Here is a 288,358-nt window from a genome sequence, read left to right as displayed (position 1 = left end):
TCTTTTTTGTATTTAGGGTATTGGGTCTAAATTCATGGCATATAGGTCTAATCTTATTAACTAGGTCAAAAATTAAAATTAAAAAAAGGTCATTTAATGATTAACTTGCATTTAATTTTCACATGATTCAATGCATGATGTGAGTTTTCATTTGGGTTATTTTCTGGTTATTATTACTCTTAACAATAAGATTTTGAGATCTAACCCTAGGGTTTGCATAAGACATATCTATCTTGTATTGGTTTGCTTGTTATTTTCTTGGAGTGTTTGCTTGGTTCGTTAGATCAGTGGAGTGATATGCATGCATTACTTTGGATATGATGTATTCTTATACATATCTATAACATTTGGACTTTGGAATTAAAAGTGAACCTCTAGTGTGTTTGGCTTGAGTGTTTTACATGCTTTCCTAATTCACATTTCGAGTGGTGCTCTAAAATTGGACCTAGATTTTCTTTCTTGAATAATTGTTTCACATAGTAATTAGGCCCTATGAACAATATTTGTGGTGATCTTGAGAGAGTGGGCTTTATTTGGTTGCCTTACATATGAGGCTCTTCTTGATGATAGATCCCTTGTAGGTAGGGAAGGATTTGATAGTATTTCATTGTCTCGCTTGGTTTGTCTTCAACATTTGTTGGTACTTTCTCTCTTAAGATTGGTGATGATTTTTGTTGGCTTTCCAAATCTCATTGAAGTGATTTCAAGTTAGCATGTCAATGAATCTATTTGATATGTTTTGGTGAGGTGAAGAGGCTAGAGGAGTATGCTCTATTCCCTTTTGGGCACATTAGAAACTTGGAACCCTTAAATCTGAACTAAGTCCCCATGTGGTCCAATCTTATGAGTCTTCCTTGATTAAAGAGGGTTAACCATAGTGAACACCCCCTTTATTGGGTAAACCACATGGATGAACCTCAAGCAGTAATAGCCACTTTCGCCATGGTAGCAACACCCACTATATAAATGTCCTTGTGGAAGAAATCTCCATGAGTGTTGTCAGATTTCCTCAACATCTCTGATTGATTGAATTCTTGGAATGTGTCAAAACCCTGGTGTGTTGGGATTGGATTTCACCAACTTGAGATTGCAAAATTTGCAGAGTTGACCATTACTAAGAACTATAGTGTAGCCCAATTTTTCTTTTCTAGGACTATGTGTGTGATTGGAAAACATTTTGAGAACATACACAGTAGTTGTTCTAGGGATTAGATTCATACTAAGACATTATTCTTGTTTATGCACAAGGTTTCTTTGTCCCTTGCCCATTTCTTGTAGATGTTTTCTTGAACTCCCCGAGTGTTGTCTTGAGTGCCTGATTTATGATAAAAGTCTATCGATGCATCTAGTCGGTCAATTAAAATGAACAAGAAATTTGAGTTCCCAAGTTGAAACCTTTCTTGATTTGTTATTTTGTCATTTCTTGTCCTCCTTGATTGATCAAGGTTAGATTAGGTCACTTAGCCCCCTGTCGGAAGCTTGTTTGCACCTTGGATTGTTGTGTTTTGACCTCTTGAATTAGTAATATTTTATTTTACAAGTGATCTTGCTTGAAATTGTTGAGTTAGAAACCACCCTTGTTGAGAAGATAAACCTTTGATTTCTTTGATAACATGCTTGGAAAGTCTTAGTAATCTCTTGTATTCACTTCCATTCAAATTCAGTTTCAATTAATTATAATTTGGGTAAATCATCCTCGTAATCCTTATGTGCTAGGGTATTCACCGAAAGTAGAGACACCTTTGTGGCAGTATTGGTTTATGTCTATTGCAAAAATTCTATCTTATCATCTCTCTTTTGGACAAGTGAGTGTTTTTACTATCCTAGTTTTATACTAACGTTTCTTTGGGTTTTTCTATCACCTAGTACCTTTTCTTTCATGTTGTTTATAACAAGATATCAAGTAGATCAAGGAAAGTGACCTCAAGTAGTCTTTAACCAATTACCCTTAGTTCAAATTCATCAAAGATGTAAGGGAAAAGAACCTGTATTTGATCAATCACCCAGGAATAACTTAGAAGTTTGGTTTGATCCCAAGAGTAACCTTGGTGAGTTGAGTACACCCTTAGAACCTTCTTTCTCAGATATGGATGTGAGTTACATGATAACTCAACGAGAGAGGGAATAAATGGATGAATACCTTGATGACATATTTGAAAAATATTGAGATACTATTTTGTTTGGAAATTCCTCTCATGAAAATCGACCAGTCTCACCCTTATCTCAAATAGATATCCAGATGCACACCAATGGGTTGAAAAAGATAAGCAACAAGCATATCAAGAAGAATGATCACAACATGAAAAATAAGATGATGAGCCTCACGAAACTTGTGTGAATGTAAAATATACCAATAACTTATTTAGAAATTCAAGACCAAGTTCACCACTCAAGACACCTTCAAGATACATGAGTGAAAGACTTAAGAGAATCAAACATGAAAAGAAAGCCTTCCTAGATGAACAAGCTGCAAAGAAAGAGAAAATTAGACTCCTAGAGTTGGAGAGACAAGCCTTGTTGGAGATAGAAGAGACAAATGATCCTACTTGCCTTTATCTCACTAAACACATAATGGGAATGCAATTTGAATTTGAAAAATTATTAAAGGAGAAGCTTACATCATTACATGAATCATCTTCTTTGAGGTCTACATCTTCTACTTCAAGACATCAATTTTCTTCATCTTTTAGATTGAAAGACCTCTTGAGAGAGAAAGCAAGTAATAACACCTTTGAGAATATGCCAATATTTCATGATGGACCTATCTTTGACCAAGATGAGAATGAAAAAAAGGTCCTAGACATACTTTTGAGAGAAATTTTACTCCTTTGGGATTTTCATATAACATGTTGCTTGAGACCTAAGTTGCAAACAAGATGATTACTTTACCATACAAATCTAGACCTTATGAACCTAAGGTAAAACCTCCATGGTGGAGGGATGATCACTATTGTGATTACCATAGAAATAACGGTCATAAAACTAAAGATTGTATTACATTGAAATGTATAATTCAAGATCTTATTGATGATGAAATCATTGATGTTGAAATTCCTAATGACTTATGTAATGAAGATGCCTCTCTTGAGCAAGATCATGTTGATGAACCTATGTCTAGTGATGGTCTTATTGATACCTCCACTTCTTCCAATACTTATGAATCTCCCAAAACTTCAAAGCTATCCAACATTATTCCATCAAAAAAATAACCTAATGCTTTCTGCACTGACTGTGTATATCCTTAAAGGCTACCTCTAAAAGAAACTCAAGCTAATCTACACTTGGTTGCAAACCTTTTTCATGCTACTAAGACTAAAGATGCTCAACCTTCATGTGATGCTATGCCTACTATGCTTACTTCAACTATTCATTCACTATCTCCTCAAGATACTATCATGCAAACCTTATATTATTCCTTGTCCTTAGAAGTGGCTCCATGTCAAGAGGACTCTCAAAAGGCTAAAGATAAAAATATCAAGAAAGATCAAGATCAAGAATCCTCAATGTTGTCCAATCATTTTCATGATGTGTCTTATCCATTTCATGGTTCTTTTGATCATGTGTGCCCTTTCTCATTTATTCCACCATGTCTTAAGTCTTCTCCTAAGAAAGATAAAGCTACTACTTACATCGTTGAGATTATTGATAATCAAAATAACCTTACTAGACTTGCGCTTTCCAAAGATGATAATTCCATTAACGTTATTAAAAATGATGTTGTTACTTCCAATGTTGAGCCTATTGAAAATCAAGGAAAAGATTATATGCTTATGTTATCCAAAGATCCTTGTCAAGATCAAAGTATTCCATCTTCCTATTCTACCACTCCATGTTTGTTTCCACTTTCTACTCTTCCTAAGTCTTTTCAAGCTCCAAAAAATTCTATTAAAGAAGTTTCTCCTATTCAAGATGGTCATGATCCTATTGAAAATCCTAATGCTCACTGTAAAGATGTTGATGTCCTTGGTTGTCATATAGATGTTGATGGACTTATTGATTATCCTTTCTCATCTTCCATGTCCATCCTTAGACTTCCTCCACCAATACCAAGGGTTTCATGTATTCCTTCCATCATGGGTCCTTATGTCTCTTCATTTTCCCCTCCTAATTCTCCTAATTTTTCATCCATTTTGGGTCCTTACGTCCCTCCATCTCCAATCTTTCCTCAAGATCAACATAGATGCATATCCTTGAATCCTTTTCATCCACCCACCCATCTAAACTAGGCATATCCTCCTTCTTCTTCCACAAGTCCCAAGTCTTTTGGAAGTAACTTGAATTTTCAATACAAGAAAAAGAAAAAAGAAAAGAATCCATCTAAAAAAGAATATCACCATGTCTCCTCTAATCAACATAGGAGAATAAAGACAAAAGAGATATCTAAGAAGAGAACTAACAAAACAAGTATGGGTTCCAAAATCCATCATTAAAGATATTCTATCTAAATCATCAAAAAGAAATGAAAAGCCTATGGCTATATGGATTCCAAGAGTATATGGCTCATAGTGCTCCGAAAAATAGGTCCCCCCCCCCCCCCTCCACCACCACCCCCACACACACCCCCCCCAAATCCAATACAAAATCCTCTGAAAACCAATGCCAAATCTCTCAAGAATAAAACAAGGGCATGAAGATCTATGCTATGATACCATGTTGAAGTTGATGAAAGATAAACGTCACAGCTCCCAAGAATCACTTGCATGCAAAAACCTATCAGATAAGAGAGAAGCAAAAGACTAAGGAGCCTAAAATTGCCAGATCCATAGATGAGACATTCTTGATGAGCAAAAAAAGGAATTTCTATATCAAAAGTGAATTAGTTAATAATAAAGAGAGATCGTCCTTATAAAGGAGATCAAAACCCTAAAAAGTTCTAACCTAGGTTTCACAATAATAATTAATAAAAGAATTAATTATTATATGCCTAAAGTTTATCTTAAGCAACCAAAGTTATTAGAATATATCTAACTATAGGACAAATATTATTTGGAATTTATAAATAAATGTTTAGGGAAGTCCATCTTAATATTTTATCTCTTACCCTAACTCCTAGAAGGAAGACTATGTATATTAACATAGATTAAAGTCACTAAGCTATATTTGAGATCTAATTTAGAAAGCAGTTGTTCTTATCCTATATTTTTTATAATAGGATTAATGAAAATTGAAGTAAATGTTAAATGAACTAAGAAAATATAATCAAGAATGAATATTAGTCAAAGACAACTTCATTAAATCGTGACAATTAAAACATAAATAAGTGAAGAAAAATTTAATTTTTATACAATGTGAGACATGTAAGTTTAATCACAACTCAAGCATGAGAAACTAAAAACTGTTGTTAAAGAATTACATTAGCAAACATGTTAGGACTCTGATATCTATAATTAGGTAAACAAATCAAGTAAAATATTTTCAAAAAACAAATTATTCACTAAACTTAGTAATATTTAGCTTTGTCCTTTCGGCTTCCGTAGTATAGGTATTACATAACCTTTGAGAGTGAGACTATGCATGTTGACAAAAATGCATTGAGAAACATTAACTTGGTTTATATTATCCTCTTTTCCCAAGGAATCCTTAAAATAGGGATTATGGATTTCCATTAATGATTCATCTCTACCAGGAGCATCAAATGAAGGCAAAGCCACATTGGTAAAATAATTTATAATGTCTTCCTCTTGCTCTAAAATATCCCTAAGAAAAGGGTATGTTTTAGGAGAGAAGATTCATGTTGAAAAGAAAAGTTATCAATCATGTTATATTTTTTACAAGGAAGAGAATAGTCAATATTGTCATCTAGAGGTTCATCCCAAATAGTGAGATTATTGTTAATTTTAGGAAAAGCACTAATGTAATACAAAAAAGATTCATTCCCAGATGGAGAGGTATCAAAAAGGGATGATTGTCATGTAGACCCATGGGGGGAGCACATATCAAGAAAAGAGTAAACATCAATCTTCAACATTTCTCTCAAAAGAGAGAGGCTAAAGAAAGGGTTTTAAACATATTCTTGTTTCAAAATGGCCTCATTGAGAGGGGGATCTCTAGGAAAAGGATAAAGTGATAAAAGAGAAGATAAACCACCATCATCTCGAAAAATAGATATATTGCAAGACTAATCTAAAAGAAAAATATGATTTATTAATTTTTGTATTATGAGCGTAAATTGATAGATCTAAATACAATATGTGGCAAAGATAAAATTCATAGAAAGTATATTTAGATGCACAAAGAAGCAATCTAGCTTCAAAATTCAACAAAGGAGGGAAATTGTCGAGTTTTCCAAAAGAAGATGAACACCCAATGTCAAGAAGGAAGTAGAAAGCATTGGGTTCACCAAAACATTCAAGTGGGAAATGAATTTAATAATTTAAACTGTATGAGATGAGTTTATTAGTTAAACATATTCACCCCAAATCCTTCAATACAAGAGAAAGAAGGGCTTCCAAACATAACTCTCAGTATAACTCAAGATAGATTGGGAAAATCCAAATAAGATGAAGGGATGCTAATACTAAACCCAAATTACACTAAGGAAGTACCCAAGCAAGTTCTCTTTCATGTAATATTCATTAACTTTAGATATGTAATTCTAAATGTAAATTAAAATTATTGATTAAACTACAAAGATGCACTAGATATAGGAGCAATATGTATGCTATCCATCTAATCAAAATATTAAAATCATATATATGTTGTGATATGAAAAAAAGAGAAAATAAATCTCAAAATATGTAAGGGAAAGTGTCTTTCTACTCCGAAAACTATGGATCTACAACTACTACTGGAAATCTAATTGCATATATGAAATTAGAACAAAACCCCCTAAAAATTTTAGATCTCTAGGTACAAGTCAAATTGGGTGATGTATACTACTAGTTTTTATAGGATTTCAAACATGTTCCCAGGGCACAAAAAACAATTTATCCCAAAAAATTCTAGAAGCTTGTGATTATAAGTTTTTGGATCTAAATTCGCAAATTTGATAACATGTTCTTCCACAAAAGAAAAAATGATTTTTGTTGGGGGGGGAAGGGCTTGGTTTGGTCAAGCCCCCATTTAGGTAACTTTGAAAGAGAAAATTATGGAAAAACATGTAAAATCATAAGAAAAATTAAATTATTTTCCTTACTCCATGAAACCCTTATTAGGAAGAGTTTTGTTATTGCTAGATGTTGTTGGTGTTGAATCTTCAATAACAATGTAGGAAATCTCCACAAATGTAGTGGATCTCATTAATACCAATTCATAGAGACAAGGATGAAAATATGCATAAAGGAATAAGAATATGAATGCCATGATGTAGATCTTCTCCCTTTATGGCCAACAAAACATTAGATCTTGAAGAGGAAATACTCTCAAAGAATGTTTAAAACACCTTGCATGCTTGATGATTGTCTTGAAAACTTTAAGAATTCCTTATGTCTACTTTATTGATTTCCCTTCATGCATGTAAAGATGCCTTTATGTGTGAAAATGAAGTGCCCAATCTTCCTTTTATACTATTTTTTAGGATAAAAATTTAAGCAAGTCGATGGGATCACTAGATTTTCCAAATTAAATCCCAGAGACAAAACTGGCCCCAGGATACAAAATGTATACTAGAATACATTGATTGGATTTACCTATACTAGGTATATGTCAACTAGGCCAACCTAAACCCATGTGTGTGGATTAGTGTAGCTACAACTAATACAACAATTATAAATTATCTTGTTAGTCCATAATCATCAATTCAATCAAAGATAAGAAAATGAAGCTAACAAAAGAATCTTATTTCTCCCTATATAAGAAGAGTATAATCAAGATATCTAAATATCCCTTAGACTTAGATCCTAATTAGTGATATTAAAGGCTTATAATGAGAGATTCAATCAAAGAACAATGCAATTCTAATGCATCTAACATGGGAGAATGAAAGCTAGATTATCAATTTCTATTATAAAACAAAATGTGAGATAATTGATTAGATGAGTTGAACAATTAAGATATGAACTCTATATCACAACAATAGAATGCAAATAAATGACCATTTGATCTTCAAATCCATTCCTATTATATAATTGGAGGGGAGATGAGTTGTGTAGATTCAAAGTTAAGGAGTGATTAGGTTTCATTGAAAGTGATCCATGTGTGTCGATTCTCATTGGCTCATTCATAACCACCTTGTCTACTTAACTCCTTTGTGATGACATGTATTTTAGGTTATTTCACTCTTTCCTTTTAATTCTTTTCATTAAACATGTACATTTAGTTATTTGATTCAATTAAATAGGCCAAGTCAATTAGTGAAGGTTCATGATCAATTAATGATGATTTGATGCTTGATTAGGGTTTTCATTGATTTTGATGAATTATGTTGGTAGGGTTGGTATAATTGAGGAGTAGCTCTTGATTTAGAGAAAATAGGGCTTCTAGACCACTAGCCCTTTTTTAGATGACTATATTTTCCCCTCTTTAAATCAATGTGAAAGAAGTGCATTAATTCAATGAAACAAGGATTCTAACTATAAGAAGAATTCATTTGAAGCAATAAAGGTATTCTTGATTTGTAGATTAGGAATTTTGAGCTTGATCGAACAAAGTTTAATTGATTGAATGTTTGAATCGATTGATTATAAAATTTATAAAATAAGAACTGACCATATGGACTTTGAACTTGATGGAAAAAATATTGATAAGACCTTACCAATTTGATTTTAAAAAAATATTAAGCCATCGATTATGAACTTGATAGAAAATGAACCAACCATACCAACTATGGACTTGATGGAATGAAGATTAATAAGAGATTAATCAAAATATCCAATTTGATTTGAAGAAATCAAATTGAATTCCTAATAGGTCATAATTTATTAACCAATGACCAAATTGATTTGAAGTATTGAAGTTGATAAAATTTAGAAGATATCAAAAGCAATGATTCTTGATATGGGAAAATAATCAATTCAATTTGGTGTGATAAAATTGATCGAGTGTAAGATTTATTTGATTTAGGAAGAGATAATCAATTTGATATAATGCAATGAATTCAATTACTTGATAGTACCAACTTTATCAAAGAGACCTGACATATAATCCTTGACTGAATTCCTAAAAATCATATTTGATTTAGGTACGAGCCTTACTCCTTAGGAGTGAAATCAAAATAGAACCTCAGGAAATCCCAATTTCAAGCTTGTTTGATGATGTGTAATTAATTTATATGTGATTATGATTGATTTGAAGATGATTAAAATCACCTTGAAGATGCTTTGAATTATTTGAGTATATTTTGAATCCATTAGAGTTATATTGAATCAATTAGAATCTGATTTGAGTTTAATTAATGTTGATAAAATATAGTTTTACCACTTCAAAAGTGTGATTTGACTATTTTGACTAATTTTACCAAGATTTGGTGATTTGAATTGGTTCATTTCATAAAAAAATATCATTCAACACCTTCCAATAAGTTTGACCATGATTTGATTGAATATTATGTCTTAGGTGACCTTCCCTTGATATTTTGAAACCTTTTAATATGATTTCGAATCAATTTTGCATTTCTACTCCTTCATTTTGCCCCTAGTCAACTATTTCACCAAAGTTGACTTTTCTCAATAGGGTTTGATTTTTTCCCCAAAATTTTCACCCTACAAGTCATTTAGTATCTTTTTATTTTGATTTTTGTCTTAAAATATTATTCTACAATTGATTCTACATTTTGTGTCCATTTGTATTTGTAGGACATAAAAACCCTAATAGGTATAAATAGGTCCTAAAAGGTAACTCCTTTGCCATTTTCACTAGTCTTCTTTTACATTTAAGAGATAATCATAGTCTTCCCAAACATGCATTATTAGTGGCCAATGGACTATCCTCTCCTAGTGAGTATCTGATAACCCTTCTACTTTTTCTTTTCATGTTAGCCTTAACCAATAATATTGATAATGTATGTGAAAGAGTCATATACATTGTGATGTTTCCATTGATGTCAAGCCTTAGTTAGTTAGATATTATCCTAATTTAGTACATTTCCATATCATTTGATTGATAAAGAGGATTAGAAGAAAGTATATTGAAGTGTTGATAAGTGTACGGTATTCAATGGGCACTTGAATGAGTTAGACTCTAATAGTATAATGTTCGTTTGATTATTTTACATGATTTGATTATGTGTTGGAATCATGTATAAGCAAGATAGTTTGGTCGATGAATGAAAAATTGCAATGTTAACCAAGCTACTACAGTTTCCATTGAGCACCTAAAGAAGAAATGAAGTGTAGTGTCAACCGATCAATTTCAGTATTGACCAAGTCTAGTGTTGATTAAGTGAGATGTAATGTTAACCGAGCATGAAAAGGAAAATTAGTTTAAGAAAATATTTAACCCGTGGTAGAAATTTGATGAAAATAAAGTTTGTTCAAGAGATTTCAAAGATAAGGATAAAGTTAGTTATGGGATCAGTGACTAGATAAATTCAAAGAAGATCTGATAAAGGTTATTTGATTATTTGAATCAAAGCATAAATCTCAAGGTGAAGGTGTGATAACCGAGCATCTAGATTCAATGAATTTGAACTAGATGAAGATCTACAATTGTGATTAAGTGGCAAAACCTGAAAGATTCTATAGGGAAGGGAAAAAATTATATTTAAAGGATGAATAAGATGTTTATTATTGTTGATTATTGCTAATTGAATTGGAGGCCAAGTCAATTAAGAAGGAGGAAGATGATAACTGAGAAGAGCTGCATTGTGAAGATAAATAAAGGAAAGTGAGAAGTGGATATGTCAATCAACCAGTAAGAGATAACAAGTTAGAAATTGAGAAAAATAAAGATCTGAACAAGAAAGATAGTGCTAAACCTAAAAAATCATTTCACTGTTACTCTCTAATCATTGTAGCATAGAACTGTATTGACCGAGCAAACCTAAAAATCTTTTAAAATCCTATATGGTAACATTTAATAGTAATATTTTGTAAGTCATTTAAAGAAGACCATTCTTTAGAAGTGTTAAAGAATGAATTAAGTCTATATTATCTTTGGTGAAAATCATCTAACAAGGTCATATTAACAATGTGTACATAACCTTTAACAAGGTCAGCTCCTGACAAAGTTCATTCTAGAAGAGTGAAAATTTGCATTCATTGGTTCCCACGTGGCTTTTCCCTTTATAGGGTTTCCACGTTAAATACATGTGTCAACTCATGTTGATGTTTATTTTGTTACAAGTTTATTTCATGTTTACTATTTATTGCTACAACTTAATATAAGCTAGAAGATAACTTTGATACTCAGTATATGAAGATGACAGTTTCATAAAAGTTTATAAAGTGATGTTTTGATCTAGTTACCAAGGTAATTATTTGAAAGATTTAAAGTGTTTAAATTTGTGAAAAGTGTTTTGGAGACCTATAGGATAACTGGTTATAAATAATTCACCCTCCCTCTTAGTTATCTAATGTTTGTATTTTTTGTCATGAACTTTTTCATCATTCTAGGGCCTTTTTAGTAAAAGCTCATTTCCAGGAATGTTTAGTCATTTAAGGTCTGAGAAGAGTTCATTTCTAGGATAAAATGCTCTTCTTTTAATTTTTCTAAATATACTTCTCTACTTTTGAACTATCACTACAACATCAATAATCACAGCAATAGTCACCACAATTCAATATTCAACTCCATATATGTAATTGTCTTAAGGTGATCGAAAAAATCTAAAATAATTTACCATAAGTTGACTTTACATGCAACTCAATTTTTTTGAGTGAGTACCAATTCATTGATTTATGTGCCTTGATGTCATCCTAACACAATTTACTAGGTAACTAATCCATCTGTTGAATTTAATACTATTGAATTATCGAACCTAGAGAAAAACACTATGTTGGTTGCTTTGTTCTTCACACTAGTTTAACACATTAAACCTTCATATGTATTGTTGCCCCCAGTTTTTTTTCTTCCCATGATAAAAAAGTGAACTTTAGATATCAAGTCAAAAGTGGTATTCTTCTATTTTTGTTACAATGACTGGAAGTCTAATTTTCCTTAAGCTAGGAGATCTATATCAGGTTTCCCTCATTTGCCTTTGGGTGAACCCACAATAGTGGGTTACACTTTTTTGGAGGAAGAAATTCCTCCAAAAAAGCGTGGGGGCGAAAAATAATCCAAGAAGTTTCGATCGAAACTAATTTTAAAAGTTTTGATCGAAAATCTCTACTTTTGATAGAAACTTACTTCCGATCGAAACTAACCAAATACCAAAGTTTCGATCAAAACTTTGGCCAAGTTTCGATCGAAACTTGGAACGCGAGTTTTTGTGTGGGTTTCAAAGTTTCGATCAAAACCCTAATCCGCTAGCATAAATAGGGGCACAATCGGTTGTCTCCTCATTATTTCGATCAAAAGTTAGAGACAGATCGACATCCGCCTTATCAACCGTCCGAAAAAGGTATGAAACATTTTTTTTTTCCCTTATTTTGTTGTTTTAGTTAAAATTTATATGTTTTTAGTATTTAAATATATATTTTTTTGTATATTTTATTGTTTTTGTGTATATTTTATTATTTTTTATATATGTTTCTTTGTATATTTTATTTTACTATTCATGCTTAAGCCTCTAATGTCATTGTGAATCTCTAAATACACAAATAAGATATTTTTTAAAGATAATTTTTCATCCATATTAGATCTAAATATATAATATTATCTTTTAATTTAAAGTTTATTTAAGTACACTCTAACTATTTTACCTAATCTAAACTCTAAAACTAGCCATAGTTCCATGACCTTTAAAAAAATCTCTAACATTAATTCTAACTTCAACTATAAGCTTTACTCCAATTTTAATCATAATTGAAATGCTAACCCTAATTTTTTAAAACTCCAATATAATTATTTCTCTAACCTAAGATGATGCTAAAATTAACTATATATCACTAATCCAAACCCTTACCATGTGATGTAAAACCTCAACTATAAAGCCTAATGTTGACTCTAGCCATAACCCAAACATAAAACCTAGGTATGTCATTTTAACCCAAACCCTATTCGTGACCAACCATGATGTAAACCCTAACCTTAACTTCAAATAATATTTTCAAACCATATCTAAACCTCAACCCAACCAAATTCTAATTCTCTCCCTAACTAAGAGATAATATAAACACTAATCGTAACCCTATCCCTAATCAAAGTCATAACTCTAACCCTACATGGTGCATTATATGAATCCTAACACTGGCCTTTATTATAGCCTTAACCATAAACCATGACCTTAACTACAATCTTAATCATAACCAAAGTTACGCTAACAATAATCCTAAAAAAAGTATTTCTCTAATCTAAGAATAATTCTAAACCTAACTATATCACTAATACAATTTAACCTAACCCAAACCTTAATCATGATGTTAAACTTGACATTGACCCTAAAGCTTAATATTAGTAGTAACACTTACGCTAGCCATCCCCAAACCTAACTATATTTTTAGTCCAACTTTTAACTCTAATTTGCTAACCATGATTTAAACAAGGTCCACACCATTTAACCTCAATGCAAAAACCTAAACCTAAACTTTATCCTAGAGAGAGAGAGAGAGAGAGAGAGAGAGAGAGAGAGAGAGAGAGAGAGTATATATGATCTATATATGCATATGTGTCATGATATGTATATTTGCACATATCATGTGCACGTGTGTGTATATATATGCACACGTATGCACATATACACACACACATGATATAGATATATGTGCAAATATACATATCACATGTACATATATGCATATTTCTACATATACATATATATGCACATATTTACTTCGTGGACCTAAATTACACTTGACAAGTTTATGTGCACACATATGTCTAAAACCTTTGAACATTCAATCTAACTTAGATAGAACTATAACTTGCACACATGTTGTTCTTAAAAGGTCCTTGAGTTACAAACATTATCTATAACAACATGTGTGTTTTAAAATTTAGTTTTCTTTTAAGGTATATGTCCATTTATGTTTTAGGACTTTTATATATATATGTAGTGCATGTTTAATTTTATTAAAACAATTTAGATACAAGTTTTTTAATTTTGTCAAATTGTACATACATATGTTAATATAAATTTCAAGTTTATTAAATGTCATACATTTTAATTTTAATTTTCAGGTTTACACATTATACACACACCTACATACATTGACATGGCTGATCGACAACCTTCTATCCCCCTCGAGTAGCCTGTCCCCCTCGAGCAGCCTATACCTAGCCCCGACCAGCCTATCTCGGGCCCTGAGCAGCAGCCTATACTTGGGCCCGAGCAGCCTATCCCAGGCCCTGAGCAGTAGCCTATCCCCCCTGAGCAACATCATGTCCCTCTTGATCAGCTACCTATCCCACCTCAGGAGCTCTATGATCGCACTAACCAGGAGATTCATAGACTTCAGGAATCCCTGACTAGTGGCACATGCTCTAGTGTTTATAGTGGTACATGCTAGAGTATCTTACGCAGCCTAACATTTATTTGAGATGAGATTCATGGCGCTGCCCCATATTCTGCACATACTATACAAACTGTCCTTAACAGTAAGAGACGAGAGGTCTCCTCTGGTCTTTCACTCCAGGAGGTGCAGAGCTTGGTGCCCAAAGATGTCCTAAAGAGGGAATGTTTCCCTCATTATCTTTCACAAAAGTATGTGAAGGGGTATTCTCCCCTTAAGTGTATAGATCCATAGATGGTTGCATTGATATACCCACACTTCCTTGCTGCCCATGGTCGTTATCCAAATAATGACCAAATTCCACTCTATTTTGCCCAACAGCTTTATGCAGAGGTTCGCTTATGCAGGCCGGTGAACTACATAGATTTACTAGGAGATTTAGGACAGGGGCGTGGTAGACTGGCTGATAGGTAGCCAGGTCATCCCCCATTGGCACATAGATCAATTGTTGGAGAGAGGGCACCTGCTATTTCCCCTATGTTAGGTCCATCAGCTGATGAGGCCATACGTAGCACTCAGTTATGTGGGGTCCTTCAGGGAGTTGGAGAGATTGTAGCAGCTGTCAGATCTATTTCGAGTGATAAGGTTGGTCAGTATTTGATGTCTCATCAGCATTCCAGATCATCATCCTATGCTTCATCTTCAGGAGACTTGTACAGTGCAGCAGACATCCCTTTAGTGGCTAGCTTAGAGGGTCTCACCGGAGTGTTGGCACGAGATACTATGATTGGTCTGGCTGAGGATCTATTAGATACATATAGATTTGTATAAGAGCATCTTGGCATACCCATATTAGATGTTCGAGGTTGTGTCCATGGTAGTACTAAGACACATCCTCAACCATATTCCTCTCATCGATCAAGTAGTGGTCATGGTGGTCATAGTGGTCATGGTGGTCATGATCCATCTACTGACCACTCTTTTGCTCCAGAGAGACATATATATACCACAGACCCTTCAGCTAGTGTTACAGTGCAGGCTCAGAGTTCAGATGTGGGCCTTAATGATGTTGATTTGAGCTTGTCGACCACAGGATGGATGGACTTGTTGACACATGATGATTCTACTTCTATGCCATCTCATCTACATAGTCCACATGTGCCAATCACCAGTAATGGGGCCCATGTAGATGTAGAGATTGACCTTGACGCGACGCAGTGAAATCTGGATGCATTAGTGGACACGATTGATGCTAGGCAGTCTGAGTATTATCAGATGCCACCATCTACACAGGTAAATTTTTTTTATTCATGTTAAAATTTCAATCATTTGAAACTAATTTAATTTAGACATGTGCATGTGTGCACATGTATGTATATCATGCACATAGATTCAAGTGTAATCATGTAGAGAAATTTTAATTTGATGTGTTGCACATGCACATGTACAATGTACGCCCCGGACATGCCTCTTTTTACTCCAGCTTTGATGCCAGATCATGTATGTCGTCGAGACTCATTGGATGATGTCAGTAGTGGACAGGTAATGTTTATTTATGTTTTGATTATGTGTACATGTATTTCAATATCACTTTCTCTTGATTAAATGTATGTATTTATTGATAACACTTTCTCTTGAATTTATATATAGGGGTCAGCAGATCCTAGTGAGCACCTTGATACTAGTCAGTCTTCAGACCGCATTGTGAGGAGGCGTGGTGATGATAGTCCTGCACCTGATGATCTATAGTTTTTTTTTATCTAGATGATTTGTTGTAGACTTTCATCCAAAGAGACATTCATATATTAGATAGACACTTTATATACACACATGATGCATGTTATATTTATATTTAATTTGATATACATGTACCTAGATCTACATGTCTACATGTGTGCACGCTATTTATATTTGATATTATCTTCTGATAGATCTCTAGATAGATACATGTTTTTGTTATTTGTTCTCGAGATGATTGATACATGTTACATTATGTTGTGGAATCTAATGTACATTATAGATCTAGATCTAGCATATTATAAATTGTTTCTATCTAAGATATGTAAGTAATTTATTTAGATAAGTACATGCATGTTTAATGTACATTGATTAAAATTTATATATATATATATATATATATATATATATATATATATATATATATATATAGTTCATGTAATTTAAATGTCTGGTAATATATCATGTATTAAATGTTCAAGTATCAGGTAATTAGTTGTACATAATTCCTAACTCGAGTAAATCTATAGAACTCATCCCTTTTATTTGTATGTACATATCCTAGAATTTTATTCCCTTAAGCCCAATGTTCTAAATTTCAAGTCCAACTTAAAACATGTACATGTTCAAAATTTAGTTTAAACAAATTGCAATTTGAACTTGAAAGCTCACATGTCAAGTAATTAGTTAAATCGAAAGTTGACATGTCCTAAAATTGAAAGCACATGTCCTAATTAGTTAAATTGAAAGTGTACATGTGTCCTAAAAACGACAAGTTAAGTGAAATAGAAAGTTCAATATAATAGAAAGTTAAATGAATTCAAGACATTGAGTTAAAAATGAAAGAGTAAAAGTTCAATTTAGAAAATTAGTTATTGGACACCAACTTTCAAATTGATCAAATAATTGTTCAACCAAATTTGAAATAGTTTGAACCAAATTTCAAATTGTTCCTGAGTTACATTTCAAATTTTAATCATAGTGAAATTTTAATTTGTACACATATTCTAGAATTTTATTTGGCCCTTAAGCCCAATGTTCTAATTCAAGTCCAACTTAAAGCATGTACATGTTCAAAATTTAGTTAAGCAAATGCAATTTGAACTTGAAAGCTCACATGTCAGGTAATTAGTTAAATTGAAAGCGTACATGTGTCCTAAAAATGACAAGTTAAGTGAAATAGAAAGTTCAATATAATAAAAAGTTAAATGAATTCAAGACATTGAGTTAAAAATGAAAGAGTAAAAGTTCAATTTAGAAAATTAGTTATTGGACACCAAATTTCAAATTGATCAAATAATTGTTCAACCAAATTTGAAATAGTTTGAACCAAATTTCAAATTGTTCTTGAGTTACATTTCAAATTTTAATCATAGTGAAATTTTAATTTGTACACATGTATCCTAGAATTTTATCTCCTTAAGCCCAATGTTCTAATGTAAGTCCAACTTAAAACATGTAAATGTTCAAAATTTAGTTTAAAAAATCGCAATTTGAACTTGAAAGCTCACATGTCCTAAAATTGAAAGCTCACATGTCCTAAAATTGAAAGCACATGTCCTAATTAGTTAAATTGAAAGCGTACATGTGTCCTAAAATTGACAAGTTAAGTGAACTAGAAAGTTCAATATAATTAATTTTACAAACTCCTAATTTCATCCCCTTAAGACAAGTGGTGTTCAAATTTCTTTCCCTCAAGGTGCACATGTTAGGTAATTAGTGTACACACATACATATAAGTTCATAATTTCTATAATTAGTTACTTTATGACAATCTGAATTCAAGACATCGAGTTAAAAATGAAAGAGTAAAAGTTCAATTTAGAAAATTAGTTATTCCACCAAATTTCAAATTGATCAAATGATTGTTCAACCAAATTTCAAATAGTTTGAACCAAATTTCAAATTTTTCTTGAGTTACATTTCAAATTAGGAGTTGTTTCTATCTCATATCAAGTGGATCAACTCATTCTTGGATAACATTTAATATTTTCTCATGATCATCAATATGGAGCCTCCACTTACGTATTCTAGGTCCTTTAACTGGATGAAGAGTTAGACCAGTGGCAATAACATGGTTACTATATTGATATACCTTATTGTTAGGTTGATAATCGATGAAATGAATCCCATTTTTAAGTACTTTTATTTGTTTCAAATATGTTCCTTGTACAACAACAAAACCTGCACATGTACACATTCAAAAAATACATCAATCTTGATTTTAAGTCAAAGAATTTGAATTCATTAAAAACATTGATACTTGACATACATATATACATAATTCAACTATATACTAACCTGTGGGAAAAATAATTTCATCACTTATTTCAGTCTTTGTTAGCTTCTCTCTTTCCATGGTGCAACGTAATAAATAATAGCTAGCACCTTCTACATTTTTTGATTTTGCCATGACTGCAAAAACATTTCTTACACAAACTTATATATGTCAAAATTCTGGATACACGTCATTTACATAAGTACATATATATAATAAAAATTAACCAAAATTATGAAAAATGTATACATGTACATGATCCAGGTATATATATAGTTTATACATACCAACTCTGATCAATCCTAAAATATGGTTATAATCACTAGAAATCAATGGAATATCATCATAGTTTTCGTCCTCAAACTCATTCATATTAATAACATCTAGTGGCACCAAAGTCCATTCACCCACATATCCACGTTCTTGATTAATGCAACCACCATAGTCTTCATCAATACAATTAGGACAAAAACATGAGTATTCTCTTATGTACAATGACCACACATTACTATTTGTACTCATAACTGAATGCAAAGATTGTGTCTTCTCTACCCTCTTGCATGCATGCATTGATCTTCTATCAACACCTGAATGTACACAAGGTCCATAATTTAGTTAGAGATCATCTAAGGTAACATATTAAATATAAATTTAAGATTCAATTTAAAAATATGAACAAATTAATTTATATATACCTGATTCCTCCCAAAACACTTTAAATGGTATGACTCGATCCGCTTGTGATGATGTGTTATCTATATTTGTTGGCACTGAAATATGTGTTTTGCACCACTCAACCACACCATGAGCATTATTAATGTGATATCCTTTATAGTCCATTTGATACTTTCTTAAAGCGTGTTTGATACAAGCTCCTACACCATCATGCTCACCCTTTCCATGTCCACTCTCAAAAAAACTCCAAATGTGTGGTATATTAAGGTATCGATGATATCTACATAATGCATAAAATGGTCTAGCTGATTTAAATTGTGTTTCACATCCATCTAACCATACAAAATGTTTTTCTATTTTAATGTTTTTGTTTTTCAAATATTCAAAAAATGTCTTAAAACAATTTTCCATAAAATGTGTGTCATGTTCTTTGTCATCACTAATATAAAAATGATACTCTTTTTTAATGACTCATGCTTGATCTGTACTTTCCACACCATCCAAATCAATTTGTGCATGTCGATAAGACACTTGAACCATAATAATAACCTGCTCTGTATAGTAGTATTCTGCTTGAATTTGTTTTTGAGATACAAAAGAGTAATTCTCTGCAAAGTCAACAACAGATAGAATTGTTCCGAGTGGGAAAGTTTCTCTTAGTGTTTGAAATTTTTTTGCTTGCCACTTAGCAAAAAATGCATGGTGTATATATGGTTGAATCAATTTATGAAAATTTGACATAAATTCTCCAGTCGATATCTCATCCTCTACATATTCTAACCTTGTTGATTCTTTTTCAGCTTTTGTTTCTGACTTTATGTACTTATATTTCTTACATTTTACCATCCTTGTCGTATTAGTATCTTCTTCTCTCAAAGGAAATTTAGTCAAGTTACCACATGTTTCACAAGTTCCTCTTATGCAATCTATTTCACCTATTCCACAATCATTTGGTTTGTCACATAAGATTAATGTTATGAATTGACTCGGTCGTTTAGGAAAAGTATTTTGAGAAGTTCCACCACTTTCTTCTATCATCTTTTGAAACCCTTCATAGTACAGATCAAATTCAACATGATATCGACAACAACATGTTTCAAAAGATTTATTTATCTTCACAAAATAGGGCTTCAATCTTTCAAACATTGTTTGTCCAATCTTTATGTTAGGATTTAAATTACAAAATGAGAGATACAATTCATGTTGAGTGACATCCAACCAATTTTTTGCGTGTTGAATATATTCCTTAGGCCCAATCCTCTACTTGATGATATCTCTTCTATTTGGTGAAGGACGAGTATTATCAATCCAAAATTGAATAACAAAGTTCTTAACTGTTTCCCCAATCATGTCAGATCGAGGAGCTCTACACATTAGTGCCCAATTGCCTTCTAATGTACTATCATTCAAATTGTTTCTCCTTTTCAGATAATGTAGTACTGTCTTCCGACTATACCCAAAATGAGATGATAATGAAGAGATCTGTCTATTTTGGGATGTTTTCTTAATTAAAATAGATGGCACTAACACTCTTCGTGCAATGGATTTATCTGCAGATCTAGTTTTTTTCCCAATGGAATGTAACCCTTCCTTAACACTTTCAACAATATCTTTTTCTAGTTTAGAAGTCCTCCTCTTTTTTATACTTTTATCTATACCCAATAGTCTCAATGGCTCTTTTAATTCATCTTTAAGAAGTGAAATTGATAATAGTTGAGTTTTCTCCACTATTGATAGATTCTCAAATTGTGCAATTATGTCTTTAGACTTTTTATTCAATTTCCTCTTCGTAGTATGTGTAGGTTGATTAGCATATTCTCTCAATTTTTCCACATCCATTTCAATTAAATGATCTATGTTTCTATGATTAATTTTTCTCTTCAATCTTTGAGCTAAATTAACATTCTCATTTGTTGTTTGATCTCGGGCTGCACAAGAAAAAATGAAACAAAGTCTTAAGATACAATCTCTTTAGGGGACATATATGTATACATATATACATGTTTAACTTGAGTGAAATATTATGTACTTGATTAAATTATCTAACCTTCAGATGGTCCTTCTTCAATATCCATTGCTTCATCTTCAATTTCCTCATGTCCAACATTTTCATCATCTACTAGAGTTGCACATGCACGATATAACATATAAAATCAAGTAAGTTTATAAGGGGAAATATTGCTCACTAAATTTAAAAATTAAAGATATAAAGTTTGATAGAGACCTATAATTCTGGAGAGATCTATATTATATACTTGCAAGAGATGCACACGTACTTGTTTGAACTTGGGATGAACCTTCTCCAATGTCGGTAGGTTGTCTTGGTTGACTACGTCCTAAATAAATTCATTTATTTAAATTTAATCATAATCTAATAAACCTTAATGGACTATAAATTATTAACATTGAATAAACAATGTAATTCCCATGCTAAATAAATTCATAATTTAAATTTATTCATAATGCAATACTTACCCTAAGGACTAATATGGATATAATTGAATAAACCCTAATGGCTTAAATATGAACATAATTTCAAATAAACTCTTAATATTAAGTTAATCTAGTAATGCTAATTTAAGATAAATATCATATTACTAATTGGATTTAAACCCTAATCCTAACTAAATAAAATAATTAAATACATTGGAAAAAAGATTGTGCATGTGCACCTGATCTAAGATAGTATCTTGCTAGCATTTTTTGACGATTTTCATCTTCTTGTTCCTTAGTTCTTCTTCGTGCATATTTACTTTCTCTTTTATCTTTATTGCCCATGTTGTAAATCCTTCCTCCAAAATTCGAAAATAGGTTGAAGTTTTTCAAATATTTCTTTCTTCCCAATTCAAAAGCCAATAACTTGATTTCACATAAATGCAAATTGTAAAAAATGAAACTCATATTTATATACAATTTTTTTTTTAAAAAAAAACCTCCTTATTGGCCGACTAGGGAAAAACCCTAAGGAGCCAACTAGACAAACACCCCTATGGTCGGGGTAGGGATTATCCCGCTTTCATCCTGCTCTAAGTTTCTTTTAATGAATCGGGTGGGTTATCCTAAATTGATGTCTCATAATGGGTAAGTTTAGTACCTAACCTGATAAAGATCATGTTCGACTCACTCATGACATAATACAATTTCAAGGATGATTTTCAAATTCCCATTCTTTATTTTAAAACTTCTATAGGTATTTTCAGTTTGCCTTCTCCTCAGTGGGTTTCGACCCATGAAGGTGGATTTTCAATCAAATGTAGAAGAGATAGAAAAAATGTTCAGGAATGTTCAATCTTCTTAAATAATGGTGAAAGAACTTGGTCAAAGGTGGTATGACTTTCTTTGAAATCCAATTGATAGATTTTATTTAATTTGTACGTCTATGTTGCAAAGTTGACAAGTCAAATGAATCAAAAATTAAATGCAGATTGTTAGATGAAGACTAGATCAACGAATGGAATTTTAAGATGAAATTATAATGGTCCTTAGAGATGTATCTTCCCATCTGTCAAATCTAAAAGATCAATGCTCACCACACATTCATAAGTGATTAAGGATAACCCATAGTTAATGTAGTGAAGCTACAAAAAGTAACCAGAGCATTCAAATATTGAACAGTCGCATAGTTACAGGTGGTTGGAGGTAATCAGAGTTAAGGTAGTGATAGAGTGAAATAATAGAATTAAACCTTTTCATGTGATCATAGTCTAAGAAAATGCAAGGGAATAAACTGTAGCGATAGTACGAAACACAATAAAAGTTGAGGTGAACAGTTTTTGCAAGGTCATCAACTAAGAAGCATTCAAGACAATTTAAGTTGTGACTTGGTAAATATAATTACTGAATGCTTAAATTTCTTCATTCGCTTGGTTGTGTGGTTTAAGTGAATGAGAAGTATTATGCCAACGATTGGGTGAAAGTAGTTAAAGGTGAAGTGATCACAACATAACAAGAGAAAGAAATGTTAAACCTTAAACTACAACAAAGATGCGAGATGGTCAATCTAATAGTCATCACTAGATCACAGCCTATTCTAGGCAAAAGAAAATTAAGGGTGTGAAGTCGTGACAAAGAAAATAGAATGACACGTGTTCAGATGGGCCCATCATATTCTACAATCATCAAAATCTCCAACTAATGAAAAAGCACAACTTGTCTACCACTATGTACCAACTAGAAGATGGATCCACACTACAAATCAAACATGGAGTTATGTTTTTTTAAATTATAACTATTAGATCTTTAAGATCAATTCTTGTCACATGTTCGCATCTAGTTAAAGTTGACTCAAGATCAAAGTTGTGACAATGCAAAAATAAATGAGATGGTTAAGAATCAAAGCTTATCACATGTTCGCAAGCAGTCAAGACTAACCCTAGGTTAGGGGTGCGAAACTGTGAAAAGTATTCAAGGCAATTAAGTTAGACGTTGGAGCAAGATCGCAAGGTTTTAGTAATAGTTAAGGTCTTGAGTTGTGAAGTTTTGAAATGAAGAATTTGTCAATTAAAGTGTGATCGCATGGTCATAGGTGGTTAGAAAGTAACCCAAAGTTAACTGGTGAAGCAACAAAAGTGAGTGGTCGCATCGTCACATGGTTTAATTATAAGCAAAAGTTTTGAGTTGTGACCCAACAAAAGTGATAACAGTCAAACTTTAAAACAAGTAGTTGCATGGTTGTTGGTGGTTAAATGAAACCCAAAGTTAGCATGTTGAAGCAACAAAAGCCATTGATCGCATGGTCACAAGGGTTAAAGACAAATCATGAGTTAAAGTAGAAAAGTTGTGAAAAGACTAAAGCTCGCATCATTGCTGGCAGTTTAAGTCAACCTTGGGTTAAGGTTGTGAACAAGTGAAAATCAATTGATTGCATTGTCGCATCAGAAGAAGACATCAAATGAATGATAGTTACAAAGATGTGAAAGCTAGTCATCACATCATTACATCTAGTGTAGATATTGAATGAATGATGGCTGTGAAGAAGTGAAAAGGAAAAAAGTAAAAAGGGTTTTAATTTTTTAATCATGATCGTTGATAGAGGATTTATGGTAGTGATTTAAATTTGTAGTGACCATTGGGATATGAAATAAAAATTTTGGCACTAAGATGACTACTACAGATCAGAGAGGAATATGTATAATTTTTTAGGGTTTCTAACCATTTTTGCTTCCTTTCTCTAATGTATTGAATTCCAATTGATGATTGTTGGATTTTTGAGTGATTTAAGTGCTCTGTTAATGTAACCGACGAATCCATAACTAGCCAAGAACTTAGAGAGGAGGCTGATAAATGTAACTTTCATAGTTAATGAAAAGGTTAGCAAATTTTGGTGTGAAATATTCATTTTTGTAGAGACAAGAATTATAGTGTTTGATACCATTGATTTACTATTCCATGCATATGTTAGTCTATGTATTTCTGTCAAGTTAGATTAGAAATCAGAAAACAAATGGAGTTTTATTATCTCTTTTCAAATTAACTAACTTATAAGTAATCAAAGAATTGCTAAAGTTAAAAGAAATACTTATATTTTGGTCTTGCATCTTAGCATGATATCATATCATTCTGCATATAATTCATACTACAAGTTTTCATAATTGCGTGATCAATTACGTGGATTCATAAGATATGTGAATTTTCAGAATTGATCTCATTTCAAGACCAACCCATTACCTATGTTAGTCCTGCCTAGGTCTAGCTTGGTTTACCTCTTCTGTTCTCTGGTCAAGAACACACCATAGTAGGATTAGAAATAAACAAATTCTTTGAAAATCATTTATAAGGAAGTTGTACCTATAATTTAGAGGGAAATTAGTTATCATGTAATATTTTCCTAACTATTGTATTCAATTGTTCTTTACACACTTGGGCACTTTGGGAGTTATTATAAGAAAGAACAATCTATTTACCAACACATATTTTACTAGGTAACAAATCCATCTTTTGAATTTAATACTATTGAATTATCAAACCTAGAGAAAACACTTTATTGGTTGCTTTGTTCTTCACACTACAACTAGTTTAATGCATTAGATCTTCATATGTACTTCACTCTAGTAGATGAAACTCTAGAATTATCTAGATATACCTATGATGAAGCTTCCCTATCAACCCTACATTCTAAAATACAAATCACACTATTGTACATAAAAAATTCTACTTCTTATTGTTGTTACACAAGTGCACTAAACACTTCATAAATCTAGTTATCCAATCAATTTCTCCATCGGTATGACTAATTCATGATCTCTAGAATAGTTTTTTGCTAGCAATGGAAAAACCATAATAATTCTCCATGCAATGTAATGCCAACAATATCCAAAATTACATCATAATGCTAACAATTGTGTTGTGACTCCACCATCAAGCTAGAAGGTAGCTAGTACTCTTCTAGTATTTTTGTTTACTTCTCATACTATTATGAAGAAATTATATATAAATTAATATAAAAAGTTATACGTTAGATAGGTTATAGTTTTTTGTGTCTTTGTATGTTTTTTCATGCATGATACTCAAGGGATAGATATGGATAGAAAGGCCCCAAGTTTGTATCATTTTGAGATGTCTAATTTTGATTATGGGATGTATCAAAGATAGTTTTAGTTTATCAAAATTGAAATAAGACTACTATTATGTGTTGGAAACTTAGGTATTGATAATACTCTAGTATTCTAATAACTTTTTTTTTACCTATTTGTCATGTCTGTTTAGAAGACTCGGTGTACCTCTTTGATTCCTTCTTGTCAATAACACTTAGTTCACATGTTTATTGCTATTCTTTGATAAGAGTTATCTTCTCACATATTGTCTTTACCTATTCACCTATTTGTATAACTCCTTAATAGAAATTATATCTTTATAGTAGTTTTCTAACAATGACAAACATAGTATCAAAATCATCATCAATAATCATAGTATGATTTGTCAATAAACAATCTCCCCCTTGGTATTGACAGTAAAAAATCCTTCAAAAAATTTAAAACTTTTGAATAGGTATTATATTACCAAGAATGCACACCATGTAATGAACCTAGATTAATGTTTTTTTCTCTATCAAAAATATTATGTATCAAATTCAAATATTTATTGATGTAATCAATTTTACTTCTATGATAGCACTACTTTAAATTGTTTCAATCAAAATAACATACAAGTTGTGATAAATATTAACTTCATAGTTTCCAAGTCCCATATAAACATTCACATTATAAATATATAATATGAACGTTCATATTATAAATATAATATTATATATTTAACTTTTAATATATAGATCTTGTTATTAAAAATATTATCTATGTTTAATAAATATAATTATTATAAATATTCTTTGAAAAAAGAAACCCTAATCAGCTAATTGTTATTATTTTGATACTTATATATAATTACAAAATGCTTACCATATCAATATAATAATGCAAGCATTGTAATCATACAAATAAGAATATTAAAACTATGAATCATATGTAAAAGTCACGACTTTACATATGTGACTGCCAAAGATATATAAATACCCATTATTAGGGTTAAGTCAGGGTAAGGAGAAAAGAGGTGAGAATCAGGCATAAACGAATAAGAGGTAGAATAAGGAGAGATAATAATATCACTCTCCACGTGCAAATCCATTGCTCGGTGCCTAAATGACATCATTGTTACAAGACACAACAGAACCTTCGTTCACGGGTACCGCGCTGCCATCTATGCAATTAGTACATTAATATAGGTACGTCTATCAGTACTCAGTTACGTAATTATGCATCACATTGGCCAAATCATAAATAATCATTGATATATTGTAATATAGATAACAACATTCAAGATACACACACAGTGCATTTCGTGAGCTCCATGTAATATGTATTACATAATCTCTTAATTGAATATAACATTTTTTTTCATTCACCGATATGTGAATATATATATTGAATGTAAACAAATCAACTTATTTTATAAAGCAATTTAAATGTAGAAATTACATATATATAGACACCCACCATGATAGTTATTTCAAACAATTAATAATAGATAAGTACAAGCATTAATCATTTACGGGTTCCACTACTTATATCATTCCTTTCATCAAGCAGGATTGACTGTTAAGCTCCATTAAAATAATTCGCATAAATATTATGTGTACATTAAATTAAATAGGAATATTATATGTTTTAAAGCATTTGCAATATATATATATATATATATATATATATATATATATATATATATATATATATATATATATATATATATATATATGTATATGTATATATGCAAACTTAAATATTTCAAATTATAATAATGTATACAACAACATTGAGATGTCATTACATTACAATAATATTAAGGATTACCATTAAATGTATCTTCAACTATAGTCCAAGAAGCTTGCTCTCGTCTGAGCTATGACATCTTCAGATAGGGAGTGGGTGGAGGGAGAGGCGGAGTAAATTCGAGCACCTGACGGTATCCTCTGGGGAGCCGCTTGTAGCTTGTTTCACGCGCCCTTTGCACCATCAATCTACCATCTCCAGATAGTCATACCCAAAGAGAGAAGATTTCTTGGCACTATAGGATGAAACTTCTTAAATAAATTAAATTAATTAAACTATAATGCTCAATTCCTTAATTTTGAATAATAATAAGGATCCAAGGCATGTTTAACTTGAATGACTTCCTAAACCTATATTAAATTATGATTACCAGGTCAAAGAATTAAAAAGGGGTTATTACAATTGGTATCAAAGTCTGATCCTGCCATCCTGCAAATATAGTAAATGAAAAGAGGAGCAAAAATGAGCAAAAAATTATCTAATGAGATTAGAAATGTTATGGAATAAACAAACCAAACCTTAGCAGAACAAATAGAAAGATCATACAGACACTTCTTCAAGCTCTACAAAATATGGGGAATTCCATAGACAACCTCAAAAACCATAATTCTGGTGGAAGAGACATAAGTTCAAACCATTCAAAAAATAATGGAGCTTCACCATCTCAAGTACCCAAACCCCCTTTCTTACCAAGGGAAGGCCCTTTGGAAGAAGAAGGTCAGGCAAGCAATACTACTATTGAAAATGTCAGAGCTTATGCCAATCTTGAACCGGAAATTAGGGAGTTAGTAACATTCAGAGAATTCTGTGAAGCCAACAGGCAAGGAAGTCATAGAAAAGAAAAAAGTCATCCAAACCAAGATTTCAAAAGTAAAGTAAATAAAGTGATACTTCCAAATTTTGATGGATCAGAAAAACTTACGGCACGCGCATGGTTACAAAAATTAAATACCTATTTTACCCTTAGTCCAATGATGGAAGAAAATGCCCTTCAATTCGCAATCTTGCACTTAGAAGCTACAACACATGATTGGTGGCATAATGGCCTTATCACCCAAGGACACCAAAATATCACTTCCTATGAAGAGTTCTCTCAAAAAATCATTAAAATATTTGATAGAAAGCATCCAAGAAAACTTTAAGAAATTAACTCAATTAAGGCAACAAGTGAGAGTAGAGGATTATATTAAAGAACTCCAAAGAATCTTCGTTCAAGTCATAGGGGTAGATGATGAACTCTTTACCTACTTATTCGTAGAAGGATTAAAAGATTCATTAAAAGGTCTAGTAAGTGCCCTAAAACCTTCATCCTTAGATGACGCTTTTGAAATGGCATTAAGATTGGAGGTTTCAAACACAAGCAACAAATCATGGAATAAACCCACTATTAAAAATCACAAAAAAGATAAATCCTACAAAAATTTCATTTCGACTAAGGAACAAGAAGAACTAAAAAGGAAGAATTTATGATTTAAATGCCAAGAACCATGGGAACTATGCCATAACTAAAAAGAAACACTTGTAGAAATTGTGGAATAGATTGGGTGCCCAGACATAGATGTGGGAAGAAAGGCCACATCCAAAGAATGGAAGAGGATAATGAGGAAGAAAGGGTGAAAAAAAAGAAAAAATGTGACAAAGGCAATGGAGAAGAAATAGAGGGAGAAGAATATGGAGTAATAGCCACTATGACTCAACCCTCCAAAAATAGGGTCTTAAGAATTAGATACACACTTAATGGATAGAAAATCATTGCACTGGTTGATAGTGGAGCATCCCATAACTACATTAATGAAAGACTGGTTAATAGAATGAAATAAAAAATTGAGAAGTTCAAAGGTTTTATTGTTGTTGAAACCACAGGATCATTGGTATGCTGCATAAAGGTGATTCCACAAAAAGAAATCACTTTAGGAAGAAAGCACACCATCAGAGAAGATCTATGTGGTTCCACTAGATTTAGATATAATTTTGGGTGGTCCATGGATATTTTGTCTAGGATGTTTCGGGTTTGACCTTCCAAATTTGAAAATCCTTTTTGAACACAATGGGGAAGAAATAATGTTGGAAGGAATACCTGATGATTCAACAAAATTGGTTTCATGCAAAAGAATAGAAAGAATACTATGACATGATCAAGGAGAATGGATTGCACAATGTTTAGTATTAAATAAATCAACTCCATAGGAACCTATCATCCATGTTGGCATTGAACCCATCATTAAGAAACATCAAAGGGTGTTTGAAGAAATCCCACCAAGATTACCCCACAAAAGAGGATTTGAACACATTATACAATTGCAAAAGGATGCTAAACTAGTGATCACCACCCCTTACCAACATCCTCAAAAGTATAAGGATGAAATTGAAAAATCCATTCAAGAACTCTTAGCAATGGAACACGTTCAACCCATCTCTAGTACCTTTGCATCACTAGTAGTACTAGTGAAAAAGAAAGATGGGACAATGAGGATGTGTATAGATTATCGAGCCCTAAATAAGAAGACTATAAAAAATTGCTATCCCATTCCTAGGATGGATGAACTCATAGATGAACTTCATAGAGCAGTATATTTCTCTAAAATTGATTTACATTTAGGATACCATCAAATCAGAATGAGGAAGGAGGATGTTCCCAAGATGGCATTTAGATGTCATTACGAGCATTTTGAGTTTCTAGTTCTACCCTTTGGCCTAACTAATGCTCCAACTACCTTCCAATCATGTATGAATCATATATTCCAAAAACAACTCAGGAAATTCCTTCTTATTTTCTTTGATGACCTACTTATCTATAGCAAATCATGGGCAAAACATCTCCAACACATTGATGAAGTCCTGAGTATATTGGAATCTAAATCCTTATTTGCAAAAGGATTAAAGTGTGAATTTGGATTAGAAGAGATTCTATATCTCGTTCATAAAATCATTGCCAAGGGTGTAACGTGGATGAGGAAAAGATTAAAGCAATAAGGGAGTGGCCAAAACCCAAAACTCTAACTCAACTCAGAGGATTCTTGGGCTTATGCAGCTATTATAGATTATTTGTGAAGAATTTTTCAAAATTGGCATTTCCTTTAATAGACTTGACAAAAAAGGGAAATTTTGGATGGAATGAAGTAGCACAGAAGGCTTTTGAAGAATTAAAAGAAAGAATGAGTTCTTGCCCAGTCTTAATTGTCCCAAATTTTTCACAACCTTTTGAATTACAATGTGATGCTTCTGGTTAAGGAATTGGGGTTGTACTAATGCAAAAAAAAAAAAAAAAAAAAACACCCTATTGCTTTCAAAAGTAGGAAACTTTCCAAGATAGAAAGACATTACTCAATTTATGATAAGGAAATGTTGGCTATCATGCACGTATTGGTAAAATTCAGGCAATACTTAGTATGTGGAAGGTTCAATATTAAAATAGACCACAATAGCTTAAGATTCTTCATGAGTCAAAAGGATCTTAATGATCACCAGCAGAAATGGATAAGTAAAATCCAAGCTTATAATTTTGATATTAAGTACGTCAAAGGAACCTATAATGTGGTAGTCGATGCTTTATCCAGACAAGGGCAATTGAATACCATTACTAATATCATAGATAATTGGAAAAATTAAATTGTTGCAAAATATGCTAAACATAACCAATGACGAAATCAAAATTGTGGAAGAGCTCCTACTACACAGAGGAAGAATATTGCTAGCAGCAAATTCCAAAGTTAAAAGAAAAATTATGAACGAGTATCATGACAACCCACTATCTGGTCACACTAGGTTTTACAAAACTTACAGAAAGGTAAGAGAAAGAAACTCTTGGAAAGGTCTAAAGAAGGACATTATAAAGTATGTCCAAGAATGTATAACATGTTAGAAAAATAAGTCTGAATAGAATTACCCAGCTGGTTTACTACAACCATTACCTATTCCAAATAAAAAATGGGAGAGCATTTCTATGGATTTCATTACAGGCTTACCTAAGGTACAAGAAAAAGACTCCATCCTAGTTGTGGTAGATAGGTTAACCAAATATGCACATTTTTGTCCCATATCCTTACATTATAAGGCACCATAGATAGCAGAATTATTCTTTAAAGAAGTTTTTAGGCTCCATGGTTTGCCAAGGAATATCATAAGTGATAGAGATAGAAAATTCATCAGCTTATTTTGGAAAGACCTCTTTAGGTTAACTGGAACTGAGTTAACTCCTAGCGCTAGTTATCATCCCCAAACAGATGGACAAACCAAAATTGTTAACAAGTGGATAGAAGGTTACCTCAAAAATTATGTGACAGGACAACAAAATGCATGGGTCAAATGGTTGTACTTGGGAGAATATTGTTATAATAATACTCATCACATGTCAATTGGGATGAGTCCATTTAAGGCATTATATGGATATGAGGCCACTACATTTGGGGATTTAATCATTCAAGAAAGAAGAATACCAAGAGCCAAGGACTTCATTCAACAAAGCAATGATATTATGGAAGTTCTCAAAGATAATCTTCACCATGCTCAAATCCAACAGAAGATTTATGCTGATCAGAGATGAGTGGAAAGGTCATTCCAAGTTGGAGATCTAGTATTCCTAAGATTGCAACCCTACAAACAAACCTCACTCAAGATCAGTGGAGCAGAGAAATTAAAACCCTGTTTCTATGGGCCATACCAGATCCTAAGAAGGATAGGAGAAGTGGCATATGAGATAGAGCTACCTGAAAATAGTAAAATCCATAACTTATTCCATGTATCCAGGCTGAAAAGGGTCCTCGGAAAGAATATAAACCCCTGTGTTGATCTGCCACCACTAGACAATGAAGGAAAGCTCGTTCTAGAGCTTGAGACTATTCTTGAAAGGCATGATAGGAGATTAAAGAATAGGACTATTCCAGAATACTTGGTAAAATGGGAAAATCTTCCCAAAGAAGATGCTTCTTGGGTTGGAGAAGAAGTCCTTTCTCATACATTATTGCTGGGGACAAGCAAAATCAGGAAGGGGGGACTGTAATGAACCTGGATTAATGTGTTTTTCTCTATCAGAAATATTATGTATCAAATTCAAATATTTATTGATGTAATCAATTTTACTTCTATGATAGCACTACTTTAAATTGTTTCAATCAAAATAACATACAAGTTGTGATAAATATTAACTTCATAATTTCCAAGTCCCATATAAACATTCACATTATAAGTATATAATATGAACATTCATATTATAAATATAATGTCATATATTTAACTTTTAATATATAGATCTTGTTATTACAAATATTATCTATGTTTAATAAATATAATTATTATAAACATTCTTTGAAAAAAGAAACCCTAATTAGCTAATTGTTATTATTTTGATACTTATATATAATTACAAAATGCTTACCATATCAATATAATAATGCAAGCATTGTAATCATACAAATAAGAATATTAAAACTATGAATCATATGTATGTAATATCCTCCCCTGATTTGAACTTTGACTTGCAGAAATTTAACTTAAGGAATATTGTCAAACACTTTGTATGCAAACTCATGAAGCTGATTTCCTCAATAAATTGCTTTCCAATGAGTAGATTTATGAACAACTATGAAGTGACATTAAAATGCAAAATACACATCATAACATTTTCACAAACACTTGGCACACATTCAATAGTATATGAAAAATCTAGAAACTCTTTCAATCTACTAATAAAGGGTGATTTTTAAATGTAGATGTGCACTTACAGTTGCCTTAAAGGATGCAACAACTATTTAGACTTGTATTCAACAATTATTATGCAAAATATCAAAATTTAACAGAAGAAACCTGGAATTAGTTGTCGTAGTATTTTGCAGATGTAGTCAGCCAGCCCTCCAAACTTCTAATCAGTCGAAAAAAACAAGTAAACTTGATACCAACACTGTTCACGCCATACTGTAGCAAAATACTGTTCATGCCGACTGTAGCAAAATACTGTTCATGCGGCACTATAGCAATAACTAACTTCAAATCTGCACCTCAAACCCTTGTAAATTTCTTTATGCAAACGCCCCAAATGAAACCCAATGTGTTTCCTGAAGTGAAAACACCCTTGATCCTCCTGACTGTGTCTTCCAACAGCGAAGAGAATGCTAGCAAAGAGGGATTCCATCCTCCAAGCCCGATAATCAGATATCCAGCAACATAATCTTCATCCAAGCCCGATAATCTTCATCCAAGCAAAGAGGGATTCCATCCTCCAAGCCCGATAATCTTCATCCAAGCATACAAAAAAAAAGCTCTTCCATTTCTTTTATAGTGTTCTCACAAGAGCTCAATCTTTCGTTTTCTCAATGTGGGATAAAACATAACTCCCTTTATGTACCTTATGTCTCCAATGTGTTATAAAAATAAAGGGAACTCTTTTAATTTAAATATTTCCCACAAACTATAGTCTATGCATTAATAAAGTTAAATATTTAAATTTAACTTTATAAAATGGCTTTATCAATGCATAACAAATCTTATCAATGATAAATAAGTCTTCCTGTCGATTTTAAACAATTACCATCGACATACCACTGTGACTGAATGTTCGGCCATGTCCAAGATGACTTACTATAAATAGTAAGTATGCCCAAAGTTGCCTCAGAACCCCTCAGAAAGACCTGCAACTGAAACTGTCTAGGCCAAATGGCCTCTAAGCCCCTTTAATGTCCTAGTTAGCCTACGAGACTGTGGAGAAATAGGCTAATGACAACATCATGCTATGAATGCTAGAAAGGGGACATTATAATGTAAAAGTCACGACTTTACATATGTGACTGCCAAAGATATATAAATACCCATTATTAGGGTTAGGTCAGGGTAAGGAGAAAAGAGGCAAGAATTAGGCATAAACAAATAAGAGGTAGAATAAGGAGAGATAATAATATCAATCTCCGTGTGCAAATCCATTACTCGGTGCCTGAACGACATCATTGTTACAAGACACAATAGAACCTCCGTCCGCGGGTACCACGCTGCCATCTATGCAATTAGTACATCAATACAGGTATGCCCATCAGTACTCAATTACGTAATTATGCATCACATTGGCCAAATCATAAATAATCATAATATAGATAACAACATTTAAGATACACGCATGGTGCATTTCATGAGCTCCATGTAATATGTATTACATAATCTCTTAATTGAATATAACGTTTTTTTTCATTCACTGATATGTGAATATCTATATATATATATTGAATGTAAACAAATCAACTTATGTTATAAAGCAATTTAAATGTAGAAATTACATATATATAGACACCTACCATGATAGTTATTTCAAACAATTAATAATAGATAAGTACAAGCATTAATCATTTACGAGTTCCACTGCTTATATCATTCCTTTCATCGAGCAGGATTGACTATTAAGCTCCATTAAAATATTTCGCATAAATATTATGTGTACATTAAATTAAATAGGAATATTATATGTTTTAAAGTATTTTCTATATATATATATATATATATATATGCAATGTTAAATATTTCAAATTATAATAATGTATACAACAATATTGAGATATCATTGCATTACAATAATCTTAAGGATTACCATTAAATTTATCTTCAACTATAGTCCAGGAAGCTTGCTCTCGTTTGAGCTATGACATATTTAGATAGGGAGTGGGTGGAGGGAGAGGCAAAGTAAATTTGAGCACCTGATGGTATCCTCCAAGGAGCCGCTTGTAGCTTGTTTCACGCGCCCTTTGTACCGTCAATCTACCATCTCCAGATAGTCATACCCAGAGAGAGAAGATTGCTTGGCACTATAGGATGAAACTTCTTAAATTAATTAAATTAATTAAACTATAATGCTCAATTCCTCAATTTTGAATAATAATAAGGATCCAAGGCATGTTTAACTTGAATGACTTCCTAAACCTATATTAAATTATGATTACCAGGTCAAAGAATTAAAAAGGGGTTATTACACACCACTTAAAAATTCTAACTCTAAAAAGATGTTTGCTCCCCTTGAGCATATATTCACATCTAGTGTTTGTTCTCCTCCTTATTATATTCTCCCCCTTTTTAAACAATTCCAAAAATAACAAAAAGTTATAATTACATCAGGGTGCATTCCAATTATAGTTTACCAAAAATAAACTTGTAAAGATTAATTGGACTACTCAACAGTCTCCCGTGATTATTTTAATTCTCCCGATGTAATTTTTTGACCCTATTATAGTTTTAGTGTTTGAACTAGTTCCTCTAATTTCTTCAAATAAGCTTGCATGGCATCAGTATGCGGAGTAATAATGCCTTGTAGTAACAGTGTTCTCATATTTATTCTCTCTTTGTGTACTCTCAATTCTTGTTCTTTAAATGTTAACTCCCTCAATATGGATGTATGATCCATCATCTATGAGCTTGAGAAGTGAAGATTGTCGTTATAAAATGACGATTCATTCTAGAGTGGTGTAATCTTCTCATGTATCTTTAAAATGAAAGTTGTTGTAGGAGCAGACTAGACAAATTATGCTACAAGAACTAACATTGTGAAATATACTATAGGAACAAACAAAGATGAAAAAATATTTTAGAATTGTGCGACAGGAAGATATAAAAAAGATGATGCTACATGAAGTTGTAGAAACTATGAAGGAAGTTGATGTCATGTTTTAGTGTGTTTGTTAGTAGGATTAAAATTTATGCATTTTTAATAAATTCCTATGGTGCGGTGGCACAAATGGAGTAGTGATTGTATAAGCTCTCCAATTATAGCCACTTAGCACAAAGTCAATTTCATTGTTGGTTGAGTTAGTTTTCTTTTCTAGGTGTTTGCATATTTTTGAAAGAATAAAGCTAGCTAAGTAATCAATGACTACAAGAAGCTTCAAAGAGTTAGAAAAGTTAGTGACATATTCTGATTTTCTTGTTGATCCCTCATGATTTAAAAACGGTTTTAGCTTTCTTGTTTTTGGTATTTGTGTTTCATCTTCCCAGTCACTAAGATGGGAAAGTATTTTTAAAAAGCTGATTCTATAACTAGAGAGAGAGAGAGAGAGAGACAGAAGAGAACAAAAATAATTTTGAGTTTCCTAATTTTTCCATGGGTTTTCAAGTTTGATGCATTTTTGTTTTCTTTCCTAAAATTGAAATTCTAAAAATCTCAAGGGCATGTCGATGATCTTATTGTAGAAGAATGAGATATTTGGCTAATTTTGAATCCAAAGTAATTTTTTTGTTTGAAGTTTGTTAAAGGAGATCTGATTTTCTAAGTTGTCGAATGTAATTATGTTTTGTTTTGAGGGTTGCAATAGTATATGGGAGTCTTCTAGACTCTTTGTGATCTATTTTCTGGGATTGTAGGGGGTTATGTATTATATGTTTTTTTTTCATTTGTGTTTACTTTTTCAGTTGGTTTTGTCTGTGTCTGCAAGGAAGGAAGTTCATGATCACGATGAATACCATCATGTATTCACTAATGTGTTGAAATCACATAGCTGATATGTGAAAATGGTAAAGATTGTTCTAATGAGGGATTTACATATTTTTTTAGTGATAGATAATTTCATGATTGAAGGTTTGGCTATTATTGAACTCTAAAACCATGCATGTAGAAAGATGGTATATGTTAGAAAATGGATTAATATTGTTTGATGGTCAGTTTGTGATCGGTTTGGGTTCCCCGTTTTACATTTGAAGGTGACTAAAGTTGTCTATTTATGTTAATTGTAACAAAGAAGAGTTTGGTTAGTTTCTATTATGTCTGTGTGGGAAAACTAATGCTGTTGCAGGAGGTCAAATGGGCTCCTATCGCATGTATGCATATTAGTTGGTATTAAGAGAATAAAAAAGATTCAATCTAGGTTAAGTAGAATTATCGATCCTAAACGTGCATGAACCCCTTGATGTAGACTTAGTTAAGTGATTTATTTTCTCCTAAGTTTTCCAAGGTGATTCTCTACATCATTTTTGGTATCAGAGCAAGAGACCTCACATTGTGTGAAGTTTCATGTTATATATACCTGATCAAGAGTCCTTAGTACGGTCAAGAAAGATGGTGACCAATGCAGAATTAGTTAAAAAGTTGAGGAACATGTAAGGCCCCTTCCCTAGTACCTTATTATAAATCTTAATAACATGAATATGGTTAGATCTAGGAAGGATAAAGGAGATAAGATGTTGTGTTCTGTCTCTTGTGAATGTTAGATTGTTACCGCACACCTTATGATAGAACGATGGTAAGAAGGTCTTGGAATCTAAGTATGCCTTGATTTATAATGAACCTCAAATCTTATTAAGACTAATGTATATTGCAGTCATTGTTGTGCTAAGTATCATGTTCAAATTACATTAGGTTGATAAGTTAAGACCCTATGGAAAGATGAATTAACACCCGTCCTAGTGAGTACTTATAATAATTATAAATAGAAATTGTTATCAATTTAGATAAGGCCTACTCTGTGATATCCCCATTTCGACATATAAATTAACTAATAATATATAAAGAGTATAATATTAATATTTAATAATTTATATAAAATATTATAATTATACTAAGATACAAATATAAATTGTTATATATTATATAATTATAAATATATATATATATATATATATATATGAATATTATTATATATTTATATATAATTAGATATTTATTTGTCAAAGATAATTAATATATATTTAAATAACAATGGTATATGATATTATATCTTTGTTATATATAAAAATAATATAATATATAATCATATATCATCATATATAATTAATATTAATATATATTATTATTAATGTATAATATATAATATAATTCTTTTATTAATATAATTAATATTAATGATAGGGCATGACTCTTGGAAATACACATATAAATATAGGTTACCAAATAATGAAAAGGATCAGATAAAAATATATTACAAAATGGATACAAATAAAAGGCATAGAAGAGAATGTCCACAAACAGGACATTACATACTTAGTAGAGCTCAGCATGATGTAAATATAATAAGTCACCGTGTCACAATGAATGATGATTAAGATGAAGATATAATATATTGACTAACATATATAATGGGTTTACCTAATGACTAATTTTGAGCCTATACATACATGATTATGAAAACATCTTGATTCCCTGACATTAGTGATTTTTGAGACATAGGCCTTATCATGTAATATTTCATAATGCTAATGAGATAGTGTTAGTAATCAAACTATATTTAATTGAATCAAGTATACTAAGTTGTGATGATTACATTTTGGTGGTTTCGACCTAAGTTATGTAATCAGAACTAATTTTCATGTTGGCTAATTAAGCAATATAGATCCAACATTTCATCATTTTGATAGGAAATAGATTAGGATGTGGTTCAGAATGTTAGTTCGATCATTTGATTAAAAAAATTTATGTTGATATGTTGATTCTGACATTTTAACGCTTCAAAAACTTTATATGAAATGGATTGAGAAATAAAAGTTGATCATGACAATTGAGTATGTTAAAATTGATTATGATGATTTATGATTAAATGTGATGTATAGATTTTGATATCCTAACATTTTGAATGCCTTATTTGAAATGATTAAGTAAAGGAATTCCATTGAATTATGTTAATATGAATTACATAACATTTAAATTCATATGCATTTATGATGTATTTTATATGACCTCCTTGGACTACTAATGCTCAAGTTTAGTGTGCAAAAAGTGGAACCATGGAAATCTTAGGGGAAAACAAGTTTCAAACTTATGTGAACACAGTATAGCCAAGGAAAATCTTTAAAAGATTCAAAAAGTCTCCTTGTGATGTATTTTATTTTGTAAATGTAAGCTTGCTTGCGTGTGAAATTGTTAATCTCAAAGATGCATTAGGTGCTTGTCATGATGATTTGGAATGTTCTTTTATGTGTCACTTGACACTTGTGGATTTTTGTGTGTTAATGACATGTTACCTAGGGTGTTGGTCATGATAGCATTTTTCCCTAAAACTAATTATCTTGTTACTGACTAAGTAAACCCACCTGACAAGGGATAGGATGGGTCATTATCAAAAAGAAATTCAAATTTAGACTTGACTAGGGTTTTGAAGGGGCATTAGGTGGTCCCAATGTGTCCTTTGTGTGAAAATAAGCTACCCATGTGATATTATGACATGTTAGGGACCTAATTTTGACCATGACAGTACTAGACAGCCTAGGGGGGCCCTTTAGCCATGCATTCTTCCACCCATTCGAAAATGGAGTTGTCACATGAGTTCTTTTCCATGTTCCCACTAAGTCAAATATAGAAAACTTAGGGGAGACAAGTTTGTAAGAGGGAGTGGCTTCATGTTTTTGCCAAAATAGTTAGTGGGAAATCCTTTTTAGAGAGTCCTGGACAAACTAGTGGGTTGTTCACCCACTCTCTAATTTTAGAGATAGTTAGGGTTTTGGAGGAGGACTAAGGGAGCTCTTCATCAACTAGCATCACCTTTAGCTTGTTGGTGCTCAAACCATGTCTATTTTGTTTTAGCATTGCATATTGAATCTGCAAGTATAGAGTGTTGTTATGGATCATGTATTGTATTGTAATCATTGTGTTGTGTTGAGATTATGTTTTGTGTTTCATGCATTTTCATGATTCTTTCTCCTTGATTTCCTTGTTTTGTTTGAATGTTTAAATTGTTCATGGGTGTGAAGGCTTCACTCACCCTTGGGAGGGAAGAGAAGCCTTAGGTGAAGGGATTAGTTGGGCTCAACATTTTAGTTGAGAAAATCTACCTCATGATGAGGAGTTGTTCTTTCCTTCATGGAGTATGGGCTCCATTGAAGCCATAGGCCTTCTATTGTTTTGGGAGGTATAAGTGTATGTGTAAGAAGGAGGAGTTTTTGTGATAGCCTTGTGAGGCAAGAAAATGCAATTGTAAATTTGATTTCATGTTATGGATATGGCATTCTCTTCTTTGAAGAGTCCACCTTCACCCAATGTAATTTTGATTCCAATGGTGAATCAATATGTAAGCTAAGGAAGGGATTGTTATGTGTTGTGTTGTTTTTATGCATTAGCAAAGTTGTATGTATGTATCCCATTTGGACCTTGTTTCCCCTGCTTGTTGGGTGTCTTCATAGAAGCCTAGGAGGGGAGGTGAGCCTCCATGGTTCCAAGTTTGTGTTGTTTTGAAAGTTTTGTGAAGATGAATCCTTTGAAGAGATTAGGGTTTCACCCTTGGAAATTTTGAAGAACCAAGTGTAGTGAAGAGACCAATTTTTACCATGTCATCATGTGATTGTGTTGTGTTATCAAGCTTCCATTGTGTTTCCTTGTAATGTGAGAGAGATGACTTCTTATTGTACATTGTAGTAAATGTGTCAAGAGAAAGTAGATGATATGTATATAGTTGTCTTTACAAAAGAGATAGTTTTCATATAAAATAATACTTGTTATTGTGAGACACCAAATTGAAGTTATGTAAATTAGCTCTTGTTTTTACCTAAATTGTGGTATGCAAAAAATTGTTAAACCTTATGGAACTCTCATGTGAGAAAAATATTGTAATGATTGTTCAATGTAGATTTGAGTAATTTCACTACAAGGTTCTCGGTTATGTATCTTGGTGAAATGAAATATTAAGTTCTTAATAGATCTTATGTATGCATAAAAATTGAATTCAATTATGTTCTTGAAAATAAATAATCTCATTTAGAGGTATACTCATCTTGGAAACTATTTATAGTTGATTGTATGGACAATATGTAAATGTTAAGCCTCTAGCACCAATAAAATTTCTAGACTAAATAGATGTAAGAAGTAACATAAACTTATCATCACATAAACTAATCTTAAACCCATAGTTGAAATGGAAGAATATAACTCCACATATCACAAGGTTTAGAGTCCATAGAGAAAAGCATGTTGTAGAGGCACTTTTGCTCTCTGGAATTTGTATGGAGAGAAGAAAATAATCCCAACTTTTATTACAGACCATTAAAATATACAAGAGAATATTCTCTAGAAGCTTGTGAATAAGGAAAGTTAAAGGTGTGTATATATGTGTGTGTGTGTGTGTGTGTGTGTGTGTGTGTTTGTGTGTGTGTGTGTGTGTGTGTGTGTGTGTGTGTGTGTGTGTGTGTGTGTGTGTATAAAATAAATAAATTCTTAATTCCAAGAAGGAGTCATCCCTAATAAACCTGTGATGTAGACTTGACAAGTAAGTCATATCAAAATAAAAACAAAACTATGTGTGTGTGTGTGTGTGTATAAAAATATATTATAATAATACATTATGAAATTCCCCACCCATGACGGACCTTATACCTAAGAGCTATAAAACACAAAGTCTATAAACTAACAAGTCTTGAGAAGCCCCTTACAGCCTTTAAACAAAATACAATTTCAAATCCTTGGAAAACCCTCCCAAGGCTGACCACCCTTGGATCCCCTCCATAATACCTCTCCTCCCATGTGGGAAGGGCCTCACTTCCTCAAGGAAATCAAAATTTGAAAAGTGAGGAAGAAAAAGATTAAAGGGAGGAAGGAGCAGGTCAACATCCTTCCCTCAGATCAATGTAACAAATCTCTATGAAATCTAGGGGAGGGGGATGCCTAAAAAGGGGGCTATATAATGAATGGGGTGTCATGCATGTCACATGGGTCTTGGGGAGAGGAAACCACATTTTGGGAAGTGCATTGAAGGTAGATGTTAAGGTAGGAGAGTTAGGAAAAAAGTTAGTGAGTAAAGCTCACTTAAATATAGTTAGGAAACCTTATATGTTTGGTTAGTGGGGTGGGTACGTATAAAGTAACTAGAAATTAGATTGGTTGATAAGTCAAGATTACAAGTCATAAGTAACCTTAGTTAGTATTTTAGTAACGATGTTTAGTTAGTAGGATTTTAATTATTGATTTATTTGTTAGTTATTAGATTAGTCTAAAATACTTAGGAGAATTATTTTTAGTAGGTTCTTGGTTAGGGTAGGATAGAAAGGATAGAAGGTTAGAATGTTAGGAAATAGAAGTTAGAAAGGGTTAGTAATAGATAAATTAAAGAAGTTGGTAAGAAATAGTTGTAGTAATGTATTTGGTTAGTGGCTAGGGAATTTATCATAAATTATTCAATTAATTATTTTAGTGTTATAGTTAAAGTACTTAAAGTATGTTGAAAATTATTTTATATATGATGTATTCTATATATTTATCTAATTCATAATCACCAATCAATGAACTTGGTATATTTAGGTAAGGTATAATATGGTGCGCACACGCACACGCGCGCGCACACACACACACACACACACACACACACACACACACACACACACACACACACACACACACACACACACACACACACACACGTTTTTTGTGTTTTGAGGATTTATACTTGTATTTTTTTTTACTATGCCATTTGTTACAAAACTTTGTAAAAAGTGTTCCATTTTTAGATCTTAACGTTATTAGAATGCAAGGAATCCTATAGTGATACTAAATCCATATGGATACAATTTTTCTCCTCTTGTTATTTGAGCACCCATCAGGATTGGTCACTAAGTCTTTAGATTACCTTTAGGTTATCAAATTGAATGCAAGATTTCATGTCAATAGGTTATCTATTAGCTCACCTATATGGTTTTGATAAGCATATAATGTTACAAGTAACTCCAAACATATTAGAAAGTACTTCCACAATCCAAGGAGCCGTTGATATAACCATCATTATCAAATGTGGATACTAGTTCAATTTAGACTTGTTGTGTTCTAGTAAGTGATACATTGATCTCGTCCAAAATTGTGTAAGTCCTTGTGGTAACCTTATTATCAGAATAGGATATGACCAAGTTGTGTTAATGAGCATGCTAGTGCGAATATTACTTCGACAAGTAAGGTATGAGGAATAATGTTACTCATTTCAACCTAACCAATTATAAATCACTTTCAATTTGGACAATTCCTTTAAGGGAGTCGAGTTAGGACTAAAAATTTGAATTGGTACTACCATGTGTTTGTGTATCTTGTTAGCCTTTTTATCCATAAGAATCAATTGTAACTTGACTGGTGTAAGACAATCTAATTAGTTTTTTTTTTTTTGTGTTTTTCCCTATAAAAGTTGGGCATGATAGAACAAGAGAAGCTCTATCAGAAAGAGAATAGAGAAAGTGAAGGGGATGTTAGCAAAATTAGCAAATAACTTGGAACACATGAAAAATGTGTTTGAGAAGAACCAAATGAAAGAAGAAGAGGAGGAAGAAGTCCCAACTGATGAAGAGGACGTAGTATATGAACATGAGAGGCCATACATTAGAGATTTGAAGGATTTGGGAGGAAAATTGTCATAACCCTATATTTACATATAATAAATCTTGTAAATAATTTAGTCAATGATATTTATCAAATATGACAAATAACTATGCTCAATAAATAATAATAACATAGAATATAAAACAAATGTTTCACAAAGAAGGTGATCATTAGCATCAAGTATCAAAAGAACCTTTATCCACAACATCTATGATTAATGAAGATATTGACTAATACAAGATAATAGTCAATGATAACTTATAATCAATAATATAATGAAATATAAGAGTAATCAATATTAATCAAATTTAATAAAGAATATATATATTTGTTATAAGAAAACTTAAAAATATTATAAATAAATAAGATAATTATTGAAACAATAAATAGATTCAAGAAATGAGAACCCAATTAAGGATATTAATAAGTATAATATCCAATACAATCACTAATGAGGAGCCACGACTATATGGGAAGGAATCATTCAAAAGTATATTAATTGGGGGAAAAAAGAATAAGGATGGGGATTGCATAAGCTATGGGAGCACCTGAAACATTACCAAGTATAGAATAGACCAACGTTGGAGGGACACGAGTAGAAATGACAAAGTCACCAGCCAGGCTAGACGTAGAACACCACTCTTAAGCTTACAAGGAATTATTCATGTAGGCAGGAAGCAGAGAAAAGAGAGACAAAAAGAACTAAGTTACAAAAAAAGTCAATTACCAATCATCCAATACAGTAACAACAAATAGAGATAAGGAACTACCAATACTAATCAACATCACAACAGATATATAACAAATGAAAATAGTTGAATAGGTAATGACACAAAAGGAAGATAGAGGAGAATAGTTACTGCCCAAGTAAGCAGACGCAGAAAAAGACCATGATTTGAACCATAAATATATATATGCAAGAAGACAAGTTCAACAACGTAGGATTTTAGAAACAAACAAATTATAATCCTCCACCGTTGGCAGGAGCATTGACCAATCAGAGACTGATATTAAGGAAATGATAAGCAAAGATCCAAATAGGGTATCTCTATAATCAATACGCATGGAAGTTAAAGATGATTGTGATCAGACATTACCATATCAATCAAATCTAACTTTTATTACCGGTAATTCCATATTGAGGAAAATAGTGACTGAGAACATTAAAGGGAGGAAGAAACTAATATCAACAAATTGATCCAAATTTGGGACTATGGCAGAGATCATTTTCTTACATTCAGAGTTAAATATTACTTCACCAGTTAAAGATAGAAATAGCATTTCAAAACAAAATATATAAGAAACCAATCATCTAGAAGTTACATAGCCATCAAATCAGAGTTAACTAAACTATTGGTGTTAGCTAAATTAGAACTATCCTACAAGTGCTCAAGCAGATGTATAATACTATCCTTGAAATAACACTTTTTCCTATACAAAGAGCGGGGAGATACCAAAAGTATGAAGGATAGATGCTGAAGGAATTTGATAGATACCTCCTTTATATGAGACGTTAACTTGATGATCAATATCTGTGATGAATACTATAGTGACATCGTATAAACTATATATTGATGATGACAATCAGATATTAAAGGACATTGTGATATGGATGCATATTAACTCAATGGATGTGTAATGGATATTAATGGAGCTCGACTAGAATGATCTAACCATAGGAAAGAGTTAGGGGAGTAAGAAGACTAAATGGAGAAATCATCAATCTAAGATTGATAACCATAATAACGACTATATAGTATTCATAGAGACCAATTTCATCTTGGTAGAGGGCATCTATTGTGGATGTTGAGTTTCTCTAAAGGAGAACTCATGGTCTAGAGGGCATTCCAAGTCGAATGTCGAATTTCCAAATAGGAATCCAGAGAGAAACCTCAGAGGATCCATTAGAGGCAATATATATTGTAGCGGTCAAACATATGCATATGTTAGAGACTTGGTAGAGGTGGGATCTCTACCAAGTAGTTTTATTAGAGATCCCAAAGAGGCCTAAGGTAGAATCTCTTTCCATGACAATTCCTAATCGAGACATAGTTCTCACCAAAGGGTTAGGTGATTGGAGAAAGGATCTCTCTCGAAGGATTAGGAAGGGTAACTTGGATAGTATTTAGATTAGTATTTATTTAAATCTAATATTGCTAATATGTTTTACATACAATTTTTTTTATTGTACTAACAAATGGTTGCAGGTTACAGCTTTCAAACCTAATCAAAAAGTGGGGACATTACAAAAATCCACTAAGTTACCTATGTTTATAGGAAAGATGGATGCTGGAGCAGTTTTAGATTGGATTGAAGCTTTAGATAATTTCTTTGAATTTGAGAAAATTTCAAAATCATAAGTCAAGTTGGCTAATTCTAGGATGAAGGGAGAAACCCTCACATGGTAGAATTTTCCAAGTACAAAGAGTAAAGGAAGAAAAGAATAAAATTTGTTGATGGAAGAAGATGGTGTCTATGGTGAAAGAGACTTATCTTCCTGAAGACTATCAAGCACAGTTGCACCAAAAGAGAATCTCAAATGAAAAGATATGGATATCTACACCTATATAGAGGATTTTCAAAAATTGAGTCTAAGATCAAAATTTATAGAACCTGAGAGTATCAAGGTAGCAAGATACCTAAACAGTCTAAAAATGAACATACAAGAGGAGTTGTAGCTATTGAGTCCTAACATAGTAGTTGAGTGTTACCAACTAGCTTTGAAAGTGGAAGAGAAGATTAAGAGAAGACAAGAGAATAGCAAAAGAGGTAGAGGAAGACAATCATTTAGAGGAAGATGAACATTTAGAGGAAGAAGCCCAAATTTTCAGCCACAACCAGAAACACATCATGAAATAACTAGGTTTGATAATTTTAGAGGAAGTTTCAAAGGTAGAAGACCAAATTTTTGAGGAAGATCACCAGAAAGAATGAATCGAACAATAAAATGTTACAATTGTAACAAGAAGGTCACATGAGACACAAATGTCTAGTAAAAACAATCTCTAATACTCATCAAGAAAGGACAATAAACCTTGCACAAGAGGCTAATTCAAAAAATGATTCAAAAACTTATGGTTATCTAGAAAGAGGAGAAGCCCTTATGATGAGAAGAACACTTCTAAAGATGCCTATAAAATCATAACCACCACAGAGAAAATCTATTTTCGAAACAACTTGTAAGTCTGGAGGAAGAACCTGCAAGGTATTGGTAGACTCTAGTTCTACATAAATTTTTGTAGCTCTTGAAAGGGTGGAGAAGTTAAAATTACCAAGAACACCTCATATATATCCTTATAAAGTGTCTTGGTTGAATAAAGGACAATAAACAATAGTGGAAGAACAAGCTTGGGTTGAATTTCAGATTGGACCATACAAGGACAGATTGTTGTTTGACATTGTCAATATGGATGCATGTCACTTACTATTTGATAGACCATCACAGTACGATCTCAAGGCACAAAATGATGGATTAAAGAACACATACACCATTACAAAGAATGGAAAGGTCATTGGACTAATAACTCTAATCGAATCAATACAAGAAGAAGAAATAGATATAGAAGCTAAGATCATGGTAATGGGTGAAAAAATAATTCTAAAGGAAGTTAATTGAAAGAAGTGTCCACTTTTTGCATTAATCCCCGCACTAAAAGATAAATTATAGGAGAATGCTGAAAATTAGATTGAGGAAGAAAAGTCAAAAATGGAAAGTTCAAACTTGAAGGTGGAAGTGGTAGAAAAGAAGACACAAAAGGTAGTGGAAGAAGTTAAACCAATTATGGACAAGTACAATGAAATCATAGCTGATGGAATGCCAAGAAGTCTCCCACCTATGTGAGAAATCAGTCATTGCAAAGATCTCATTACTCAACAAGGTTGCATACAAGCTAACACCACAATAGAATGAAGAAATGATAAGGAAAATTGAAGAATTACTTGAAGTTGGTTTGATTGGAAAACATTTAAGCCTATGTGTAGTACCTGTAGTCCTAGCACCTAAGAAAGAGGGAACATGGAGGCTTTGCAAAGATTCAAGAGCATTGAACAAAATCATGATAAGGTACAGGTTTCTAATGGCTAGGATAGAAGTTTTGCTTGATTATTTGGGTAAAGTAAGACGCTTTTCAAATTTTGATTTAAAAAGTGGATACCATCAAATAAGAATTAGTCTAGGAGATGAATGGAAAACAACATTCAAAAAAAATGAGGGATTATACAAGTGGAAGATAATACCATTTGGATTGTCTGATGCTGCTAGTATGTTTATGAGACTCATGAATGAAGTTCTCAAAGATTTTGCAAGAAATTTTGTGATAGTATATTTGAATGATATTTTAGTTTTCAAAAACATAAAGGAGCATTTGAAACATCTAGACTTGGTGTTAAGGCAAATACAAGAAGAAAAGATGATGATTAATTTGGAGAAATGCACTTTCATGCTAGAAAAGCTAGCATACCTTGGATTTGTAATCTCAAAAGGAACACTCAAGATGGATCAAGATAAGGTAAGTGCAATGCTTTCTTGGCTAGTTCCTAAGACTATTGTAGCAGTTAGAATTTTTTATAGTTTAGCCACTTTATACATAAAGTTTATCAGGAATTTCAGCTTGATTTGTGCACCAATTCTGAATACTATAAAAGGAGGACATAAATGTAAATTTATTTGGATAGAAAAAGCTAATGAAGCCTTTAAACTTCTTAAGAAGAAAGTAGTTCAACAACCAGTCCTCACATTTCTTGATTTTAGTAAAGTCTTTTAAATAGAATTTGATGCAAGCAACACAGCAATAGGAGTTGTACTTAGTGAAGAGGAAAAACCTATACCCTTCTTTAGTGAGAAACTCAATGAAGCTAAACATAAATATTCTTCATATGATTTGGAATGTATGCCCTTGTCTAATCCCTTAAGAAATGGAGACACTACTTTCTACCAAAAGAATTAATTGTATACACAGATAACCAAACCCTTAGTTTCATAAACAGTCAAGAGAAACTAAATCATAGACATCTGAAATGGGTGGATGCATTGCAATCTTTTACATTTTTGATAAAGCATAAAAAGGGAGTTTCAGATAAGGTTGTTGATGCTTTAACTAGAAGAGCTTTGACTACATCAAAAAAATTAGTTAGAAACTACAGGAGTTTCAAATGTGAAAGATATATATGATAATGATGTTGATTTCAAAGAAATTTATCAAGCATGTACTAACCTGGATGATAGGTACAACCATAAGTATGAATATTTTATGATTCAAGAAGGGTTACTATTCAAAGGGGGGCAACTTTGCATACCAAAATACTCAATGAAAGATAACATCATATAAGAGAAATATAGTGGAGCATTATCCAATCACTTTGGACTAGATAAGACTTTAGAACTGGTTCATAGGCATTACTTTTGGCCAAATTTATAGAAAAATCTGAGAAAATGTGTAGAAGAATGCTCAATTTGTTAGAAAAGAAAAGGGAAAAGTACTACTATCGGATTATATCAGCCCCTACCCATTCCTTCAAGACCATGGGAAAGCATCAGTATGGAATTTGTTTTGGGATTACCAAAAACCAAAAAAGGATATGTTCTAAGTGTTTTTGTTGTGGTAGAAAGGTTAAGTAAAATGACACATTTCCTACCATGAAAATATACTAAAGATGCTTTATACATAGAAGATCTCTTCTTCAAAGAGATAGCTCGAATTCATGGATTAAAATTGAATATTGTATCAGATAGAGATGGCAGATTTGTAGGTCATTTTTGGAGGAACCTTTGGAAGAAACTTAACACAAACCTATCTTTCTCATCCACATATCATCCACAAACTGATGACCAAATGGAAGTTGTTAATAGATCTTTGGGAAACATGGTAAGATTCCTTACAAAACAACACAGAGAAAAATGGGATTCTATACTTTCTCAAGTTGAATTCTCATACAATGACATAATGAATAGAAGTATGGAAAATCTCCATTTCAGATTGTGTATGGCACACACCCAAGAGGAAGTATTGAGCTTATAGAACTTCCAAACACTTTCCCTAGTAGTTCACATGGTGAAGAATTTCTTGAAGCTATTAAGGAGGTACAAGATCAAGTCAAGTTGTAGCTACAGAATTCAAATCATAAATACAAAGCATTTTTTGATCAGAAAAGAAGTACAATTCAAGGTTGGTGATTTAGTGTGGGCATATCTAAAGAAAGAGAGACTACCTCAAACCAAGCACATTATATTATTACCTAAGAAGGTTGGTCCTTTTCAAATCTTAGCAAAGTATGGACACAATGCATACAAGATTTAATTACCTCTAGAAATTGGCATCTCACCCATATTTAATGTTTGTGATCTCACACCATATAAAGGTTTAGAAACACAACCAACACAAGAGGATTCTGTAACAGTAGATTTGTAGCAAATACCTAAATCAGAACCACCCCAACTGAAGAAGATACTAGACACAAAAATAAAGAAGATTCGAAGGAGATAATATACTTAGTATTTAGTCAAATGGAAAACCTGCAATAGAAGCTATTTGGATGGAGGAGACACAAATCAACAAGCATGATTCATCACTACAGCACCTCATCTCAAGTGGACTTGAGATTCATTCTATAGGGGAGAATGTTGTAGGAGCAAGCCAAACAAATTATACTATAGGAACAAACAAAGATGAAACAATACTTTAGAATTGTGTGATAGGAAGATATAACAAAGATGATGCTACAGGAAGTTGCAGAAACTATGAAGAAGTTGATGTCATGTTTTAGTGTGTTTGTTAGTAGGATTAAAATTTGTGTGTTTGTAATAAAGTCCTATGGTGTGGTGGCATAAATGGAGTAGTGATTATATAAGCTCTCCAATTATAACTACTTGGGACAAAGTCAATTTCATTTTCAATTGAGTTAGTTTTCTTTTTTTCTAAGTGCTTGTGTGTGTTTAAAAGAATAAAGCTAGCTAAGTAACCGATGACTACATGAAGCTTCAAACAACTAGAAAAGTCGGTGGTAGATTCTGATTTTCTTATCGATCCCTCATGATTTGAAAATGGTTTTGGCTTTCTTGTTTTTGGTATTGGCATTCCATCTTCCCAGTCATCGAGATGGGAAAGTATTTTTAAAATGCAGATTATGTAACTGAATAGAGAGATCAAGCACGAGAGAAAAGAATAGAAATAATATTGAGTTTTTTGATTTTTTCGTGGGTTTTCGAGTTGAATGTGTTTTTCCTTTTTTTTCTTTCCTAAAATTGGAACTCTAAAAACCCCAAGGGCATGTCGATAATCTTGTTGCAGAAGAATGAGATATTCAGCTGATTTTGAATTTAAAGTAAGCTTTTTGTTTGAAGTTTTTTAGAGGAGACCTGATTTTCTAAGTTCTCAAATGTAATTATGTGTTGTTTTGAGGGTCGCGACAGTATGCGAGAGTCTTTTAGAATCTCTGCAATCTATTTATGGGATCATAGGGGGTTATGTATTATATGTTTTTGTTTTCATTTGTGTTTACATTTTTGGTTGGTTTTGTCTATATCTGCACAGAAGGAAGTTCATGATCACAGTGAATATCATCATGTATTCACTGATGTGTTGACATCACATAGTTGATATGTGATAGTGGTAAAGATTATTCGAATGAGGGATTTACACATTTTGTTAGCAACAGATAATTTCATGATCAAAGGTCTAGCTATTATTGAAGTCTAAAATCATGCATGTAGAAAGATGGTATATGTTAGAAAATGGATTGAAATTGTTTGATGGCCAGTTTGTGATCGGTTTGGTTTCCCAGTTTTACATTTGAAGGTGACTAAAGTTGTCTATGTATGTCAATTGTAATAAAGAAGAGTCTAGTCAGATTCCATTAAGTTTGCACGTAGGAAAACTAATGTTGCTATAGGAGGTTGAATGGGCTCTTGTTGCATGTCTACATATCAGACAGTATTAAGAGAATCAAATAAATCCAATCTGGGTTAAGTACAATTATTGATCTTGAAAGTGCATGAACCACTTGATGTAGACTTAGTTGAGTGATTTATTTCCTCCTAAGTTTTCAAAGGTGAGGCTCTACATCAAAAGTGATGAAAACACAGGTTTCCATACACATTACCAACATCACTCAGTGAATGCTTCATCTTGGTAACAAATTTAAATAATTCAACTTCAATTCAAAGCAATTTTTGTCAATAATTTTTCAACTATTTCTTTGTCAATTCTCTTCTTCACTTTCTTTGCTAGTCTAGTCTCAAGCTCAAGTTCAGAGATGTTTTTAAAGTCAATATAAAATTTCAATTGATCAGTTAAGGGACCCTCTTCACCTATAGTAACATTCAGTGCTAGGTCTTAAAATAGGTCTAATGTCTTCCTAAGTATCCTCAACTTCATTATCTTCCTTTGGATTCCGTATTTTTCAACTTTAATCTTTATTGCTTCAACATATTAGATTTTCTCTTTATAGGTCATTTTCTTGGGATTCTTCTTGAGTATTTTGAATTTAGGATCATTATCATATATATATTCCTCTTCTTTGTCAACTCATTTATTCTTCCCTTTATCATATTTTTCTTCTTTCTTCTCTTCTTCACCTATATCTTTCTCCTTTTTGTTCTTTTGATCTTTCTTCCTTCTTTTCATCTTTTCTCATGTTAGTTGACTTCTCCTTACTAGTTGAATCACCTAGAACCTTTGATGATTGGACTTTGTCCTTTCCATCTTGGATCCTTCACCTGTATCCTAATATTTTTCCTTCTATTATATTTCTTGTTGGTTTTCTTCATGTTTCTCAATATCCTTCTTCTCTTCTTGGGGTGAGTATTGTGTATCAATCTACTCATTGGATTCTTTGACCTCTTATGAAGTTCATTTAATTTGTTTGGTCATTTACTGTAACATTTCTTTTGTTGATTGTAATTGTGGCTCGGGTAAGTCTATAGGTTGAACATTGTGTACTTTAACATGTTCTCCTTCTCTATGTTCCTCCTTTTCATTTTCCTTATTGACATCGGTGTCAACTTTGACTAGTTCTTATTTAATAGGATTTTCTTGTAATGGTTCTTATATCTATTCATCTTCAACATTAATCACTTTAGGATCATCAATGGCTTTATTAATTACTTCATTTATTTGATCCATAGACATGTCCATTTCATCCTTTGAATTCCCAACTAATTTATTAATAGTAAATGTGTCATCTACATTTGATGGTCCAACTTCCTCATATGCTTAAGGTTGGCCAATATTATACACTCTTTTCCAAATTTTGGTCATATCCTCTTCCACTCTAGCTTCATGATGTACTAACAACATAGCACTCATCTTCTTACTTCTGAATTTTCTTTTGTGTTCCTCCATAGAATTTTTTGCATCATTGGTAGACATGGATGACATTACCCTTTTCAAAATCTTCAACCTTATTTCCTTTTCATGTGAGATGGCAGAAGTCCATCTAATCTTTAAAGCTTCCAATTCTTTAGGAATCTTTACTTTTATATCACCAGGGTATCTTTTGAATGTGATGCTAATGCATCCTCTATGAGTTTCTTCTCATCATCTAATAATTTAGCAAATCCTGTGGCACTTATAGTTCCTATTGATCCAATTTCCTTTTTATTCTCTACTATTTCCTTAACTACTTTAGGTAACTTGAATTTTTCTTCCCAGATTTCTTACCAAAATTAATCACTTCTTTCTTCGAGTTTGTTCCATCTTCGTCAATTTCTAATTAATTTTGTTTCTTGGTAACCAGTGAAATCCTACTTGGACTTCTTTTTCTTCTTTTTTGATAAGTTCTTGTTTGTTGTTTTTTAACTGTCTCAACTATTTTCCTCTTGAATATTGTCTCTTTTAAGTCTCAACTTTAACTTTAGAAATTCTGATAGGTTGTTCCTTAGTTGGCTTCTCACTCTCATCAAGTTCTTCACTCTCATGAATTTCTTCTATGGTAAGTAGTGTTGGTGCTTCATCTTTCTTATAACTCTCTCTAGTTCTTTTCTTAGCAGGTGTAGCAAGTAGTCCCAATCGTTTGTTATTAGATTGTAAGATACTTCCTTCACCACTTCCAAACTTGGCTTCCAAAGTTAGTATTATTTTATTTTTACTCCTTTATATTTTAGGCTTTTTAATCTCTAGGGTTATTCTTCATAGAATTGTATTTTATATGTTGCAATTTTGGCTGTCATATCATTTTCAATCTTGTTAGAGTTGCCTCATGTTCACCATGAGTTGAGATCTTGCAATTTTGGCTAAGTCATATTGTTTTCCCAACTTTACAAACTTGTATGCTCTATTGGCACAAATGACTAATTTATTAATTAATAATGTTGATTGATAAGGTAATTCAATGGTGATAATGTTGATGAAGGTAATTCAATGGTGATAATGTTGATGATGATACAAAAATAGAATGGAATAAGACAATTAGTTATGTTGTTGTCATAATAGTCAAATTGTTTGACATATTGTTTTGACTTGCTAGCATATATTCATGAGAATAAATAGGGAGTTAAAAATAGAATTATGTGTTTATATAATACAAAGACATTAAGTGATGAGTATAGATGCTAAATATATGCTAGAACTTATTTATGTAAATATTTGAGTAAGTCACGAAGATAGGAATCAAACCATTTAATAGTTGAGAGAGAAAGTGATGAACAATTGAATGATTTGATATATGTAAAATCATTAGTTGATTTTATTGTTGGATATGATTGGTGAAGATGTTGGGAAAACATGGTGAAGACCAAAATTTATAATGGGTGCAAGTAAAGGTGATTTGATATGTTGTAAGTGATGTAGATAGGAAAAGTCAAATAGGTGAACTAAATAGATGAATAGGTAAAGGAAGTATCTTATGAGTAAAACTTAGTCTTATCATTAAATTGGAAAGTGAATAGGAATACTAAACATATTGGTACAAAGGATAAATAATCATATTAGTACCAAGGAAAAAATCTTATTAGAACAAAGGATGAATAAGTACATAGGTAAACAGGGAAAAGACTTATTGGTGAATGAAGAACAATTGATGGAGATTCTAGGCATGAATCTAAAGTTCAAATCATTATTGGAGAATGTGAATTGTATTGGAAAATTGGATAGCTAAGGAATAATTTATGACAAGAGGTAATGTTAGAAAGATCAAGGTAATACATTTGAAGATATATTCATTGGGAAGTTTCTACAAGGAAAAAAGGGTTTATGGAAAGAGGAAATAGAAGGACGACATGGTCAAAGTTTGTCAAGTTTAATTTGGAGTGTTGGATTTAGGTTTAGGGTTTGTGACAAAAGATTTTTCTACTTATGGAGAAGACAAAGATGTATATTATTTGTGACAGTTTGGCTAAGAGTTGATGTGAAGAAGGATGAAGGTTGAGGAGGTTGTAATCACAAAAGAAGATATAGAATCGAGTAAGGATCAAAGAAAATGATCAAGAATGGTATGTTAAAGTTTTTAGGAACTTTAATATTGGATATAGTGAACTAAAAATCATTTGTTATATATTTCTCTCTAACAAGCGTAATAGGAAAATCCCTTAATCGGGTGGCTCTAATAGATCTTTTGTAAATCCTCTAACTGGGTAACATTCTCAAAAGAGTGCTCAAAATCCTCTAACAAGGTTAATCCTACTAGGATCAAAGTCTTTAAAAGGTATCTAGGAAAATCCCTTAACTAGGTAGCATTTAGCAATGTTCTTTTAACCCTTAACCGAACAGGCTCCTAACATGGCATATTCTAGAAGAGTACAAATATTTGTGGGAACCGTTCACACTGTGGTTTTCCCCTAATCAAGTTTCCATGAGATATATCTTGTGTTATTATTGTGTAGATCTTTAATGTCATGAGTAATAATTTAATATTTACTTTACTAATAGTGTTTCTAATAGGTTAAAGCATATTTAAAGGTTAATTATTTTTTATAAAGTTTATTGGGATTATAAGATTGTTTGGATTGGTGATTGTCGACTCACCCCCTTATCCCCTGCCCCCCCTCCACCTCTTAGTAATCATTCCTATAGGTCTACAATTGGTATTAGAGCATTGACTCCTAAATTTTAGAAGGCTTAATAACTAAGGGCAAAGATCTCAAGATGTATAGGAAGGACACACCTAGTTTAACAAGAATGTGGATGACTTTGACACATGGATGAGAAAGATGAAGTTGCACTTATCAAGACTCTCATATATTATTGTTGATTTGTTGATCTCTACACCTATGATTTCATATTTGTGTCCAAATACTTAGTCATTTACTAGGCAAGGTTGAACTATCATCACTGCGATAGAGTCATCTAGTAAAGGTCAAGCATATATTAGGACTTGTTTATTTTGTATTACATGTCGAGAAAGTCAGTGATTTCCAAGCACCCCAGTTGAGACCAAGCGCATATGTAAGCCGAACTATTATAGTAGAGACTAAGTAAATTAAAAAGACAAATTTTTAGAGTAAATAGAGAATAATATGTATATAGAAGTTGAGTGCCAGTATGAATGTTATTTATGACAGAGTGTCAGCACATTCAGATGCTGAGCAGACTAGTTTTTTTCATATGAGTTTGTAATTGCACAAACAACTATGTAAATCATTTTGGCCAACCTCTATATGATATTTAATATTTGTAGAGATAGTTAAGATGGAGATTACATGTTATTTTAGAAGGTAATGATCCCAAGTAATGCAAATAAAAAATAAATGGCAAAAGAAGATGAATTGTAAACCATTGATTATGATCCAAAACTTTCAAAGAACATCTATTTACGGAGGGTTCTAACCCTAGGATGAGTGGGTCTGTGTGAAAAGGGAGAGTATGTAAGTGTGAATGAATGTGCAAGTGAAGGAGTGAATAAGGAAAGAACAGAGCAAGAAAGGCTAAGTTTGAAAGGAGATCAGATAGAGAAATTGAAGCAGTGAAGGACTAAAAGGAGATATCAGATTGAGAGATTAGATCAATACATTGTACAAAGGAGATCCAAAATTAGCTTGCAAAGAAAATAGAGGTTTAGGTACTAAATTATTTTTTAACAGGATTGAATCAGGGAAAATCTCTTAATAAAGTGATCCTAATAGGTCTATGTAAACCTCCTAACAGATTCCTTACTTAATTGTAAGCGGAAAATCCTTTAACAGGGTAGGACTTAACAGTCTTAAAGCTTTTAACAAGGCAGACCCCGCATAGGGTAGGTCATATATCATGATCAAACATTGTAACCCTAACAAGTTAACTTTATTGTTGCAACAATGAAGATTTGTGGGTTTCATACCCACCCCAATTTTACCTTCACATTGAAGCATTTCTGGTTTACCAAATCATTTGTGTTATGTGTTGAATCTTTTATGGATGTGATGTATTCATTTACATTTCAACATTATAGTTTTAATATTTTGATTAAGTAAAAACATGTCTTGAAAGGACCCAAAACCTTTTACAAAGGACAAGAAAGATATATCAATGAGGATTTTAAAACAACTATGGAAAACCACCGAACAAAAAAGAGGGACACACCAAAGTTCCCAACAAAAAGGAAAACAGCCCAAGAAGCCACAAACCATCAAGATTTACATTTTGGTCCAGTCTTTTGAGAATGTAAAGACATATCAAATTAAGGTTTGGAGGATTTGCCTTTTTTCCTTTAATTGATGTCCAACCATCCTCCACCTTCCCAGCTGCCTTCTGTCAATCCCCACTAATCCCCAAAACCCCCATAGCAGGAGAAGCACCAACAACAGTGTTCTGGACAGAGTTAGTATTAGAAAAGGGAATAGCATCAACATTATGACCCAAAGCAGTCAAAGGGACAACAATCAAATCAACAAAGACATTAGCAAGTGACGAGTCAGAAACAACATTCTAATTCAAATCTATCGTAGGGACAACATTCGAATCATCAAGAATCCTCAGCCAAAGTGAGATCAATATGAGAATATCTATCCAAACCATCAACCTCCGTGAATACTTTCTAAGCCATATCATGATCATCTAAAACCCCCAACCACCAAGAAGATGATTTCTTCAATCTAACCTTGTCAAAGGAGCATCACGTAGTGAGATGGTCGGTCTTATGACATTTCCTACATCTAAAATGAATACCCTCATAATCAAGAAGTTGAATCCAAGAACCATTTGGAGAAGCCAACTTCAACATTTTTGGGAGCCCCTTGGAGGTATCCATCTCCACCAGGATGCAAGCATACTTTTTCCTATAGACATTGGAAGAAACATAATCAACCAATATGTATTCCCCAAGGGCATCCCCTAGTATAGCCTCCAGGACTAAATCCTACCAAAAGTGAAGGGGAAGATTCAACAGCTACACCCAAAGAGGAATCTTATTAAAGGTTTCAGTAGTCAGATTAAATGTCGGATACCAAGGTTTTTCCATCAGGGGGAACCTTTCCTCCCAAGAGAATCCATGGCACAAGATGGCATTTATGTCATCAGCATTAGCAAATTTCACAATAAAAAACCCCTTGCCATAGGGTAAATCTACACTACATCTAAAATGATTGGTTCCCAATATTTGGAAATCCAAGCATGCAAATTCAAAAGAGAGGACCAAAAACCTCTAAAACAAAAAATAGTAGTCGTAGAGAAGTAATCCACCACATATGAATTGATCTCATAACAATATCTTGTTCAAGATGAAGCACAAGTAGATTACATACCGAAATAGGCTCAATCAAATGACTAATAGAAGGCGCAATTGAACAGAGCCCCTTCAGCAAAGAAGAAAAAATACCTACCTCATAAGCAGTCACATCCAAATAAGAGAGGGAAGATCAATTAGGAGAAACCTCCACAACACGAACAACCAGAGCACCGGGCGTATGACTAACAACCCGAGCTGCAATAGCCACAACAGGAGGGAAAAGGGGATCGAGGGTAGAAGCCTGAGTAGCACAGGCTAAGTAGCATGGGAATAAGAAGTAGCCTTAGCGAAATCCAGAGTCGTCACAGAAGCCAACATGACAAACCTAGAAGCCTAAGTGGGAGAAATCGTAGGAGGAGTGAGAGTTTTCATCGCATCCACGATTATAGTTTTAATGTTAGATCTAAGATATGAGATGAATTAGGTGTGAATTTAGTAATTCAATTTTGTAAGTAAAATATTAAGATCTTGATTCACCCCACCTTTCATGATCTTGTTTTCCATTAAATTCTTCCAACAATTGGTATCAGAGCTTTGTTCTCTTGGAAGAATTCTAACAACTTGAGAGGATTAGATCTTGGAGATGGAGGAATACAAGTTGAGAAAAGAAATTGACAACTAGATGATTGAAAGCCATATCATATTGCAAAAACTTGAAGGAGCAATAGAGCAGTTCAAGAAATCACTTTGAAAAAGGAGAGAGTTTGTAGTTTAGAAAAATGACACACTATACGAAGAAGTAGACACAAAAGGACTACTTGACAATGGATAGACTAGTAATAAAAATAAAGCAATAACAGAACTATTAGAGAAGAATAGTACTCGAAGAAAAGAGGCTAAAAAACACAAGAGAGAAAAGGAAACTCAATCAATAATACTATGTGAAGTAATAGAGGAAAAGAAGAAAGCTAAAGAAGACAAAGTCATGGTTGAAGAGGACAAAAGATAAATGGCAACCAAACTTGAAGAGAGATCATTTGAGGTACAAAAGCTCACAAATAATCAATCGGATACGATAAATCAATTGATAATTATAACTTGGGAAGAAAACATAAAGGACATGGAGATCACAAACCTTAGGTCACAAAATGAGCAATTGAGAAATGAGTTGAGGAATGAAAAGGAGCTTCTAGAAAGAATGAACCAACCAAATGAGGCTATCAAATACTTTGAAGAACTAATGAGATCACCTAGATCAACAAGAGATACTTCTGGACTGGGATACAGTAAAAAAATGTCATCTACTAAAGAAGGAGAATCATCAAAGAGTGGAGAACAAAGAAATGAAAAGTCAAAAGGTAGACCTACATGTCATCATTGTGGAAAACTTGGACACACAACCAACATAACAATGGTATGCAAACTTCTAAACTTAAGTCTATTGGTAATTGTTCTAAATGCAAGAAGGTAGGATATCAGGCACATGAATGTAGATCAAAGAAAAGTGATACATTCACTACATTTAAAGGATATTTCTATAACTTTCAAAAGTATGGACGTAGAGCTCATGAGTGCAAATTCAAGACAAAATCTAATTGGACATCTGACAATCAAATTCATGCATCAGGAAAAGGGAATTACTACAATTAGGATTACAACACATGGTATACTTGTCACTATTGTAGAGAGTATGGACGCATTTAGAGAATTGCATTAAGACACATTTTAGAGGAAATTACAAGAAGTGGTTGAATGGAGAAATAGTATGTTTTAGTTGTCTCAAAGTTGGAAATATCAGTAAGAACTACAAAACCAGAGCACCATGACCAAATAATGGAAATAAAAAAGAAAAATACAAAGTTGAGATAAAGAGAACATGGAAAGTAATAGTTAAAGTTGGAGGTAGTGGAGCAAGAAAATTTGAGATCGCCCAATCCAATGGATCAGGTGATCCCATCACATCTAACTAAATGAATAAGGTATGTAGGAATTGTAAATTTAATGACATATCTTACATTAGTTTTGATGGAGGGCCACACCACCCTAGCAACTCATAACCAAAAATGCAACAATATGGAGACAAAGAGATGACAAAAATGCTTCCCAAGCAATTTTATTATACTTTAAAATCCAATAGCAATTACAATAATAGTTCTACAAGATCCAACCCATACACTAGCTAATCTAGATCCACACTCTGGTAGAAACCTCCAAGATCTCAACTTGTGCTCGCAATCCACCAAGCAACCTCCTTGTCTTCAAAGCCGCAGCTGCTAGCTCTTCTCACAAACTCTATCCAAGATCTAAGTGTAAACTGCCTCACATTCGACACTCTGTCCACACACTCAAAACTCCATCACAATCTCGTTGTAAACTGCCTCACATTCGGCGCTCTATACACAAACTCAGGAAAACTCACCCTTTAGCTTCCTCCTTCTCTCCAAACTTCTACTAAGAAGAGATCACACCTTGAAGCTTCCACACCTTGAAGCCTTCACACCTTCCAATTTTCACCTTCAAGCTTCTACTTCTGAACTTTCACACCTTGAAGCTTTTCCTTCCAAAGCTTGATTAGAAATGCTCATATGCCTTGCTTAAATAGGCACTTACCACCCAATGCATGACTTATCCACAACCTTCTAGAATTCTGCCTACACAATATCCATAACCTTCTACAATATCCACAACTTTCTAGAATTCCACCTAAATACAACTAAGCACCACGATGTGGCCCAATTAGAAAATTACATTTCCTTTATGTATCAGAACAAATATTAAATGTATGATTTAAGGAACTTTCCACAAGCTTCTAAGATGCCACCTACACACTTCGATAAATGGAATGACAACCATTTTTATTTTATTTTTCTATTATGCCACCTATGCACCTCGAAAATAGAAATTCCTCTTTTCCTCTTGTTTCTATTTGTTTTGTTTCTATTTTCGTCACTTTCTCTCTCCTCCAGTTTTTTTTCTTTTTCTTTTTCTAAATTTAATTTTTCCATTCGAGATGCTCCTACATCAAGTTCCAAACATAAATGTGTGAAAAGTTCATATTTTCATAAGTAAAGATGCATCCAGAACATATCAATAAAAAGGAAAGTGAAAGAGAATCATTTACTACATAGTGTATAGAGCATTAGTGGTACAGTTTATATAGACCAAGCTTTGCAGTATGGACTGGGTGATCAATTGAGTTAATGTATTGACCGACTGAATTGGTATTGGCCAAGTAAGGTAACAACAATCAAATTTTTATAAACAAGTATGGAGACCGAGGAAGTTTTCATACACCAACCAAGTACGAGAATATTTATTGTAGACCTAGAACAAAAATTTGAAGGTATATATCAAATTTGAGCATTCATTTTTATTCACCAAGAGATTATAGAGCTCACAAGTGATTTGAAGGCGATTAAGGTGAATTTAGGCAAGTGAATCATAGTAGAGCATTATTGGAAAACTTGATAACATTAGTAAGTGTTACTTTCGATGTTGAGTAAATTATTTTCTAAAGATATCGTAGAAGAATTTGTTTTGCAAACCCTAAGATTATAATGGCATTAGTAAGCGAAATGTTGAAAGATAGCAATGCTCAAATTGTGAGGAATGACTAGTGTCCAAATTTTAGGAGCAGGGTAAATGTTGAGAAGATCGGAGATGATATTGGCGCCTTGTTGTCAATTCCACCCAGAGTGTTAACTACTTAAGATGTAAGATCTTGCTATCTATGCAAAGTAGGAGAGATTGGAGACTTCAAGATAAGAGAAGCTTATGAGAAGCTATGCAAAAATGGAATATTGAAAGAAGAAAACAAAATCATTGCTAAGAAATGGCTTACTCGTGCCCAAGGTTTCCCAAAAGTTTTCAAGGTTGAATGGATAAAAATCGTGTTGAGTAGCATTCATGATATAAAGATATGGATAAAGGGAGGACCAATCAAAATCAACAAGGACATAATACATCAAGTGACTAGTTACCCTACCCTGGATCTGTTAGAAAGGCCAAAGTTATCATTGGACCAAAAGCTCGACTTGTCAATGCTCGATATAAACAATAGTCTTATAAAACCACAAGAGGCAGTTAAGCCATGTCATGAATCCTGTGAAGGACATTGGCCTACTACCAATAATCCCCCTCCCAACGTCACTCATCATGGCTTGCAAGATTCAAACCTATGACCAAGCTCTGATACCAATTGTTAGAAAAGCCAGAGTTGCCAACGTACCAAAAGATTGACATGTCAATGCCTGATATAATCAATAGTCTTATAGAACCACAAGAGGTGGTTAATCCATGTCGCAAACCCTACAAGGGATGTTGGCCCACTACCAATAGGATCGACCAAAGAGCATAAGAAGTGTAGTAAGGAATGAAATTAAGAAGTTAACTAAAGCAAAATGGAATAGTAGAGGGACATCAATTGATGGGATTGAAGATCTTGTAATTAAATTTGTAATTTGTGTGATAGCACACAAATTTTACCAATCCAGAAGATTGAACAGCGTGTCATACGTTGTAGTTATTTGGGCTATAAAATTGTCAAGAAGGATCATATTTATGACCTTGCCGAGCTGTAATTGCAACAACAAATAGAAAACTTCAAGGCAATAAGGAAAGCAAAGAATTCATGTAAGTTCAGATCTTTGCTAGTATGTATATTTTTCTATGTACATCATTCATTTCCTACGATTGGAACAATTGCATGGGATAGAAGCCAACCTATTATGGAGCAGATACATGAATTAATTAATAGGTTGAGAGAAAATTTTGAAGCTATAATAGATAATTATTTTGAAGAATTCAAAATCAAAATGAGAAACAAAATGAGGATCCCTAAGTTGGTCATAGATAATTATTATGATGAGATATGTTTTGTAGTAGATACAAATTGTGTACATGCTTGGCAGTAATACCAAGGATTGCATGGTTAAGGCCTATACCTTATGAAGTAAATGTTGACAAGGTTACAATAGTAGTGACTACACTTTTGATTGAAGATGTCGATAAAAATGTCAAGCAATTTGGCACATATGAGACAATTATGGCTGAACTATCTGTAGAGGCTAGAATGCCTAAAACAGAAAATAAAAGAAAGAGAAAGAGTCTTGAGGATAAGGACAATGAAAGAGTAGAAGAATTAGGACGACAGAGGCAGATGAAGGAAAAGGAAAAGAATTGGTTGTTGTCAAGCCCAAGGAAACCAAGTAGAGGAAAGTAGTAGTTATTGATCCAAAGGTGAAAGATGATCTTAGTAGAGATGTGCAGAAGGGTCTCACACCTTAGAAGCCAAAAGGAAATATTGTTACAAGATCAAAGACAACTCAATGCCTACTTGTGAAAACAAAAGGAAGTCTATCAAAGAAGAGACCAGCCAACTCACCAAAGTCGAATATACAAGAGAGGCCAAGGAGGAAACTGATCGTAGCACAAGAGGCGGAAGAAAATGATGAATAAACTAAGTCTAATGAACCAAGAAAATTGTAAATCATGAAAAGACTCTCTCCAATGACTATGAATTAAGTATGCAAAAGTATTAGAGAATCAACGAATATTGTAGGATTCAAGGATATTACTTATGATTCTTTGAATAATGATGATCAAGTTAAGTTTCAAGAAGCTATGATTGATAAGATGATACAATTTAGATGTACACCCTTGGAATTAGGAGATGTGTTATCAATAGGCTTGTACAAACAAATAGATGTTAAATGGAAGTGAGCACTATCCACAAAAAACAAATAAGAAAAATTACATTCACACAGGTTATACCAGATTTAGGGAAGACACATATGTCTATAGCCCTAAAATATTTTGTAAAGAAATTCATGCCAAGAGATAGGGCATATAAAATTTTGAAAAACAAAGCTCATGAAGTTGAGAAAGATAGTGCTTGAATTGGGAAAGAAGCATTTGGACTGCTTGCTCGAATAGTAGAAGAAATCAGAGATGGTAGAGATGCAATTGAATTTGAAGATACATATAAGGAAGAAGTTGCTAAGCTAACAAAAGAAAACCAGCAACTAGTGAAATAGTGTGAACAATAAGAGGTTGTTACCGTCAAAGATGTATCTGACACACCTCCACTGAATTCAAATGTACTAACTGAGGAAGACATGCAGAGTCTAGTGTTAGATACAAATCTACCTTGTACAAATCCAGTTTTGTTACAATTTGTAGATTATCCAAAGATTGAGAATGCAAAGATTGATAATGTTGAGCTTACATTAGTCACAGAGGATACAAGTGTTGAGCAATAGGACAAGGCTATAATTGTGTTTTCACAATTAACTTGTATGAATATTCTTCAAAAAGAGGTGAAGGTAGAAGAGATCAAAGGCACAAAGTCATTAGAAGAAGAGGTGACACCAAAAGAGAAAGAAGCTTCTCAAGCTCTTGTACAACTGTCAAGTGCACACCGTCTTTAGTAACATTGACTAGAATACTTGAACAACAAGTGACACCTACTCAAGGGAGGCAGCAACAAGTAATGATATCAATTGAAAAGGGGAAACAATTGATTTGACACTAGAGAAGATGCAAGAACTACAAACTTTATTGAGCTGCAAGACAAAGAAAGAATAACCAAGGAGAGAACACAAGAAGAAACAAGTATCACATATTGTTAAGGACCTTTTTGTGGGTGCATTTAGCATAACTGACTTAGATGGTCAGCATCCAATTTTGGATCATCTAGTGTATATAATTGAAAAAGTTCAAGCAAAAGATATAGAGACCAACGATAAATCGATGCAGTGGTCTAAGAGAAGATTTGATCATAAAGTATTGGTGAAAGTCTCTCATGAACTTGTAAACAAACAAGCAAAATTTTCCAATTTAGTCACTCAATTAGAAGAAATTTTGAAGACTATTCATTCATTATACATGAAGTTGTGTGATGTTGAGGTTTTTACACTGGAAAATCCATGTTCTATTGATTTATTACATGCTTATATAAGGAAAAGTATTATTTCATTAGGCAAGAACACAAGTTCAAGCTCACTCTCATACAATAAGTTGGCATCTGCTCGGCAGAAGTTAGCTAAGCTCATGGCTAGAGATAGTGAAATAAGAAATAAGTTGATATTAATTCAATTCCAGTTGTTACCACATTTGGAAATAATTCATAAAGAAGTGTTTATAGAATAGACTATTTTGAAGGAGACACATTTTCACATATTGAAGGTCTAATTGATCTAGTTGTCGAGCTAGAAATGTAGTTCCAAGTTTTGGAGAAGGTAAAAGATTAGTGGAATAAAGGCTATGTAAAAATTTTGACAAGCCATTAAAAAAAATTTAGAAGCATAAGCCAACCCCAGAAGCCCCAAGCCATCAGTGACAAAAACAAGGGAGAAAGATTAGTTCAAAAAACAACAAACAAGGGGGAAATAAAAGCAGAAATCAGATGTCATAGCATCAAAATTTCTACAAATTCAAATTCTAGTCTCAGGGGAAGTATTTTTTAATAAAATGATTGTTCATGAAAAAGTGTTTTTGCCACTAATGTTAAAGGGAGAGATTGTTGATCTCTGCACCTATGATTTCCTATTAGTGTCTAAACACTTAGTCATTTACTAGGCAAACTTGAACGGTCATCACTGCGACCGAGCCATCTAGTAAAGGTTGAGCATATATAAGGACTTATTTATTTTTGCATTACATGTTAAGCAAGTCAGTGATTGCCAAGCACCCGAGTTGAGGCCGAACACATATGTAAGCCGAGTTATTATAGGAGAGACCAAGTACATTGAAAAGAAAGTTTAGCTGAGTAAACATAGAAGAACATGTATATAGAAGCCAAGTGCTAGTATGAATGTTATTTATGAGTGAGTGTCAGCACATTCAAATGTCGAGTAGACTAGTTTTGTTATATGAGTTTGTAATTGCACAAACAACTATGTAAATCATTTTGGCTAACTTCTATATAATATTTAATACTTGTAGAGATAGTTAAGATGGAGATTACGCATCATTTCAGAAGGTAATGATCCCAAGGAATGCAAGTCAATAAGTTGATATTAATTCAATTCCAAGTGTTACCACATTTGGAAATAATTCAGAAGAAGTGTCTATAGAATGAAGTATTTTGAAGGACGCATTTTTTCACATATTGAAGGTCTAATTGATGTAGTTGCCGAGCTAAAAATTTAGTTTCAAGTTTTGGAGAAGGTAAAGGACCAATGAAATAAAGGCTATGCAAAATTTTTGGCAAGCCATTAATATTTTTTTGAGAAGCACAAACCAACCTCATAAGCCCCAAGCCATCAGTGATAAAAACAAGGGAGAAAGATTAGTTCAAAGAGCAATAAACAAGGAGGAAATAAAAGCAGAAATTAGATGTCAAAGCATCAAAAATTTTATAGATTCAAATTCTAGTCTCAGGGGAAGTATTTTTTAATATAATGATTGGTCATGACAATTTGCTTTTTCCACTAATGTCAAAGGGGGAGATTGTTGATCTCTACACCTATGATTTCCTATTAGTGTCCAAACACTTAGTCATTTACTAGGCAAGGTTGAATGGTCATCACTACGAACGAGTCATCTAGTAAAGGCCAAGCATATATAAGGACTTCTTTATTTTGCATTACATGTTGAGCAAGTCAATGATTTCCAAGCACCTCAATTGAGGCCAAGCACATATGTAAACTGAGTTATTATAGTAGAGACCAAGTAAACTGAAAATAGAGTTTTGCCAAGTAAACATAGAAGAGCATGTATATAGACACCAAGTGCCAGTATGAATGTTATTTATAAGCGAGTGTCAGAAAATTCAGATGCCAAGCAAACTAGTTTTGTTATATGAGTTTGTAATTGCACAAACAACTATGTAAATCATTTTGGCCAACTTCTATATGATATTTAATACTTGTAGAGACAGTTAAGATGGAGATTACACGTCATTTCAAAAGGTAATAATCCCAAGGAATGCAAATCAACCAATCAGAAAATCAAAAATAAATGGCAAAAGAAGATAAATTATAAATTGTTGATTGTGATCTAGAACTTTCGAAGAACATCTATTTAAGGAGGTTTCTAACCCTAGGATGAGTGTGTGTGTGTGTGTGTGGAAAAAGGAGAGTATGTATGTGTGAATGAATGCGCAAGTGAAGGAGCAAACAAGGAAAGACCAAAGCAAGAAAGGCTAAGTCTGAAAGGAGATCAAACAAAGAAATCAAAGAAGTGAAGGACTAAAAGGAGATATCAAATTGAGAGATCAGATAAAGACGTTGTACAGAGGAGATCCAAAATGAGCTTGCAAAGCAAACCGAGGGTTAGGTATTGAACCATTTTTTAACAGGACTGAATAAGGGAAAATCTCTTAACTGAGTGATCCAAACAAGTCTATGTAAACCTCCTAACAGACTCCTTACTTAATTGTAAAGGGTGTTGGTTTTATTGTTTTGAGAACAAGTCTTTTCTATTTAGGCTTTACCTTCGGATAACATTGTTGTTCATAGAGACAATTTCTTGCCTTTGAAGATTTAGCACACGTTACTCCACTAATAATCATATCACCATCCAACCCAATAGCCTCCCTTTGTGCATCCTGCAACCTTTGCACTTTTAGACGATGAAGCAAGAATGTAACTTCATTTTGTAAGGCAGCAATGAAAACATACAGCTGATTGTTATCAGTTGGTTGACAAGTTTGAGGGATCTTACCAACACCCCTATTGAATCTATCTACAAAATCCCTTATAGTTTCACTTTCTTTCATCTAAATTTGAAGGAAGTTGAATAATTACTTGTGATATCAATCGCAGGCTTAAATTGTTGAAGAAATTTTACCTCAAAGTCGTTCCAACAAGTGATGCAACTCTCTAAAAAATTATGGAACCAATGTATCGCACTTCCAATGAGGCTCCCAACAAATAGTCTAACAAAGATGTTTTCTTCCTACACACCAAGAATCCCACATGCGACTGTAACCACTCTAATGTGATCATCTAGTTCTTGATTTGTATTATTAGCAAACTTTGGGAAATAGTCTCTTGATCCTTTACGCAGGGCTAAATACTAGGATAGAGAAAATGGTCCAATCAAGCCCCCCATGGTTGGTCTGCAACCAGAGCCATAGCACACTAGTCTTCTCTTGCCAAACCAAATCAAAGTTGCCAACCTTTGTCCTCGGGGAGGTACCTTCAATTGTCCGGGGAAAGAAAGCACTAGAACTTTGATTTCTTCCCTAGTAGAGTCCTCAAAAATCTATTAGTAAATAGATTTGTCCTTCAAAAAGAAATACGAAGAATGACTCATAATTATCAAATAGAAGAACAAATGCCACTAACAGTTGGAAAGACTATCATGAGATTGATAGTTTTCCTCTAAATTGAGAGGTCTAACTCGCTCTTTGAAAAAAAAATTGAATGAATTTAAATAACTAGATATGCCTTTAACCAGAAAGCACTAAGGCTTGCTAACATTCATTCATAAACATGGAATGAATGTAATTGTTAAATTTATAAATTGAATAAAGAAGGAAATGTTGAACAAAGAGCCACAAGGCTACCCATTCAATCCTTGATATTACAGAGTGAATGAACGGAAACATTGCTTTACTCCTCAAACAATGGATGATAATAAAGGACCGCATTTAAAACATGAAAGAAGTGACTACATAATCAATATCAAGCCAAGAAATCTATATTCAAACTCCAAAATCTAATATATGAGAATTTCCTTTTATTTTAGACACATAACAAAATAACCACAAGATTATCTTGTCTCTGCAATTACAATCAAAGTGCAGAAAATAGAAATAAATTCCCCTCCTCCCTATTAGAATCAGCTCAAAAAATGTTTTCTATACCTCCCACTGTAGCCACAAGAATCTTGTAGGAAAAGAAGAACCTTTCACTCCTTTTTCTATTGCATATTTATATTCTTGTTTCCTCTACATTCATATAGATTTTCAGCTATATAACTAATTCTTTAAAATGATTAGAATTAATCATTTTACTTTATCTTTTATTTCCAATCCAGTAACCTTCTTTCCCAACCTTCTTATCTTTATGAACAATAGAATAAAGAGTTTTAAAGATGATAATATATAGTGATGTGTATAATTAAACTTGGGCAAGTGGCATATGAATAATTAGGTTACATAACACTAGTCATGGTGATTGTTTGTCAATAGCTACCAAGTGTTCCTATACTTTTTAATTCATGTGTATAGAAGTCTTATCTGATGTCATTTTCCTCATAAGTGTTTGGGAATTTCTCAAGGAAAATCCAGTGTACTTGATGACCATTGCTATCAAAATAACAGGTTTCTGGCCTCCTAGATAGACCTGCACATAGTCATTTATAAGTTTTGACCTTGAAAATTTGTTGGCAATCGCTTCGGTGAGAATCTAGCGAACTAGCCTCATAACAACATATCCAAAACTAACCAAAATCCAACAGTGTGATAAAAAGTTATGGCCCTCACACCAAGACAAATTTTCTACTAATAGAAATATGTGGTTACAAGCTATATTAAAACTACAATAGTATATACACCAATACTTGTGCATGAATCACCAGTCGGAGCTTCCCTTAGAACATGAAAAGATAGATATTAGAGAAAGGTATTGCCTCTTTAGGCTTTGGATAGCCTTGACTGGGCATGCTTCTAATTCTCAACCATGACCCCTATTAATATTGCATTAATTGTTGTGATCACATGGAACCCAATGGCAATTCTTCCCATAGAGTTATCATTCTAAATTATCAAGGAGATCATGCATGTTTGGGGGTATAATGTTGGCCACTTACACAACATTTGCATTACGTTCAACAAGGTCTACTCTATGCTCTATGCATAGTCAAAGTATGCAATGATAAAATGTATATCTGTAGTTTGATGATCAATGTCGGTAAGAGGCTCATTCTAATTTTTCATGAAAAAATTATGAAGAAGGAAGTTCGTAGCAATCACAACATTAACTATTTCTATTAAACATGATTCCCAAGTTTCCCCTGTGTCCATTTTCTTCTACCATATGGCTAGAACATTAAGAGTTAAGAAAAAGACTCAACGAGATCTTTGACAATATTTCCTATGATCATGAGCACCCTAACTTTGCGCTTCTCAAAATCTTATGTGGAAATTTCAAATCACTTACACTTTTTGATAGTAGCTTACTTGGCAAGTCCCCTGCTTATAACTAAGGTTTCAATGCCACATCAGCAAGCTTTTTGCCAAGGTGTCCAAAACAGCCCAAAAAAAAGTGAGACCAATCATAGTGCATTGGAGACCCCCACACTTGTGCAGTTGATGTGACATCACACTATTGGTTCTTTTTTGGGAAAGGAGACACTTTTCATTCAATCATGGGTAGTCAGCAATAGCAAGAATAACTTTAAAGTCGCAACTATTGATACAATCTTGTCAAAAATGTTGGATATTAAATCAGCAAGTGTAGGTATTAAGTTAACAACTCCTATCACAACCATTGGAACATGCTCAAGTACTGGGTCCTCTCCCCTATTGTACTTGTTCTTGCATTTGATGACCACAAATCGGTATTCTAAAGCTGGTACAACTATGAGTTTAGCATAATTCCTACTATATGAAAAAGTTTTGCCAACTTTGGTATGATTGGCATTAGCTTAACCCATCATAGAATGAATTTATTTTTATTTCTTGCTTTAATCTAGTTGTATTAAAGAACATGACTCGTTATTCATCACCACTTTCTGGCCTCAGATCTTGGACTCCCGAGCAACTTATAACTTTGGATCTGCTTTGTAATTTACGCATGACAAAGTGACCTTTCGAACTTTGAACTTGAACTTGACCTTTGAACTGTGTGGTTCGGGTTCAAGTTCAACTTTCACATATGCGAATAGATAGACTGGCGACTTGGAGACAAACTAGAGACTTGGAGGCCAACCGACCTACTTTTAATATTTTCCACTAATGACAGAACTTGAGCTTGAACTAACATGATTTTGAGGTTCAACTTCAACTTCAACAGAGTTACAGACCAAGCCTAGACAATTAACCATGAAAGCGGAGAAAAATACAAGTGTAACAATAGGAAATGCCAAAAGGAACTGATTTGTTCGTCCAACATTGTCAAGATGAGTGAACAAATATCTTAGTAAATATTGTAAAAGAGATGAAAAATGCCCTCATTCAACATGCTTGGAGATAGAAAGAAATTGTGAAATTGTGGAGAACATTTCTCTTGGGCTTGGAAGATGCAAACCCTCTATTATTTCGATCTTGATTCCATTGAAACATATGGTCTTAAGATTTTTTTTGTAAGCTTACAATTGAAAATCTGAAGATTCTATGGGCTTCTTATTTTAATTTCTATTTCCAATTGTTGGATGGATTCAACTTGAAAGATTGAGCTATCGTGTGTGTGAGGTCACATGCCGTTATGAGAAACATCTAGGGGACGACTATGAGTAAAAAAAGGATCACATTCCAAGTGTGGATGTGCCATTATCAAGGGTTGCACTTAGTTTTTTTGTTGGTCAAATCCTTTTTATAAATCAGTACCCATTTATAGGTTGAACGTGGGGCTTTTTGGGGTGATATTTTTGCATGTAGGGGGTGACGTTGACCTTTGACATTGAAAAACAGAGCCGATTGAGACTAAATCAGTATTAGGAGTATTGTATACTATGTTGTAGTTGAGTTGAAGCATTGCCATATAGATCTAAGATTGTTATGAGTGTTCTATTTTTCAGACTGCAATAAATCTGGGTAGTGTATCGGATCCAAGGTAGCTTTGGAACTTCATGTGGTATGTGTATTTGTTATCGCTGTATGAGTAGTGCTAAGCATACCATATGCAATTTTTTATTTGAATTTAAGCAGTTCTAACATATATATATATATAGTAAATCTGAATATTGCTCTATCTATTGCCATTAAGAACATAGGTGTTATCTTTGTGATTGTACACGCATTGGAACTATTAATTCATGGTGTATTATTAGTCAGTAACAATCAAACATCTATGCATCTGCTCATTGACTTTGCAAACCAACTATTCAACAAAATTATAGTCACTTGGTAAGAGGGAAAAAAATGATGTGTACCAGGGCAGTCCATCATAGTAGTAACAAAGTAGAGTATCTTGCCTTCTCGATGGGTACAAAATTATTAGACTATGTTATGACAAATTGGAGTGTGCAACCGTGGATTTATCATTATACCTCATGCAAAAACAAGAAAGGGTAAGAAGGACATAAGGATACAAAAGAAGATAGGATTATAGGTAAAGGTAATGAGGAATATGGGTGAAAGAATGGATCTAGGAGAAGAGATTTTTGAAGTTGTTTGAAGCACTAGTTCAAACACATGAACAAGAAGAACAAAGAGCTAAACAGCATAACCAATGGTTAGACCTTTTTACTCAGATGTTGGCTCGATAGATGGGGTTGAGGATTAAAGAAAAGTTATCAAAGACAGAGTGAGAATTGTTAGGATTGTAAAGGAAGTTTGGAAAATTTATAGTGCTTGCGTGAAAATCCAGGGTGGTTTAGATCCATCTTCAAAAAGAAACAAGTAAATGAAAAATATTCTCCTAGTGTACGAAACAATGAAAAAAGTTTTATAGAAGATCATTTGAATGGAGATGGGGCCTTGATATATAAAGATCATTTCACATAATTCAAAAATACCCTTTGGACATGCATGGAACTATTATTGATGAGTTTGTGCATGGAGTGAAAGGCAACACATTAGCCTTGGGATTGAGTTCAAATATGTTTAGTGATTGAGTCCAGATATGATTAGTGATGATGGTTTATATAGATATAGGTTGGATGATCATATAGAACATTTAGACAAGAGTCCTAATACAGACATCAGTATTGTTAAGAGTCCGGGAGTACCTCTCTCATAGGGGCAACTAACTATGAGGAGGACACTGACCAAGTTTTTTTCTGAACAAACTAATAAGCGCTTTAGTGTTTGGGATCCATGTGTGATGACACCTAAGTACGATAAAGATGCTACACAATTTTGTTTTGATTATGATGATGTTCTGATTTTTCTAGCGTAGTGCATGCACAGTGGATGTCATCAACAAATTTTTAATGATAATATTAAAGTAAGATCGTATTTATCATTGCTTCAAGCTAATTTTGAACAAATAATTAGATTGTTGATCCACATCCTGTTGTTGAGAATCTTCATAATAGAGAGGCACAAGTGATTTGTGATAGCTATGAAGTTAATGCTGATAGGTATATAAGTTCTTATTTTAGTAATCATCAAAACAATAATTCACTTTGTTCACATGAACGTGATTGGAAGAATCGATTGGTGGTTGTTGATAACCCATTATTTGAGACGGGTGATGGTATGACATGGGACAATTCACCTTTTGAGTTGGATGATGGAACAATTGTTTGTTGTAGTACTGGACTGGTGAAAATAGAAAGTTATGGGATCTAGGAGAAGATTCAAAACTTAAGTTGGTGCATGGTTTTCAGCCTGCTAATGATTTGAATTCAATTAATGAGGTGATTAGGTACCCTCTTGGGACACCACCGAATATGCATTGTATATCAAAGGAGACAAATGAAAAGTGCATTTGGAGTGATATGACACTAGGAGATTTTGATAGGTTTCCAAATAAGGTGATTGAGTTTCCTGCAATTTTAAAACAATAGCAAGGAGAAGAGGTTTCAAGCTTGACATTTATGTAACTGTTTATAAAGGACCTAAACATGAAAGACACATGTTTGACAATCCATCCCTTCAAATGAGTGATTTTTCATCACATACTAAGTTGGGGTAAGTTTTGAAGAAAAAAATTGCTCTTTGCACCTTAAATGTTGATACCTTCAGAGAAGGGCTTCATGAGATTATTAAAGAAGACACAAATTTCTGTGATGTGCATGGTAATTTAGAATGCAGTCGGAGTCTCGGTATGCACCTTTCTAGCCACTATGTGATTCTATTGTTTCCTCTAAATGGGGATTGGAGAAAGATTCCAAGAAACAATTCTATCATTGATAGAATGGATACTCTTGGGAGTGTTGCTTGGCAAAATAATGGCTCATATTTTCAATTGTCAGCTTGTTGATTGGTTCCAGGTCCATCACTTCATTTTATGGTTTTCTCTCATTCAAGGGAGTTGGCACATTGTTATTCATCAAGGAAGTGATCCAGTTGGTGATTGCTTGGAAGTGCTTCCCAAGTTTATTTTGAGTTAAAATGGTGCAGCGCCATGCTTTCCATGCATGCTCGTATTTGGGAAATCCATTGGTATTTATGTTGTTCTCTGTGTAGCACACTTTCATCAGATTGTACCTTGCTCACTTCAGTGATGAATAATAGTGGTTATTATACACATCAATCCTTCCTAATTCAAAGAGTACATGTTATGAAGGTATGTGTTGTAAACTTGGGCAGTTTTCTCTGAATGATGGTTTTGAATAGCAAACTTCTGCATGTTCTAGTTCATCCTTCAGGGACTTGAAAAAATTAAATATTTCACAAATCTTCATGGTTGTGGCAATGTAGTACAATGGAGGCATAATGAATCTTGTCCTCTGATAATAATCTTGTTGAACTCTTGCAAATGATTGCTTTCCTTTTAGCAAGAATATTGGAGTTTGCATATGCAGTTATAACTCTATGTGACATCTTGACAAGGTATACTAAGGATTGGAGTTGTAAGAAAAATTCAGAACTAGCATGTTGTCCACTTTTCGATCAACATACACATGATCTTAGTTCTTGGACCACAATTGAGTTGGATGATTTCTCTAGACCAATAGAGTACTTTATGGTTGTGGCTGGTTGGTAGAAGTGATTCGATCGTAAGAGATGACTCTTCAATTATTGTTATATTCATATCTCCTACGTTTTTAATAGGTTTTCAGATTGATTACCATTGGAATTACATTTTCATGTTTGTTATGGAGACATCTTTTTGTGAACAATTGGTTGTTTAACCTTTGCAAGCTACACGATAGTTGGTTGTGAGTGTTCTTCCAGACGGTTTATTTATTTGTTTTAGATTAAGGTAAAAGCAGGTTTTGAAGGGGCCCCGAAACCCATTACATCAAAGAGAAAGATAAACCATTAAGCACAACCAGGTTTTAAAAGGACCGGAAACCAGCCAAACAACTAAACCAAGTTTTGCAGGGACCTGAAACCAGCAAATATGACCCAGTAAAATTAACCAAAAACTCTGAAATCTGAAAGGACAAACAGACTGGAGCAAAGCAGCCAGGAAGGCTATCCAAACCAGATACCAGAAAACCAGAGACAAGACCATAACACCAACCCAGAAGAACCAGTCAGCATAAGGGAACAAAAGATTATCCTTTTAAAATGAGGTTACCCTTATGCGACCGAAGGGTCATATCTAAAGGGGGAGCAGAAGGCTTAGCCTTCTTCCCTTTAACCGCAATCCAACCGTCCTCAAACTTCGCTGCCAAGGTCAGACGGTTTATTTATTTGTTTCTTCCAAGTGAAAGTAGGAGTAACTATAACTACTGCATGGAGATGGTACACATTTTTTTAGATGATGTCACATTGATTGCAGTAGTGTGGCTACATTGGTGTGCTCAAAAACCTTCCATTAACACTCGGAGGTTAAATGTCAATGTTCTCATTTCAACTGGAAATCACAGAGGCATTGCTTGGTTGGTAGACTGCAGAGTTGTGAGAATGATAGCCTTTCTTCAGTTTTGGGATGTCATGATGGATATCTTGAATTTGGTTCCTTATGACAAAGCAAGATGTTCTTTTGTTACTTGGGATAGTGATTGGCAACGAGGTTGTTGATGTGATATTTTCGAAGCTTCCTTGGCAAGTTATATTTCATCGAAATGACTTCAACTCTCTTAGGTATTTCAGTTTTGGTTTTGATTATATTCTTTATATGGGGTTACAGGAGAAGAGAGTGCAACTTGAGTATGATGATTTATTAGATATGATCATAGTAGCACAATGTCGACTTGGTGGTTTTGTACTGAGTTTCATTTGGAAAGTTGAGATCACTTTGATTAGCTACTCAACAGTTGAGTTGAATGGGATAGGCCAATGTTGACATTCTAGAATTCACTCCAATGGGTTTTTAGATTGGTCCTTTTGAGCAGCATTCCTAAGGAGATGAATGAGTTTATGCAGTGCTTGATTGCTCTTATTGTTGGGGATTGGTGAGATGTCTTTGGTTTGGCCACTTTGGAAGACAATGTCAGCAGTAGATGGTGCTACAATTTCCATAGATTGACTCGGAACCCTGGGATCATTCTTGGTTTTGGTATGGATCGAGCAATTGATTCTAGATTGTATAAGCATTGTTTAAGGACTTGAGGATAAGCAATCTTTGGGAAGGGTGGATTGTAATGTCTCCCTTTTAGCACAAACTGTATGAGTTTTTCATTAGCCTATTTCCCCATGATCATAGGCTAACCGAGACATTTAATGGACTTTGAGGCTATGCGGCCTAGGTAGTTTCAATTGCAAGACGATCAAAGTTGTTTGGATATACTTTTACTCATACTTACTATATATACAAAGTCAATATGGGCATGTTAGTAGTAGCATGTTGATGGTAAGTTGGAAATATGAAAAAGTTCATTTATTTATCATTGATATAATTTATTATGTGTTAGTAATGTTACTTTATAAAGTTTTTGATTAAGAGAAAACTAAACTTACTTTATAAATTAAATTAATTTATTTGACTTTATTAATGCAGTCTATAGTTTGTGGGAATTATTTGATTAAATGGCTCCCTTTTTTCAATTAATACATTGTTAGCATAAATAAAAGTTCATGGGGACTTAAGTAACAGAAAATCATGTTATATGGCATGAAAATATTTTAAAAAAATACTCATGATAAAATAAAGTCCAAAAAAGCAATTGCGATAATCTAAAAATTATAGTAAATACCAAAATAAATGATTTGTTTATCCCACATTGTCAAGATGAGTGGGAAAAAGCTCTTAGAAAATGTTATAAAAGAGATGGAAGTGCCCTCATTCAACATGCTTGGAGATTGAATCAAATTATGAAATTGTGGAGAATGTTTCTCTTGAGCTTGGAGGACGCAAACCCTAGATGCTTTCGATCATGATGCCATTGAAACATATAATCTTAAGATTTGTTCATAAGCTTCCAAGTAAAAGTCTAAAGATTGAATGAGCTTATTTTAATTTCTATATCCAATTGTTAGGGATACTCAACTTGAAAGATTGAGCTATCATGTGTGTGAGGTCACATGTTATTGTGAGAAACATCCAGTGGGCAATTTTAAGTGAAAAATATTACATTCTCAGATCTTGATGTGTCATTATCTTGAGTTGCATTCTTTTTTTTTTGGTTGGCCAAACCCTTGTTGTGAATCAATACCCATTTACAGGCAAGAGCTTTTAACAGAGCAGCAGCTTGTAAGCCTCTCATGTGGGAGGTCTTGGGTTCGAGTCTACTTGAGCTTAATACAAAATAATAATTAATTTCAACAAGTAATAATAATTAATCTAGGCTTCAGTCCTTTACCTATCCAAAAAAAAATCAATACCCACTTACAAGCTAAATGTGGGGCTATTTGGAGTGATGTTTTTGCATGTAGGTGGTGATGTTGAGCTTCAACACTGAAAAACAAAGCCAACTGAAACTAAATCAGTATTAAGAGTGTTGTAGACTATGTTGTAGTTGAGTTCAGCATTATCGTACATGTCTGAAATTGTTATGAGTGTGTCATTTTTGACAACAGTGTATCAGTCCAGGACAACTTTGGAACTTCATATGGTATGTGTATTTGTTATCCCTGTATGAGCAACACTAAGAATCCCAAATGTAATTTCTGATTTGGATTAATAAACAATGATGGTTGGCTCAATTTTGAGATACATAGAGGAAATCTGAATATTGCTCTATTTGTTGCCATTAAGAAGATAGGTTGTTATCTCTATGATTGTACATGCACTGGAACTGTTAACTCATGGTGTCTTCCTAGTCAATAACAAACCATCCATACATCTGCACATTGAGTTTGCAAACCAACTATTCAACAAAATTAGTCACTTGATAAGAGGGACAAAAAAATATTGCGTACCAAGACAGTTCATTTCACAAATCCTAGTTATTGAATTAGCCTTGAATTTAAAATGCAGTTGAAAGTGTGTTATTAGGTAGCAGAGTCCAGATCTAAAAATAAAATGTTTCATACCTTCATAAACCTTTCTTGTATCAATAATACTCATTAAAAAGTTTATATTGACCTTGTAGTGTTGATTTTGAGAAATGAAGATCATCGATGCCATTGTTAATGCATAGATCTGAAAATTGACCCTTGTCTTCAATGCATTGGATGCTTGATCCCTTGTTCTTGAGCACTTTGAGTGTAAATGGTAGTGAACAAGATTTGCTAAGGGCCTAATGATAAATATATTTGATAGAGATGGGTTATTGTAATTGTCCCCCTCGAAATAGGTGTGGGTTGTGGTACTTTACATGTTACTAACTTTTGGATTGTGTAAACAATAAATCAATGAAGGATGATGTTGAGATTCATATGTCCACAAGCCCTTACACCATGCCAAGGTAAACATAAACTTGTGACATAATTTTCATTATAGCACACTACTAAGGAGTCCACTACAAGAAGAAAAGTTTCAAAAGATAAGGTGCTTATAGAAAACTTCCACTAATGGACATGCTTTGCTGAACCAATTATTACATTCACAAATTGAGACAGCCGGGTTATCCAATTTATATATTATTTGACAATGAATATTTTGCAAGTAACATTTGTGGATCTTCAAACACTATTCCGATTGTGATTCTTATACTATCCTTTGTTACGCCCCACACCCACAATTATGTTGTCCCAAAATATATAATTTTTCCCTTGATAATTTTCTTTAAAAATGTATGCCTTAGGCATACAGCGCATGTGTTACACTAACAATAAATCACTGAATGGTTGTTCTTAAATTCATGTGCCCACAAGCCATCAAACCATGCCTGGAGAATCATAAACTTGGGATTTAATTTTCATTAAGGCCATAATACACTACTAAAGGGTCCCCTCCAAAGAGAAACAAAGTCTCAAACAAAAGGTGCTTATAGATATTTATTTGAACATTATTACTGAAGCATTATTACATTCACGAAGTTTGAGAGTCATGGTCATCCAATTTATGTATCACTTTAATAATGACAACCTTTGGCAAATAAAATTCGCAGATCTTCAAATATTGTTCCAATTGTGATTCTTCTATTATCCATAATTGTTATACACAATGAAAATAATGACAGATAAGACAGTCAATGAACATAATTGTAAATGAGAATTTCTTTAAGTGTGACATTAAAATGTTTATTTTCTTACCCTTGAAGCTTCAAATCATGTCACCTCATCTTTCATGTTATTGGTCGCATTCAGTGGAACTCATTCAAAATTCTTCAAAGCAACTTTTTCACGATTCCAACAAATCAAGAGCAACATTAAACGTAAGCCCCCTAATTTGGTGATCATAACATAAATATTCAATTTCACTTTCACACACAGCTTTCAATTGCAAGAATATTAGGATGGTTGACATTGCGGTATAAATATATTCTCAATCAAATGAGAAATGTAAACCAATTTTTTCGCATTTTATATTGTACAACATCCACCTAGTAGATTCCAATCAAGTAGAAAATAAAAATTGCTTAAATGGGTCTGATCTCTATTTCATAGTGAGGTGGATTAATTCTCAATTTTTCAACTCCAACATTTATATATAAAGATCTGTAGTTTCCTGTATCCTGTATTCATAGTCAAAATTTGGGTCAAGGCTTCACAAGTTTACATTCTTTGCAATCTTTGTTTTCTAGCAAATTTGGATTCTTCATCAGATTTATCCGAAACGTATGTGTGTCATCTTTATCTGTTGGAGCATGTACAAGTGCTTCCAAAAACATAATTTCCCATCCTAGGTATCCAGGCAAATAGTCATGCCAGTTATTTTCTGTTAAAACAAAAAACAAACATGTAATAATTCATTAATTCCCACAACGGAAATTTAAAAATTATATATGTTGGCATCAAATGTAATTTAAATGAGTATTGACACAAGGAAAATCACTACAAAGGGAATCCATCTGAATCCTTGACAATTCTATTTGGCATTGCTTATCAATCAGATATTATCTTTCAAATAGCATCCATCCTTCAATTCTCACAACTGCACTTACACATTATAAAAATACAAGCATGCCTAAAAGGCTAAATGTATGCAGTATTTCATGTACAGGAAGTACAGACATGAAGATACAACTCCATTTAAAGCTTCAATTCTGGTAAAAGTGGGAGACTGTAAAGCGGGACAAAAGTTTTCGTCTGACTCTGCGAAAAGTCTGACTTGAAACATGTTTAACATGACCAAAAACACTTCCACGAGAAGAAAAGCAGTGAAATAATCTCAAGGCAAATGCATTAATTTTATTTTCTGATAAAAAATGAACGGAAATTTTTCCATTAATTTAAAAACCAGATTTAAAATATCAATAAACATGTGTGACCTTACATAATCAAACTAAATAAACTCCACCTTACTACAAACCAGTTATTTTTATTAATCCATAATATTTCATTCCAAGAGAAAATGACCATAACAATTCACATTTTTTATTGTTTAAAATATTGCATTAACTAAATAGGCAATTTGGAGTCTACAACTAGTAACAATCTTGAAACCATGGGAAATAGACTGGAAGTTAAAGAAATCAGCTTTTCAACAAAACCAGTTTTTAATAATACTTCATAAAAAGCCAAAATTATTAGAAAACTATTTTTTGAAATATTCCAAACAATATTCCTTCAAAGAGGCAACAAAATAGTTTGCTGCAAAAATTTTATGAATGTGCATTGTAAGCATAATGTTACATCCCAATTTTTGACCTAGCTTGAAATATAGTCGTTAAGGTTCGCATGAAGTCAGTTAGCAGTTTAATTTGATATAATCTAGTGAAATGCTAAGATGGTTTTTATGATTTCAAGTGAAGATGACATGTTAGTTGATCGTTAATTGCAAATTAATGGTAAGATGAAAAGTTAATTGTTATGATTATTTATGATAAAATAATATATAATTTAATTACGAAGAATTTCCTTACAGGGAGCATGTCGAAGGGGTGAAAGCATTGTCAGAAAAGAATTAGGCAAGGCATCACCATCATTGGGCAGACGGGTAAAGGACCTAGCCAGAATACATCTGCGGGACTTGCATGAGTTATTTAATAATTTAATTAAAATAATTGGGATAAAAAATTAAACGTATATTAAAGGATTTTAAATTATCTTTCGTCGTATTATTTTTTTTAATAATTGTTTATAAATGTTCATTTAAATATAAAAAATAATATGGCACCATCATCATTTAATAATTTAATAATTATGCATTATAATAATGTTCAAATTATAATAATTGTATTATTATAATCTTCAAATTTTAATCTTCCAATTCTTTCCAACTTCTTATCCTTTTCTTTCTTCTTAATCAATTTAATATTTGGAACCCGAATGATCATCTTGGGTTTTCGAAGGGGTTTTTTGTAACTGAAGGGAGTTGAAGAGTCGAGCTCCTTCAATTTAAGAGAACATTTTAAATCATATTGTGGATTCTTCAATCAGCTCTCATATTCATATGGGTTCTTGTAACTGTAGGGAGCTATATAGACAAGCTTTTCTTTTAATTAAGTTTGATACCCGAAAACGATATATACTTCTATTTTCCATAATAATTGTTGGCTAGCAATAGCTCTCAATATTATGAGTTTGGAAACCGATACTTGTTCTCTGCTCACAATCATTCACCAGCATACTGCCTTAATCTTTGCCGCAGGTCACAGGTCAAACGGAAGGGACAAATACTGTCATTAGAGCTGGTTGTTTTGCATTAGAAAGATCACATATGATATTTCATTTGTATACTCACGTGAGGAATTGCCGCCGAGGTCGGGACGGACTTGAAAATCATACCATATATGAAATAGGTTAGCCGAAAGCTTCATCCATTTTTTTTGTTTTCAAATACAACAGTTGCACGTTCATTCACTTTGCTTTCTTTTTAAGCTGTATCTACGGGTTTTGGAGCTTACTTAACGTAGACTTGAAAACCATATAAAAAGAAGGATCCGTTGTAGAGGATTTTGAAAATGGCAACCAATGCATATTCTTCAATATCTATTGGCATTCATCTTTATTGAGTTCAAAATAATCCCTAGCTCATGCCAGAGTAAGCGCAAGATTTCCACAGGGAAAAGGATGGACGAGATCTCCATTGAAGAATTAAAGGCATGTACCCAGAATAATGCACTTGGAAATGAAGAAAATTACTAGAGGGTGCTCTATCCGGAAATTGAGCCATATAGTTCAGGCCTTCTGGAGGTTTCAGATCTTCATTTTGCATATTGGAAGCAGAGTGGGAACCCAAAAGAACATATTTTACTGCGTACAAAACCACAGACTTCAACAAATGAAATTCAAACCAAAGATACGTTGTGGGTTATGATTGAATGCAAATGAGCTTTTACACAGCTAAGTATATGTTGTCCCAGCCATTACAAATAATCACAATGTATATGTACATTTATTGCTTACAATGATATATGTTGACACTGTAGATTTGGATCTCTATCTAATTTTGCCATGTTCAAGGTCAGCGATAGCCAAGAATCTTAGTATGGACCCATAGATCATTATGCCGAAAGATATTAGAATTAAACATTCAACTCTAGAATCTTTAAAGAACATAATCATATAATCACAGATTGTGAATTGCAAGATGCATGTAATCCTCTTGTATAAATTAACAGAATCCGCTGCTCTAAGGATTCCGAACACCGAGGACTCGCCCAATTGCATAACCGAGAAGATGGGTGATGAGGTGTGAGAAAGGAATCATCAATAATATGAACCAGTATCAGTTATGTCATTTCAATATTTATCATCTAATAAAAATTAAATAATAGCTCATGCACATTCCTACCATTGTGATCCTCTGCTTCCAAGTCATATATGGCGTGTTGTATACCATGATGCCTGGTGGATGGTAAGATGTTCCCTGTCAATTCCGAGTAGGGAGGACCTTTCTCATTAGAGATCGTGTGGGGATATGTTGTGGTCTGAGGTTGGGTGGTTAAACCCCTGACAATGTTTCACCTCTCCCAAGATGTCGGACATGAGTCAAATAGAGATAAGCTAAGCATTCAATTATTTATCAGAAACAAGTATTATCATTTTTATTTATAATGAGGTAAGATTGGATTGAGTTAAATTCATTGTTATCATTACTTTACACTTGGATTGATTTGTGAATTGTTTTCATTTATATGAATATTGAATATAAGTATTTATCTAATCTTGAGAAACTGTCACAGATAACTAATCGGAAGGAAAAGAAATTTGAAGTCCTAATTGATTGGGTGACAGCTGGAACTCTAAATGATTCAGTGGTATTGGAACCCTAATTGAATCTGTGGTATTGGAAGCCCTAAATGAGATAGCGGTATCAGAAGCCCTAAATGAACCAATGGTAAACAATGCCCTAATTGATACAATGGTATGTGATGCCCTAATTTAAAATAATTAAAAGTATCTAATTTGATAGCGGTCATTAGATGATAGTTGTCATATGAAATTCTTATAGTGTATTTGTGGACTAACCCGGGGGGTTGCAGAAGCATCCCTAGTTGATTTGAACTCAATCTTCCAAGGTATGTGGTTTTTAATTTCTATAGTAACTTAATTTGATGGTTCTTCAAGTATTTAGTTAAGAAATTTTGTTTAACGGATTTTAACGGTAAATCTTATTCACAAGAACATGAATGGTATAACCGCTTTCCTATGAAACGAAATAGTAACTATATTTCTTGAGTTTGTTGAATGTTAAATTAGACCCGGAAAAATTGGATGTTACAACATAACCATTTCAAGGAGACATTCTCAAGGTATGCACACTAATAAGTTGAGGAAAGAGTTGTATGAATGATATGTCATTACGGATAAGAAATTAAAACAAGAGACTCATTTTTAAAATGCAAAATTCTTCAAACTAAAAAAGAAAGTGTAATGCTGTCCATAAATGATTAAGAGTAAATGAAACAGATGTAACATAATAGCAGAAAGAAAGTTGTGCTGAACCCATCTTCTACAACAGAAACATTAAAGTAAAAATAAAACTTGAAGAACCTTTCACAAAGCTCAACAAAATCTGCTTAGAGAAATTGACACAGATTATAAATCCAGAATTTCGCTTTACTCATCAAAATCTGCTTAGAGAAATTCACACAGATTATAAATTTAGAAATCCACTTTATTGCTTTTTTAACCTTAGTTACCGAATCGGGTGCGCGGATGTGAGAATCACAAACCCAGATGCACAATTTTTTTTGGAGGGGGATTCAGATGCATTTATATATATACATTACATATAACAGTATATGCAAAGAAATGCAAGGGATATACAAAACTAAATTATTTGATAGCATGATACTTCACAAATACATATTCAAATCGAAATTAAAATAAGTTATTTTCTTTGAGAATTTGATACCCTGTCTCGTAAATTTCTTTGAAATGGGAACTTATCCACTTCAATAATAAGCCTTTTTAAAAGGGAAACTGTGTGCAGACCAAAGGAGGTTGGCCTTGGTTTGCGATCTGCTATTCTAAATGGGAAAGTTCTTACTGCTAAGTTAGATTGGCATTGGTGCACTAGTCAAGATCAACTGTAGGCTCATATACTCACCTCTAAGTATCTTCCTGGAGTTGATGAGTTTGATGTTCCCCGCACTCCTCTGTTCGGTAGAGGCTCCATGATTTGGAATACTTTGAAATTTGGGGCTCCGCTGGTTTAGCAAGGAATCTTCGGATTTGTCATTTTGGATTTCAAGATTGTTTTTGGATGGATTCCTTGAATGATCATCCTATTCTTTCTTCTCATCCCCACCTACATGCTCTCAAGGTTATCTTTACCATGGCCGGCTGGGATTTGGTTGATCATTATAGAATTGCCTATAATAGTGGCTTGGCAGTTCATTACCGCTAGAAGCTCCCTTATGAATGGCCTCGAGGTGGATCTGAGGTTAATAGACAAGAGCTGGCCAAGATTCTAGCTTCTAGGGAGTGCCCCAACTTGACCGGCATTGATGTCCTTGCTTGGGCAAGCAATGATCTGTCTAGCAAGTTTTTTGTTGCTGCAGGTTATGCAGAGTTACTTCAGCAGACTTTTGGGGGCATTCAAGTTCTGTTGTGGAAATGTGTTTGGAATAGATTCTCTTGGCCAAAGTGTAATTTTTTCCTATGGTTGGCGGTCCAAAATCGGTGCCCTACTTGGGATAATCTTTGTAGGCTTGGTTTTTTGGGCCCTTCATGATGTGCATTGCGCTATAATAGTGCAGAAACGATCTCTCATCTCTTTTTTCAGTGCTCATTTACTAGACACATTTGGCACCTTTGCTGGGATGTTTGGAATCAATCTTTTTGGCATGTGCCTTCTTTTCACGAGTTTCTTGATCGATGGGTAAAGTTTCTATCAAAACTTATTTTCTTCAAGTTGCTTGGACTCTTGGCCGGTCTTTTAGCATCTAACATTTATGTTGGAGAGGAATTGTCAGATATTTCAAGATGTGTTGTTGAAGGCCCACCACCTGTTGTGGAAAATTATACACTCTATGAGAGAAACTATTTTGGCTAAATGTGATATGTCTAAAGCTATGGATCCTCGTGATGCTATTTATAATAATCGTCTTCATATTCCTTCTCAATGGAGCCCGCTCTTGAGGAATAGATGTAGACACCCTCTTCAGAAAATTAATAGGGTGGGGAGATGGAGTTTGCCTCCGGAGGATATTCTTAAAATCAACACAAATGGGTCCTCTTGGGGAGACCCAAGTCCTGTTGGCATTGGTGGAGTTGGTAGAGATAGTTTGGGAATTGATCAATTTATGTTTTCTATCTATAAAAGCCATCATACTAACAATTTGATGAAGGCAACTACTATTTTGTATGTTGTAGAGCATGCATGTGTTCATGGATGGAAAAGGATCATCTACGGGACAAATTCAAAAATGGTGGTGCATTTGTTGACTTGGCAGCATTCTAAGAATGGTTGTTGGCAGTTAGCTTTGGTTCTTATTCAGATTCTCGAGTTGTGTGCTTCTTTGGATTTCGTTACTTTTACTCACATTCCCAAGGAGTGGAATGGTGTTGCAGATTGTCTTGCAAAAAGGGCTACTAAACACATGCAAAATTAGAATATTATGGATAAGAGTCATTTACCTTTGGATTTGTCTCATCATTTTAGCCACTTGGTGGATATTGATAGGGTTGTTTGATACACTTGTTCTGTATTTTAGGTGATTTGAATAAATTCTAACCACTCTTTTATTGATAACTAGGAGATAATTTCCACAGCAAGTCAAATTGCGATATTGCTATCAGGATTTAACTGTGTGATTTTGAGTCAAACTCGTTGACCCATGTTTCATGAGTAGCGATTCAACATGAATCCATCTCTCATGAGAATAAATGGAACACTTAGCACTCATTGGATCTAGGTGATGCTCACAGGGGTGAAGCACCAAGACTTCCAATAAGTGCTAAGTGTTCCATTTATTCTTATGAGAGATGGATTCATTTACCTTTGAATTCATCTCATCATTTTAGCCACTTGGTGGATATTGATAGGGTTGTTTGATGCACTTGTTCTGTATTTTAGGTGATTTGAATAAATTCTGACCACTCTTTTATTGATAAGTAAGAGATAATTTCCACAGCAAGTCAAATTGTGATATTGCTATCAGGATTTAACTGTGTGATTTTGAGTCAAACTCATTGACCCATGTTTCATAAGTAGTGATTCAACATGAATACATCTCTTATGAGAATAAATGGAACACTTAGCACTCATTGGATCTAGGGGATGCTCACAGGGGTGAAGCACCAGGACTTCCAATGAGTGCTAAGTGTTCCATTTATTCTCATGAGAGATGGATTCATTTACCTTTGGATTCGTCTCATCATTTTAGCCACTTGGTGGATATTGATAGGGTTGTTTGATGCACTTGTTCTATATTTCAGGTGATTTGAATAAATTCTAACCACTCTTTTATTGATAAGTAGGAGATAATTTCCACAACAAGTCAAATTGCGATATTGCTATCAAGATTGAGCATCACCTAGATCCAATGAGTGCTAAGCGTTCCATTTATTCTCATGAGAGATGGATTCATGTGGAACCACTACTCATGAAACATGGGTCAATGAGTTTGACTCAAAATCACAGTTAAATCCTGATAGCAATATCACACTCTTTTATTATCAATATTCAATAAGATTATAAACCATATCATATACATCTATATTCACAAATCCAATGCAAATCAAAAAATCAACACAATTACAAAAAAAATATAGTTAATGATTCAATGTTCATCAATCTAAATCATAATCATATGGATTCACAAAAAAATCCTCATCAACTCAAACTGCTGCAAGTTCAAGATCGTTTAGACTGAAAATGGTTCAACTTGTGCTAAGTGTACCATGTGTCATGATGTTATCAACATCATCATCCGTGAATGTAGTAAGATCTTGAATTGTTGCATCCAAATTTGCATACTCAAGTTCTACATCCCAAAGCTTGGGTAACCTATCCTTGTAGTGATCCTTAATAACTTGACAAAAGCCACAATTTGGTATGAATGCAAACAAGGTGTTCAGCTTTTTTTGAGCCCAACTGGTTACGCTTCATTGAGTGGAGAAAGGAGTATGTACTCTAATTCCGTTCAGCAACAGCAAAACTTGCAACTTAGACAATGTTTACAAAATTAAAGCAAAACATAAAAATAAAAAACAATTTAAAGAATTGTAGAATACAAGTGGTAAACAAAACAAAAAAAAATCTACATTTTGATTGCTAGAGGTTTTAGATGCTTAACTGGTTGACTAGAGAGATACCACCATGTGTGAGCTCCCATGTCACATTGGTCCTTTATTGCAATTGGACTAAGTTTTTCTCTTGAAGTAAATAAGCCAAATTCTGTCTTAACTTTTTTGTGATTATTATCATCCTGGAAGAGTATTGCAAAAGCTTTGTAGCACCCACTAGCAACTTCTTCATCCGCATCATGCTACTCTCTCACTCTATCTAGCATAGCAAATACTTCCTCGTTATAGTACCTTGGAGATAAGGCATATGCAAAGGAGGTGCAATGGGGTAGTCATCTTTTCCCAATGATGATGATTTGATTGTTTCTAGTTGATTGCATAAGGCTTCACATTATGTGGGGTCATTCTCACGTATTAGTGTAGAAAGTTTTACCTTCTCTACCATTGTGTCTGTGTCATCATAAACATCTCTCAAACAAGGTTGATATGTATCAACAAAGCAAAGCATTATCATAATATGGTTTGTGAAATGTAATACAAATTGCACACGAACGCACCAACTATCATCCTAGATCAATGCCTTGACCTTTTGTGCCCTCTCTAAATTAGAAGACTTCCAAATACCTCACTAGCTAGAAATAACCATTTGGCTCCATTTCCCTTGCACCTTGACAAGTCTTCTCACTACAATAGTATGAGAAGAAAATCGAGTTTCAGCTCACTAAGTTAACAATAACAATGTCAATAAATATTAAGAAAAATTATATACAATTTGATAATTGAACATGACATTAAATTTATTCAAATTAAATAAATAAATTACAATTTACCTTCAACAACTCCAATTTGGAGAATGGTTTGAATATCGATTGTGACATGTGATGGTTTGTTACAAACATTTGTATCTCCTCCCCCTCTTGGTAAATTTGCTTCACCCAATCTATTTGAGTACCAATTTGTTGCATGACCACATTTAGGGAGTCTACAGTGCATGGTGTCCAAAAAATATGGTCATAACATCACTCAACCAAAGCACCTACACCACTACAAATTTTGCCATTGTTTATAATCACTTAGACCACATTCTCACTACCCACCATCTCTATGGCCTCAATGATGATTTTGGAAAAGAACTATGAATCTTTCACTTCCACTTCACAATCAATTGCTTTTAAAAACATTGCCCCTTGGGGTGACACTGCAATCACAACAGTTTTTCTTATCTTTATATCCATCAAAAACAATAGGAACACACGAAGTTTTCCATGAATTTTTGATTGGCTAAATAACTTTCTCGACACAAGCCTTCTCTTTTTGCAATAGAGTGGCATGCACCTTTTCATAACCAGGACTTGTGTAATCGGTGGGTGTTTTATTTATGGTTGACACCATTTCCTTCCAATATGGTGATCTCACCAAGTTGAAAGGAAGACCATTGGCATAGAGGCAACATGCGATGGCTTGATCAGCAAGCTCTCTTGCCTCCATTTTGAATGTGGTGTCCAATGGACCTCTTTTGTGGGTAGTAGTTTCTACTTCTTCCTCTTCCACTCTTGATACAGGTGTTAGAAACAATAGTTCACCAAAATAACTGAGAGGGGGCAGGGGGGTGAATCAGTTATCCAATAATTAAAATATTTATCAACCTTAAACAATCTTATCCATTCAACCAAAGTAAACAATAACCATAACAAGATGCACATAGACAATTACACCAGATATGTTAACTAGGGAAACCCTTGATCAAAGGGAAAATCCCGGTGGGAATGATGCCCACAAGATGATGTACTAATATAAATATTCCTTGTTAGCGGATGGACCTTGTTAAGAGTCTATTACAACATTTAGTACATAAGAGTCCTTGTTAGGAGACTTTGAATCCCTATTAGGAAATTCCACCCCTATTAGGAGCTATGCCAACTCTATATGGAGTTGTAGAAGACAAAAGGACTCACTGTCCAAACAGCTTCTAGGGCAAAACTACTAAACTCACTATCCAATTGATCTCTCAACTATTCCTTACAGAATAATTGTGTGTATTGTACTTAAAACGTATTTCCTCTATCCTGTCAACCGGACCAATCACTGTCAAACCTTGTAAACTAGGTTACGAACCTCGGATCTAAGTATCCAACTTCGGATCAAACAATAAAACCTCGGTAATGAAGTCTCCTTCACTTCCGCTCTGCACTGCTCAACTTTGCATTCCGCTCTTCATGCTGCTTACAATTACTTCATCTATCTCATCTATGATAAAGGAACATGTCCTTCCTTTATACCAAATCCATAAAACAATTCCCTAAGTCGGATATTACACCTTCTCAATTAATTATAATAGAACCACATTAAGAACACATTACACTTAGAGATAACATTAATCTTTTACCTTGCAACCTGAATAACTTTTCGTACACGTATCATTATGAGGAGCGAGCTTGTCCACGTCATCATCAATATGTCTTCTTCACATCTTTAACTTCAACTTCTCAGAATAAAAACTCTGCTAAGAGATATAACAAGTTTACCAGAACATGCCTCTGTAAACTCTATCTCAGAACAGTCTTCACCGAAACTTGCATAACTTCTTCCAGACTTAATATCTTATGCTTCCGAGGTTAGTCGCATATACTAGACACTTAGTAGTATCTCTCTTTAACCTCCACTGAAAGTACTCAATGATCTGTCCATACCAACTCGATCACTCCGCAATTTTCTTCTATCAGATACCATAGAAAACTGTTATGTTGACATCAATGATGGAATATCATCAGCATTCATGCTTCCAACAATCTCCCCCTATGGCATTGATGGCAACATAGATGAAAAACATCTAGTTCCAAAAATACCAATTGCAAAAGATTGTTAACCTTTCTTTTCAAATCCTCTTTATCAATCATTCTCCCATGTTGTACTTCTCCCAAACTATTTTCTTCTCCCTCCAATGTACTCAAATTGTTTTTCATGCAGTACTTCTCCCCCATTGACATCAATGTCAAAGGTTTCAGCAACCATCAAACTCTCCAACAATTGATTCTTACTTAGCTCAAGTGTCCAAAGACACTGTTCAAAAACAACATCCAACAACATGAAGCAACAACATGAAGCATCAGCATTCAGTCCAAACAAACAACGGTGCTCTGTTACATTGGACTGATGCATTCTTGCATCTTCTACTCTAATGTAGGAAGGGGCATAACCCCTAGCATACCTCGCAACTACTCAAAAGTCTCTTTAGAAAGAGGCTTAGTGAAAATATCTACAATCTACTCTTTAGTGCTCACATACTCCAATCTAATTTCCTTTTCTGCAACTTTCTCTCTCAACATGTGATACTTGATAGAAATGTGCTTGGTCTTAGAATGCAATACTGGATTCTTAGACATATTTACTGTGCTTGTATTGTCATAATGTATGACAACAGGTTCACTGAATTCTATCCTTATATCCTTCAGCATCTGCTTCATCCAAACAACTTGATTACAATTGTTTGCTGCTACAACATATTTTGCTTCTGTTGTACTTTGTGAGGTACAATCATGCTTCTTGCTTAGCCAAAAAACCAATCTTCCTCCAAGAAAGAAGGCTCCACTGGTGCTCTTTCTGTCATCCATACTGCCTGCCCAATCAGCATCAGTATAAGCACATAAAATAAAATCATTAGATTTATCATACCACAATCCGAACTCTGGTGTTCCTTTCAAGTATCTAAATATCCTTTTGACTGCTACATAATGTGCTTCTCTAGGATCAGCTTGAAATCTTGCAACAATTCCAACTACATTTGCTATATCCGGCCTTGTGTGAGTCAGATATTGCAATCCTCCAATCATAGATTTGTACTTCTACTCAACAATAGGTGTCTCATCCCTAGTAGATAACTTGTGTCAAGTTACCATAGGTGTTCTAGCAGGTTTACATGTTTCCAAACCAAACCGTTTCAATAAATTTTTCAAATATTTAGTCTGAGAAATAAGGATTCCTTCTTTATCCTGTACAATCTGTAATTTTAGAAAATATTTCATTTCTCTTATCATACTCATTTCAAATTCCTTCTTCATTTCGTCTACAAACTTGTCACTTTCATCATCATTTCCTCCAAATATGATATCATCAACAAATACTACCAAGATCATCAATCCATCATCAATTTCTTTCCAATAAAGATTGTTATCTGCCATACCTTTGCTATTTCCAAGCTTTGTCAAATGCTTGTCCAACCTTGCATACCAGGTTATGGGTGCTTGCTTCAAGCCATGCTTTCTTCAATCTGCATATTATGTCCTTGTCATCTGTTACAGGACAACCTTCAGACTGTTCTATGTATACCTCTTCTTCAAGTTCTCCGTTTAGAAATGTTGACTTGACATCCATCTGATATACTTTGAATTTCTTATATACAACTTATGCTAAGAATAACCTTACTGCTTCAATTCTAGCCACAGGAGCATAGGTTTCATCATAGTCTATTCCTTCTTGCTATGAGTAACCTTTACATACCAATCTTGCCTTGTTCCTTACAACTTCACCTTGTTTATTCATCTTGTTCCTGAATACTCATTTAGTTCCCATCACATTCTTATCTATTGGTCTAGGGACCAATTCCCATGTCTCATTCTTTACTAATTGATCCAATTCCTCTTTCATAGCTTGCTTCCAATAGTCATCTTTACATGCTTCATCTGCATTCTTAGGTTCAACTCGAGATATCAAACATAGTTTTTCATTGATTATGCTTCTTGTCATTACACCTTTATCTCTACTTCCGATGATCTACTCGGGTGGATGATTCTTTGTCATATTCTTACCCGAAGTAGGAGTTGTTATCTCAACTCTTGGCTCTGCTGAAAATTCTGAGCTTTGTTCCTACCTTAGCTCTCCTTCATTCTATAAATCATTGTTAGTCTCAAGGAATACTTCATAATTCTTTGGTTTAGTAACAACATCATCATCTAAATTGTAATCAACTACTCTTTCTAGTTTTTTTAATCCTCTTAGGACATCTAGTTGAGAAATGAACAAATTCTTTACATGTCCAACAAACAAAAAATTTCATACCTTTTCGTTCTCTGTTCATAAGTAGATCAATACCTTTCTTTAAGTCTTCTTCGGATCTAGATCTATCTTTGCTTGAGCTTCTGTTCTTTTGTATACAACAGAAGGATTCTGGATCTGAAAACTTAATGCTATGTTCTTTACACAAATATGATAACTCACCAAGAATTTCCAACATCCAGGTGTCAAAATTTCCTTTGTCAAATGTAGGAATATCTTTCTTGAATATGCTTGCCATGGATCTCCCAAAGTTGTTAAACTTTATCTTCAAGGACCTGATGCGCTGATACCAATTGTTAGAAACAACAGTCCACCAAGATAACTAAGAGGGGGGGGGAGTGTGAATCAGTTATCCAATAATTAAAACATTTATCAACCTTAAACAATCTTATCCATTCAACCAATGTAAACAATAACCATAACAAGATACACATAGACAATTACACCAGATATGTTAACTAGGGAAACCCTTGATCAAACGGAAAACCTCAGTGGGAATGATGCTCACAAGATGATGTACTAATATAAATATTCCTTGTTAGAGGATGGACTCTGTTAAGAGTCTATTACAACAATTAGTACATATGAGTCCCTGTTAGGAGACTTTGAATCCTGGTTAGGAGATTCCAATCCTATTAGGAGTTGTGTCAACACTGTTAAGAGTTGCAGAACAGAAGGACTCGCTGTCCAAATAGCTTCTGGGGAAAGACCACTGAACTCACTGTCCAACTGATCTCTCAACTATTTCTTGCAGAATAATTGTGTGCATTGTACTTAAAACTTTTTTCCTCTATCCTGTCAACTGGACCAATCACTGTTAGACCTTGTAGACCAAGTCATGAACCTCGGATCCAAGTATCCAACTTTGGATCGCACAATAAAACCTCGACGATGAAGTTTCCTTCGCTTCCGCTCTGCACTGCTCAACTTCGCATTCTGCTCATCATGCTGCTTACAATTACTTCATCTATCTCATCTATGATAAAGGAAAATGTCTTTTTAAACCGAATCCACAAAACGATTCCCTGAGTCGGTTGTTACACCTTCTCAATTAATTATTATAAGACCACATTAAGAACACGTTACACTTAGCAATAACATTAATCTTTTGCCTTGCAACTTGAATAACCTCCCATACCCGTATCATTATGACGAGCAAGCTTGTCCACATCATCATCACCATGTCTTCTTCACATCTTTAACTTCGGCTTCTCAGAATAATAACTCTGCTAAGAGATATAACAAGTTTACCAGAACATGCCTTTGTAAACTCTATCTCAGAACAATCTTCACTGAAGCTTGCATAACTTCTTCCAGACTTAATATCTTATGCTTCTAAAGTTAGCTGCATATACTAGACACTTAGTAGTATCTCTCTTTAACCTCGCTACTGAATGTACTCAACGATCTGTTTGTACCAACTTGATCTTTCCGTTGTTCTTCTATCGGATACCACAAAAAACTGCTATGTTGACATCAATGACAAACACAGTCATAAATGCAACATATCATCATGATAATGATCTAATCATGTTTCTACAATACTCCCCCATAGGAATATCATCAGCATTCATGCTTCTAACAACAGGTACTTCCAAGAATGGATGTTTGTAGGATACAATCGGTTCAATAGGCTTTTGCATTGTTTCTCTTCAGGATAGAGGTTGATAAAAACTTCTTTTTTTAATCTTTTAACTAGATTATCAGCAACTTTTTGTTCATTTGTACATTAGACATCCACTTCCCTTCTATGCCTTTGCACATTGCCATTCCATTGCCAACAGGGGGTTATAGGACATAATAACCCAGCCAAAATAAACTTGGACAAAATAACCCGAGCACAATAACCCAAAGACCAAATAAGCCAAAATAACCTGTGGTCAGAATAACCCATGGACATAATAATCCAAGCCATATATTTGTCTATTTTATTCTCTTGGAAACCTTGTTCATTTTTTCTACTTTGATGAATTTTTGGACTAGGCTATGTGATGCTTGAAGCAATTTACTAAATCTTCAGTCATCCTTCAATTGTATTATTAATTTTTGGAAGATTATCTTGAATAGTTGAATAGAAATTCCAAATTGATTGTCTCTTGCCCCTTGTAGTAAGTATGTCAATCTATGTGTCTTCAAAATAATCAATAGAGTCTTGTAGTATTTAAAAATAATTCACACCATTACTCTTATGAAAAAGAAACTCTTCCCTCTATTGGAAATTGTATTATTACAGGTCTTTCAAGGCTATTTTACATATATATATGGTCTTAAAATGACCTAATTACCATCTATGGTGTCGTACAATTCCTTCTTTTATCTAATTCCTTTTACATGATCCAAATTCTAACATTCTAGTTTATTTTATCATTTATAGTTTACAAGCTTGATCTAAAATGACCACGGGTTATTTTGTCCACAAGTTACTTTGTCCATTGCTTATTATGACCCTGGGTTATTTTGTCCTTGGGTTATTATGGCGGGGTTATTGTGTCTAGGGTTATTTTGATCGGGTTTTTATGTCTGCATACCCAACAAGGCCCATAAAATAAAGTTTGACCTAAGAATATGAGCTATTGCCTTTGTTACTTTGACAATAATTACACTTCCAAAGATATGAGTCACCTCTTGAAACCTGTGAGATTCTTGTGGTATGTCTCCACCATAGTTGGCATAATTGCCAAAAAATCGGTGAGTTTCAAGTAATCACCAAGTTTTTGGGACCGGTGAGTTTTTCCCATATTTACTCACGACTTTGTAGGCGAAAAAATCACCAAGTCAAGTAATCGCCGATTTTTCACAAAAAACTCAGTTTTTTTTTTTAATGTTTAGGCAAAAAGCTTATATATATTATATAAAATAGAAAATTACACTATGCTAGTAGAGCTGGGTAATGATGTATTTACTTCTAGTTTGACACAAACTATTTATTATTTTGCTTCCCGCCATTAGCATTCCACATGAGAATGTGATTTTGTTCTCACTATGTATTTATATATATCTAGAGTTTGCTTGCTTCTTTTTTGTTCTCATTAATTAACTCATTGCATGCATGTTATCATTGAATTTTCCTAAGAAAATGAATTTTTAATTAAATTTAAGCAATTATTTAGGTTCCCCAATTTTCCCCGAGTTTTTTTAAAACACTAGCCGAGTTTTTCCCAAAAACTTTTTGGGGCTTGGCAAGTTGTTGCCGAGTGAGAATTTTCCAACTATGGTCTCCCCAACGGAGATCCTACATCAATTTTGATACTATCGACTATTTGCCCTCCCATTGAATTTTGACTACCGATGGTGGCCATTTTTGCACAATACAATCTAATTTCTTGCTATAATAAGAAACTTAAAAAAAAGTTAAATTAGAAAAGAACTATGAACATCAAGCATACAAGTGCAAAAAAATGATACAAAATTACTAAAATTGAAAAAAATCTTCGCAAGCTTGAAAAAATGCATCAAGATCTTTAAAAAAATCATTAAAGGACTCAAGAATGGAATCAAATGCTTAAAACTCCGTTGTGGAAGCTATATCTCTTGCCCCACAAAAGATCCTCTTCCAAAATAATCACTTTTCCTTCAAAATGCCAAAATGGAGACCAGAAGAGAGACTAGCTATAAACAAAATGAGATAAATAGTTGAATGGCCTCTTTTAGGGTTGTTTTAGGGTTTAGGAGTAGAAATAAAAAATTAAAAAAATCTTATTTCACAAGTTAAAATAAAAATGAAGTGGGAAAAACTCATTAAAATTTTGTTTTTCTTGGCTTGGGCATCCGAAGGAGCCCAAATGCTTTGTGGGTGCCTGTCAAAAGCCATCCCAAGCATCCCGATTTGCAAGGATGCCTCCCTGTACATCTAGGTTCCTGGGATGCACATCTTGCTGGCTTCCAAATTAGATCAATAGCTTGGTTTAAAACCATAACACATGGATTGAACATCCAAAATGAGTAGTTATCTTTCTTATGAAAAGAATTGTTTAAATTGTAAACCCGAGCACATATACTTGAAACGGGTCTGCAAAGTATATGCACTGTAAAACTTTCTAAGTTATTCTATTGTTGCAAAATAGAAAAATAACAATGCTGAAAATAAATAAAAGTACATAGTAATGGCTGCAGGAAACTGCAAGAAATTACATAGTAATGGATGTAGGAACTATGCATTACCAACTAATTAACATCCACAACTTTCTATATCCTTTTCTTGATTACAATTTCAAATATCTAACAACCATCTAACATGTGTCTTGTCATTCCTTTAAACAAGGAAGAAACTTATTCCAAAACAATTACTAAGAAGGAGAGTCCTATTACAACTTGTCTTCTTGGCTGATTGAAAAAAGAGTGTGTTTGGACTCGTCTATGACAAAGCTGATTTGTTGGAGATTTGTTGGTCTTCATAAATACAATGCAAATCTTATCCAACCTCTTTTGAAGTTGTAGCTTGAATTGCAATAAATAAAAGAAGTTTGACTAAGACTGCTGATTTTGTATTCCACTTTCTCAGCAGTCCACTTCAAACGTATGGTTCTTTATTGTTGTGAAATAGATTAAAACCCTTTAACCAGATTATGCTCATCCTTTTTAGCTTTCTTTCCAAATCATTTTGAAAACTTGGATTTCATTAGGAAAAGTGGAAGATATGGTCATTTCACTAAAACTGGGTTTTTGTTGCCTTTAAACTCACCATCTTTTACTCAGTCAACTTTCAATCAGTGTCGCTCATGAAATATTTTGAAAAGGGTTTGTGTGCCTTGTTGTCATCTTTCAAATCATTAAGAATTGAGTGAGATATGACCATTTTACTAAAACTGACTTTTTGACTTTTTTTTGCATTTCCAACCACTATTAAATATTGACAAGTGTCAACTTGCTTCTCCTTCTTTCCAGCTGCATGAGTGACTCAAATATCTCACAAACAACTTATTAATCATCTCAAGATAATTATTTCTCAATAATAACCATTCATCATAATAAATCATCACAATTTAGCATTAACTAGCTACACATAAATATTAATCAAAATTTATTAATCATAGTTAATGCTTCATAAATCAAGTTAATGTATGGAAATGACCTGGGAATATATTACAATCATGATGTAAAGTGTTATAATAAATAAATATAAATATGACAATCTATAGGATCATCATTCCACGCAGCTGAAATCTTGACTGTCTTCAAGCAGGGGATAGGCAATAGTTAGACATGAAAGCTATTAGCATGAAATTTTATGACAACTTCAAAACTTCATAGAACATGTCATGCATGTATTTGATCATTAAAACAAATGATTACATTTGACATGACTATGATTCATTTTCTTCTTCTCTATTGATTGTGTCCTTGAATCTTCTTATCATTGTTTTATGTCATCTTCAATGCTCACGTAGTCCTACCTTCTTCCCTTTGTTATCATTCTTATTTTTGATTCAATCACCAAGAATGTCAAAGGTAGTATAAAAATATATATTCAAGGTCAGCCTCCCATGGTCTATGACAATAACACAACACACACATGTTCCTCCCAGCTTGAAGGTTATTTGTACTCAAATAACAATGTATATATAAGGGCAACAAAATAAATCACTTTTGACGCATATAGTTACAATAATGATTATTGAAAAACAAAATGATATGCATAGATAAATCAATTACCAAAAATGATAAATATTACAAATAAATAGAAATCATCAATATGGTACCATTTGTGTTGTTGTGAGAAGCTTCAAACTTCATAAATAGCTGAAAGTACAAGTCTCTTCATTGTTGAATATTCAGGTCCCTCTAAGAGTGTTGCATATTTAATATCAGCAAATATAGATGTCCTCATACTTTGTGCAAACTTTCTTTTAAATCACATAGTGGTTTCTGCAAAATGATTGTCCAGCCACATGGTAGTGGCTACATGACTGACTTTGAAAACCAAATACTAGTGGTTGTGGGATTGGCTGTTAAAATCAGACAGGAGTGGTTGCAGACAACAGTTACAGCAAGAAACCTGTAGTAAAAACTCTATCCATACAATGACTTATAATACAACTTTGGATGTCTATTTTCTATGGAAACAAAAATTGATGAGACCAACTAAACACCATCACTGAATAGAAATTCTTGACACAATTAAGACTTAACTACTCAATGCAACTTTTGGAAATATATGCAAAGACTCTCTATCAAAATCAGAAACTTGACTCACTTAGATAGTTAGACCCTTGGAAAAATGATTTAAAAGGTGAGCAACCAACTAGAAATGAACTCCAAAATAGTCATTAAGACAAGAAGAACTAGGAAACAAGCTAAACTAGACAACTACTAACTCTAAGACATTGTGTAACAACCAAAGTAACAAGAATCGGAACCAGATTGGAATCGGCAAGGCCGAATCAAATCGTGAATCGGCCATGAATCGGAATCGAATCACCTGAATTGCTGTGATTCTTGGAACTATGATAACAACACTTACTAAATGAAAACCTATCCTAACCTACACTAACCAGTAAACGTGACCAGCTCAAATAAAACCATTACCTGATTCTTTGAAATATCTTCCTCTTCTCAAAATCTTCCAATGCTTATTAGTAATTAGAAATAGTTACAACATTGGCAAAAGATTAATAAACAGAAACACTTTTGTAAAGATATTAACAAACTTACTCATTAGTTCATGTTAATAATACATTACATTGTATTGAAGTGCATAAGTAAGGTGAAATATTTCTTCTTTACTTGCAGTTGCATATTTATGTTTCTTCAGTTGTAACCTCTTGCTTTTCTGCAAACATAGCTTGTGGTGATTTCTTTGCATCCATATGAACAAAATGTCTAATAGGACACCCTCATGAAAGAACAAATTTTGAACCCTCCTTGTTGGCTTTTTGTAAATGAGTTGCTTCTTTATCGCTTGCTTTTCTTCTAAAGACCAATTTATGTGACTGATTTGATGAAAGTAAAAACATTTATGCACCGTCTTCATGATGCTCATAATTTCTCTCCACAACAGATGTTGGTTTAGCATCTAAGGTTGAGACAAAACTCTTCTAAATCATCCCAAAACTAGTCTTCTTCAATATCTTCTTTACTTTTATGCATAGGAAGATTGATTTATGTTTACCATATGGGTAAATGAATCAATGCACACAGACAATAGATAAGAACAGCAGAACTCCTTGTATTATTCGCATATGCCAAAGACATTACATTATGCTTCTAATGATGATTACAATGATCCCGGAGGGTGTATAAATACTTTCCGAAGAACCTTCCAGAAGGGGTCTATCGGCTACATACAACATGTCGGCTACATAACAAGAACCTTCCCGAAGGGGCATTTACCGACGACATACACCCTGTCAGCTACACAATGTTTACCGACGACATCATCCCCCCAAAAAAGAAAAGTCGTCTCTAGACGACAACACAACAAAACTCAAAACAATTACAAAATATCTGAGACAAATTAACAAACGAAATTCATTGACTGACTAACTACAACAAGATAGATCTGCCTCATCACTTTCACATTCATCTTGTGCCTGCACCAAACTGGTCTCCAACCCACGTTGCATCTGTAGCCTTGGCTAACACAATACTGTCTCCCTAGTCAAGCTAACCTGGATAGTCACCCATGTCGCTTTATCTGCTTCCAACTCTGGGTACCCTAAGCCATGTGTCGTTGAACTACCTTCAACTAGATGATCAGCTCCTCCCGAGCTCTCTATACATCCACCAAGACAACTTCACATCCAAACACCTACTCCGACTGCCTCAAAGCGTAACATCCCTCTCGAAAGGCTTGCTCCAGTGCTCTCTCCACCTCTGGTATGCAACCACTCTATGCTTGCAGCACTATTTTATATCGCTGTATGGCAAACTTTATTGATGCCTCCAAGAAGTACGGTGCCTCCAGGAAAGTACGATGACTCCAGGAATGTCTATGCCTCAGAGAATGTACGTGCCTCCAGGAATGTACGATGCCTCCAAGAATATACGATGCCTCCAAGAATGTCTGTGCCTCCAGGAATGTATGGTGCCTCCAGGAACGGTGCCTCTAGGAATGATGCCTCCAGGAACGATGCCTGTTCCATGTCACCTCTGTGGCCCATTGTGCCTGCAATCGTCATTCATCAAGTTTATTTAAGTTACACGATCTCTCCCTCAGGTTTTCCATATCACCCAATTTGTTCTAGATACTCGGTACCATGAATTTCGTCGGCTGCCACTCCTTGCCATCAATAACTGTATTCTTGATTTTAGAACTTTCACTCTATACTGCTGAAGTTTTTATTAAACCCTTCCTCTTTGTTTCCTATGTAGACCGTATGATGTGTTTTCCTTGCTACCGACTCCTTTCTACTATATCCCTAGTTCGACATAACATTTTCTTTCTGCGTGGTCATTCGGTGGAATCTTTCCTTTTTTTTGGGTTCATACTGTATGTTCTTCCCTTCAGCTTCAGTCCTAACCGCCTTTCCTTCTTTTGCTTCTCTGTATTCCTTTGGACATTTATTTCTCTCTTCTTTCTCACCTTCGTCGACCCTTAACATATTACAACTCTAAAAGAGCTCGTAATCTTCCATCTGCCAGTGGAAAAAGCCGTTCAAGGAGTCTAGGTCATCCTCATTTGACCCTCCTTCTAGTCTCAATACTCCCTCTTCATCAAGTTTCATTCTCGTCATCCTCCCCACCTTCACCTTCGGAATCCAACGACACTGCCTCCTCACCTACCATTTGTGTGTGTAAATCAATAATGAATCGTCGTCCCCTACTTTCCATTGATAGTGTATTCTTCTTCCAGTCATGCTTGACCTTTGCTTGCACGAGCCATCCACGGCCCAGAATAGCATCGTACCCTCTCCTCTTCAACGGGATGACAACGAAGTCGAGCAGGAATGGTTGTATTCCAATCGTCACTGGTTTGCCATCAAGACGCCGAGAGGTTTAATGTCGTGTTGGTCCGCTATTAACAACTGGAATGTAGGTGGCCACAACGTCGGCTGTCCCAACTTCTTCCAAGTGTCCTCCGATAACACATTCACACCGGACCCTTCGTCCACAATTGTCTGTCAAAACAGTTCCCAGAATCCCTATCTCAACTACCACCAAATGTCGTCTGAATGTGAGGGCTAGCAACATCGAGTCCTCCATACGTGTTCCATTTTCCTTCTCCCTTCCTTGTTCTCCTAATAATTTAGCAGAGAGAGCGATATTCGTGAGTGTCGATCGAAGTTGAGGCATTATGAGCAACAAATCATTTATCTTGACTCGTACTTCAGTTTGTAATATTTGTCGTACGATGTTCTGTTTCGTGCAATTTCTTGCTGAGGAGTAGTGTCCTTCAAGTGTGCTTTGTCTGCCTGCGTCGTCTTCTCAATTTTCGCTTGTGTTTCCTCCAATCTCTTATTTTCCTTTGTTGGGTCGGGATACAGTTTTGCTTGCTTCCGTGTGATTGCCAGAACCTCCTCTTCCTCTGTCCCGATGGTGATCAGATTCACTCCTGATTTCAAGCACTTGGCATCTTCATGATCTTCTGGACTGCACCATCTGCATAACAACTTTGGTGCGCTTGCCATTGTACAGTCGCAAGCAAAGTGGCCCCACAAATTGCATGCTCGGCATTGAACCATCAGTCATCCATTCGCATCAACTGAATTCGACTGCAGCTCCCATTATTATTGCCATTGTTGTTGTTTTGCCCTCGTCTATTATTTATGTACCCTCTCGAGGTGGCACCCTCCATACTGGTGTTTCCGCTCCCTCCTGACACAGAAGCCTTCTGTGTCAAGAACACTTGTTGAGGTCCTCTTGTTTTCATATTGAAGGGGCATTCCTTTGTGGAATGTCTCATGATCTGGCAGATCTCGCAGAACTAGTTCTTCGGACAGGATCCCTTCATATGGCCTTCTATCTTGCAGTTTGTGCACCATAGCTCATTTCCCTTGGTCTCCTTCTGCATGTTCTTAAATTCTTTCATCATTCAGATCATATCCTTTTGGAGGGCTCGGACCTTCTTGCTGTCTTTTTCGTCATCGCTGCTCTCTTCTTCAAAAGACACGTCATCATCGGAATCGGATGAGCTACTCTTCTTCTTTTTTGTCTTCTGCTCACTTTCTAAGTTCATTGCTCAATTATATGCTTCAGTGTAGGACGATGGCGGCACAATCTTCATCTTCTTCCGCAACTTCGGGTGTAGTCCTTCAACGAACCATCTCTTTTGCAACCCATCAGCCAGCTTATTTTCCATTTTATTTATCGTCTTTTAACTTCCTAGCGTATACTCGAACTGTTTCATTTTTCCACTATTTTGTATTGTATATCTCAGCTACAATCTCATTGTTGTCGCACAACAGTTGAAATTCGGTGGTAAACTCCTTTGTAATGCTGTCCCAATTGGTTAATTTTGGGGGATCTGTATCGGCAAACCAATCGATTGCTACCCCTCTTAGGGTTGCCGAAATTTGTCGAACCCATTCATTTGTATCGGTTATGCCATTCGCCCTCCAAATTGTTTCGCATGTTTTACAATGTCAAATTGGATCAGCTGCTCCATCACCATCAAATTCTGGCAATTTTTCCTTTGGTCCTGCCATTATTACTAGATGTTGTGTAGGGGCATTGTTCGGCACTGCGATACTGATGTTCTGGACTCTGGTACCGACGCTTTGTAATCCAACACCAACGCTCTGCACTCCAGCACCAACGCTTTGTATTCCGGCACCAACGCTTTGCTCTCTGGTACCAACGCTATGTATCCCAACACCAACACTTTGTATTCTGGCACCAATGCTTTGTATTTCGACAGCTGTGCTTTTTGGTGAAGAAGGGTCTCCGTTAAGCAAAATTGTCCATTCTGGAAGTGTATCGCAAATGAAGAGTTCACTCCACGCTCATGCTCCCTCGGCACTCTGACCCATGAGAGTTGATTCTTTTCCGTCTGGATTCTCTTCCCTCGGCGAACACAGATTCAAAAATTCGTCCCTTCTTCCACCAATTCCACCTGTTGTCAAGTCTCCTCCAACAATTCCTCAACGCTTTGGTGTCCATCGGCAATCTTCTAAAACCTCCGTCTGCACTCAGCCTATTGTGCCAAAATTTTCCTTTTCTTGCGCAGTACGTATTCCATCTTTTCCCTTTATCTTATTTTGATCCTTGTTAAGCTGATTTGACATTAATCTTCATTCCTCCCTCTTCCAAGTTCATGGGGCAACGGCGCCAAATGTTTACCGTATGGGTAAATGAATCAATGCACACAGACAATAGATAAGAACAGCAGAACTCCTTATATTATTCGCATATGCCAAAGACATTACATTATACTTCTAATGATGATTACAATGATCCCAGAGGGTGTATAAATACTTTCCGAAAAACCTTCCCCAAGAGGTCTGTCGGCCACATAACAAGAACTTTCCCAAAGAGGCATTTACTGACGACATACACCCTGTCGGCTACACAATGTTTACCAACGACAATTTACACTTTATTGTAGCTCTCTTCTTTAAGTAGGAGTTTTGACTTGACATCACATTCATCTTGAGGAGCAACCTTGTGTGTGATAATTTCTTCATTTTGCAAAACAAGGTTGTCATCATTTGCCTCCTCATAAATCAGCACTTTGTGATCAATATGTGACCAAAATTTCTCTATGATGTTAGTGGAGAATGTCTTCGTTGATTTCCAAACTTGTTGCAAATGATGTTGACTCTTCATTCTTATTCTTCATGGATCTAAAATTCATATTTTGTTCACTTATAGTACTTCTACAAACTCTTCTAATCATAAGAGCTTTGAATAGAAACAAAGAATCTAGAAAATGACAAACAATTGCTAAAAACTCAGAAACTCTCATAGCTTGACCCATCCCCAGTAACGACGCCAAAATTGTTGGCTTCCCAATTACATCAATAGCTTGGTTTAAAAAACACAGCTCACGGTATGGAGATCAAAAATGAGTAGCTATCTTTCTTATGGAGACGAATCATTTAAATTGTCAACCAGAGGATGTATACTTGAAATAGGTTTGCAAAGTATATGCACCATAAAACTCTCTCAATTATTCTATCATGGCAATATAGAAAATATAACAATGCTGAAAATAAATCAAGTACAGAGTAATGGTTGCAGGAAACTGCAAGAAGCTACACAGTAACGATTGCAAGAACTGTGCATTACCAACTAATTAATGTCTACAACTTTCTATATCCTTTACTTGATTACAATTTCGAATATATAAGTTTATTAACTGTTTAACAACCATCTAACATGTGTCTCATCATTCCTTTAAACAAGGAATAGACTTATTCTAAAACAATGACTAAGAAGGAGAGTCCTATTACAACTTGTCTTCTTGGCTGATTGGAAAAAGAGTTTGTTTGGACTCTTTTATGACAAAGCTGATTTGTTGGAGATTTGTTGGACATTCATACACAATGGAAATCTTATCCAACCTCTTTTGAAATTGTAGCTTGAACTGCAATAAATAGAATTTTGACTAAGTCTGCTGATTTTGCATTCCACTTTCTTAGCAATCCAATTCAAACGCATGGTTCTCCTTCATTATTGTGAATTAGATCAAACCCTTTTATCAACTCATCCTTTTTAACTTTCCAAATCATTTTCAAAATCTGGATTACATTAAGAAACATGGAAGATGTGGCCATTTCACTAAAACTAGTTTTTTGTTGCCTTCAAACTCACTACCTTTTACCTTGTGAACTTCTGACCAGTGTTGCTCATGAACTATTCTGAAATAACTAAAACGGTCAAACGGGTTTGTGTGCCTATTTGTCATCTTTCCAAATCATTAAGATTAAGTGAGATACACCCATTTTACTGAAATTGACTTTTTGACTTTTTTTTGCATTTCCAACAATTGTTGAATATAAACAAGTGTCAACTTGCTTCTCCTTCTCTCCAGCTACATAAATGACTCAAATATCTCAGAAACAACTTGTTAATCATCTCAAGGTAATTATTATTCAATAATAACCATTTATCACAATAAATCATCACAATTAGCATTAAGTAGCTACACATACAAATGTTAATCAATAATCATTAATAATAGTTGATGTTTCATAAATCAAGTTAATGTATGGAAATAACTTGGTAATATATTACAATCATAGGGTAAATTGTTATAATAAATGAATATAAATATGACAATTTATAGGCTCATCACATCCAGTAGACACCCACCTCTAGATATGCTTCCACAGGCATTTGGATATGAAAATCCATAGCCAAGAAGCCCGCATCAGTAACTAAGCTTTTAACACCTAGAGCTACCAATTCTAATGTATCATTTTATCAAGTACTCATTTCCAAACAAAAATTTTCTCTGAGTAATTTCAGAGAATCTGCCAAGCACTACAAGTTTTCATTCAATAGAGTTCTCCCTTGAGATGAATATGGTTGTTAAAGGATTCACTTTGTACAAGTGTGCAACTTTCTAGAATCTACTAGTATCTAACCATTATGAGTAGAAGATTTATTATAATTTCATTAGTATCTGAAGGTATAAGTTTACAACAATAATGAACATCAAACTTTGATGACAGTTTGCAAATGTTCAGCTTCTGAGAGCAAACTATACAGAGGTTGCAAAACTGACTTCTTGAATGATCAATCAAGTGACCAAACAGTCTTGATATTGTTGTCTTTCCCCATATTTAGGAGTTAGATTTGTTGTTGTCACTAAACACCTCTGGTGCTGACCAGCCTTCTGGTGCCAATAAGTTTAGTGCCAATGTCATTCTTCGTGGCACAAAATTGCCTTCCTCCTCAACAACACCAGCTTTCTCATTTGGAAATGAAGACAAATCTGGCAACAAATAACATTTAGGTGGTACATTTATTTGAGAAGACTTTAGCTATGTTACTAGCCAAGGTTCATACACAAATTCAGAAAAAGCAAAATTGAGGGTAATGTTTGTTTAGGATTCATCCAAATAAAAATATATATAGATATCATTAATATTTACACCTATGCAGCCTAAAAATAGAAACCAACTTTAAACAGCCATAACATTCCTATATAATAAACCAAAAAAACCTAAATTACCAAGTTCAAGAGGTTTTGGGTTCATCATTTGCTTGTTTGTCTTCTTCACCGAGAATGATGACATTCTCTTTGTTTCTCCCGTAAATGATCTTTCCACTGAGGTTGCCGAGGTGAAGGTGCTTCATGCACCTCAAACCAATAAATCTGGCCCAGATAAATGTTTACTACAGAAGATTTTATTCTCAGCTTTGTTTTTATTTTCAACAAATTTGAGTGAAGGTAGACCCAAAGATAGCTTTAATAATCTCCTGAAGATAAATGTTCAACCATAGCCTTTCACAAATAGATATTTATTCCCCACTTATAAAATTTGAAGACATTCTTTAGTATCAATTGCATCGCTGTAAATTATATTTTGCACAATATCCTCAATTCCCTTATTGAATCAGACCTCTTAATTTCTTCTTTCCATAAGTTAGGACTCATTTTCCCTTTGAGCTTGTCCACTTAGGAGGTTTTGCTTAGGTCTGGGTTTTCAGGTGGCCTAAATGTTTGGAGTCTACATTTGTGAGAAAGGTAGTGTTTTCCATTGCATAGATTCCACTAAATTGTGTTGACCCATTTCTTGGATGACTATTCATGAAGATCCTTGGAAGTCGAGGTCGTTTTTCTTATATTTATCATCTAGTTTGGATACATACTTGACTCAGAAGTTTAATCATGTATTGTGTCTTAACGCCTTAATCTTGCAAATGTTATACTTTTCACACTTAATCAATTGCTTTGAGTCATTGTGATTTCTTGCATAAGTTATGGCTAGTGAAAACCTTCATCATCACTGTAATTCCCAAACCCACTATGAGCTTCATCGCTTATAAGTATGTTACAGAAAAATGAAGTGAGAAGGGAAAAACATCAAAGAAATTGCCTTTGGGAGCATGCAAATATATCCACTAAGTCTATGAATGCCCTGTTTGGAAATCCAAGAGCTTGCCAATTCTCCAATAGGATTCCACAATCAGTTCTAGCCAACAAACAAGAATCACCTTGATTCCCCTACACTTTAGGCTCCGCTACACCCAGGCAGGTAGACCTTCGCCTCAAATGCTGACTACCTAGTTCAAAGCTTTTCTATAGCGAATTTAAGCGTTGCGAGTTCTCCATTTAGCAAGGTCTTCAAACTTGATCAAAATGAAATTAAATCCTAAGTGCTTAAAATGGTTGAATGTTTTCTATAATATTTGTCAATAATGGATTTGATGCTTGTAAGAAGGACGATATAGATTTTTTGACTTCAATAATAAAAAGACCAGTGCCTCTACTCATCCGAGCAACAAAGTCAACTACAATGAAGATTATCACATACAACTTTATAAAGTTCTATGCACTTAAACTATAAACAATTTAAGAATCAAGATGCGACGGATCAAGTATATATACGAAATTTTGAACTAGAACAAATTGCACTTTAACTCCTAAGGTAGGGAGACAAACTGGATGTAGACACGGAAACAATTCACTATTTCACTATATCTATAATGATTGAGTTTAAAATGCCATAAATGACCTAATCCACTTATCTGAAATTTAACATTGCTTACGGAATTTTAAAATGATTATAAAGGACGAATCAACTGCAGTTTAAATCTCCATGCCTTCAAATAAACAAAAAGCAAAAAAACTTGTATTTATCATTAATATATAATAAATAAATTTATATTACAAACTCATCTTTAAGCTTGTTATCCCTCCTTACAAAAATATATCTCATTTCTAAATGCTTCTCCAAATATGTCTTGTGTCTCTTTTTCTATTACTCAAGACTCCTGACTTTATTTATATACCCCTGACTTTATTTATATACCAACATTTTAAAAGAATGTGACCTTTTAAATTAAAAAGTCACTCTTCAAATATTAATCGCATCATTTCAAATGAATTGCAACACTAATAACTATAAACACCCCCTCATTTAACTGCACAGGCTCTTAATCATCTTTACCGAACTTAGCAAATTAAAACATTTTATAACTCTCTGCTCGAAATAATCTTTCTTCGAATATTTACTTTCTTTGCACATCCTATAGGGAGGATAATGCCATGACAATTCATTATATGATTTGCTAGGCCAAGGTGCATCTAATCACATTATCACTTTTCAACAAATCAACACACTATTTTTAATAATCTTGACAGCAGAACTTTGACATCTTTGACAATAATTTCCTCAATTGTCCAATATTTTACAAATGGAGGCCCATAATTTGCAAGAAATTGGGCTCCATCATGCCCAACCAACAATGGAGCAATATTCGTGAGAATTAAAGCAACAACCTCGTTATAGCTATGGATACTTGACTGGTAACAAGGAAATGTCCACAATGCCTTGAAGTTAAGATATCTGTATAGCTTGATATGGCTGATTCCAAGAGTCCTAATGATCTTGTGAGATGGAACTAATACATTTGCACATAGTTAGGTAGTCATGGATAAAGGTGTTCTAATCCAATATTTAATTCTCCTAACCTTTTAAGCGTGATTACTCTCTTCATGATGGCATGGAAAAAATAAAAAATAAACAAGGATTATGGGTTCAGATAGAATATTTATTCAAACATTTCACTCGGGAGTTGCCAAATAATATGACATTTTCATACATCACCCAATTGCAAATGAGGAGCCCTTACATTTTTGCCAACTTCCTCATTTTCTTTTGAGTTCTTGGTGGTTTGGTGTGATTTCCCAATGTTTCAAATGTTTGTATGGGCATTTATGATTTATGTTGAAACTGAAATCAAGAGGTATTTGCCTTTAATGTTTTTGTCCTATAGACCATGAGAGAGGAAATTTTTGTGATAAAGGGTAAGTTTTGTGACTAAGGCAACAAAAATTTATAGACCCCCTCTAAAATGCGCTTAACCTCTCAAGCGCAACGAAATGATAAAAAATATGGTGAAATTACTTCTCCCATGCTCAAGTCTTCTCATGGTTGCAACTTCACCATGTGCAAGGATTTCCCTTCAATCCCAAAATCTTTGCCTATGTCTAGAATGCACCCAAGGTTGAAATGGCATAAAAAAATAGGTTTGAACCCACAAAGTGCTATTTTTTAAACAAAAGAGGGGTGTGGCACATGAAATTCAAAGCATAAATAATATTTTAGTAACGTGTGGGGTCCACTGAAAGGAGAAATCAGATTCTCTCCGAAGAATGGAAACCTGAAAAATAGTTTGGAAAGTATTGAATGAGTTGCTTAAAATTACTCTGGTGCCAACATGGCAGCAAAAAGGATTCTCTATTTAGGGTGTACGTTATTTCATTTCTCGCACCATAGGTTAAAGAATACAAATCAAGAGCTTGTGCTTGGAAGGAGAGTCAAATTTGGAGTGAGCTTAAAAGTCGAGGAGTTTTTTTTCTTTTGAGGTTCAAGATCATTTCGAGTTTGGAATGCAAGACACAGAACTATTTCACAATAGATTTCAATTTCCTTGACTCAATTCTAATGTTGGGCATCGTGTTTTGCAAGAAGTTGAATGGAAAAATCAAATGTGGCAAGCATGTCAAGGAAAGCTCAAATCAAGAGTGATCTCAAAGTATTTCTCCTAGAGTCTTAGATCATGTTACAGTGGAAAGAAATCAGTGACACCAATTTGGGAACTTTCGATTTGAATGAATTTGGAAGAAGAATGTTTGGCTATGTAGAACATCATCCATCAGTTTTAGCGATGAAGATTGCCCAAAATAGAATTGTGTGAGTGGCTTGTTTCTCTCCTACTCTCTAGTGCCCAAAATTGATTGTTCAATGTCAAAGTATTACAATTCTGAGCAAAGATCAATTTTGGCATCTGATGGAAAGCTATAGGCAAATCTCATTGTGGAATCAATTGTCAAAGCATTTGAGATTATCATTTCAAGGTGTACAAAACAAAGGGCACGGCATTGAGGTTGTTACATCCCTTCCTTGTGAACCATTTTTTTAAAATAACTATTATTATTAATAATTATTTCATGTGAAATGTGATGTAGAATGGTCATGTGACTTTCAGTTATTTGGTTTCATAAAATATGATCACAAATAATTGATCTACATTTGTATTATTTTGTTAAGGAATTATTATTTATACGATGATATAAATTCCACAAGCGGAATATTTGGAAAGAAGCATAATGGATTTCATTATGAATGACTTATCTATATTTTGAATTTGTTAATAAATTATTTTATAATGACGATGGTATCCAATCCTTCCTTGTAGGCGAATGTTGGAGCCCATCCCACAAGCGGGAGCAGAGAATCATCAGCGTAAGGGATGTGAATGCACAATTAAGGTTCAGAAATTCCATCCAAGAAGGAACCCATAACTGATTAATCAATCATTAGGTTTGGAAAGGAAGTTGTCATGGATATGTCTAGGAGGTTATCTCTTCTCTTCTAGTTTTAATTAAGAATCCTGGTTTGATAATTAATTAAAATTTATCTTCCAATCATCACCTGTCAATTTAAAGGAACAACCATGGAAACTCTTCGTTTTTTCTGGGGGTGGAGGTGGGCAGGGTGTTACCTATACGTGCATAGCTAAGTTCCTGAATAGTGAGACTTTTCAAGGCGATTCTAGGTACAAAACATAACAGAATTGGATTCTGAAATGAATCTTCTGCGGGTTCACATCTGAGATTTGTGTTTTTAAATGCCAAAATGTTTACTGATTCTAGTTTGATCTTTTAGATACTTTTAAGACATGTACTGCTGATTAGCGAACTCTGAACTTATCTATTATAAGATTCTGGCATGATCTTTTCAATATAAAAACTCAATTTATATTAGAATGATATGTTTTAAAATTTGTAATTTGTAATGGTTTGGTTTGCATATGTACAGTATATGACATTCTAAACTTAATTCTATCTTTTAGTTGCATATATACATAGACACACACACACACACACGTATGAATGTATCCAAACTGTACCTAACCCCCAACAACCACCCCCCCCCCCACCCAAAAAAAAAATGTTGTGTCTGTGTTTCGTACCCGCGTATGTGTACCCATTACCATTCCCGATTTGGCAACAGCAAAAAACTAAACAGATGCAATTAAATATATATATATATATATATAGGTCCTATAATAATCTCTTATTTAAGGACTTGTAGACACTAAAAAATGGTCAATTCCTATCGCTCCCTTTTTTAGCATGTCTTCTATATTGCATATATGATTTTCATCATTAATCAATATTGTGTCAATCTTCTATTAATTTATTAATGATAATTATTTAATTAATTACTAATTTTCATCCTCTAATTTATTCGTGTCCTATCACTTTGTCTCCCATCACGGATTTGACTAAATAATTACATCAATTATTTAATCTTTTTCCTAGGGAAAATAACCATTTCATTTGCTCCTTATCTTCATGTTATCCCTTTGGTAAATAAATATATTATTCATTTACCCCCTTTCACCTTTTTCCCACAGTTAAATAAATTTTTTTATTTTTTTATTTGTCTAATTTTCCACATATGAGGGTAATACTAATTCTTAATTATTAAATTCCACTCCAATTTCTAGCTCATCTATTTTTGTGCTAATTTGTCTCCATCTGTTAGCCGACTGGATGGTTCCGGCGGTATTTTGTATTCTGTAGCCGACGGTCCGGCGGTGTTTCTGTATTCTGTAGCCGACGGTCTGGCGGTGTTTCTATATTTTGTAGCCAACGTCGTCGGTAAATAGTTTGTAGCGGATGGAATAATTGTGGCCGACGGACTCCTTCGGGAAGGTTCGGCGGTAGTATTTATATCCCGTCTGGGATCATTGTAAATCATCATTCATCTACTATTGCGAATATAATTCTGTTGTTAGAGTTCATTGTCTGTATGCGTTCATTTTCTTTACCTGTACAGTAAACATTTGGCGCCGTTGCCTTATGAATCTGGAAGGTGGGAGGAATGAAGATTAATGCCAAATCAGCTTAACGAGGATCGGAATAAGGCGAAGGGAAAAGATGGAATCCGTACTGCGCAGGAGAATTTAATTCTGGCACAGCAAGCCGAACGCCGACGAAGATTTCAGAAGATTGCCGACGGAAACCGAAGTGCGGAGGAATTGTTGGAGGAGACTCGGCAGCAGGTGGAATTGGTGGAAGAAGCACGGGAGGAGTTCTTGAATTTGTGTTCGCCGAGGGAAGAAAATTCAGACAGAAGAGCATCGACTCGCACGGCTCGCAGTGCCGACGGAGCACGAGCGTGGAGTGACCTCTTCGTCCAGGATAGACTTCCACGGGAAACAATTTCAAAGGATCCTTCTTCTTCACCAAGGTTCGCAGCTGTCGACACCTCCAGTGCAGGAGTACAGACTGCCGGTGTGGGAGTTCACACTGTCGGTGTGGGAGTTCAGACTGCCAGTGTGGGAGTGCAGACCGCCGGTGTGGAAGTTCAGACTGTCGGTGTGGGAGTGTCGACCGCCGGTGTGGGAGTGTCGACCACCGGTGTGGGAGTTCAGACTACCGGTGTGGGAGCGCCGACCGCCAGTGTGGGAGTGTCGATTGCTAGTGTAGGAGTGCAGACCTCCAGTGTTATGGCGGGACCCAAAGAAAAGCTATCGAAATTTGAAGGTGATGGTACAGCCGACCCCATCCGACATTGTAAGACATGTGAAACGATCTGGCGGGCAAATGGAATCACAGATGCCGACGAATGGGCCAGGCAATTTTCGGCAACCCTATGGGGTGTCGCAATTGATTGGTTTTCGGATATGGATCCACAGAAGCTGGATATATGGGATAAGATTAAAAAGGAGTTCTTGGCAGAGTTTAAACTCTTGCGAGACGATAATGAAATCGTAGCGGAAATTTTCAATACCAAGCAAGGGAAGCACGAAACTATCCGTGTCTATGCCAAGAGATTAAAAGACTTAATAAACAAAATGGAAAGCAAGCCGGCAGACGGATTGCAGAAAAGATGGTTCGTGGACGGCCTAAGATCGAAATTGCGGAGGAAAATGAAAATTGTCCCACCGTCATCATATGTGGATGCGTATAACAGAGCACTGGACCTTGAAAGTGAACAGAAGACAAAGAAAAAGAAAATTAGCTCCTCTGATTCTAATGACAACGAGCCTGCCAAAGATGATAGCAGCGACGACGAAGGTAGCAGCAAGAAGGTTCGTGCCCTATAGAAGGATATGGTTCGCATGATGGAGTTTAAAAATATGCAGAAGGAGCCAAAAGGCGGTGACCTGTAGTGCACGGAGTGTAAGACCGACGGTCATACTAAAGGATCATGTCCAAGGAACCAATTCTGTGATATTTGTCAGATCATGGGCCATTCGACAAAGGAGGGCCCCTTTAACATGAAGACAAGAGGATCTCCGCAGGTGCTTCTTACGCAGCAGGCTTCCCCGTCAGGCAGTAACGAAAATGCAAACATTGATGGTGCCACATCCGGAGGGTATAGGAATAATAGCAGAGGGCAAAATAACAACAATGCAAACAATAACAATAATAATGGGAGCCGAAGTCGAACTCAGTATGATGCAAACGGACGGCCGATCATTCAATGCCGAGCATGTAATTTGTGGGGTCATTTTGCGCGGGATTGTACAACGGCAAACACATCCAAATTATTACGCAGATGGTGTGGACCCGGCGATCACGAAGATTTCAAGTGTCCAAAGGCTGGAGTAAACTTGATCACTGTTGCTACGGATGTAGAGGAGGTTCTGGCAATTACACGGAGGCAAGCGGAGGAAAAGAGAAAAGTGGGGGAAGCGCAGGCGGACATTGCAAAGGCATCGTCGGCGGGGACATCTCAGTTGAAGGACATCACCGGCACCTTGGCAAAGACCTTCGCAGAACAAAACATTGTAGGGCAGATCTTACAAACGGAGATACCGGTAAAGATAAGGGACCTCCTTCTCACAATGCCCCAGTTACGGACGGCCATTCTGAATCATACACCGTTTCCGAAAGCACCGGAGGACACAGGAAGGGATAGTAGGGAAGTGATGACAACAGACCCAATGTTGCTGGCACTCACATCCGGATGGCATCCGACGGTCGTCGAGATGGGGATTTTGGGAAATATTCTGACAGAGACAATTGTTGACGGAGGGTCCGACGTGAATGTCTTACCGGAGGATACCTGGAAGAAGTTGGGAAAGCCGACGCTGTGGCCACCTACATTCCAGTTGCTCACGGCGAACCAGCATGGGATCAAACCGTTGGGAACCTTAAGGGCACAAATGGTAACTATTGGTACGCAACCATTTTTATTGGATTTTGTGGTTATTCCATTGAAAAGAAAAGGATATGATGCTATTCTGGAACGAGATTGGTTGGTGCAAGCAAAAGTAAAGCATGATTGGAAACGAAATACCCTGTCACTAGAGGGCGGAGGCAAAAGATTCACAATTGACTTGCACATACAAATGGTCGGCGAGGAGGCAGCATCGTCAGATTCAGAAAGTGACGGCAAAAGTGACGACGAAGAAAAGAGGAGAATGGAACCAGACGAAGGAGTATTGAGACTTGACGGAGGATCGAATGATGACGACCTGGACTCGGTGAATGGCCTGTTCCACTGGCAAATAGAAGACTATGAACTGTTTCCGAGTTGCAATATGTTAACGGTCGACGAACGTGACAAAACACAGGAAAATGAATGTCCGGAGGAATGCAGGGAAGCGGAAGAAGGAAAAGCTGCCATGGCTGAAGCTGAGAGGAAGAACATACAGTCTGAACACAGAAAAATGAAAGATCCCACTGTCCGGTACATGGTGAATGGACCGCACGGAAAGAAAAGGTTACACCGCAGCATAAAATTAGTGGAAGGGCACCGACAGCAAGGAAATAATCTAGTTGCGCGATGACCGCAGGCACAGTGGGCGACGGAGGTGGCACAAAACAGACGTAAGACATAGGACGGTCGGAATAAAATCAAAGTGGAAAAGTTTAAGGCCAGATGGCTTGGACCATATCAGATCCGGGAGGTCGGCGACAATCGAGTGGTAAAGTTGGGAACTTTGGACAGACAGAAGGTACCTCCAGCAGTCAACGAATCCAAATTCAAAATATATGGTGCCAAGAAGACTCCGTCGTTGTCACAGGATGGGCAGCTGACTCCGTCGTCGTTGCATAATGGCGACGCCTGGAGGCAAAATGGAGGTACCTCTGTTAGTTGATTTCTTTTAGAAAAAGAAAAAAAAATTGAAAAAAGAAAGAAAAAGAATTTTTTTTTTTTTAAAAAAGGGGAAAAAAAAAATAATAATAATAATAAAATTTTGAAAAAATAAAAATAAAATTAAGGACCCCGCGGACAAAAAGGCCCCGCGGGCAACAGTCTGTCCGCGGGTGTTACAAATAAAGCCCCACGAGCAACTGACGGCCCGCGGGTGAAGAAGACAAGGCCCGCAGGCGACTAAGGACAGACCCGTGGACAGCCTGCCCGCGGGTTAATATAAGCCCCGCGGGCAACAACCTGTCCGCGGGCTTAAAACAATTTTTCCTCCACCAGGCCGCAGGTAAGGAAAGAAAGGCCGCGGGTAGGAGAAGAAAGGCCGCGGGTAAGGAAAGAAAGGCCGCGGAAAGGACGCGGGTTAAAATAAAAGATTCAGCTCCGCCAGTCAGAGTTTCTCCTCCGCCAAAAACAAGACCGCGGGCATAAAACTTGTCTTTCTCCGCCGGTAACAAGGGAAGGTCTGCGGGCAGTCTTTGCCGGTAAAAAGAAAGGCCGTGGGTAAAAAACATTCCCGCCAGACTCCATTCCCTCCTCCAGCCAAACTTCCGCGAGAAACAGAGACATAAAGAAGAGTGCTTGTTCTACCAGAAAGAGAAGAATTTATGTGTGCAGAGGGATTTGTGGTGGATTGTAGAGGAAGCAGTTAAAAAAAAAAAGACGACAGAATCAAGTTGTTCAGAATGAGTGACAGATGATGCCAAAGGGAAGGGGACGCATCCGTGGTTGCCAAAAAGAGTGCAGAATCGACAGATTATGACAGAAATGGTGTGTTCCGTGCATTTCTATGTGGGTTGCGAAGTGTTAATTTGGTCTTGGCGACAAGGGGCAGCGCACCCGGGGCGCTGCCCCAGGACCTCGCGGGGGCGCTGCCCCTCGACCCCGCCGGGGGCGTTGCCCCCTGGACCCCCAGTCGTTGCAGATATCAGTAGTAGGAGTCTGACCAATTCAAAAGAGTTGAAGTTGCTACAGGCATGGACTGTTTGTGTACCGAGGCACTGGGAGTAGGTGTTGGCTGGGAGGCTGTCTTGGTGGATGCGTAGAGAGCTCGGGAGGAGCTAATCATCCAATTGGAGGCAGTGCAGCGACACTTGGCTCAGGGTACCGAGGAATTGAAAACAAAGAAAGCAGCACGGGTGGCTATCAAGGTCAACTTGAAGAGACAGTATTGTGTTAGCAGAGGCTACAGATGTAACGGGATGAATGTGGAAGTGATGTGACAGAAACAGATTGTTCTTTTTGTAGTCACTCTGATAATGTATTTTGTTTGTTAATTTGTCTCAAATATTTTGTCAGTCGTCAGGAGACAACTTTTCTTTTTGAGGGGGATGGTGTTAGCCGACTGGATGGTTCCGGCGGTATTTTGTATTCTGTAGCCGACGGTCTAGCGATGTTTCTGTATTTTGTAGCCGACGGTCCGGCGGTGTTTCTGTATTTTGTAGCCAACGTCGTCGGTAAATAGTTTGTAGCGGATGGAATAATTGTGGCCGACGGACTCCTTCGGGAAGGTTCGGCGGTAGTATTTATATCCCGTCTAGGATCATTGTAAATCATCATTCATCTACTATTGCGAATATAATTCTGTTGTTAGAGTTCATTGTCTGTATGCGTTCATTTTCTTTACCTGTACGGTAAACACCATCTATAACTCTTCCACCTTCCACTTATAACTCCTACTTACTAATTTCCTTTTCCACTTAACTCTTTCCTCCTTCCATTGTCTCCTTGCAACGTATTCTTCACTTGTTTCTTCTACTTGCAAATGGTATTTTGTGTTTTACACTTTATCTTATTTTGAATTCCTCGTTCACTTGGAAATGCAATTTCCAATTTATCATCACTTAACTCGTCCTCTTATTTAATTTTATATATCGATTGTCTTGAGTTCCAAATTGATCTTGGGCATCCAGGATTCCAATCTATTGCAATTTTTTTATACATGGGACTCTCACTTTTCATTCTTTGAACCACAACTTCTAGCATCCTTGCATTTACTCTATTGAATTTTCATTGGCTCTCATCAAATTTGTGCACTAATTTTTTTGATAGCAACATCAATTCAGAGAAAGAAGAACAATGGAGTGGAATGGTGGGTCTGCATGATGTTTATTTAATTTTGTTCTTTCATTTCATGCTTTCTATCTTCATAGCTTCATTGATATGATTATGATTTTATTTTCGTGATAGAATAGCTCTCATGATTGGCTTATTATGATATTTTCTAACTTCCAATTTCCTAATCGACAGGAGTATTCCTCTCTTTTGTTTTAATATCAATTATCTTTCAAAACCTTCAAAGGATTGTAATTCGAGTATGTTCGAACACATGAGCTCCAAATAGTGCATTAGTCTGTCATTGCAGGGGTTGAATGATCTAGTCTATGTTCATTACAACCTTAGTCTTTGCCATGAACAGAATTTTGGTTGTGACTTATCCCCCATCACACCAAAGGAGGTCAAGCCACAATCTAATTGGATCACTAAGGTCAAGGATCCTATCTTTAGTGAAACACCTTGGATGTTGGTGTGGGTGTCACTGAGATAGAGGCAAATATCATGGCAGCAACATGATTCTAGACAGCATAAACAGCCAAACCTCCCATTTCTTCCTAAATCAGTTCTATGAAATAAGCATTTCAAAAAACTCTTTAAATAAAAAGGATGAAAGATGTCTATAAGGTAGTTGGAGAGGATTCTTACAACTTAGACATTCACATATTGAGAATCTCTTTTCTCATTCATGGGATGGAATGATCTTATGCAAATATCATTTTTTCGGAAACAATTATGAATATCAATGTTTATATTCCAACTTCAGCCTTGATGCACTGCAGTTTTTAAACAGCATTATTGCTTGCAGGTTGCGGACAGAAGATACATTGAAATCATAAATGCTCAGATCAAACTCAACATTTGATGTTGGGGTCTGTCCAAAAGGATATGTTCTTAGTTACTAAGACTTCTCATGATTTCACTCGGCTGGATTTAATTGTAGTTTTGTTAGCTGCTACAAACTAATACACCTGCATAAGGCGCTTGATTAAAATTGTTTTCTCTGGGCACAATTAAGACATTGAAATTTGCATTTTAGACACTATTAAAACGGAATACGGCTTTACAAAACATCTTGCTTCTGATCTATACATCAGTTTATGATTATTAAATTCTGCTCTTCAGATTACCACATATTGTCTTCCTGTTCTAATACACTCTTTTGAAGGTTCAGTTTATTACGATAATAGATAAGCTTCTATAATTAGTTAATGGTTATCTATTTGTAATCTATTGTAAATATTAGAATGTTTCTAATATTAGTTAGTCTATAGTTATATGTTAGCTTTCTTTCGCTTTCTTTTAGCTAAAATAGAATGTTTCTATTCTTTACAATCGTTTCCTAAGGATACATCATTTCATTATTTTGTATATATTGACCTGAATGTTTCTATTCTTTACAATCATTTCCTAAGGATACATCATTTCATTATTTTGTATATATTGACCTCTCAGTCTCTATTAATATCAAGCAAGTGTTTTACCTATTACTTCGTAATAAGGTATCAGAGACAATTCTTTGAATTTTTTCAAAAAATATTATAATTTCTTGCTCGAAATTATCCAAGCAATATCTTTCAAAATTATTTTTTGTGCTATCTGCTTCTTACGACCATTTTTTCTACAAGTGTCATCTATTTTTTTCTACATATTTCCGCCTTTTGTGGTTTTTTTTGCAGCAAGGCGATTTTTGTTCAAAACCCTAATTTTCTATACCGGATCAAAAAAATTACAGTCTTGATGGGTTTTTCGAGACCTTAACTGGATTGTCATTTATTTCTTTTTGGTGCCTCAAATTTTGTGCCTCAATTTTCAAGTTAGCAGGATCTAGAAACCGACAACATTCTTTCTAGGTTTTTCGAGCTCTCTTTTGGGTAACCCTTCAAATTTTTCAGGTTTTCCTTTTTTTTGCCCCAAAGTACAGGCCTTCACATATTTTCACACTTTTTCATTTAAAAACGTCTACTCGAGAGCAATTCCAAATTCAATGGTCAAAATTATGGCACTTGGAGGCAGCAGATAATAACAATTTTTGAATATCGAAATACCGATCAAATTGTTTATCAAAATACCAATCAAATTGTTTTGGGTGTTACACAACGTTTGACTGCCCCTAGTACTAATCAGGATACATGGGATCTGAATAATCAACAATCTGCTCAAATTGCCCGTAGCTAATGATCAACAATCTCAAATTCCATATGGCAAGACAACTGCCATGATATAGGCACATCTCAAGAATCTTCATGAGACTTTTGACAAAAGTAGAGTTTTCTTTTTTAAGAACACTCTATTTTCTATTATCATGAATGAGCGAACATTGCTCCAGGCTCACCTGAATAGGATTCAAGAAATCCGTGATTAGTTGTTTGCCATTGGTCGCAAGACGGAGGAAGAGGACATTGTGGTCATCAGTCTCAGGAGTTTACCCAAGTGAAATGAGCATTTTATCGAGACTCTCAACACTTCTTCTAGTGTTGATCTTAAATTCACAAATCTTTGCACACTCCTGCTTCAACAAAATCGGTGGAAACAAAAGTTCGGTAGCAGTTCCAACTCCACCTCCACCTCCTCAGAGAAAACCTTTGCTGTTGAATCCTTTCAGAAGGATAAAGGCAAGTCTTGATAGTCTTCTCAGCAGAAGTCCTCTGCTCCAGCTTCAGAAGGCTCCTAGAAGAACATTCAATGCAACTATTGCCACAAGTTTGGTCACATGAAGGTTGAATGTCGAAAACGCTTAGCTACCAAATCTAAGCAAACAGGTTCGTAGCCCAAAGCGAACAATGCAAAGCACACTAAGAAGACAGAATTTGCCTTTTACGCCTCTACACCAAAAGCCCTCCCACCAACGGCCCAAGACCTACAGATCATGTGAAGTGGTCTGCCTGGTACATTGATTTAGGTGTCTCGTCATTTTACCCACCGCAGAGACTAGTTCACTAACTACTAGCCTTATTCAGATTCTATTATTTTTGGTGGCGAAGAAGAGTACACCGTTGTTGGCAAAGACAACATTAAGGTTCAATCTACTAGGAGGAATTTCATTTTTCTCGATGTGTACTACATTCCAGGGATGGGACTAAATCTACTCTCAATCAGTCAATTGCTGCGACATTCTCCATTGTTGGATGTCATCTTCAATTCACATCAATGTACCATCATTGATAGGGCGACTCAATCTATTGTTATAGTGGATCTTGAGGATCATGATCTTTTCCGACTTTTCCGACTTACTGATTCTAATTGTTACATCCCAATTTTTTATCCAATTTAAAATGTTCATATAGTTGTTGAGGTTCACGTGAAGTCAGTTGACAGTTGAAATTTTTTATAATCATGCGAAATGGTAAAATGGTTAGTCGTTAAAATTTCATATGAAGATAACATGCTAGTTAACTGTGATGATGATATTTTAAAGCTATTTCAGATGGTTATTTACCACAAATTCATGGGAATTGAAAAGGCGGTTAGCCATTATGATCATTTATGATTAATAACTTGTTATGATAATATAATTTAACTGTGGAGAATTTCCTTGTAGGGAGCACGTCAAAGTGGTGGGAGCATTGTTAGAAAAGAATGGGGCACAGGGGCACCACCATCATTGGGCAAATAGGTATGAATCTTGAATCACCATGGCTAAGGGTAAACGACTGCGCAAGCCAGAGTTTATGTTGGACAGTACCAAGAGCTATTTGGACAATCAATAAAACATTAAATATTTTAACATAATCAAACTTCGTACCTTTAAATAGTTTACATTGGCATTCCCATCATTTCATTATATATATATATAAAAGTAAGGTGCCACCATAGTATTAAATTATTCAAGCTCATCTCTATTAACATATGTATATATATAAATATGCATATGCATTGAGAGGATATGAAGATAAAATAATCTCCCAAGTATACACATATTTAGACACGCGTATCCTAATAGGTAACCTTAAACAAAGTAATAATATGATGTCACCATTCAAAATAATGTATATATGTGTGTGTGCGTGTGTAAATATATATATATATATATATATATTATAAATTTTTCTTTGATTAGGAGACCTTCGAATTCTTTCCTCATAATTATGTCTCTATAAGAGACCATAAATACACTTGGCATCTCTCTTTAAAAAGCAACGAATCAAGAAGTTGGCTATCTTTCTCTATAACTACTACCAAGAGCCGCAGCTTCTTCGAAGCCTCTATATTATTTTTGTATGTCTTCTTGCTCGAGACAAGTCTAAGAACCAACCCCAAATTTTGTAACTCTACCTCTATTCTCTCATTTCTTCTCTTTCCTTATTTCTACAACTGGCATTGAAGATTAATCAGAGTTACTGATTTTGTCATTGAATGGTCTTCGATTTTGAGCTCTGCATTTTGAAACTCAAACTTCAAGAGCCGGATGTTCGAAGTTAAGAAAAATTCCATATTTTTCGTTGATCAGGTTATGTGATCAGCTTTTCCAAATCTTATTTGGTATATGTTATGCATTTGATAGTATAGATACAAGGATAGTATCAATGATTTCTAAATATCGATGCTTGACTGTGATATCGAATAGCACATTCGATGAAGCTAACTCATTGTATTAAGTCTGTACCAATTACACATGTCATGCTAAGATTACCTCGTTGTTTCAGTTGGTTTTCCAGATTCAAGTTTTAATTCTCTGAAGTTTCTTAAGTGAAGTTCTCGAGTCTTAAGAACTGTATTGTGACAGTACTAATTTTATATTATTTTTCTCATCAGCTGAGTTTCAGCAAAAAAGTTGATATACTCTGAGATTAGACACCCAGGACTCACCCGACTAGTTGGCCAAGAAAGAGGGTGAAGAGGTGAGAGAAAGTTCTACAAGAACAAGAAACCAGAATCAAATTTGATATAATAATTTTATAACTTTTAAAGAACCATTTAATAGCTCGTGTTGTCCAATTCATATACTTTGTTGTCTAGTCGAGTGGTGGAATTAAGTACCAAGATGCTCAGTGGCTGGACAAGATGTTCCATATCTATTCCAAGTAGGGAGGGCCTTTCTAATTAGAGAAAGTGTGGGGATAAGTTTAAGGTCCGTAATTGAGAGGTTAAGCCCCTGACAATGTTTCCCCTCTCCACAAGATGTCAAGACATGCATTAGACAAAGATAAGTTAAGCATTCAAACATTGATTGGTAATAGGTAATTTACTTTTATGATATTTATTCAAGTAGAAGATAAGATGGATTGATTTATATCATTGTTTCAGTTATTTTCTTAAATGAAAGCAACTTTTATCGTCAATGTAATTGGCAACTAGTTAGATCGGTTGATCTTCCAACTGGACATGGAATATATCTATATGCTAAGAGATAGGTTAATCTAATGTATTGTTATTTCAGTCTTACATTTATTTGAATAATGAATATGAGCGTACTTTCCTAACTGAATGTTATTGCCATAGTTAGCAATGGAAGGAGAAGAGATGATACAATGGTAATTGATGCCCTAATTAATATAGTGGTATGTGATGCCCTAAATGATACAATGGTAATTGATGCCCTAATTGATATAGCGGTATGTGATGCCCTAGATGATACAATGGTAATTGATGCCCTAATTAATACAGTGGTATTTGATAATACAATAGTATTTGATGCCCTAAATGATACAATGGTAATTGATGCCCTAATTGATACAGTGGTATGTGATGCCTTAAATGATAAAGTGGTATAGCTATTGATCTTAGGCGATATTTATGGATTAACCTAGGTTTTGTAGAAGCATACCTAGATGGATTTCAATGTTGAATCCTACGGTATGTAAATTTTAAAATTTTGTGTTAAATTCATTAATGGTGTCTTCAATTGTTAGTTATGAAGTTTTCCAGTTAACTAATTGTAACCATTAATCTCATCAGAAGAACATAACTAATACAACTGTCTTCCTTTGAATATGACGTAATAATTGTATTTATTTGATATGTTAGTTGTTAGTTAAGACCCAGGAAAAGTGGTTGTTAAACTAGTGATTCTCGAGACTTAGCTATGGCTGCTCGGCGGTCTTCTATTAGCACACTTTAGCATCAACAGTATGGGCACTTAAATGTGCATTATCTCTCTCAGCTTGCTCGAGAAGAGCTTGTACTCAATTTGCTAGAGATTCAAACTCAGTAGCTTGAAGTTTGTGATGCATGCCAAGTTGGGAAGCAACATCGCACACCTTTCACCAGTGACGATTCATGGTGAGCTTCTCAGGTGCTTCAACTTGTTCATCCTCACATCTATGGCCACTCCTTTGATTCTTGGGTCTAGGTATTTTTTGTTGTTCGTTGATGATTTCTATACATAAATGTGGGTATATTTTCTTTTAAAAAAATCAGATGCATTTCTTGTCTTTCAGAAATTTAAACCTTTAGTTGAAAAAAAGTCTAGGAAATCTATTATTACTCTTAGGTCAAACAATAGGGGACTTTTGTTCTAATGAATTCTCTAGCTTCTTGGATAATCATGGCATCAAATGCCAATTAAACACACCCCACACACCACAGCAGAACAGTGTAGTTGAACGTCGGAACAAAACAATCATCAAGATGTCTCGCTCCATGCTCGAACATAGACATGTTCTAAAGAAATTCTGGGCAAAAGCAGTTAACATTGTCGTCTATCTTTTGAACCGGTCACCCATAGTGGCGGTTAAAGGTAAGAATTTTGAAAGAGGCCTAGTCAAGTTACAAGCCTAGAATCAGTGACCTGAGAGTTTTTGGCTCCCTTGCTTTTCTTTGGATCCCTGATGCATCCCGCACCCAGTTAGATGCCAAGAGTCAAAAACTCATGCTTGTTGGATACAGTAGTCTTCACAGAGCCTACCGCTTGATCGACACTAAGACATCTCGTCTCCTATATAGTCGCAATGTAGTCTTTGATGAGCAGCAAAGACCATTCATGCCTGTTTCTCTTGTTCCTGCTCCAACAGATCAGCCTATGAAGGCTCATGATTTGGGAATCAGACTTCCATTAGATCTACCTAATGGGAGGGCTCCAGTAGCACTTGCAGCTCCAATTATTCCACTGATCACTCTATAGATACCTCCAGCTTCTCTTGCGAGGTCACCGAGATTTGTAGATGCTTCACCTCAGTTTGATCCAGGTTCTTCAGATTAGGAACCTGATCATAGAGCATCTCCTGATACTAATGTTGGTCATTCTCCTCTCTAGCCTAAGTGGTGAGCTAAGACACTTGTTGATATTCGTGATGATGAGCTCATTGATTGGAGAACTAATCGAAAAAAGAGCAAACTACAGAGTCTGTTAACATTGCTCTCATGGCCAACATTCACAATGTATTTGAACCTCAAACATATTCCAAGGCTAAAGGAATTCCAAAGCGGGAACAGGCCATGACATCTGAACACCATAGTCTGTTGAAGAATGACGCCTGGGTCCTTTGTGATCTTCCACTAGGGAAGAAACCCACTGGCTGCAAATGGCTTTACAAAATTAAATACAAATTTGATGATACTTTGGATAACTACAAAACTCGTTTAGTTGCAACGGGCTTTTCTCGGCGGTAGGGAATTAATTATGAAACCTTTCCCCCTACTACAAAGATGAGCACAATCATATTAGTCCTAGCCATGGCAACACAGTTTGGCTGGAAGGTCCATCAAATGGATGTCACGAGTGCTTTCCTGAATGGTGATCTCCAAGAAGAGGTCTACATGACGCAACCTCCTGGTTTCAAGGTTGTTGATTAAGAACATCGGGTTCTCAGATTAGTGAAAGCTCTTTATGGCTTAAAGTATGCCCCTAGGGTATGGTACATGAAAATTGATAAGTGCCTCAGTGATCAAGGCTTTCAAAGGAGTTCTTTAAACTCAAATTTGTACATCAAGACTACTAAAAGTGACATCATCCTTATGGTTATTTATGTGGATGATTTGGTGATCACTAGCAATTCGGCATTTTTGATTTAAGGAATCAAATAGAATTTATGTCAGCCTTTTGCTATGATTGCCCTTGGGCTCATGTTTTATTGCCTAGCTGTTGAGGTTTGGCAACAGTCTTCCGGTTTATTCATCTCTCAGTCCAAATATGCCAGGGCTGTATTAGACAAATTTCGTATGTAGGATTGCAAGTCTGCGTCTACAACTATGGAGAAAGGTCTCAAGTTATCAATCAAGTCTGATTCTGCTCCCATTGATGATACTACATATAAGCAACTAGTAGGCAGCCTCATCTAGCTCTTTACTACTAGGTCTGATATCAACTTCGCAGTTAGCTACATCTCACATTTTATGACAACTCCTAAGGCTGATCATTGGATGGAAGCAAAGTGTGTGCTTTGTTATGTTAAGGGCACTTCAGATTATGGACTTCTTTACTCTCGGAGTTCTAATCCTAGACTCAATGGGTTCATAGATTCAAATTGGGCAGGCTCTGTTGACAATAAAATTCAACTTTTGGATATGTGTTCAGTTTGGGATCCGGTGTTGTAAATGGACCAGTAAGAAGCAGCAAGCAGTTTCTCTCCTCTACAAAGGCCGAATACAGAGGGACGGCCAAGAAAGGTTGTGAAGTTGTTGGGCTTCGTCAGATGCTTGGGGATATGTAGATGTCACCAATAGGACCGACCACTTTGTTTGTTGATAATGAATGTGTTATCAAGTTAGCATGAAATCCAATTTTCCATGAACGAACCAAGCACGTGGATGTTCACTATCACTACATATGACAACTGGTTGAAGACAGGACACTAGACTTGCAGTATGTTCCTACCACAAATCAGACTGCAGACATTCTCACCAAGCCTCTTGGTTCTTATAAGTTTGTTAAAATCAAAGGACAGCTTGGTGTTGTGGATAGATTAACCATTAAGGGAGTGTATTACGATAATAGAGAAGCTTCTACTTTTAGTTTAATGGTTATCTATTTGTAATCTATTGTAAATATTACAATTTTTTAATATTAGTTAGTATGTAATTATCTGTTAGCTTTGTTTAACTTTCTTTTAGCTAGAAGAGAATGTTTCTATTCTTTATGATCGTTTCCTGAGGAAACATTGTTTTATTCTTTTGTATCCATTGACCTCTCAGTCTCGTTAATATCAAGCAAGTATTTTACCAATTACTTCGTAATACAGTTATAGGTACAGTTAGCACATGAAAACTGATTTTTTTTTTTTTTTCATGAAATCCATGGGTAATAATTTCTTTCCTCCAATGCTGCCCATTTCATTTCTCCTACTTGGGTGCTTCTCCACATGTAACTGCATCTTATTCATTCATTTTCCATTAATTTCAGTCAAGTAGTTTTGAGGTCCAGCATTCCCAGAAATCATTTTGTCATAGTGACTTTGTGAGACAAGGTTAGAAATCAAGGGTAAAACATGTGCCTATGAAGCATTAACTGGAGGTGAAAGAAAAGGAGACAGTGTTCTATAAGATTTTGACTTCTACAAATATTTCTTCTGCCAAAGGTTAAATACAAAGAAATAGTCATCCAAGGAATATACATCTGAAATTTAAAGCAAATAACAGAAAATTATCAAATATCATGAAAATAACATTTTAAAATTGCATAATTTTTATTTTAAATTTGGTTCACTCTTCACAAAGAAAAACATAAAATAAAATCATTCTTCTGCCAAAGGTTAATTACAAAGAAATAGTAATCCAAGGAATTTAAGATTTAGTTCAATCGTCACAAAGAAAAACATAAAATTTAGTTCATTCATTTGCCCTCTATTTCAGTCAAGTAGTTTTGAGGTTCAACATTCCCGGAAACCATTCTGTCATTGTGAATTTGTGAGAATGGATTAGAAATCAAGGGTAAAGCATATGTTAATGAAGTACCAACTGGAGAAGAAAGAAAGAGAAAGTGTCTTCTATAAAATTTTGACTTCTACAAATATTTTCTTTTGCCAAAGGTTAATTACAAAGAAATAGTCATCCAAGGAATTGACATCCGAAATTTAAAAGCAAATAACAGAAAATTATCTAACATCGTGAAAAGAACATTTTAAAATTGCATCATTTTTACTTAAAATTTAGTTCAATCTTCTCAAAGAAAAACTTAAAATGACTAACCAAAAAAATATATAGATGAAGTTGGATTTTATTAGTTTGTTTCTGTTCATTTCACTCAGTCACTTTCCTATGTTTTGCAAAAACAAAGATTTCTTCTTTTTTAACTAAGGCAACTGACTAATGGATATCATTAAAAATTTAAAACTTGGTAGGATGAGTTAATATAGCAGTACCTTTACAGCTAATTGCCTTCACTTGAACGATTCCACGTCCTTTTGGTCCAATAATAGGAAATGTGCATGATACTGAACTTCTCTTATTAGCCAGTGCCAAAGTTGCGTTATACCATGCACCCTTCGTGATTGGTACTCCTAAGGCCTCTTGAATTCTTTCATTACTAATGGCTTTCTCTAAGGCCTTACTGGTACATAAAAAGAATGTTAATGATCTATCAATACACACCTATGCATAATAAAATGAGTTCATGACGAAACTCAATTAAATCTATTCCTCCAAATCCAAAATAAAACTTTAATCCATTAATTTTACTTTTTTTTAATCAGTAAAGGGCTGAAGCCTACATTAGTCATTATTATTTGCTGTAATTAATTATTTTTATGTGTTAAGCTCGAGTAAACTCAAAGCCAAGACCCAAGACTCCCACATTAGAGGCTCACAAGTTACTGTTGTGTTGTAGGCTTTTGCTTCATTAATTTTACTGTTACATTCACAATATTTGTTTATTTTCTTAACAGAGTAGCACCAAAGGATCCTGGGGTCCAGTGGGTCTGTTTCAGCGTTTTCTGTACACTGGGACCTGGAGGGTAGAAACGAAACATTCCAAAGAATATCCAGGGCACTTTGTAAGGTTGGAACCCTACCCAAAATGTTTCATGATCTTTGAAGTTACAAGGATATCTAGCCATCTACTGTATTCAGTGCCAAAAGATTTTCTGAAGAGAAGAAACAATTGATTATTATGACTCAGGAACAGTAAGGTGGATAGGTTATTGTATTCATGTCGACAGCTTGCAGATGATCCATTAATTTTACTGTTACATTCACAATATTTGTTTATTTCCATAACAGAGTTGCACAGAAGGATCCTGGGATCCAGTGGGTCTGTTTCAGCATTTTCTGTACAGTGGGACCTGGAGGATAGATACGAAACATTCCAAGAATTCCCAGGGCACTTTCCAAGGTTGGAACCCTACCCAAAATGTTTCAAGATCTTTGAAGTAACTAGCCATCTACTGTATTCAGTGCCAAAAGATTTTCTAAAGAGAAGAAAGAATTGATTATTATGACTCAGGAACACTAAGGCGGATAGGTTATTGTATTCATGTCAACAGCTTGCAGATGATTTTTCGAAAAAAAAACAGTGCTCAAGATTCCACCTGCAGACAAGAAAGCTATACACTAGAAACCGAAGGGTTTTACAGTATTAAGATTAGAATCAAAATGAGAATATGATATGATGATATATCCGAATATCGCATACAATTAGCAAAAATGCCCAAAGGCTCCAAGTATCAATCTATCATCATCATGCATGAAATGAAAATCAAAATGACACAATGAAAGTAAATACTAGAAGTGTAAATGAGATGTCCAACTCCATAATAATCAAAAGCAATAATGTATCTGAGTATCTGAAAAGCAGAAAGCCAAATATATGGCTGTCCTCTAGGAATCTAAATCTCTATCTAAATCAAGATCATCATCAATCTCATCCTCTGAATCACTGGCAGGGGTAGGCAGAGGGTCCTCATCCAATGGAACTCCAAGCAGCCCTGGGGGTGTGTTATCCTCATCAATCTGCAATGCATCCTCAGGATTAACATCCCAACGTAGTGCTGGAGTCTGTCGATACTCAAGACTCTGTCGCTCCTGTAGTCGCAATACACTATGAACAGCCACAAGCTTCTCTGATCGTCTAGAGGTAAGGTTGTTCCTCTTGACCGATTGAATGAAGCTATATGTAGACCAATTCCTCTCTGCAGCAGAGGAACTCGCAACCTGTGAGAGAAGACGGGTGGCAAGGGCTTTCAGCTCAGGTGCATCTCTACCATGCCATGTCCACCATCCAATCGGGTCCTTTTGAGCTAATGTAGCTCTATCAGTCCTCGCCTCTGGTCTACCAAATGTTGGACCACGAAGATTGGCAAAGTCAAGCCATTGCCCTCGAATTTTTGCAGCATCCTCTGCACTATACATTTTTGAAAGGGCCTTGAAGAAGCCGTCCTTCACCTATATTGAACAAACAAAAATTAAGAAGTGAGAACTTAGAGTTTATAAACTTTACAAATAAAATAAAATATTTAAAAATGTATTATAAAATCAGAATTCTTTAATAAATTAAACTCACCTCCTCATCATTAGATGGAAGCACTCTCCCAGGCCTTGGTGCATACCATTTTGGATTGACTGCATAGGCTGCCATATGAAGTGGGTTGTTCATAGTGTTCCACCTTTTCATTACAATGGGCTTAAGATGCTCCTCGTAGAACTCCAAAGTAGGTTCCTTATCTTTAACAGCTTGCTTGATCTGCCCAAGCATGCTATCAAAAGTCTCATAAATCTCTCCAAGGCTAGGAGAGTCAGTATCAGCATATCTAATGACCTGCACAATAGGGTCAATGAAGGAGCAAATGTATCTGCAAATGAAAGAAAATTGCAAGTGAGAAACATAATATGTTAAAAAAATCAGCAAGTGCTTAAATCAATTTTTTTTTTTTATTAAATCAGCAATAATAACAATTATGATATCCACCAATTCTTAAGTTTCTTACCTCATTGTGGTCCACCAATGTTCATCTAGGATTCTTCGTTTGACAAGTCTTCCATCTGGGGTGCTTGATTCATGCCATCTATTCCACTCTGCATTGACCACCATGGATTGTAAGGCCTCTTGGACCTCAAGCATCCTCTCCAACAAAATGAAGTAGCTAGCATATCGAGTCTCCACAGGCTTGAGGAATTCTTTTTTGGAAAATGTCCTAAATAATGCAAGAGATGTGTGATGATTGCAAATAAACATTTGCACGTCTCTAGCCTCAAACACCATAGTCTTTATCCAATCAATTTTCCCAAAGTCCTTCAAGGTGTTATTCAATGCATGTACACAACATGGGGTCCAAAAAATGTGTCTATAGGTGCTCTCTATTATCAATCCAGCTGATTTACACACACGGGCTGAATCAGTGACTACTTGCACAACATTTGAAGTCCCTACCTCTTCTATAGCATCCTTCAAAATCTGAAATTGGAAGGATGCATCCTTCTTTTTTCCCGAACAATCAATGGCTCTAAGAAAATAGGCCCCTGCTGTACTAGTGACAATAAGATTGATGAGTGGCCGATGTTTGATATCGGTCCAACCATCCATGATAATAGAACATCCATCACTCATCCATGTTTGCCTCATATCCTCCATCAAAATGTTTACTTTTGAGTACTCTTTGTCAAGGATAGTGGTGCGTAATTTAGTCTCTCCTGGTGGTACAAATGAGGGACCAGCAGCATAAATATCTTTGCACATTTGTTTATAGAATGAGGAACGAGAAACATGGTATGGTATGCCATGAGCAACAAGAAATCTGCCAATGGACTCTTCAGCTCTATCTTTTGCTTGTATGTTAAATAAATCAGCCACATTGGTATCTCTCTTAGTCTTGGCCTTTCCCTTCCCTTTACTAACAGTGCTAGTGGGAGTCAATGAGGGTGTGGGTGTGCTACTCATAGGACCCCCGGATTTCAATAACTCCCCCTCCACATACAACCTATTGGCCTCAAGTTTTTCTTCCTCCGTAATTTTTTTGCAACCTTTCACCCCTTGCCCACCTATCCATAAAAGATGGCAATACACTCTTGTGTAGCTCCCAAAATAATGCTTCTTACATAAATGACACTCCCATTCCCTACTACCCCCCGAATTTTTCTTCTTATTCTTGTCTACTTTTGTGGCAAATTGTAGGAGAGGTTTCTTAGGGTTGAATGGGCCTTTGGCATATTGTTTTAAGGCTTTGGAAGGGCACTCAAATGGATTAGGCATAGGGACATCTACATTAGGCTCATCAATGGCTGCCCTAGGTCTTTTTCTTGGTCTTTGTAATTGTGACACTTGAGTTTCTTGCATGGCAACTTCCATGCTATCACTACTTCCCTCACTCTCACTGCTGCTCATGTTTTTGCCTTTGGATTTTACAATGATTTATAGTATACTGCTGCAAGTTATAGAAAAAAAAAATATTTCAATGTTCCATTAACATGCCCTCTTTATGTCATTGAAAAAAATGAAAAATGACAACAAACAACAATGAAGTTTGAATCAAACAAAAAGAAAATAAAAAACATACCTAGAATGAAGTAGAAATGAAGGCAAAACTTTCTCTTCCACCTCCAAAACACACTCCTCTTTTGTTGTTGTTGAATGTTCAATGTTTTCCTCTTCCTCTTCCCAACTTGCAAACAACTCCAAATGAGCAATGAGCTCCAACTTTAACTATTTAAGAAGACACATTAGGGTTAACAACTTAACATCCATGTGGGCCCTAGGCGGAATAGAAAAGATTAAATTTTTTTTAAAAAAAACCATTTTTTTTAACTTTTTAACTCACCCATGGCCGGCTGGAAAATAGGGGACGGCGTGGGCAAAAGGGTACGGGCGAGGGACGGGAACGCCGTCCCCGGTACGGAAATCCGTACCCAAGTTTCCTACGAAATTTTTTTTTGCGTTTCGGGGACCGTCCCCTTTCCCCTCAAAAAGGGACGTCGCAGGGTACGTCCAAAATCCGTACCCGCGTCCCCGTTTCGTACCCGGTACGGGTACTAGGGTACAGAGGCAGGGGACGCGTCCCCGTGGAGCATAGGTTTTACTTACTGTCTATTATCAGATTATTTGCTCTGGGACAGCTTATGTTTGTAACAAACATGCTATGTAACCAACCTATTAATACTTTTGATATCCTTATGAAAAAAATATAATCAACATAAGTCTATGCCACTTCGGCCAAAGGTAGCCCATAAGGAGTAAGAACAGGGGATTGCAATAGAAGCTGGAAATTGAAATTTTTTCTGAACTGAATTGGTCACCAACCCATCTACTGTGTCCAGGGTCTAAGAGTTGGATCTAGAGTTAAGTGTTGGATCTAGAACCATAGACCCTGGACACAATTCTTACTATAAGAGGCTTTAGACTTCACATAGTGCCTAATGATAATCTTCCAAATCTCTGAGCCTTCAACAGCACAGAATATCCACTTAACAGAAAGGGCAATCCCTTTATGATGGAAGTCAATAATGATCACTTCATCGAGTTTCTTGGAAAGAAAGCAACCTTCTAGGCCACCCTCTGAAAACTGAGTGTGCCATGGGCAATCGTCAAAAGGGTGCCCATAAGGAACATAATAGAGAATTGCAAAAAGTTGGAAATTGAAAAATAAACTGCTCTAAGTTGGCCACCAACCCATCTCCTATGTGTTCAACAAATTACCATGCTTCCCAAATGTCAGAAGCTCCTTTAAATTTTGATGAGGGCCAGGATCAAGAGTAGAACCTAAAACTATAGACCTTGGCAATATTTCTTCCCATAAGAGACTCTAGTCTCCACATAGTGCATAATGAGAATCTTCTAAGCCTCTCAGCCTACAACAGCATAAAGAATTTACTTGGTAGAAAGGGCAGTACCATAGTAGTGGAAATCAATAATCATCACTTTCAAGTCTCTTGGGAAGAAAACAATCTCCTGGGCCACCCTCTGAAAACTGAGAGTGCCATGGCAAATAGCCAGTTAACCTCCTAACAGCCTAGCAAGCTTTTCATGAGCTACCTAGAATGTGTCCAGGAGGAGAATTAATAAATGTGTGTGGCCTCTTTCATTTTAGAATCAATTTGGAATTTGTCTGATATTGTCATGGACTTTGTTACCCAGTCATGATTTTCATTGGATTCTTTGTAGCACAGTTTTAAGAGTTCAAAAGAGGAGGCCTGTGAAGCAAAGGAATTCCAAAGAATTAAAAAATATCCCCCAATTCAAATGCAAAAATGACTTAGATGAAGCTCCGTAATCATATTTTCTCAACCTCCAAAGCACGTTGAAAATCTCATTCAAGGTCAGAAGCACCAAAAATCCATCAAATTGAAGAAGTGTTAAAAAAAATTGTTAAGGAAAAGAGAAAATGTTAAGGGCTTATAAAATATTGACAGAATAAACATCTGGTAATCAAGTTTGATTGTGGAGTTAAATGAATAAATATATAAGATTCTACGAATAAAATACATGTGATAGGATTCAACTAAGAAAATTTAGTTTTAAAATGGGCAATAGATCATATTGTATTGACTAGCTCACCTCACCCTTGCCTATCCCTTAGCTAACATGGATATCCAAAAAGCCCTGTTTTGCAGGCATCCTATGTTTTATTTCAAGATATAGGCAGCCAAGGAAATTATTGTTGAGTGGTCATATTTTTCTTATTAATTGTATTTTCTTGCAAGCAAATAAATATTGATATTTTCCTAGTTAATCCAAGTGTATATCAATTCAAATAATGTAAATAGAAACATCTTTTATCTCAATATACCTGCTACATTTATGGTAGACTGCAAAATCATCAAAAGAACTTAAAACAAAACCTCCTGTGACGCCGAGCAATACAAATGACACAACTTTTCTTGCCAATCTGGTTTGCCTGACTGACCCAGCTGAAGATGCAACCCTGCAACATAAAATGGAATAAATATTTGTTTATGAAAAATTACAGTATAATTCCAATTGAAACATACAATATATTAGTTGAAATGCAAAGTAAAATCGCTCTAAGTATATTTATAGTACAATTATTTGTAAGTCCTAAGATTTATATTATAATATATAATAATGATCCTATTGTCTAACACTTTCCAATTTCAATATAACTTACTGAATCATTTAAATTTGTAAGTTTTGTTATCTCTAAAAGTTGCACCATGACTGAATCCTAAAATTCAGTCACTCTGACAAACATGAAAATACTCCTATGTTTGTGGGTGCCCAAAAATGGAGTAAATCTCTGGATTCTAGGCAGGGTCCTATCTGATACTTCACCTAAAACTGATGCAGAAATGTCAAATATTTGGTTGGAAAAGGGTAAGAAAGACTTCTTGCTTGAAATTTAAATATTGAAATGGTAAACTTAACTAAAATTTAAGGTAATGCACCAAAACACTAAGATGAGAAGATTATTGACTTGACACAATAAAGCTTTACTGAACAATTCAATGTTGGCACAAAACTGATCTTAGAAAACTCATACATAAACAATCTACAAGAAAGATAGACTTTGAACAAGATGCTAACAGGAATAATGATACTCACAGTTAATAAGCTGAAATGAAGCATAATTTCACAACTTGTAACCTATATGGGTATTGCGAAATTCACTTGCAAATGCTGAAAATGAGACATTAACTCAAGGATTTAAAGCAAATCACAGAAATAATGTCAAACCAGTGACTTACACACAGAAAAGTGAACACAAAATGGCCTCCAAACTATTATTTATTCAAGCTCCAAAGGTAGTACAATACATCCTCATAAAACTGGTTACAAAATAATCTTCAAAATATCATGAAAGACTCAAAGAGATCATTCCAAAACTGTCTCTGCATAAAAACTGGAACCCTTACAAATAAGCCTCAAGCTCATACTAATGCATTTTTACATCTAATTACATCATAAATGCAAACCACCAACTCCTTGGTCGAATTCAGTCTTAAAGGCCAAACTTGAGCCCCTCAAAAGTCTTCAAAAAGGGGCAGATATGGCCTAAAAGTCATGACCCCAAAATATCATCATAATGGCCTTATAAATGAAGTCAGATCTCCAAAATAAAAACCCAAAAGTCTCTGAAAAGCAATAACTCTGCCTGACTTTTCATCCCATCATCATGTCAAACTTTGCCCAAAATATCTATTAATTTTTATAACATAAAAATAGATATTTGTCTCTAATATATTTTAATAATTATTTGAGAAGTTATAGTAACTTATTACTAGCCGCGATTTTGGAAGGAAGAACGAAGCTCATGGAGCCCGAACTTGGCACTTTCTGGGCACTTTTTGGCTAAATCTGCATGTCATTTTCCACTCTTTGTGGCTGAAATTTACATTATTTTGCAACACAAACAAAAGGCAAGTCTTTGTTGATTTTTTGTCACAAAATCTCAGATTTTATGTAGAAAAAGAAAAGGAAAAAAATATCTATTTGTTCATTTGTTGGAGATCCTTACATTTTTAGAGATTTTTTTCTTCAGAAATAATCGTGGATGTTCTCCCTTATAAAATGAAAATAGCCCTGTGCTTTGACTATGATTTCCTTTAAAGTCTTTTACATGTAAAGCATTCCTTGAATATTTTATGCTTTCATTCTTACCTAGATCTCTTTCATTTCAAAGTTTATGCATACTGACGTAGGGAGGCTGATGGTTACTAGGGCCAAAGGCACACCCAACTACCAAAGCCACCTGCAAGAGTAAACGCAGCAGAGACACAACACGGAGAATAGCAACCAAGGGAGATAGGAGATAAAAGACATTCACAACCAACATAAAGAAACGTTAAAAGTGAACAATATAAAAGACCTTTTCGAAGGCCCAAGACTCCTCAAGGGGGCCATTTTACTTATGCAGATTCACAACAAAAGAGACAGACTGGAGAAATCACATCAGACTGACTAGGAGTTCTATGTGGGTTCCTTAGGCTTAAGGCCTCGTGGACGTCATTAAAAATCTTTCATTTATTCATTCATTCATCAAATTATCAACATGCATGCCTACATATAAGGCCTTCCGCGTTACGGCCAACAATGCAATTGAAACTTTGATCTTCAATGATGATCTTCGCATCCTAACTCTTCAAGACAGAGACTATCTGTTTCGTCCCTCTAACTCACTGACTCCTTAAAACTCGATCCTAAACCTCATTAAATACTTGTGCGGCCAAAGGTCAGCCTATCACATAAATTAAATCCTACATTAAATGCATGCACAGCCACAAGTCAACTAGCAACAACTATTAAATACAAATACTAAAATTAAATACGCACAAAGTTGGCTCAAACTAGAACCAGACACAAACAACTCCATCAAAGAAGGACCAAGACAAATACTATCACTCGGCAATGCTTGGCATTGCAACTCAATGAACACTATGAACTCGGCAACAATAGAGAAACATTAAAACATGCAAGATAGCAGTGCAACCCAGGATGCTCCTGCATCAGACAACCAGGGATGAAATAAATGATTCTCCTAAATCATGGAACTTGCACAGCCCGAGTTGAATCCAACTCAAATTGGGAAATGCATGTAGCATTTTCAACTGGTCTATTCTTCCACTTCACCAAATACTCAGTAATCTTTTCTTCTTATGATTTCACCAACTCTCTGATCCAACACCTGTTCAACCTCTTCAATCTACTTCTTAGGATAATCATCTGATACAACAACTTCATCATTTGACTCATGATACTTATACAAATCAGCAACATTGAATATAGGAGATATATCCATGTCATTAGGTAACTCGACTTTATAAGCATTACCAATCTCAAACTTCCTCAAGATCTCACAAGGTCCAAACTTCTTCATCTTCAGCTTACCATATGTTCTAATAGGAAATCTGCCTTTCTTCAAATAAACCATCACCTCGTCACCAACTTCAAAATCATGTCTTCTAGACTTATCAGCATTCTCCTTATACTTCTGATTACTTTATTCCAACCTCAGCTTCACTTCCTTAAGCAAAGAATCCATAAAATCAGAAAATTCTTCCCCTGCAACACTTCTCTTTTCTTCACCAGCAACATCCCACAAATCTAATATTCCTCTACGCTGCATTCTAGTAACAATCTCAAAAGATGTTTCCCCTGTACTCCTATTCACAGAATTATTATATGCAAATTCAACTTGTGCCAACACCAGCTCCCAATTATATGGTTTATCTCCAACTAAACATCTCAAGAAGCTACCCAAGCTTCTATTCACAACCTTTGTTTGTCTATCTGTCTGTAGATGTAATGTAGGACTAAACTTCAACTCAATGCCCATCTTCTTTCACAAAGTTCTCCAAAAATAACCAACAAATTTACTATCTCTGTCAAAAATTATACTTCTTGGTAATCAATGCAATCTAACAATCTCTTTGAAAAAAAATTCAGCAATATGCTCAGCATCTGATGTCTTCTTACATGGTATGAAATGTGCCATCTTAGAGATCTATCCACAACAACAAATATGGAATCATACCCTTTTACTATCTTAGGTAATCTAAGAACAAAATCCATACTAATGTCACTCCAAAGTTTTTCAAGAACAAAAATAGGTGTATACAATCCAATATTCTGACTTAATCCTTTTGCAACTTGACAAATTCCACAACTCCTTACAAACTTTTGAACATCCTTATATATTTGTGGCCAATAACACTTATCCTTCAGCAAACTCAATGTCTTATCAATTCCAAAATGTCCAGTCAATCCACCACAATGTTATTCCTTAATCAAATTAACTCTCATAAAACTTCTTGGTATACATAACTGAATTCCTTTGAACAACATACCTTCTTGAATGAAATACTGATCATACTTAATCATGTGATCTGATAGATTTGGTACTTTACACTCTCTCCATGCCTCAGAAAAATCAAGGTTAGTATCATACAACTCTTTCATTTCATCAAAACCAAGAACTTCAACCTTCATCTCAGTCAACAAAGAATATCTTCTGCTCAATGCATCAGCAACTCGGTTAGTAACTCCACTTTTATGCTTCACCACATATGTGAAACTCTATAAGTATTCAACCCACTTCATATGTCTTCGATTCAATTTATGTTGACTCTCCAAATACTATAAAACTTTATGATCAGTATACAACACAAACTCCTTAGGAATCAAATAATGTCTCCATTTCTTCAAGGCTTGAACAATAGCATAAAACTCTTGATCATACACAGAATACTTCATTTTAGCATCATTCAATTTCTCACTAAAGAGAGCAACAGGTCTACCTTCTTGACTCAATACAACTCCTATTGCACTGCCACTTACATCACATTCAACTTGAAATATTTTATTGAAATCAGGCAAAGCCAATATAGGTAACTCAACAACCTTTTGTTTCAAAGTCTCAAAACTCTTATCAGCTCCATGTGTCTACTTGAACTCTTTTTTATCTCCTCTCATTGTCTCACTCATAGCATTACAAACAGAACTGAAATTCTTTATAAACTTCCTGTAAAAACTAGCCAAACCATGATATGATCTTACCTCACCCACATTCTCAAGTGTAGGCCATTCCAAAATTGCTTTAACCTTCTCGGGATCCATTCTCAACCCATCAGCTGAAATCACAAATCCCAAATACACAATCTCCTCTTGTATAAAGGAACACTTTTTCAAGTTAATCATCAACTTCTCCTCTTTCAATCTCTGTAATACTTGTCTAACATGCTCAAGATGTTCTTCCTTAGTCTTACTAAATATCAAAATGTCATCCAAATAAACAATCAGAAACTTACCCAAAAAATCTATTGAGAACTTCGTTTATCAACCTCATAAAAGTATTAGGTGCATTAGTCAAACCAAAAGGCATTACCAACCATTCATACCATTTTTTGTCTTGAAAGCAGTCTTCCATTCATCACCTTCTCTAATTCTAATCTGATGATAACCACTCTTTGAATCAATCTTGATAAAATACTTTACTCCACTCAAACAATCCATTATGTCATCCATCCTCGGCATAGGAAACCTATATTTCACTGTAATCTTGTTAATAGCTCTGGAATTAGTACACATTCTCCATTCTCCATTCGCCATTCTTCTTAGGTGCTAATACAGCTGGTACAACACATGGACTCAAACTTTCTCTGATCAAACCTTTCTGCAACAACTCATGCACTTGTCTGTTAAGTTCTTCATTCTCTGTAGGTGTCAATCTATATGGTGCTTTATTTGGCAAACTAGCTCCAGGGATCAGATCCATACAATGACTTATACTTCTTATTGGTGGTAAACCATCAGGTATATCCTTTGCAATAATCTCCTAGTACTCATTCAGCAAGTTTTCAATTTTTGCTGGTACTCGGCCTCTACCAGTTTCTACTATCACTCAATCATTACCAGCTACTGTTGTCACTCGGTCATTACTAGCATTCGTTGCTTGGTCATTACTACCAAAATTCGGTCCTCTAGAAACTAATTACAAAAAAATCTTGGATCATTTTCATTTTTTTTTCAAACTGTTTCCCATTGACCATGCAAATTCTCACAGTAGTACAATTAACCTCATCTGGACTTTCAATCAAAGGCAATAATACTTGTTTTCTTCCGTTCACTTAAAGAGTATATTGATTCAATCTTCCATCATGTATAGCATATCTATCATACTGCCAATGTTTACCCAACAAAATATGACAACAATCCATGGGCATAATATCACACAGAACTTCATCAAAATAATGTCCAATCTTGAATTTCACAACGCATTGTTCACTTACCAATATCTTATGCTCATCTTTGATCCATGAAACATGATAGGGTTTAGGATGCTTCAGCCTCTGCAATTGCAACTTTGTAACCAACACCTCTGATGCCAAATTTGTTGAACTTTCATTGTCAATGATCACCTTGTAACATTTTCCAACCATCTTACACCTAGTCTTGTAAAGACTACTCCTTAGAACAGGTTCCTCATCACTTCCCTTACTATATAAGGTTCTTCTCATCATCAAATTTTCTCCAGCGTCACATCCACTCGATGAATCCTCAATGTCTCCTTCAACCATAGCATTTCGGATACCTTGTTCATTCTCAGATGATCTACACTCAAAGGATCTATACCCTTCTTTGCCACATCTAAAACAATTACCACAAAAACCACCTCGAGAATAAGAATTACCTCTTCCACAGTAAGAACTACTACCTCCTTGGTCTATTCGATCTTGCCTTTGTCGTCATTCTTTCATTCAAAGCTGCCCTTATCTTGCACAAAATTGTCAAATCTACCACCTTCTCCATAAGATCTACCTCTGCCTCTTTGGAATCTACCACCTCTACCTCTTTGCCTTTGTTCATGCTTCTTTGTCAAGATCTCCTCTGCTTTCAAGGCATATTGATATGCTTCCTCCACCCTTTCCAATTTTACAAAACTTTTTTCATCTTGAATCCCAGATCTCAATCCATTTCAACTTTCTCAACATCATCATCTACATGTTCAGATCTGTTGTCCAATCTATAAAATTCCTCAGTATACTCCTTCACAGTCATGTCACTTTGTCTCAAATTTTGCATCTTTCTCAACAAGCTAACTTGGTAATCAATAGGAAGGAACTTCATCTTTAACTTGTTCAACATTTTTAGCCAAGTTATGATCTTTTCCTTTCCTGTCCTTTGTCTATCAGTTTGCAAATGCTCCCACCACAGTAAGGCATGACCCTTCAACCTAGTAAGGGCAATTTTCACCTTCCTATTATCATGAGTGTTTCAAACTCAAAGAACTTCTCCATATCAGAGATCCAATCCAACACAACATTGGTGTCCAATTTTCCATCATCAGGAACAACTTCTACAGTAAGCTTTGAATGTGCCCTAGACAATACTCTGAACAATCTTTCCTCATCTTGATCTTCTTCAGGTTCTGGATTAGGATCTGGTGCTATTGCTTCATCATCACTACATCATCAAGAAGTCCTCCTCTCCTCTGGGCTGTCTCCACAGAGCATCTAATCTAGCTGCAATTTGTCTCAATGTATCGAATATGGAATTCTCAGCATTTCCTCTATCTCGAACCATTTTTGTAATCAAGTTCCTGCAAGATCATAACCCTCTGCAAGTTTTAGGTCAAATCCTCATATCTACTACTCTACAACCAAATCAACTTAGGGTTCTACACGATCCAATCTCCACAAGGATGAACCTCAAGCTCTAATACCACCTAATGCAAGGAGGCCGATGGTTACCAGGGCCAAAGGCACACCCAGCTACCAAAGCCACCTGCAAAAGTAAACGCAGCAAAAACACATGATGGAGAATATCAACCAAAGGAGATAGAAGAGTAAAATACTTATTGATTCATCAAATTATCAACATACATGCCCGGCTGTAACGCCTTCCGAGTTACGACAACAATACAATTCAAACTTTCCTCTTCAATGTTGATCTTTCCATTCTAACTCTTCCAGACAAAGACTATCCATTCCATCCCTCTAACTCACTGACTCCCTAAAACTCGATCCTAAACCTCCTTAAATACTTGTGCAGCCACAAGTCAGCATATCCGAGAAATTAAATCCTACATTAAATGCATGCACAGCCACAAGTCCGCTAGCAAAAATTATTAAATACAAATATTAAAATTAAGTACGCGCAAAGTTGGCCCAAACTAGAACCAAACACAGACAACTCGGTCAAAGAAGGACCAAGACAAATATTGTCACTTAGCAATGCTCGGCACATATTGGAACTTGGCACATACTAGGAACTCGGCACCAACAGGGAATCGGAACATACTAGGAACTTGGCAATGCTTGGCATTGCAACTCGGTCAACAATATGAACTCGGCAGCAACAGAGAAACATGAAAATATGTAGGATAGCAATGCAATCCAGGATGCTCCTACATCACATACATTTCATGTTTGTTAGTCTTTAACTGATAAATACACTTAAAGCTGTTATTTTCCATCCTCATTTCTATTTATCATGCTTCCCAAGAACGCAGAGCATCATTCTTTTGCCTTATTGCTAAAAGATTACTTGATGCAATCAGCTGTAAACTCGTCACTCTCACAAAACTCAGATTTTCTTTATGCAAAACTATCACTTGTATAATAAGACTACATAATAATATCACCAATATTCTTTTCCCTTAACTATAGAAGACTTATAGCTTTACCTTACTGGTTGAGATAGTTACCTCTATTCTTCTCATTTTCAAAATCTCCATATGGCTCTTTTATTGATTGTGAGTCTCTAAATGTCTCTTGTTGTGCAAATTGCAGCTTTGGCGTTGCCTTTGCTGCCATGTAGCTTCAATGATCAACACCATTGATGAATGCTTCAAATGATATCCCCAGCATTGCTTCACGGATTTGGCTGTTGTGTTTTTTCCATACATCAACTATATATCAGATTTCAATGCCTTTGCTAAAGAATACTGTTGACCGTGATGTTCTTTCAATCTAGCTTTGACGCTTAAAAACATGAACATGACTGTTGGAAACATATTGTTGATGCTGATCTATTTACATATATGTTCTACTGCACCTATCCTCGTGCTCCTACCATACTTATTTTTCAAATTTGCTCCTTACATTTCTTTTGCTTTAAAAGATGGCTTTCATTTTTTGTTTCTATTCTTGACTGTTGTTCTGATGCATATATAGAGAAACCATGTATATTAGGTTCTAGTTAGTTGATTTGACCTTGAGCTCAATGAAAACTAACACCATTGTTACTTCATTTTTTGCAAGAAATCTCTACAAGTAGAACACAAGGAGATGGCACAAAAGCGGACCAATTGAGCTTGCGTGGGGATTCATCATTCAAATAGGCAATGATGGGTCCCTTCTTCTCCTCTTTATCTTATATACATATAACTCTATATATGCATTTACTTTTCATATCTACTTTATACTTCTTGAGGGTAATCTACACAGCTTGTGTGGAACTTTTTTTTGTAATTTCATCTATCATGAACATTTCAAAAATGAAACACATGCTTATGCTATTTCTTCATTAATCATGACACCTAACTTGCACAATTGTTTCATCTAGTTGCTTTTCCTTTTTGTTAATGCTCAATAAATGAAACTATTTCCTTAAAACATCAACATGACATTTTTCTCAACATTTTCATTTGAAGCTCAAATTGAAACAACCACCTCAAATTGAAACAAAACTCGTCACATGCACCCTTTTACCAAGAATATTTAGAGTTGATAACAATTCTACCAATTTGCATAGTGTCGTAAAAATTGGTAACAAGTACCTCATACAAACACATTTTATCTTTCCAATTTAATGATGATTTCCAAATAATACCAAAATCAAATCTAATTATAAACTCAAAATAAGTACATATTTTTAGCACATTTGATAAATAATACAAAAATGGGATTGAAGAGACCTTCCAAGATATACTGTGTTAGGCATATGATGGATCTACAATAAGATAAACTAACTTTTGGAACTAGCAACAACCTTGTTGTTGAGATAATGGGTGTTGCACACATTACATAATATTGTTATTTATTTTATTTTATCATATAATATTGTATTTAAGAGCATCTAGATGGATGTGCAACACGGAAAGATTCACATGGGATATACTTAATGAGTTGTATTGTAACATTGTGATGATGATTCATGTAATTATTTATTTGGGAAAAAAATTAAATTTTCAATATTAAATGTGGGGTCAAGGGGTTAAGTAGCACATAGTTTATGTAATACCACTTGGTGGTTTTGTGGAACTTGCTACTATATAAGTAGCCACAAAGGTAGTTGTTGAATGAGAAAGAGGAAGGCAAAAAGGCAAAGAGTCGAGCGGGACAAGGCTTGACAGGTTAGCCAAGAGAGCATTTGTGAAGGTTGGAAGCATGGCATGGCATGTATGGATTCATGCTTGTTCACATGGATTGCTTGGTTGTGGCCATGGCTTTCAAGACTTCCATGGTTGAATTGCAATGGTGTCTTTGTTAAATAATACATGGTGATGGATGCTTTTGGAAGCTGGGTTTTTCCCTCAATAAGGGTTTCTCAAAGTATATCTTGTGTCACAATTTTTTTGTGGGTATGTTGTCAATTCTCTTGCATGTGGATTTCAATTGCATATTTATTTCAGATCTATTATGGGTTATGTGGAAACAGTTATAATTTTTTGTTGCAAGTTTTCTTACAAGTGGTATCAGAGCTATGGTTTATTATTGTAACCCTAGGTTGAATCCATGCAAATGCATGAGAGGATAAAAGAAAGAGCAAGATATATGAGTTATTTATTGTAGATCTGAGGGTTTTGGGTTTGTTGTTATGATAGGATATTGGTAGATTTTGGGCATGTAAAATTATTGGTCAAAAGGATTTTTTGGATGTTTCATTTAAACGAGGATTTTAAGGGGGGCTTTCAGAAATGACCTGCTAGGTAAAAACAGATCTCATCATTGGATCTGAGTCAACATTTCCATAAATTTTAATATATAGTATGCCCTAGTTTGGCCATGTTCAGAGGAAATGAAAGAGTTTTTTAGTTTAAACCCGTGATGGCTGTCAAACTTAATTCCGTCGAAATTTTCGTCAAAAAAAAAAAATTTGCAGTGAAAATGGTAAAAAGACTATCTTGGTAAAATGGCCATAATTTTATCTCAGGATATCGGATTTCAGACTTCTTACAGGTGTTGGAACGCTAATTCAGAGCACTACAACTTGGTGTAGATTTAGTTCTATGATTTTGATATTTTGTCAAGTTTTAAAAGCCCAAAAGTCAAATGTTGTTTATTTTGAGCACAAATTAGGGCATAACTTGGGCATACGGAGTCAGATTTTGGACTTCGAGTAGTCAACAGAAAGCTCTTGGAGAACTCTACACATTGGTTCAAATTTAATGCAAGTTTGGCATGGTTTATTTGGTGATATATTAATCTGAACAGTCTATGGTATATATTGACTATGGTAACATTATGCGCTTATGATATTGTATACTTTGGAGATTTAAGATTCGATGTCATTGTATATACTCCGTTCATATTTCAGATTGGTTTCATGATGATATGGTTATCAGTGTTTGGTTTGGATATGTATGGTGACTTGTTGGATTTATAAGTTGTGCAGTGTTGTAAGCGGTCTATACTTACAGGTTGCATTTATGGCTTGCTTATGGGTTGTCTTTGCCCATTGATCTTTCATTATTGATGCATATTCAAATTTGTGGCTTAGATTTGGGTTGTCTATGCCCTAAGTCACATGATTTGTTAATTTTTCATGTAGAAAGGATGAGATGTTGTTACCAGGTACAATCATGATGGAGAATTGTGGTTGACTATTTTATGCTGATAAGTTAGACACATTGACAATCAGATGCTCAGTTCATGGATGTGATCATGGTGCCATGTATTTTGGCATGACATGATTGGATATACAGGTACACCCTCGATGCTCATTGGTTTGGATTCCTGATTTGGTTATGGTGGTATATCTTCTTAGTTGAGGATCATGGTCATTTAGTTTATTTTGAGGAGCTCATGATATGCACTTTGAGTTCTTTGATGGTTTTATGCCTTGGTTGATTCTTGTGATTAGAGGATGGTTTTTTATTATGATGTCATGGATAGCTTGGATATACGATTTAGTCGGAACTTGTGAGGATGATGAGGTGACAGTGCAGGATTAGTTCTTGGTTTTATTTGTATCTTCTTGGGTTTGAGATCTTGTTTCACTTGGTATTATCACTTTGGTTGTGTGAGTGTAGACCTAAAGGATCTTTATGTAGGAGATGAATTTTATGATACCATAGGTGACTTGGTACCACAGTTGAGTGGGAGTTTTTGGCATTGATATATATATTGTTTACAGATGTTTGAAGTTTGTCTTAGATCTTGTTGCTACAGGAGCATCTTTGACATTTGCATGGTGCACTTGGTTATCTTCATAGTGTGTGAAGATGGTTAGATCTTGAGGACTCATGGGGTTCTTGGTTATTTTCATGGTGTGTGGAGATGGTTCTTCATAGTATGTGGAGATGGTTTTTCTTCACGTTGTGTGGAGATGGTTGCATCTAGAGGACTCACAGGGTTCTCGGTAAAGGTGTGGTTTATGCTTTCATTCGAAATGTTATCCTTGGTGTGAGGATGGTTTCATTTTTATATCATGGTATACTTTTGATATGCATTTAGAATTTTCACATGTTATGGTATGTTCATATGGAGCATGTTATCTCTTTGGTTGAAATGGTTTAGATCATGTTGTCATATTTATGTTCCTAAGGCCATGATCGAAACTTTGACATTAATCTTGGTTTAGTTTTTTGGTATTGAGTACATTGATCATAAGCTAAATACTTCATGATATTGCTATGTCGCATTTGGAGTAGGCATGGATTAATTGGTTACAGGTGCTCATGGATACTTAGAGACAGCGGTGATGCTGATTTCTCTTGGATTAGAGATGTGTTCGTTGGGACAGTTGTTTGGTTTCAGCAGGAATACCAAGGGGCATTCACCTGATATGGACTTGAGAGGAGATTGTTTTTAGACGAGTCTTGGTTGGAGACTTGGATATCTTGATGAGCATTCTCATTTCCCACTCTTGGTCTACTCGGCAGTTTTGCTACTTGAAAGGTATAGCCCATTGTTTTCTCTCAAGTGCATTATGTTTATGCTTATCTTTCATAGATATGGATCTTGAGCTATGGTACATGAGTTAGTTCAGGAGGGTTTATTTGAGAGATGGTTTAGCATTGGTTATCTCCATTTGCATATGTTGTTATGCTAGTTGAGTTTGGGAGATGGTTTAGCATTGGTTATCTCTATTTGAATATGTTGTTATGCTAGTTGAGTTTGGGAGATGGTTTTATATTAAGCATATTCCTTGGATTAAGAATAGTTATTCCTTAATTTAAGAATGGTTTATGAGTTTGATTTTCTTGTGAGAGGCTTACATCCATGATTAGTTATATGGTATGATTTGGGTGTTGTTGAGGTTTCTTGGTTGGGGTTTTGTGGAGGAGATCATACTTACACAGTTTACATCTAGAGGTGTGTGTAGAAGGACATGATACAAGTTATGATTTGCATGGCTTCTCTTTGGTCTTTGTTATCTTCCTAGATGTTCAGTTTCACTTACATCGAATATGAGATTGGTTGGAGATTGTGATCACTAGTTTGTGCTCATGTATGTCATGTGAGAGATGACATGATTATTTATTTATCTCTTTCTTTTGTTGGTTGTGGAAAACTTGGGAGAGTGTTGGAGACTTATTATGAGAGGTGTTCTTGTAGGTTATTGGTTTATGTATTGTGGATGTTCTTGATACTACATGGATTCACTTCTTTGAGATGTTGTGAGTGGATTGGTTATAGATTTGACATTATCTTTTGCAGTGGGAGTTTCTTGGTATATATGTGGCAGGTATTGCTCTTGAGGCTTGTGATTGCAAGTTACAGATTGGATATGTTGATGATGTGATATTCACTTGGTATACCTTTGGAGGTATGGATAGTTGAATGGGTTTGGCACTTGTTGTAGGTACTATTTCAGCTATCAATATTTTGACAACTACAGATACATATGATTACTTTTGGATCAGATTTTGTGCTTGGCATTTCAGTTGGTACAAGATTTTATGATCTCTAATGTGACAGGTTGGGTGGCTTTCTCTTTGGATGGCTTCTATGTTTGTTTGGTGGCAATGGCATAATAGGAGGTGGTGAGATCATTCATGTTTGAAATGTTAGATGCTTTGATTTTGTTGCAGGTACCAGGATGGAGCACTTGGTGTACTTCGATCCATGATGGTGGATGTGCTAGGAGGGATTGTTCCCTCTTTCATTTATGTAGCTACAGATTGACCCTATGCAATGTATACAAGAAGTGGGAGATTGTTGAGATAATGGGTGTTGCACACATTGCATAATATTGTTATATTGTATTATTTTATTTTATCATGTAGTGTTGTATCTAGGAGCACCTAGATGGATGTGCAATATGGAAAGATTCCTATGGGATATACTTGATGAGTTGTATTGTAACGTTGTGATAATATTTCATCTAATTATTTAATATTTGGGAAAAAAATTAAATTTTCAATATTAAATGTGGGGTCAAGGGGTTAGGTAGCACATGGTTTATGTAATACCACTTGGCAGTTTTGTGGAACTTACTACTATATAAGTAGCCACAAAGGTAGTTGTTGAATGAGAAAGAAGAAGGCAAAAAGGCAAAGAGTCGAGCAAGACAAGACTTGATAGGTTAGCCAAGGGATCATTTGTGAAGGTTGGAAGCATGGCATAGAATGTGTGGATTCATGCTTATTCACATGGATTGTTTGGTTGTGGCTATGACTTTGAAGGCTTCCATAATTGTATTGCAGTGGTGTTTTTGCTGAATAATACATGGTGATGGATGCTTTTGGAGGCTGGGTATTTCCCTCAATAAGAGTTTCCCAAGGTATATCTTGTGTCACAATTTTTTGTGAGTATGTTGTCTATTCTTTTGCATGTGGATTTCAATTGCATATTTATTTCAGATCTATTATGAGTTATGTGGAAAAGATTAGAATTCTTTGTTGCAAGTTTCATTACAATTGCAAGGTCATAATGTGACCTTCAAATAACATAGAATCCAAAGAAGTTGTAATGTACCAAAGGGAAAATTAGCCCTACCTCCATTGTACAACACCATCGCCCAATGACACTTCCACCATATAGTGCCACAAGCACACATATGGAAGCCAACTTCCTCCATATCACAATTAAATCCCTCTGTACAATTGCTACTCATCAATCCTTCATGGGTAACCACCCATACTGGTCAACCATTCCTACCCCTTCTCACCATCGGCGCTAATCTGCCTTAACTATACAGCAAGGATAAGTGTACAAAATGCATTTTTCTTTTTAGGACTATTATGAATAATTATGTTGCTTTTTCTATATGAGCATGGATGTTTAGCCTAACTAATTCTTCGCTTATCATCTAAAGTTCCCTTGCCATTTCTTACTTTTACAATTAACATAATCAAAGTGTATAGTTTATGCATGTGATTGGTTTCTTATTGGATTCCTTATTATGGACATCAAGCTATCCCCAAATATGAATGTTTAGTACTTTGATTATGTCTTCTCCTTGCCCTTCCTTGTTGTAGCCTTGATAATCTCTTACCTTGGGATAATCATACACATTTATGATGATTTCAAGACAAGAGAACTTAAGGCTGCAAGGTTTGAGGAAAAGGGGAAGGTTGTAGAAAGTTTTCTCTGGCCTAACTCTACTGTCACTTTTGTGCTGCGGTGTGTTGAGATGATTGTTATAATTACCCGCTGGTTTTGATAAACTTCATGGAAACAAATGATACATTTATTCAAAACTAACAATTTGGTCTTAGCTAGTTGTGACAGTTCTATTTTGCAGGTTGATTATGGCAACATAGAGGGAGACATTTAACACATGATAGGTATCATTCGCGGCCACCAAGATCAATGTCAACACATCCCTTATATGATGTAAGTCTGAAATTTCTAAATATACCTCGTAAGCAGTTAAAAATTGTAAGTCCCAATCCAAACATGGAAGTATCTGTAAGCCACAAAGGCTCATATATGATGGGTAGTTCCAAGTAGATATTTGATGTACTCTTGATATCACGATTGGATAAGTCTCGGGCTACACTGGGGGTTTTCTTCCCCCGTTCTTTTTCCCTCAATGCCTACACTTGAACGGGGTGTAAAAAAATACTTTCAATTCATTAATAAAAGAATTTTAAAAATACAATCAATTTAAGAACAAATTATATTATAATTTTTTATTATTTATTCATTCATTAATTTTTTTTTAATTTATTATTAAATTATATTCTAGGAAAGGGACATTACATATTGTTTCTAGTATTAGTATTGTGAGGAAAATTTTGCTAGATTTAGTTTTTGAAGAACAATTTCTCTTGATTAAGGTTTTGTCTTGGCTTAACCTCCAAAAAGAAAGGAATCAATTGAATCTTCATTTATTTTCCCACTCTATCAACAATTTAGTCCGCAATCACCAATTTCACACAATCAGGATACAACTCTACAACTCCCAACAATTCGACAACATTTGATCTATCTAAGAGGGATGGAAAGTATAAGTGAAGGTTCTACACTAAACAAGCAATCCAAGATAGATGTTAAGGTGAGATCAAAGGCATTTTAGCCAGCTTGTTTGATGATGGCATTGCCCAGTCACAAAGGTCTGAGCTTATTGAATAGACCCTTGACTAGTTCCTTTTCAAGATTCAACCATATGTTGTTGCCCACCTGAAATTGATAAGTGACAAAATGCTGATTGTGATACAGCTTGTATTTTTCCGTGTGCCTCTATAGACTTTAATTCAGCTGACAGATTTACTAAAAGTGTTTAAGAAACTTCATTATCTTATCTAATTTTTTATGTGCATTAAGTGATACTTTTTATAACACGTGCTACATCAATAGGGTTCAATAGTAAAAGCCAAAACATTCCTAAATAGAGTTGTGTCCTCTAGACGCATGAAGGGCTCAGTGTAGGTGTGTTGGACACATGACAAGCTCTCACCCCATGCGCATTGAAGTTTTGCAAACTATATCTAAACAAGATGCACAATCACACAATTGACCAATTTTGTATCCACCATAAATCACAATGTACCGTAAAAAATACAAAGGAACTTTCTATCTCTATCAAACACATAGTTACAGGACTTGGACTCGCCTTTGACTCGGAAAGCCAAAATCCAACTCGGACTTGGACTCGGCCAGGATTGGGCAAGGACTTGGAAAATCGAAAAATCCATAAAATTCAAAGATTTTTTAAGGATTTAACGATTTTTTCATGCATCATTTAGTCAATTAACATCAAATACACAATAATTGAGATAAACAGAAGCTACTTAACACTCATACACAATTTTGCATAGATTATAAGTATAACAACGAATTTATGAAGGAAAAAAACTAAATAACATAATATAAAGTTGAAGATTTAAGATTTAAGATTCAATCCTTAATAAATTCGTGACATACCACAACATCATTTTCAAAATTAATATACACTGAAAAAAAACACCTTCCAGATATCTGTATCTTTTTAAATTTAAAAATAAAAAATAAAAATAAAATTGGGAGAGTCCTAGGCTTGGGACTCGGCAGAGTCCACATGGACTCTGCCAAGACAAGGCTGAGTCAGAGTCCAGAAGCCATTTGCCTTGGAAAGGTTGCCTCTGCCTCGGACTCGCAAAGTCCAGGAACACTAATCAAACATTACGATCTATAGCAAACCAAAACAGACCCACACATTTGAAGAAATCAACAATGTCAACAAAATACTACTCATGATAAAGTGGCATTATTGACAAGAAATGTGTTTTTGTCACACATAACTGAAAAATCCTATCAGGAAATATGTTGATGCGAGTTTTTCTCTACTGCAATATGTAGGCTAGAACACTCAATGTCCCAAAGTGAAACATTAAATATCGAATCCTCTCTTGAATGAGAATGCTCATATGTTAAACAACGTATCTAGATTGCATGATCAATGAGGCAACCTCAAGGTTCCTTCTTATTGTGGACTTTTACTCAATTATAATAATGTAATATATCAGTTTACCACAAAGGGACTTGTGTTATTCGTTCAATGCATATCAACTTAACTTCTTCAATCACTTCCAACCAAACAACTTGCAAATTAAAAAGGTTTTAGAAATTTTATTTAACTCTAACAATACAAAACAATGGCGATAATGAGGTGAGCCTCGAACCCACCCTTGCTTCACTCTGTCAACTAGGCATAGGAGGTGCTAGCTTCGAAGGAAACTAAAATTGTTTTCACAATATCAATACTCATTGAAATACTCTACGAAGGCACAACCTAAATGAGCATTTCTAATAGAAGTTAAACACTTGCAATTTTAGGCCCAAACTATCCTTGCACTATTACTTACAATTATTAAGGACCAAAAGGTATGGACACTAGCTCCACCACTAGTCACCATTCAATGATATCTTTCATTCATCTACTTAAATGAGAAAATCCTAAATGAGGAGATGTAGAAACCATGCAATGCTTCAAAGCAACACAAGTAATCCACCATGAAGACCAACAACGAATCAACAATTACTGTGATAGCATTATGGCAATGATTTCAACGAGTCTCCTCCTACTCTACTATAATATAATCTCCTCTCCAATGAATCCGATCCCTGACAAATGAGAAGGCCTTGGCTTTTTACAATTGTTTAATTACAATGAAGAGACAAGATCGATTTGCGATCAAGGTCCAAGATTAATCCATAAAAAAACCTAATTAGGGTTGCCATCACTATCACCCAATTACATGAAGGCAACACCCTATGGGATGAAAGAAAAATTACAATGCTTTTGAAAACTAATGAGAAAATAGATTAGGTAGAGGAGCTAGATGCCTTCCACATGTACATTTGGCATAATATGATTGAATGTACATTTATCTAGAGCCTTCTGATTGGTTGAAGGCAAATGTGCACCACCTCAGCATCCATTTCTCATAGACTTGATTAATTCTTTGGTGATGAGGAAACATCTCTTGATGCTCAACAATATCAAACCTTCAATTGTGATGGCATATTCCCAAATCGCTTCATCTTCTCAAATGTTCTCCATTTTTCATCACTTGGAAATCTTTTCATTGTGCAGGACTTGAATTTGTTTATACTCTATGTACTCGAACCTTGAGATTAGATTTCCAGAGGAAATTTAAATTTTCACAATTTTCTTTCACTTGTAGCCTTGCAAATCTGTTTTTGTTTGTTTTTGTTTTTGTTTTGTGTTTTTTATTTCTATCTTGATCTTGTCCTTTGAATTTGCATCTTCAATTTAATCCTTGACCTTAAACTATCTTCTCACTTGACGTTTTGAACTCAATCTTGTCACAACTCCTTGCTCTCCAAGCCTCTCCCTCAATCACCTTGCAAAACAAATGAGTTTCATTAAGCTCACAAAATTACAAGTACAAATAATATCAAAGAGATTTGATTGTCATCTAGATTTGATTTGGATCAACCTTTTCTTCTACTAAATCAATTTGATCAAGAATTTGATTTTCCCAAGGTCTGATTTTTATTTTTCTACCAAGAGTGCTTCCTCTAGCTCACTTGAATTCCTTTTTTTTGTTTTTTTAGCCCAGATTTCTCCATTTTAATTCTGATTTCTTGTGCAACTAATGATTTTTATCTTCAAAAGTCCTCTCAAAGTTGATTTCCCAATCATGAAATCATTGCCTCTCTTAACACATTTCTACAAACGACAACCAGAAAGCTACTGTGCATTTTTCCCCTCTACACGTATTCGATATTGTGGGCTTTCGTCGTTACTTACACAACGAGGGAACGAGCAACAGTAGGACACACCTGCACTCTCAAACGGCACATCAGGTGGGACACACCTGTTTTCTCTGCAAACAGAAAACCAGCAATGGGGGAACTAGCACCGATAGGACACAACTGCACTCTCAGACAGCACACCAGGTGGTACACAACCGTGAAGGCAAAGTAGGGTAACGCCAGCAACGATGAGGAACACCAAGTGAAGGCAAAAGTCTGAACGCAAATGCAGCAAACAACAAACAACACAACACACTACTCCTCAAGGCTTTAGGGTTTCCTACAGCAACAAGGTGTTATTCACAAGCTTTCTTGACCTAGCTCCTTTACTTGTTCTTTGCCCTTTCTTCTCTTGTTTCTTGTTGTGATATCTTTCAACTACATAAACCCTCTACACTTTATGTGTGCTTCTTTACACAAAAACACAAAAATTGCAACAGCAGTAAACAGTATATTGTTGGATATGGAGAGTTCCGTTATGGAGGGAAAAGATGGGGAAGGTGGGATAGAAAATAAGAAACTTTAGACAGGTGAACAAGTTCTCAGTATTGATATGGAGGGAAAAGTGGGGGGAAGTAGGAAAAAAACTAAGGGTTTTTAGATAGGGGAACAGGTTCTCAAGAATATTGCATCAAGCAATCAGTCAAAGATGAAAGAATCACAATCAATTATGACAACAACACACATTTTTCAACCAACCGAATAGGACTTCAAGCATATCCCACTAGAGGATCAATCAGAGATAAAGATACCACAATGTGATGCTCCGTCCTCCGCAACTACCCTCAAACAATCTTTCTCCAAAATGGAAATCAAATGACAACCCATACGATATCCTAGAGGGCAGTACGATTAGGTGGAGTTGGCGAACAGAAGCCAAATGCAAAGGTACAAACAATGTGGAGGTCGTCCAGTGGGCCAAAATGATGCACGAGTTACGTCTGTGTTGTGTGTCCTCACGGTAATGAAGAGTGCAGGAGTATGGTCGTACAGATGGTAGATGTGGTGTTGTCATACGGTGGAAGACTGGAGGCCGTACAGTGGAGAATTGGAGGTTGTACGGTTGAGAATTGGAGGTCGCATGGTTGAGAATTGGAGGCTGTACGGTTGGGAAATGGAGGTCATACGGTTGGGAAATGGAGGTCGTACAATTAGAAACTATGTAGTTTGCCGAATGGAAGATTTCACTAGGTGATGTATGGAGGTTGGAGTGTATGGAAATGCATGCAACTAAATGTATAGAATATACAGAGAAAACACGCAAAACGTTTGCCACAAATTTCATACATCTAAAACCAAGTGAGTTAGATCACATTAAATACAATGATTTCTCCAATTTGCAATATGATGGTGCTTCGATTTGCCAAATCCGAGCGAAGTAATACAGGCGACAAAATAGGGTGAGGGTTGAATCCCACCGAAACCGGAAACAAGCCAAATAGGGAAGATCTCTCACTTCCGAAATGGCGAACAATCCAAAACTCCGACAGGAATTTGCAATATAAAGAATTAATCCAAAATGCATACCTAATGACTACCTACAAGTTGTGCTTAAATACCCATCAGGGACAACTTTCCGAGGGTGTACAAAGATAGCCAACGACAACACAAACTATGGAAACAAAATAGAAATGGGTCTGAGATATATTAAATCAATCAGCCCAATTACAATAGATTAATTAAAATTTATTTTATAACGCGAACATTACAATCCTCCTGTCCCAAATTTTGCTTGTCCTCAAGAAAATGCAATGTCCAATGCTGTAGAATATGCTCGCTCTTCCACGTCGCGTCATCCAACGGCAAGTGTTTCTAACATACCAAATACTCCTTCACCATGTCATTCCGCAGGGTCTTCTCACGTACTTCAATGATCTCGACTGGTTCCAATACAAGCTTTCCTTCATCGAGCGGTGGAAGGTCTGTCAGTACCATGACATTTTGTCCCACAGCTTTCTTAAGGCAGGAGACATGAAAAATGTTATGAAAACGACTCCCCTCTGGAAGTTCCAACTCATAGGCAACTTCATCGATGCGGCAAATTACCCGATAAGAACCATAAAATCGTGGCTTCAATTTTTCTTTCCCCTTTTCCTTCAATGAGGATTGATGGTATGGTTGAAGTCTGAGATAGACCATGTCTCCTACTTCGAAAGTTCTATCAATTCGATATCTGTCAGCATGGATTTTTTGTTGATTATGTGCCCATTGTAAGTTTTCCTTCAAGCATCTCAGTATGTCTTGTCCCTCTTGAAGCCAATCCCTCACCCTTGGTGCGCGACTATCACCCAAAACTGTGTCAATGAAGGAAAGGGATTCATACCCATTTAGTGCTTTGAACGGTTCCATCCCGATGGACATGTGGTAAGTGGTATTCTAAAAATATTCCCCTAGGTGCATCCATTTGACCCACACCCGTTGTTGTGCCGAAACATAATTCCGAAGGTAATCTTCAAGCCACTTGTTCACAATCTTCGTTTGTCTATCTGTCTGAGGGTTAGAACCAGTGCTTGACGATAATTCTGTTACTACCAGTCGAAATAGTTCTGTCCAGAAGATACTGATAAATCGTCCACCCCGATCACTGACAATGTTTTGGAGTAACCCGTACAAATGAAAAACTTCTCTAAAAAATAAATTGGCTACTTGTGCAACCTAAAAGTCCGAGGAGATGGCGAAGAAATGTGTGTACTTCGTCAGTTTGTCAACCACCACGTAAATACAATCCTTTCCATTCACCTTGGGAAGTCCAGTAATCAAATCCATCGAGATAGTTTCCCACTTCTGTTTTGGAATCGGCCTAGGTTGTAGTAACCCTGTGGGTAGAGTACATTCGGATTTGTTCTACTAGTAGACTGCACACTCTCTTACATACTACAATACGTCTCCTTTAAGACCCTTCCATGAAAACCTCTCCCTGAGGTGTCTGTAAGTTTTGAGGAAGCCCGAGTGTCCTGCCAAGGGTGAGTCATGGAATTCCTTCAAGATTTCCTGCTTCAATTTGGATTTTGGAACTAAAAATATTTGATTCTTATAGTAAATGATGTCATCCACCACTTTGTACGGATCATCCTGGGTGTTGCCATCCATTAGCTCACAGGCAAATGTGTTCTTAGAATATTCTACCAACAAATGTGCTTTCCAGTTAGCTGAAATTTGGGTCAGTAAGCAAATAGCAGGTTTTCTGGACAAAGCATTTGCAACCACATTGTTCTTTCCTTTCACATATTCAATGTCAAAATCGAAAGCTTGAACCTTGCCTACCCATTTTTGTTGCCTCTCGTTCAAGTCCTGTTGCTCCAAAAAAAATCTCGGACTATTGTGATCCATACGCACAACAAACTTGGCACCCACCAGATACTGTCGGAACTTGGTCAGTGTATGTACAATAGCCAACATCTCTTTATCATAAATGGAATATAAGCGTTCTATTTGTGTAAGCTTCCTGCTCTCATAGGCTATGGGGTGTCTATCTTGCATCACTACCACGTCAATGCCTTCTTCAAATGCGTTACACTCCAGAATGAAAGGTCGAGCGAAATCAGGCAATGCAAGTACGGGACAAGTGCTCATTGCTTCTTTCAACTTATCAAAAGTGAGTTGTGCTTTTTCATTCAATTAGAAGGAACCCTTTTCTTGTTAGATTTGTTAATGGGGCATTGAGCGGAGAGAATCCTTTTACAAACCTCTGATAATAACTGCACAGTCCAAAAAATCCTGGCAACTCTGTGAGTGATCTCGGGGGAGGCCAATCAAGGATAGCCTGAATCTTTTCCTAATGAACTTGAACTCCATATTTATTGACAACATGCCCCAAGTACAATATTTCAATCATACTGAATTCACACTTGGATTGCTTGGCGAACAAGGTCTGATCATTCATGATCCGTAAGACTTCGTCTAGATGCTTCAGGTGCTCTTCCCATGTCCTGCTATAAATAAGAATATCATCAAAAAATACTAGTAAGTACTTACGCAATTGTTTGTTGAAGATGCGATTCATGCATGATTGGAAAGTAGAAGGTGCATTTGCTAATCTGAAAGGCATGACCAAGAACTCATAATGCCCATAGTGACAATGAAAGGTCATTTTTTCCATGTCTTCCTCCCTCATGCAGATCTGATGGTATCTGGAACGAAGATCTATTTTCGAAAAATAGACTGCATCATGTAATTCATCCAACAACTCATCATCCTTGGAATGGGATATCTATTCTTAATTGTTTTTTGTTCAACGCACGATAGTCCACAAACATGTGCATTGTCCCGTCCTTTTTGACCAATACCACTGATGACGCGAAGGGGCTAGAACTAGAACGGATCCATCCTTTCTCCAGCAATTCCTGAATAGTTTTTTCAATCTCATCTTTGAATTTCTTGGGCTGGCGGTAGGGTATGGTTATGACCGGCTTGGCTCCAGCTTCCAACTCGATAGTATGTTCAAACCCTCGATGAGGCAGTATACCAAGAGGAATGTCAATAAAAACTTTATCGTGTTCACTCAAAATATTCTAGAGATCATCATCATAAGGAGGTGTTCGTTGCCCTTTTAAAGGTTCTGCCAAGACAAAACAATGTGCAGCCCAAGCAATGTCATCATGCCGAAAAATTGCCTCCATCCAATGTGCAAAAACTTCCTTCGGACCTTCATTTGCCATTCCGCGAAGAACAACCTTCCTTCCATCGACAACAAAAGTGAAGTCCATCCGTTTGAAGCTCTGAGTGTATTCATCAAATGTCTCCATCCACTATATACCTAGAATAACCTCTATATCATCAAGGTCCACTATGAAGAAATCCTCAGTCACTGTGTGATTTGCCATTGTGATACTTAGTTGACGAACAAGGTGTGTGCAAGGCAAGAGAGTCCCTTCGACAACCTTGACCTAAAATCCTATGTGCGCTTCTGTAGGTAGACCTCTTCGTTTCACCACAGAGGATTTTATGAAGTTTAGAGTAGCTCCGCTATTGAGCATCACCATAACTCTTTGTCTTTGAAGGGTTCCCTGTACACGAAACATTATGCACCTTGAGCTACCGGCTAGGGCAATAGTTCAACGCCGTACTAAAGTTGAAATTCTTTCTGTACGGTTCAAACTAACCATTTTGGTGTCCTCATGGGGTTGGCTATCTTCGGTGGGTATATCTTGCTATTCGTTCTCATCATCGGACACGACCTCAATGTAGTGGATCTTTCCTTTCCCGAGGCATCTGTATCCAGGTTCCCATGGTCCTTTGCAGTTGAAACATAGTTTCTTCCTTCAGAGCTCTTGTCTAGTAGCTTTCGTCCAGCGACGGCTTCCTCGGCGAAGGTTTATTATCTTTGTCCCTCTGAAACATCGGCGGTTTGGAACGTGAGTAACCCCAAGAGGATGATGCCGACGATGATGTTGTACTCCATGCTTTCTTAATGGCCTCCAACAGGGTACCAAGATTAAACCCCTTTACCCAACCCTTCAGTGGTTCTATCAACCTGTCCATGAAAAGCACTATCTGTCTTCTTTCATAAATGTCTGTGACCAAAACAGAGAGTTTCTAAAATTCCGCAATGTACAGGTCAACCAATCCAGTTTGCTTATTTGTGCCAAATCTTTGAAATTGAGTTTTAGATCTTTACCATCAAATCAATCTATCAATCTCTCGGTGAATTGCACATAGGTATTTATTTGATCATGCCCCAATGTGATGGTGTCATGATGCCATCATTCATGCACAACTCCCTCCAAATGTAATGCCGCAAATTTAATTGCTTCTTCTTCTAGCATAGGATTCAGCTGGAAGTGAGTATCGGCCTTCATTACCCACGCTTGCACATATATGGATCCGGATCCGTCAAATGGAGACAAATTTACTTTACTCAACTTCCTCCTGAGATCATTGTTAAAATATCCTCAGTTTCCACCTCTAGAATATCTCATTCTCAAAGCTGCGTAGTCTTTGTAAGATATATCTTCCTCAATTCACATTCTTCCAATCCTCTCTCAGTTGTTCTTGAACCTCAAACGTTGGTTGCTTCCATCCTTGTGGTGCCTCCATCCGAAGGGGAAAAGACGGCATGGATGGTCATGAACATGCAGGATGAGGGTTTGCTTTACCCAACGCAAAGTTAGTGTTGTGACTATTTTGTTCACCAGATACTTTATTGTTTGCCAGTTTCTTGAGAGTTTCTTCCATGAGTCGTTGAGTATCATTGATCTGTGCCTAATTCCTCACAAGTTCTCTTAGCAATACTACGAGTTCGGCCGCTATGGGTTCTGGTTCTGCCACCATTCTATCAACCAAATGGGTTTGCCTTCTCTTCCAGCTATAAACTCTCATTCACTGTTCACAGCCTAGCAGGATCAAAGCTCTAATACCACTGTGATGATCCGACCTGCGCAACTACCCTCAAACAATCTTTCTCCAAAATGGAAATCAAATGACAACCCGTACGATATCCTCAACGGCAGTACAATTAGGTGGAGTTGCCGAACAGAAGCCAAATGCAAAGGTACAGGCAATGTGGAGGCAGTATGGTGGACCGAAATGATGCACAAGTTACGTCTATACTGTGTGTGCGTATGGTGATGAAGAGTGCAGGAGTATGGCCGTACGGTAGAGCAAGGAGGTCGTACAGTGAGAAGCCCACAAGGCCGTATGGATGGTTGATGTGGTGTAGTCGTATGGTGGAAGACTGGAGGTCGTACGATGGAGAATTGGAGGTTGAACGGTTGGGAAATGCAAGCCGTATGGTTGGAAACTATGTTGTTTGTCGAATGGAAGATTTAACTAGGTGATGTACAGAGTTTGGAGTGTATGGAAATGCATGCAACAAAATGTATAGAATATGCAGAGAAAACACACAAAACATTTGCCACAGATTTCATACATTTAACACCAAGAGAGTTAGATCACATTAAACACAATGATTTCTCCAATTCGCAATATGATGGTGCTCTGATTTGCCAGATCCGAGCAAAGTATTACAAGCAACAAAAGAGGGTGAGGGTTGAATCCCACCGAAATCGGAAACAACCCAAATAGGGAAGATCTCTCACTTCTGAAATGGCGAACAATCCAAAACTCCAACAGAAATTCGCAGTATAAAGAATTAATCCAAAATGCATACCTAATGACTACCTACAAGCTTAAATACCTGTTGAGGACAACTTTCCAAGGGTGTACAAAGATAGCCAATGACAACACAAACTACAGAAACAAAATAGAAATGGGTCCGAGATATATTAAATCAATCGGCCCAATTACAATAGATTAATTAAAATTTATTTTATAAAGGGAACATTACATACAACCAGTCATAGAAACACTGCACATCACTCGACCAGTTGAACAGGACCTCAAGCATATCACACCAGGTGATCAATCAGAGATAAAGATATCACAACCAGTTATAAGAACATTGCATAGTATGGAGCCTAGCAGTAACTCGATTCTAGATCAAGGTAATAATCTTCCACAAAACCCCATCTTAGGGCTGACCTAGCAAGGGGGTTTTGCGATACTCCTAGGAATGTTCTCCTCAGTGGGGTTTGGGAACTTGTTTGACTCTAGAACATCGACAAGTAATCTAACACAGGGCCTATTGGGCTTCTCCCAACTTGAGGCATTGCCTCTAGGGGGAAACTACATTTATGTGAAAGTAAAACAATACAAAGGCATAATCAGGAGAAGGAATGCAAGAAAGATCAAGTATGCAAAGAAGGGCAAACTAACACTTATTTTGCCAAACGAAAATAGTTGCTGAGATCAACAAATGAGACAAATGCAATAGATTGAAAAAAACAAGAGTTTAATAGAAATATCTCACCCACCAAAAGCAATAAACAATGAGATGTCAAACATCTACAGCCCCACAAAAACACCCATGTCTTGGCACCCAAACATATACATCAATGATCTAGTGCTCGTGAAAGAAAGATTGTTGGCATTAGAAGAGAAGAGTCATATGGAAGATATTAAAATGAGAGAGATCAGCAAAAGTAATTGGAAGTTATCGAAAGAAGTCAATATACTTAGAGAGCAAGCTCAAAAACTGCAATTCAACTTGGAAAAAGGGGAGTACAAGCTGATGCTATTCAGGAAAGAATTAGGAGACAAAATTTACCGTAGGAGACAAAGTAGGAGGAAATGTCAGAGACAAAGATGAGAATTTGCAAATCAAAGAAATAAAATCTGCCATGGCTGCCATGGAACAAAAAGAGAATCAGATAAGAGAACAAATGGAAAAAGTTAAGTCATGGACCAGCATAGTAAGGGGGACAGCAAATATGCCCAATGAAGTCATAGGAAAACAAATAAGGAGCCAGATTAGGGAAGAAAAAGAGATCAATGAGAGGGCAGTAAACCTCATCATCAAAGGATTAAGAGATTACGGAGAACATGAAACTACAAAAGAGCTAGTAAAAGACTTCCTAAAAGACCAATTCGAGTGGAATGGAGCGCTTATGCAAACACAAAGAATTGGAAGGTAGACAAAGGGCTGCAAAGATAGACACGTAAGGGTGACGGTGAAGAATGCAGAAGACAAAAACAACATTATGAGAAATAAGAGGTCCCTCAAAGGAACACATATTTATCTTGACGATGATCTTACCATAACCCAACAAGAGGAAAGGAGAAAAGAATGGGAAAAGGACAAAATAGCAAAGAGACAATGGAAAATGGGCATAGCTGCAAAATGGGAAGGCCCATGTTAATGACAAAATAACAAAAGATAAATAGGAAATAGAGCCCACCCAGGAATTCTTAACTATTGTTAGCTGGAATTATAGAGGATACCCGTTGAGGAGACAACTTGGGTTAGGGCCCATAGCAGGGGACAAAGACATTATTCTGCTCACAGAGACACATGAACATGATGGCTGCGAGGTTCCAGAGTTTGAAGGTTACAGGAAAGTCTCGGTGTGGAATGAAAGGACAAGAAGTGGTAAAGGGCACGAAAGCATTACCATTTTGATTAAAGAAGCATGGAGTAGATTTATCAACACAGAGAAAGAAGATGCAAACAACCAATACATCTGTATAGAAATAACAGAAAATCAGGTTTCTATTCGGGTGGCAGCATGCTACTTTTCCCCTAAAGGATCACATTTCTACAAGAAGAAGCACCTAGACCACGAAGACCCGTTTGCCTCACTCAAAAAGGACATTTCTACATTTAGTGCCTTAGGAGAAATTCTGCTCATAGGTGACTTTAATGCTAGGACGGCAAATAATCAGACTCTCAATCTTGGAAGAGGGTACAAAGAAAATAGTGATCCAGTATGGCTAGAAGAAGAGGGGGCCCAACATTGGGAGAGGTAATCACAAGATGACAAAGGCAAGGTCAATCACTTTGGGGCAGAATTACTAGGGGTTTGCTGCCTTCACAACATGGTCATTTGCAATGGGGTAAGGAAATGGCCTAATTCAGGACATATCACTTGCAAAACCTACAATGGACAAAGTGTAGTGGATTATGTCATTTGCTCTCAAAATTACAAGTCAAAGATATTGAAGTTTGAGATAGGGGAATGCCCACTCGGCCTAAACTCGGACCACAATCCAATTTCTCTCAAGCTGGCCACTCACATAAAAGATCAACAAAATGTCTGACAAGTGCACAAGGAAAGAAAAGATCCTTTGGCTGATAGGATCCTAATGACACGAGAAAATCAGGAAATTTTCAAAACTCTCTCAATAGGATATCTACCAATCAGCAGAAGAACTCAAATACTACCACATAGCATCATGTGGACAAAGATAACCTCGTTCTAATCATCAACAATGCTCTCGAGGAATGTAAAAGATCTAAACCCAAAAGAGGCACTAAGAATACATTTCCAGCTAACCCGTGGTTTGATGATGAATGAAAGAGAACAAAAGGCAAAATGAAGGGATAAAAGGATAATAAAAAAATGAGTATATCAAATTGCTAAGACGGAAGAAGGAACAATATGTGATCTTAAGAAGACTTGAGCTGATTAAGCTCGGGAAAAACAGCCCCAAAAAGTTTTGGAATGAGCTCAGACAAAAAAAAAAGCAGACAGAGAATAACATAACTAGAACACAATGGCTGGAATATGCCAAAACACTCTATGAACGCAAGAAAGAGGAACATGATACCCCAGTAACTATGCACATGGAAGATCTATTCAGCATTAATGATATCATCCAAGGCATAAAGAGGTTAGCAACAAGTAAAGCGACGGACATTGATGGGCTCCAAGCTGAATATTAAAAATGTGGGGCTGATTTGCTTGCACCTCGTATCAACCGCATCTTTAACAACGCCAATGAGGAGGGCTTCCCCCAAAATTGGACTAGTGTAGTGGTCCCGATCTACAAAAGCAGGGACACAAACAACCCCTCTAATTGTGGGACCATCGTGATTAATCCTCTTCTCGACAAGCTATTTGAAAGCATGATAGAACGCAAAATTAGCAAATGGGCCGAAACAGAGGAAAAAAGAGCAAAAGGACAAGCGGGCTTTAGACCAAAACACTCCACTATTGATCACGAGGCGACTCTTAGATACTTAATTGAGAAAATATGGGACCCCACGGGATGAGGCTTTTTGCTGTTTTGTGGACTTCAAAAGGGCCTACACAGTGCCTCGTCACAAACTTTGGAAAAGAATGGAAGAGCTGGGAATACCTATGGTGCTAAGGACAACAGTACACAGATTATATGAGCTGGTTAAGGCCAAAATCAGAACTATGGATGGACTATCAGAATGCTTTGGCAACGACATAGGGGTCAAACAAGGGTACCTGCTATCCCCAACCTTGTTTGGACTCTACATTGGCATGCTGGAAGAATGGTTAGATAGAACCAGTGGCGAGGGGGTTCAGCTAGCTAGTTATGTAATAAAACTACTGTTATATACGGATGACCTCATCATTATTGCCAAGAGAGCCAATGGTTTGAGAGAGCACTTGAAGGCGTTAGAAAGCTTTTGCCAAGAGGTGGTTATGGAAGTCACCACCAGCAAAACCAAAGTTATGATCTTCTCGCTGAAAAGAAACAAAAGACCCCTAGGCACTTTTCTCTTTAAGGGTAACCCTTTAGAGATTGTGAATGAATACAAATACTTGGGAATAGACCTCCAGAACAAACTCAACTGGGAAACGTGCAGATCCAAAGGATTCAAGGAGGTTAGAAGGCCTTGTATTCTTTACAGAATAAGTGTAGGAATGCAAACTCTGCGATTGGAAGACAATGAAAATATTATTTGGGCTGCTTGTCACACCGGTGATCTTGTATGGATGCAAAATTTGGGCCAGCAGCCTGTTGGATCAGAAATGGAGACAAGTAGAAAGAATACAAAAGCACCTTATCATCAACAGCCTTAAAATCAAAACCTCGGTGTCTTGCAAGTTATTATTAGCTGAAGTGGGTGCCTTCCCTTTGGAAGTTGTTGCAATGGTCCGACTGTTATGTTACTTATAGAAAACATAGAGCATGGGAAATCATTGCTGGCCTAAGCTAGTCATTGGAGAAAAGTTAGAAAGGAGAAAAAACACATGGATGAAGCATAACAATAAATGGATGCAAAAGTGGGACATCAACATTCATAGTTGCCCACATGGTACAGAAGACATCAAGAAGTTTGTTCGCGAAAGATATTGTAACATCATGTGGACAAGGCGCATGGGGAGGAAAAAATTTCACTATATTAAGGAATTTAACCCCAACACATGTCACGAGGAAAAGGGATATCTAGGCGCGACCATTAAGTGGAAGGCTAAAATGCTTATAGACCAGCTTAGAACTAGCTCCCATCAACTGAGATGCGAGATGGGTAGATGGAAAGTGCCAAAAGAAGAATGGGAAGATAGGACATGCCTATTCTGTGACACGGGGACAATTGAAACAGAACATCACTTCGTCATGGACTGCCTAGCGTACAATGACATCAGATCCGAATACTCAAAGATGCTAGAAAAGAACAGTATGGGCCACGTCTTCGAGGAAAAGCAGCTAAATAAGACTGCAAACCTAATCATCAAAATACACTGAAGAAGAGAAGAATTAGTCAAAGAAGTATAATTGGATTAGGCTAGTTGTTAGCAGGCACATCCCATAAGCTGCTTTGGCCTCGTGGACGTTATTAAAATCATTCATTCATTCTTATGGTGAGTTTTGCTATTAGTAGTCCAATCTGCACTTGGCAAGATTGCAAATAAAATGAATCTCCTCCTTTATTAAGGCACCTTGGGGTGAAAAGCTATGTCATTTGGTTAAGGCCAACTTGGGCATGAATCTGAATTTTAGTGATTAAATTTAAAATATTTTAGTTTTTTGCATAATTTAATCATAAAAAAGGTGACCATTGTTGGATTGAGCATGTTTTTCATTGCAAAAATTGGTGGAAGTCTGATGTTCTTTTGTTTGTGAGTGGGAGGAAGAGAGGTGAATCCGACCTGGTCTCAATCCCATTGGAATGGGGGAAGGTCAGAATCCAATGATCTCTCAATCCCATATAACTTGGCTTTTAGATAATTTTTTTTTTTTTTTTCTACCTTAAAAAAACAATGATCCTCTTCCCTTTTGGTGATTTCCAACCTCATGCTTAGACTTTCATCATTGCAAGTCTAAATCAGACTTGATCGTGAGAGGAAATGAAATTTATATTGTCTTGGAGAACTTGTTTTAATCACCAAAATTGAAGCCCAAGCGATCTGAATTTTTCCTAAGATAAGGGGCGAGTTACTTGGAGGGTCGGAATTCAGCCTTGTCTCAATCCCACTGAAATGAGGGAAGGTCGGAATCCCACCTTCTCTCAATCCCATATTATTTACTTGCAGCAACCACATCCACTTTTCTTCAATGTTTGTTTTTCATGCCCAAATTTGCTTGCTTGGGAGGTCTATGTTTGCTTGAAATTCGGATCATGACCAATTCTTTTGTCTGATTTTTCATATTTTAATGAAAGTTTTGTCTTTTTGATGCTTCAAATCTGATCATGTTCATGGAGGACTGAATTTTATTCTTGTTTTCACTCATTTTAAGCACCCCTTTTACCCATGAAATGATATGTTTGCCTCGATGTGAGAGCATAAAACTTAGGTTAGCATTTATATTTGGGAACAAGACAAGGTTGGAATCTGATCTGCTCTTGATCCCACTAGAATGAGAGAAGGTCAGAATCTAACCTGGTCCCATTCCCTTGTGTTTATACTTCGGAAAAATTTGATTTGCACCTTTAGTCCTCTCATTTCCAAACCACAAAATCATTCAAAAAGTGTGCAAGTAGAGGGGCAGAATCTTGGGATGGAAGTCTCAGCTGGAATGAGAGAGGTTCGGAAACCGATTCACTCTCAATCCAACTAGAGTGAGGGGCTGTCGACATCCGACCTTCTCTCAATCCCTTGATTCAATTCAGCACTCTTACAGTGAAAATAAAACATATATATATAGTATAACACTTAAGTAGAAGTTACAATATTTAAGTTATATCTTATACTAGTATAGATATATTTAAAAAATCTATCTAAAGAAATGTCGATAGATATCCATTACAAAAAGATTAAAAATGAATTTACTACATCTAATAATATTTATATTTCCGTGTATTTCCACTTATTTATCTTTATAATTTTAGCAAATATTTTATGTAGTTTTTATTAAACTACTTTTAAATTTATACTTTGTTAATAATAAATATTATGAAAAAAAAACTACTACTTAAGAATGGCGCTCCAAAGTTGTTTGAAATCTCCAACAAGGATTTCTAAAAATGTGCAGGTGCACTCGATGTCTTTCCATCGCTCTATTGGGTCGACTATGTAGGTTGCTCAGAGAAAGCTTGCTTACAAACGTTCAGAGGAATGGGAGCCTCTGCGTTCGCAGATGCAAACGCCTACTTTCAGTTTCCATCAGAGGAACCCTCTAGTTTTTGTAGGGATGACTATGCGGTACATGTTGGAGGTCATGGTTGGGGTTTGTGAAAGGCAGTAAGAGTTGTGGGACGGATGCAGGTCGTCAAGTCATTGCCCCATTCCAAAATGGAAGGATCGGTGCCCCCTATGCAACAATCGGATTCCCACGAGAGTAAGGGGAGAAGTGGGTTTAGGGCATGACACACGAGCCAACCAAGACAGACAGAGAAGTGGGGTTCCGATGATGGGGGAAAGGATGGTTAGCCCGTGAGTAAGTTTGATGCTATGCATCCTCAGACGGGGTTGAACAATGGAGTTCGTGGGTTTTTGTCTGACAGTGAAAACCAACAGAGGGATGGTCTAGGACAGGTCCTTCACCCTTCAAAGATGTTGAGTTTAGATGTGAATGTGGAAGCAAAGAATGAGATTGCTCACAATCTCTCAATTTTTTCTGAATTAGGAGTTATTGCACTTTTTTAGGGTTCTAGCCAAGCCTGAAAGAGCTTCACCTCTAGATTTCAGAGCATTGAGAGCCTATGTTGGACGGGTATGTTCAAATTTATCCTGCAACAAAAGGGTTCTTTATTATTGATTTTGAAAATGCTTAGGACAAAAAGAGAATAAAGTGTGAACATTTTTGGAGTTGGGAGGACAAGTTTTCTTTGATGCTGACGACCTAGGATCCTAATTTTTGTCCTTCTACAGAGGAATTTGATAGAATTCCTCTTTGGGTTCATCTTCTGAATCTGCCCCTTCATCTCTAGTTTGATTCGTTGTTGGAGACTATTGGTGATTCTTTAGGTGTTTTCTAATGGTAGATGACAACTCCTCCAATCTTCTTCATTCTGCTTATGCTCACATTCTAGTTGAAATGGATATTTCTGATAGTTTTTCGGCTGAAATTTCTATCGATTTGTCTCAAGGTTGTTAAGTTCAATCCACTAACTATGAAGGGATTTCCTTCAAATGTAGAAGATGTTTCCATACAGGGCATGTAGTTGTAGATTGTAAAAATGTACGAGCATCTAAGATTGCAACATTGTGGAAAGATGTATCAAATCGGCATTATATGGTTGAGAAAAAAGTTGAAAAACAAAAGAGTTTCTCTCAAGTTGTGTCTGAAGACTGTTCACATGCCCCTAAAGTGGCTTCCCCTCGACAAGATCTCACTTGTAGGAAGGCAAATGAAAGTGTATTGGAAGTCCCAGGTGTGCCTCATCAAGATGAGGTATCAACACCTAATGGAAGAGAGAGGGAAAGAGTGAATGGACATCATGCATAGGAGCATTTGGTAGCAAATATTAGTGATGCCGCAAATAATTATTCAGCGAAGATGGATGGTAGGAGTGAATCTGTGGTTAACTCAGTCCAGTGGCAGGTAGAGGCTGCTACAGTTGAAGATGGATGGCATGTGGTCAAGAGAAAAAAGGTGAGGGTTCCAAAGAAATTAGATATGGTGCTCAAATCCCATATAAAAGAGGGGCCAAGATGTTTACAATTTCATGTTTAGGGAGGTTTTTTGGTTTTCAGGTTTTTTGTTGCTTCAAATCTTTGGAAGGGTTGGTGAAACCCTTGTTTCCACTCTTGCTTCGAGGCAAGCTCCTCCCGATTTCAATTAATAAAATCTTCTTTTACCGACCAAAAAAAATAATAATAAATATTATGACTTTGACGTGTAAATGGAAATATAATGATTTTGACATGTAAAGGGTTGTCAAATTTTACCTAAAAAGATAAATGTTAACGTAATCACGATCACACCATCCCACTCCACCCTTTGTGCCATTATAGAATGTGTATCGGCATTAATAAATACTATTATGATATTTGAAAGCGGTTTCGGGTTCATATGAGTTATAATAAAGATTCCAGATTTTGGGAGTTTCTAAAAAAACCCCAGACTTAGCCAAATTTTAGAATTTAGCACACCTCCATCGATGTTATCTCCCCCAACTTTCCTTGACCTTCTAGGATGAAATTGAAACTAGAACAAGGATTTTCCGAGGATTCTAATTCAATTTGTCATAAATCTTTGTACTCTAGTCCCACATCCTTGACCAATTTAGCCCAGATCTCACACATATCCCCGATTGACTTGGCTACATAGCAAGCCAAAGTTGTTCAAACTCATCTCACAAACTTGGAGACTTCAAAATTACACAACCACTACTCCTACTGCCAAAGCAAAAAGAGGGGGTCCCCATGTACAATGGAGTGATAGTGTGAAAACTTCACTACCTGAAAACTATTGGAATAAGCCCAAAAAGATATGACAAACAGCAATAAGGAAAACATAACACAGATACAAAAATACACCAGAATATATCTTGGGAAAACCCTTTCGAGAATGACGGGAAAAATCCAGCCACACACAACAAAGGATCATTTTATTGATAATGAAATTCAAGTGTACAAAGTCTTTTGCTTGACACAATATTCATAACATAATGAGAGACACTTCACATTCCAGCCAAAGATCTCTTGAGTTTCCCAAAATATGACTCTTTATTATCAAATGCAACTCTTCGTATTTCCATGGCTCAACACATGTTGTATGACACATGTCTTAATATTTAATGTTACAATTTATCATAAGTGTCATTTTCAGCTGAAGGTGATTAAATACAATATTAACTCCTAGAGATAAAAATCTTTATTGCAGCTACAAATTTATATAAATATTGTCAGGATGTTTGAGAGTGGTTTCAGGCTCATATGAGTTATAATAAAGCTTCCAGATTTTGGGAGTTTCTAAAAAAATCCCCAGACTTAGCCAAACTTTAGGATACAGCACACCTCCATCAGTGTTATCTCCCACAACTTTCCTTGATCTTCTAGGATGAAATTGAAACTAGAACAAGGATTTTCCAAGGATTCTAATTCAATTTGTCACAAACCTCTGGACTCTAGTCCCAATTCCTTGACCGATTTAACCCAAACGTCACGCATATCCCCGATTGACTTGGCTACCCAACAAAAGTTGTTCAAACCAAAGAACCAGAACTAAGAATTGGCTCAAAATCGGGAAGGCCAACTCGACTCATGAATCAGATCGAACTATGCTACAAATCGGCTATGAATCAGCAAAGTGAAAAAAACCCTTGAAATTTAGAGATTTTAGCAATTTAAAAACTTATTTCATGCACCCTTTATTGAATATTAATTAAAAACACAATAACATCATCAAATAGAAGCTAACATACATAAACAAAGAACATAGTTACATAAATGATAAATTCAACACAAGTAAAATGTAAATTGTAATTTGTAGCTGAAGTAAATAGAAAACATAGGATCATATGACACAAATATATAGAATTATGAATGTTGTCAAATCATAAATGTATGTAAGATAAAGATCCATAAAACTAATGAGATCAAATCATAAATGTACGTAAGATGAAGATGTTACAAGATTCAAGAAGAGTTGGCAGATTAACGGATTTCTGGATGATTGATTGATAAATAGAGGAACAAATGTGTTCCTTATAAAGAATTACAAGGACGTTGTTTCTAAAAGAAACAACGTAGATTGACGACGGAATTAGAAACAAAACTAGAGACAGGATAGGAAACATTCCTATCTAGACTAAAGAAAAAAGAGACGGGATAAGAAACATTCCTATCTAGACTGAAAGACGGACTATAGACAAGTAGTTGACTATTATAGAAAGTATAAGATATTATCTTAATACCCTCCCTTAATGGTCAACGTACGGATGTTGGAACATTTTGTGATAATTGAGACCCTCCCTGGATCTACAGAATGCTGAAACCAAGAAGCTTTGCCAGAAGAGTGCTATGACTCAAAATAAGTTGCATTTACAAAACTTCGTTTTTGTGGAAAAACGGTAAAACCCAGAATCTCACACAACCTTGCGTATTACAGACAACTTGAAATGATTTTTGAGGAGAAAATCAACAAACCCAGAATCTCACGCAACCTTGCGTATTACAGACAACTTGAAATGATTTTTGAGGAGAAAATCAACAAACCCAAAATCTCACACAACCTTGCGTATTACAGACAACTTGAAATGATTTTTGAGAACAAAATCAACAAACCCAGAATCTCACGCAACCTTGCGTATTACAGACAACTTGAAATGATTTTTGAGGACAAAATCAACAAACCCAGAATCTCACGCAACCTTGCGTATTACAAACAACTTGAAATGATTTTTGAGAAGAAAATCAACAAACCTAGAATCTCACACAACCTTGCGTATTACAAACAACTTGAAATGATTTTTGAGGAGAAAATCAACAAACCCATAAAAACAGAAACAGATTCAGAAGGCGAAAAATGCAGCTTTGCCTTGATCAGGACTCGAAGAAGTCGGACGCTGCGTAACACCCAGAACAAGTTGATCGGTGTTTCGATATTCGAAGATTGCGATGATGCGCTGCTTCCAGGTTCCATAATTGCGACCATTGAATTTGGAATTATGTTCGAGCAAAATATTTGTCAGAGATGCCATGGCACGTTTTTCAATGAAAAATTGTGAAAATCTGTGAAGGCATGTTCTTTGAGGCAAAAATACGAAAGACCCAGAAGAATCAGAGAATGACCCAAAAGAGAGCTCGAAAAATCCAAAAGGAATCTGCTGTCGTTTTTTAGATCCGCTGGCTCGAAAATCGAGGCAAAAAAATCGAGGCACCCAGAAAAAACGGACGACAACCCAGTTGAGCTCTCGTAAAACCCACCAAGAATCTACAAACAAAATACTTTTTCGACCCCAAAAATTAGGGTTTCGAGCAAAACCCTAATCGGCGGATTTGAAGGTCGGATTTGCAGAAAAATGTCGATTTTCTGTGAAAAATCAGACTTTTCTTTTCAGAATAGGGACTGATGGACTGATAGAGCAGTAGAGATGAGGATTTCGAACCAAAAAATGGTGTTACAGACACGTTTTTTGTTGCAGATTCAGGAAAAAAAACTGCAAAACACGGCTCGCGATTTCCAGTCAAAAACGAGCAAAACATAAAAGATGCGAGCAAGTTGAAGTTGCGTTTTTGCAGATTCGAGCTTGAATAATTTAGAGAATGAATAATTTCGAAAATAAGGTTCAGATAATTTCAATAAGAAATTATTATTTTCAAAAAAAATTCAACCTTGCTCTGATACCATGTTACAAGATTCAAGATGAGTTGGCAGATTAACGGATTTCCGGATGATTGATTGATAAATAAAGGAACAAATGTGTTCCTTATAAAGAATTACAAGGACGTTGTTTCTTTTTAGAAACAACGTAGACTGAAGACAGAATTAGAAACAAAACTAGAGACAGGATAGGAAACATTCCTATCTGGACTGAAGAAAAAAGAGATGGGATAGGAAACATTCCTATCTAGACTGAAAGACGGACTATAGACAAATAGTTGACTATTATAGAAAGTATAAGATATTATCTTAATAGAAGATCCATGAAACCTATGTCTATTTGTAAACAAAATGAAAAAACAAGTCTATCTGCACTATCTCCAGCTCAAGTCTATCTCGTCACTTTTCCTCGCTTTTTGTCATAAATGTATGTAAGATGAAGATCCATGAAACGCATGTCTATTTGTAAACAAAATGAAAAAACAAGTCTATCTGCACTATTTCCAACTCAAGTCTATCTCTTCACTTTTCCTCGCTTTTTGTCATACTCAACAAATAGAAGGCCTTTTAGGATTATAAGAAAGAGAAATGTTTTAAAAAATCATTAAAAATAGTTGTATTTTTTTATGTTTTTAAATTACCTAATTGGGCTGCCTGATTTTTCAAGCCAATTCATGGTGATTCATGGCAATTCATGGGAAAAAATAGGCGATCCAATTCACCGGCTCAGGAAAAATCACCCAGGCTAAATCGAATCACTGATTTGCATGACAATTTTTGGTTCTCTAGTTCAAACTCATATCTGAGACTTGGAGACTTCAAAATTACTATGACCAATCCTCCTACTGCCAAAGCAAAAAGAGGGGGTCCCCCATTTGCAATGGAGTGACGGTGTGAAAACTTCACTACAAAATGTAACTGAAAACAAGGTCGAGATAGTTTCCAAATTCAAAAGTGGTGATAGAAAGGTATAATGACGCTTAAAAATTGTTTCAGCTATAAAGGTTTTGTTCTTTATGAAATTAGCACATAAAAGTAGCATTAAATTGGTTTCAGTTCATCTCAATCACAATGATTGCACTCCCACTATAAAAAACCTACAAACTGAAAGGATTGCCAGAGGTATTGTCATGAAGAATCAATTAATGTTGTAACAAGGGTTTCTATTTATAAAACTCAAACATAATTTGCCCCAATAACTTTTGGAGCCACTTTCTGTTGTTATCTAGGTGCACTCAAATGTTTTGACTCTGTCCACACTCTACAAAAATCTCTTCCTGTTGGACCTTGTCGCTCATCTCATTTGCAGTAGCAAAAATTGAAAACCTTTAATTGATAAGCCTCATCAAACATAAGTACAGCCCCTTGGTAGAACAAGTTCTTAGAACTGTGATGAAATGTGTCAATCAAGTTAAAAGGTTGCATGCCACTTATTTATGTGCTTATAACAGTATTTCTTACTGGTATATTCAATTGGACATGTTGCTAGATCCAAGTCAGCAAGATCACAAACTCTTGTATTTGGTTTCAACATTGTTTAATAAGCAAGCACATATTCAATGCACTTGCAGTACCTCCATGGAAATGCACCGAATAAGATGTTTAGGTGGAATCAGTGTAACACGTGGACTCACACCCCCTCCCAAAACTTGAAGTACCCATCCTCGAGACGTCCCCACACCAGGTACTTGCATACCCAAGTACCCCCACCTCCGCCATTCCACAATCATGTTGCCGCTGGGATGGGTACTTGAATTTCTATTTGAATTTTGATTTTTGAAAATTACTATGTTGAATGTTCAATGGTTCTAGTTCATGTTGCAATTTTGCTATGTTCAAGTATTTTAATTTCGTATGTTCTACTAAGGTCAGTTCATAACAAGCATTTCAAGTTTTATATGTATACTATACAACACCCCTTCCTTTCCCATCCTCCCCTTGCCGTTGTCCCCCATCGTCCCAAAAATGAGGCCCATTTTCTCCCCATCCTAGCGTCCCGACGTACCCGAGTACCAAGGTTACATTGGGTGGAAGCTTCTTTTGATGCATCAGCATTAAATTTATACAAAAGATCATGTGTTGACATAAGTTCCATCGACATTTAATGTAATTATAGGACAAATTTAAAAGCAAGACAAGGTAACCAACATGCACACATCTTCTCTACATTGGCAATCAAAAGATGCAATTAAACCCAAATAAAATCTGTATACCAAAGTAATGTGCCCGTGCAAAGTTTATATATAGAAAGAAGTAATTTCATCTATGTTCATAATGCAGAGGGACATCGTGCAGACCATGTAGTGGTAAAGTAGCACTTGCCATGATGATGGCATGCATTTAAACCCTCTTAAGTTTGCTCCCCTGTAGAAATGGGATGCAATAACCGAACAGACCACCTTAAAATGAGGGTGGGTGCAGCTGTAGAGTAAAGTTTTACCGAGACGGCTTCGTATGTTTGGCCATATCACTTCCCTCTGCTTAAAAATCAAAGAATTTTACAGCAAAAACAAAAAGTAAGATAAATTATTTTAAGGAGTTTTAGCTTATCGTATTAAATGAAAAATCAGTAGGTTCGTGTAATTCTCAAGGGATGTCCAAATCTACCGTCATTCAGCAACTCAGTAGGTGTCCGTATGCATGGGGAATAATTTTACACTATATTAGGTAACAAAGTAGTATATTAATCCTGCTAAGCAAAATTTTATACGCAAGGTTACATTAAAACTGGAGTAAGATATATGTTTTGGGATCGAAAACGTTCTTTTGTCCGTGCTCTTCCCATTTACCCTAATTCCAATAGTTGAGAATCACATCGTCTTTGTACTTCCTAATCTATCACATAGTAGTATCGTCATCGAATGAAATCGTGGAGAAATAAGACTTACCCGCCAGAAGTTGCAGAGAAAGAAAGAAAATGTTGAGGAGAAAGGCAATGCTGAGGCTGAGGTCTCCATGATCTTGAGATGATCGTAGAGAAGCTTCTCCTCCAAGCCATCGCCTGCCAGCGCTCAAAACTTCGCGGAAAAACTTTTCGGAAACCCAATTTTGAACACCTCGGCTGATTTAAATTTAGTATGTCTTAGAGATGACCAGGACAACTAGAGATGAATTCTGAATGAACGAAAGAAATATTCTAGTAACGTGGATGAGGTCAAAGCTGTAAGTAAGTAAATATTTTTGGCAGAATGGTTGAGAACTTAAACAGATTGTAATTTCTTGATGGAATGATAATCAAGTTTGTAGTTCTTTCTAATTGTTTTCCATCAAACAAATAGTTTACATCATCATCTTCTAAAAAAAATTCTATATTCAAATTTCATGTCATAAGTTAGGTACTCCATGATAAAATGATATTCCATTTCAACCACCTCCATGTTATAGAATAGGCATGCTTGGTTACCCACTTTTCTTTTTGAATGTATGATATGAAGATGGTGAGACCTACTTTTATATTCAACTTCATAGAAGCGTGTGAAAATCTTAAAGCAAGATTGACATGGAAAATGTTTTGTTGCTTACGAAAATTCAATCATTGAAAATTTAACTTTGGACCCTTTCCAACTAGACATTAGCACTTAGTCATCGTCTAAGGGGACTATGGTGTATACCACCATAGTTCATTGGGACTACGATGTTAGGAACCTTGGTCTAATCCTAGAGGGTTGGATTAGAGGTTGGAGGAGTCTAAATAATAAGATATTTGACATGGAAAATGTTTTGTTGCTTACGAAAATTCAATCATTGAAAATTTAACTTTGGACCCTTTTCAGCTAGACATTAGCACTTAGTCATCGTCTAAGGGGACTATGGTGTATACCATCAGAGTTCATTGGGACTACAATGTTAGGAACCTTGGTCTAATCCTAGAGGGTTGGATTAGAGGTTGGAGGAGTCTAAATAATACTATACACACAATATTAGGCTTTGGGATGAGCGAGACTAGTTAAATAAACGGCAAATAATATAAGCATTTAAGTGAAAGCTAGGAGAGAATATAAATCTATAAGTATATATTATGTGAAACTAAATTTTGCACCCACTTTAGTGTGAGTATGACCTCATTATAAGACTCTTGATAAAGTATAAGATAGCATCAAAAAAACTTTCACCAAGATATAAGAAGGACAAGAAAATGCCAAGCCCCCTGGGGACTCAAGATCTCATCTATCTCAAGTGTCAAGATAAAAGGAATAATATGATCAAGATAGGTTACCCACGTATGGAGCATATGAGAGGGAAGAAGAGAACAACATGTGGCTTCTTGGGCCAATAAGATGTGACTTACTATGAGAGATTGAGAGATATCATGACTTCCTAACCTAGTAAGGTGATTGTTACTCTCTCTCTCTCTCTCTCTCTCTCTCTCTCTCTCTCTCTCTCTCTCTCTCACACACACACACACACACACACACACATGATCTAAACCAAACTAGCACAATTTATGTATGCTTATTGACTCTAGAGATTGCAAAGGAAAACCTCAGTTTGTCAAATAACCTCAAACAAGGTGGCTAAAAAAATGGATGTTGTAGCATGCACCAAGCATAATGGAAGAATAACACAAGTTTTGGAGGGTCGACATGGAAGAGATCTCAATGCTTTGCTTTTACATTTATCCTCAACTAGATGATACAACAGCATATGTACAACAAAATTACTTTTACAGAAGAAAAAAATATAAACAACATATAGAGGAAATATAATGCAATTAACGAAATATCACAATAGGTTTGATCCCTTCATTTCCTTGCACCAATAGAGAAATAACAATCATCCAAATAGAGCTTAACAAAACACATAGACATGCCAAGCATCGCATCACGGGGATCACTTAACAAAGAAGGAGAAATGTAAAAGATATTCACTATAAAATTGAGCTATTATAGCAAATCATGTACTTCTCAGTCTTGCTCAACATCATTTTGAGAAGCTTGGAAAGTTACTAGAGGAGCAACAACAAGTTTGGTGGATGGAGTCATCGCAAGAGCCAAATAAGGACTATACTCTAATGTGAATCTATACGCAAGTCACTTGGAGATGGGTTAATATTTTTTCAAACATTGAAAATAACATGTGACTAATCTAATATACTTGCTCTTCTTTCTTCTCTATTCACGATATCTAAAGACAATGAAGGGGTTCAGATGTTCTAATCAGTACACTATATGTTATTTTTTGTGATTGTTAGTAATTGATTTTTTGTTGGTTTCCTAATGCTTTCTTTTTTAGGCAATTATTTGATGCAAAAGCATCCTGGGTTGCCTTTTATTCTGCACTTTTGTTCATTATAATAGTTCAAACCGAGTTCTTTTTAGACCTTGTCAAGCTCTTTAGTGTGAACCTAGTTGTTCCTTTGGTGATTGAGTTCCATCAGAGTGAACCAAGTTGTTCTTGTGCTAACCAAGTGATCCTTCATGCACTGAGTGAACCTGTTGTTATTGATGCTCAGGTCCTTCTTTGACCAAGTTTGTCTGTGTTCAGTTCTCAGTTGGAGCTAACTCTTGTATTTAATTTAGTTTGTGAATTTATTGATAGGATCTTGTCTGCGGATGAGCGTTGGCCATTTTAAGGTTGACCTTTCTTTGATGTAATGTTCTAGAATCTTTTGTAAGTCGTTTTGGCAAGTATAAGTAGAGGTATTTGGTTTAGCTTTAGGTAGAGCTTAGAGGACTAGGAGTGAGAGCAGATGTTGCGAGTTTGAAGTTGAAGATAGAATTTAGGGTTATATTTTGTATACGGTCGTAACCTAGAATGCCTCACAGCTAGGCATGTATGTTGAACATTTGATGAATCAATAAAAGTATTCGTTCTCTCTCTCCTTGGTGTTGTTTTCTGTGTTTTGCTTCCATTGTTTTTACTTAGTGAGGTGGTTGGACAGTTAGGTGTTCCTTTGGCCCTAGTTGTTCATCCCTCCTTGCACCACTATTTGATTTTGATGTAAATGGTTTTAGCATCCTTTCAAGACCTTTTTAAACATCTAGTAAAAAACTAATAATTAATCTCAACAATTATGGATGTATCATCAGAATCAATTCAATGTTGTTAGCAACATCATCATCTAAATTAATCATAATATGAGATCTTGTGTAGGGTGAAAATGAAGAAGAATCATTATACTTAATCACTTTCAACCTTTGCCAAGGTAGATCATGATGAAGCTCATTTATTGGCTCAAGTAAGAGTGTAGTAAAGGGAATTGAGGAAAAACTTGAAAGATTAGGAAAAGAAACACTTTAGGAAGTAGGATTACGACCTTTAACATGAACTTTTTTTTGGCATTCTCTCACACTATGATTTCTCTTGTTGCAACTCAAAACTTGCACAAGAGAAGGTTTGGGATTACTCAACATGGACTTGTTTTCTTTATTTTATCTAGGAAAGGATGAAGGACTACAAGAAATAACATTGGGCTAAAAGAAGGAAGACATTGGATGCTTTTTCCTATAATTTTAAGGAGGATAAACAATAACATAAATGGAGGACTAGTAGTAGTAGGAATAAGTCTACATCCAGGATGCAAAAGTAGGAAAACTATATCTATATCTATATATTCAAAAGAAGGGGGCAAACGACCTCAACTGGATAAGTTATAGATCTTATTGCCTTTGAACTTTTGGTAAGACAAGAAAAGCATACCTTCATGAGATATCAAAGATTGTGCTGCACTAGGGTAATCAAGTGTAAAGTTTCCATGATTAGCCAAGGCTGAAAAAGCCCATGACAAGTTGTTATAACCTCCCCATTGCTAGTGAACTTAAAATGCTTATGAAATTGAGAAGGAATAATATTTACTTCATTAAGCTAAGGATGTCCTAATTTCTCATGAAATTGGTAGAAGGTTGGGATATCTATAGAAAAGTCAACACTCTAATTAAATAGAACCTATTGAACAGGTTAAATAACTAAGAGGAGTGAATCAATATTCCACATAAGCTTTTTTTTCTGAAATAGTATATACTTGATGAATTTAGAAATATATTACAAATATAAATATGAAAGCACACGATGAACACCAGAACTTACATGGAAACCCAAACTAGGGAAAACCACAGAGAAGTTAATTCTATTGAAATTAACAGCAATTGAGGTGACACTATTCAAGGTGGATTTTATAGATGATTCACTATAAGTTTGATCATTGTAGCTTGGCTCACTATTGGTTGGGCTAACCACCCAAAGATACAAAAGTGGATAACTACCAATACAAGTAGGATTGTTGCCAATATAATCAAGCTTATACTAGAATATAAAAAGAGAGAATTAAAAATCCACCACGGGAGTTACTGTCAATAACACACTACATTACATCAAGGATATAATGGTCTACTACCAATTGCACCAACTTGCATGATTGTTAATATATAGATTTTCCTTTGTCTAATTTGCATTCACTATGCATATTGCTCACACACAAGCATAATGCATACTTTTCAATAACTAAGATCATTGCCCTTCTTATACTACTTGATACCATCAATCAAGTTATCCTAAACTAATTTGAAATAGGTCACACCAAAGCATCTCCATAGTGGTAAAGTGTTGGAATAACTGACTAAAAGGAATCATGTGCTGCGAGATTAGTGGAGCATAGCGATGAGATGGGTAAGAAAGAGTGTTGACATTAATGTCAACACAAGACTCAAGTGCATACCAGTAAATGAAAGATAACTAATGAGATAAGGAAAGAACATAAGTTTATTTAATTCATAGGAGGACAAGATTGGAGCTAGATAAGAAAGAGACTAGTGAAGATTAATAGCTGTCACATTCTACTTAGTCAACTCGGGCTAAGTGCATAATGGTGACAATCCAGGGGCCAAGATAGGTAAACATGAAGACAAAATGAGGAAAAGTAAGTGGCATAGACATGTTGAAGGGAAGTCTTCATAGTTGAAGAAAAGAGGGAAGGATACCTGAGACTAAACGCATCAACAAGTAGGTGAAGTTGGCCTAACACCTCAAAGAATAGTGGAGTAATTGTCACATCTAGTTTCAATGAAAATATGGGCATGAGAATTCAAATTTGAATCTTCCTAGCAAGCAAGTTGAAGTCACCAAGGACCCGTGACTTTCCATGTCAGGAAAGTACACTTGACATGTTACCTATGAATGCAACACAAAATAGAGAATGGAGAACATGTCTAATAGAGGTTGTTGAATTAGAATTTGTATTCACAAATTAGGGTTTGAGAAAGAGAAAGCAAGGAACATATATAGTCATTCATTTCAATATGAACAAGTGTGGATTGCATCAAAAAATCCAAAATATAGGCTAAGCACAATTACCAATGAAAAGGTGGAAGAAGAAGGTAAGGGCAGAGTGTAGAAGTTGAGCGCTTAAGTGCTAAATCCAAGAGAATCCAAGCATGTATGCCACTAAATCTGAGTTACAAAGTGGAGGAAGTACAAGGAAAGTCACCAACATGTCCAAGAGAATACAAGTGATCGCAATACAACTAAGTTGGTAGCTATTTTGTTGCTCTCTAATAACTACAACAACAAATCTCATTGAGGGTGGACTTTAACCAGTCTTTTGTATCAAATCACCTATTAGGGAGACAAATTCATTTGTGTCTTAAGTCCTTTAATCAGGATACCTTTAAATTGGGGAAGACTTTAATAGGTTTCCATCAAATCCCTTAACTGGGTGGAACTTGACAATTCCTTTGTAATCTTTTAACACTGATAAGCTCTTGGTTAGGCACACTCTAGAAAGGTGCAAGCTTTGTGAGCATCACCTCACATACCATGGTTTTTACCATAATTGGGTTTTCATGAGATAAATATTGTTTTATATGATGATATCTTGATAAATCTATTGCTTACTCACTAATAGGTTAGACAACAGTCATAGGTATCAGGAGACTGATTAAGTGTCAAAATTTGAAGTTGTTAGTTGTATATTGATTCACCCACCTCTCATATACATACTAATGTGTGGACCAATATAAAGAATGGATTATGGACCACCTCACTCAATACATTATGCTTCTTTCATGCCAAGATGTTGCACCATCTTTAATACTTATGGTACCAACAGATATGAACAATACATTACACAATAATTTATAGGACCAAAACATAATGAGTAAATCCCAAATAGGATTGAACCAAAATAAATTCTCCAACATATTTTGTTCCCTAAATAGAACCATCACAACATAGGCAAAGAAAAACAAATTCAAACATGTCCTTCAATGAACACTTCTACCAATGGAATAATACAAGTTGAGCTACTAAAACTTATGAGGACTAAAAAGAGTGGAGCTCACAAGGTGAGCAATGAAGACATTCAAGCTAAAAAAATATTAAAACCAAGAAACTCTAATGGAAAATATTAGTATAGGGGTTTTACGACACACAATCAAGGTAGGTTATTCAACACACTAGTAGGATTGGGAGTTTATCTGCTAAGCACATCAGGGATCTCATCAATATCTTTCATTCCAAATTGATTGTTCAACTGATAATACTATAGAGATCATTCTCAACTGCTTCTCAACATATTGGGTGTGTGGAAAATACCAGGGAAACATTTGATATTTGTGAAGAAGGCAATCCCTTGACAAAGCATTTAGTTTCAAGGCCTTTCAAATCTATTTTAAAGAAAACTCTCATTATCATTAGGGAAAAGCCAAAGCCAAAATCCAAGGCAGGGCTATAAAAAAACACAAATCATTTCACCATTGCCCTCCTATTACTCCTCCATCATGATGGAAATGGATTTTGGGACCAGTTCCATCGATTGGTTATTCAACCTTTCAAGAAAAGCCCATCACACGTTCAGATTGCATTATTTCAAGAGAGGTAGGTGAATCATCAAATGCCATATAATCTTGTCAAAATGGAGGCCCCCTCATTTCATGTACTTTGAAGGCCACCATTTTTGTTCCTCCTACAGCCAAGCAATAGGTTCAAAATAAATTTCCTAAGTTCATTGACAAGGAAACTATAAAGCACAACCTTTTCAAGCAAGGCACAACTGAAATCACATTCTCTTCTCATCAAGTGTTACCCCCTTTTGCAGAATTGAAAGCTCGTAGTCTAATATGTAAGTTTTGGAATAATTTTTTTTATATTTCTTACTTAAAGGATATGTTGTTTGATGAATGGAATGGTCTATCACAAGTTTTTTATATTGATGAGAAATCTAGAATTTTCTTAAGCCTTTTTTACTCTGTGGAAGAAAAAGACTTGGTATTCAAAAAAAGTCATGGATTCATGAGGGATTTGAGTTATGGATGCAACCCTGGGGCCCAAACTTCAATTATACCAAGTTTGATTCTAGATTTGTACCTTTCTAAATTCACCTCCCCCAACTTCCTCTTAAGTACAGAGAGTTGGATATTCTGGAGTGTCTTTCTAGTAAGTTCAGTATCTTCCTTCAAATGGATGATTCTCCATATTCTAATCCCTCATCATCAATCAAGCTTTGCATTCTCATTAATATGACTTACGAATTCCCAGTTAACATCAAGAGCATGTCCATTTGGGGCATCTAGATCCAACATATAGTGGTGGAGACACCACCAATGTGTGCCATAATTGTGACACGCTACTAGATAAGAGGACCACTTATGTGCAATGTAATGTCCAATCCCTGATTAAATAGAAATCCACCCCAAAGAAGACATATCATTTAGATTAGATAGCAAAAAGAATTAATATAAATAAGTCAATTTTTCCCATCACTATGGTCACAAAGGATTTTTTGGATAAGGAACACAATGATACACAATGTGATTATTTGAGAATAAATTTGTTTGAACTTCCTTCTTCAATGTTGGTTAGAGGCTTGGATTTCTCTTGTGTCTTTCCTAAAGTTTGTGATAATCTAAAATGTATGGGTGTGAATTCACACACATATTGTGGGTCAAATAGGGCTTCTCCCCACATACATCATCTAGAGGAATCGTTCTCTCTAATTCTCTCTGCAGTTGCTTCTTCTATCCACTATTGTATTTGGACCTGAATTGTGATGGTAGGTCGTCGCAATTGCGATGTCTACCCGTCACCTTAGCAACAAAACCACGAATTGGCTCTTGTTAGACAACTGTCAAACTTTTGCTATCACAAATTGCGACAACGAATAGATCCATCATAATGGTGATGACTAACATTGTCATAACTTGGAAGAAGGAAGTGACAATAGATCATATTGATGGTGTTGCAATTGTGATACTATACCATCGTAATTACGATCATTTAAGCTTCTAGTCAATCATCACAATTTTGATGTCAATGCAATAGTTATGTTGTACAAGAAACATTTATCTATTGGATCATGTTGTCACAATTGCAATACTCTTATGACAGCTATGTTGTGCAAGTGACGGGTAACTATCATAACGTGTCATCGCAATTGCGATGGCTAGTTGAATTTTTTATAATAAAAAATATTTCAATGCCTCGGTTAATTTTGATGTCAGAGAGGCTTCATGCTTTGGTCATCATATGTAAATAGAAGTAAAGCAAGTGAAGAGCTTTGAGAATGACATAGAGCTATGTCTCATAGTTCTCTTTCTAGAAGGGGCTTGGTGGTTATAGAAATGGGTCAACATGGTTTAAGTGAGTCAGTTGCAGTTAATAAGAAGCCTTCCAATTAATTTTGACTATAGTCTAGTCTGGAAGCAAATTGTCTGTGTGAAGTTACAAATGATAGACTTGCAAAAGGTTTGGGAGACATTCTAGGGATGCAAGGCAAGATGGAGTCATACCACATGTTTTCCTCAACAAGAAATGTTGTTGATTCAACTAATCATGACAATCCTTTTCCAAGCACAAGATTAGGGTCCCTACATGAAATAGAAATATCACTTGGATTCAAAATGGGGAAGACTTACACAATAGCAGGAAAGCCTATAAAGTGTCAAGAAATGGATAACCTTGTGAATAGGGATAAGGAAGCTACAAATTTTCACAATTCTCTTTACTTGTTCACCCCAATAAATCAAATGTTGAAGTGTAGAAATTTCACACCATCAAATGCGTGATGGGCTTATCTTTCCTCAGACTCCAGTGATCACTCAAAAAACTCCATCAAATGTTGGGGGAAGGGATATCCATCAAAGACTGATTATTTAGATTCATTGACCCCTGCAGTTGGAATATTATTTGATAGATGTGTTACTAATTCCTTGGACATAGACTCCAACTTGTTTGCAAATCAAGTTCAAGAGCATATTGGATGTTTTTCTATTGAGGAGGAGACATGGATTATAATATTGCAATGAATACAACTCGAAAAGGATTTAGCTCATTGACTAAGAAAAACATTCTCAGTACCAAGAATATTTTGATAGACTCAACAAAACATAATTCACCCATAGCTACTCCTCTAACTAGAAGTTTCTTTAAAAGGATCATCAACAGCTCCTTAGAAAAAATACTAGATCTATTAAAAAAAAAGCTTTGGTGAGCCCCAAATTCAATTCTACAAATCTTGGAGGGCAGGCTTCTGTAAAGGAAAATCGTAAGTGAGTTGCAAAACAATTATGGTTCATCAATCAGAAAGAAGGATTAAAAAACACCGAATGTAAGAACTGGTAGCAACTTTGTAAGCTAGATTTCACCAAGGATGAGTCAGAAACCAAGCAACATATTATGCAATGTGAAATCATTTATTCTGTTAGTTTAGCAGAAATAGGCAAAACCTCCAATCTTTTTCCTTTTATTTTCAATTTCTTGTATCATAAAATGATTCCAAGAAAAAAATTGCAAATTGATCACAAACTTCTCTTATATAGGTGACGTGATGTTCTTGTTTTGTTTTGAGTGAATACAGGATGTTGGAAAGTGGGGGACCTTGTGGCTAGCCTATGAAATGCTCATAGTTATCTATGGAGATGTTGGGACTTTGCCCATTTATACCTTCAATTCTCTTCATATTGCAAGTCTAGAGGAAGTTGATATTTTGGGATATTTGAGCATCATATACTAGTCATTAACACTCGTTCTCATGAAGTATGTCTTCATTGTTATCAGAGCAGATGATCATGGAGAAGGTACAAAATATATTATTGAACATATTTGATATCTTCTATATGTTGCTAACCACTGAAATTATAATTTATCTCTTTTTATAATGATTGATGTCAAAATTTACTTTATTTTGTTTAGGAAGAACAATTTCTCTATATTCATTATTATGTCGGCATGTCAATATGGGAGAAAACGGTGGCACACAATTCCAATAGTTTTCTTTGGATCCCAATTTGATGTTTTTGGAAAATAAAATAATTTTCAAAATGTTAACAACAAGGCAAAGGAAGTGCTTGAGAAGAGTGTAGTGGCGCAAAGAATTTTGCTTAGTTTTGTGATGATTGGCACCTGCATGGTGATTGGTGATTGAGCACTTACTCCTGCATTTTTAGGTCTGGTTGTAAATTAAGTATTTTTTGTTTTTCTAAGAGTCCTCTTAATTTTGGGGATTATGTTATAGAGGGTTCAATCAAGCCTCTCATCATTGGCTAATTTTGTTTATTCTTGCAAACATTGAGCAATGATGTCTACTATCGAAGGAATTCAGTCATAGAACTCTAAACTGACCAATGGTGAGACATAAAAAAATTGACTTTGTTTCATGAGTCTTAGCATAATTTACAATCCCAAAATATATTTATCTCAATATTGGCTTGTATGGAGTGAACTAAGAAAAATTACTGAAAACTATATTTTATGTAGGTGTTGTTGTGGGTGTTTCTGCTATAATCCTTGTTCTACTCTTCCTTGTTCAAAGATTTGGTATGGGTAAAGTGAGTTTTATGTTCTCTCTTGTAGCATTTGTATGGTTTGTTACCAATGCAATTATTGGAGTATATACCATTATTAAATACTACCCAAGAGTATTTAAGGTAGTCAACACTTACTACATTGTCTGTTTCTTTCAAAATAATAGGAAACATGGATGGATATTTCTTGGAGAAACAATATTAGCTCTAAAAAGTTTGTAAAAGATATCCATTTATTGAATATATATTGTAAAAAATTGGCTCAAGAAATCTTAGAAGTTTCTTATCAAAGTTTATAGAAATATTGAATATGTTCATACTAAGTACGTTCATATTGTGAATTTTAGAATAGGTAAAAAAGAGTAATACATATAAGAAGGAGAGTTTTTTTTTCTTAAGTATAGGTTTATAAAAGAAAAATAGGTGTGAGGAGCATGAATGAGTACTAAAGAAAGATTACACAAACTTATTGGATTTTTTTCGAAATTTCAAAAGAATTCTTTACTACCTCATATGTCATATATTTCATAGAATCACAAAAGGAGACTAAAAAAGATTCTCGTGTCTAAATTTTAATCATGTTCTGAGGCTATGTTTGTAGACCAGAATCTGTGGCAAGGAGCATTGATTTTGATAAGTTAGAAGGTTAATTGAATTATAAGATCAATGAGAGAAGCTTGTTCATTGAAGCAATTACACATTCCTCAAGACCCTCATCAGAAGTCTCTTGCTATTAGTGACTAGAGTTTATCAGTGATGCAATTTTAGATCACCTCATAACAAAACATCACCACAACATGCTTTGAATAACAAGTAAAGTGTCTTTGAAAATAATCCCCCAACTTACCCTTTGGACACCCAAATCTATATGGTGACATCTGTTATATCCTTAAGGATTCAAACTTGTCCCAACTAACAACTCAACACAATCTTCTAAATTAGTGAATTTGAACTATGATTTCCCCACTTGTTACTGACCCTTGTCTATATTGAATCTTTTATCTTAAAGCCCTACCTTCCCACAACCATAAAGTAATCTTACTATACCTTCTTTAATAGCTAAAATACCCAACCAATTTCCACATTACACCTTTAGCAATGCACCAAATCAACCTACTATCCATTGTCACATTCATACCTTTTATTGTTGAGATAGTCATAACTTAAACTCAACCACTATGCCCCTTTTCCTAAAAACATATGGACACTATTGTAATCCCTGAACACTTCCATTATAAACTATAGACTACTCCCTCTAATCAATCTTACAATCAGATTCATGCCTATGACCTAGATGTATTAGTTTGAGATGGTTTAGAAGACCTTTCTTTTATCAAGAAAATGTTATTTCCTTTACATGGTTTCTTACACATAATGTGAAGGCATAATACAGACATTTTTTCCATCTTTTGACCAATAACGGGGATTATACACACAAAAAACAAAAGGATTCTACTTTTTATGAGATTACTTATTACATTAAGGAGGGCTTGGTAGTTTAAACAAAAACTTGAGTGCATTCCTTAAAACTGTATGAAGTTAAATGAAACAAAAGCCAAAATAAGCACATGTAGACCTTCATTAAATCCCAAAGACAAAAGATTTACCCAAATGATTCTTGCATTCAAATTTGGCCTACAACTATTAGTTATACTAGACAAAAAAATAATTTATGCAAAGAACCAAAACTATATTGATTGTAGGCTTGATACATTGACTCTTGCCCTTATTTTGATTTCTCTTATTTAACTTCTTTTGTATTCTCTACCATTCCTATGGATTCTTGAATTGCACCATTTTTCAAAGGTAGGTTTATACAAGATTGGCTTTTCACTTAGACTTATTAATCCACTATCTTTTTAATCTTTTTAATTTTGATCTCTTATGAAAATTGATATTTATTATTCATTTGGAAAAGTATTTTTAATAGAGTGAAGTTCATTGAAAATGGAACTTATTTGTAGGTATCCGATTTAGAGGACGAGCTACAAAAATAATGGGCTTCATTATAGTGTCTTATAAATAATGGGGACAAGTTTTGGACTCGCGAATAGGAAAGCCATGGAAGCTGTGTCTTTGATCTTAATGAGCATGACTACTTCAACTCTATGCTTATATCAGATTGTGAATGCAAATTGGAAATCTTCTCTAGGTTATTTCATTTTACAAGAGGAATAAGGAGGTTTGTTTGAAAGTTGAAACCTAGCTAAATATAGGCATGACTCAAATATGGTCTAGATTTGGAATCCTATAATCCATTAGGAAAAAAAATAATTCTAAATTTTAATTTGTTTTAAAATTATAAAAATAAATGGTGTGTATCTAGAGATTGTTTGTCTCTCCCATATCACATCAAATGATGAAACTATACATGAAAAAAGAAACAAAATAATACAACATTGATAAGTTGGTTCTTCTAGAGCATACATAGCTAAGAATTCCTACATCATCCATGAAATAAATATGCTCTAGAACATGTACCTTGTAACACATGTCATTTGGTGAAGTAGGCTATCTCAGCTATCCAATGACTACACGATTATCAATAGAAAAAATACACCTATTTCAACCTGAAATATGAAGAAAACAATGTTCTTAAATGATACATGTGACAAAATATTCATATTCATGTGGATATGTGTGACAAAATATAACAAAAAGGGTTCCAGACCTGCAAAATTGATATCATTTTCCCATCTTCTAGTGCATACCATTTTTCTATCACATTCAAAATAAGATTCTGCCACTTTGAATCAAGAATGCACATGTAGTTGCATTCTATATGCATGGACAATAGGTTGATATGAAAAAATGCACCACATTTATATTTATTTAATAGGTTTATTAAGTTTTTAAAATTATAAACCATCATGGATGTTAGAACTCTAGCTGTTATGGTTGAGAGAATGTCCTCAAAAAGCTAGCACATAGAAATTCTTGATTTGCTTGCATGTTGAGGACATTACCCTTGCCTGTAAGAGTCAAAGTTACAATGTTTGTGATGGTCTATAACTTAAAATACCTAATTAAAGACCTCTAACAAAATTGCAAACCTATTACATTTTTCAGCTCCACCTGATGTCATATGCATATGAATTGAGATTACATATTAAATTATAGCTTCCTTTTGCATTGCCTAAAACCAAGAGATTCACACATCTAGTTGTCATGAAATTATAGGTTAATGTTGAGCTTCACTTGGTTTCGAGAATATTTTAATATTCTCAACTAATTAGGGCCAACTGTGTGAAGATGGAACCTCATTTGGCCCCACCACCCCCCTAACATCTAAATTTCCTGTTAACATCTAAAATTCATTCATTATATTAATAAAGTGTAACGTTAATGAATTATCACATAATAACATTAATTAACACATAAGTTTCATTAGAACATCCACATTAACATTAAAACATAAGATTCATTAGAACATTCAATAGAACATAAATAAAACATCTAGGCATAAACATTAGCCATTATCAAATAAATTACACAAATGAGAATCATTTCTTTTTTGTCTTTTTTTTTTTTTTGTCCTTCCCTATATTGTTGTAGAGGCATATCCATGTCATCATTGACATTTCTTCTCACATGTGGACATGATCTCGTTGTCCTTTGCAAAGGTGGAGTTTCTACAATAACAAATAAAAGGGTTAAACTAAAAAAATTCAAGACTTTAAAGACTTTAAAGAACATTGTACCACTCTTTACCTTGTCCAACCACATCATCTTGCTTGATGACTTGAACCTCGACACACTCATCAAGAAAAAACTCTACAACCCCTACAACTAATACAAGATGTTTTCTTAATCCCAACACATATTATAGTTAAATTTGTATTACTACACCAAATTCGATTTAAGATGTTTACTTATATTAATAATTCAAGAATGAAAAATAAAATAGAAAATATATAACTTCAATACCACGATACACATTTGAATCAACGCCTCCATGGTGCTCGACTAGTGTATCAGGATCGACAAGCTACGATCCAATGTAAATAATTAGTGCATTTATCAATAATATATACATATAAATACAAGACAAATACTAAGAAATATATTTTTTTGGAACTTAATATCAAATACAGTAATTGCTAAAGTATTCAATTTGAAATAAAAATAATTGACTTGTTTACCTTATCGATAGATCCAACAAAAGAACCTTGCACACTCATTGCTCGGAGTTGTTCAACCATAGTTGTATAGCCTTGTTTGTAGGCTAATTTCTTGTCCTCTTTAAAACTTCTTTTTTAAAACTCCAAGGCCTACATTTTTGTTTGGTATCATGAATTTTGTTTCTAATAAATTTCATCAAAGACCAATTTTTTTACAATTTATAAATATTTGCACATAATTTTTCATTTACATATACTTACAATTCGTGCAGCAAGTTTTGAATATCCACCCAAGCCGAGCTTGTGCTGCCCTTGCTTATGTTTTCTTGCTTTGGTTGCCATTGATGTGTTAGGCAACCTATGTGAAGTTTAAAATATGTTAGATCACATAAGTATTAAGAGTAATTAGTACATAATTTAATTCTTAATATTATGATATACCTTCTTTCTTCAGGTGGTACTATTTCTCCACCATTTCTTGCACTTTTCTCAGTGGCATCCTTTTTAAGATTCTCCCACTCAATAATAGGAATACAGGGGGTTGCTCATAATAAGGGTTGATTTGCATTTGGGTCATATAGTTGTACCGAATATACTTCAAAGCTTGGTCCTCTTTCTCAAGGAGCCTAAGTCTTTGAAAGACGTTTGGTCCAAAAGTGTTGTCATGGCATCAATGAGTTTATCCTTTAACTCTTTAGTTTGTAAATTCCACCTTTTAAGATAAGAAAAGAAGTGTTAGATTCATAAATGAATTGAAGCTACCTTTTAATCTTCTTGAAGAAATTGATCAAAGGAAACCTAATCTAACAATGAAATTAAAATATGGTACCCTGTGTGTATGGCTAGCCTAAATATGCGTAAACATTCATCATTAAGTTTTTCATAAAATAGATTATTCCTTGCAAAATAATAATGGGTTTAATAGTTATTTCAAGGGAATACATGGGAGGTTAGTGCATTTGATTATAAGTATAAGATTGTATAGCAAAAGAAATTATCAATATTTAAAGTACCTGGAAGTTGGGCGACTTTCAGGGGAAGTCTATTTTCATTGCTCATGAGAAATTGATCACAATTCTTTAGTGTTCCCATACATCTAGCATAGATACACCAATGAATGTCCTCATCGCCTCCTACATCAAATGAATCCAATATTAAAAAATGACCCCTAAGAAGTAATAGTTCAAGTGAAATAAACACATGAAAAATGAGAGAGAAATTAGGAATCTACTTACCAATAGGTGTTGCCATCACATCTATGGCCATGCTATGTGTTGTTGACATTGTAGTTGGTATTACCTCTTCGATTATGTTCCTTGTAGCAGATGGTGTAGTGAACATAGGATCAATGGAAGGAGCTGAAAAATGAGATTGTTAGAGCACAAAAAAACGAGATTCTTAGAGCTATTTGAAAAAAATATTGTTCGAGTGAAAAACAAGTGGAGGATAAAACATGCTATGCACTTGAACCACTTGAAGTATCATCGTCTAGGGCATTTCCCTTTAACCTATTCAACATCCTCTGTAAAAATAATACATATGCATTTTATTTAATGACATAAATAAAAGAGTATACTATAAAAACTATTATTGAACTTTTGTTATAATTAAAAACTACATTAATACTTACTGTATATGTCTCAACTAGGTGCATCAACTCATCCTCTCTCTATTTTATTTGAGGAATCTAAGGTCAAGTTGATGCCAATTGCATTAATGCTCATGATAGTGCACGGAGAACCTTTTGTAGTGTAACCATAGGATTAGTAGTTGATGCAAAATTAATAATGAATTCATCATGCTCATTGTGTGGATCCTCATGGACTACTTTTTCCTTTCCCTTTTCATGATCAATACTCATTTGTGAGAACAATATTATTAGTGCTATATTTAAAATCAATCCAAAATAGTAGTGAAGAATAAAACATAATTTTAAAAAAAGCATTAACATATTTCTTGTATCTAATTTGTACAACAACAATGAGTTTTACCTGTTGGGAAAAAGAAGTCCCGTGAGAACCATCGTCACCATGTGTATCGTGTGGTTGTTGATCCATACTATAGCCTTGTATTTTTTTTAAAAAATATTGAGACATGTTAAAACACATGTGTTATTATTCTAAGTTAGCAAAAAATTATTATTTTTTAAATTGTGTGTTGGATTCATTGATTGGAGTTGATTTTAAATGCGCATAAGATGTACCACCTCACCCATGATAGTGGCTTTATTTGTATCTATGTCATTCAAATTGTAATTGATAAGAAGCTCTTTGCCTCCATGTATTGATTTTATTGCACATACAAATATGTGATTTCCCTCACACACCTCAAATATGCAATTGGGTCACTTCTTAGTTGATGCAGGTCGTGTACTATTTATAAAACTTGCAGTATTCCCTAATGCTTTTGGCCTTCTATCAATGTATATAGCTAATTTTACTTTGTTCACTAACTTTTTGTTGTATATAATTTGTCGCGAGTGCATAGCTACACATTTTTTTATATCTAACAATTTGCATCTAACTACTATAATCATAGCAAGGTCCAACAAAATCCATCAATTCAACAACATTGTTGCAAGAGGCCTTTATGCCATCCATGGAAAATAGGCTCAAACCGTGTAATAAGGATGGTGTTATGCGATATATTCTCTCCAACACAAAAAACAATGTTTATTGGAGGAAATTCATCAGGGACCCATTGTTTCTATAGATGTTTGTACCTAAAGGGAACATTAGAGTCACCTTCTCTCTCATCATCATAGGAACATGACCCCCCTTGAGAAAGGAAAAATATCATGTGCTTATTGAATTTCTTTATGATATTTTGACCTCGAGTCGATCTCCTTGATTTAGACACACTAAATGTCTCTCTTTCTTCTTCCATTCCTATATTTTCCTTGCTTGAGGAAGACAAATTTGACAAATACCTATTCGCTGGTACCTACACTCCACAAAATAAGAGAGATAGGTGGCAATGAGAGGGATATTTTACAAATGGTAAAAGACATTAATCTTTATGGGGTGTACTGACTTATACTTGATGATCCATGAGACTCTGTGGGATTCTTATGAAAGGGCTTTGAGTTTCTGCATATGTAAATCAATTGTCTTATGTTAGCTAAAAAATTCATGATACATATACGTAAAATTACATAAAATATTAGGATCACATATGAATTATAAACATTAAAAGGTACATGACAAGTTAATCAAATTAATCATTGATCTATCAAGAAATCAATATTGAATAACATAGGCATTGATCACATAACTATACATTTCATTCTTGTCATTGACAATCAAACCCCCCTTCAATGTTAGCTAATCAAAACCCCCCATCATTGATATTATTCTTCATCCATCTTATCATCAAGATCATCGTTGTCGTCAACATCATCACCACCATTATCGTGGTCATCATCATCATCATTATCATCGATGTAGGAGCACCTAGGATAGATGGTTAGAAATGAAATAAGAGTCTTGGAAAGACTTAGGAATAATTCGGTCCTTAGTTTTGAGGTCCTTGTGCATGTAAAGATATAATGAAATGCATTATAGGCAACTTGGTGTCAAAATGTTGCATTGGCATAATGTTGTCAATTAGGTCCAAAAGTGCAAAAGGTTGTCTTAGAGGGCTAGTTAAGTGTAGGAGGGTAGTTAGTCATGGAAATGGATTGAAAATGGTCTAAATAAATTCCATGGTTTATTTGGAGTCATGGTGTGTAGTCTCATAAAGTCGAAAGTGTAAAAATGCAAAAAATTGCCGATTTTACAAAAATTGCACATTGACATTTTTGCAATTTTCTTCTCCAAGAAGTTGCAAAAGAGGTTACAAGGAACATGGAGGTTACCAATGAGAATGAGTTGGTTTATTTAATTTTGGAATGAGATGTTAAATCCCTCCAAGTCACCATTGTATGGGTTGGAAGATTTGAGGAGTACAGATGCAAGTGAATTCATGCAAGTGTTGACAATATTGACTACAATGGAATGGATTTGCTTGCAATGTGATAAATTTGGTCTTTTGGTGTTGAGATTTAGTTTCTACATATTTATTACCTTATTTTTTTGTTTTTTGTGAAGTTCTTATCAATCTATTTGTGTTTGCAATAAATGTTTTTGTAAGTTGCTTGCTTGCTGACCAATACTAGGGCAAAATTTACAAAATGGTGTCTACTAGCATTATCAATTGTTGGAATTCTTTGAAACCTTGAGAAATAATAGTAGACACATTTAAATTTTTATGATAGGAAGGATGGATCAGGAAGCATAAGGCCAAGCCATTTTCTTGGAAGCCCTAGGCAAAGTTGGGTTGTTCTTAGCTAGAAATCGAAACAAGGAAGGCATATTTCTTGCAAGGGTAAGTCATTTTTGATGAAATGGATGTAATGGATGGAGAAATAATGGAGTGAATATCCTATGGTTTCAAGGAGAAATTTTGAAAGTCTCTAGTGTTCGATAAAAGGCAAATTTTCTCCTGACTAATCTAAAATGTTGTAAAACCCTAGCAAGCCCTCTAAATTTGGGTTAGGGAATCTGGTATAACTTGGGAACCTAAGACCTTAGGAATCTTGAAGGTCATTGAAAAGGGTATTTTGAATGGGAGTTAGTTTGGATCTTTTCTAAGTAAAGATTTGCATAAATCCAACATTAGTCCATTAGGAGGGCTAATTGCGGGCTAATACACCTAAAAAGAGTTTTCCCTTGCTTTGAAGAGATCGTATAGAAAAATAATGAATATAATGTGAAAGATGGATGGAAAGAAGTGAAAAATACCCTAGGAAGAGCCTCCAACCTTTGCAAGATAAAATAAGTCATTAGGGAGGCCTAGAAAGAAGTGACAAGCTACTTTGCAAGCCTAAATGGGTAGGTTGGTCTAAGGGAAAGTTGTCTATAAGTGTTTAGGGTTAACCTTGTGTAAGGAGAGTTTTTCAAGGACTGGGAATCCTCTACCTAAACTACCCTAGACTCTTCTTATCAAATTGGTATCATAGCAATTTTATTTTGGGAGTTCTAAGTGTATGTCTGAAGGTGAAGGGGAATCCTCCATAGGATCTACCATGTAACAAATAAAGAGTTTGCTAGGAAGGTTCAAGAACAAGATGAGGAAAACCTAGATTTGAAGGCAAAGATAATAGCCTTGGAAACAATTCTTGAGAGAACAACTCTCAAGATTGAAGTAGTGACCAACAAGGTCACCTAGCAAGATGAGTGTAGCAAACAAACACAACAACTATCTAATGAATAGGAGGCACCCACATCTGATCCTGAAATAGCTAAGGAACCATTTCTTATAGCAATCAAGACACTAAACCAAGAGGCCTTGGAAGGAGTGCCACTTTTTAGTGGAAAGTTGGATACTGATCATGTCTTAGAATGGTTGGAAGGCATGGAAAACTATTTTGAGAGTGAAAATGTGATAGAAGCCTAGAAGGTGAATGTAGCAAAAGCAAGGATGAGAGGAGAAACTCTCTCATGGTAGAAATTTAGTCAAAATGAAAGAGTGAAAGAGGGAAAGAAACCATATGCAAACTAGAAGAGTATGGTGAGTCAGATTCAATGAACCTACCTTCCTAAAGACTTTGAGGTGTAGTTGCACACAAAAAGGTAGAACCTTAAATAAAGAGATAATGATGTGGTAAGTTATATTGAGGAATTTCAAAAAATTTCCTAAGATCCAAAGTGCAAGAGGCTAAAAGCATTAAATTTGCAAGATATATTAATGGCTTGAGGTGGAACATCAAAGAGGAAATTTAGTTGTGGAATCCTAATATAGTGTAGAAGTGTTACCAACTAGCACTTAAGGTAGAGGAGAAGTTGAAGAAGAAGCAAGACTTTAGCAATAGAAATAGGGGCAAAGGTAGAGAGTAGAGAAATTAGAGAGGCAATTTTGGTGGTGGAAGAGACCAAGCCATTATACCCCAAGGGTATACTAAGCCAAGGGAACAAAGTGGTTCAAATAGTCTAAGAGGTGGATTCAATCAAAGAGGTAGAGGTAATGGTAGTTTTAGGGGCATAAATAGTAGTCAAGGTAGAGGTCCCTCATAATTTGTGACAATGAAGTATCACAATAGTAACCAACTAGGGCATCCATCATATAGATGTCTAGAGAAAACTTCTACCTTAGGAGAAAGGAAGGTGGCTTATGCTCAAGAAGATAGTGGAAGCAAGAAGGTAGCTGATCTCCCATTGGATTCAAAAGAAGACGAGAACTTAATGTTCATAAGGACACTCATTAGAGAGCCCATGAAGGAGGAGCCAAGCTAAAGAAGAGCCCAGTTTAGGGTCAAGTGCAAGGTACAAATTTTTTTATGTAAAGTTATCATTGACTCTAGGTATACTAATAACATAGTTTTAGAGGAAGCAATAGTAAAACTAAAGCTAAGAAGACTTACTCATGCCAATCCTTATAAAGTCACATGGCTAAATAAGGGTAGAGGTAAAGGAACAAGCATGGGTTGACTTCAACATTGGTAGGTATAAGGACAAAGTTCTTTGTGATATACTGCCCATGGATGCATGCCATCTCCTTTTAAGGGGGCCATGGCAATATGATAGGGAAGCCTAATATGATGGCAGGAAAAATGTTTACAAGTTCAAGAAAGGAGAGGAGTCTTATACCATTCAATCCTTGCTTGTGGGAGAAGGTACACAACTGGTGGGACCTAATGTCATAATGGAAAGAGAGAAAGAATTCCTCAACACTATGAAGGAATGAGAGGGCACAGGGTATGCCATAATTGTCAAACCTCAAAATGCACAAAGCATAATCAGATCACAGTTGCCTAAGGAAGTGTAGAATCTGTTTGATCAATATGAAGATATTGTAAGTGATGGGAAGCCAACATTGCCACCTAAGAGGGCTATTATCCATTAGATAGATTTCATCCTTGGAGAAGCCTTGCCTAATAAGGTAGCATATAAGCTGACACCTAGTTAGCATGAGGAGATAGCTAAGCAAGTGCAAGAATTTCTAGATCATGGGTTGATAAGGAAGAGTGTGAGCCCATGTGTAGTGCCAACTCTACTAGTGCAAAAGAAGGGAGGTAGTTGGAGAATGTGTATAGATTCAAGGGAAATTGATAAGATAACAAATAGGTACAAATTCCCAATCCCAAGAATTGAATATTTGCTTGATTTCTTGGGAAATGCAAAGTACTTCACCAAAATTGACTCAAGGAGTGAATATCATCAAATAAGGATTAAGGAGGGAGATGATTGGAAAAAAACTTTTAAGACTACTAAAGGGTTGTATGAGTGGCTAGGGATGCCCTTTGGTTTTTCAAATACCCCCTCCACATTCATGAGGCTCATGAATGAAGTTTTTGTTGATTATTTGGGTAAGTTTGTTGTCATTTATCTTGATCATATCTTGATTTTTAGTAGCACTAAGTAAGAGCACTTAAGACATTTGAGTCTTGTTTTACAAAGGTTGTCTAATGCTAGGCTAACCATAAATTTGGAAGAGTGTGCTTTTATGAAGGAAGAATTGGTCTAATTGGGTTTTGTCATCTCACAAGGATAGCTCAAGATGGATCTTAGCAAGGTGGAGGCCATACTTAGTTGGCCAACACCCAAGACTGCCTCAGAGGTAAGGAGCTCCCATGGCTTAGCACAATTTATAGAGAGTTCATTTAGCAATTAAATCATATATGTGCACCCTTGTTGGAAACCATTAAAGGTGAGATTAGAGCTAATTTCAAATGGACCTAGCTTTGAGAAGTTGTTTACTATTGAATGTGATGCTAGTAACCTTGCCATTGGAGCAGTCCTTAGCCAAGAGAGTAAACCAGTTGCATTTTATAGTGAAAAGTGGAATGAAGCAAGGAGGAAGTATTATTCCTATGACCTTGAGATGTATGCCTTGGTCCAAGCCTTGAGGAAATGGAGGCACTGTGTATTGCCTAAAGAATTTGTGGTTTATTCAGACAATCAAGCTTTAAGATTTCTCAACTCCCAAGATAATCTAAGTCACAAACATATGAAGTGGGTGGAGTATATTTAGGCCTATACATTCACCATAAAGCATAAAAAAGGCATTATAAACAAAGTTGCAGATGCACTTAGTCATAGGTTGCTGATTGTTCAGGAGGTATAGATTAGGCGTGTGGGAATTGAGATCTTCAAAGAGCTATACCCTGATGATCCAAACTTTGCCAAGCCCTATCAAGTTTGTACTAATTACACTAACCATCTTCATCATGAGTTTTTTTTTATTTTACCTTGCAGGAAGGATTCTTGTTCAAAGACAATCAACTATATCTCCCAAGGGGATCCATAAGAGAAAATATGATCCAAGAGAAGCACAATGGTGCTTTAAGTGGTCATTTTGGAGTGCACAAGATAATGGATCTGGTTCATAGGTTTTACTACTGGCTAGAAGAGATATGAAAAAGTATGTGGAATGTTGCATGGTTTGTCAAAAAGCCAAGGGAGTTTCCACCAATATAGGACTATACCAACCCTTGCCTATTCCCCAAAGACCTTTGGAATATCTAAGAATGGACTTTATGGTGGGGTTGCCTAAAACCAAGCAGGGTTATGACAATGTCTATGTCATTGTTCACAGGTTCAACAAAATGGCCCATTTTGTGCCATGTAAAACCACTCATGATGCATGTGTCGTTGCCAATTTGTTTTTAGGGAGGTAGTAAGGATACATGGACTTCACCTCAACATTGTATTTGATAGAGACACTAAGTTTATGAGTCACTTTTGGAAGACTTTGTGGCACAAGTTGGGTACAAACCTATCATTTGGATATGTCTACAACCCTCAAATGGATGGGTAGATAGAAGTGGTTAATAGGAGCCTGGGGAACCTCTTGAGATGTTTTACCAAGGAGTATGGTCAGAGTTGGGATCACATTCTTGCCCAACTAGAGTATGCCTACAACAATACTGTAAATAGGACTACAAGGAAAAGTCCTTTTGAAGTGGTCTATGGAGTTCATCCTAGAGGCATTCTTGAACTAAGAGACATGAGAGCAGGTGTAGAGGTCAGTGAAGTAGCTGAAGACTTTTCTCTTTCCATGAAAGAAGTTCATGACATGGTAAAGCAAACCTTGGAGAAAAATACAATGAAGATGAAGCAATGGGAAGATGCAAGGAAGAGAGATGTTCAATTTACAGTTGGGGACTATGTCATGGTTCACCTTAACAAGCACAGGTTGTCCAAAGGAGAATCCCACAAGTCGCAGATGAGGAAGGTGGGCCCATGCAAGATTCTGGCCAAGTATGGAGCCAATGCATATCAAGTTGATGTGTCAACAGATATGGGTTTATCCACTACTTTTAATGTTGCAAATTTGGTAGCCTACAAAGGTTCTATTCCACCTTCCATTCCAATAGGGGATACATACTTTCAAGACCTTATAGCTACCTTGCCCAAGCCATCTACAAGCCAGTCACAAGATGAGAAGATATTGAGCTCTAAGGTAGATAAGGCGACTAGGAACAAAACCTAAATGAATAATCTTGTGAAATGGGTTGGAAAACTAGATAGTGAAGCCACTTGGGTTGTAGAAGGAGACTTCAAGAAGTAGGACATGACATTGATCTTTCTCTAATTCCCTCTTAAAGTCCTAGAAGGACTTTCAACTCATTAGGGTAGAATGGTGTAGGAGCACCTAGGATAGTTGGTTAGCAATGAAATAAGAGTCTTGTAAAGACTTAGGAATAAATAGTTCCTTAGTTTTGAGGTCCTTGTGCATGTAAATATAGAATGAAATGCATTATAGGCAACTTAGTGTCAAAATGTTGCATTGGCAAAATGTTTGCAATTAGGTCCAAAAGTGCAAAAAGTTGTCTTAGAGGGCTAGTTAACTGTAGGAGGGTAGTTAGGTATGGAAATGGCCTAAAAATGTTCTAAAAAAATTCCATGGTCGATTTGGAGTCATGATGTGTAGTCTCATAAATTCCAAAGTGTAAAAATGCAAAAATTGTCAATTTTGCAAAAATTGCACATTAACAGTTTTGCAATTTTCTTCTCCAAGAAGTTGCAAAAGAGGTTAGAAGGCATAGGAAGGTTACCAAAGAGTAGGATTTGGTTTTTTTAGTTGGAAAATGAGACATTAAAGACCTCCAAGTCATCATTTTATAGGTTGGGAGATTTGAGGAATACAAATGCAAGTGAATTCATGCAAGTGCTAACAATTTTGATTGCAATGGAATGGATTTGATGGCAATGTGATACATCCGATATTTTGGTATTGAGAATTGGTTTTTGTATATTTATTAACTTATTTTTCTTTGGTTTGAAGTTCTTATCAATCTATTTGTGTTTTCAATAAATGTTTTTGTAATCTATCTGCTTTTTGACTAGTACTAGGGTAGACTTTACAAATGGTGTCTACTAGCATTCCCCATGGTCCATGGTTGGAATTCTCTAAAACCTTGAGAAATTATAGTAGACACATTGAAATCTATATGATAGGAAGGATGGATTAGGGAGCACAAGGCCAAGCCATTTCCTTAGAATCCCTAGGTGAGGCTGGGTTGTTCTTGGCTAGAAATTGAAACAAGGAAGGCAAATTTCTTGCAAGGGTAAGTCATTTTTTATGAAATGGGTGTAATGGATGGATAAATCATGGAGTGAAGATCCCATGGTTGAAAGGTGAAGTGTTGAAAGTCTCTAGTGCAGGGGAAAAGGCAAATTTACTCCTAATTGGTCTAAAATGTTGTAAAATCCTAGTAGACCCTCAAAATTTGGGTCAAGGCATCTGGTACAACTTGGGAACCTAAGACCTTAGCAATATTGAAGGTCATTGAATTTTTTTTCTAAAAAGGAGTTAATTTGGAGCCTTGCTAAAGAAATATTTGCATAAATCCAACATTAGTCCATTAGGAGGGCTAATTGGGAGCTAATAGACCTAAAAGGACTTTTTCCTTGCTTTGAAGAGATCATATAGAAAACTAATGAATGGAATGTGAAAGATAGAAGGAAATAAGTCCAAAACACCCTAGGAAGATCCTCCAAACCTTGAAAGATAAAATAAGTCATTAGAGAGGCCTAGAAAGAAGTTACAAGCTAGTTTACAAGCCTAAATGGGTAGGTTGGTCTAAGGGAAAGTTGTCTCTAAGTGTTTAGGGTTAACCTTGTGTATGTAGAGTATTTCAAGGAGTGGGAATCCTCTACCTAAACTACCCTAGTCTTCCTATCAATCATCAACATCATCATTTCCATCACCATTGCCATTACCATCGCCATTACCATCACCATCACCATCGCCATCGTCGTCACCGTCGCTATCACTATCAACATCATCGTTACAGTCACCATCACCATCACCATCACTGTCACTGTCATCATCATCGTCATCATCATCATCATCGTCGTCATCATCATCATCCTCATCCTCATCCTCATCCTCATCCTCATCTTCATCAGTAGCAACATCATTTGCATCAAGAGCATCATGGACAAACTCTTGATTGTGATCCACTTCTTCCATTACATTATACTTTATCAACCTTCCTTTCAATCATGTCTAATAAAAAATGACCAACCCATTTATTTGGAACCTCTGAGCAAAATACCTACTCACATTGGTTTGGAAGAACATAGGGCTAATGCCCAACTGGCTCAAACAACCTTGTATTAATCATTAGAAGTTCGTTCTCATGCTCAATAACAACTCTATTAGGATCATTTTGATTGAGTCATAGTCTGTACCATTTGACGACAAAGAGAACTAATTTAAAGGAATTAAAGTCATAGTCAAGTATATCAACCAAAATGCCATAGTATCAATTTTGAGTTTCTCGAGGATGTAAGTCATTTCTAGATGAAATATTGGTCACCTAGAAAATTGCACTTATCCCAAAGTCACAAGTTCCCTTCATGTCATCAAAATTTTGATGCAAAATTTATAACCACTACATAACATAGCCTTGTGGTGTTTCACGTACAATAATGTTAAACATGTATAAATTATTTCTTCATGAGTTCAAAAACATATGGTTGATTAACAAACTTATAAGTACCTGGAGATCTCTTAAATCATATGCTAAATCTATTTCCTTTTGTGTAACATTGGGATCTCCATGACAATGAGCTTGAATAACCAATGAAGACACAAATTCTCATTTTAAACTATGACCAAAATGTTCACATCATTCAATCCATACCTTCATCCAATCTTAATTGTTTACAATAAACAAATGCATTGCATCCCACTCTTTAGCAATTGTACAAAAGTAAATAGATCATATACAATACATTTATTTTGAGGATTACAAATTAATTAACTTCAATTACATCTCATATTTTATTATCTTTCACTTTCCTAAATCTACCGTTCCCCACCAAGTACTCCCCTTCAAATTTTTTAATGGAATCAAGATCCCAAATACAATCTATATTGGTCTTTATTGCAAGATTAGGAAGATAATGAGTAACATACACCATCATCTGGTATACCATATATTCCTCAACCATAGAAACCTCAGGACGTGCTCTTTGTTGAACCAAACCCTCCAAAAATTTCAAGTGTCTCTCAACCATCCATATTGACTTAGGCTATATAGGCTCACACAATTCAATCTCCTCAACTTGGTGTATGGGGTAGTGTTCTTGTGCATTGAAAAAAGTTGAAGGTAAACAGTTTTGCATTTCACATATTAGTAGAAAAATTCTTTTCTTCCAATATTTTGTATCTTCTTTATAAATTTCTTTAGATGACAACCACCTACAAGGGATTTAAGAGACAAAAACATATAAATACAAGACTACAATATATTACTTGTTTGATATATTGAACAAATATAACTGCTTACCTCATGTATTTTTTAAGATCATATATCACTTGTTTGATATTATTATCAAAGTTGTTTAGGAGTGATAGGGGTAGTACATATTGCAACAATTATCAAATGATCATTTCATTCTTTTCTAACATAAGACAATAAAAATTGAATGCAAATTCAAAAATATATTGTAAATACAAAAGACCGTGACTTACCTTGATGAAGGTATGGCAATCATGTGTTTTCAGCCCTAGCCAAAAATCAATTTTCTTTGATATAAGATTGCTTATATTCACAACAACTCATGTAGAAAATCATTTTTTTCTTATGACTTATTTTATGGCATTACTTTGTTGCTTTGTTAATAACCAAGGAAGGGAACTTGCATTAATATGGTCCCCATTGCTATTTGATTGAATGATATTTTTCATTGCATGATTGGAATCATGAATGCCACTACAAATTTTGGCAAGTTTTTATTTGTCACACCTTCCATCCAATATTTTCCATAGTGTCTCTATTACATTCTTTCCAATATGCATAGTATCAAACAAATGCACAATTTGTAGCTGTTCATAATAGGGAAACTTACTAAGTTCTCTGGGATAACATTTAGTCCCTTTGGAAGGTGGTAAGTGATGCCTTGAGAACCTTCACGATCATCAATTACATAATTATCCAACAAAACACAATCAAAATATATAATTTCCAAACATAAACCATTAGGTGGAGTGATACTACCTCCAATTCTATTATATTCCAACTTCCATAGGTGAGGTGTTATTCTTCATGGCTTTGATGTAGTCTCTTCTTTCCCATTGAAAATATGTTTTTTGAAACTTTGATACTTATGATTTATGTGGAGGAAGTGCCTATACTCATCAAATAACTTTTAAAAAAAAACTTTTGGAATGACAATATTTCATCTTTAGACCACACATTGGACATGAAAATTTTCCCTTGACCTACAAGATAACGATACAATTGGATTAAATATGTTAATTTTTAGAATTAGTATTATTGCATCCAACTAGATTTTAGCATAACATACCATAGAAATGTGTCAACCTTAGGGCACCATGAATTGTCCATACAAGAATTGCATGGATTTGAAATTGTTTTTGTCCAATTGGTTTAGAGATATCATACATAGTGAAACAAATCCAAAACACTAACAACTCTTCGATAAGAGGCACAATATACACATTCATATCTTTCACTTGGTACTTACCTAGTTGGGTGAACAACGTCAGATAATTACTATGGTCATTTCACTCCAAGACTTATAATTACATGTAGATAAAATAAAATAATAAAATATTTGAAACAATCATTTCCAACATAAAGTGCTTCCTCTTTATTGACATCCATAGAGGAATGTTATTGTTGATAACAAAAATAGGCCCCACTAAGTAAACATATCTCATCCCTCCAAATGGATTGACACAGTCAATTGCTAGAGAAAGCATAAGATTTTGAGGTTCTTCTTTAAAGTGTGGCCACTTTTCCTCTATTTCCATAAATGATGAACCATATGCAAGCATTCAAATAATGTCATCTTGACTTCTATTGCATGCATGGTAATCCATAAATTGTGCCAAGCCACTACAACTGAATAATCATTTAAGATGTGGAATAATGAGGATGTAACAAAGAACCTTGCAAGACACCTTTTTTGTCACTTGATCATCTCGATATTTTCTCATATAGCATTTGGGGAATTATGTTGCATTTTTGTGTTCTTTATGATAAATAACATGATCTTTAGGATAAACATCTATTGCTTGATACTCCATTCCAATATGTTTCATAGTGGCACATACTCCTTAATATGAGCGAGGAAGAACATTTGATGGTGGTAACAAAATTCACCTATTAATCTCCAACAAAAAATATAAGTTGTTAGTATAAACATTCTTAATGGTACATGTTTCACCTTTTATAGACTATAATGACATATATGACAAACCTTAGCATACATGACATTGTTATGTTGGATAAACCATTCATAACCTTCAAACTCACCAAAAACAATACAACCGAGAGAAGAGTCGATTGGGATCCTTTGTAAAGGGTCATGCTTGCCTTCTCAAGTAGAGGTATATCATGGATGACCTCAATGTCATCCTCATCATAATAATAATCATCATCATCAACAACAACATCACTAGTACCAAATGTGTTATAGATCAATGCATTCATACAATCATCTTCAAATGTGTTTTCTGGTGCATGATCACCATCTTCCATGTGATCATGATCTTCTCTTTCAATACTCACACCTCCATGTGTTAGGAATAAACCTCAAACATAAATAACAATTACATGCAAATATAAACCATATTAGAAAATAATAGATCACACAGAAAAGAACACAAGACACCAAGATTTAACGTGGTTCACCCAAACCTTGGGTTACCTCCACCAAACAACAAATCCAATATTTTTATGATCTAGTGATTACAACCTGATTACAATCCATAATCCCGTACAACTCAATACTTCCTCAAGAACCAATTTTCCCTTGCAGTTCAATACTGCTGCACGAACTAATTTTTGCATCACCTTATGAAATAATCCCTAACCCTAAGCCCTTTTATACAAGTATTTTTACTGCTTTAGGGTTATAATTAATAATTACATGTCAACCCAAAATACCGATAGAGTAGGGCCCAAAATTATTTTTTTCGGAGCCCCAAAAAATTTAAGTAGTATGTACAATACTTCCCTAATTAGTCACCACAAATTAACACCATGTTCCTCCATATTCACACCTCCATGTTCCTCTGAGATGTGGTGGTCCATATCATGTACTACCCTGGGGAGATCAACCTATATAAAAATATGATAATCAAACCCCTCTTCAATGTGATAATCAAACCCTCGTTCTGTGGTTCATATGTATATTAATTACAAAAGTAATATAACAAAAAACTTAACAATGGATGATAATCAAACCCCCCTTTAATGTGACCATTCTCCCTACAATGTCTCTTACCTGTTTTGATTTTGATTCTTCTTGTCTTTAAGCCATTACAACTCTTGCAAGGACAATAACGTTTGTCATTACCTTCTCTTTTAAAGTTGGAAAACAATCTAGTGATTGTCTTCCTATTTTGATCAAATTTCCTTGTATTATCTGACATGATCCTTATTGATGGGAATAACTTATTCTTGTACCCTTATTGAGTTGGTTGTACTAGCTAGATTTATCATTGATAACCATTTCAACACACACATTGAAATTAGAGAGAAAACCTTAAAAAAAAATTGGACATGCTATTCTTAATGTTTATATCTATACATATAGTTTTGAAAGAAAAAAATTGGTGTACTTAATGTGTATATCTGCAAAAAAATTGGACATATTGTACTTAATGTTTATATATGCACATATAGTTTTGAAAAAAAAATTGGTGTATGTAATGTGTATATCTACAAAAATATTGGACAAGTTATACTTAATGTTTATATTTGCACATATGATTGTGAAAGAAAAAATTGGTGTAATTAATGTGTATATTTGCAAAAAAATTGGACATGTTGTATTTAATGTTTATATCTGAACATATGGGTTTGAAAGAAATTTTTTGTAAAGCCTTGTAAGCATGATGATGATGTCATCATAAGGTCAGTAGATTCTAGGATAGGATGAATTGGGATGTTTTACTGAAGTTGAGGTTCTTGGTTGAGTTTGGGAAGCAATGGAGGTCATTGGGCTAAAGTTGGGAAAAGTTGCTAAAAAGATGTAAAAGTTGCATTGTGCAACTTTGCAACTTTAAAAAGTTGCTTGAGCAACATTGACAAGAAAGGTGCAATTTGATGGAGAAGAGAATCATGCCCCTTTTCCCAGACCAAAATGACAGTCAAATCATGCAATAGATAGGTGAAGAACATAACCAATAACAATTGATCCGACATGGAATCAGATAGCCCCCACTCACAACAAAAGACAAAATAAAAGTACTATGCTAGATTTTAGAGACTAACTTATCTTGCACAAGGGAAAATGATGCTATGAACTATAAAAAACCTTGTTGCATGTTGACAAAATTATCTTGCACAAGGGAAAATGATGCTATGAATTGGAGAAGCGTCACAAAGACGGTGGGGTAAAATTGGTGTTTCCTCCCAAATAAATAGATAGGACTATATTGATCTTATAAATTCCCTAAAGAAGGATCTAAAAGGTCATTCGAAGCGTCAGATTAATAATCACTACAATGGTATCTAAAAATCTAAAATACTTAGTAGGTAGATTAGGTCTTGTGACATGCATATTTCCTAACACAAGGCACTCAAACAAAAATTAAATGGCAAAAATGGTCCAAGAATTAAAGTCTTTTGTGCCCTCCTAATATCATAAATTGCTACCATGTACATTTGCATACATCAGAAGATTATCACGTCCACCCTTGTAATTTCAAAAATGGGTATATCTAAAGAATCATCATACATGTTACTTTATACCATTACCAGCAGATCAACATACCTATGGACTACTTGTAAACATTTTCTCTATAGATCGCCTTAAGGTGAACAAGCCCAATGCAATCAAAATAAAATGGAATCAGATTCATTATGAGAAAGTAACATCAACAAATAATCTATAAAGCCTACCAAACAAACGCAAAGGCAATTTCAATGTGAGGCCAAAATCTTAGAGATCTAAAAGAAGCCAATGAACAAAAATATCCATTCGAACAAACCCATCCATCTCAAAAAACCAAAAAGGCAAAGGGATATCAATGAATAGGAAAATATACTAAATCCATCTTCAACCAGGTAGTTGAAAGTATGATTGTTGCAGTTGTAGGTGAATTTATTGTTGTTGGCAGGAAGGTTTTGCAGGCATTGCACAATAATACTGGTAAAATTCCCTGTGAATTCTGTGAAGTATTTGAGGTAGATAATTGTAGCTAAGGCAGACATCGTCTTCAAGTTTTATCTATTTTAAAAGTGGGGAGAGTAACTGGTAAAAGGTTACCAGTTGAGGGAACACAAAGGGTTGAAGATGGATAGGTGTCATTATGTTTGCTAACATGTTGCTTGTTGATGAAGATAGGCAAGGTAAACATCCCTTGTGGGCCCACATGTAATGAAGTGGATTGGAAATAGTGAGTGTTATGAGCTTTTGATATTTTTATGTTTGTTGCGATTATATTTTAAGATATTTTATAACTTAGATGTTTAGATAAATGATAGTTATATATTGGAACAATGTAGTTAAGATAATTTCATTCTGATTTCCTTTTGTTTTATAACATTATTTCTCCAACTTCTGTCACATTTACAACAATATTACAGAACCCCCTTACTAAGAATACCAGATTGAATGATAGAGGGTTTTTATTTAAAGTTGACCTATCTCTTTAACAATCTCTCTCATGCAATAGGTTCTTGTTTTTACTTTGGTATTTTAAACTATTAATAAGATTTGTCCACTACAAAAGAGTTTTTATAGCAATTTGAATATATCAAAATTGCTTTGAGATTTTTTTAATGAAAATTCATTACATTTTATTATATTTATTGCAAATGATTTTAAAATTGGGAGGATGCTTCTTTAGAGCTTTTTATACATCTATATTTGCTAGAGTTTTTGGGAGATGTCTTCTTGAGCAATGACAACTTCTTCTCACATATTCTATGATATTCTCTTTTCATTAGATAGTTTCATAATGAACTGATAGTATTATTCATTTTAAGATTCATTACTACTTGTTCTTTTCATATTTTCATGTAATATTGGTGATTATGACATATTCTCTTAATATTTCCAAACTTTAGTCTCTTCTATTGAGTTGTGAATATTTGAATTTCTATGAGGTTTCACATTTAGCTTTCCACCTTCTTGGATAATCAATGTTGATGGAATCCTCTATTAGTCAAATTCATATTAAATTATTGGGCAGCCATTAAATATGGATTAGTCTGGTCTTCATCCACTATTCTCCTATGTCCCTCTATTAATCAAAGCTTGTTTTCTTTAGTTCTCTGTAAAACTAGATTATTTAATACTCGTAGGTCACTTCTAACAGTGTTAAGATTTCTCCAAATAAATTAGGTCATAACCTTTGAATAGGAAAATGTATATGTTGGTTGAATTCAAGTCTGGTAATAGGTAACAAAGATGCAAATTACTTGCAAGTAGGCTTTTTAGTCAGTGGTCATTAGTGCCCATCAAGCAATTTTTGACTGATCTAAAAGAGTTTAGTATTGAAATCTACACTATTGCAACTTCTGATATTCTACAGAATAAAAGGGATAACTACTACTCATTTAAACCATTTTGGATATATGCACTTAGGTACCTATGTTATCTTCAATTCTTCACATCATATTTTACATAAAATGGGTATGTTACTAAAGTTTTTAAATGTATTTGGAGCTATGGACAACTCTATTGTAGTGGAGTTCAGTAAGATTGTTACAGATTATTTTAAACTTGCATTTTGTTCATAGAATTTGTGGACATGCCTATTAGTTGAAGAATTTCAACCCAAATCATGTGTTAGCAACTTTCTTTTTAGCCATTTTACCATAAGGCATACAAGCCTCTACTTCTGGGCTTAACCAAAATCTATGACTTCCATTCAAAACAATTATATGGTGTAAGAAGAGAAAAGGCTTAAAAATCCATTCTCTTAGTTCCTATTCTCTAAGAACATGCAAAATTTTGTAGCTGATGGTAAAATGTGAATAATAGATCTATCTTATACTAGAAAACAAGAATGCCTATGGTAAAATAATCAATATAGAAATATGTGAAAATAAAGTGGATTAAAAAATAGTTGCATAACTCAATACTTAGAGCAAAAGGAACTCACTAGAATCAAAATTTTACTAATTTTTCTTAGAACAAGAGAACACTAAATCAAGTAAAAAGGGAAAAAGACGCTATATAATTAACTATTTAGCAAGATGTATAAGGAAGAAACAATGCATATAAAGATGTGTTCCTTATATAATTTTCTAAATAATTGACTTGATAATCAATTCCTATAAAGAGAGGGTAAAATCAGAAAAAACATATTTTTTACTATGATAATTTTTAGTTGAAGAAAATTAAACTCTACATATTCATGACTATGATAAGATTTTGGACATCTATTTTAGTATCATATGCCTCCCATTTCATTTGTGAATAATTGATTGACAATCCTTTGCATCTTAAAACTTGTTCTAGACAATGTAGATTAAATGCACACCATTCATTCACCAAGGGTCCTTCTCTTGTCATATTGCAAGCGATGTACCTGATTTACCTAGCTATAAAGGTTGAGAAAATGGGAAAACATTTAAGTGATTCTATAGATGAATTGTAAAACTCAATGTACAATTCTATTAAGGCTTACCATTGAACGTATGTAAAGTGTGACAGTTATTTCATGACCGCCATCATTTTACTAACACAATATTAAAGAAGTATACACTTTTCAAATTTAAATGATTTTTGACATAAGCAAATTATAGTAATATGTTATTTGAGTCATATTGCATCACACATGTCTGGAACAATGCTAAAATCTTGTATCTAATGCTAAAATGAGTCTGGAACAATTATCCCACCTTCCACACTTTGTCGAGAAGCAAACATAAATGCAACGTCCCTTGTAGAATGAGCTGAATAGCATAAATAAACTAAAAGCTATTATGTGTTAGCAAGATGGATTGTGGGCTAAGAGTTATCTTAAATCTTCAATTAACACTTACCCTAGGTTCAAAAGAGGAATGTCAAATGCACATGAGACTTTATTCTTTGAGATGCCCAACAAGGTGAAGAGACTAGACATCTTGAAGCTACCGTTACAAACCCTAAGCTTGCTAACCAAAGTATTATGCAATGGATTCCTACATCCTTAACATATTGACATCCTTGAATTATTGAGGGCATCACTGCCCAAATATTCTTTGATGAAACTAAAAGTTACCACATATAAGATGCAGAAAGGGCACCTAATTTATGATCCTGAAATAACATCATTGTAGGAAAATGTGGGTGGAAAAACCTCCCTTCATTGAAACTCGATACTAGTAAACTAAGTTCTTTTTCTCTACAACACCCACTTATGTCTAAAAAAATTCTACAATGATAAAATACCCAATAAACACAAAAAAATACCTAATGCAGAAGACAAGGGCACATGAATGACAAGGTAATGGCAGAGAAAGGGCACTGACATGGTAAGACCTTCAAGGGCACATGGGTGGAAAATGTGGCATCAATCCAACTTATCTCCACTGGCATCTTTGCATCTCTCTACTGGCGTGTTCATAGCTCTCCAATATAGCAATCACAAATGGGGAATGATTTATGTTGTGTTTTCTTTTTTTCTTTTTGTTTATAATCATGCAAGTGTCACAATTACAACTCCAACATTGGTATTGTGATGATGTCAAGGATAATTGCAAAAAAAAAAACATGAAAATCACCCACAAATTACACTACCATCAAAAATTGCTATTGCAATTTGATCCCAAACATTGTAGTGACCATTGAAAATGTCACTCAAAAGGCCAATGAACAACCAAAGTTTGAAATACTAGTCATAAGTTAGGTCCCATTTATCATGGTGTTAATTGATGCTTTATCAGATACATACTTTGAAAGTTGGGCATCACCTCCATCCTCTCCAAAGTTTGGTATTGCTCAAATTGGTGAAAATGACAATATACCATAGTTGTCAATGAAGGGTTTTGATGTCTCAACAAAATCATCACTCCTATAAATGTTGGGTGATGCGACGCGCTCCCCTGCCCACAGGTGGTTAATTATGTGGTGTTCCATGTTCACTAACAGTCATGGCTTTTGGTGCAATGGAAAATGGGCCCTACAATTGGTATTAGAGCCTGGTTTTGGCCTGGTCATGGGTTCAAATCTCCCCGGTGCCTTCCCGACCTGCGTAAGCACCTGGTATGCACGTCGAGGGGGAGATTGTTGGGTGATGCGACGTGCTCCCCTGCCCACAGGTGATTAATTATGTGGTGTTCCATGTTCACTAATAGTCATGGCTTTTGGTGCAATGACAAATGGGCCCTACAATTGGTATCAGAGCCTGGTTTTGGCTTGGTCATGGGTTCAAATCTCCTCGGTGCCTTCCCGACCCATGTAAGCACCTGGTATGCGCGTCGAGGGGGAGATTGTTGGGTGATGCGACGCGCTCCCCTGCCCACAGGTGGTTAATTATGTGGTGTTCCATGTTCACTAACAGTCATGGCTTTTGGTGCAATGACAAATGGGCCCTACAATAAACCTGTTTCTCTACTCCACCCAAGAAAAGAGTTTTGAATAAGAAAATTGTATTTGTAATAACAACTTTTGGAATCAATGAAGACACTAATCTTATTGGTTAGATTAATAAATAGAGATTTAATTAGCCTCCAAACAATCACCTAGATATTTAAGCAAATTCAGTCAACAAATACATGAGGAGTGCTATGTATACTCCTCATGATCAATGAAGCTCATATCGTGGAATGTTAGAGGCGTTAATACATTTGATAAGAGAGCTTGCATCAAAAGACAACTTGATGCAAGTGGTGTTGATATTATTATGCTCCAAGAAACAAAACTATCTTCTATCACTACCAATGACATTTTCTCAAAATTAAAAAAATTGGTGCTTCATCTCCCAATCAATACGTTGGGCTTTTGGGGGACTGGTCCTACTTTGGAATCCAAAAACTATCTAGGTTAACATTGTATCTTCCCATTTTCATTGGAAACTTTGCCAAGTCACCTCTTTTGACAATCAGATCATATTATACAATATTTATGCTCCAAAAACAACGGATGCAAAGTATAAACTATGGGAAAGTCTATCCAACTCTTTTCAAATGCTTCCAACACACAAACCGATTTTGGGGGACTGACTTTAATGTAATCATTTCTCCAAATGAGAAATTGGGAGGAATTTTTTCTCCAATAGAAGTTATGCAAGATTTATCCTTTTTTATTTGGGGTAATGGTTTGAAAGATGTTGTACTTTCTAATTGTATATTCACTTGGACAAATAAGAGGAAAGGGTTTCACAATTTTTTTGAAGAATGGACAAATTTCTCCTCTTTGGGGATTGGTTTTTGTGTCCTATAAAATTACTCTTATCCTTTCATTCATCTCCTCAGATCATTCAATAATCTCTCTAACTATTTCTAATTCCAAATTAATTAAGAAAAAAACATCTCTCGTTTAAATTTGAGCAAATGTGGTTTTATTGTCCACAATTGCTACCATGTATCAAGAAATGGTGGATTACTACTCCCTTCACTGATGGTACACACATGTATCAATTCCACATGAATCTTGTACACATACAAGGAAATTTAATTGTGTTGAATAAATGTGTATTTAAGAATATCTTTAGGGAGAAGGAGCACATGGAAATAGAGATGAAACAAATACATGATATTATGTCTTGACATAGACTTACAACTAAAATGTTTACACAACAGAAAATCCTTTAAGAGGAATGGGTTGAAATTTCTCATAGAGAAGAGATCTTTTGGCAACAAAAGTTTCATGAGACTTGACTCAAGAATGGGAATAAGAATACTACCTTCTTTCATGCAACAACTAAGATTAAAAAGGCACTCAATACCATCTTTTATATACATTTCACAACATCGAGAGTTCACCTTTTCAACCATATGATATTGTAAAAGACGGACTTCAATTCTTTATGCAATTGTTTTCTCTTCATCATAATCAAAATCAAGATACTCAAAACTGAAATGTTGATATGATGTTAAAATCTACCCCTCTCCCCCCCCCCCCCCCCACAATTATAGATGCTAATAATAATATGTTTATAAGGGACTTTTCATTAGAGGAAATTAAACAAATGGTTTTTTCTCTTCCTCAAGATAAAGCCTTAGGACCAGATGACTTTACTACGATTTTTTCACAAAACATGAAGAATTATTGGTTTTGGCTTACGTCATGACATGGAGGAATCAAGGAAAAATGGAGTCATTTTAAAGTCATTTCAATAGAAAAAAATCACTGCGATCCTAAGATTCATTAGCCACACACATTGTCTTATTTCATATCTATTACTTTGAGTAATATTACTAATAAGATCTACATGAAGGTAATTTACCTAATACTTTAGTAGCTAATACCAAAATGTATCTCTCTTCAACAAGGGGGCCTTGTACTAGGTAGGGGAATGACACATGGTGCTATGGTTGCTCATGAAGCCCTTCATACTATTAAATAGAATAAGTTATCAACTTGTATTATCAAATTGGATATGTTCAAAGCATATCATAGAGTTAAATGGGATTTCCTTCTTGATATTCTTATTGCTTTTGGTTTTTTCAAAAGATGGTGTAAATGGGTCATGGCTAGCATAAAAGGGGTTTCTTTCTCTATTATTATCAATAATCATTCAACAAATCAATTAAAAAGCACTAAAAGAGCCCACCAAGATGACCTATTATCTCTGGTTTTGTTCATTCTCATGGTTGAAGCACTAAGAAGATCCATCAATCATTCTCAAGAAACTAATGATTGGAAATGCATCTATATTCCCCACTCAAAAATGGCTCTGATGTATTCATTTTTTGCAGATAATACACTACTTTTTACACAACTAGATGTCAATTAGATCAAGAAAGTTCAAAGTGTTATGATTTCATATGAATTGGCTTTGAGATAGATCATAAATCACATTAAATCTACAATGTATGTATTCAATACCAAACATTCTCTCAAAGTTCAAATTTTCTCAGTTCTCAAATTTCAAGAAACAAATCTTCCTAGTTCATATCTCAGAATTCAATTCTTCATGGGAGTCAACAAGGAAGATTAAGGTCCATTGTAGATAAACTTAAACTAAAGACTTAATCTTGGAAAGTGATATGGTTAACCCTTTTGGAAAGACTTCTTCCAGTAAAATCATGTCTAGCAACTATCACCAATTATTTCATTTCAGTTCTCAAAGTGCCAAACAACATTTTTAAGGAAATGGAGAAAATTATCTATTCCTTCATCTAGAAGGATAATATGATAGATAAAAAAATGTTCCATTGATATCTTTGAAGGCTATGTATTGGGATAAAATTGCAGGGGGTGTTGGGCTTTACGATCTACATTTGATAAATTTAGCATTTAGTGCTAAACTTGGCTAGAAAATGTATTACAATATTGAATCTTAATGGGTATGTATTATAAGAGCTAAATATCTTGACAATAACATTGACTCCTACATTTTCATGATTGTAAATTCCCCCATCTAGATTTGTAATGTGGAACTTCATATCTCAATCCAGAGAGGTTTTGGTCAAATATGTTAAATGGAAGTCAATAATGGTCAAGATGTCAATTTATGGACATAATCTTGGTGTACTTTTTCACCAGTAATTAATTTACCAGCTCTTTGGGTAACCACAAACATTTCTTCCAAGATTTTTGGACATAAATTATACAATTAAATTGTTGTAGTGGATCATACAACAACAAAAGTTATATGGAAGGACTTTGTTGATCTTCCAATCCCAATTTATCATCAAAATTTATTGTGGAAAAGAGATGAATAAAAGATATGTATTCTATTCCAATAGAATTGATGTTACCAAGTGGGGCCCTTCAACATCTGGGCAATACCTAGTCAATGAAGGATATGAGATTCTTCAAGCATTACATATGCATCCCAACAATCAAGCACCATTCAAATTTTGTTGGGATTCTTTAATCTCTCTCAAAGCAAGTTGTTTCACTTGGATTTCCCTTAAGAATAGGATTTTGATGAGTGACATGCTTATCAGACTCAACATATCTATCCATTTCCACTTTCCCCTATGTAAGTCATATGATGAGAATATTGATCACCTCTTCCTTTTGTGTCTATTTGCTAATGATTGTTGGAGGTGACATTAGAGAAGAATGCAACTTTTTTTTCTCTCCCACATATTTTATGGAACCCATTTGAATCATGATCACTAATGTACATATCATCCCTTTTCACCTCACTATGGGATACTATCCCCTTTGTCATCATTTGGGCATTATGGTGGGAGAGAAATAATAGAGTCTTCGGGTATAATTCCTCATCTTTCCAGACCTTCATTGAAAGGTTAGTATGGAATATTGTTGAAATTATCAACATTAATGTCATTAAGGTGAATCATCCTCCGAATTGGTCCTTAATTAAGATGATGGTATGAAGAAATCTTGGCTATCACTCAAAATTCCAATCTTAGGGATTACAGATGTGGATCCTAATACCAAGTGTAGAAAGGTGTTGTGATGTAGAGGCTAATTAGACTTAAAGGCTAATTTTTCCCCACTTTATTTGGCATGGGTTCCACATAGATTTTACTTTGGGGGTTTAGGGGTAGTGTCCCTTGCAAGGTGCTGGGGTAGAGCCCCAAGTGTGCTCCATGTCATACTATAGAGTGGGGTTGAGGGGCAATTCCTTGGTAGTTTTTTTGGGGGGCAACACCCCCAAAAGATCAATTGACTTTATTATTGTTAAAGGCGTTAGATGCTATTTTTATATTGGATGAATTATTCTAGCCCTAATTTTGTAAGTGGCAAAAATATTGTATAAAATGGCTTAGGGTTAGGGATTTCATAATGTATGATGAGATTGTTGCTTTTTACAGTGGTATTGAGCTGTAAGGGATAACCGATTGTAATTAGGTTTTAATCACTTGAGAATGAGAATATTGGACTTGTTGTTTAATGGACATAGCTCAGAGATTGGGTGAACCACAGTAAATATTTGTGTCTTGTGTTCTCTTTTGTATGATTTTCCATTTTATGATATTGGTTATAATTGCATGTAATTATTATTTCTGACACATTAATTATAACAAGTGGTATTAGAGCTTAGTTGTTTCACTTATCCTCTGTACGAAGGTCTCACAATTGAGTGGGAGTCTCATAGTTTTGTGGGAGTGATGGAAGATGGGGGTAAGACGAAGGTTGAGGAGTCTAATGGGTAGAAATTTCAGTCATGGAAAATATAAATGAAGGACTATCTTTATCAAAAGGATTTCTAATGACCATTGGAAGGAAAATTCAATAAATCAACATCTATGATAGATGAGCATTGGGATATTTTGGATAGAAAGGCACTTGGAAGTATTTGTTTATGCCTAGAAAAATAGATGGCATTTAATATTACAAAAGCAAAGACGACTAAAGAGTTGATGCAAATCCTAGCAAGGTTGTATGAAAAGCCCTCTACTTCAAACAAGGTATTTCTTATGAAGCATTTATTTGATATGAAGATGGTAGAACGCAAATCTGTTGCAGATCATTTGAACTAATTTAATACAATTATCTTCTATAAATGTTAATTTTGATGAAGAAATAAGGTCTCTCTTGATTTTGTGTTTTTTGTCTAAAAGATGGAATGACTTGGTAATGGTTATGAGTAATTTTGTTTCTGGATCTAATACCCTAAAATTTGATCATGTAATTGGTGTTATTATGAGTGAGAAAAATTGTAGGAAAATATTTGGTGGATCTACATTAGGAAGTGTTTTGAATGCACAAAGTAGAGGCAAAATGAATGAGAGGAAAATTTTCTAGAAATAATGGGAAATCAAGAAAAAATTAAAAGGGAAAGAGGCCTTAATCCAGAGGACCAAGAGATTGTTGGTATTGTGGAAAACCAAGGCATAAAAAGAAATATTGATAGACTTGAAAGAACAATGAAGGAGACAAACAAGATGGAAATAAGGAGGCAAATGTGGTAAGTGACAAATTCAAAGAGGATTATTTACTTCTTTCTTTACATATTTTTTATGATTCATGTGTTTTAGATTCAGGGGCCTCATTTCATGCTACTCCTCATAGAAGTTATTTTCTTCATTATGTCTAAGGGGATTTTAAACTTGTTTATTTGGGGGATAATGAACCCTATTAGATTATTGGAAAGGAACAAATTAAGATTAAGTTGTAGAATGAGAATCATTGGCTACTACAAGAGGTAAGACATGTTCCAAGACTGAGTAGGAATTAATTTCAACAGGGAAACTAGGTGATGAGGGTTGCAAAAATATTTTTAATGATAAAATTTAGAATGTTTCAATAGGTTCCTTCGTGGTAGAAAAAGGTGTGGAAGTGGGTACCTTATATCTTTGTATATGTCATATTGTTCCTTCTACTTTAATTGTTTTAGAGAAAAATGAATGTTCATAAACAATTATTGCAGATGAGTAGGGAGAATAGATAAATGTTGTAGATTCTATACAACACTATGGCACAATAGACTTGGGCACATGAGTGAGAAATGTATGAAATTAATTCATTCAAAGATAGTTTTATCATGCCTAAAATGTGTTAATATTGATTTCTATCAAAGTTTTATTTATGGAAAATGAAAGAGAGTTAGTTTTGTGAAGAGTGAGGAGGAAAAGAAGAATAAATTAGATGTTGTGCATACAGATGTATGGGGACTATCTCAGGTACCTTCCCTTTGTGTCTCTCATTATTATGTTACATAACTAGAAAAGAATGAGTTTATTTCATTACATGGAAATATGATGTGTTTATAACTTTTAAGAAATGGAAATGCTTGGTTGAGAATAAGACTATTAAAAAATTAAAATATCTCAAATTTGATAATAGTGGTGAGAATTGTAGCAATGAATTTGAAGATTATTGCTTCACAAATGGTATTTGTAAGTGGAAATTTGTTCCAAGGACTTCACAAGAAAATGGAGTGGTTGAAGACATGAAAATCATAATAATGGAGTGTGCAAGGAGCATGAGATTGCATGTTGGGCTTCCCTTAAACATGCGGGATGAGGTTGTCAATACTAATGTATATTTGATCAATAGAGGTCCCTCTACTCCTTTGGGTTGTAGTATTCCAAAGGAAGCATGGACTGGTAAGAAGGTTAGTTATTTTTTTCTCAGAACCTTTGGTTGTAAAGCATTCAGACATATAGATTCTAAAAATAGAACCAAGCTAGAGTCCAAGTCAAATAAATGTGTATTTATTGGATATGACATTGATGAATTTGGTTATAGGCTTTGAAATTTTGAAAATCATAAAATTGTAGGAAACAAGGATGTCATATTCAATAAGAAAGTTTTATACAAAGATATATTGTAGTAGCATGAGAAGAAAGAAAATGATTATGTAATGTTGGATGATACTCAAAAGAATGATGTTCCAATAGTCCCTCATGCTCTACAATAACAACAACAACAAATACCACACACCCTAGTGAATGTTAGACGGTCAACAAGGATATGTAGACCTCCAAAACAAATTTCTCTCTTTGTACTCTATTTTACTAATGGATATTGGTGAACCTAAATGTTATGATGAAATTATGCTGGTGGATGCAAAGATTTAGTGGGAGTTTGTAATGATAGAAGAAATGGACTCCTTGCTGAAAAATTAGACTTGGGATTTATGTAAGTTACCTGCAAGTAAAAGGGATTACAATATAAATGGGTTTACAGGCTAAAAGAAGAGGATGGAGGTAAGAAAATATTTAAAGTTAGGTTAGTTGTAAAAGGATTTGAACAAAAAAAGGGCATTGATTTTGATGAGATATTTTCTCTTGTTGTTAAGATGACTTCTATTCTCACTGTTTTAAGTATTGTGGGTACTGAAGATTTGTATTTAGAGTAGCTTGATGTTAAAAAAAACTTTTCTTTATGGTGATTTGGATGAAGAGATATATATGGCTCAGCCATGAGGCTTGGAGGTCAAAGGTAAGGATAATTTAATGTGTAGATTAAAGAAAAATTTATATGGCTTGAAGCAAGCACCTTGTCAATGGTATCTTAAATTGAACAATTTTATGCACAAGCATGGACATACTAGGTGTCATTCAGATTATTGTATTTATTTTAAGAGGTTGGATGATGACATCTACATTATTTTATGCTTATATGTTGATGATATGCTTGTAGTTGGGTCTAACATGGATCACATTAAGGGGTTAAAACAACAGTCAACACATTCATTTTCCATGAAGGATTTGGGGACAAAAAAACAAATCCTTGGTATGAAAATTTATAGAGATATGAAGAACAAGAAATTGGAATTATCTCAAGCTAATTATATTGAGAAGGTGTTACAATGTTTCTCTATGGAGAATGCTAAAGTTGTCATCACACCTTTTCCTGGTCATTTAAAATTGAATAAGGAGATGTGTCCAAAGACACTAGAAGAGGAGGAAAAATGTCCAAGGTGGCTTACACTTCAAATGTAGGTAGTTTAATGTATGCTTTGGTATGCACTAGGCTAGATATTGTACATGTAGTGAGAGTTGTTAGTAGGTATACGAGTCATCTTGTGATTGAACATTGGAAGACAATCAAATGGATTCTTAGATATTTGAGATGAACATGTTGGAATTCTTTAGAATAACTAAGATGGGGGGGGGGGGAGAGGGGGGGGTGAATCAATTATCCAAGGTCCATATGTATAGATATAACTTTTCATACATTAGTGAACCCATAAAACATTTCTTATCATGCATGCATCCATAAGATTATGCAATCACTTAAAGCTTGAAGGTTGCTGTCAAATCAATTTGCAAAAATGTAAACATGAAACATAACAGATTCAATAACACACTTGACATAATGATTTATGTGGAAACCCAATTTGGGAAAAATCACCAGTAATATGCTACTCTTTCTCACTTTTCTAAAGTGATTCCCTATGAAAGGCCAACCCTATTAAAGGTTACAATACACATTGTTAAACGCGACCCAATTAAAGGATTTCAATCACCCTGTTAGGAATGAGCCTTGTTAGAAGACTTTAGACCATTCATTTGGAATGTCACTTGGTTAAAGGATTTACAAATGACTGTTAGGTCAACTTTAATCTAAAGGATTTACTCTAGACTGATATAATCATTAGAGAGTAACAGTAAGGCTTGATCTGATAACAAATTACAACTCTATTTGTAGATTACAGATCTTTGTTTCAATCCTCCATTCTACTTGGCTTTTACACACTTCAGCTCTGATAGCTTGTTCACCCTTCAAGTAGCCATATCATTAAGCCTTCTTACTTACCATGCCAATGCAGACTCTTCACTTAGGTCACTGAATGAAGCAATACTCTAGAATCCTTTTCTTTCTTAGGTTCTCGCACATGACAACCTTTGCTTCTGACTAGCCATCCCTATAAATAGAGAATTAATATATTTTTTCGTTCATTCTCCATTGTCCAATTTAGGGTTAGGAAAAATTAGGTAGGATTTAATGAATCTACCCCTCATTCCATTTCATTTCTAGAAACTTCTCCTTCAGTCCTCTTTGAATTCGCCTTAAAATAGTTTACCATGAATTTTGTGCCACCAGCTCATCAATCTTATCTTCTACTTGGTTCACACAATCTAAGAAAATAAACTTGTTGGGTCAGATCTATTGAATCCACGATCTTTCTAATAATGCTGACACTTGGCATTAACTTGCTTCTAATGCTCAACACAAATTGCATTGCTCAACATCCTCTACAAAATCACTCGACACGAACTAAAGTTTATTGGTGCTTAACATCAACTAAACTTTACTCGAAATCAACTATTTTTCTTGGCATATACTAAGATAAACTTTTACTCAACTCCAACTAATTTTCTGCTTGACTTGCACTAACTTTGCTTGACACCTGTTGTCCATTTGGTCAAGCTTGGCAAACAAACTTTGTTTAACTTGTTCTTATGAACTTGCTTAGTGTAACCAACCTTTGCAACCTTAAGTAGATTATCAATGCACTATTGTATCACTGTCTTAGTTGATTCTTGTACTTTTTTTTCATATCATAACTCAACCTTTCCTCTAGGTGCTATTGTTACATCTTTTGATCAAATCCTCTTCATCAATCAAATAAGTGATACTACTAAAATCATATAAGCAAGTGTCTTACCAACAAATAGTAGGTTTAACATCAGTGAAAAAACAATGATTGAAACATATTTACCATACTTGTATCAATCTATTTTCAACAATCTCCCCCTTTCAATCTATTTTCAACAGAACATTCAATAAGTCTCTACATTTTGGGGCCTCTGTTATTGATTTACAAGGTTATGTTAACTCAGATTTGGCAAGGGATCTTGATACAAGGTGGAGTGGTACAAATTATGTATTTATAGTTGTCGAGACAATAGTGAGTTAGATTTCTTAGTAGTAGAAGGTTAATGCTTTATCCACTACAAAGGTAGAGTATGTTGTTGCTAAAGAGCTAGCCAAGGAGATGATATGGCTTCAATCCTTCATAGAATAGTTGGGGCACCCTAAGATGTATTTTTTTTAATTTTAATTTTTTAAAATTATTATTCTTATTATAGATATCCAGAGGGCCATTCATCTTGTGAAGAATTATACTGTACATTCAAAGACCAAACTCATACAGTTGTGGTACCATTTCATTCAGTCAGTTTTGGATGATGGATTGTTAAAGCTAGACAAGATACATATAGAATATAATCCAATAGATATATTAACAAATGTAATGACAAGGGAGAATTTGAACTCTTGTTCAACTTTAGTTGGTCATTTTGACTGAACAAAATAAAAGAACAATAGAGTCAAGGTGGTTTTACATTCCAATGAGAGCTACAAGTTGAGCGGTGTTATGATTAGTCTCCAAGTGGGAGGTTATTATTATGGAGTTTGATGAGCCTTTAAGTGGGAGATTATCATGATGTGGAAGCTAATAAGACTTAGAGGTTAATTTTCCCCACTTAAGTTAGCACAGTTCCCCCTAGATTTTACTATGGGGTTTAGGGGTAGCACTCCCAAGATGGGATCAAGGAGCAGCATGACAAAGCTCTAGGTGTGCTCCCTATCATAATATAGGATGGAGTCAAGGGGAAGCACCCTCGCGAGGTTATTTGGGGACAATGCCCATGAAAGCTCGATCAACTTTTTTTTATTGTAAAAGGCATAAGTGGTTACTTTCCTATTGGATGACTTATTCTAGCCCTAATTTTGTAAGTGAAAAAAATCTTGTATAAAATGGCTCAGGGTTAGGGATATCATAATGTATGATAAGATTATAGCTTCTTATGACAATATTGAGTTGTAAAGGATTACAGATTGTAATTAGGTTGTAATCACTGGATAATAATAATATTGGACTCGTTGTTAGGTGGATGTAGCCTAGGGATTGGGTGAACCATGTTAAATCTTTGTATCTTGTGTTCTCTTCTATGCAATTTATTATTTTTTGAAATTGGTTATATTTGAATGTAATTGTTATTTCTATCTCATTAATCCTATATAAAGGATATAAAAAGTACCCTAGTATCTCTTCATATGTGAAATTGAATTTTGATAGCTCCTCCCATGACAATCTAGAGAAATAAGGAGCTGGTTTTACTATTCTAATCTATTTTTCAACAAATAACCAAGTAGTGGCTCTCACTTTCCTTTTTAACCTAAGGAGAACATCAAATCTAGGCATCATCAATTTGCATATCGAAGGGATTTGACCTTAGTCATTCATGTGGCTAAAACAAGGATCTCAATTAATTGGAAGATCTGATACATTATGTAGCAAGTTCATAATATTATTTCAAAATTTCAAAATGTTATCATTGGTCACACCTATAGCAAAGGAAATAAATTAGTGAATTCTCTTGCAAGTTTAGTGGCTGATGAGATTGATATCTCTCTTCATGAGAATTCAACCAATTTAATTGACTTTTCGCATAGAAAGAATTCTAAAACATTTCAGAGTTCAACATGGAAAATGACTCCCCAACATGGCAGATAGTCATTTCAAACTTTGCCACCACTAGCTCACACACCAAAAAATTGTGATGCCATGGGTTGTTTGTGGCAAGTGAATGTTGCACACTTTAAATCTTTTCAAATCTCCATAAAAGTTGCATCAATTTAATTCATGCCATCAAAAGCTACTTTAATGCTCCCCAATGTCTGCCATGAACCCTACGTCGTATGCATACATTGGTACAAAAAATCCAAGTTGTTAAGGTGGCGCGTAGTGTATTTACGATAAAATCTTCATGGCATGTGATATATCACAACATTATTTTCTTCACTCATTTACTAGTTCTTTGTATGATTACCTTTGGCTCATAGAAACTATAGATTTCATGTGGCATTTGGCTTGAATTATCACGAGTTCTATAGAATCTGTATTCGAAAATAAGGAAGGTCAATTGTGTTCATAATGCATTATAAAGAAAATGGAGCATGTTGAATTAAATTATCGAGCTACAATGTGTCATCAAGTTGCATTCCATCCCTTCATTGGTATAATTATTGATGAAGCCCTCAATGCTTCTTTTTTTACATGGAATATGATTTATGTACTTTGAGTATTAGGATATTTCTGGGTGATGTGGTTCTATCTCCTAGTTAAAAATGTTTTTTTTTTTGCATGAGTTGGTTTCTATTTTCCTTTCAAATGTAATGGATTTCATTCAGTTTGATGTTGACCTTATGAGAATTGCAACAAAATTTATTAGAGATGGATTGTTGTTTGGTGATGTTCTTAATGATTCTATGGAAAATTACTGGTTATGGTCGAGTTCAGCTCCGATGGGTGGTGTCATTTTGTAATGGGCACTCTAGAAATGCCCAAGAACTGAACCAACTACTGATAAAGATTCTAATATTTTTGCATAGATTTTGAAACCATATAACATGAACAAGAATGAATTTATGCAAACTAAAGATTGAACTACAATTGAAATAGTATTAGTTCTCAAACTAATAAAATTAAATACATAGCAAACTCACTAATTACTCTAGCATCATAAAATCAAATACATAACAAACTCTTCAACTCACTAATTACACCCAATCTACCTATAGCTAGAAATGTGTCCAAGGTGCCTGTTAATGGAGTTGATAGCAATGAATTCCAAAGGCCAAACCCCAAGGGAATGACATCTAGAATGTCACAAGAGAGGATAGATGTCCTCTAATGCCAAGAACAAATTTGTCACTCATACATCCAAGTTCTTATCAAATGCAATTCACAATAATCAGATGCTAAACAATGAGGTTCTCACCCCTATTTATTCTTTTCCTTTACCCTTCTAGAAGGAAATAAAATATTAATTAATTGCATTCTCTAGAAGCTTCCCCCTTTCCAATAATTAATGCACTCTCTAAGCTTCTCCCTTGCAATACAATAATTAATTGTGCTTCTAGAAAATTAAATTAATTAAATATAAAGTCACCTTATTTCTCCATTTAGCCTTTAGAGAACGTAAAGGCTAAGAACTCCATTGAGATGCTAAAAAGATGGGGACATTATAGCCTGCCCTCCTTGAAATTGCTTGTCCTCAAGCAGTCTAGCAATACAATGAACTCCAACCTCCACCTGGATCCCAAATGAAGTAGTATGTGACATCCCTATGGACACTAAACCAACTGCAAACAACATCATCAAGACCAACCACATGTCCTATAGCCTAGCACCCAAAACTTGTGCTGATGATGTAGAAGTTAGAATGTCACCAGAAGGCAACTCCGTAGAAGATCTATGAACACTCTTCTTCCCTGTATTCAACCACATAATATATATTGGACTAGAATCTTGATCATCACCAAAATGCATTGAAGAAGATGTAGCTATAGGCGAACCATATGCACTCATGCCAATAGTATCAATAATAGGTGTAGCCACATCAAAATATATGGACGTAGGAACACCACTAATTGCTGCAATAGAAACTGAACCAAATCTATAGTTGATAAAAACTCATAATCATCAACATGTGCACCATCACTAGAACACACATCAATAATTGCATGCATATTGCTAAACTCCTCGTTGGATGGTTGAACTGGCACAAAAGTGGTTGTTGATATGACAGTATCCTCACATTCTCCTAATCCCACTGTTGTTGCATCACCATCTCCTAGCAAAGCCTCATATGTGGACTCCTAACTCTACACACATGACTCAACACTAGATTGAAAATCAATAATACTAGAGTGTAAACCCACATCTACTAACTCTACTAAAAAACCCACATTACCAACATCATAGTTGGGTGGTTCTATACATGTCTCAGTCCCACTTGAGGAAGCAACTACCTCCTGCTAAAGCTTAGTGCCGTTATCCTTTGCTGCCACTGACACAACCACATGTCCCTATGAAATAAGTCCATCTTAAACACTACAGAAAGGACTAGCAGGTGTCGTACTAAATATCAGTAAATTTTTGTCAGGGACTCTTGTTGGGGAAAACTCAAGCTTCCTTCCCTACAAACTCAATGTTGACCTTCTAAAGGCATAAGCCATATACCTTGCTATCCTTTCAATCGTCTTTGGATTTGACAAGCTCTCTATCAATTACTATTGATGAAGCATAAGTTTCTCCATACTCTCCTGCAAAGCATTCAATTTGCACTAATTTCGTCATTACTCCACTGACTTCTAGAATTGCTAGTCCTCCTATATCTGTCCATGGCTAGAAAATGCTAGAGTGCTGGTCACTCTAAATGTAACAAAAAATTTGAGACTAATATAGATTTCCTACCCACAAGATGGTAGAAAACCGCTCTGCACGGATGAACTAGCTTGTTCAATCTGTAAGTTTGATCTCCTACTCTGTCTTGCTCTGGTATTGTGGAAATTATAAAGCCCTTGTTGCATGCTCAAACATAAATGCTTAGCCCTTTTAATTTCTATTTCTAGTGTTTTGACAAATTTTCAAACACTTTTCCCTCTATCCAACTATCCCAAATTCCCTATAAGGCCTCCACAGGATGGTAGGACTTATAGCTCTGATACCACTATAATGGGCACCCTAGAAATGCCCAAGAATTGAACCAACTATTGATAAAGATTCTAATGTTTTTGCATAGATTTTGAAACCATATAACATGAATAAGAAGGAATTTATGCAAACTGAAGATTGAACTATCGCTGAAATAATATTAGTTCTCAAACTAATAAAATTAAATACACAAAAAACTCACTAATTACGTCAGCATCATAAAATCAAATACATAACAAACTCTTCAACTCACTAATTACACCCAGTCTTCCTATAGCTAGAAATGCCTCTAAGCTGCTTGTTAATGGAGTTGATAGCAATGATAAAGGCTAAGAACTCCACTGAGCTACTAAAAAGATGGGAAAATTACATATTTGAATTAACAAATTGGGAAAGGGTTCACCATATGATTTAATTTCTAAATCTACATTGGATACATTAGATTTTAGGTATTTGAATAGGGCAATATGTAGGGATGGAGATAACTTGGAGTGTTCGATGATCAAAGTATTGAAGTAAAGGTTTGTGCCATGTTTTCTCTCATTGAACATTGTCATGACATTGTTGGGGCTTCTTCCCTTGGTTGACATTGTTGTTCTCTCCATAGTAGAGAGATGCATATTCTGGATTCAATTGTGTGCCATATTTTTGCATCAATGTTCAAATCACACTTAGTGATCCATCATTAGGATGAGAAGAGTTAGAGGATATTTTAGATTTTATTGTGTACCATATTTTTGCATCAACATTCAAATCAAACTCTAATCCATCATCAGGATGAGAAGAGCTAGAGGACCTCTATCTCTTCTCATCTTGATGACAGATCACTGAGTGTGATTCAAACGTTGATGCAAAAATATGGCATACAATCAAATCTAGAATTTGCATCTCTCTACTATGACTAATTGTGGAAATATGTTCTTGTTAGTTCTCTCCATTTTTCTCATGTACCTTCTTCAATGGAACTTGGCCATGCCTCATCTTCCCGTACCTAGGGAAATTCCTCTATTGTTTAGCCTAGAGATGCCATAGATGAATAGTTCTACTTCTATTCACTTTTTTGTAGTTTGACAGCTATACCAACTACCACAATTTTTTAGTGTGCTACTACTATCTTCTTTAGGAAGAGTTTTTGATGTTCTAGTTTGGATGTTGGATTTACATACTTCATTCTACTCTTTATATATATTCTCTCTATATATTTATTTTGAATATAGTCTTAGTTATTGTTCTTCTACAATAGATATTTCATCTTCCTTGTTGTACTTAACTTATTATCAATATATATAGACTTTGGTTTTTAGTTTAAAAGAAAAAAACTTCTACCAATACACCTAGGATATCAGTACACACATCAACCAATACAACAAAATAACCAAATTATAGATGAACCTATTCTATGAATTGAACATGTTGACATCAATAACACCCATTAAGGACAACAACATGAATAACATCAACCTATCATTCTAACATCAATTTTAATTAGAAATGTGATATTACCTATATATAAGCTAGTAGTAGTCACAACACACCATGGAATACATTTTTGAAGAAATCTTGATAATAGTAATTTTATAATTTAAATTTCTAATTTCTAATTTTTAAACTATGTTATGGATATGATAATTGTTAGAGTTAGGGTTCATATTATAATTATTAGTTTTATATTTTTGTAAGGTTAGTATCAAATTATTCTATACCTTATTAAAATAAAAAATCTATATGTGGTTTTTTATTTGCATCACTTGAAGACATAATTAATTTTCTTCAATTTAATGTAATATTAGTAATTTATTTAGGCAAGAGCCTACAACACAACAATAAATTGTGAGCCTCTTATATGGGAGGTCTTGGATTTGAGTACAGTCGAGCTTAATTAATAATATTAACTAATCACAAAAAAATATTAATAATTAACCATGGCTTTGGCCTATTACCAATAAAAAAATGGTAACTTGTTTAATTTCAAAATTTGAAATTTTTATTTTATATGTTGTATGGTTAGGGTTAGGAGTAGGGTTACAATTAGACTTAGACTTAGATTTAGGGATAGGACTAGGGTTGGGGTTGGGTTAGGGTTAGAGAGAGGCATATAATAAGGTAATTGTTATGATGACACTTAGATTTATATTTAGGGTTAGGGTTTGGATTAAAATTAGAAGTAGAGTTATAGTTAGACTTGGCATTAGGAATATGGTTAAGACTAGGGTTAGGCTTACAATAAGGATAAATATTAGGCTTATAATTAGGGTTTTGGATATAGTTATAATTAGGGTTAGGTTTTGGATTAGAATTACACTTAGAGTAACACTTTTGTATATAAATAGAGTTATGATTAGAGTCAAAATTATAACATGGTAAGTGTTAGGATTATGATTAGGGTTTAGATTTAGTAGTAGAGCTAGGGTTAGGAAATATGATTAGGAAAAGGTTTACATTTACTAGTAGGGTTAGGCATTGGCTTACAGTTACACTTATGATTAGGAGTAGGGATAGGGTTAGGTTTAGTATTAGGATAAGTGAAGAGTTATGCATAGGATTAGGGTTAGGACTAGGATTACTCATTGAATTAGGGTTAGATTTAGAGTTATAGTTAGGGGCACACTTATGATAAGCTACATTACTACATTTGGCCTTAATGTTTTATGTCAATTTCCAATGTCGAGGACACAATTTTTGAAATTGATGTTTATTTTTTGAATTTCCTCTAGAAGTCATTTGAATTCTATCTACCTATTTTATGACTGTTAGAATTTTGACGGTCACAAGCAATACATAAAAAAGAAGACAAACACCAATTCATTTTTCACAGTGGTTGAAAGGATCAATCCAAGTGCGATGAGGTTTGAGTGCAAAATTTCAGTGTGAGTCACTCAACGTTGCAAGCTCACATATCATTAACACTACCTAGGTAAGGATGTGTATTGCTTCAAGTTTATTTGATATGAAAATGAAATTGCTAGAAACCTGATTTATGTGATTTGAAAATGAAATTGTTTGAAACCCAAGTTATGTGATTTGAAAATAAAATTCCCTAGCTTGAAACATGATTTTATTTGAAAATAAATTGCTTGAAACTACAAAAAATATGTGCAAAAACACAATCAATTACATCCTAAGAACATTGAAACCCTTTTCACATTTGAGCAGAATAATTTGTGGCACCAATCTTTCCAAGATGACCTCCTAGCTATTAGCTCTAAGTTGCAACACAAGTGCAGCCCGCTATCCCAACTATACAACACACTCATTCCCATGGAATTCATATATTCATTTAGTATATTAGTTGACCCTAATTTGTTTTTTTTTAATTCTGGTTTTTGGGGTTTAGATTTATAAAGCTGGGAGGGATTTGATGAGAAATAATTGAGATTTTTCCAATGTGGATAAGAATATAAATAGTTCCTTGTCATATATACACATAGTCTTTTGATACGAAGTAATCCAATCTATAGTGATGATGTTATTATACATGTGCACACTAGGATGAGGGAATCCATTTCAGATTGCCAATATGATTAATTTATATTCATCTTTGATACGTGCCTCTCCACACATGTCATCCTGTCCTATTTTATGATCTCTCCTAACATCCGTATACAAAGTCAACACAACATCTCCCTATAACCCACATATTAGATTTTGTAAATGCCTAGCTAAGTGGGCATCTGGAAAATTGGGTAGGGTTGTCTTAGCCAATAGTGGAGGAAAGTTGAAAGAATCCATTTATTTTCTTGTGTTTTTGTGAAAAAATTGGGAAGAAAATTCAATAATAGAGGCTCTTAACTTTGGTTATATTCATGATTAGGGTAATGTGCAACTACCTCATGGATTCAAGTTTCATCCCACTGATGAAGATCTCATAACACATTATCTCATGAGAAAGCTTTTAGACAATAATTTCACAAGAAGGGCCATTTCCATAATGGACTGCAACAAGTGTGAGCCTTGGGACCTCCATGTTATGTTCTCTCCTTTATTATTTACTATTTGTATAATCTCATGCACCCATTTGATCTTAAATGATGATATATGCACAGTAAATGCTAAGTGTTTGTACTAAAAACTCCAAAATCATCCATTTGATACCTTCATCTGTACACAATATCTTTCTAATTTCTTTCTACTCACATGACCATTTGATTTCATATGATCATCTAAAACTTATGTCAATCTGAGCTCTCAACTATTTCCTCTTGTTTGACCATCTCATAACTGCTAAATTATGATTATTGTAGAGGAGTAGTTCAGAATGTCTACTTAATGATCTCTAACTTATGTCTACTTGATAGTTTCAAATATCTATTTCCAATGTATACTTAATAATCTTGAACTTCTTGTATGTGAATTAGTTTTGTCAGTATTTTATGAGCTGTATCTGACGATATATATAAATACATATTCAATGACAATCTAAATAAATTTGTATTCAGTGATATGTATGACATAAGAGATATAACATAAATTATTTTATTTTTCTCTCAATACCACTTTCTATATATGATAAATTAAATTTGATTATGAAAAAAAAGTATCACTAGATATGATATATGTCTATGTTAAATCAATTCTCAAATGATTGTAACTTCAAGTGATGTTTATCTGTTAGATATATTGCCCTCACTAAAGTTTGTATGATTTTTTTATTAGTTAAGACGTAAATCTATATTTCTATGAGTGATTTTTCCATCTCAAATATAAATGTGATTAATTCCTTTGCAAGGTTGATCTATATGAAATCTCATTTTTTTAATTCATAAGCTCCATATCTTTAACAATCTTTACAACTAAATAACAAACTCCACTATTGTTGCGTACATTATTTTCTAATATATTTATTGCTGTTATAAATGTACTTAACAAATTCAATTTATATTTTGCTTCTCCTAAAGATAACACCTCCATTTAAAATTTGTACTAAATAGTTCATTTATTTTTCTTTTGTCTTACATGCCTTTTATTTTATATAGTTGATCTTCCATTATAAGCGATGATTCTTTCAAGTAAATGTCTTTAATAAATTGTTTCCTTATCATATCACTAAATAATTCTTGGTTGATCATCTCTATTTAAATTTTTTGCTTATAGTATTTCTTTTTTCATGATGTAGATTGCAACGAGCATAAGAGCATCCCTAAACATTAAATTAGATGGTAAAATGTTTACTTTGATTATGTAATACATCTTTTAATAAAGTAACCTTTTGTTCCTCAACTGCATTTGTGTACTAGTAATTATTTTATGTACTTCCCCATGTGTCAAAATTCAATTGTCTATACATTTAGGGATAATAGAAGGATCTTTTAATTGTGATTCATTTTCTAATCTCGATGCAATATCCAGTTCTCTGGTGATTTGAACCACAAAATTTTGGTTGCAACCATTGAAGAATTTCCACATCTTTATACATCCAGGCATCAACTCACGCTTTGTCTATTTGAAGAGAGATTCCATTATAGTTTTTTTCTCAATGAACTACCAAGTGATGAGTAGAAAGTTACTTAGTTTCATGATTTCTTTAATCTATTATCTTATAATTATTATTATTTTCCATTTCCAATTTTTTTGTTTTCTCTTTGATATGATTGCCCTGGATTATTATTATGAATTAATATTTTTAAAGGTTTGGATGATCTAGCTATGGATGTGATGGCCTGATCTTTCACCCAGCAAAATTTTTGTGAAATCCTGTGAAAATCTGGAAGAAATTATGTTTCAATTGCTTAGGGTTTCTAAAATTTTGTTTTACCTTGTGAAAACACCCTAGGGAAATAGTCATGTCTTATATTTTGTTGAATTGTTCGTAAATTGTCATGCAAATATCAAATAGGGATATGTGATAAATCTTTTGTATATGTTAATATCCCTAAGTCTTATAACCTTTTCTCATGTTATTTTTCATGCCACTTAGTTCTTTTAAGTTGTGATGTTGCGAAAGTATTTCAATCACAACATTGCCCCCTGTCATTAATAACCATTTTGAAGGATGTAACGATGCAAAGTAGTCATGATAACAGGTCAGCGCAGCTTCATAGTGATTAGGACTAATAGTCAAGTTAAGGTTGTGAAGGAGGGATTCAATGGATATCACATGATTGCAGTAGGATTCAGGCTTGAAATTTTTAAGTTACGAAGGTGCGCAAAGCATAAAGTGGTAGTCAAAGTTTGAATCATCACTCCATCACAAGCAATTAGATAAACCCTGAAGTTTAAGTTGTGAAGGTGTGCAAAGATGTGAAAGGCGATAATAGTGGTTAATTTTTTAAGGTTATCACATCTTCACGGGTGGTTAAGAGTAACCTAGGTTAAGGTGGTAAATAGTGAAAATCTCATGATTGCAGCTTTAGAGGATTAAGTGCTAAGTTAGGATTTCAAGTTGTGAGGTTGCAATTGAAACAAAATAATTAATTTTAAAAGGTTATCACAACATCGTGGATGAAAAGGCATTGAATATATTTCAAGTTGCGAAGCAGTGATAAAGAGCCAAAACAGTCAAGATAACAATCATTGCAACATCACACGATTAAGCCAAGAGTGAGGATTTTGAGTTTTGAAATCGTGAGAAGGATCTAACACTTAAAGTAATAAGGTATCACACTATCACAACTACCTGAGTTGCAGTAAAATTTGAGTTGCAAAGTAGCAAAAATCTCATAATTGCAGCTTTGTAGGGTTACATGTTGAGTTAAAAGGTTAAGTTGTGAAGGTGAGGACAGTAATCAATGCAGTTAAGGTCAAAGAAATCACAATATCGTGAGGAGTTATTGATAAACTCTAGTTAAAGTGGTAAAGTAGTGAAATGCTCATTATCACATCTTCGCACGGTTAAAGATGTGGTTAAGATTCAAGGTTGCGAGACTATGAACAAAGAAAATATTAAGGTTAAAGTGGCTACTACAACATCACAAAAGATGACATAGTTAATAATTTTTTGAAGGATTTGAGCAATACAAATCCACAAAGCCCAAAGAATACCTACATGTAAAAGCCTATCACAGAGAAGAAAAAGACAAGAGGACGCAAGGTTTTTCTATGAAAATATGCAAATTGTATTCTCAGAAATGAAAAAGATACAAGATAATTACAAATGATCTATCCTTATAGAAGGGGATCAAAACCTGAAAAGGGTAACATAAAAGATAAATGCTATTTAATAATTACTAATTAATTATTAAATGAGAATGCAAAAGGTGCATAAAGGGAAATCTTAAGAAGGGAATAAAGAGAATTCAATAAATGAAAGTAAATTGATACTTTACTCTAACACCCCCCTTAAGATGAGCAACAATGTAGCTACAAATAATATAAAAAGATCAAGGAAACTACAATGCAATGCTGAAAGAAAACTTGGGTCCCAACGACAAGGCTTGATGAGGTACTCAATCACAACCAAATTACTATGAAATGGAGAAATAGAGAAAACCCAGTGGGAAAAACTCTACTCTAAAAAGAGATAGCAAGAAAAGAAGGAAGGAAGGACTCATCACTGAGACCCCCCAAGGACAACTTCCTTCACCCCAAGCATAAAAAACAATTAAAACTATTGTGGGGATGCAAAAGGTATAGTGAAGATGTCTGCAATGTACTCAATAGTAGGAATGCACTCCAAGCTCAAGGTGCCATTCTAAATTAGATGCTTGATGAAGTGCATGTGAAGCTCAATGTGCTTGGTTTGTTGATGCTCAATTGGGTTGCAGGAAATGTGTATAGCAATCTAATTGTCACACCACAAAAAGGTGGGACTATCAAGAGGAAATCTAAACTCTGTCATCAATTGTCAAAGCCACAAAACCTCCTGACTAGCTAATACAATTGCCCTATATTCTGCCTCTATAGATGATAATGTGTGAGCATTCTACCTCTTGCAAGACCATGTGATAGGACTAGAACCAAGACAGGAGACAAAACTAGAAGTAGACTTGCGATCATCAATGTCACCAACCCAATCTGAATTTATGAAACCAACAATATGAGGATCCCCTGATGTGTAGTGAATTTCATAACATGTTGTACCCCTAATGTACCTCAAGATACATTTGGAAGCTTTCTAATGACTCTCATGTAGACATGGGAGAATTGAGAGACAAGACCAATCATAAAGGAAATATTAGGATGTGTGTATGTTAGGTACAACAAACTACCCATAAGTTGTTTGTATAGAGTGAAATCCACTATAGGAGTAGAGAAAGTTGTAGATAAAACAACACATGACTGAAAAGGTGTGGGAGTAGACTTGCATTCAAGCATGATGAATCTCTAAAACATATCAAGAGCATGCTTTTGCTAGAGTATGGCTGTCCCATCTGAAGATTGAACAACCTATAGGCCCAAAAAATAGTGCAGAAGTCCAAGGTGTGTCATCTCAAATTGCTTTCTCAATGCTTGTTGAATACTCTGTATCATGGAAACTGAGCTACTTGTAATGATGAGGTCATATACATAAAGCACATGTATCAATAAGTCAACCCCATGACGTTGAATGTAAATTGTAGGATCAGAATGATACTGAGTGAACTGTGAAGCAAGCAAGAAGGAATCCATCTTCTCATACCAAGCCCTAAGGGCCTATTTGAGACCATATAAAGACCTCTAAAGTAATCATACTAATGAAGAGTCATCCACGAAACCATGAGGTTGCTCCACGTAGATCTCCTCATGAAGGTCTCTATGCAAAAAAACACTCTTCATGTCCATCTGATAAATTGTCCATCCCTGTGAAGCTACTAGAGATAGTACAAGGAAAATATAATTCATCTTGGCAATAGGGGAAAAGGTCTCAGAGTAATCAATACCTTAAACCTATGAAAAATCCTTTGTAACAAGACATATTTTGTACCTATCAATAGAACCATCTGCAACATTCTTGGTACGATACACCCACCGACACCAAACTAACTTTCTTCCTTTCAGAAGTGGAAAAAGATCCCATGTGTGGTTCTTCATCAAAGAAGAGTACTCCTCATCCATAGGCCTATCCTACTCTAAGTGTACTATTTCCTATGCAAATTTTTGAGGATCATCTAAAATGGCATGACTTAAAAGGCCACTATTTGCAACCTGAGAAGGAGTGCTATATTTCTCTTTTAAAGTGAATATATATCCCAAAAAGTGAGTTCTTTCTCACTTCTCACTTTTTAAACTTGATTTTGAGAGCAAAATCCCAAAATCCTCTTAAGGAGGAATTATTATTTTGCTCATTCTGGGATATGAAGGCATGGGATTAGCACAAGGTTGATCTCGTTGGATCTAGCATGGGGAGACCTTGATTTTCTAAGACTTTTGGTAGTTGTAGCAAAGTGATTATTTTATTGCGAACATTCTCATATTTTTCCTTTTGGTCATTGAGTAGGGCTCTCCTATTTTTATGTTTCAGCTCCATTTTAGAGCTGGTTTTGGATAGTAGTTTACTAGGAGGTAGAGAACTATTGTTCCCCTCCATTCTTGTATGTTGGCTCTACCTGGTTGGGCGGGTACAAGCATTTGATTGCTTCTTGACTTTGGGTTTTGGGTTTTGGGACCATTGTGCTGGTCATTTTTGCATATAGACTCTGAACTAGAATTTTATTTGATATTTGGGGTTTTTATACCCGATTGTAAAAAGGGTTTAATTTCATTGATTATTATCAATGTTGAATTTTGGGCATTTTTTACTTTGCCTTGATTTATGTGCCACCAATTTTTCTTGGGTGTTTCTTGGCACTGATGTTGGTTGTGGATTTAGATAATCTATAAGGATTCCAATTCAGCCATAGTTATATTTTGATTGCATTGGGATTTGTGTCAAATCCATACTCCCAACAAAGTGCTTGGTTGAGTGATTTGTATACCTGGTGTTTTATTGTTTCTCATTGAACCCATTGTGATTATTTCATGGACACTAGGATTCTTGTAAAATTTGTATTCTCATATTAGGTCGGTTGAGTGAGTTCATGATGCTTTGTGTTTTGTTTCCTTATTGGGATTTGTGTAGAATCTATACTCCTAGATTTAGGATGGTTGAGTGAATACATCATGCTTGGTAATTAATTGCCTTGTTGGGATTCATGTTGAGTCCATGCTCTTGGATATATGTCAGTTGAGTGAGCTTTTATAGTTTTATTAATTGTTATTTTTTTCATATTCAACCCTTGCATTGGTTTTATGTGATTATATTCATGAAATTTTTTGTGCCCACACATGAGTACGTGTGCATGCGTATGATGGGATCTTTCAAGACCCAAATTCTTGGATATAGGTCAGTTGAGGGGTTTTTCATTTAGGGGTTGGGTTGGGAACTTTCATTGTCTTTGGGTACACATCATGTGATGAGCATGGGTATATAGGGTAGATGTGTGGAGTGGCTTCTCTCATTACCCTAGGTAACATCTTTGACAAGATAAACGTGAAGGAGTTTCTAATAAATAATAAATAAATGAATTAATGGGTAATAAAACTAAGATAAGACAAGAGAATACATGTATGGGTTGATCCGTGGGTATGTGTTTGTACGAGTTTTCTGAGGGAAGGTGTTTGTACGAGTTTACGGAGGACACAAAGTAATGTCCTCCCAAGGGAGAGTTCTTGCATAATGTTTAGCTTAAGCTTTTCAATGCCAAGTGACATACACTCCACTAGAGTCCCTATGTAGTAGACCCATAGAGCGTCTTACTAGGACCTATTGTATTGCATTGTCTTATGATTTTGGTTTTAGCCCTCTGTACTATTTGGCATGAATGTTAGCCTTGGATGACTATATGACGTGTGGTTGCGATCAAATCATTATCTCCATTAGCACGACGAGTGTAGGCCTATAGGCACCACATGGTTGGGAGGCGTAGCTACCTATACCATTATTGGGGACTGGTGTACATAGATTGTCTACTTCCTGTTTGAGGTCGATGCTAGATATTCACTTGGTACTTTAGTGTATTCAGAGTATGTTCTCTTCTGATTTATGTTTTACTTTGGATGTATTTGGTATCATGTTTAGATGATGATTAGTATGTCACTTGATGCATTCCTTTATCATGATGTTGTATCATATTGCTAGATGATTTTTCTTACCATTGCTTTGGATTAGTGATGCTATTGGTAGATTAGCATGTTGGATGTACTTGTTCTTATGATGTTAAATGATGGTTATTGGTAAGAATGATCTCATGAGACAACTCTAACTATCATGTTGGCAATTTGAGATTCATTTCGGCGATATAGCTAGGGCCCTTGAGGTCTCATGACGCCATTATGGTAGGGAGGAAATGAGCACAATTGATTTGAGTTGGTTATATCACATGTGTATACTTTCCTTGTTTATTGTGATTTTTTTTATGATCATTTTTTAGATGGATGTATGTGATTAAAATGTGTAATTTAGCTTCATTCAAGTTCTTAGAACTACTTTCATGCTCTCGAGTGATCATTCCTCAAATTACATGGATCTAGTACTCCCCAATGTGGAGGTTTCATGTTGTTGTGCATTATCTTCTTTCTTTGTTGATGTGTTGTTAGCATTTCTCACATGGGAAGGGCAATCTCTCATGCAATAACATATTCTCTTGCGTGAGCATACATTATCTCATGTGAGCATGCATTCTCTATTGTGAGTATGTACTTCCTTGCACAGTGAAACAAAGTCTCACATGCATTTGATGGCAAAACTTGCATGGCTCATTGGGAAAACTTACGCGAGAGAAATTCCTAGCTCATGCAAGCATCTTGGTTGTTTCCTCACATGGAAAATAGTGAGTGTTTGTAGATACTTTGAGGAGATGTGAAATATGGTTTTGTTTACCCTTTTGGGTCTTGCATCTTCCCTTATTAGAACAAATCATCTATAAGATGAATAAAATATATCGCTTAAGTGTAAGTTGGTGTATATTTAATTTCTTATACTCAAGATATATTTTAATATATGTGATGATTCATTTGAGATAGGTTCCAGACTTCTTTGAGTTAAGATAAAGATTCTAGAAAATTTCAAGGCTTCAAGAATTTAGACTTAGCTAGATTTCAACGCTTCAAGATTTAGGACTTAGCCAATTTCAGGATTCAACATTTGTCTTTCAACATGGTGTCTAGTAGATGAGTGGTTGTAACTTTGATCCCTTATCTTATGCATGACCATTGTTGGTCTCTTCTTATAATTCTTGATTATGATATGATTGTGGAAATGAACTTGTATGTCTAACCATGCTAGGAACTTTTACTTTGTGTTTTAAAAAGAACATCTCCTTGGTATATTCTCATAATTCGTGTGATCTTTGGTTCATGATTTATGGTTTAGTGCTTGGGGATCTTTGGAAGTGTTTGTAAGACTTCTACAAGTGTAGGTGAACATGTGGGTTTAGCCATGTTCCCTATTCTTATCACCTTGTTTAGATATTTCATTCTTGCACTTGGTTACTTTATGTTGTTAAGTAACTTATCTTAAGAAAAAAATTATTCAGTGCATGTTTTATCCTTGTGTTTCAAGGATCTCTGGGAGGGGCATTACATGTCGAGCATGTTGTGGTTTCTTAATATGTGAAGTGAAATAATTACACCTATAAATATGCTACACTAGGCCTTGTGTTCTCTATGGTTTCATTAATTTATGTGTAGCTCCTATGTTCATCTATGAGCGAGGAGTGTTGATTGATTTAACTTGAGTTTATTCCACGTGTTATTCTTGAAATCATGTACATCCCTGCATCACTTAGCATTTAATTGACTAAGATTTCTTTCTTATCGGAATGGATTCTCTCTTAGAATTCCAAAAAATTCTAGGTTGTACTCAAGATTTTGATCAAATATTTTGTGGTAGTTGTCATTTATCTTAGTAACTTTTTCAAGGTATCTTGAGAAAATGTGATAGATATAATTCTAGCTTGACATTCCATTTCAATTGTGTGCAAATTGACTCACAGTTTGCATAGAACATCTTGTCTTCTTGATGTGTGCATTAATTGCAATATTCCTTTAAAATTAAGTTGACATGACCAAAGTCTCATATTGGTATAGGTCCTCCCAACAAATTAAATCTTTTTAGATTCATTGGTATAGCCAAGTTGATCATCTCATGAAATGTTGATGTAGTTTATGAGTTGTTATTCCATTTGTGTAATCTTACTTAGATGCTTCTATATTAGCATAGCTCATTCTAATAGTCAATCTATAAAATTGACATATATCTTTTTGATGGTCTTATACATTTGTATTTAGCATTTCCATCATCATTACATAACCTACAGTTTATTTACTCCATTAATTGACATAACTTCCTCTTATACTTTTATCAGGTGTCAAAATAGGCTAAATTTTGCTTCCCTATAATATAAAGTTATTTGAATAATTTCCAAGAGATAATCCAAAGAATCCACTATTTATTTGTATCACACCCTTTCACCATATGTTATTTTGATAAGTGGTCAATCAACTTAATATCTTAGTAACAAAGGATTGGACATCCTTTCACAGTGACTATATGATTAAATAGAATCATGTGTTTTCCTAATAATAATATACTGACTTCATTTTATGTTGTCAACCTGGGAGCATAAGCTTGAGAGGATGGCTACAAAGTATATGTTATGATTCCTCTTTAAGTAATTACAACTAAAACAAAAGGGAATGTTGAAGGAGACTTAAGCTAGGAATTGAAACGATATCTTATCTTAGAGCTTAAAGTAATGTTGCAAATAGTAAATCTATCTATGCACCTATGTTGCAGGAATAGTTCACTGATTCTATTATCAATGGCTACAGGAACAACAAAATTCTACCTTGCAAAGAAACAAACAAGGAAATGAAATCTATTCTAACAGAGCAGTTCACTCACCAAGTGGGCCCCCTTGGATGAGTGAACAAAAAGGATAATCAAGACAGAAGATAGAAACTTGAACTTTGTATTCTATTCATTCATGGTAAGAGATTACATCTGATTAAAAATAAGATCAGAAGTTGTTGTTATGAAAATCAATCTATTCTATCTTTCTCTTCCCAAAACTTCTTTCAAACCTACAATGGGCGTTATTTAAAGGAAAACTACAACAACTCCCTACTTCTATGATCACTCCATCAATGAGTATCAATTATAGATTCATAAAACTTGCAATAGAAATATCATTAACCATGATTAACTCCTCCAAGAATATAGTAGATTGAGGGAGCTATATATGTATGCTACCATAACAGAAATCACACAATAATTTGCTCCTTGTGGTGATTCAGTAATCTGGTCATCTTTGACTTAGCACTAAAGTGTTGACTTTTAATACACATGGAAAGTACCTACAAAATATTGAATGCATACAAATTCCACATACATATATTCATTTCATCATCGATGTTAGAAAAGGTATATGTTCAAACTATCACTCTTTGCAAATCCTATGGCTATAGGAAGGAATCTACCCAAACATAGCATGGATGAGGAAACATTTATCAACATGTAACATTCCTTCATTATACCATAGAAGTCCATAGATTCAAGCAAACATAGCATATTTGAACTATATATTCTTTAACTTCATGTCTTGAAATACAAATAACATAATTATAAAAACATAAGTTCCTTCACTTAAAACCATAGAGTCATAAATATTTCTGCAAGATAATTGTCTAAAGACAAGATAAAAAGGATCTCAAAATAATGGCCTTTTAGAGGCTCATCATTCCCCCCAACTGATCTATTGCTGGTCCCCAACAATCATGAAGTTCTTGATCCAAGCCCACACTCTCCAGTCACTAGGTGTCATTTCCCCTAGCTCATTCTTCACATAGTCAAAGTACCCATAATTCACCTTGAGCCTTTTCTAGCATCGTACTTCATTTGTCATATCATGATCTTGTACATCGTCATTTGCTGCTAGTAGTGGTTGTAGGAGAATAGGACGTTGATACCGTAGTGAAAGCCAATGTTTGTACCGATTTCTCCCCAAGTCAATATACCATGGAATCCTAATTGTAGAAAGAGTCAAGTTTTGAGGAGAGTGGGGTTCTCTTATTTTTAGATCATGTGGCATCCTAATCCATCACTGCTTTGAGGCAATAATTGGTGTCTCAACATAAGGCTTGTTCTCTGAATGAACACACCTTACTAGATCCTGCAGGATTTCCCAGAATAGAAATCCAATCCAAATATGTTCGTCTTGAATGTTGAACCTTTGGTCTCATGAGCAACAGTGTTGTCATTTCACTTTCCCTGTAAAGTACAACATGATGTTCTCTGCTTATCTCATTTTGTAACCATGACATTACTGCTCTCAACTGGACATCCCCTACATACGGGAGTGAATTCCACTCTATGTCATTAGGTACTACCAGATTATGGAGATACAACTCACACAGTAAATTTTTTAAAGAAATGGGAATAGATTGGAATGCAACATAGAACTTATGTGGGGTAGAAATAGAGGGATTGAGACCTTCTACAATTCTACTCAATTAAAAATTTGTAAGTTTCTCTTTAAGAAACAAGGCATATATTGGCGATGGTGACCTACATTCCATTAATTCAAGAATCAATCTTGTGATCTATTCAATTCTTCTTTTCAAGACTTCAAAATGATCTAAACTCTATTTCAACTAGTAGCTTGGCTCATTAATAACATGTTTTCATTTTTCTTTCTCCAATTTCTATTGAGCTCTCTCCCATAACAACTATTGAAACAAATTAATACTTGCAGACAAAGGTGTAGATAGATTGGATGGTGGCAATGGTTCTTGATTAAAGAGGTCTATCCATTCAGGTGCCAAATGGGGAGTTTTGTTGACACTTTGTGGTGTGGAGCATTCTCCTTTTCTTTAGACAACTATTGTCACCACATTTTATTCCCTATTGGATTCAATAGTTGTTGTACCTAATGTGTCAAACCCATCTTGATCTAGTTTTTCTGTTACTTCCTTAATAATTTTGGGTCTAAACTTTGGATAGTCCTCTAAATGAAACTCTAGAATTTTCACCAATATCTTGCATATTAGGGTTTTCCTCAAACTCCTCAAATACTTCAATCTCACCAAACCCTTTATCATTTTCAATAAGCACATAGTCAACACTACAGTCAACTTCAGGTTGTGGATTCTAGAATTTGCATTCTTTTTCACTCACTTCATTTTGTTGCATTTTTTCCTCTAGAGAGGATGCCTTTTCACATTCAAAAAACTCAAAGGTAACTATTGGAATAGAGGTTTCAAGAACCGTACCCTTAGAAAGCCTTGCACTTTTCCTTGTGGGTGGTGTTGACAAGCATGAAGGATTCTTTCATTTCCTCTTGGTTACAGGTATTTCCACCTCAGGTGCTTCAGGAGGTTTTTTTGAATCTTCCTCCTCTTACAAGTGCAAGGTTTCACTAATGTTACTCTCCCTATCTAGTTTTTGTTCTAACCTTTCTGCATCAGGTTCCATAGTTTTATCTTTACCTTTCTCAATGGTAGACCTATTCTTAGCAAACGATGGAATCTTAGGGGCACTAGAAACTTCTACATTTTTTATTCTCTTTTTGCTAGCAATAGAGGGTTTATCTTTGTAAATCCTCTTCTTAGTTGTTCTAGAACTAGAGGGAGAGGCTTCAGGAACACTTTTAGCTCTAGGAACAACTTTACAGAAACTGGTAGATGTTCTTTCCCTACATCCAAAACCCTAGCCTCTAGGGCCAACCAACCTAGGCTCTACCTCTTTTAACCACAAAAACTCTTCCCATGTCCCAATTGCTTCCTTATTCAACTCCCTTTCTATGATTAATTTTATTAAGCAATGGTGAGAGATAGATTAATCCTTTCCTGATTGCACTAAAGAAGCTTGCTTCTTAACAATGTTAAATAGGAAATTTGAAAGGTTTACCTATCTGTAATCATGTTGTAAGTAAGCCAAAATCTCAAAATGTAGGGCATGTAGGTATGTGTAACGTACTTCGCATGTAAAGTACTGGATGATAAACATTGATGGCTAAATAAACTCCATTGCCAAGGATAATCTAAAAGTACCTTGTTTCTTATCAATGTCTAGTGGAGGGTCCTAGTGTACACTAAATTATGCCCTAGTTGTCCTTAGGTCAAACCCTTTTTCCAAATTTTCACCTTCTTGGGGTAACCCAATGACCTTGGCTACCACCTCCTCTATGAACTCAATTCTTAGGCCCTTAACTATTGCAATGTCATTCTTTAAGGTGCTCATAAATTAAAGAGCAACCTCTTCATCAAATCCTTTTAAACTGAGACAATAATCCAACCATTCCTATCTTCTAAACATTTCACAACTAACTACATCACCCAAAAGAACCCAATGATGAACTGGCTCATTCCTCTGGAGTCCTCCACCCATTGTTTATTTTAGTAGAATTTTGGAAAAAAATTGTGATGTTTCAGAGCTTGGTGAATCAAAGTTTGCAATATCATGGCACTAGTTAATTCAGAAAAATGGCATGTACTTGGAGAGTTTAATTCACAATATATCATCATATCCTTCTTGCATCGAGTTTCATAATTTTCGCTTGTGTAAAGGTTCGTCACTCGAACACATTGCAAATTATTATTAAAAGTTAAGTACCTACTTTTAATGTCCTTAATTTCATAATGATGCAATCATAGAAGGACAAGTCATCAACATGTGACATTAAGCATTCAATTATTTCTCGTCCTCTCAATGAACTTTTAAAGTTACATGTAATTTGAAATTGATTTGAAAACAAATATTTGAATATTTCCCTCCCCCAACTATGAAAAGGCATGGGTCCCACCAGGCCAAGATATGCAAGAGTGAATAATTATAAACAATACAAAATCCTAACAAAGCATGAATAAAATAAAATAAAATAAAATGCAAAGTTATGCGGTATGTACCTGGCAACTGCTGCAAGAACGATGTTTTGGAAAAGATCATCAAGATTGATAGAGTGATGGGATGGAATGATAAGATGGGAGAGAGAGAAGGTGAAGTGGAGTGAATAGTGAAGAAAGTACTTTAAAAAAGAAAGTGCTTATTATGAATCCCTTGAACGGAGTTAAGAAGTATTAGGAGTCAGGGTAGGAGACCCAGACTCTTTGGCTACAACAACGAGAATATCCTCATTATGCTAGAATTGCTACAAGAACTCGTCATGGCTAACTAGTTTATTGTAAAGCTTGAGGTGATGCCCATTGACAAGTAACTTGAAGTGGACAAGATCAATGGTAGATAGTTGAACGACACCGTTTGGAAATACGACAACAATCTCATGTGGTCCTAACTAACATGTTTTGCAATTTCCCTGTATTATGCTGGTACTTTGAGTCATAAAGGAGTGCCCAATCTCCTATAACAAACATTTTATGTTTGATAAACCTATCATGCCACTATTTTCTCTAGTGTTGAATAAGTTCAGTATTGTTCAATGCAGATTTCCTCAATTCATCAAGATCATTTAAACAGGATTTGGTCCTATTGTGCAATAGTGAGTTCCATATCAAGCTCCAAGGTAGTCCTCAATGTTTTATATTCAAATTCTATAGGCATTAATACTGACTTACTATAGACAGGCTCAAAGGGAGTAAAACTAGTTGTGGATTTTTAGGTGGTTCTATAAGCCCAAAAAGCTTCAAGAAGGCGTGTGACCCAATCTTTCCTATGGAGTGCTACTATCTTGGTGAGGACAGATTCTAGCTCCCTATTAGTAACTTTTACTTGACCATTAGCCTATGGATCATAAGGCAATGATTTACCATGCCTGATAGTATACTCCTTCATAAGAGCAGTTATCAAATTTGATGTAAACTGAGCCCCTTGATTAGATATCAACTCCCTAGGGACTCCAAACTGTGTAAATATGGATTCATACAAGAACTTGGTCACGTTGATATCTCTTAGGTGTTTCATGGATTTAGCCTATGTCCATTTGGTTTCATAGTCCGTGCAAACTAGAATGTAGGATTTGTCTTGTGAAGAAGGTTCAATAGGTCCTACAAAGTCAATCCCCCATTTGTCAAAGGGTGCAACAACTACTTGAGGCTCTAGGGGCATTTTATCTGATTTAGTAAGTCATCCCATACATTGACACTTGTCACATTTCTTTGTATACGTAGTTGCATTCTTTTGCAAACTTGGCCAATAATACCCAATTGTCAAGATTTTGAAAGTTTTTCTTTTGGCTACAAAGTGACCTCTACAAGGCTCATCATGACATGTCTTTAAGACAACATATGTGTCATCCTCTATTAGAAACTGCCGCATTACTTGATCAGGTCTGGTATAGAACATAAATCCAACAATCCACGAATAGTTAAAAATCTTCTCTGCTAGTAATTTTCTTGCTTTGGCAAAGAAGTGAAGTGTCATTTTACCCGTGGTGACGTAGTTGGCAATCTCTACATACCATGGATTTTTTTTTTGATAATAGAAAAGGTGCTCATCTAGAAAACTATCATCAATGGTTGCAGGATCATTAAGGACATGTAACCGAGAGAGAAAGTCAGCTATTAATTGGCCTTTTCAGGTTTATCAACTATGGTGATATCAAATTCTTGCATGAGTAAAAACCAACAAGCCAATCTTCCTGATATTGTAGGCTTGTTCACCAAATATTTTATATCAGAATGGTCAATGTGGACAAATATTTCATATCCAGTAATATATTGTTGGAATTTATTGAGGACATAGATGACTACAAGTAATTCCTTTTTCAATGACTATGTACTTAAACTCTACACCTTGCAAATTCTTACCAATGAAATAAATGGCATGTTCAATTGTGTCTACCTTTTTTCCTAGCATGGCCCTAATAGCATACTCTAAGGCATCTGCATGAATGTGAAAAGGTAGTCCCCAATTAGGTCCTCTCAAAACAAGTGTTGTGGTAAGAACTTCCTTAAGCTACAAGAAAGATGTAGCACAATCAAAATCCCAAGAAAATTCATAATCCTTTTTGAGAAGGTTGTAGAGAGGTGTTGCAAGTTGATTGAAGTTTTTAATGAATCTTTTATAATATCTAGCATGTCCCAAAAAATTGCATACATCCTTCTGCTTCTTTGGAATAGGCAAGGTACTAATAACTTCAATCTTTGTTGGATCTACTTGGATGCCCTTAGATGAGATGAAATGGCCTAGCACTACACCTTCCTCCATCATCATAAAATATTTTTTACTATTTAAGGAAAGGTTATAGTCTTGACATCTTCTGAGTACCATTTCTAAATTTTCTTTTGGTACCACCATAAACAATAAAATCATCCATGTAGATCTCCATACAGTCAGCAGAGATATCTAAAAAGATATTGATGATAGCTCATTGAAATGTGGCTGGGGCATTGAACAAGCCAAAAGGAAAAATTGAGTAGGAAAATGTTCCCCATGGTCAGGTAAAAGTTATTTTTTCTTGATCCTATGGAGCTATTTGTATCTGATTGTATCCACTAAAACCATCTAGAAAAGAAAAATACTTTTTGCCAGCTAGGTTGTCAAGGACTTGATCTATAAATGGCAAGGCAAAATGGTCTTTCTTCGTGGTTGAATTGAGCTCCTTATAATCGACACAAATCCATCATTTTCCTCCCTTCTTAGGTACTATAACTAGGGGTGAGACTCATTGACTATCAGAGATGGGGTATATAAAACTAGCACTTAGTATTTTCTGCAATTCATTCTTAACTATATCTTTTAAAACAGGGTTAACTCTCCTTTGAGGTCGTCAAGTAGGTTTGAAGTCAGGGCTGATGTAAATCTTGCGAGTACAAAGCATAGGATCTAATCCTTTCATGTCCATGTAATCCCAAGAAAATGCTCTTTCATTCTCCTGTAGTGACTGCTACATAATCTTTTATTGGGAGGGTGGTAAGGCATTGTTTGCATTCAATTCTTTGCCTAGACCAACTTCCATCTTAATAACCTTATCTGCCATGAATAATTGGGCAACAAGAGAAGAATCCATCTCATGAGGTAATAATGAGTGGAGAAACTATGAAGCTTCTGAATGGTGTGGTCATTTCAAGGATGGTAATATGGTCTCTAAGATACATTTATCTTGAGGGCATGCTTGAGGCTCTATTCCATATTCATTCAGAATAATAGATGAGACGATTTCATCTTCTTCTCAAGTAGCTATAAATTATTCTCTACCTATCATCATCAAGTGATGGATGGAATTGACTTTTGGATCATCATCATCCAAGTCTGGCCAGATTTCTTGGTCATCCAGTAACAATGGTTGAGCAGAGGTGTATAAAGTCAGGTTCTTGGTATGAATACCATTGGATATTGTCATCTTTCTAGATTGGAAAGCTATATAGGAATCCATAGTGGCCAACCATGGTCTTCCTAAAATTAAAGGATATCCTCCCATATTAGCCTTTGGGGAGAGAACAACAAAATTAACTGGATACTCCTAAGAGTTTCAGGTGACTATGACATCTTCTGTCATCCCATCTGGCTTAATGGTAGAGTTGTCAACAAGCTAAAGTATGGTGGGTGTTTCTCTAAGGCCAATGATATGCAGTCGAGACAATACCTCCTTTGTCATGACATTTATAGATGCTCCTAGGTCAACTAAAGCATTTTGAACTTGGATCCCATAGATAGTGATTGTAACTACAACACTCCTAGGGTCAGAGTATTTAGGTACAGTTACTTTCTCCAGTATTAAATCAGACAACTATCCTAGGACATGAATGGTTTTTGGATCTTTCTTTTTCCTTCTGATTGTTTAATGTACGCTTCCTTAATAGTTTTAGTATAGGTAGGGACTTCCTTAATAGCAACTAGTAATCATATTTTTACTGTCATTTTCTTCAGCTGATTATACAAATCAAAGACTGCATGGTTCTTTGTAGGTTTTCTTTATTCCATCAACCTATGGGGGAATGGAGGTTTTGTGGCTACAGGAGAGGTCTGCTAATTTGACTCATCAGTCTGCTCAATCGGAGGATCTTCAACTTCAGTTATTATAGGCTTTTGGGGTGAAGGAAGAATGGTGCTTGACCTTATGTGAATATCATTCAAAGAAATAGCATAGCTTTGTTGTTGAACCTGCAATTTAGTATTGTTTGGATTAGGATTAGGCTGAACTAGTAGTTGGGTCTACTTGGGAGGAGTATTAGTGGCTACATGAGGAGGCATTAAAGCTTGCTACTGAGGTGGTGGCAATAGGGTTTGCTAACAAGGTTGGGTATTCCAATTCTGAATTTGTTGCCAAACCCTGAGGTTGTTACCAACCCTACTGAGGTTGCTGCTAACCCTGCTAAGGTTTCTACTAACACTACTGGGGTTGTTGCCAACCCTGTTGAGGTTGCTGCCAACCTTGCTAGGGTTATTGCCAACTATTATTTCCACTAAAACCAATATTTTGAAAATTTTGACTTTGAATACGTACAGTAAGTACTTACAAAACATTGAATGCATACAACTTCCACATATATATATTCATTTCATCATCAATGTTAGAAAAGCTATAATGTTCAAACTATCACTCTTTGCAAATCCTATGGCTACATGAAGGAATCTACCCAAACATAGCATGGATGAGGAAACATTTATTAGCATGTAACATTCCTTCATTATACCATAGAAGTTCATAGATTCAAGCAAACATAACATATCTAAACTATCTATTCTTCAACTTCATGTCTTGATATATAGATAACATATTTATAAAAACATAAGTTCATTCACTTAAAACCATAGAGTCATAAATGTTTCTGCAAGATAATTGTCTAAAAACACGATAAAAAGGATCTCAAAATAATGGTCTTTTTGAGGCTCATCAATAAGTCTATTGTGTATTAGAGAAATTCTTATTTTCTTTCACTATTTTTTTTAGCTATTTTGATAACTTTTATCGGGTTGACTTTCTTTGATAATCTTACTTTCTCTTTTTGGGACATCCATCGGTCTAAACTATTTCTACTAGCTTCATCAGGTATTGATGTGACCAAAATTTGTCTCTTTGATAGTGCAAAGCTATTTTTATGAGTTTATCAATATATGTTATTCTTTTTCTCATTCATTTTATTGTTAGTGTATGTCTTTCGTATATTTTTGCATTTCTTTCTCATGTGTAAATTTTTTAATATATCATTTTGATTATTAGGGTATGTTTCTCCGATATTAAAAGATCCATCAGTATAACTATAGAGAACACCCCTTGTTTTGAATCAAAGACCAAAGCTTCTTATTCTGGTTCCCAGGTTCCATGCCAGTGCCTACATACTACCCTAATGGGATGAACTTTTAGGGGTTCAACACATATAGACCTAATGTCTTATTAATTTCTCACATCATTCTATTCCTCTATATGGATAAAAATTGTAGTAATTATTCTTAAATTAGAGACAAATGACATCAATCCAATTGAGAAAATACCAAAAATATCATTAGTATGCCAAAATAGTCCAAACTTGTAAAAAAATACACAAGGCAAAACCAATTCAAAATTTGTTTGCTAACAAGTGGTTAAAATTTTTGACTAAGATTAATAGCAAGATGTAATGACTTGGTCATTATTTCCAAAAGATTATTTTCTTCTTTGATACTAACATTTTTTAACCCTAAATTATTATTTTTCTTGTTGGGTAAAGCCTAAAGAAAAGTTTTTCTTCTTTGATACTAACATTTTTTAACCCTAAATTATTATTTTTCTTATTGGGTAAAGCCTAAAGAAAAGTTTTTAAAAATTATACACACATTGTCATAAATTAAAAGAAGCTAAATAATTATTATTTTTTACTATTTTTTATGGATTTCAATGATGGTTATAAAACCAATCTTGAGAACTATTTCTTCCAATTATAATAATAGTTGTGAAAAACTATTTGAAACATAGATTTTTTATGACAATATTAAAGGGGTTCTTTCTTGATGAGCAAGATATATACTCACTATAAATACTAACATTTTTTAAGCCTAAATTATTATTTTCCTTGTTGGGTAAAGGCTAAAGAAAAGTTTTTAAAAATTATACATATGTTGTCATAAACTAAAAGAAGTTAAATAGTTTTTCTTTGTTACTATTTTTTATGGATTTCAATGATGGTTATAAAACCAATCTTGAGAACTACTTCGTCTAGTTATAATAACAGATGTGAAAAACTATTTGAAACATAGATTTTTGATGAAAATATTAATAGGGTTCTTTCTTGATGAGAAAGATATATAATCACTATAGAAAGTTATTTTTTAAGGTGTATGAATGTATATATGAGACACATACTTTGTTAAGAATTTAATATTGAACAAAGCATTGAATTTTTATTTGTAACTATGATGTGTAAAAAGGGATAAGGGGGATACATGCAAATGTAGGAGGAATAAAAAGATTCCACCACAAAGTAAATTTGGTTTGCATAAAGGGAAGTGCTAATGCATGATCTTCTTAATGTAGGTGTCCCTTGGGTTTTGTTCCTCCTTTCCCTAAGAGAAGGAATTGAAAATTATGCAATCTAATCTATGAAATTAAGTGTTATGGAATGAAAAAGAGGTGAATTTACTCACCTTGAGGGCTAGTAAAGGATGTTAACTCAAATATGAAAATGAACATTCAAACTACAAAAGAAACTATGACAGATTAATCTAGAATGAGGAGGATGGAAACTATGATCCCTAAATATTTGAAAGCTCCAAGTAAGGGATGGCCTAAAGGGTAAGGGATGATCTAGAGGGCGAGGGACAACCTAGTAAGGGTCAAGGTTGACCTTGACCTAGTCTACACAAAAAGTTATGAGACCCAAAGCTCTGACATAATATGTAGCCCTACATTTGCAATTCTAAGCCCAAAACCCTATAAACATATTCTTCAACACGAGAAAGGGGAAACATTGTTGGTGAGGAGGGGTTTCCTTGGTCAAGCCCTAGTTGGAATCAACCTTACATTAAAGTAAATATAAATCAAGAATTCTAACATGTAGTAGAATTAAATCAAACAATAGAGAATATTGTATCAATGTTTATGTAATCATGTTTAATATGTGATCAAATATAGCCTTGACTCAACACAAAAACCAAAAGAAAGTCATGTAGGAAAAAACCTCATGTGTATCGAATTTTGTAGTTTTCCTTAATCATGGATTTGAATTGTTTAAATGTATGAAAGTGGATCTCCTCTTTGAAGACTAACTCCACAATATCCAATGAAGAAAGAAACTAGATGTAGGAGATATGGATGATGAATGATGAATAATGAAGATTCTTAAATGATGAATGCCTTGATTGCTTACTTTCTTGAAGACTCCTTGAGTGCACTTTCTTGATCTCTTGAGAGTGGATGCTTATGAATATTATAGATGTCAAATGAAGTGTGGAGGCCTCATTTTATACTAATTTCAAACATCAAAATTGAAAGGTCCAACCAACTACACAAGGCGCAAAAAGGATAATATTTTGCATTAAGCTTAGGAACGAATAGAACTTTACCTCCTAGGTAAGGGTTGACCTCATTCCTTACCCTTGGTGAGGGTTGACCTTTTCCCTTACCTAGAGGTGCAAACTTCAAGATAGAATCCCAAATCCAATAAATGTTAGGAGGTTGGGAGAAATATGATGAGATATGCAAAAAAATTGGTTAGATATGCATTTAAATCACGATTTTTGTGGTTGGGGGAATAAATGGGAAACCATGCATACAAATTAATGTTATGTTAGAGTTTTGAGAAAGACTTGAAGAAGAAAATGGGCCTTAATTTAGATAGTTAAATACAAAATTTGGTCCTAATGTATCAAACCAAACTAAGGAGGGCTATAAATGTCTCACAAAGTGTCTATGCACTTTTTAAGATAGTACAGTAACATGTAAAAATCAACAAAGAGATACAATCAATATACTCTTCTTTATAGGTTTTAATTAATGCAATCTATAGAACATAAAGTGTGTTAATATAGAAATTTGTAATAAACTATAAATAAACCCTCTTTCTTTTATTCTTTCAAGATATACAAAATATTGTAGTCATGTAAATGAGAAAAAGATTAACTTTTTTACAGTTTAGACATTTTTTATGTAGCCAGTGAGATTTTTATGATTAAGCCGATGAAACATTTGTCAAGTATTTTTTCATCTCTATGAGGGTCTTCCTATCATGAAATATTTGGTTAATGGTTTCTCATTTAATGTGATTTACTTGATCTATATGTTGAATAGTTGGCCTTATTCATGTTCTAGGATTGAAGTTTATATGATGGTTTCAATTTCAATAATTATATTATGTTCTCTGTGCTTATTCATGTTAGACATGTTTGTATGCATAATGCTCTACTAGATAATGGTATTATTTGGAGGGTTTCATTCTACATGTTCAAAGTCGTGAAAGATTGATTCAAGGTCATCTTGAATTGGTATACCATAATTCACCCATGTTAGTGATATCGTATTCCAACAAGTGGTACCAGACTCAATCCCTATTGTAAGAGTAACCAAACTTACAGATTTATGATTGTAAAGTAAATGTTATGGATAAGTGAAAAACAAATAAGGGTCAAGTGAAAAATACTAGGGTTAAGAAAATGAATCATCCAACAATTCATGTCAAGTCCTATGAAGTATTGTCTCAAGAAAAGTCCTTGCCAGATTCTACTACGAGTAATAATAAGAATAATCAATCAAAGAATAAAATCAAATTTTGAGTGAATTTTTGCAATAAGTTCAAGATGGTGATTTTTAAGAAATTGTTTATTTTTAAGAGAAGCTTGTTGTTTCTCTAGATGTTATTCAAAACCTTAAAAGAGGGAACCAAAAAACTCGAGGTTCAAATTTAAGAAAGAAAAAACAATTTAAGAGGAAAAGGGAGTCAAGTTGAAAGAAGAAGAAAAAATATGTAAAATGTTTGAGCATGAATTTAATTCTTAACTTGAAAAGGAGCATAGAGAATAATTCTATATTAAAATACAATTCTAAAGATTTGAAAAAAAATTGTATTGGCATTAGAGTACAAAAACTTTGAGCTTCAGTTTGAAGGCTTTAGAGGCTCTAAAAGGCAATCAAATTTTGGATGATTGAACCCAGTTTTGAAGGATTTAGAGGCTCTAAAAGGGATTCAAACCTAAATGACTAGATCTTGTAAGAGGTAAGCATTGTAGATAACTTTGTTTCAATTCTACAATGGGATTAATAGCCAATCGAGTCAAGTGGCAATGGGTTATGATCTTTGGAAGTTGTACTACCTAAAATAGAAATAATAAAATTCCTTCAAAATCTGATTTGAGTTCCTAAATTTGTTTGGGGCCTATTATAATGTAATAAAATATGAATAATAATATCTTATAGCTAGTTGGCCTTAAAGTTTAGGGTAAAAATTTCTAGAATATTCTTGGGTGATTAAAAATTGCCTATATAATGAAGGCTCATATGATTATCTAGGATAGTTCTGGGAAATGCATATGGTGACTCTGGCTTGCAAAATATTGTAAGGAAAATGCCCATGTGGATTTTCATGTCACATGTATGAATAATATAATTTCATTTCACTACAAATAACAGAAAGCAAGTTTCATTTTCTTGCAAATTGTTTCTATTTTTACGTTTTTTTGTGTGCAATTGCATTAATAAGGGAAGTACCCTTCATCAAAATATTATTTCCATGTGACATACTTTACTTGACCATATCTTATGATCCTATTTTGTTTCTTTGAAAATAAAAAACCTCATGTAATATATTCTAATAATGGGTTTATTAAGATGCATTAATTTAAGGAAAACTTCATTAGATTCTTGATGATACCATGAATCTCTTTGTCTAAAGAAATCTCATGTTTAAATTTAGTGGGAAATACACCATTGGCATATTTTTTCCAATCTTTAAGAAAATAAAGACGTCCACTGCCCAAATTATGAGGAAAGAAGATGAAGATAGATAGTGGAAGTAAATGAAATACACTACAAACAAATGATTAGTGAGAAGAAGAAAAAGGTTGAGCATGCAAATAAGGTTCGTACTAAGAAATCCATGGTGGTTGTTTCCAATGAATAAGAGAAAAAAGAAGCCATAAATTGATAAGAGGACCTTGAATAAAGAATTTTCATGTTTTGAAAAATTAGGGCAAATAGTAATGTATATAAAGAAAGGCTTTGATGATTATGAAAGGTCCAAATAATATTCGTTAGGGAAGTGTGAAAATGTGGAGGCCCCAACCCTACCATGACTTCTCAGAAATCTTGAAAGTGGACTGGATTTGTTAAATATTGCAAAATAAAAATACCAAAAGAAAGAATAAAAATAATAGATTGATAACTAGTGAAAAGATATTTGGGAGTGGAGATTTTGACATAATGTTAGAAAGTGACAAGGGTAGGAAAACAATGCAATATAGTAGAAAGTGTGAAGAAAGAAAAGGAGGAGAGTACACAAATATAAAACATAAAAAGAATCAAATAAAATATGCTAAAGCATAATGATAAATCAAAATTATAGGCTTTGGTTAAGACACAACCATGGCCATAAAGAATGTATACTTGCTAGAAACACCTTGGGAGAGAAAGTTGAATAAGACAAGTGTGTGTGTGTGTGTGTATAGTTTTTTTCTTACTAAGAAAAGATGTGCTAGAGTGGTATAAGAATACATTCCTTTAAAAAAATGTTAGGATGAAAATTTTATACTCTAGACATGTCCATATAATGTGTGAATAAAATGATGGATTTGGTTCAATGAGAAGGTGTACCATCTTAAAATGGACTCACTCATTAGTTAAGACCTTTTAGCTCTCGTCCTTTAGTGACCTTATGGACCATGGATGATTTGCTCAATCATCTCTTTGTCTTGTTCTACCATGTATATTTCACTTTCACCAATGCATTTTCTAAGACCTTGGGGTTGTCTCCTTATGGGCTAACCCTAGAATAGATCGACCTATTCCCCAAGGATTTTAAATCATGAGGCTAGTTTTTTCTCAAGTTTGTAAATTATAAAAGTGAGTAGTCATATTGTCCTTTGTTTTCACACCCAAAAACTAGTATAAAAGGAAGCCTAGGCACTTCATTTTGACATAACCAAGATATCCACATCCATTATAGAAATCACAAGTACAAGTTCAAGAATCAAGATATTTGAAGATTCAAGGATCCTTTGTGAGCATTTCCTCTTCAAGATATTGCATTTTGTTGGCCATCAAGAGAGGAGATATACATTAAGGCATTAATCATCTTCTTCATTAATCCACATTTACATCCATAACTCCATGATGTTGTTTTGGTATATCCAATGCATTTGTGGAGATTGCTTAAATCCTTCAATGAGAATTCAACATCTACAACATACAAACATTGCAAATCCTTATTGACAAAGGTTTCTAAAAGCAAGGTGAATACTTACATTTTTCTTTCTTTCCTTTACATATTTATATTTCAATTTCAAGGTTAATTCCTCAATCTAGGGCTTCACCAAGGCAAGCTCTCATCCCCCAAAACTAAAACATGTTTTAATATGTGCAAGAGTAGGATAGTTTGCGAACAAAAATCTGAAAATCATTCGCCAAACCATTTCTGAAGAAGTTGGGTCAACTTTTCTATTGTGTTCTAGGAACATAGTGACTTTGTTGTAAAGTGTCTAGAACATATTGCACCAAGTTGATGTCATATTCTTAAGGCCTTGAGGAAAATATTTTTTTGAGTTTTATGTTCTGATCGCGAATCTGCAGTCAGAAGTTCTATCACAGGTTCAGATCCATAATTTTTGAAGTAAAAAGGCATACTCCTCTACACATTTCAAGGTGATTACTCTAGCATTCATTTCACTTTTTTGTCTAGATCTATTTTCATATCTTAATTAGGTTGATTGCTTACATTTAGCACTTAGATATATCTTTCCCTTCTCAGTAAGTCAATTAGCTCAATTGAACATTTACATTTCAATATCTTTAATCAAATCCTACATTACATGAAAAAGGACTTACTTGCATACTTCCTTGATATAATTTGGGTTTAGCATTAGTATCCATTTATTCCTTTGGGTTTTGCTAATCTAACTTGAGTTTTATTGAGTTTTATATTTGGAAGCCCCCTTTATCTTGAATTGAATATTAGTGTGGAAATGGTTATTTAATGGATTCACCTCACCTCATATTATTTATATTTGATGCAAGAGCATCTTGCATGGGAAAATTAGAGGAGAAATAAAATAAAAAAATAAAAAAGGGGAAAAAGGAGAAAAGAAAGGAAAAGGGGATTTCTATTTTTGAGGTGCATAGGTGGCATAATAGAAAAAATAAAATAAAAATGGTTGTCATTCCATTTATCCAGGTGTGTGGGTAGAATTCTAGAAAGTTATGAATATTGTAGAAAGTTGTGGATATTGTAGAAGGTTATGGAAGCTTGAGAAGTGGAAGCTCAAGAAGGAGAAGCTCGGGAAGTAGAAGCTTTTCGAAGGAAAGCTCAAGGAGTAGCTTGGGAAGTAGAAGTTGTGGAAGGTGAAGCTTGGAAAGCTTTCGAAGGAAAAGGCTTCAAGGTGTGAAAGAGAGGAGAAAGTGAAGAGTGAGTTTTCCTGAGTCTGTGGACAGAGCGCCGAATGTGAGGCAGTTTATAGCAAGATTATGGTGGAGTTGTGAGTGTAGACAGAGCGCTGAATGTGAGGCAGTTTACGCTTGGATCTTAGATAGAGTTTGTGAGAAGAGCTAGTGACTGTGGTTTAGAAACAAGGAGGTTTCTTGGTGGCTTGCGAGCACAAGTTGAGATCTTGGAGGTTTCTACCAGAGTGTGGATCTGGACTAGCTTGGGCTTGGATTGGGTCTTGAGAGATCTTGCAGAAATGTTATTGTAATTGCTATTGAATTTTCAATCAAATTGTTTGAAACATTTTGTCATCTCTTGTCTTCATACTGTGGCATTTTGGTTATAAGTTGGTAGGGTGGTGTGGCCCTTTGTCAAATGGTATCAGAGTTGCCCTTCGTCAGTGGTATCAGAGCGTACCTTCATCAAGTGGTACCATAGGAGCCCTTCATCAATATTACTCAATTCATTAACCTCATCCATTTTCAACACTAAACAATAGGTGAATCGGTAAAATTATATTACAAAATTTTTAATCATGCAACAAGCTAGAGGGACCACTATCTCATTAGAAAAATATAGATTGTTTCATATATGAATTACAAAGAGGTGTAAGGGTAAATCTTAAATGTTGGTTTTATTGAGGTTATCTCCTAACTATTCTTTAGTGGAAAATTATTCACATGGTAAGTTTACTTAGGCCATAAATGATATCTATATAGCTTGTTATAATGAGGTCATGTTCATCTCATCTACTTTTAGTTATCTAGGCATTTGATGTTTGTATCAAGGGTAGTCTTCATACATCATCAAACCAATCCTCAAGGTATTTAATCAAGGTAATTGTGCATTTGTAATATATCACATATCTCAATATTCAAGAAAGTTCATTATTATAATACTCTCCTATAAAATGTATCATTAATTTTTTTGTTGATCATATAGTCTAAAACTTCAATAATAGATTAAAGAATATTTGAATCTTACACATATATAATCATAATAGCATAAACTTTTGAAGCACAACTCTAATGTAGACATGAAAAAGATGAAGCCAAAGAAACACGTAAAGAACTAAAATTGATAATAGAGCTAATCATCTAGAATAAAATATTAGCAAAGGAGATGCAAAGAATGTTACAAGTGTGGTTGTCGTTGCACCAAATGATCAACCTATCAATGCCTCATACAACCAATAGACCTATATAATCCATAGGAGGTGTTTAGTTCCTTGTCACAAATCTTGAGGGAACTGCAAACCATTTTGCCAACAATCTTCACCTTAACATTACTTGAGGGGATTCAAACCTCTAACCAAACTCTGATACCACTTGTTATAAGTGTAGTTTTCATTGCACCAAAATATTGACTTGTAAATCCCTAATATGACCACTAGAATTATAGAATTCACAGGAGGCAGTCAGTCCCTTATCACAAATTCTGAAGGAAGTGTTGACTATTTTTCCAACAAAGAAGGCTAAAGAAACATGGATTACTTATTATTCTCAGAAAGGACACATGGAATGACTCCCCTAAGGAATGTGGAGAAAGTGGCATCCATTTTGCATTTGGAATGAAAAGAGCAATTAGCTGAAACAAACTCATTTTCTTGTAGAACGTATAAAGTGTGACATAGCCACCTTGGTAAGGTATATCTTCTTAATTGTCTAAAATCTAAGAAATCATTATATTCTAAGATGTCATGTGAACCATAATTGTAATAAGGAATTAGATAGGAATATGGCATATGTAAAGGGGCTTGAAAGGTCTCATATACAATAATGATGTATGATAGAAAAAAAAACCTAGAGAGAAATGCCAAACAACATAAAACAACCCACTGCAAGACTATATTGAAGACAATCAACAATCAAATTATAGAAGTGGGAGAGATTACAGAAGAAATGTTGATATATGTTACAAATTTTTGAAAAGTGGGTTTTTATTCTAAGGAAGGTTGAATTGAGAAGAAGAAGAGGAAATACCCATTCTATATGGATGAATCCCATGATCTTTATAAATATGAGAATACAAAATAGTTTTATTCAAAATATGAGACCACAATCTATCTAAGTGACTATTTGCTAGGACATGGAGACTCTAGACTAATAAGAAGAAGAACTACTCATTCTACATGGATGGGCCTCATGATCCTTATAAATATGAGAACGAAAAATAGTTTTACTCAAAATAAAAGAACACAATCTAGAAGTGATTATTTGTAAAACCATGGAGAATCTACAATGATAAAAAGAGTACCACTACAAGGGGTTTAGAGATTTCCAAATGACATTTGGTCTTAGGACACATCAGATTTAGAACACACAAAAGAAGAGAAGCAAGTGGAAGTCAAGAAAAAGAAGTAACAAAGAAAAACAAAGCCATAGTGTTGGCAAGACAAGCAATTGATAACAACAAACAAAAACATAAATTAACTCAAGAAGTGTATGAAGAATCATGAGAGGTTTCTGAAGAATGGACATTATTAATGGGACACATTAAATAAATAATACTTTAAAAAATAGAAGAAAGTGAAAGCTAGGAAAAATAAGTCTAGTACAAACAAAATAAAGTTATGATGTTCAAAAGACAAGGAATTCATACTAATAAACATAAGTTACAAAAATAAATTCAAGACGTAGGTGAGAAATCAAGTCTCCAATAAGGAGAATATGATTTCTTCCACCAAACAAAGAATAACATGATAAGGTGGTGAGAAAGGCTAGACAATATATTATTCAACATTAATGCGAGGAAGTAGCTAAAGAGGAGGTTATGTTGAAGAATTTAGCCTCTTTTGACAAGAAGATGGATCTTTTGATGAAGATAAAACAATGAGGAACATATACTAGGAAAAACAAAAGAAACAAGTAAATTACCTAACAAACAATAGGAACTAGAAAAATGACCCTCTTCTCATCACTGCATAAATAGAAATTATCCTAGCAAATGACTCTGGTATGGAAACCTTAGGTACATAGAAAAATATAGAAGTCAATACTTAAGGCCTTAAACATATAATGAAATTTGAAGTAGTTAAGATGAAAGAATCATTTATATTTGCAAGGCTTTATTAGGATTAAGACAGTTTGTAAGTTCAAATGAAAAAGGTTTGACTCAAGAAAAGAAGATATGTTCTTTAGAGATGATAAAAATAATAGTTTATATCACACTAAGTGATATAGAAAATAGATCTTATGTGAAAACCACTACCTCATAAGCCTATCTATTCAGTATCCTATAAATTTGGCACCACATAGCTACTGAAACATAATATATTTATATTTAGGAGGGTCTTAATGATACAAGTCTACTCTAAATATACACCAAAACTTAATCAATTCATGGACACAAAAGACATCAATCATATACAAATGAGTACACAGTAAGCTCTATTGAGTTTTTCTAGGTTAATGATGTAAGGGCCCATTTGGCTACAGTAATAGGGATCTATTATTATGGATTGTTATTCTAGAATTTACTATTCCAGATTTGTTATTCTCCCTTTGTTTGCTTCACCCAGAATTTGACTAGGAAAATGTTTTTCTCTGTTTGGTTCTACAAAATTAGAATTAGAATTGAAACATACTTTTGATTACGTGGACATGCACTTGCTTGACCAGATCAAGAGCTAACAAACTTGTGCAGGCCATGAGAAGGTTAGCATAAGTGCCCTAATTTGGCATGGTAGCACAACTTTGGTGTCATTGCATGGAAGAGCGTGAAGTTGTTGCATATCCATTTTGTGTGCACCTTACAATCATTGCATTCTATGAATTTACAGGGCATTCAGTCAAAAAAGGAAAATGTGTCCTCCATTCTACCACATTGGGTATACCTTACAATCATGACACTCCATGAGATGATATCTCTACTAAACATTTTGTAAAACAATTGTTGTGCATCATCCATGGCACCAACGACTAAAGACATGTGAATGAGAGTTGTGAGTAGGATGAAGTTTGAGTGAAATCGAATGACCATTATATAAGCATGTAGTTGCTTTCCCATCTCCATTTCCATTCCACACAAACTCACAATAGTGGCAAGCACAAAATAATTTGGCACTACCTTTTCCATCCTCACTTGCCTAATAAAGGGCGAGGGTTGTGTATGATTTTCTATGTTGTGCATAACTTGAAATCAATACATTCCACCCCACCACATTCTTTTCACCTTTCTCAAATAAATGGCAAGAAAATTCTAGCTTCCCATACTTGGTGTACATTATTACCAATTTGGTGTCTAATAAAGCATCCATCTCTACTTGTGTCTTGATCATGTAGATATGAATCCGCAGAGCCTCTTAATCATCGTGATTTGTTTGCCAAATCCTTTTAGCACATTTTGAATTTTCATCAAATATGAAAAAGTCAAAGTTGGAATAGGAATAGATATTCCAGTTCTACCTATTTAGGTGGAATACCAAATGCTTGTTTTTGGGCCAAAATTGGAACACGTATTCCTATTCTCAATTTCGATTTGGTGCACCCAAACAAAAGATTTGAGATTTTTGAAACTTATAGATGCATATTCCAATCTAATTGCCACTGCCAAACAAGCCCTAATAGTATATCTTAGATATGGAATGCACATTCCATGATAATTGGTGTACATACATTGGCCTGCAATGTAACTTACTGGCGAAACACATATAGCCTTACTATATCGAGTTGGCTAGCTATCAAACTTGCAATGAAAAGACAATATATATTCAAAGGAGAATAAGCCCTGTTGCACAAATATGAAGGAAGAAATACCCCGAAGAATCACATTTTAAATTCATGCCCCAAAGAATCACATTTAAAACTACATCACTAAATGGAGAAGATATGACAAATATGACTACAGGCTTTTTATACGACTGTAATGTCCCCAATTTTGCTAGCATTAGAATTTCAGGGATTAGCCTATTATTGTGATCCTCAGAGGCTAATATGGTGGTTAGAGGGTTTTATTGGAGATTAACACTTTATGATGGGGCATAATTTCATATTATAATATTATAATGAAGTGGAAATATTATAATTTCATATTATAATATTATAATAGCGTGAAAATATAAGAATACCTTTTATCCCACATTAGGGAGAAAAGTAAGTGAGCTCCCACAAGGAAAGAATAAAGGGGGCATGAGAGGCTCTTTTCTTATCATCTAATTATTGTCATTTGCATTTGATGAGTTTTGTGGAGCCAAGGGTTTCAACATTTTCCATGGAGAACGGAGTTCTTTTGTGTGCCTCCATTTGAGCTAGTAAAATACCCAGTGAATTTAGTATTGGGAGGACATCATACAAGTGTTCTATTCGAGCATATTGGTGAAAGATCCTTCAAGGGGTTGCAGCTATTGGAGAAGACAAATCAACCTTTTCATTGTGCCAAATTTGTGGCCTAGGGCCATATTATGGAGTGCGATTGAAGGAATAAGTTGGATATGGCTATAGTGATTTGTTGCAATGTCGCTGTTGCTACAATGACTAGCTATATTAAAATCCAGATTTCTTGAGCAGTTTCCAAGTTCCTATTTGATTACATTTTGCATTGCATTGAGGTTAGATCTAGATATCTTAGGGCATTTGTAGGGATTTAGAAATCAGTTGTGGAAGTTTTGTAATCTGATTTATATCATAATCTTATAGTTGTCAAAAGGGATTAGAATATCATTGAACATCATAGAAGGCATTGCCCTAATGTCTTATTGTTACAAATGCATATTTTCTTATTTGTAATCAGCGTTATACAAAAACATTTGCATCTTCACTGTTAAATGTTTTGGAGTTCTTTGCAAGCATATTTATTAAAGTTTGGCATTTACAAAGCAATAAGAATTTAGATCTGCAATATATCTCTTGTGTGCAAAGTGTTTGACGAAATTCTCAGGTTAAGAAATCAAAAAATTAAAATCAGAATTGCAAGGGATATTACAATGACTCTTTCACTAGACCTTTTAGTACCAGTAGTCCAAATTCAGTATATTAATCAAGAAAGAAGAGTAGAAACTAAGGATTAGGATGAAATAAAAAAGAACTTCATTCATACATTCTCGTTTTGGAATGACAACACATAGAGCTATACACACTAGGAAAATCAAAGAAATTATTTTTAAAGTAGTTTTGGAAAACATACGCTTTCTGCAAAACCCACCACATAGAAGTCGGGGAATTTGGAATTGATTGAAAGGTTGGAACAAGAAGCAAGATCAATATGTTATAAGGTGCAAAAAGACAAATAAAAGCTGGATCTTGAGACTGATTTAACTATTGGAGAGGGAAAATGGGAATTACTATTAAAAAAACATTGAAACACACTACAATAATGAATCCCTCGAGCTTTGAGAAGAAAATGTATCCTGAAGGTACCTCTAAATTGGCTAAAAATATATATGTTATTTGGAAGAACCAGTAGTTGTCTCTATTATTGAATTGATATCAAACACGAAGATCCATTTTTTCCAGATATTCATTGAATGAAAGACATAAAATAAGCAAGATTTGTGAAGATACAATTAAATGTAGATGCAAAACCTCATCTAAAAATGCCTTTAACACCTTAATCTTAACATGAAGAATCGAGTTAGGCAAGAACCTACAACACAATTATAAATTATGAGCCTTCATGTGGGAGATCTTGGGTTTGAATCTTCTCAAATTTAACATATAATAATAATTAAGCTCAATAAATAATAAATAATAAATAATCTAGGCTTTGGCCCATTACTTGTCAAAAATAATGAAGAAGTGAGTTAAGAATGAGCTACATAAAAATTGAAAATGAGTAGACGTTTGGGAACTTAAAACAAGAGTACATTTTTGAGCAATTCCCTACCAACTTTATATAGGATTTTCTATAATCAATTGTTGAGAGAGATATTTATTAATTTATTAGTGGGACCTGCCAAAAAAGAACCACGTGCAATTGCTTTGGACCATGCAAACAAAGAGTGGGAATGTGTAAATATCTATGAACATGAAGGAGTGTATATTTGTGGTATGTTTTGGGAAATTATTAGGGCACATTATGCATAAATAAAGAATAATTAAATCTAATGAATGTTGTGTTAATTATGACCATACCTCTTGCTAAAACTACACCAAAAGTAAAAAAATCTTAGGATATACTAAATACCATACAAAAAAATTCAAGGTTTATGGTATCAAACTTGCACCATTAGAAGAGTTGATCAAGATGAAACAAATAAAGCCTTACTTAAATTAGCAAATGGCAACAATCTTTTGACAATCCAAAATAGAAAATAGTCAATGTCCCCATACTTATATTCCTAGATTGGGTAGTAATTGGTAATGTCCTTGCATATTCTTTCGAAATAGACATGGGTACAATCCTTGTAAAAATTAGAGGAAATAAGATCATTTAATGGCCTTTGCTAGTCGCAAGTTGTCCTAAACCAAAAAAAAAAGCTAGACCAATACTAAGAAACCAACTTTACCCATGTTCTATGTTTTGCACAAGTTCCAAGGTTGCCTCTTATCTATCCTATTTACATTCTAGATACCAACCATGAACCTTTACAATTCATCAAATTGATGATACAAGGGCATGCCAATGAATGTTTATGTTTGAAGATTTCAATTTTATAACAATGGCGGACGAACAAAAAATGGAAAACGTATTCCAACTTTTCTATTCATATTCGAAATTTTGGGAGAAGCGATGAGAAGCGCTAGTTGCCGACTTGGCTAGGGCTCTTTCCGTAGCCTGTTATTATTGTTTGATCTCTACTATTTTTTTCTTGTTCTGTTTGGATAGCCGGCTGTTGGACATAGTTTGCGTGGGTGTTTTTGGTAATATTTTGCAGTCGATTTTGGATTGGGGTTTTTATTGTTTGCATGGTAGGGCCTGGGATTTCTTCTGCGTTAGTGAGAATAGATGGTTCTTCTCCAACTGTGCATGCAATGCGACCTAAATCGTTTTATGCAGGGGAGAGCTCCAAGTTGAAAAAAGTTAATGATTGTTTTTCGCGTAGCCATATCGCCCTGTTCTGGTTATTCCTCCAGTGGTTGTAATGGAGGACATTGAATATTGGACCAAGCATGCTTTGATATGCAAATTTCTTGGCATCCGGATTTCCCTATCCACTCTTGAGGCATGGATCAGCCGCTCATGGCAGGTGGAAGGCGATATGGAGATTATGTTGGCAGGGAATAGTTACTTTTCTGTTGTATTCTCTTGCATGTCTGATCGTGATCGTGTTTTTGAAGGAGGCCCTTATTTCTACAACCATGTGGGGTTATTTGTCAAACCATGGCATTCAGGATTTAATTCTACTGAGGATCTCCCTTCAAAAATGCCAGTTTGGGTTCGCTTGCCTCACCTTCCCTTGGAATTTTGGCATGAAGACATCCTCCGGCAAATTGTTTCTTTGTTGGAGAAGCCGACTACGATCGCACATCAATCCCTCGATAAAAAGGTTATTTCTTATGCTAGAATTTGTGTTGAAATTAATTTGAATAACCCATTACCAGATTCTTTGGAAATTTGTCTTGGGGCTTCTTCTTGGGTGCAGCAGTTAGATTATGAATCCCTCCCTTTCTGCTGTCGGATTTGTCATGAGTATGGTCATTTACAGCGTCAGTGCCCCCGTAACTTGACTTCCAAAGGAGTGGATGGTTCTACAGCTGGCAATGGTGGTTTGGCAGATACTACAGGGAAAGGACAATCTCAGATGGCCAATACTACCAAGGGGATGAATCCGCAAGATGCTACAGGTAAGGGTAAGGCTCAAATGCAGGATAAGGATGGTTTTACCCCTGCTCGCCCACGAGCTAAGGGGCGTGGTCAGAAGAGGCCTTTGAAAGAAAGATTATTTGATTGAGGTTTTAATCGCTTTGAGGTGCTAGATAGTATGGTTCTAGAGGAGGGTATTCCTCCTCCTATCTCTTCTGATCCAGTTTGCCCAGATGAGGGATTTGTTCCTAATGATGCTTGTGGGGCATCCCAAGTTGTAGTATACCATAACTGTGAGGTCCCTTTAGCTCCTATGACAGAGGCTCTGGTGACTCCTGCAGTGTTGGAGGATAATGATGTTGTTCTGGTTGACCTGGTTAAGGATGTGGTACCATCAGGTAAGGGCAAGGGATCTCCTCTCCCCTTGGGGTTGATGCCTAGACCCTTTAAGCGGGTTTCTTTTACTCCCCCTCTAAGAAGTGGGCGCAAAACAGACCAAGAGAAGATTAAACTCACATGAGATATATTGATTGAGTCTGGTTTAATGAAACCTTTGGATGCTCTTTTTCCCAATTCTACCCAATGATGATTATTCTTTCATGGAATGTTAGGGGGTTGAATAGCATCCCTAGACAAAAGGCTATTCATAACTTGGTGGTTGATCATAGTCCTCATGTTTTTTGTATCCAAGAGACTAAGCTCTCTATGGAGTCTATGGTCCAACATGCCTCTAGTATTTGGTCTCATGGCCAATGCCAGTGTGTTGGGGCAACAGGCAATGCTAGTGATTTAGCTATATTTTGGGATCCACAAAAAAATTCTCCCCTTGGCTGGGTGTCTTCTCGCTCAACTCTCTCTATGGTAGCTTCTGCTCTAGACTCAGGAGAGGTAATCATGGTCACTAATGTGTATGCACCTGTTGATCTTGTGGGAAAGGAGGAACTTTGGAACCATATTCAATATGTTAGAAATTGTCACCCTTATCATCCTTGGGTGTTAGTAGGGGACTTCAATTCAGTTTTAAGTCTGGAGGAGAAGCAAGGTGGTTTGGCTAGACTGGGGCCTTCTCTGCTCTTCTTCGGCAACACATATCTCTTTTGCATCTCTTTGATGTTAAGCCTTCTAATGGTCTATATACTTGGAATAATTGAGGGACTGGAGCTGCTACTATCTCAGAATGTCTGGACAGATTTCTTGTTTCTTGCTTCTGGGTTAGTGGCACTCTTACTCTCTCTTTGGAAATCCTTGATTGGAGGGGTTCTGATCATTAGCCAATCAAATTTTTTGCTATTGGGGCTTGTGTTCCAAAGCATCCTCCTTTTAAGTTCCGGTTGATGTGGCTTCGTGACTCTTCTCTTTGTGATTTTGTTTTATGTTGGTGGAAAGATGGTGCTCCTGCATATGGTACTGCAATCTACTCATTTTCTAAAAGGCTTCAATATGTTAAAAGGCAGCTCAGGATATGGAATAGGCAATGCTTTGGGAACCTTCACTCTATGAAGAGGCTTGCTCAAGAAGATCTTGATGTCATCACAAGGGAGATTAGAGATCGAGGTTTCTTAGAGGATCTTGGAAGGGCTGAATCCCTTGCTTCTAGAGCTCTAGAAGAATGGGAACTTCAAGAGGAATTTTTTTGGAAGCAAAAGGCTAGAGTTGATTGGCTCCAAGAAGGTGATCGGAACACTGCGTTTTTCCATAAAACAGTGCAATCTCGCAAAAATCAGAGCAATATCTCTTCTTTGGTTAATTCAAGGTATCCATCTGAATTCCTTGCCAACTTTGTTCCAGGAGGTTACTCGGTACTTTTCTACCCTCTTCTCTGAGGACTCTCCTCCTGCTGATAATGAAGAAAATATTCTTTTGTCTTGTATTCCTTCCCTTATCACTCAGGTAATGAATGATTATTTCATGCATCCAATATCTTTGGAAGAGCTAGAAGAGGTGGTCTTTGGCATGCCTAAGGGTAAGGCTCCTAGTCCTGATGGCTTTCCAATTGAGTTCTTTCAAGAATTTTGGGACATCATTAATCATGATTTGTTGGAGGTGGTTAAGGAATCCTATTCTAGCAAGCAGATGCTTTGGGCTTTGAATTCTACATTCTTGACTCTTATTCCTAAGAGAGAGGGTGCTAATCAATTGGAGTTTTTTAGACCAATTGCCTTATGCAATGTGGTTTACAAAGTTATTACTAAGTTGATTGTTGAGAGAATTAAAAAGTGGCTTCCCATTATTATCTCAGAAGAACAAGGTGGTTTTGTTGCTAGAAGACAAATTTGGGATGGGGTGGTTATTGCTACTGAGGCTATTCACTCTATGGCTACTTCAAGGGAGAGAGCACTGTTTGTTAAGCTGGATATGGCTAAGGCCTACGATAGAGTTAAATAGAGTTTCCTAAGGAGTATTCTTCTTTCTTTTGGATTTAGCTCTGACTGGGTGAGTTGGACTATGAGTTGTGTTACTTCTGCCTTTTTTTCTGTTCTTATTAATGGTCAACCTTCTCAGCTATTTTGTGCCTCTAGAGGCCTCCACCAAGGTGACCCTCTCTCCCCATATCTATTCATCATCATGGCTGAAGGCGTGGGCAGATTCATTAAGTATCAGGTGTCCCATAATTCTATTAAGGGGTGGCGGTGGGGTAATGGCTTACCTTCTCTTTCCCATCTTCAATTTGTTGATGATTCTGCTCTTGCGGGTCATGCTAGGATCAAGGAAGCTGAAGCCTTTCGACATGCTTTGGACATTTATTTGGCAGCTTCAGGCCAAAAAGTTAATGAGCACAAATCTTCCATTTACTTTTTTAACACTCCTGATTCTATTCAACATAGGATTGTTGGTATCCTGCGGTTTCAGATTGGGTCACTTCCTTTGACTTATCTTGGCATTCCTATTGCTCTTTCTAGGCAGCCACGTCTCTTCTAGCAAAATTTGATTACCAAGCTTCAGGATAAGGTTAATCATTGGACTCATAGATGGCTTTCTACTGCTGCTCGAGTTACTCTTCTTCAAGCTGTTATCCAAGCTCTTCCTACTTATAGAAGCATGGTTCAAGCTGCTCCTATTTACTTTCTCAAGGAGTTTGATGCTCTTTCTCGGCAATTCCTTTGGAGTGGTAATTTGCGTAGTACTAAATGGAGCTTGATTAGTTGGGCAACTGTTTGTAGACCTAAAAAGGAGGGTGGTCTTGGTCTTCAATCTGCTCTCGAGTAGTCAAGCTTTGGCTGCTAAACTTTATTGGCGATGGTGCTCTGGACAACATCAACTTTGGGCTTGTATTATTACTCATAAATATTTTCATGGTGCTGATCTTTGCTCTGTTTCTACACTTCCTCTTGAAGGTCTTGGCTCAATGGTTTGGCATACTTTGAAGATAGGTGCGATGTTAGTCAAGAGGGGTCTATTCTGGATATGTAAAGGTTGTTCTCAAGCTTTGTTTTGGTCTGATGCTTGGGATGGATTCCCTTCCATTTTATCCATGTACCCTCATCTTCAGTCTCTTTGTGACTCTTTTCATGCCGCTGGATGGGATAAAGTGGCTCATTACAAGACTCCTTTTCAATTGGGACCTGTTATTGGTTATAGATGGAAGCATTCTTTTGATTGGCCTCCTGGAGGAACAGACATGGATCGTGAGGAGCTTTCTCAGATTTTGGCCTCTAGAGAGTGTTCCTCTTTGCTAGGTCTTGATGTTTTGGCTTGGGGAGGTACCTTGTCTGGTAAATATCATGTCTCTGCTGGGTATTAGGAGATAACTAGACAATTATTTGGGGATGCTGAGGTCCCTTGGTGGAGCAAGTTTGGAATAAAGTTTCTTGGTCCAAGTGCATTTTTTTCATGTGGCTAGTGGCTCACAACCGCTATCTTACATGGGATAATCTTTGTAAACGTGGATTTCAGGGCCCCTCTTATTGTGTTTTGTGTGGTAATGGGGAGGAGTTTGTCTCCCATATGTTCTTCCATTGCTCCTATTCTATTCAGCTATGGCACCTTTGGTGGAGTGCTTAGGGTTGCTCTTGTAGGCATGCTTCCTCTTTGCCTAAGTTCTGGGCCCGCTTGGGAAGTGCTCCCTCCAAGTCTTCTGCTCTCCATGTTGCTTGGATTGCTAGCCCTTCATTCATGCTTTGGCATATTTGGTTGGAGAGGAATCGTCGAATATTCCAAGATGTTCGGCTAGATGTTTTGCATCTTTGGTGGAAGATCTCACATTCTCTTCAGGAAACTATTCATGTGAAGTATGAGCTAGATGGGGGTATGGATCCGGTTGATCTTGCTATATGCAATCGCCTCAATTTTCATCTTCAAGATGAGGTTGTAGCTCAAAGGTTTCCTTCTATGTCTAGGCAGCTTCAACATCAGAGGAAGGGTCGGGTAAATCGGGATGGGCATTGGACTCCTCCTCCCTATGGAGTTCTGAAAACTAACACTGATGGTTCTTCCCGAGGGAATCCAGGCCCTGCTGGTATTGGGGGAGTGGCTCGTTGTAGTTCTGGTGATGTTAAATTCTTTTTCTCAGTTCATAGGGGTGATTTCACTAACAATCTCATGGAAGCTCGAGCTATTTTATATGATGTGGAACAGTGTTGCTTGCGAGGATGGCGTAAGATTATCTGTGAATCTGATTCCCAGGTGGTGGTGAACTTGCTTTCTTCGCAAGAGCTTAACAATGTTAGTTGGCAGCTGGCCACTGTTGTTAATCAGATTATTCTCTTCTCTACCTCTTTTTAATTCATTAGGTTCACATATATTCCTCGTGAATGGAACAGAGCTGCTGATTGTTTAGCCAAATGGGCTTCTAGTCATGATCTGGGTTGGAATATTATGGATAGGAGGCAACTTTCCTTTGAGATGGTGCAAGAATTTGATGATCTTGTTGCTTAGGATCGAGCTCCTTGTTGAGCTCTCCTTGTTGTATTCCTTTCTGCCTTAATAAATTTTTACCCCTCTTTTTCCAAAATTTTATAACAATGGCCAAGCTCAAATATAAATATTTATCTAGAATTGTTGATACAGGTGAATAACTCAAGGAAGATGATGAAGAGGACTTGCTTACAAACAACCTATTCTAGATGGTTGTGGTACCAAAAATAAATCATGATATTACTCAATTGCTCTGTTAGAACAATGACAATATGACAATGCATGATAAATAACTCTTGCTATAAAGTCCCTTCCATTTTCTTTCACTGAAGGAGACTTATAGTAGGGGAGAGATAATATCCTTTGGAGGGTCTTGAAAGAGCAAAATCATGAATGAACTCAAAGGGAAACGCATAACGCATTCTCGACAAATACAATTTGCAAAGATGTTGCAACTTGGAAAATATTGCGAGCATGACCATGGTGGCCTAGTATTTACCAAGATGTTGAACATTATACAAAGAACTACGATATATGACAAAAAAATTAGGAAGACCTACTACCCAAGATGAAATCCCCCTATTTAAGGTTTTAGCATAAACCCCCTTGAGAAAAGGGGTCATTAATTTCATAGGTCCCATAGATATTCCAAAAACTCTCCAAAGCTAGATTCACTACCACCAATATAGACTATCTCACAAAATGAGCTAAAGTTGAACCTACAAAGGGACTGCAACACCTACGCTTCCACAAGATTCTTCTATAATAATATCATTACTAGGTTTGGATGTTCGCTAAGCATAATCAATTACTAAGGTGCATGTTATGTCAATAGAATTAGAAAGGAGTTAGCTAGTTTACCTATTACTATAGTACACCATATCACCCACAAGAAAATGAAGCAATTTAAGCATTAAATAAGATCATCATAAGCACTCTAACCAAGATGTGTAACACAAATAGAACGGACCGAGACATCAAAATACCAATGCTAATACAACATATAAATGATCCACCAAGCACACTCCTTTTGACTCATAAGCTCTTCATATTATGTTGTGTGATAGATTTAAATATCAATTAACTAGTTAAATATTTTATCTAGATCTAGGGGAAGAGAGGCAGAAGGTGTACACCCTAACTTTAGGGGAGCATGCGCCCTTAATTTTTTATTTCACTCACCTAGTTGGCAAGCCCAAATAATTTTTTTGGCACAAAGTCTTCTATTTGTCACATCAACAAGTCAATTTAGAGGAACGTGTAAAAAATGGTCAAGAAAAAAAAAAGGCACATAGCTATGCACTTGATCATGTCAAATGGTGTGCTACGTGGCACACAAATGGTTGTTTTCCCAAAAATCCCTCCTTTTGATAATATGCATCGGCAAGGCATTTTTAGTACATCACTATGGATTTTGTGTGTTCATGTACTTGTCTAAAGTGTTCACCTACATATCACCTTTTGAACCCAACTCACCTATTGTTTCTTCTCCACTAATACAATACTTAAAATTCACTCAAGTTGTGGAAACTTTGATCTATGTTCCTTATATTTTTCACTAAAGTGTTCACCTGGGTATCACCTTTTGAACCCAACTCACCTATTTGTTCCTCTTCACTAACACAACTTTAAAAATGCTCAAGGTTGAAAACTATGATCTATATTCCTTGTAGTTTTCACTAACAAAGTCTTATTATAAATATCTTATATAAACAAAAAAATAACATATGTGCTTTGCAAGCTTTATTGACAATGAAAATGTACTTGATTCAAATAGAGTTCTAAATATGTCTTAAGAAAATTAAACAACACTTCAATAATACTCCCAACTATATAAAAATGTTGAGATTTTGAGAACTTGAAGAACTTAAAACTATTAGATACGATCAAGACAAGTGCATATCCAACTACAGATATTTTAAATAAAAATAATATTTGATGTTATTTTATGTCATTAATCTTCACTTATTAATGTTACCTTTATTAAATTTATAGACAATTGATTGTTCCTTTGCACATAAATGAAAGCTTGTCTCGTACAGTCATTGGATTCCCCGCCAGCAATATAAATGTGTGAATTGGAATGAAAAGACAAACATTGAAACTAAGTTAATTGACATCAATATTATGACAAATACAGTAACAGAAAAATTCTTAACCACCATGGCCACTTTAACACTAATTAAAGGCCAACATTCAAAATTTTCTAATAATAGAAGGGGGAGGTCATATTACCACAAAAGCTTAGGTTTCCCACCTCAAATAAGAACAACAAAATAGTACGATCGTACAGAGGTGACTCTTCCAAAATTAGTGGATGGCAGGGATACTCGAAAGTACAAACACATTCAAATACACTCTGCCTCCAATCAGAATTTTACTTTCCTTTTTTATTTCGAAGTAAACATCATCTTAACATCACTTGATCCGAAACAGAAACCTATCCAAACTCATCTCAGCCTTAATAATATTCTCACAAATTCTATGCCGTAGAAAACCAGAGAAAAAAAAGCATGGAGGAATCTGTACAGAGAACGCCATTATTGCCCAAATCTGAAGCTACAAGAAAAAGAAGTTTGCTTTATTCTACAGCACAGAGAAGCCACAGAAACTACAAAGTTGCCTGAGCAATACACACAGACATGACAGAAAATCCAGCGAGAAGCACAGAAAAATTTAGAGGGAGCAATCACTTAGCCATCATAACGGTGACAAATTCCTCATAGTTGATTTGTCCATCGCCGTCCGCATCGGCTTCGCGGATCATCTCATCAACTTCTTCATCGGTGAGCTTTTCGCCCAAATTAGTCATAACATGGCGGAGCTCGGCGGCGGAGATGAATCCGTTGTGGTCCTTGTCGAAAACCCTGAACGCCTCCTTCAACTCCTCCTCAGAGTCCGTATCCTTCATTTTCCGGGCCATGAGGTTGAGAAACTCGGGAAAATCGATTGTGCCGTTGCCGTCCGCGTCCACTTCGTTGATCATGTCCTGAAGCTCCGCTTCGGTAGGGTTCTGCCCCAGCGACCTCATCACAGTTCCGAGCTCCTTCGTGGTGATGCATCCTGTTGAAGCAAAATCAAACAAAAATCATTCCAAAATCCTGACTTTCGACAACTTTCAGTAACATGAAAAGTTCCTGTAGCAGCAAAATCAACAAAGATCATTCGAAAGCCCTAACATATGCACCACTTTCAGTAACACAGAATTTCCTGTACACAACAGAATCAAACAATAACCCTAACTTGTACACAACATCTTTAAATAAAACAGAGTTCACTGTTGAAGCAAAATCAAACAAAAAGCATTCCAAAACCCTAAGCTTCTTCACAGCTTCTTTCAATAACGCATAAATTCCAAAGCAAAAAAAAGTTAAATTTAATTTTTTCTCCACAAATTCCTTCTGTAAATACTCGTTCCAAAATCCTAGCTTCTCCACAACTTACAATTCCAAAACAATAACTTCTTCACAACTTCGAATTCCAAAACACTAACTTCTCCGCAACTTATTTCAATAACACAGACTCGACTGTAATTGCGAAGTTAAACAAAGATCATTCCAAAAAACTAACTTCTCCCCGAACTCATTCAATAACACAAAACTTTCTGTACAAGCGAAATCAAACAAAGATATTTCCAAAAGATCATTCGTAAACACTGACTTCTCCTCAAATCTTTCAATAACACAGAATTTCCTTGCAGAAGCAAAATCAAACAAAGATCTTTCCAAAACACTAACTTTTCCTCAAACTCTTTCAACAACAGAGAATTCCCTGCAAAATCAAACAAAGATCTTTCCAAAACCCTAACTTCTCATTCCCTGTAGAAGCAAAATCAAACAAACAAAATTCTTTCAATAACAGAGCATTTCCTGTATTCCTGTAGAACCGAAACCATACCAAAAAAACATTCCACAATAAACTAGCTTCTCCGCAACTTACAAATCCAAAACAGTAACTTCTCCGCAACACCTTTCAATAACACAGAACTTACAGTAGAAGCGAAGTCCAACAAAGATCATTCCAAAACACTAACTTCTCCACAACTTCTTTCAATCACACATAATTTCCTGAAGAAGCAAAATGAATCAAAGATTTTACCAGAGCCCTAAGCACTCCACTACATCTTTCAATAACACAGACTTTATGATAACAACAAAGATTTCAGATTTGAACTCACCGTCTCCATCTTTGTCGAACAAGCTGAACGCTTCCTTGAATTCAGATATCTGGTCGTCCGTTAGCTGCTCGGCCGCCATTCTACTTCTGTCGCTGCAGTTCTTCTTGAGATAGCAGTGGCATTTATTTAGGCAAGCAAGTGGGTACAGAACATTATTGGAAATTGTCGATTTCGCTTTCGGTAAATAAAGATGCAATGAAGAGGGAAGAATTTCAGAATTCCCCGCTTTTTACAATGTGTACGCTACGCGCTTCGAACGCGCTTGCGTTCAAATATTAAATGGATATAATTTAATCGTACGCATCATCCAGTGGAATGTTCGCTTTTGCTTACGTCCTATCTTCCTCGCACCCTTAATTTGACGGTGGACTCTGCCTGTCAGGTCAATGTTTTATTATTGTGAAAATATATTTTTTACCTCGCTATTATATAATCTCTATTGTATATATAAAAATAATAATCTTCTTTAAATTTTATTATATAAATAATGATTGTTATTAGTGGCTGAAATTTGGTTTTCTTATATAACTTTAAAAAAAAATTAAATGTTGATTAACTATTTATGGGTGGCATAGTCCTTTTGGCTTCTATAATGGTAGATTTAAGTAATGAAAGTGTTCTCATGCAAATATTTTTATTAGTAAGAAAGGATATAATCGGAAAATAAACTTAGAACAAAAAAGGGGCTTAAAAGTAAGTTTAAAAATAATTGAAAACTTGATCGCTAAAAAATAAGTTATAAAATTTGATAATCATGACTAGTCAATTTAAGTGAACTAGACTTGTCTATAGCTTGTATAATTATAATTATTATATTGAATCTAAAGTGGAATTTTATTAAATTGAGCTTCATATTCATTATATATTCATAATTATCTAAAAGTTTTACAAATGGCTTTGTTGTCTAATCAAATGCAAATGAAAAGATGAAAAGTGATTTGATTTTTATTGCAAGACTAAATATGACAAGCACATTGTTGAGCAAGGGTTTCCAAGGCTAGAAAATCATTTTGGAGTGCTAAATTTGCAACAACAAAAAATGATTAATCCCCTAAATCAGAGAAAATATCAAGGTTGGCCCACAAAATTAATAGTCAAGGATTCAACCAAACTATGTTGGATATCCTACACTCTAGGATCGACCTAAGGTTCTAAGGCTCCCTTTGCCTTGGACTAATTATCAGCCAAAATGTGGTATAGAGATTATGCATCTACTAGTAGATCTATTGGGTGATATGGAAGATAAGAGAACCCTGGATCTGAAATTGACATTACAAAATTGGTCAAGGATGCTAGTGAAGGTTGACTAGTGGTGAGAAGGTGAAAATTAAAGTGAGCCCTAAAAATAAGTAAGTAGGAGGTAATGTTGGAAAGATGAGGAATAGACCCAATGGGTTAAGAGTGGGAGTTTTGATTGAAAAGCCAACTTGGAAAAATGGTTAAGCTACGTGTGGACTCTCTCATCAATTAATTGGTTAGATCTCCTTGGTTTGTATAAAAACCCAGATAAACGTGATGGTAACCAATCTAGACAGGAGGCTCCTAAAGCTCCAATAAAATTTGAGCATAATAACAAAAACCCTAATCTAATTCAAGATCCATCTAACAATTCAAGACGCAGGGGGAACACTTTATTTGTGAAAGTGGAGGTAAGGACTATGATTATTAGCAATATCTACAATGAACGACTATGGGATTATTGCAAAAATCATGGCCTGAATGCAAAAAGGCACAAATTGGCTCCTTTGTGAAATGCATTGTTAGATGGCTTGAGGAATCATTTAGAGCGAATAAGTATAATTGTCCTACATGAAGATTTCTTGTTTATTTATTGTAAAAATATCTCCTTGAAAAGGAAATTATTATATCATCTGCCAATTTATTTTAAAGGATATAATCTAATTTTTTAATTAGAAATAAAATTTTGATGTAAAATGTTAGGTACCTAGGTGGATCATTATCCCTAACCTACATGTAGAGTTGTTGCATAATTATATGTTGATGAAAATAAGAGATTCACTAGGAGGCTTTGAAGGTTTAAAGGAATATTTTGTGTTTTCATCCAAAGTCAAAATTTTGGTTAACTTAGAGATAAGCTCACAAATAACTAAACCAATTAAAATCATGACCAATAAATCAAGATTACCTAAAATATATAATGGTGAGATTAATGGTAAATTTACACTAAACATTCTAGAAAACATAAATGATTCTAGAGAGCCCATTAATAGAACAATGGAAAAGGATACCCTAAACTTACCAAATAAAGACATTATTATTGACCTCAATGAGGCTATGGGAGGATTTACTAGATCTCTATGAAATAGAGATAATCATTAAACCAAGGGAGATCATAATTAGATGGGCATTCAAGGGATCCCTAAAGTGGAAGAAGGGGAGATTGTGGAGGGAGAAATGACAAATATCCTTGATGTGGATATCAACAAATTGATCAAAGACAATGAGGTTCAATTAGAAAAGGAAGAAACCATGCAAGCTTCACAAATATTCATAGAAGCTTTAGAGCAACTAGTTAAAGGGGCTTTGAGGTGGGATAGAGAGGAAGGTGAGAGAGTTGGGGGGAATGAGGAGACCTATAGAGTGGAGGAAATATGGGAGAAACAACACACTATTAGGATGGAGGATAGAACCAAGGTTAAAACATTTTTGGATATTCCTCTAAAATTTGACCTTACATCTATTGGAAAAATGATCTGTATGGGATTTAAAATGAATTCTCAAAGGGATAAGTTTAATGAAGCACATAAAGAAATAGATATAAATATTGACCAATATAAGGAGTCCTTGAGGAAGATTCTAAGAAGGACTATGAAGGAGGTAGTTTCCTTAGACTTGGAAAGCATATAGAAATGTACAATAGATGATGTATGACATAAGGAACATGTGGAATATGATCAAGAGGAGAAGAACATACCCCGAGAGAAAGGCTTCCTTATAGATCTAAATTGATGTCAAGGGAAGATGAGGACAATGAAAAATGGAGGACAAAGTTAGAAGACTTGAATGACTTTTAAGAATTGGAATTAATCACAAAAAATGATGATGTACATATTTTAAGAGGAAAGCAAATTTTGATAGGAAGAGTTTTGAATTCTATGAACTTGGATGAGATAGGTGTAAAGAAATTTTTTTTTTGAGAAATTAGAGAAGGTGTTGATGATGATGTTAACAATAAGGAAGGTAGGAATACAAGAAATTAAGTCTATCTTTAAATGGAAATGGAAAAATCTCTTTAGAACTTGTCAAAATAGATAAGAAAAGGGGAAGTCAATTAACGAATTGATATAGAAAGATGTTAATGCAGTAGGTAAGTAAAAAATTACTTGACTACTTTATGAAGGGAAGGGAAAGTTCCTTCCCAAAGAGAAACGAAGATAATTACATATAATGTTATGGGCATAAATTCTCCTAATAAACAACACATATTTAAGCATTGTGTATTTACCTTTAAAGTAGATATTATATTGATGCAAGAAACAAAGTGAGGGGTTGATGAGCTAATGGTGTTTAGGAAGAAGTTATGCATATGGGAGTTAGAAGGAGGAACATTTGTAGGTCCATCTACTATATTAAATCTTATATGGAATCCTAGAATTGTATCATATGAGAAGATCAATAGTAAGAAATTTTGGACCAGTTCAGAAGAGTTAAAAGTATTAGTAGTGGATTAAGTTTTCAGAAAATTAATATATATGAACCAATCCCTCTCCATAGTAAAAGGGAAGTACATACTGAAATAGGAAAAGATTTATGATTGCCTTAACCAAAATTTCCTAATTGTTGATGCTTTTTATGCTATATTAAGTATGCGTGGAAAGATGGGAGGCCTGGTTAGAGAATCTCATACCATAAAAATAATTTTGTGATTGGGTAAACAAGAATGAATTGATGGATATTAAGATAGTTAATGGAGAATATGGACTGATAGGCATTTAGGATTCAATCATATAGATGAAAAGCTAGACAAATTATTTTATAAAGGATATTTTGTTGAAAACGGATTGATACAAATATGATAAATGCAAACTTCAATCATTATTTTTTCACTAATGTCAAACCTACTATTTGCTGGTAAGACAACTGCTTATATGATTTAAGTACTATCACTTGTTTGATTGATGAAGAGGATTTGATCAAAATGATGTAACAATACCACCTAGAGGAAAGGTTGAGTTATGATATGGAAGAGAAGTACAAGAATCAACTAAGACAGTGATATCATAGTGCATTGATAATCTACTTATGGTTGCAAAGGTTGGTTAGACTAAGTAAGTTTAGAAGAACAAGTTAAATGAAGTTTGGCTGCAAAGCTTGATCGAGTAGACAGTAGGTGCCGAGCAATTTAGTAAAAGCTAAGAAAAAAATCAGTTGGAGCTGAGAAAAGGTCTATTTTAGTGTAAGCTAAGTGAAATAGTTGATGCTGAGTAAAGTTTAGTTGATGTCAAGCACCAATAAACTTTAGTTTGTGCCGAGTGATTTTTCAATGGATGTCTAGCAACGCAATATGTGTTAAGCATCAGATGCTAGTTAATGTCATGTGTCAACATCATTAGAAAGATTGTGAATTTGATGGATCTGAGTTGTCAAAGTTGATTTCTTAGATTATGTGAACCATGTGAAAGATAAGATTGATGAGCTGGTGGCACAGAATTCAAGATAAACCATTTTGGTGCAAATTCAAAGAGGATTCAAGGAGAAGTTTTTAGAAGGGAATAAAATGAAATAAGGGGTAGATTCATTGAATCCTACCTAATCTGTCCTAACCCTAAATTGGATGATGGAGGATGAATGGAAAAATATGTTAATTCTTTATTTATAGATATGGTTGGTTAGAAGCAAAGGTTGTCATGTGTGAGAACCTAAGGAAGACAAGGAGTCTAGGGTATTGCTTCATTTAGTGACCTAAAAGATGAGTCTACATTGGCAAGTTAAGCAAGAAGGATTAAGTGTATGGATGCTTGAAGGGTGAACAAGCTATCAGCTAAAGTGTGTGAAAGCCAAGCAAAATGAAGGACTAAAATAGAGATCTATAATCTACAAATAGAGTTGTAAGTTGTTATCCGATCAAGCCTTATTGTTACTCTCTAATAATTGTATTAGTCTAGGGTAAATACTTTGGATTAAGGTTGACCTAAGAGTCATATGAACCAAGTGACATTTCAAATGAATGGTCTAAAGTCCTCTAGCAAGGCTCACTCCTAACAAGGTGATTGAAATCCTCTAATAGGGTCACATTTAACAGTGTGTATTGTAACATTTAAGAGGGTTGGCCTTTCATAGGGCATCACTTCAGAAGAGTGAGAAAGAGTAGCATGCTACTGGTGGTTTTTCCCAAACTGAGTTTCCACGTAAATCATTGTCTCAGGTGTGTTATTGAATTTGTTATGTTTCATGTTACATTTCTGTAAATTGATTTGTTAGTAACCTACAAGTTTTAAGTGATTGCGTAATCTTATGGATAGATGCATGATGATAATTTTTTATGGGTTCACTAAGCTGTAGGTACTAGAAGCACAAAGATCAAGATGTCAAAATGAGAAGTACCCAAGCTTAATAGAGATAACTTTCCTACATGGAAAAGTCTGATGAAGCTACACCTTAGAGGACTTGGAGATCATGCATAATCTACCATTTCTATTGAGCATGTTGATTCTGCTAGAGTCCTAACTGCTAAAGATTTGAAAAAGAAGAAAGAACACAACCAAGAAATATTGGAGATTGCCTCTTCCCTAAGCTATGTTGAGTTTGATGATATCAAAGGATGTGACAGTGTAAAGAAAATGTGGAATTCTCTACACACCATCTATAGAGGTGACAAGAATGTTCTAAGAGCCAAAGTTGAAAGTCTCGAAGGTAAGTTCGATGATATGAGAATGCAAGAAGGTGAAAATATTGCTTAATATAGCTCTAGGATAAAAGACATTATCAATGCAATAAGAGGAGCTACTGGTAAAGTAGATGATGATACTGTACTAAGAAAAGTTTTGAGAACACTACTACCCATCTATGTTATTAGAGTTTCTGCAATAAAAGAACTAAGATGTGTATTAGGGAATGATCTAACTCTTGAAGGTCTGGTAGGTAGGCTCATTGCTTTTGAGCTATCTTACTTTGATAATTAAAAACCTAAAAATATTGAATCTTCTTTCAAAGCTAAGTTGTTATTAAAGGAACCTAATGAGAAGAAGCATAAAAAGATAAAATATGTGTCCAATGACAGTAAGACAGATAAGGAAGATGTAGATCAACTTGAAGCACTACTAGCAATGAGATTTCACAAAGGTAAAGGCAAGTTTAAAGGTAAACTACCTATCATTTTTTTCAATTACAATGAGGTTGGTCATATTGTTTCTAGATGTTGAATGAAGAAGAACTATAGAAGTGATGACAAGAACAAAAGTAGAAGAGATGAAGATAGCAAAGATTATAAAGACAAAGGCAAGAAGTCTTGCTACATTATTGAAGATGAAACAAGAGATGAATTTGATGATCATGATGATGAAGTGGTGTATGGTACAATGAAGGAAAAATTTGATGAAGATGAGGTAACTGCACTTGTGTCTTGTGTGAACAAGAATGACAGACGTGTGAACAAGAATGAAAGATGGATCATTGACAGTGGGTGTTCACATCACATGACTGGAGATAAAAGTAAGTTCATTACCTTGAATTGTTATGATGGAAATAGTGTAAGATTTGGCAATGATGCACCATGTTTGATAAAAGGAAAAGGTTCTATGACAATGCTTACTGTGTTGAAGGACTTAACTATAATCTATTGAGTGTGTCACAACTAAATAATTCAAGATGTAAGGTTGAGTTTGAAAATAAGATTGCTAAGATATATGATACTGATGGAAAACTAATTGGAAAGGGTGATCAAACTAGAATTAATCTATTCTACCTTGATATAGAGGATGCTACTTGTTTAGTTGTAGAATTTGATGATGTGTGGCTATGGCACAAAAGGTTATGTCATGTTAATTTTGATAACTTGGTTAGTATTAGTAACATGAGAAAAGTTAGAGGTTTGTCTAAGTTGAAGATGTCTGACAATATAACGTACAAACAATGTCAGTTGGGCAAGATAACAAAATCAAATTTTAAAAGTAAAACTCATACCTCTAAAGAAATACTAGAGATTTTTCATACTGACTTGTGTGGGACCAATTGAAGTGCAAAGATACAAAGGAGATAAGTACATTATGTTGCTTGTTGATGATTATTCTAGAATGATGACAGTTATGTTTCTAAAAAAAAAATCTAATGCTTTCTAAATGTTTAAGTGGTACTTACCAAGAGTTGAAAAGGAATTAGGTAAAATTCTAAAATATTTGAGATCTCATAGAGTAAGAGAATTTATATCAAATGAGTTTGAGATGTTCTGCAATGACAAAGGAATCAAATGACAGACATCTTCTCCTAGAACCCCTCCACAAAATAGAATTTTTGAAAGGAGGAATAGGTCTATAATGGACTATGCTAGGACACTCATGATGGAGAAAAATGTTGCTTTAAAATATTGGAGAGAAGTTGTAAGTGTAGTTGTCTATACCTTGAATTGTGTGCAAGTCAAGAAAGGTACTCATTCAACACCTTTTGAACTATGGTACGAATACTCACCCAATGTAAAATATTTAAAGGTATTTGGAAGCAAATGCTATATTTTCAAAGATTTTAGGAATGGTAAACTAGATGCAAAAAGTGAAGAAGTTATATTTCTAGGTTATTCCACAAGAAGTAAAGCTTATTAGTGTTTAAATACTAACACTAACAAAGTTGTGGAAAGTGAAAATGTGAAATTTGATGAACATACAGAAGTATATGAGGATGAACCTATGAAGGAACTAGAAGAATAAAAATCATTTGTATACTTTTATGAAGGTATGCTTGCTGAAGAAGATGATGTAAATCAAGTTAAAAACCAACAGCAAGTTTCAGTGACTGCTTAGTCACATATTATGAATGTTGAGCTGTATTCAATAATTGAGCTACATTCAGGTCCCAAGTTATAAAATAAAGTTGAGGCACATTCTAATTCTAAGATTAGTGTACATGAAAGAGATGTTTAACTACCTGACAGAGATGTACATAGTGATTTAGAAGTTGAGAGACCAAATGAAGAAACTGGAGTTGAACCAAGATTGTTTAAATATGTCAAGAGACATCATCCTGTTGCACAAATCATTAGAGATAAAGATGCTAGATCAATTACAAGGAACAAGTTGAGAAATGATACATGTTTGCTAAGCATGAAAAAGCCCAAAACAGTGAAAGATGCCTTAGAAGATGTGGATTGGAGTAAAGCCATGAAAGAAGAATTTGAACAAATAGAGAAAAACAAAACATGGACTCTAGTTCCTAAGCCAAAAGACAAAAATGTGATTGGTACCAAGTGGGTATACAAAAGCAAGTTAGATGAGAATGGTGAAATCACAAGGAACAAGGCAAGATTAGTTTGTAAAGCATATGCACAAGAAGAAGGGATTGACTATGGAGAAACATTTGCCCTTCTTGTTAGATTGGAAGGAGTAGGAACTCTGTTTGCTTATTCTGCATACAAAAGTTTCAAAGTTTGTCAAATGGATGTTAAGTCTGAATTTTTGAATGGTATATTAGAGGAAGAAGTTTATATAGAACAACTTGAAGGATTTGTTGATGTTAACAATAAAAATATGGTATGTAGATTACACAAAGCTTTATATGGTTTGAAGCAAGCACCAAGAGCATGGTATGAGAGACTTCATAATTATCTTGTGAGGATTGGATTTGAAAGGACTAATGATAACAACAACCCGTACTTGAAGATAGAGAAAGGCAAAGGTATTTTGTCATCTAAAATTTTTGTTGATGAAAGGGTGATCCCACAATAATGGGTTCCACTTTTTGATAAATTTTGACACTAAAATCAATATTTTTGAAACAAACCGCATGTTCGAGTGACTATATCTCTAAAACTATAAATAATTTCAAGATGACATAAACTAGTGATTTTAGTACTCTGTTCCTACTTTGTAACCATATTTTTTAATTTAAAAAAAAATTATTTATGTCAATTTTTTCTTCTTCTCTGAAAAGTGGTACATATTAAAATTAAATATTTTTAAACAGTGACAGTCCACTTGACACACATAACTTTTTTTCTAGAAAAGATAATGAGGTAATTCTTTCGGTGTTGGATTTGTAACATCAATATCTAGAGGATGCATTTGGTTTGATTCAATTTGGTTGAATATTATATAGTTTATGAAGTTTTGAAATGACACCAATCATAATTTAGACATAAGTTCATTTTGACGTAGAGAACTTGAACTCAATTTATCATAATTTTTTTTTTTAATAGAAAGCTATCTTAATAAGCTATTTCCTAGATATTTAAAAAAAAAAAATGGACTAATTTAGTAATTTTCCTGAAGTGTCAAAGTTAGTTGATGTTCAATCAGTAATGAACCTATGATAAGTTAAACTTGTATTTGAATGTCTTAATGAATAAAATATGTATTACAATTATAGTCTTTGGCTTGCTCCGAGTAGCACAAACTGGCACTTTTTATTTTACAGTAGGAGATTATTCATTTGCAATTATGGGTGTCAAAAGATCCAAAATTTATTTTTTTTAGAAAAAAGGGTCAAATTTTTTCTAATTTCCTATGTTCGCACGAACATAGTGTTTGCACAAACATAGAAAGGGTGTTCGTGTGAACATGTGTTCATGCGAACATATAGCCCAAAGATTTTTGACCACCAAAAATTCAATTAAACATGCTCGCCTGAACATGTCTAATTTATGATGTTTGCACGAACATGTTAAAAACAAAAAAATGCTGACGTCACTTGCAAATGCATCAATTTTAAAATAGTGAAGTCATATTGCGAAGTCGTACTATGACATTTTTATATAGTTATTGCGTGAAATTTATCTTGAGGCAAGGGTAAATTTTATTTTATTTTATGATTTTATAATGGAAAAAAAGAAAGGAAGGCAAAACAAATATGCAAGGAAGAGATATGATGAAGCAGAACAAAGAAATCTTTAGAAGACTATGACACTTTATCATCGAATTAAACAAGGTATGTAATTATATATTAATTTTTTTTAATGGTCTTGAATTTAATTATGTTTCAATCTTATTTTTTATCTAATTTGATTTATTTATAAATTTATTGCAGACAATCAACAAGGTGAAGGAAATGTTGAAGAAGGCTCAACAAAAGTAGAAGAAGTGCATATGGGAGAAAAGTTAGGAACACTCCCTACGAAATCTCAAATAATGAATTTTGAAGAACATTCAAGATCACTCCCTACAGAGGTTCAAATAATAGTAGTTAGAGAAGGGTCAGAATCTTTTCCTACAAAATCTCAAACAATGAATGTTGGAGAAGGCTAGAGATCTCTCCCTATAGAAATTCTAGTAATAGAAGTCAGAAAAGGATTGGGATCAGGTGCAAGAACTAGTATTGATGTGGATAAATTGAGAAGACTTACAGCTACTGCTCAACCCTTAAGTTTGTCTAAGAAAAGGTCAATGAATAAGAAGAAAAGAGAAATTATGACTCAATTTGAGAACACTGAAACACTTGAACAAGCTCAGATGCTTTCACTTTTGCTTACACAAAAGAAGTTGAAAGAGGCATTGAAATTGTTAGGTGTAGACACAACATCAAAGAAGAGAAGATTTTCTAGCATGCAAATTGATGTGATTGAAAATGTTAAACAAGGTTTGAGAAACATAGGAAAACACTCTCAAACAAAAGATAAGTTCATGGCAAGAAAAGTGATGTTGATGTCTATTGTAAATAAGAATATGACCCAAAATACACAAATATCTTCAATTTCATGTGAAATGGGTTTTAGTAGGAAAACAATGAGAGATTATGTTAGGAGAAGATTAATTGTGGATGACAGTACTATGGAGGGCAATTGGGCAATCATGTGTAGAGCATGTCGTTTTGATAGGATTGAAGAGTTATTAAAATTTTTAGTCATATCATTTTGGATTGATAACACTCATCCTTCATCAAATAGTAGAGATGTTATCAGGCATAGGATTGCATCTAGTCAACATGAACATCATACAAAATATTGGTTGGACACAACATAGCATGAGTTATATGTGTCATTTTGTAGTGAACATCCTCTTGTAAAAGTTGGGCAAATGTTTTTTGAAAAATTGAAGCCATACTTTGTGAGGTCAAACAAAGTGTTTGAAACATGTTGTTGGCATCATCATATTGAGTTTGATCTCCACTATCAGGTATTTTGAAAGTTTTTAGGAGACACATATAGTTTTCATGTTGCTCCTCCTAGTAGGAGAAGTGAGTTTATATCATCCATTCTATGTGAAAAAATAGATGATCCAGTTGGTCAAATAAATTGCATCAAAGGATTATATGAAACATGTGGTGAATTGGCTCCATTTCCTTTGAAAATTGAAAATATTGATGTAAAAAAAAAAAATTTGAATTGCAAAAGTTACAAGTATGTGAAGAATGAAACAAAGGTGGGCAAAGAGACAAAAATGTTGGAATATGTTGAAGAGGAGTTGCCTATTCTAACATTTATGGACATATTTAAGAATTTGATTCAACTTTATATTTGTTACACATTTTTTGCAAAGTGGCAAGCACAAGAGTTTCAAACTTTGAGAGACGATTTCGTACTTTGAACGATTGTATCAGTTGTTGATTTTGTAGAGAACTATTTTTTTGTTCATCAAAAAGCAATTCAATCAGATCAATTCTTTTCTAAGTAGGCCACTATTATGGTACATGTTTGTTATAGACATGCATAGTTAGATTTGGATGGTGTCCAAAGTACAGTTCAAGCACGAGTAATTAAAAAGGAATATCATTTTTATATAAGTGATGATAAAGAACATGACATTCACTATGTAGAACATTGCTTCAATATGTTCTTTTCTTATTTGAAAGAAAGAGACATAAATGTTGATAAACATTATGTTTGGTCTAATGGGAGTGTTGCACAGTTCAAATCCTTTAGACTATTTTATGCATTATGTAGATATCATTGCAATGAGAATATAAAACACATATGGAATTTCTTCGAGAGTGGCCATGGAAAAGGTGAACATGATGGTGTTGGAGCTTGCATCAAACATGCTCTATGAAAGTATCAAATGAATTATCAAGGAGTTCGTGTAAATGATGCACATGATGTTGTTGAATGGTGTAAGACATATTTTGCATTAGACAAGGTCAGGACATCATCAACAACAAGTCGACATGTACCATATAGAGTCTTTTGGGAGATAACAAGTATGGATATGTACATCTATTTAAATTTTATGCAATTAAGTTATAAAATTTTATTATTAAGTTTTATCTTTCAATTCGTTGAAGTTTAAATTTAATTTGTCCATATTTTC

At 34.9% G+C, this 288,358-nt stretch overlaps 3 protein-coding genes across 4 annotated transcripts; all 3 read right to left on the bottom strand.

Annotated features, from left to right (window-relative positions):
- Positions 1–79,745: 79,745 nt before the first annotated feature.
- LOC149529408 (cytochrome oxidase complex assembly protein) lies at positions 79,746–176,966 on the bottom strand. 2 transcript variants are annotated; one of them, XM_089808674.1, is made up of 4 exons: positions 176,430–176,966; positions 135,033–135,167; positions 128,682–128,869; positions 79,746–80,183 (listed from the first exon to the last, which is right to left on the bottom strand). In XM_089808674.1, exons 1-4 carry the CDS (start codon positions 176,537–176,539, stop codon positions 80,005–80,007), a joined length of 612 nt encoding a protein of 203 aa, XP_089664800.1. In that variant the 5' UTR covers positions 176,540–176,966; the 3' UTR covers positions 79,746–80,004. The 2 variants fall into 2 exon arrangements, with proteins under 2 accessions (XP_089664800.1, XP_089664801.1); XM_089808675.1 differs by lacking the exon at positions 79,746–80,183 and adding an exon at positions 106,281–106,976 and having other exon boundaries at positions 176,430–176,824.
- On the bottom strand, positions 130,040–133,330 carry LOC149529409 (uncharacterized). Its single transcript, XM_089808673.1, has 4 exons — positions 132,807–133,330; positions 131,241–132,674; positions 130,817–131,105; positions 130,040–130,698 (listed from the first exon to the last, which is right to left on the bottom strand). Exons 2-4 carry the CDS (start codon positions 132,632–132,634, stop codon positions 130,135–130,137), a joined length of 2,247 nt encoding a protein of 748 aa, XP_089664799.1. The 5' UTR covers positions 132,635–132,674; positions 132,807–133,330; the 3' UTR covers positions 130,040–130,134.
- A 97,172-nt stretch (positions 176,967–274,138) lies between the features above and the next one.
- Positions 274,139–276,045, bottom strand: LOC149529407 (calmodulin-7-like). Its single transcript, XM_089811953.1, has 2 exons — positions 275,952–276,045; positions 274,139–274,837 (listed from the first exon to the last, which is right to left on the bottom strand). The coding sequence occupies exons 1-2, from the start codon at positions 276,028–276,030 to the stop codon at positions 274,464–274,466; spliced, it is 453 nt and encodes a 150-aa protein (XP_089668079.1). The 5' UTR covers positions 276,031–276,045; the 3' UTR covers positions 274,139–274,463.
- Between the last annotated feature and the right edge of the window lie 12,313 nt (positions 276,046–288,358).

This window comes from Cupressus sempervirens, chromosome 11 (assembly GCF_028749045.1).
Source record: "Cupressus sempervirens isolate cs-2001-9-10 chromosome 11, ASM2874904v1, whole genome shotgun sequence".
NCBI lineage: Eukaryota > Viridiplantae > Streptophyta > Pinopsida > Cupressales > Cupressaceae > Cupressus > Cupressus sempervirens.
Note: the sequence above shows the minus strand (reverse complement) of the source record. Positions and strands in the feature narration are given on the sequence as shown.

Excerpts from the sequence above, each read along its gene's own strand:
- LOC149529408 (XM_089808674.1), bottom strand. The coding sequence starts at position 176,539 with ATGGCTTGGAGGAGAAGCTTCTCTACGATCATCTCAAGATCATGGAGA. Across the intron at positions 135,168-176,429 it reads TTCTCTGCAACTTCTGGCGG|GGTTGCATCTTCAGCTGGGT; the intron begins GTAAGTCTTATT and ends TTTATGTTGCAG. Across the intron at positions 80,184-128,681 it reads GAAGGCAATTAGCTGTAAAG|AAAATAACTGGCATGACTAT; the intron begins GTACTGCTATAT and ends TTGTTTTAACAG.
- LOC149529407 (XM_089811953.1), bottom strand. The coding sequence starts at position 276,030 with ATGGCGGCCGAGCAGCTAACGGACGACCAGATATCTGAATTCAAGGAA. Across the intron at positions 274,838-275,951 it reads GTTCGACAAAGATGGAGACG|GATGCATCACCACGAAGGAG; the intron begins GTGAGTTCAAAT and ends TTGCTTCAACAG.
- LOC149529409 (XM_089808673.1), bottom strand. The coding sequence starts at position 132,634 with ATGAGCAGCAGTGAGAGTGAGGGAAGTAGTGATAGCATGGAAGTTGCC. Across the intron at positions 131,106-131,240 it reads CATTGGTGGACCACAATGAG|ATACATTTGCTCCTTCATTG; the intron begins GTAAGAAACTTA and ends TTTCATTTGCAG. Across the intron at positions 130,699-130,816 it reads TTCCATCTAATGATGAGGAG|GTGAAGGACGGCTTCTTCAA; the intron begins GTGAGTTTAATT and ends TGTTCAATATAG.